This window comes from Notolabrus celidotus, chromosome 15, assembly GCF_009762535.1.
Source record: "Notolabrus celidotus isolate fNotCel1 chromosome 15, fNotCel1.pri, whole genome shotgun sequence".
Classification (NCBI taxonomy): Eukaryota; Metazoa; Chordata; class Actinopteri; order Labriformes; family Labridae; genus Notolabrus; species Notolabrus celidotus.
This window is the reverse complement of record NC_048286.1, coordinates 5,264,680-5,553,037: the sequence shown is the minus strand read 5'-3', so window position 1 is coordinate 5,553,037 and position 288,358 is coordinate 5,264,680. Positions and strand designations below refer to the sequence as shown.

The window sequence follows — 288,358 nt, the reverse complement described above, 5'->3', positions numbered from 1 at the left end:
GAACTAGCCTAGCATCTATATAAATAAAGATTGATTGATTGATTGTTTGATACTGCGTTGATCAGCTGTTATTATTTGTGGTCATGAGTGGGATCTTTCACATTTTCGACATCTGTTCAGATTTCAAGAGTCTTGTATTGTGGGCCATTCTTGATGCAGTAAAGATAGTGTTGCTGTTGCCGTGTTGGTTTGTGAGTGCAGCTGTGTTTTGTACATTTTTGGGGGGAACAACAAAAATATATCTCTGCCTTTGCCTGATCTTTAGCTCCTCATAAAACTTTTAGAAAAGAAGAACTTCTCCTCCTTCTATTTTGCCGAACTTTTGCCTCTGTTTTGTGCCAGATTCAGGGGGTTAAAGAGGGCACACAGAGCCCCCAGTAGATGTGATTAAACCAGATAGAATGGGCGACCGGGGAAATTGGGGTTGAAGAGCACGAGAGATGGAAGGAGAGATCGACAGACAGACAGAGGGAGGGAAAGACGTCTGGATGAGGGTTGTGGCACTGCATTATGCATCCCAGATCATCAGCCCGGGTGGCTTGCTTTATGCGTTGGTGTCAGGGGCGCCACTCCTGCTTCACACTCGGCTGCCATGGGCCTGTTGCCATGGCAGCAGTAAAGCAACTCATTAGCAAATATTACCCTTTGCTCAGCGAGAGAGAGAGAGAGTGAGCGGGCGAGCAGGGCGCTGACTTTGACGGACAGCAGACGTCAAATAGTATGCTCACTATTGACAGAGAGAGGCCATCATGGTGTGAAAAACTCCAACATGTGCATATGAGGTGATTTAGATTCATTCTGGGAGATATTTACTCTCATTGAAATCCATCCACTTTACATTTAAAGGGCCTTTTGTGCAGCTTGACTTCCATTTCCATATCCAAATGTTCACTGTGAAGGTAAATACTATGGATATTTATGCGTTTGTGTGTGTTTGTATGTGTGTGCTTGTGGATAGTTTAATTTATGAGTTCCTTATTATTTTTCTTAGGTCAATAAATTCCAAGGGAAATAAAATATTTGAATGTCTTGCTTATTGCTGCAAAAGAAATGTAATTGGTGGATTTCTTCTGAAGTTAAAAAATATATAATAAATGATTAGCAACCTTTCAAATTCTGAAGCCAGTGAAGTGGAGGGCAGGTTTATGTCAGAATCTGTCTGAAAAGCATCATGCTTACTTCATACTGACCCTGTTAGTTGTGTTTTTAGATCTATTTTTTTAATCTGATCTATAGTATTTAGCCCAAAATGCACCGTCCAAGTATATTTCATCTTTTTCAATCAATCAATCAATTAATCAAGCTTTCTTACTGATCTTCTGGTTGTGTAAGAAGCTTGATTCTGATTGGTCAAAACCCCTTGACAACGGTTATTAACTTTCACTAATATGAGCAACACCAGAGACAAACTGATCACACGTCATGTCAAATCAATCCGCGGAAAAGAGTTCCGGCATATTTAGCATTTGCTTGTTGACACCATAGACCGTAAGGTGAGGGGAAACCGTTAGCTTCCGTTAGCATCAAAACTATGTGGCTAAAACGTTAGCTTCAGTAAGCATGCTAAATCAGCAGGTTACAGACATTTTCATCTTGGATCCTGTCCATCAATATGATGAAGGAGCAGAGCAGGTGAGAGAAACTTTAGGTGATCGATCTCTACAAAGAAAGTTAAACCATGAGCGGTGGTGATGATAGCAGCAGGGTTCAAAGTTGTGACATTTGTTTCTTTTTAAAGGTGTGTGAACCGCAGAGCTCAGAGAAGAAGGAGGACAGTTTCATGTTCAATCCACCGCAACAGGCAGAGGAGAATCCATCACCATGGAACGCTAACTGCAGTCAAATCACTGGGACTATTTTTTAAAAACAGTTTACAGAAATCCCTTTAAATCAATAAAATAATATTCTAATCAATGTTTTTTGACAACGTGCTTGTATTTTAAGTAAGTAGCCGGGTAATAAGGGGGATAATGTATGGTTAGCAGCTTGTTAGGGTAAAAAGAACCCCTTCAGGGTGATCAAGTCCCCGACGCGTAGCAGAATGGTCTCGTCTCACCCTGTCGAAATAATATAACAACCTGGGAACCATACATAATCACTTACTTATTTATATAGCACCTTTCATTCAAATCAAATGCAATTCAAAGTGCTTTACAGTGATTGAAAACAAGAAAATGCAGATTAAATATTGGCAAACCATGCTACATATTAAAAAACAAAAATGTATTTTTAAGTAGGGACTAATGCACACCAAGACAATGAAATATATTTCATTAAAATACATCAAAGCATCATAATAACAATAAGTATATAAAAAAAGTTAAATTAGATCAAGTTATAAATACATAAAAAAAGGGTAAGGATGAAGTTGGAGTTAAAATAATTACATTAGAAAATAAATAAACTGAGTAGACAAATAATGAAAAATAAATAGTTAAAAATTTATAACATAAAAAAACAAAATTAAAATCAATGCAAAACATTAAAGTAATAAATTAACGAATCCTTTCATAAAAGCCAGACTGAATAGATACTTTTTTTCAGTATCTCCAGCTCCTCTCAGATCCTTTTACTTCTTGCACGAAACGGGCGCCCCATTTTGGCTTTTTGTGATACTTGTTCCTCTTTGCAGCATTGTTGTCTTTGCTTTTGACTTTAGCAGGAGTATATGAATTTGCATCGTTTCTAAATTTACAGCACATTACTCGTGTCACGATCGTTTAGGCCAGGGGTGTCCAAAGTACGGCCCGGGGGCCAATTGTGGCCCAAGGTCCATTTATTTATGGCCCCAAGCTTCCATCTTAAAGTGTGTTATTTATAGCATTAATTAATAGCATTAGAAATTAATCACATTCTGAATCATTTGTACATTTGCAGTTTCGTTCAAGCGCACACACAAAACTAAAGTCAATCCAGAAACGTCTCAAAAAGCTTCACATGGATTACTTGTATAAAGCCAAAGCTCTGGGAATTCTGCAAGAAGGCAATAAAGAAGAAACACAAGAACTGTTAAAGTTGACTTCAAATTAATGATTTTATCATGATGTGAAAATGTTCTTGATGATCACTAAAAGTTCAGAAGACACAAAAGAGGACACAAGAAAAAAATCAAAATTATGAAATTGTGCAGAAAATGCCAAATTTGGTGCAGAAAATTAGTTCAGAGTGCAGGAAAATAAATATTTAGTTCTTCAAATGTTGTCTGCTGGTCAGACAAGTCTTAAAAAACAACATGAAAAAGAAGTGTGATGAAATCCAGATCGTGATCCTGCCATAGGAAAATAATGATACAATATTTTTCCCGACCATTTTCCTCCAGAAGAAGATAAAGTTTGCTAATGTACGTGGCTTGTGGAGAACTGAGGACTACCTAGTTACCGATTTATTGAGAACAAATGTAAAATAATTGTTATTAAATAGAGATTTCATCTATAACTTTTATGATTCCTAAGTCTCGGTAGGAGCCACTGGCTCTAAGGTATTCTGACAACATCAAATGTGGCCCTCTTTGAAAAAAGTTTGGACACCCCTGGTTTAGGCCGTTGCAGAACAGTTAGCATTCAACACATTTGATGCAGTGACAGGAGGAATGTTGGGAACAGGACAGCTTTTGTGGCATTGAGTAAAATAAGATGCAAAATACTTGTAAATAGTTTAAATTTTAAGGGAAAATAATTGATTTGGATACCAACTACTTGTTTTTGGTCTATCCATAGAATTTGTTGCATATAAAAACAAACACTAATCGTATCACCAGCTTAGGATTTAATGTGTTTACCTTTTTTTAAGGTTTTGGCATTCAGTTTTGTGTAATATTGTTTTATTGGGTAAATTATAAGGTAAGAATAAAATGTAGTCCTTATTGCTCTTGGTCTTACCTGTGATGGCAGACTGGTTATGATTGACAGCGGCCTATAGCGGTTTTTGACCCGACCACATTCTCCAAGGGGAGCGATAAATAAAAATATGAATTTGTTTTTTGCTTCTAAACTGATGTGAAAAGTCAGAGCCCTTTCAAGTCGACCAACAAAAACTATAACCTTCAAAACTTTCACTTGAAGGAAGCGAAAACACCAAAATTGCTGCTTTATTTTCCTTCTTATGCAGACATGATTGACGGCTCACTCGGCCCTCTGTTTCTCTGCAGCGGTGCGGCGTGGGAAGCGGCGGAGAATCTTCAATAACAGGTGATTACGTCTGAGCAAACAACATCAAACCAGAACACCAGTATGCCAGAACATCCAGAACAGACGTGTCTCAGTCTTACATTCACATTTCAGCTGGCACAGCTGGAAAAGAGCCTCCCCCTTTGTGTGTGAGCGTGTGTGTGTGTGTGTGTGTGTGTGTGAGTGTGATCCCTCTAATGGAAAATGGTGTATAATGGGGAGGAGAGCTGGTGAGCTAATGAAAAGGGTAGCGGGGTGACATTTTCAGAGTGAAGTCTGGAGTGAGATGACATTTACAGAGAAGAAGCCCCAAAGACAGTCCTGTAGGAATACCTTCTATATATATTATCAGGGAGCAGCACAGGATCATGTGGAAGATGAAACTCATTTCAACATGACTCAAGACTGCTGCTGGCAGAGCTCTCCTCTTTGTCTCCACTTTGTATCATTTGGCTGATCACTGTTGGGCAGATGGAGGTTGTTTTTATGTTGTTGCTGTTAAATATAAAAGATTAATTTATCAGATTGCAGAAAAATAAAGACTATGCCTGCACGCTATGTACAGGAAAGAATAACTGATGGACTTTGAATCTAAAAATTAGCAACACCCCATCTGTCATGAAGTTAGTCAGCTGTCCGTCATTTCGGATACAGGTACACTAAAAGAGTGGCTTACTGTCATGGTAAAGCTAGACGGCTTCATCTAAGTGACCACATGACTCCAGGTGAGACTGTAACAATCACATGTCTCTGTTAAATCTACTTCTCAGAGCCTAATGACATGAATATGGAAGATAATGTTGATTTTTGTTTGCTGTGCTTCTTCAAATCACCAAAGGGATGCTATCCTCACCCAGTGAGAGGAGTCACCCTTTAAAGCATCAGATTCAGGTGCAATGCTTGCGTACATTCAGTGTATGAGATGCACTTAAACTCCTTTTTTTCAATCTAAGACGTGAACACTGTTGTCAGAGTCCATTTTAAGATTCTGTTATTTGTTTTTAAATCTTTAAATGGTCTGGCCCCGCCTTACCTCTCTGAGCTCCTTCACCCCTACGCTCCTCCTCGGTGCCTCAGGTCAGCTGATCTGCTGCTCCTGGAGGTACCGAGGGCAAAACTGAAGCTGAGAGGGGATAGAGCTTTTTCTGTTGCTGCTCCAAAATTATGGAATGAGCTTCCCCTCCACATTAGACAAGCCTCCTCACTGTCCATTTTTAAAACTCATCTTAAAACCCATTTATATTCCTTGGCTTTCAACCCTGCATGAGACTCTGCTCCTGTTTTCGTGTTTTATGGTTTGTTTTTATTTATTGTTTTTTATTGTTTTATTATCATGTGTTTTAATTGTTTTAATGCCTGAGTTGTTTGTCTATTTATGTACAGCACTTTGTTCCGGCTGTGGTCATTTTAAAGTGCTTTATAAATAAAGTTGAGTTGAGTTTAGTTGTGACCTACCACAATAAACACAGAGTGCTGAATTTTAACACAGAAGGTTGTGCTCCAAGAGGCATGCCACTGCTTCCAAGCACAAAGATTGACGGTCAAACTCCACCAGATCTGTGTCTGGTCCGTCTCCGATCCGTCACAGCACCGGATCTGATAGGTTTCTGTTCTAGTTAACGTGTCAACTCCCACTGCAGCCGCTCCGCTGAGTTCTGGCTGCGTCTCTGATCCAGCAGGTCGGAGCCCTCCAGATCAGATACACAAGACTGTTATTTTTGCCGGATGCTGGAGCACGACGCATCAATCTCAATGCCGGAGCATTACAGTATACATAGAAGAACTGAAAACAGCCATCCAATGCAAGTATCATAGTGTTTATAGCAGATGCTAATGTGCAACACACATCCCTAGAAGGGCTTTTGTGAGAATGAGATTAAAACAGTAATTTCTAAATAGAGTGGATTACTCCGTCATAAGGTCATTACTATGAAAATACATTAATAAACATTTTAAAAAATATCACTTAGGGCTCCTGTCAGTCCCCCGCTAGATATCACTAAGTATTCCCATTTCATGAGTAAGGATGTAGTGTGCATCCTGTATTGAGCTGCAACATCAAAGTTGTTGGCTTGTTGGAAGAGAAATATTGATGCTTGATCGGTCATGCAGCCTCGTCACAGTTAATTGGCAAATTCTATGATGGTATAAGTAACTTTTTAAATGGAAAAGACTGACACTTGCAGCAAAGGCTAACATCAACATCTTAGATTGTTAGTTTCTAGTTTTGTGAGTTTAGATCGTTGCAGTTGGATTGGATATGTGAGGAGAGAGAATGATGCATCATGTTTGGACAGCACTGTCTCTACGACAGAAAAACTGAGAGAATGAATATGTTATATCTTCATTAATATGTGATGTCGAGTACAAAGCCTGCACAGCACAGACTCCTCTTCCCTCAACATGGCATTCTTTTTCTTCTTCTGCTATAGAAAATTTTCATATATATCTGTGTATATCTACATGGAGAGGCTACTTAAGCATCAAATATTTCCTCCATACACACTCCAACTTTGACCTTATAAGTGAACGGTATTAAAACACACATACAACCACACCTTTCACACATAAAGGTCACACACTTAAATCCTTTCCCTTGTGAGCGTCCTTTTTGCCGAAACCTTTCTCCAACACAGAACTTCCTGTCAGAAGTTTGACATTTCTTCCACATCAAACCTGAATACATTCATTGTGATCTTACTTTTCAAAAGCCTTAACCAACTCACGAGGTCAAACCAAGAGCAGCGCTGACTGCCAAAACTTTGTCAGACCTTCTTTAAAAGTTGAACAACCTTGAGTATGTGGCCGGACATTTCGCTCAAACACATCCCTGAATGTGACTAAATTGCGTGAAATCTTCTCAGAGGAGCGCGAGCCGTTTTCTCACAGAAGACACGTCCGCCGGGATCGACTGGAGTCATTGGAGAGACGCAGATCAAGGAGGGGAACTTTTCCCCTGCCACATGGGGAACTTAATCAGGACAGCTTTTTGAGACTGTGATGATCTCTGGAGAATGGAGGATAGCGGGCTTTGAACCTTTGATGTCCCGTCCAGCGGACCGTGTATTTTCCTTGGAGATAAAGACACTAATAGGCGTGTAATGACACTGGCCTGACAGTGGCGTGTGAGACAGATGTTTTCTGAATTTCGTATTTGCTTTAGATGATTTGGGACTCAGGCCAAGAATATGAATATGGTCCCATGAAATGCAGAGTAGAATTTCTTACCGGGCTGAAGGTCAAACAAATTGGATTTTCAATGGTACAATACACTATAATGTAGTCAGGAGCAGATGTAAGCATCTATTGATGTATTTCTAGGAAGTGCAGTCTGCATTCAAATGCAAATGTGTGTCTGAACAGATGATGAATGAATGTGTCACAGATTTACAGGAGGAATAGAAACTGTCAAACTCTGCATGAACAGAAACATAAAATGACCTTAGAGCTGTGCACAACAACAACAACAGCATCAATTCAAATAAAACGCCTCTTAAACTCATATTAACCTCTTTGGTAATATCTATCAATCAAATCCATCAATCTTTATTTATAAAGCGCCAAATCACAACAACTGTACCAAAAAAGAAGGTCTAGACCACACTCTCTATTTATATTATTTAAAAAGATTTGGCATCAAGATAGGATTAGACTCAGTCCCATCATACAGCATACTCAGTCTTATCTCCTAAGCTAAATCCACTAATATCACATCTTAAATCTAAGTTTGTCCTCCTGTGTAATTTTTGAAAAACAGCAGTCTCTTGCACGTTGCAAAGCCAAAACATTGCCAGAACAAAGTTCGGCCATCACTAAGCCTTGCACATGCGAAATGAAGCCCACAAAAGGGAAATATTAGTGTGGCTGTGTGTGATTAAACATGGCGTGACGGCATAGTGGAACACACTCAAACATGCACGTACATATAGAGCTGTTCTGCCTCACTGGGATCCAGCTAAATTCCACCAGATTTGTGTCTGGTCATTCTCTGATACCTCACAGCAACGTATCTGATAGGTTTCTATTCAAGTCAATGTGTTAACTTCCACTGGATCCGCTCCTTTGCGTTCCAGCTGCGTCTCTGATCCAGCAGGTCGGAGTCCTCTGGATCAGATACACAAGACCTCCATTTTTGCCGGATGCCGGAGCACGACGCATCAATCTCAACAGAGTAGAGGGAGCGGGACAGGAAGTCAGGTTTCACCAAAGCAAAATGAAAACATCCGGTTAATTTTCAGAATAAAACACTCTGTGTTATCACCAGATCGTATTTCACTTAACTACAACAACAAACCGTCATGATGAGCGGAGCCAGGCCTGGAGTCAACAGGTCAGAGGTTTTCAGAGGACCAGAAAGACAACATGGATGAGGAGAGGAGGAGGAGAATCCTTGATTCAGCAATTACTGCAGGGAAACCTCGGTCACATGACTCCAGCTGTCCAGCGGTCCTGCTCTATGCTGCGTTCTGAAAACGCAACCGGTGGGTGTTCATGGATGAGAGAGCAAGGAGCCGGAACACAGCAACCTTTTGGAAGTAGACAGCACTTACTTAACATCTTTTCTCATATTCTTTGGACTACTCAAAGCCCCGAACTCTCCTTCCATTAGCCCTATTCAAACATTTATACACTGATAGGAGGGGTTTCCATACCTGCTGCCAGCCTGCACATTTGAACGTGTTTCAATATTTATTCATACATTTATACCCACTATAGCACAGCCTGTAGAAGCTTCATGGGCGCAGTCTTCTGCGCTAAGAGGCATTGACATTTCAGCTGCCCTTAGAGACATGAAGAGCCTCCTTCCCTACTGTACACAGGTTTGGAAAAAGTAGGAAGATGTGCACATTGTGCCACTTTGGGGCCGTATTCCCCCTACTCCTAATCCCAGTTTCAACACAATTGTTTTCACAACATGCTCTGTGAAAAATACCACAATCAGATTAATAAGGAGAGGAGGTGAACAGATAGTGCTTCAGGAATGGATGTACCAGGTAGCTAAGCAGCTAGCAACGTTTAGCTTGGCTACCATCCCATTGTTCAACATGTTTGTTTACTCTTTAGTCATGTTTGACTGTGACAGATTTTGCAAGATTTTAGAGTCTGGACTTGTTGCTCCTCCTCCTACAGTGGGGTAAAAAAGTATTTAGTCAGCCACTGATTTTGCAAGTTCTCCCACTTAGAAAGATGAGAGAGGTCTGTAATTCTCATCAGAGGTACACTTCAACTATGACAGACAAAATGAGAAAAAAAAATCCAGGGAATCACATTGTAGGATTTTTAAAGAATTTATTTGTAAATTATGGTGGAAAATAAGTATGTAGGTCACCCACAAACAAGCAAGATTTCTGTCTCTCACAGACCTTTAACTTCTTCTTTAAGAAGCTCTTCTGTCCTCCACTCGTTACCTGTATTAATTGCACCTGTTTGAACTGGTTATCTGTATAAGAGGCACCTGTCCGTAGCCTCAAACAGTCAGACTCCAAACTCAACCATGGCCAAGACCAAAGAGCTGTCCAAGGACACCAGGAAGAAAATTGTGGACCTGCACCAGGCTGGGAAGAGTGAATCTACAATAGGCAAGCAGGTTGGTGTGAGTAAATCAACTGTGGGAGCAATTATAAGAAAATGGAAGACATACAAGACCATTGATAATCTCCCTCGATCTGGGGCCCCACGCAAGATATCATCCCGTGGGGTCAAAATGATCATGAGAACGGTGAGCAAAAATCCCAGAACTACACGGAGGGACCTGATGAATGACCTGCAGAGAGCTGGGACCAAAGTAACAAAGGCTACCATCAGTAACACACTACGCCAAGAGGGACTCGAATCCTGCAGCACCAGGCGTGTCCCCCTGCTTAAGCCAGTACATGTCCAGGCCCGTCTGAAGTTTGCCAGAGAGCATATTTTTTATTTTGTTATTTTTTTATTTAACCTTTATTTAACCAGGTAAAACCCATTGAGATCAGGATCTCTTTCACGAGGGAGACCTGGCCAAGAGGTCAGCAGCACATGTCACAAAACAGTCACACGAAAATGACAGCACAAATTAAAACGTACACTTTATAAATACATAGTGTTTTACAGTATGAATAAGAGGAGTGGAAGCTGTAACAAAACAACAAACAATAATTTAAGGTTTAAAACACAGGCACTGTTCAGTGCTCTCACGCTGTCTGTCCCTCAGGATAGAACGGAAGGCTCCAAGAGTCATAAGTTCAGAGAGTTTCAATGGATGATCCAGAAGAGGAGTGGGAGAATATCATGTGGTCAGATGAAACCAAAATAGAACTTTTTGGTAAAAACTCAACTCGTCGTGTTTGGAGGAAGAAGAATGCTGAGTTGCATCCCAAGAACACCATACCTACTGTGAAGCATGGGGGTGGAAACCTCATGCTTTGGGGCTGTTTTTCTGCAAAGGGGACAGGACGACTGATCCGTGTTAAGGGAAGAATGAACGGGGCCATGTATCGTGAGATTTTAAGCCAAAACCTCCTTCCATCAGTGAGAGCATTGAAGATGGAACGTGGCTGGGTCTTCCAGCATGACAATGATCCCAAACACACCGCTCGGGCAACGAAGGAGTGGCTCCGTAAAATGCATTTCAAGGTCCTGGAGTGGCCTAGCCAGTCTCCAGACCTCAACCCCACACTGAATGTCAGTGTTGCCCAGCGACAGCCCCAAAACATCACTGCTCTAGAGGAGATCTGCATGGAGGAATGGGCCAAAATACCAGCTACAGTGTGTGCAAACCTGGAGAAGACTTACAGGAAACGTTTGACCTCTGTCATTGCCAACAAAGGTTATGTTACAAAGTATTGAGTTGAACTTTTGTTATTGACCAAATACTTATTTTCCACTATCATTTACAAATAAATTCTTTAAAAATCCTACAATGTGATTTCCTGGATTTTTTTTTCTCATTTTGTCTCTCATAGTTGAAGTGTACCTCTGATGAAAATGACAGACCTCTCTCATCTTTCTAAGTGGGAGAACTTGCAAAATCAGTGGCTGACTAAATACATTTTTATCCCACTATACATGCATTTCTACTGTGTCTCTGTTGCATTTTATTCAATTATATGTGAGAAAATGAAGCCTGATCCACCCAAATTCACAAGGTGCATGGATGTAAAGTGGTGTTTTTGTTTTTAACAGAGTATCTTATGTTTTCCATCCTGTTAGAATGTTGATGGTTGGGGGAGAGTTCCTTGAATGTCCTGCTTTAGTTTCTGCAGATGTTATTGTTGTGATTGTTTCTAAGTGTGTGTTTCTAAGTGTGTTGAACACCACAGCTTGTGAGGTTTGTGTTCTTCCTCTGCCTCTCAGTTGGTGTTGATCAGTTTTTTATAAAAGCAAACACCCTCCTCCAAACATTTAAAGCCCTCACATGTGCATAGTCAATATTTCAGCTATCTCAAGTCTTTTCTTGCACGATCACTGCATTGTCATGTGTCTTTCCATCAATAATTGGACAATAGGCTCATGTTATTGCTTCTGCACAAACTGACAACATGACATTTACTTTGAACAATGACACTTAATGGTTTATGTCTCAGCTGTTATTTTGATGGATGAGAGGCATGCTGCCGTCTCTTATTGTCCTATAAGTCATCAGGCTTTGAAGGACGTCTGCCGTCACTCTGCTGTGTCTGTTAACTGCGCTATTGTTGTGCAAACTATTCTTACATTATGAGGTAGATATGATTTAACCTGTCCACATTCAGACTCAGGCTCATAATGATTACCTTTGTGCTGTTGCATTCTGGGATAAATAATAAGAAAAGCCACATCAATATATATATACCTATTACTCTGATGTATTCTCATGCAAATATTAAAGCACTCATAAATGCACATCCAGTTGTTCACCATGCGGTACATGCACTCTCCATCCCTCTGTTTATCTCTTTGAACGTCTCTTTCTCTCCCTGCCAGTCACTCGCTGCCTTTCTTTCCGTCCTTTTCTCTGTGCTGATGGTAAAACCATTTCAAGGTCCTGTAGTACACAAGTAGCTGTCATGTCAGATGCTCTAAGGTACAGAGAAGAGGATCTTGTTTACTGTCAACCAAATGACACAGCCTGTAGACACATATAGTTCTATACACATACACATGCACGCTCACACACTCAGATAAGTGGACCTGCACAAGGATGGGCATGCTGTTGACTCAGAGACAGAGGCATGAGTCAAGATATGAATAAATACTGACACACACACACACATTATGTTTGAATAAGATTGTGTTTACTGAGTATTCAAGGAGTCCCCAGTGTGGTAGCATGACCCGGCCGTGAGGCGATCGTCCAGCGGAGCAGTGACCAGAAATGAGGCTTCGAACTCAGTATAAAAGTTTACACACAAAGTTTATTCATGCAGCATGAGAGAGAAGTTACAGCATACTCAAGAGCATCTGAAGTTCTCCCCCGAATGACGGAGATGCTCAATACTTTATAGTTCATCGAACATAGGGGGGGGGGGGGGGAGGGAGGGGGAAACATGTGTACGTGTCATCTTAATACAGTTGTTCATAAAGAAAAGACAAAGGGAGGGGGAGAAGGTGTGGGTGAGTTGCAATCAAGGGTGAGCAAAGGGTCATGTCAGGTGAACATTGTACCCTGGAAACAACAGAGACATTACCTCAGTCTAGCGGTTTACAAAAAGCATATGTCTACAACTTACGACACTTGCGGTTATCAAAAAAACATATATCAACAATTCTTAAGAAAGCGTACATCGTTACCACTGAATATTTATGTAATCATAAGGCGCTCATTTATCATAATACAAACCGTTTGTCATCACGTTACCAAAAAATCCCCTCAGCTCACATTCAACCGCAACCTGAAACTATGGTGGGCCTTTCGGCCTTTTGCAAGGCAGTGGGCTGAAGATGTGAGACCACATCCGGGCTAAACCTGCCTTGAACTGCAGAAGCGGAGGGTCTGTCCTCGATTTCACCTTTGTGCAGATATTTGCACAGATCTCTGACCTTACACCTTACTATTTGCTGGCTACTTCAATAAATCATGTATAATGAAAAACATATTGATACAATTGTTAAAAAGAAGAATACATGAGCAAGGAATACATGAACATAATAAGAAGCACAGGATTATCTGTAAGAAAAATGCATGATTATAATAGAGGGTATTAATCAAGATTCCACACCAGTGTTCGAGTTAGAGTCGAGTCTAAGTCACTGAAAAAGATTCAGCTGCTGTCAGAGTGTCTTTGCTTTCACGTGACCTCGCTCAGCTGGACGGTGAAAGCTTCACAAGGTTCTAAACTTCTGTATTCTTGAGAGTGGTGTCCAACATTTCACAAATATGCTCATCTGCTGAACGGTCGGTGAGGCTTTTGACCTCCTCGCTGCCCCAAGTCAGCCCATGGCTCATTTTGATGGTGGGTTCAGAGGTTAGCATTAGTTGTTGTTTTATGTTCCGTTCACACCAAACTATCACTTACTTTGAACGGGAATGTTTCGTGTTTACTCACTTAATTCGTGCAAATAACTCACGTCAAAATCCAAGTTTCCAACGTGAATTTTTCGCGAGAGGGGTGGGGTTCCCTTCAAACGCCACTCCAGTCTGTTGTCATCGAACAAGGTTGAGCTCGACTACATTGAAAGGTGAAGCCAGTGGTTCTAATGTGGCAGTGCTAACTGAAAGCTGGAATCAAGTGACAGACAAAAATTGTTTTTTACAATTTTCCAGATAATCTGACCTCCTCGCTCACAGTCCTCACAGTGAGCTCCTGTTTATTCCTGATCCCATAAAAACAGGTAGAGTCACAAAGTTCAGGAAGCCGCACAGAGATGTTATCAATGTGTCCTATATATTCCAGATGAATGAATCTCCGCCTGTCCGTACGTCACGTCATTTGTCATTGGAGGATCTGCACAGTGATTGGCCATCGCCACATGAATGTATCGCTGGATTTTAGATTTTTCAAGTCTTACAAAAAAGCGAATGAAGCAAATTCAAGAAAACTCACTACTCGCGTTGTGCTACATGGAATTCACTCTCACAAATTATTTTATTGGCATTTGGTGTATGTCCACGCCCCTTTAGGTTTTTCTTCCCACAATGCAAGGTGTGACCAGTATGGCATTAGTTTATTTACACAGTGGGAAATGAGGCTGCGATGCAATGACAAATGGATGTCCCTCCTATGGTGTGTGCTTTGGTCTACTTTGCATTATTTCAGTGTGAATACAAAATGACCCAAAGGAAGAAATGTGACAATGTTTGATTTAATCATCTGAAACAAAAGAAAGCAAACCAGCTACAGGTATGAAAGAACCTTTAGTGAAATACCTGTGGAAAAACCACTTAGACTATTCACAGTCAGATTTATAGGTTAACCTAAGCCTGTGAGATCAACTTGTCTGATCAAAACTCCTTTAAATTACTAGATGGAATAATCTTTAGTTTCTTTTTTAATACTTAAGTTACTTCTTTTATAGAGCCACATTTCAGACCAGCATGAAAGTGGCCTTAAATGAAATGGTCATCATCTCTGCTGCATGGAGGACCAGATTCTGACTCACACAGCGTTTTCTCAGTTGAAGTACGTTTTGTGCCCCAAAAGTGTAATGAAGAGTCATCAAAGAGCACTGCGTCCCAAGTGTTGCTAATTAATATGATAATAATATGGTAATTATATTCTAATCACCACTTCTTCATTTTCTTCACTTTGTCACAAGAAATTCATTACATGGCACGGGAAGTGATACTTGGCGCCCTAAGGTGCATTTTGTGCACATAATGCATTCTGTGCCATGAAATATACATTTAGTGTCGGGGAAATTCAGTGCATGAAATGCAGCGTGAGACATTTGGTGCTCCATATTATTACAGCGATATGATTCGATCTGAGGAGGGCAGAGAGGGAGCAGGCTCTTCATGTGTGAGGGAAGAGGAGCAGAGCCAGAGCTGTACTGCAGTTCTCTCTGTCCTTCAGTTCAGTGTACGTCATCAGCACCACGTCCTCAGACAAACAGTCATTGTAAGCTGCTCTCATGGGGTTCCCCCGACAAACTAACTGGTCATATTTAATCGACATTTAGTTCTTTTGTCACATATTTGACCCAGTTTTTCATCATGTTGTCTCCAACAAGACTTGGGTCTTTCCCGAGCCAGAGGCTTCCTTTCACTCAGATAAAAACAGCTGACTATGCAGGCAGGATTTTGTCCCTTTCAAGCATTTAGTTCAAAATGTCACACAAGGCAAAGTTCTGTCTTTTAACTTACATTATTAGGCATAACAGGTTTTTACATCCATTTAGTCTCTTCAACTTCCTGTTTGTTTTCTTTGTCTGATGAAGACCTTGGTGTTTTAAAGCCTTGTGTGACATGTTCAGAGATGTCTTTCTTCATTGTGTTTCATAATGTAATTGTTCCTTGTTTCATGTAAGTGTATGTGGGCGGGGCTTAACCTTTGTTTGTTTATCTTGTTAAGTTAGTGAAACAATAACTTGAAGCAAAATCTTAGGCACCAGCATATGTGGGCGGGGCTTAACCTTTGTTTGTTTATCTTGTGAAAGCTGGGGTTGGTAATCAGATTTAGATACACTTTTTGTCATACTGGTTAAAATGATCTTTATGTCCTGATGGTAATCAATACATGATGTGTTCCTAAAAAATAGTGGAAAAAAAGCTGCTATCTACAGCCGGAGTAAACCTGGGAAAACACCAACCAATCACCGTTTTTTGGCTCCCCAAATTTTAAACCAATCAAATCCCGCCCAGCCGTTCTGCCCTCCTCCTGTGCGTACATTTCCCCGACGTGCACTCCTCCGAGTCCCCGTCTCCTGCCTCTACTTCCCCTGACTCTATTTACTGCCCCTCTCGCTCGTCCTTGGGCCTGTCCCCTCTGACCTGATGAGGTGCTTTGCTCAGGACTGTAGTCCGGATCAGAGTCTAAAAAGCTCTCACCAACAAGCAGAATAATTAATGACGTTCAGTAAGTCCTACAGAAAATATATATTTATTGTAGCGTCTGTCCGGATGCTGTAGTGATGACGAGCCGATTCGTGAACACGTTGAGCTTTAATAACCGGTCACTGTCGGCAGTGATCACGCCAACCAACAAAACAATGAATGAATGAATGAAAAACTTCTCCTCTTGTCTCTCCTCTCTCCAGCTCACACACTCTACACCTCTCCTGATGCCTTCACTAACCGTCAACACTGTAGGAATCAAGAACATCTACACTGAACATGTTTAACAAACAGTAGAGTTGTTACAGTATTATATATGTATTATAACTTTTCATCTGATATCATGTCACCAGTACAACTGGATAATGCTAGCATGATAGTTGTGAGTACTAACAGCAGCCATGTTTGTTTGTGTTTTTAACTTTCACTATGATAATGTTTTGGTGAGGACCGGTTTTGAATCAGTCACGATCATATGGTCGAGAATCAGCGGCGCTCGTGCATGTGAGCGGGGGGGCGTCGTTTTAGAGGAGCTCCGAGGGAGGAGGGGAGGGGTTAGACGGAGTCATGAGGAAAAGCTACATTCAAATTCATGCTGGTTTTCCGAGACTACCAACCCTAGCTTTAAGTTAGTGAAACAATAACTTGAAGCAAAATCTTAGGCACCAGCGAGCCGTAAGGTTGATCTGCGGTCACTTGATGACTCTAGGACAGAATCTCTGAAGGTAAAAGAGAGTGTGGACTTGATAATGACATGTATCATTTCAGTGAAGGGAGTGAGGCAGGCAGACTTGATGATAAGTCAAAGTTATTTAATGATGTGGATCAATTAGAAGATTATTTACAGTAATACGTAGGACAGGCAATGTAAATGGAATCAAACCGAATCGCCCAAAACTTAGACAAAGCATGCAGCCAGGATCTGAACCAGATCTCTAGTTTCTTCTTTTCTCAGTTATTTTTTGTGCTTTTGATGATAGGACAGCTGAGGAGGGACAGAAAATGTCGGGGAGTAGTGAGCTGAGGAAGACATGCAGCAAAGGTTCAGGGGTGTGAGTCCAACCAGCGATGCTGACAAAACCCTCTGTGCATGGGGCGTCAACTAAACCATCAGACCAGGTCTCTAGTTTCTGATGACACAGCTGATGTCTAAGGAGTGGAAACCCAAGTATGTGGCTACACATTGATCATATTCAATAGAGTGGAAATGTATCCTTCAAACACTTAAAATTCATTAAACAATAGTCATATTATGACCATAAAAAGTATTTTAGGTAATTACATTTTTCTGATAGTTTGTTTCAATACAAAGAGCATGCATCTCTTGCATCCAAAAACACTTGCAGCAGCATTAAGGTTTGATTCAGGGGCTTGTTCAAATTAGCCAAATGGCGTGGTAAAATTCATGGACTGTATAAATAATGGACGTTGTATCTGTGACATCACCCATCTGTTCCTGAGCGCTGTTTTGAAACCAATCGACGACGGCAGCCATATTGGAAATGCTGAACTCAACCAAACTTAGTGTGAGGTAAAGAGGCAGGGTTTGAGCCTCCTAGCCAACAACTACAGTGGTCCCATCTGTCAGTCATACAGTCATGTCCTTAAATGGGCAAACTCATAATCTTAATATCTTCTGTATGGGCCACATACAGTTGTGCTCAGTTTCAGTTGTCTTTATGATATAAATAGAGTAAACACAGTTGTTTGCTAAAAATCTTGCTTCACCCAACCACTATCCATGAGTGAAAAAAAGTTTTTCTCTTATCATTCATATTCTCTGAAAAATGGCCAAAAAAATCCCAAATTCTGCCAGGGTATGTAAACTTATGAGCACAACTGTATTTTGATACTGGAGGTTGCCGCTTGGGTAAAATTGTCTCAGTCTGCAGTGGTTGGTAGCCTAGCCTACGTGTCATTCTCCGCCCAGTTTCTCAACAAAGGGGCCAAGCTGACTGGGATTAATAATGACAAGTACCTCAAACAACCACACTTCAAAACAACAAGAAAAATTAATTATCCCTTTAAATCCTGAGGCCACACCATCACTATATGATGCAGTCAGAATAGATAAACCTGCAGGTTCACTCGCATTGCTCTTTGCTCATTTATATTCTAAATCCATCATATAGCAAACAAACAAAAATACTCTCAGATGATGACATAAAGCGACCCAATAGGCAACATGTGGCTTCAATACGACATACCATGTTCACACCCTGGTGATGCTTCTCTGCTCAGAAAGGAATAATTAAGTCAGTCATAGAAAAACAACCTTTTATTCACACATCCGCCGAAAAGCTAATAAATGAAACACAACTTGACTTGCATGTTGCTCCATCACTCAGGCGTGTGTTTTCAGCCCTCTAAGACTCAGAGCAATAACTCCATAATTCAGAATATGTTCTCCAAATTTACAGGAACGTGTTCTTCACATGCTGCTCTGTTTATCTCAGTCGTTAATTCCTGTTGTTTGGAAGACAGTTTGGGCTCAAAGGCGTATTTCTAGGGAAGTTGTGCTACAGAAGCTACACTGTCAGTAAGGATTACAGTATTTTATAGTGAAACTTCCCCCCTGGGATGTCATTACTTTAAACCCTCCTGCAATACATCAATTTCTAATTAACATTTGCATACTAGATCGTCAGGGGGTGCCTGAGAGGAGGGGAGGCTGGGTGCTGAGGACTCACATGCATACATTTATGCTAATTAATTGAAATAAAATGAGCCTGGGGCTTCAGATGGGGCGGAGCGATGGAATGCTTCAGCACCCGATGGGAGGGGCGGGTTTGAGTGCTGCTAGTGATGCCAGTGCATCCAAAAACACAGACACTCTGGAGACCTGAACAAGCTGCTGGTTTGAATTTGTGGAGGATTGTTTTCTTTGTTCAATAAGTTATGTTTGTGTAAATTTATGTGCAGTAGTGTCCAAGGAGCCTGAGACATATGGGCCAAATCAGAGCCAATTTTTACATTCACAGGGACCAGAAATGGCTTGATGTACACTAATGCTAGGTGTTAGCTTTCTAATACTGTGCTTTTTCTGAGCTTGGTTAGCCTAGAAACGGTTTAAACATTAACAGAAATCTGCAGCCAGAGTCCTAACAAGGTCAAACAAACGCTCTCACATCACCCTGTACTTAAAACTCTTCACTGGCCCCCCGCTGCTTTTAGAATCCAGTTTAAAATTCTCACCCTCACTTACAGATCCCTGCACGGCCAGGCCCGGAGTATTTGCCTGCACTCATTCTCCCCTTCCTGGCAACTCACCCCCTCAGGTTACATTTGTTATATTTATTAACCATTCCACGTGCACACCTCAGGACTTGCGGTGAGAGCTTTCCAGGCCTTTGCACCAAAACTCTCAAATGCTATGCAGAATCTGTAGATGCTTTTATAAATCTGTTCAAATGTATTCAGAGAGGTGTTTGGTTAATTATCCCACATTCTGGAACTTTTTTTCTGAAGGTCTTAAACACATTTATCTGCGGTTCATGTAAACATAGCATTTTTGATGTCCTCTGTTTAAGTTTTATCAGGCTTATTTATATTCATCAATCTTTATTTGTGAAGCGCCAAATCACAACAACAATATCTGAAGACTCTTTCCAAACAGAGCAGGTCTAGATCATACTCTATGTTCTATTCTTAACAAAGACCCAACATCAAGACAGGATAAGATCCAGATCCATCTTACAGACAGGACTCAGTCTGATCTCATCTTAATCCACCATGAGCAGAGCACTTTGCAGCATTTAGCAAGTTACAGTGGCAAGGACAAACTTCCTTTAACAGGCAGAAACCTCCAGCAGGTCCAGACTCATGTTAGACACACATCTGCTGAGACCGTGTTGGAGAGAGGGATAGAGGGAGAGGAAGAGAGATGACAGCGGTGAGACGGATAGTAGTAGTTGTAGCCGCTGGAGTCTGGCATGTCTACGGCAGAGATCCAGAGGAACCTACGAGACAAGGGAGCTCAGGGACTCCAGAAAGGTCTATGGTTGGTAACTTTAACTTTAATTGGACAGGGAGAGTTAAAGTAGTGAAGATAAGAGCTGGTCATATTCATGTTCATTTTTCTGGCAAGTTTAGTTTACTTAGTTATGTGATGCTGAAGAGAAGATTGATTGACACCTTTGTTGACAAATGAGGCTCCTGCAGCCTCCTCTACTTTACAGAATAGAGAGTCAGCCCTCTCCAGATCATCACAAGAATCTGTCCTCCTGTGGACTGTACCCACCTGAGAACTTCTCCGTCAGTAAGTTAAATGCATGTTGTGGTCAGCAGAGAGGGTTTTGACACCAGTCTTGCAGCTCCAACAGCACCCATTGTGGTGGTATTTTGGCTTCACTTTGCAAGGGGAGGAGCATGGAGGTGCGCTCATCATGCTTAGATATACTACAGGTTTTGTAGTACAGCTCTCAGGTCAGGTACCTAAAACCTGACTTGTTTTCTCGTATTGGCACCAGTATCATCTCAACATGTCTTGGAGTATGTTTGCGCTTATGTCTGTATTTAGCATGTCTTGGTGCTCTTGGCATGTCTTCTCTTGTGAGAGCGAGGATGACAGATTTGTTTGCAGACTTGTGGATGGTAGTTTTGTGTGTGTGTTTAAAATCTGTAGTGTGACCTAAAACATTGCAAATTTGAATAATAGAACATTTTATATTTCTCTGGCTTTACCAATCATATTCACTACTGTTTGAGAAAAGTAATTTATTCTTTCTTCACAATGAATCATGTAGAATGGTGACATTAGTATACTAAGTTTGTCGTAGTGTTAAATTAAATCACTGAGATATTGAATGTGACACACAGAGAGTTAAACTGTTGTGTCCCCCTGGACAAATCACTGTAATTTAGGAGATGCCAGAGCTGAGCATTCATGCATCATTCCACAAATTTTCATTAAAATCCAATCAACAGCTTTCAGCTGATAAACAGGCAGGCTGAGGCTGATCTATAATCCCTCCCCTCAGTTTCATCTCGGGAACAATTGTCCACCAGTGCAGTGAGATAATTTAAATGATAGAATCTTGAAGTACGGAGGATTGTACAGCATCAGCATGTCACTGCTTGTACAATCTGTAAACATTATGTGCGAAGCAATGCATGCGTGTGTGTGTGTGTGTGTGTGTGAGCCTGCATATGTTTACAGGATGATGCTCGGGGGAGACAACAACACAAGTGAGGTGTCATGACTTTGCTCCGGGCCACAGGTCTGCTGAGGCAGACGATGAACGTCTCCTTCAAGTGTTGTTGTTGCCTCATCTGAGTGTAAATTGGAGTTTTGGAGCAAAGCAGATGATAAATCTCTACTTTGTATGCAGACGTGCTAATGCAAGCAATTTTGTGTCTCGAATTGCACTCCAGGCCAATTCCTATGCTGGTTGACTTATGAAGCTAGGAGACAAAATAAAAAAAAAACACACTAAAACATGGCTATAGAGAAGAGTGAACCACCAAGCTATTTTTGCATCAATGAGCAGCGATATAATAATCTAGTTGAACCTGCTCCGGGGTGTCTTAGGTCCAGCTCTTCATTTATATTTTACTTCATGTTGCATGTTTGATTTCATTTGTTCAGTAAGATTCACGCAGCCAAAATACTAAACAGCCAAACTCACACAGGCTTCAATATCATTTAAATGAACTTCCAAAAGACCTTTTTTTGTCTTTGTGTTACGAGGAATTTTGCTTTGTATTGGTTGATGGTCGAGGTTCTCTCGAGGTTTTACCGCTTTAACTAACTATAGACCTTTTTGGAGTCCCTGAGCTCCCTTGTCTCATATGGTTCCTCTGGATCTGGACCTTACTGAACTGCTGAGAAAGAGATGATATTGGTGAGATGGATACTAGTAGTTGTAGCAGTTGGAGTCTAGCACATCTATGACAGAGATCCAGAGGAACCTACGAGACAAGGGAGCTCAGGGACTCCAGAAAGGTCTATTGTTAGTGACTTTAATGGGATGGGGAAAGTTAAAGTAAGTGACAGGCAGACAGAGGAGGGAGCTAGGATCCGAGTGTTTCAGTTCAGCCGGCAGTCTAAGCCTATAGCATGACAAAGAGCTGGTCCAAGCCTGATCCAGCTCTGACTATAAGCTTTATCAAAAAGGAAAGTTTGAAGCCTACTCTTAAAAGTAGAGAGGGTGTTATTGTTTGGTTTTTCTTGCACTGAGTTATGTTTCATGCTCTCACCTCCTTGAAAACTCAGTAAATAGCATTTAAAATGAATGCACTAATAATAAGGATTTGCTGACATCCTTAACTCTGCATGGTTTTGCCCTCAACTGTCAAACGAAGCAGAAATATACTTGCAGATTATGAGTCATGTCTTGCGCTCTGCAAACATGTAAGTGATTAAAAGATGCGTGGAAGAATTCGGTTTACCTTCAGGAAATCTGTTTTCACCCCGGGTGTCACTGACCTCAGCCTGCCGCACACTATCAATCACTTTAACAAGGAAACCACACTGAGGATGTGAGATCAGCTTCGTTACTTGGCCATTATTCCCAGCTCACTTTGTTTAAGGTCACATAAAAGAAGCAGAGAAGTCTCCTGTATGTGACATTTGATTCAGACGTATCAGTTCCCCTTTGTTTCACAGTGTTGACACACGGGGTTCAAGGACAACAGGACCTTTTCATAACACTGTTCCTAAATATGATTCGCCCCTTTGTTCAGTGATGAATCTACTCCCCCAGTGGGATGAAATTACATGTTGTGTGTCAAGCTGAGGCACAGTAATACGCTCTGATTATCAAGCAATGCGCCGAATCTTCCACTATCTCCAAGGAATGCTAATCACTCCTCTATTGGATTTTTCGGTGACGCCTGCCATTAATCCTCACCATGCTCTGGTGTGATGAAACCGCCGCACTCTTTTGAACGTAATTAACTCCCATGATCGCTTTTGAACCTCGCTGCATCGAGTGCTCTGATCGAGAGAAATTACACCAGGCTATTGCAAGTATTTAATGGACCCACGAGTGTCAATTAATGTGGAGAAGCTTTTCATTGCGCTTTCTTTTCATGTCCACTAGCCCAGGTTTTTTATTAAAAAGCTCTTATTCAGAGCCCGTGCCTCCGAAATGAACCGCCTTCTAAGGCATTACAATAGCCTGCGTTCTGTTGTGATTAGCCTGAGGGTGCTAGACCTCCATCACTGGGGCTTTGGACCTGACTCTGCCTCTGGTTTGACTCACTGCTCCAGGCAAGGATGTGGTGGATAAGAACAAGTAGAGCACTTCTATCAAATTAGATCTCTGCTGATATTCCTGCCTTGAACAAAGACATTATTAAAAGAAGATCTGGATCAGACAATACTTATTAGTTTAGAGTGTATTCTTCATTTTCACATTGTTAAGTCTTGTGTTTAAGTAACTCAAGAGGTAAGTTGTGGCTGTGGTACAGGATCAGTTGAGGACTGAATATACTGACCACTCACTACAAAGTTGTTCGAAGCTTTGTTGAACTCTTGCTCTTATGTTTTATTGACCTTTCCAATCAGTTTTAGCTCCTATCCATACAAAGGGAAGTTGAGTGAGGAAAAGCTGTGTTCAGACCAAAGTGGTACGAACCTTAAATGAGACAATTTTTGCTGCAAGATAATTGCAATACATGAGTTGACAGGACACTGAATCACTTCCAGACGGCACAGATCCGTCAAAAGTTTGAATTAGTTTATTATCAGAAGTCTGTCTGCAGGACGATGCTAGCAAGTGCAGTTTGGATCAACATCAGAAATATCAAAGCTGTTAGGTTTTTGTGATAGCATCAGGCACATTTCTTGCATCAGGTGAAAGATTTCCTCTTGTGTTAATATGCCAAAGAAGCAAACCTCTGCATTGCAGGATTTGACCGAGGACAACACTGTAAAACCCAGAGTAGAAGTCGCACCGGGATAAAAAATACAGTTTGTTTTTGGGGAGCTCCCATCATGAGGAAAGTAAGGTTCGGAAATGTGCTCTTTCTAGTACCATCTGTTATCACTGTGCTGTCAGCTACTCATACAGTAGTTTAGCTCAGCTTATGGTGTCATTGGTAAATTAAAGGTACAGTACTGCCCGCAACCAATTCCCTGAGACTCGCACTTTCCCCCTCCGTTGGTCACTTGTTGTCTTAAATTGAAGAGTCTTTCAATCGAACCAGAGCTCAACAAGGTTAATTAATTTAATCTAAAAATGTATAATCCACCAAATTTTTCTCTAAACACATAATCATGGCCTGATGAGGGAGGGAAGATGTTAAAAAATGGCACCTGCTTCTTCGGGCGCCATCTTTTGGGTGAAATACTATAAAACAATAGACTACCTTTCTCTGCATCTCACACAGGTAAATTGATTACACCGGTGTGTAAGATGTTGCTCACTCTGCTGATGACCAAAAAGGTATTAAAAGTGCGTTATTGTGAGATAATTTTGATAACTCACTGACGCCCAGTGATCCCTGGTTAGAGAGACAGCATTTGCACTTTTTAGGAGTTTTTATTTGGTCGCTTTTTATGTCTCATACAGGTCTGGAATGCATGAAACTGTTGTTCTCCGTGACTATAAGGCATGACTGGTTACAACATGCTAACCTAATGACGTCCCTTAGATCTGAGCCAAAGTTCTGAGGGGATTTGTGCATTCCAAAATGGTGCTCTGTTGGCTTTTATGATGTGATTTCTGCACCTGGAGCTTGTAGGTGGTAGCTCAGACTAGAAGTACTTTGGAAATATTTTAATTGAGTTTTTTCTCTTAACCTAAATGAGTGGTTTTGAAACCTAAACCTTGCCACCATTTCACAACGTTAATCACATATAGGAAGGTTTCCTACTTCTCCTTTGAGCACTCTAAATTGACTCTGTTTCCATGGTGCTTGCACTTTCTGTAGCACATACAGAGCCATCATTTAAGGCAGTGTTTAAAGCTTGTGGTGTCAGATATTTCTGTCAGAACATGTTGAATTTACCAGTTATATCATTACATAAAGAGCACATTTTTGGAAACACCACTTTGGGAAGTAAATTGAAATGATATTGAAGGTGGTAGAAAAATGGAGGTCACATCAATTCATTCATTCACCTTGTCTCTTTAAAGGTCACATATTATACTCCTTTTCATCAAGTTATATTGGTCTAAGAGGTCCCCAAAACATGTCTTTACATTTTATTGCTCAAAAAACCCTTTGCTATCAGATTTTGGCATGACTGTAAACCGCTCTGTTTCAGCCCTGCTGTTTTCTGTTAGAAAACCATTAAAAGTTCATTTTGCATAATATGTGACCTTTACATTTCCACTCTAACTTTTTTCTGGGCTTGAAGAATGTCACTTGTCATTTGGCAATAATAGAAAACTGTAACAGGTTAAAAACTCCTTAAGCCTTTGTTCTTAACTGGTGGCATGTAATGAGAGCTGAGTTATACCTGCAGCCAAGCAAAAGATAAGCTTGTGAAGATAATAGATGTACAATTGCTGTCATTACAAAAGGTCTATCGTCTCTACATTGATCAGTCCTGGTGTTCTCTTAGCGTCAGTCTCTACACTATCTGGACCTGATTTGGGCCTTTAATGGAATCCATTTGGATTGATTCAGGCGGCTTTGTAAAGTTAAATTCAATCGCTCCTGGAACATTACCCAAGATGACCGAGCTGTTGGTCACCATGAAGCCAGAAGCAATTAGGGGTGAGAATGTTAATTAAGGTCTTGCTACTTGAAGGGCAGCTGTCGGCTGCAGGGAGACTGTTGCTGCTTCACTTTTTCAGCTCAGGTTTCTGTTGCCAGGTACCTGCAGCACTGTGGATCCATTTCTATTAGCTTGGTGTTTCTAGGCTGCACTGACAAAGGACTCGAAAGGGAAGTAAAGCAGACACCAGCTGTGGTGAAGACAGGTGCCCTTCCATAATGTCTAAGCCATGTGTTTTGAAGGATCTGGTCAATATGAAGCTTGCAAACCTGCTTTTAAAGAGGCTCATATTAAAATGGAAATACATGCAATCTCTCTTCTTATTGCAAAAGCAGCTTCAGTGACAATGCTTTCTTTTAATATCTATCAAGATGCTCTAAAAGTTAACCATTACTAATTAAAACTGACTTTTAAGGAATGCGATTTAAAGGAAATACATCTTTAAACTGGATCAATATTAAGGTCGTCCAATGTCCATCTAGTTTGTGACAGTGTTGTAGTTGAGTCACCTAACCTTGAGTCCGAGTGGAGTCTTGAGTCCCCAGTGTTTGTGTGTAAATACAAACTGCACCTTGTTGACCCAAGTGTGGATAGTTTCTCCTGGATAGTCAACACCCACTCGTTGTGTTTCTAGAACATAGCACAGAGCAGGATCATCAGACAGCTGGAAAAAAAAAATAGAAGTCTTGTGCATCTGATTTGGAGGACTCTGACCTGCCGGATCAGAGATGCAGCCGGAACACAACGGAGCGGATCCAGTGGAAGTTAACACAATGACTAGAATAGGAACCTAACAGATCAGGCGATGTGATGGATTGGAGACAAACCGGACACGGATCTGGCCGTTACATTAGTGTTGTTTGTATCAGAGGTCCCGCCTCTCCATGATTCCGATTGGTCAGTGTTTAAAAGGTGACATTGACAAGCTTGTTATTTTTCAGGGAGTAAGAGGTTGTGTCCATCGTTTCCTCAGTGGTTCTTTCACATATTGAAAACTGTTGGATGTTGCAGCGCTCGTGTTTGCATTTGCTGTGAAATATTTCAAACGAAAACACTCTATTCATGGCACGTCTTTGGACATCCTGGCAGTAACTGTTGCTGAGTAAGGCGACAAGAAACAATAACACAGTCTTGATCATTAAATTACCAGTAAAGTCAGAGTCCTCATTGCCGTCTTCCAAGTCTAAATGCAGTCAATGCTCAAACCCAAGGTCGAGTCTGGGTCAGCAGTACTGAAGTCAAAATTAGTCACAAGTCCTGAAAATCAGGATTTGAGTGGGACTCAAGTCCAAGTACTACAACACTAGAGAGTAAATGGGAAAATTAACAAGAAGTTGCTCCATAAATGCTTTAATTTGACACTCACATACCCAGTCTACTGATTACTTAAGGACCTAACTTTGAAAATCAGTATTTTGAATGTGTCGCGCAATTTACAAGTCAGATTTTACAAATGAATTTTATCATTGTGTAATTTGCATTAATTGACATTTGCTTTTGGACCTTTTTACACCTCAGATGTCTCATAGGTGTTTGATGTAGTGAAGGGTTGTCAGAGAAACAGGACTGGAAAGCATTTAACAGATAATTGTTAAATATTCACCAAATCAGTCTTCCGGAGTTTGCCCAGTCTCTAATCAAAAAAGCGTGGTGGGCATCTCGAGTAATTGATGCATAGCTAATGACTTGGTGATTAATAGCCTGGCACTCGACTCGCTGAAATGTGGCAGATCCAAAGATGAGAAGGAGGAGTGGGCTGGAGACAAAGACCCCGCGATGTTCTGTGACGTGTTCAGGGCCATGAAACATTGTCGAGCCATCGCTGCTATAAAAGTGGTCTAATTAGAGAAGAAAAGCTCAGTGCTGGCCGTGTTAAAATGTGATGGGTGTTAATTAGGTTTGTCCAGGCATATGGAGATTTGCCCTCTGGATTAGCATGGCTGTGAATGACGAGAAAGGGGGAAGGGATGATTTGTTTAGGTTTCTGGCTCTCGTTGAGGCCTTTGGGATTGTTGTGTTTATGATCTCCGGCTCAGAATAAGATTCAGTGGAAGGTGTTTGGGGTTTCTTAAAGGTCACAGTTTTGTTCCTTTTGACAGTGGGGTGAGTGTTTATCACCGGTTTCACCCACAACTCAACACGTAGCCGAGAAGAGAAAAGACACTAATTACTGACATCCTGTTTGCACTAATAACCTTCTCCTTCAAATGAGGGTCAATGTTTCCTCATCTGTATGCAAGCTACATAAAAGATGCAGTTAAACACAGAGAAATTTCCTCGGCCAGGTCTCTGGTGCTGATAGATGAAATCTGCAGCTTCGTCTGAGGATCCCCCTGATGTGAGCAACAGCAGTACACAATGCCATTATCCCATGCTGTGTGCCTGTCTAAGACAGATGGTCCTGAGGGACCGGCAAAGCATCACCATCGCCCCCCCTCCTCTCCCTAAAGAGGGGATTGGTGGAGCCGGCAATGTACGGGGCTAATATTAGCCACAGATAAGAACACCTGCAGAGGAAGGACATTTGGCATCTACCAGAGATACAAGGAAACCTTCGGCCCGGCTATATATAGCCCGGAGAAATGAGAATAGGAAGGCCTGCATGCTGGGATGCTCTCTGTCACTTGCTCTCCTGCCTTGAAAAATGTGTCTCTGGGAATAAATGGAATCCCCGGCTTTGTTTGATTCAAGCACACTCCGGCTACGATCCCACTCTTTGTGTTTCCTGTTTACATTTTTTACCACATCTACTCAATTTGCATTTCTCAATTTCTCATTTTACTTCGCAAACAAGATCAAATTCTCTCATTACAGAAAACTGATTACCATTTTTCTTTTTTATAATCTCCTGAACAAGCGTCATCCTGCAGATATACTGCATGCAATGATCATGACTTCCTCCAGTGGTTTGAAATGCAAATAGAAATAACAATTCTGATAACTGTATTTTATATAGCACCTTTAAAAACAACGGTTTACAAAGTGCTTGACAGACAGCAGGGCATACATAGGAACAGAGCATAAGAAGTGCACGGCAAGAAGAGCTTGGACAACAATTATCAGTCATCAAGAACACAAACACAAACAAGAACCTTAACAACGATTTAAACCGTGAGCACAGGAAAGAAAGTAAGATAATTAAAAGTATAAAAGGAAAGGAACAATAAAAGGGGCAACAAGCTATAAAAAGGAATAAAGCACTAAAACGGTTAATTAAAAGTGAGTTTCAAGAAGTGATTTAATTGATGTAACAGATTCTGCAAGCCTTATCTCCTCGAGCAGGTTGTTCCAAAGTCGAGGGGCCCCTTTTTGAGAAGGCTCTGTCCTCCTTAGATTTAAGCCTAGACTTTGGAACAGCCAGGAGGTTCCCAACCGAGGATCTTAGGCTGCAGGTCAGCTTGTAGGGGGTTAAAAGTTCTGAAATGTAGCTTGGAGTCTGACGCATACATGCTCTAAAAGTGATCAGGAAGAGAGAAATTGAGGGTTCCTTTTTCACTGTAAAGAGATGTGAGTTCATGTCACCATGACACCATGAGTTCATCTTACACCGTTTACTTTTCATCCTGTAAGCTGTCTCAAATTAGATTTGTCCTTAGGTAATATACATTCATTATTTTACTTATGTAACTTCTTTTAATGTTTTAAATTAAATGGTTTTTTTTCTTTAACCACACCAAGAAGTTATCATACCTCAACCAGTCCATACCAATTTTGTTCTGCATGTGCTTTAACGTTCCCACACGACTCATAAATATAGGGCTGTGAAATTATTATTATTTTTAATCATGTTTATTCGCAGAATTGTAGTAGTTAATTGAGATTAATCACATATTTAATCACATGTTTAAAATTCCATTACTTTGCATTTCAAAACAGTTTTTAATTCCATTGTTATATATTAATTGAAAAGACGTTGCAGCATTGACATTCATAACTTCACTTTGTCATTTTGCAACACACAGAAACGGTGCATGCGCACTACCACAAATTCACAGGAAGGTTACCTGGAGGTGACACACTACAACACAAAATACTGGAATACAAAGTAACTGTGTGGTTAATACACCACATCCCTATTAACAATTTTAAGCAATGCTTACCACTGTCTTGATTTGGAAATCAAACGAGGGTAATGAAATGTAATATATGTTTTTGACTTTTAGGTTTATTCTTCAGATAAGAGCTGCCAGTATGGTCTGAAGTCATGACTTAGATGCTTCAAAATGTTTATTCTGTCAAATACAGGATTTAAAAAAAAATTCAAGTTGTGTTTTTGGGCATTTTTGCCATTATTTGATAGGACAGCTGGAGATAGACAGGAAATGTGTGGAACAGAGAGAGGGAGGAGACATGCAGCCAATGGTAGAGGTCGGGAATCGAACCTGCGACCGCTGCAATGACGACTAAAGCCTCTTTATATGGGGCACGTGCTAGGCCACACAGCTAGGCCAACAGCGCTTCTGTCAAACACAGGATTTGTTTATTTATTTATTTAAATGCACATTACACATTCAGAAATAAGCAGGAGTTCATGTTCAAAATATCAAATCAGAATCATTTTGGTTTGTAGTTACTGTGAGATAAGTTTGATTACTCACTGACGTCCAGGGATCCCTGGATAAAGCAACAGCATTTGCATTTTTCAGGAGTTCCTTTTTGGTTGCTTTCTCTGTTTCATACAGGTCCTGAATGCATGAAACTGTTGTTCCCTGCGACTGTAAGGCATGAGTGGTCACAGCATGCCAACTTGAATAAGTCCCTTAGATCTAAGCCACAGGTCCGGGGTGATCCACACACTCTAAAATGGTGCTCTGCTGGCTTTTGTGAGATCGTAGGTGGTAGCTCAGACTGGAAGTACTTTGAAAATATGTTTCTTCCTTTAACCTAAATGAGTGTTTTTGATGCCTAAACCTTGCAACCATTTCACAAAGTTAATCACATATAGGAAGGTTTTCTCCTCCTTCTTTGAGCACTCTAAATTGACTCTGTTTCCATGGTGCTTGCACTTCCTGTAGCACATACCGAGCCATCATTTAAGGTAGTGTTCAGACCCTTTGATGTCAGATATTTCTGTCAAAAACATGTTGAATTTACCTACAAAAAAACCTGTAATATATTCATATAAGGAGCAGGTTTTTGGAAACACCAATGTGTAGGATGATATGTGATTTGACAGAGCGTCCTTCACCCAGGAGAACAAGGTGTACATGTCCATGTTGGCGAGTATCCATCCTGTCGCTGTTTGTGCCGTTTTCCAGATACATTCTGCTGCCAGAGATGTGCATGCTATTCATCAAACAGGTACACCAGACTGGGAGCACAGTTTGCCTGTCACCTGCAGCACAGCCAGCCTGTAATCAGGGAAGTGCTCCTCTCTCCTCCATGCATATTCATTTAAGACAGGATTGAGAAAATAATAAGAGGAGATATGAAAAGTGGGGTTTCACTAATGTAATTTAAGTCAAATAAAATTGCCCTCCAAAGGCAGGTGCACTCCTGAACTTTTGTTTTTTATTTTTGAGGGAATGTCAAGGTGGAGAGGAGAGAATTAAGCTAATAGTGTTTCTTTTTTTTTAGGATCCAAATGTCAGCAGACACAGGAGGCACCACACGTTCAGAGGAGCTGCACATTTTATGACAATATAAAATAAGGATGGTATCTGCCTGCTCTACACTGGAGTCTGTGTAGTTTGAACTGAAATTGTGCTTTAGTGTAAATTGTTTGTAGGAAGCTACAGTGGGATTTTACAGGTTGTGTCAATTTTTGGAACTCTTTTATATCTCTTTGATGTTTTTTTCCCAAGCAGGAAGTGTTTTCTGACCGAAAATAAATCTTGTTCTGGTGTTTCTTATGATGGAGGATTACGGCCAAAATCCATCTGATCCGTGTTCAGTCCGTCTCCGATCCATAACGGAACTGGATCTGGTTTCTATTCTAGTCAGTGTGTTAACTTCCACTGGAGCTCCTCTGTTGCGTTCCAGCTGTGTCTCTGATCCGCCAGTTCAAGCCCTCCAGATCAGATACACAAGACTTCTATTTTTGCCGGATGCCAGAGCACGATGCATCAATCTCAACAGAGCAGATGGAGCGGGAAAGGAAGTCAGGCACCAAAACAAAATGAAAACATCCGGTTAATTTTCAGAATAAAGCACTCTGTGTTATCACCAGATCGTATTCGTAACAAATCGTCATGATGAGCGGAGCTAGGCCTGGAGTCAACAGGTCAGAGGTTTTCAGAGGACCAGAAAGACAACATGGATGAGGAGAGGAGGAGGAGAATCCTTGATTCAGTGATTACTGCGGGACAACCTCGGTCACACGACTCCAGCTGTCCGGCGGCCCTGCTTCTTGCTCCGGTGGGTGTTGACGGACGAGAGAGCACAGAGTTGGACTGCAGTAGATTAGAGATGGACCAGACATGGATCTGGTGGAAGTCCGATATTAGTGTCACAGGGGGTCAGGATCAAATTCTAATCATGCAGAATAAAGTCACAACACTAAGAAAAAGTCATACATTAACAAGAGTAAAGTCATGAAGCTGTACATTTACGTGAATATATTTGTAATCTTACCAGCATAAAGTTTTAATTTTATGAGTAAAAAGTCGTAATTACAGGTTGTGGTTACTCTACATGTAAAGGAACAAGAGAAAAGTCCTGTGAGGAGCGAGTTTAAAGCTCCTGTGAGGAACTTTGTGTTTGTGTTGATTTTGGCGCCCCCTGTGGACAACGTCACACCTCTTCTTTCTTTGCTAATCTTCTCCTGTACTTGTGTAAGTCATGTTTTCTGACATATATCTCCTGCTTGTGAATGCTTCCTTGGATGAAATAAAAAAGGGTTTTCTTCTCCATGCTATAAATTGTCTTATCTGACACCTACCCCCTCTCGTCGGTTTCAGGCTTTCAAAAGGACTGTCGATCTTTTCGCCCATGGTGGTGCTCGCTTTTGTAGGTCATAAAGAAGCCTTGCAGTTAATTCCAGTCTGTTGCGTAACCAGTTAAAAATGCATGTCATAAATAGGAACCATGACCTACCTGTCCTGTCAGGCGCCAAAGTCATCCTGGCACAGTTGCAAGACTCTCTAGTGATTCTGCTCGTATTCTAAAACAGTACATCTCCCTTGAAAGGAAACGCTAAAATAGAGGCAGCTCTTTTTGGTGACTGGAGGGGGAAAAGGCAGTCACTGACTCTAAAGCTTCCAGTAGCTGTTAGCATTACTTTTTGAGCGTCTGGGGTGGTATAAAATTTTAATTTGCTGCACATCGGTTTGATTTTGAAACATTTATTGCCCTTTAAGACTGGTTGGTTTAAAGTGGCTCTGTGTGGTGGATTAAGACCTCGCTCCCCGAGGAGGTCAGCAGCTACAGAAGAGCACATTTCCCACAAGGCAAATAATGTGTCACAGTGCTGCTGCTGCTTTAACTTGTTTTTCTGAGAATTAACACTAACTCCACTTTTAACAGACTGACTCTTGCAGGAGTAACAATCAGCAGACCAAATAATGATCCCAATATGGTTTTTCATTAAAATTGTGTCAAACTGTTAATATTAAAAGCTGCTTGCCTGATAATTACACAGTGCAGGGTACCTCACAAGTACAAGCGCCTACATGCCTCCTATTCATAGTTCCATGTAGCTCAGTGGGAAAAACACGAAAATAACATGTTGGCATGGGGACTCGTCCACACTTAAATATGCTCTCAGTGTGCTTTGAATTAAACTTCCTCCAAACCAAACAGCATATCCTTATATGAGAGATTTTAGCAAAGCACATGCAGTGTATTTCTTTTTCATCCATATTTTATTATTTGGGAGGGATATCCACTTTAAACAGATATAGGAAATCAAGGTTTGACCCATTAAATACTTTTAACCCCATGAATTAAAGATAATAAATGCAGTGAAATAAGTCACTTATCATACATGACCTCCTATTTAAGATTTAAAGCTATTTAGAAATGTTAAAATATTCACCAGAGAAGTGAAAATACTAGCTTTTCTAACTAGTATCTCTCCAAAGAGTGTATTCCCTCAGGTAAAAGTGCCTCTCACATCAGAATAAACACAGAAGAGCAAAACACAGAAGAGCAAACATCTCCACCTGTCAGCTGTAATCAAAGGTTTCCTGATGATATCAAACGCTTCACCCACACGAAATTATGATACTTGATATTTCCTCCATATTGTTTCCTCCTCCAGTCAGAGCAGGACCTGTCAATCTCTGATTTTTCACCCCGTGTATGATTTATGTGTGGGTGTCTGCGCCCATACATATTAATAACAAACCTGAGGGTGAACACACGTGTGTTAAAAACATGTTTACCCTCTCTGTCATTGTGATTAAGGATGTGTGTGAATGAGTAATTAGCGATGATTAGGACTGCATGATACAGAAATTAATATTAAAGTTATTTTGAGGTGTTGACAGTTAAGGTCAGACATGTGATGAAGGGCAAAGGTTTATTTTGATTAAGTAATTATTGAAAGGCAAAGTTGAAGCATGTATGGTGTTGTTTGGTTCTCAGAGATCTTGTAGTCTAACTGAGATGGGCTACACATTAACAGGTGATCAGGTTTTCACTTAAATACACCAGATACACATTTTTTAGTAAGGATACAGAGGAATTTGGGGGGCTGGTTTGGTCTAGTGGTTAAATCGAGCTCTCCATATACAGAGCTGTAGTCCTCAAAGCAGACGGTCCGGGTTTGACACCAATGTGTGGTCCTATACCACCATTTATTTCCCCACAATGCCCAAGTTTCATACCCTATCCAATGTTCTATCCTTTCAATAAAGACCAAAAAACCCCCAAAATTAAACTTAAAAAGGCACAGAAGAATTGGATCTTAAATCTCATCATACTGACAATGTTGAGTACAATGTTCATCAGTTTTGAATTCACACTAATGTGGCTAACTTAGCTACATTAGGCCAAATCAATGCTGAATTTGTTAAGGTATAGCTTCTTGAGATTCAGACAGACCGCGTCTTCTAATCTGTGGTCAGTCTGCAATGCGCATGTGCATCCTTTTTTTTGGAACATAACGTTGTTGCGTTGTTTCACCTGGATACAGTGATGCTATTTTTTGATTGGCTGTTGGGTAGCTATATTTCTTTCTTTCTTTTTGATTGGCTGGTGCGTGGCAAGCTCCTTCTGAACTCTATGGGAAACCCACTTGATTCCTACCTGTTCCACAGTTTAAGGAAAAGCGGCGCAACTTGGTTGGCGTTGTCCTAGTAATTACTCTGCATGAGAAATACAAAGTGTGGCGTGTGAGCGTGTGAACAGGTTGAAATGCATGTGTCTCACGCCCAATGCATGAGACTTGAGACCCCTGTAAAATAATGTAGAAAGTGTGGGCCAGCCTAAGACTTATGCTAATATGCTTAAATTCAAATCAGTGTTGGGTAACTATGTTTACAATGTTCTTCTTTATGGCTATCAGATATCCTACATACATTTCTGGTTGGCTAGCTGTTAACTTGATTCAGCCCAGGTAATTTAGTCAACTAATTAGCTTCTAATTGATCTTTTTAGACTTTATTTCTGATCAATGTGGATTAATTTAGGCCGGTCAACCATTTACTTGTGTGCATGTCTTCCCCCACTCTCTACTCCCCACATTTCCTGTCTCTCTTCGGCTGTCCTATCCAATAAAGGCAAAAACATAGCTAAAAAAAAAAAAAAAAAAAGGATAATTATAGCCTTAAATTCTGATAATTTTTCTTTTTCTTAATTCTCATACATTTTCGCTTTAAATCTTGAAAATGTACATGTTTATTACCGTAAATTTCGGACTTCTTTTCTCTTAAATTTAAGATTTTATTCAAGTAACTTTGGGACTTAGGGTTAGGGTTGGTCAATTTTTTTCTGGCCTTAATACCCGGTCAAACAAATGTAGTATTTGCAGTCTTATAATATCACATCACTTTTGAACAATGGAAGTTAATAGTTTTTTCTTCATGGCTTGCAGATAACGAGGACATTTGTTTGTTGGCTAGCTGTTAGCTCAGTTTCAGGTTGGTTAGCTCCAAATTAGCTTGTCCCGCGGTATTCGCCTTGCACTTGTCGTCTGTATGTCCTGAGACAAAGGAGGGTGAGATCTTCACAGGCTGAGTTTATTAAAGAGGATGCGCATGAAGCTTGTGGAAGTGATGTTTCAGTGTCAGAGTGTCTTACTTTAACTAACCAGACTTTTACGCTCTTGCATTCTTGGATCATGTCAGATCATCTCCTTGCTTTGCTACAAGCAGCCCCAGCCTGTATGTAGTCTGTTGGCCTCATCTTGAACACACAACTACATACACACACACACCGTCTGCTCACCGGCTGCTATCATCTGCTGGCATGAACACACACCAGCTCAAGCCCTCCAGGGGGTTGGAGGGTTGTGGGTGGAGGGCAGGTTTTCTGGCAGGCCCTCCGCTCTACACTCCGTACACTGGGCTGTCTGTCTCAGACTCCCCTCCTGTCAACTCAAGGACTCCTCTATCAAGTGTCTGTCACTATCGCTCTCTGTCTGTCTCTACAGATAGCTAACAGATGTCCAAGTCAAAGCCGGTGAGTGACATACCGTAGCACTGAAGGTGGGTGGGATTATGCAGCGTGTAACAGGATTACAAGAGAAATGCTAGCTGTTGTGTGCTGCTGTTAGTGTGGGAAAAAAAACATGGAAGCCTGCTTAGATTACCAGCGGTGTTGAGAGTGTATCAAAGCCTTTAAGTCAAATTTAAATTGACAACCTTTGAGGAATCATGCAGATACATGCAGAGTTTGAGACGTCTGATTAGGCCTCATTTCAATGTCTGTCAACCAAAATCTGCATTTTTACTCTTTCAGATTTTTTCTTGCATCTTGTCACTCCTTAGTCTTCATATCAGGAAGTATGCTGCATAAAGTCCAACTCTGAAATCAGAAGCAGAGCAGCAGCTTTCCACAGCATTGGTTTTAAGCTCCATCAATACTGCAAGGACGTTTTTTTAATGGAATAATCCAACAACTTTCTTAATTGTTTGGAGCAGATTGTACATAAAACAAAGCAGCAAACAAACACCAACTACATAATTAGAATAAGGAATAGAATCTAAAATTAACTCTGACAGATAGAATGATTAATTAATTACATTTATTACACAATTAAAGGAAAACCGCAGAGGCAAAGTCTAACCCAGTTTTCACTCTGTTTTCTTCCAGTTGATCGTGGTAACATGACTCCTCCTTGACGTCATGTTTTCTCTTCAGATAAAGAAAGAGGAGGCTGAGTTTTTAACATTCTTCTTATAATTAAGTTTACTGTACTGCGATCATTATCGGACATCCGCACATGTCAGTCATTCAGAGTTTGTTCCTTGAAGGAAGTTGGAACTCTGATGGAAAGAAAGCTCTTGTAAGATATTTCCTCGTAACAGTTTGTTAGACTTAAGTGAAATCGATTGATGTTGTGATATATTTGACAATTTGGAAACAGGACTGGCTTCCATTCCTGGAAATATCTGGAGATTCTGGGCAATGCAGCAAGTTTTTTTTGGTGCCAAACAATGCATGGAAATCAGAGTAGGCGAAATCGGCATGGTGCTTATAGTCGGTATCAATCAATCACTTTATTTATAGAGCACCTTTAATACAAATGCAATTGAAAGTGCTTTCCAGAGATTGAAAAAAAAAAAAAAAAAAGGGAAATAAAATAATGGATCAACATGCTAGGATAGTTTAAGTAGTTTTCATGCACACCAATAACAATAAACTATATGTAATTAAAATAAGTAAAAGCATCAAAATAACAATAAGCATATAAATAGTTAAAATTAATACGTAAAAAAAAGGTAAGGATAAAAGTTGAAGATAAAATAAATGCAGTAAAAATACATTTTTTAAAAACGTTTTTATTTCATTCTGTTTTTATTTTATTTTCTAAAGAACAAGAACAAGAAAGACAATGACAGGAACAATACACCTGATATACAATTAGAATAGCACACAAAACACACACACACACACACACACACACAAAAAAACCAACAACAAAAAAAAATCAAAGAAGGCCTTATATCAATAAAACTGAGTAGACAAATAATAAATGACAAATAGTTAGAAATAAAGAACATAATAGAACAAAATTAAAATAAATAGAAAACATTAAAGTAATACAATAATGAAACCCTTTATAAACCCCAGACTGAATAGATACATTTTCAGTTTAGTCTCAATATCTCAAGCTGCTCTCAGGTCCTCCAGCAGGCTGTTTGGGCAGCAGACATGTTGGGCAGTGAGTGAAGGTCTGCCATCCATCCTGCTGATTCATTGTTAAACCAAACAGCACATCTTCTACACTAAATCCTCTTTTGCCATGAAATTCAGTGTCGTCTCTGGCAATGCTGTGCTCTTTGCATCGTGATGTTGGTAGTACTTCCAGTAAAATTGAACCTAAGCCTTATTTTTACTCACTATCTATCTTTCTTACTGATGGAGGGCTGGAGCTAGACTGTAATGACTTGGTGGCCAAACCAGGACACTGACCTTTGAAGGGAGTGGCCTTAAGTCTATGAGCACACATGATAAATAGCATTTTTACTACTATCATGAAACTATCCAAAGATGTTTCATTCCTGTGTTTCTGTTTAGTTTTTCTTGTGCTGGTCGTACGTATCTATTCTGGATCCCGACATGTTTTTTTGCATGTCATCCACTTCTCTCTCTCCACATGTCTTGAGACTCTCTCAACCTGTCCGATCAAATAAATGCAAAAAACTCCAAAATAATCTTACTTCATCCAAAATGGTTCAGGTGATTATCATCGACTGTATAATAAATGGACGTTAGTGATGTGTCATGATCAAAAGCTGGGGCTCTGAGAGTCGATGCTTTATAGTGAATCAGAAGAGGCGGCTCGCATCGAGAGAGAGAGCCGGCTCCCAGTTTTTTTCTTTCGCTGCTTAGCTCTCACAGTGCTCAGCCCCAGCTCTGCTCACAGCAGAACTTTGTTTTGATTGGATTTTTCTCAATGGCAACCTGCACTGAGGACACTAATAATGTTTGCTCCAGTTTGGTTCTGGTTCTGGTTCTGTTTGCTTGAGTTTGTTCTGGTTCTGTTTGCTTGAGTTCGTTTCGGTTCAGATCGGTTTGGTTCTGGTTTGGTTCTGGTTTGGTTCTGCTTCGGTTCTGCTTCGGTTCTGGTTCAGTTCTGGTTCAGTTTGCTTGAGTTCGGTTCTGGTTCGGTTCTGGTTCGGTTCTGGTTCGGTTCCGCTTCGGTTCTGCTTCGGTTCTGGTTCGGTTCTGGTTCAGTTTGGTTCTGGTTGCTTGGGTTTGGTTCTGGTACTGTTTGCTTGAGTTAGTTTCTGGTTCTGGTTCTGTTTTCTTGAGTTCAGTTCTGGTTCGGATTCGGTTCGTTTCTGCTTCGGTTCTGGTTCTGTTCTGGTTCTTTTCGGTTCTGGTTCTGTTTGCTTGATATTAGTTGTGGTTCTAACCCTAACCCTAATCCTAACCCAAACCCTAACACTAACCCTAATCCTAACCCTAACCCTAATCTTAACCCTAACCCTAACCATAACCCTAATCATAACCCTAACCCTAATCCTAACCCTAATCCTAATCCTAACCCTTATCCTAACCCTAATCCTAACCCTAATCCTAACCCTAACCCTAATCCAAACCCTAACCCTAACCCTAATCCTAGGTTTAGGGTAAGAATGGTTTTGTAACAGAATAAATTCACAAAATGGCTCAATTATAAAGCTTCTCATTAAAACACTTTACGTAAAAGGGTTTTCAACACAAACCATTAGTTTTTGGAAAGTTAAGGTAAAACATACGGCTACAAAAGATCCTTAATTAAGAGCCGTTCGGGAGTTGAAAGAACCGACTCTTCTTTGGGAGCCGAGTTAAAAGAGTCGGCTCTCTGAAAAGAGCCGAACTTCCCATCACTAATGGATGTAGTATTCTTGACGTCACCCATCTGTTTCTGAAGCCCTGTTTGGAAGCCGATATTTAGCGGGTGCCATATTTGAAATGCTGAATTCAACCTAACGTCTGTCGAGCTAGTGTGAGGTAAAGAGGCGGGCTTTAGCTTTTTTCGCTAACAGCCACAGTGTTCCCACCTGTCAGGCAAGTCAGCTGTGCCTCTCATTATGGGAAACTCGTAATCTTAACATCTTCGAAACTGCTGCATTATGAAAATATTCATCCCCCGTACAGTGTGTGCCGATCAAGAAATTAGCTACTCAGACTAAACTCATTTTTTGGACCAGGCTATAAACATGTTTATTTCTTCTGTAAAGATCTGCTTCTTTGAATTGGTGTATATGTGGTTACAGTACTTCCGGAATCAGCCGCAAGTGGACACTCAAGGAACTGCAGTTTGTAATGCTTCCACATTGGCTTCAATTCTACCAGCAGGAGTTTGCCGCTTTGTGATTATACACAAATTTAAACATACTTATGAAATTATTTTAAATTTCTACCAAGTCTGTTCTGCTCAGTGCTGCTAAAAACTACACACTGTACCTTTAAATCATCTCAGATTACTCAGAATACTGAAATAGAAGAGGTTTGGAAAAGACTGAACCCGCCTTTAAAATAGATGAGAGGAGATGTCTTGTAGTCGTGGTGGTGGGAGCATGTGGGGATGATGAAGTGAATGTTTTATTTCCTTGTATATATTTCCAGTTGTCATGGGAAATGGAGGATAATTTACCAATCCTGTGAAATATAAAGAATAAGAAACATGACAGCTGGAGTCTTCCCCACACAAATGGTTTCTTACATAAAACTACTGTGAGATGGAAAGAGTCCCATTTGTTTAAATTATGCTTTCGGAGCAATTATGTAGCTCGTGTGCCGTTTCCTGCATTATGTTTCATTATATTCTCCAAATGTCTCCAGATAATAGGTCAAACTGAATGTTATGTCATTGTTATCTATTGTGCAGACACTTTTTCCCTGGTTTCGACGTTCCTGCTTTTTTATTATTATGTTGATAATCCTCATGAAACCTATAATTATGTGTTGAATGGATCTCCACCCCACCAGGGAAATCAATTAAATCTCAAAGCCTTTTTTGTATAATTTATGAGATGGGAATTTAATTCCACTGGCTAATGAAAACTAATGAAAACTTCCATTCAGATTTCGCTCATAGATCAGCATATCAATAGCGCCGATGCTCGGCATTTTAATACATTAACCAGCTTAATTTGCTGCACGTGTCTCGCTGTTGATGCCGTAGAGATCCCTTATCCTTCCTCCACATTCAGCTCGCCAATATCCGCCATTTGCCCCGTCTTTAAAGAATTCAGGCCTTTAGTTTGAGCGCACAAACACCAAAACTTGCTTTGAATACGAGAGGAGGTGGATTTAGATCGCTGATGGACACATTGTGGCTGCTGAGTTTAAAGTTCAAGTCACAGAATTGCCTTCTTCCCACAAACCAACCTTCAAAAGGAATAATTTAAAGAAGCCAATGATCATCAACAACAAGTGTAATTTATGGGTCAGTGCAGCCCATTCACGGTATATTAATCCTGAGACGTGATGCAGGGCATTGCTTCTGACGGGGGGGAGTTGAATGAAATGTTGAATGGACTCCCCTCGCTCGCTGCAGGTGGAAGGGAATTCTAATATGAGCCGCTGTGCAGCTCGGCTTACTAATAAACCACTCAGGGTGCAGGACGAAGGCCCTGAATATCCCTGCCTACTACCCTGAGCACTGAATAAAGACCAGGATCAAGGCCAAAGTTTGGATCCAGACTCACAGGTTCTGACCTTGAGGTTGCAAAGTCTTAGCGTGAACTGGTTGAGAATAGTAATGACAACAAGCCTATATGTGTGTGAATGTGAGTGTGTAGATCTCAATGCAAGGACTCCTTGCATCAGTATCCATGCATCAGTTTCTACAACCACTGATACTTCTGCTTGTTATAACATAATTTGTCTGATCCACTCAAAGCAGTGTCCTCTAAGGATGTAATGAGGCTGTAACCAAACATTCAACACTGCAAGGTTAATATCTTCAGTGCTCATTGTTATAGTTCAATGCTTTTTTCTCTGACTATCAAATAACACCCTAAACACTTTTTAAAAATGTGAACTAACCTTTTAATTGCTTTTAATTTTATTTATTTTGATATTTTGTATTTATTGAAGTAATTCACTTGAATTGATTTATTTGATTTTTATTGTTTTATTATATCCCTATTTCATTTAATTTCAATGTTTTTAATCTGTATTTTTTCTATTTTCTCTGATGTGATGTCTTCTAAATAAAAACATTTTATTGTCCTTTAATGTTTTTTTTGTACCTAAATAACAGTGATTTATTGGTCTACTGTCCCACCGTCTTAACCCTTTACACTGTATTTTGTTTTTTGCATCATTACAATCTCTACACCCATCTCTGTTTATTCTGTGATCTGCGTGGCTCCTGCCATGTTCTGTTTGTCAAAACACTTAGCAAACATTCGTTTTTAAAGGTGCTATATGAATAAAAATTTATATTATTATTATTAAAAATGTTATAATCTTCATCATCATTATTATTATTATTATTATTATTATTATTATTATTATTATTATTATTATTATTGTTATTTTTAGCATCTGAGATAATGCATGCTAATAACACCTGGTAACGTAAAAAGAGTGTGGAGGCAAGAAACGATTCACTATCTGATTTGTATCAGAAATAAGAAGAAGGTAATTATCATGCACAAAACATTGGCGTAGTGTCAGTGACGTCAAGTATATGTTTCTGAAGAGAGAGGTGTTAACAAGCTCAAAGACTGGGGTGGCAAATTGGACATGCTGACTCCAATTAATTCCTGGCAGATCTAGAAAAGGACAAAGAGATGGAGTTGATGTAGATCTTCTGCTTCCTGGCAAACACCTACAACACGCCCACTTGTCAGTCAGTAATGCCTGATTATGCTATGATCAAAACTAATCTTCCGTACAGTTTGTATGAATAAAGAAATAAGGAAGTCGGACCAAAGCCATTTTTATGCATGTTGTAAACATGCTATTAATGCTTTAAGAATTAGCGTTTTAAAGATATAGTGTGTAGAAAACTGAAAATTTAACAATCAGATTCTCAATTGAAATGCTCCCTTGCTTACCCAACTTATCAGTGAAGTGACGGGGGCCTTTGAAGTCAAGAAGCTTCTTTGATGCATGATGACTCTGATCCATTTTTCAAGTTTTTGCAATAAGGGGGCGCCCCTGGCCTAGAAGTCTAGGTGCGCCCCATGTACTGAGGCTATAGTCCTCATCACAGAGTTTGCTGACTCGACTACCGGCTGCGCCCATTTGCTGCATGTTTTCCCCTACTTTCTGCTCCCTTCGTGTCCTGTCTCCCTTCAAATAAAGTCGAAAAAGCCCAAAAATATAATAATGATAATAATAATACATTTTATTTATAAAGCGCTTTTCTAAAAACTCAAAGACGCTGCACAAAGGATAAAAACATCATATAAAACAACAGAATAATAAAAACATGAATAAAATACATTTAAAAGCAATCATACGTTAAAAGCAATTCTAAACAGGTGGGTTTTGGTGAGTGATTTGAAGGTGGACAGGTTGGGGCAGTTTCGAATGTTAAGTGGTAAGGCGTTCCAGAGGGTGGGGGCGGCGACAGAGAAAGCTCTGTCCCCCAAGGTTCGGTGCTTGGTGTCAGGTGGTAGGGAGAGGAGGTGGGCGTTGGAGGATCGGAGGTTACGGGAGGGGGTGTGGTGATGGAGCAGGTCGGTGAGGTAAGAGGGGGCCTGGTTATGGAGGGCTTTGTGGGTGAGAAGGAGGATTTTGAAATGTATGCGCTGTTTGATAGGGAGCCAGTGGAGGTTTTGGAGGACAGGGGTGATATGGTCACGGGAGCAGGTGTGGGTGAGCAGGCGGGCGGCAGAGTTCTGGATGTATTGTAGTTTGTTGACTCTAAAATATATATAGTTTTGGCAATCAGACAGAAAACTTCTTCAAATGGTGCATTTTTCATGCAACCACTCACTAAATCCTGCACACTGTGCTGTTAATCTGGGTTTAAATTGGCTTTTGGAGCCAGCCTCCAGTGGACACTCAAAGAACTGCAGCTTCTTTTCACCTCTCCACTGGCTTCTTTTTTCAGCACTGGAGGTTGATGCTTAGTATTTAAAAAATACTCTAAATTAAAATGCATCACTTGAATCTCTGCTCTGAATCCCACCTTCCCCATTAGGAATAGGTCAAACAATTTTGTTTTCCAACTGTCAATAACGCCCAACCAAAGTGTGACAATACTCTGTTACAAGTAAAGTCTTACTTTGCAATCTTAAAAGATATCACACAACTTGAGTAAATGTATCATTTAGGTCATATAAACAAACTGGAACATGCAGCCAGTGTGCAAAAAAAACAGCAGAGTGTTTGCTGAAAGCTGCACTCAGCTCCATATTTAGCTCCATCTCCCTGTCACTCTCATCTCCTACCGCATCACGGCTCAGCTGTCAGTCTGCTGTCAGAAAACATTGTTTTAGGAGGTTTTTGTAAGACATGATAAAATGCTCTGTAGCTTACAGACAGAAAGTAGGTCTAAAATAAAAATTTCATGAAAGGGGATGAGATTTTAAAGCCGACCTGAAGCACAGAACTGATTGAGCAAAGAAAGAAGAACACAAAAATGTGATTTTGCCATATGGTCGAAGCTTGAAAGCAGAGATTATGAAAGCCCTTTTTCACATATTTTCACCATATTTCCACACCCTGTTAGTGTGAACAACATTAAGAGAAGAGTCCAGCACACAATGCAGACATTCATGCATCATGTTTGCGTTTCTATTGTCTCTACCTTACGCTTCTCTGGTGTAAAACTTCACACATGAACATTGAAGAAACCCTTTTTTCAGACCAAATGAACTAATATATCATTATTGTTGAGATACCTCAGATGTGAGGTGCGCTTTCAGACAAATGTGTGTTTTATACAAACTGTGTGTACAAATTTACATCAACATATTTTGTTTGACAGACATCTCAAAATGAAAAAGTATGTATTTTGGTAATACCTGTGACATTTGCTTGGCATTTGAATCCACATCCACGTCGTTCTCATTCAGTCCGCACTGGAGTCACATTTGCCATTTATATTAGTTTTGAATCTCAGGATCAGAAATGCTTTCCTAAAACACTCTCGAGTTGAATTCCCCTTGACATTTGCATCTGCTGATTGCTATTTCAGATAGCCGTGACACCTAGCATATTATTTAGATGTCATTTGGATAGCGGATTTCATTTCAGCTTCAACCAAAATTACTGTAGAGGTTTTCCTTTTACCTTTAATAGTCAGAGGTGGGAGAATGTTTGCCTCTGTGAAGCTGCTCGCAGACTGACGTGTCCATTAAATGTAATGTTGTGACAGTGGGGAGTTGGCTGCAAATGAGAGCCCACATACGTGATGACACATCATGTTTGTGTGCATTACCGCGGCGATGTCTCCGTGTTTCTGCAGATCTCTTTGTGCTCTCACATGTCGATTTTTTCTGTCTTTGTATGTTCGCGTCATAACAAATCATTGCAAACATGTTTGAGCTTATTTCATGTTCACACGTCCATCACTGTCCCACAAATGGAAGCGTCTCCTCTCCTCTCTGATGATGGATAGCAAACCACCTCTCTTGTTTACCAAATTATAGTCTTGTTCAGTCAGACAGTTATTACTAGCTTTGCAAATACTTTCCATTACAGACTACATTTTCATTGAACTGATTTGTTTTGTCTATTTGAATGCTAAACTTCCACAGAAATATTGGGCTCTGAATTTTGATATTACATCAAAGTTGGACTTAAGCCTACATTCTCTTTAACAGCCAGGAAAAAATGAGTTCCATTGTACAAAAGAAAATACATCCTATTCTTCCTTTTTTAATCTATCTTGACATTTTCCTCTGTAGTATGTGTTTAATCTCAAGTTTTCTACATAATACTTTGATGTATCTAATTTAGAACACAGACATAGACTAACACATGGATGTAGTCTTCATGACGTCACCCATTAGTTCCTGCAAAACTCGTAGACTGTATTCAAAACCGCCTACTATATGTAGTACTACGGACTGATTTGCCCCAAACTCACAAAGTAGTATGTGAACAAGAGCAAAATCTGCAGTATGCCAAAACTACCCGCAGGTTGTACTGATTCGGGAACATTTCTCAGTATGCATCGGACCAGTCTCCCTCACATTCTGTTTCCCACAATGCACAGCACGTTTAGCTGCATTACTGCCACCTACTGTGTTGGAGTTGTGCCAGACATTTAACATTCTCTTGTATTTATAGTGAAGTCATGCGAAATAACATCTCACAGGTAACTGTTTATGTCTGTGAAAATTATTAAATTCCAAATAACCACTTCTTAACTTTTTAAATCATAAGTGATGCTAAAGAAGCAGTTTCTCTATCAGCTTGGCCGTTGTTTACTTCTGCTTTCCGAAACTGGAAATCCAGCAACGCCTGAACCAGCATCCTGCAGACCAGATCCAACAGAACAGTCACACTACACACTACCTTCAAACGTAGTAAGCAGTACGTACTGTATACTTCATCCATAGGTAACATGTAGCAGGTGGTTTCGACAACAGCTCTAGTCTTTGTATCTCCAAAACAAATTGTTTGTTTTTAAATCACCTCCTCCTTGTACAGTGTGTAGAGATAGAGAAACAAACTATTCAGACTGAAGCAGTTTTTTTGACGGGTTTAAATCTGCTGTAAAAATGGGGATTTGAACACAGACATAAATAGGGTCACCTTGGCTTATGGGGCAAACCTCAAGTGGACACCACAGGAACTGCAGGTTTTAGTTGGTGTTGACTTAAAAGGCTGATTTATACTTCTGCATAAAATCGACGGCCATGTAGCTCCCATACGTAGCTGACATTCACCTTCTCCAAAATGTAACTATCAGCAGAATCGACGCAGAGCGCAAGCCCTGTGATTGGTCGGCTCAGCAGCATTGTATTTCCCGCATTTACAGCACCTCTGGTATCCCCGCTCATCGGCCGCACATCGGCCGTGTATTTCATCTCTTCCTCTATTCTTCATGTAATCATGTCTGTATGATAAACAGCAACATGTATCAGCTGTAGATTAACAGAACACGCTCTGAATCTCTGTGGAAAAGTAAACAGAGATCGTAGCGGGGCCGGAAGCAGACGACCCAACTATCTGAGAGACCACACTGCCCTCAAGCGTTTCGGCTGAGAATTCCTGCGCGACACGGACACATCGACGCACAAGTATCATTTTGTCCCTCTGATAGTTCTGTAATAGCTTTACATGATTTATAGCTCAAAAAATGTAATGCTATTTCTGTGGATATTTTCCCATTCTGCGGCTGAAGTGAGGATTTAGTGTCTTTTACCTCACTTATACCACACATATCAACAAAGTTAATATACAAAGTGCTCCAGTTCTTTCCACCAGAGCTGTGTGGAGGACAACTCTAGCAATAACTGGTTGTTGTTGTTGTTCTGCTGGGAGGGCAAGGATATTTTTGCATCCTTACACATTTAAAAGTGGTGTCATCAGCATATACAGTTATCCACACCTGCTTTGTTACCACAGGAGCCTTTGCAGACAGGGTGTTGATGTCTAGACATACAGATGTGAATGTCAAGACAGCGTTGAATTCCTTTGCAGTCTTCTCCACCGTTTGCATAAATTGCAAATTCTCAATCAAACTTGCTTCGATTTGTAACGATGATGAATGTACGTGCATTTGTCATTTTTATACAGAAACATACTAATAGAGGTTCTCACTCTACCGGGACAAAAGGATGACACAAACAGTGTCTGCATGAACATTCAACCAATTCACAATCAATCAATTAATCTTTATTTATATAGCACCAAATCACAACATTTTTTTTTTGAAGACTCTTGACAAACAGAGCAGGTCTAGACCGGACTCTATGTTCTATTATTAACAAAGACCCAACATCAAGACAGGATAAGATCCAGATCCATCTTACAGACAGGACTCAGTCTGATCTCATCTTAATCCACCATGAGCAGAGCACTTTGCAGCATTTAGCAAGTTACAGTGGCAAGGACAAACTTCCTTTAACAGGCAGAAACCTCCAGCAGGACCAGACTCATGTTAGACATCTGCTGAGACCGTGTTGGGGTTGGAAAGAGGGACAGAGGAGCTGTAGAGAGAGAGATGATGGAGATGAGACGGATAGTAGTAGTTGTAAGAGCTGGATTCTGCGTACAAGCATCTGTCTTTACAGTGAGATCCCCTGTTTTACAGTTTTTCACAAATCCACTCAGTGATGGAAGAGCACCCAGAGGATCAACCCAATAAATTAGCGGAACGGCAGCCTAATCATGTTAGCAATACCCACAGACATCTGGTAAACACTTCAGCTGGAACCATGCAAATGAACTCTGGCATAATGGACGACCAATTATGGATTTGACTGATGGGGTGAGTCGAGGGGTTCTGGGTGCATTTGTGCGAGAGACTGTGACTGATTTAAAAGAACACAGAACACTTCAAGTCATACTTGTGTTGTCTAAGGGTTTGAGTGGGAGCACAAACAGTTTCTTTACGTGTGTGCATCTAGATATGGAGGAAGAGTTCCTGTTTATTTTTGTGCACATGCAGTCATACCACACAGTCACACCCTCCCCAGTAGTCCGAAACCTCAGCATCATCCGACCCCACTCCCTCCTTCAAACTACACATCAGAAACGTCACCAAAACATCCTTCTTCCACCTCTGCAACATTTCACGCCTCAGATCCTCTGTCTCCTACTCTGCTGCCGAAACTCTCATCCACACCTTCATAACCTCCAGACCGGACTACAGCAATAGCATCCTTTACGGCCTTCCCTCCACTGACCTCCAAAAACTACAATTTGTACAGTCACTCTCCATCTCGCCGCCTCAGATCATCAGATGCCAATCTCCTGTCCCCTATCACCAAGTCCAAGCACTGCACCTCGGGGGACAGAGCCTTTGCCATCTCTGCTCCAACTCTCTGGAACTCTCTCCCTCCACACATCTGCAACTCTGACTCTCTTCAATCATTTAAAAACTGCCTCAAGACCTTCCTGTTCAAAAAAGCCTACAATACATAACCTGTACTCCCGACCCACCTTTGTCTTTATTTTTATTTTACTGTAAAGCAACTTTGAGTACCATGAAAAGTGCTATACAAATCCTATCAATTACTATTATTATGCATGTCACATTTCTATTTGCTGGCAGTAGAAGACTTAATTTGTGTGTATTTGTATCCCTCACCTTCATGCATAAGTGTTTTGGATGCATACATATATTTCATCTTCTTTTTTCACTTTATAGATATGCCTCGACTTCATATACCTCCAAGTGTGTGTTTGTGTGTGTGTGTGTGTGTGTGTGTGTGTGTGTGTGTGTGTGTGTGTGTGTGTGTGTGTGTGAGTGTGTGTGTGTGTGTGTGTGTGTGTGTGTGTGTGTGTGTGTGTGTGTGTGTGTGTGTGTGTGTGTGTGTGTGTGTGTGTGCGTGCACATGTCCTCTCCCCTGTGGACTTCCTCATCTGTGTGCGACAGCGTGACAAATTTACATTACAGAGCTCACCTGTTGACGTGCAGGGGGGCTAAAAAAGATAACTATCGATATTACCATGGTAGCTGTCGCCCTGCTGTTTTGGCGACCAACAATGCAGAGAGCGTGTGTGCATGTGTGTGTGCATGTGTGTGTGCATGTGTGTGTGCATGTGTGTGTGCATGTGTGTGTTGGGTGGGGGTTCGGCTGCTGGAGGGGGTTGGATGTTCTTTTCCAGAGGTATAGCTGGCGACACAGCAGGGAGGTGACAAGGATTACAGCCTCAGCCAGTGGTAAATAATACCGCCCTGCTGCTCGCCCCAGCTCAGAAAAGCCTCCATATTTCTGAGCGGTTGCCTAGGCAACTAGGAGCAGAGAGTGGCCCTAATTTCGTGTTGGACTCCCTGAGACAGATGAGCTGTTCGGAGTGTTGTGGAGGGATTTTCGTGTATGTTTGTGTCAGAAATGAAGTAAGAGAAACAGACTATTCTACAGTTTGTGGTGTGTGTGTGTTTCTGCGGGTTAATTTAAATAAGAAATGATTGTTTTAATATCAAATGTGTTCATTCTTGTATGCAGTCTTCCACATTAAGGTCAGAGGTCAGTGGGCTGGCTTCAGCTTGATGGAAGTTTGCCAATTATTGTAACAGTCAGTGTCTCTGCTCCTCACAGTCTGCTGCCTCTCTGTCGACTCCGGCTTCATTCACAGTTTTAATTAACTTGTAGCTTTGATACCGAATGCTTTTTGGATTTTGAACAAAAATCTTGATTACATGTGGATGGATTTGAAATTAATTAACCCCAAATCTCCAATGTTCAAATTAGGGATATGAACAATTAATCAAGTATCGATTAATTGATTTTTAAGAACTTACTCAAGCATTTTTTTGTTTGGATTTTCTATCAGGTAGAACAAACATCATTTGGTCTTATATTTTGTTCAGCTATCTGGGAGGTGTTTCAAGTTTAAAGCATGTTTCATGTGAATCAGCTGACTGAAGGTGTTGCACACAGAGGAGATGCTCAGCTGGGGGCTGCGGCTGAGTGACAGGTCTCCACTGTTGGACTGATTATGATCCGGTTGCGTTCCCGGCTGACACCTGACCGCGTTCACATGCTTATTTTTCTCAATAGGAACAAGTAGACAGAAAACTGGACACTGTGAGTCTGAAATATGTTTCTGTTCAGGTCTCTTGTTGTAGTAAATCCACATGTTGAAGTCTGAGCCTTCACTTTTATGACTGTATGTCCATGGAGATTATGAGGCTGCTCCACATTCAGCATGTTTAACATTTTGAACACCACAATACAATCCGTAGCAATTCAATACTGTCAGGTATATACAGTACATTGTGTTGTGAAGGAAAATTGTATTCAGGGGGAAAAACTCATTTGGCATTGTTTTTGACATGGAAAACATTTAAGATTTTTTTAATGATTAATCAATAATTGATCGTTAACATTTCAAAAGGTCGATCACGGAAAATATTTGAAATTTACATCCCTAGTTCAAATTTAAAAAACTGAAACTTTAATTGGGCCTAGGAAGAAGAACACAGGATGAGTTGACACAGTAATAGCAGCAGGTTGATAAATTGCTACACAAACCTGTCACATTGCAGGGTGTTATCACCTGCCGGATGTAACATGCAGACATAAGAAGCAGATAAAATAGGCTTCTTTTTTTGTGTGCATGCAGCTGTCAACACAGGATGTCACATGTTAAGATGCAGCCAGTTTGTGCTTCTGCAAAGAAAACAGCGTGCACTGGTGTTGTGACGTGCATCACACACCACCTTTGTTTCAGTCATATATGATCTCAACAGCAAACATCATTATAGCATGACAGCAGAACAGACTAGGTTGTTTTTCTTCACTTATCCTCATTAACGGAAGTAAAGAGAGTATCATAATGTATGAAGTCTAAACATGTGACACGCATGCAAAACTAGAACCTGATATCAAACTGGCTGCAGGCTGAAGAGGCAGGATGGGTCCCCATTTCTTTAATCTGTCCTAATTGAAGCATGATGCATTTACAGAGCACATGCACATAACTGTTGCACATGTGCACGTTGCAGCTGAGAAGGATAAAATCTGTACCGTGCAGCTCTGCTAACTCTCCCCTTGCATCAGTTTGGCATGTGCAGAGCTCCACAGCCAAGTGAGCTCTAGCAAATATTTAAACCTCCACTTAGGCTTTGAAGTTATGGATATAAGTTGGTGCCAAGAGATTAGCAAATACTTTCGATACAGAGCTTGCTGAGAAGCATTTTACTTTTGAAGAGATATAGATATGAAACACTGATGAACATTTTGAAATAGCCAAAGTTCACACATGACTGGACAACATCACAACAAGGTTAGGTTAGCAAATGATGATGGTTCATGTTTAAATAAGTATATTATCAATATACTGTTTGTACAGTACTATGTTTATGGGCGGCAGCAGCTCAGTCCATAGGGACTTGGCTTGGGAATCGGAGGGTCGCCGGTTTGGCATCTCTCCTAAGTGCATGTCCATAGCATGTTTGTGCATGATTGTATGTATCAAACTATGTGTGTGTGTAGCATGATCAAAAAAAGACATGAGTGAAAAATGTAATAACCCCCATGGGGATTAATCAAGTATGTTTACCTGTACCTTACCTGATGTATTTATATTATGTTACTTATGTGTAGTATCTGTTGTAGCTCAAGTTTGTAGGCTGCTTGTCCTCTGCAGTAAGAAAATCTCACAAAATAACTCAACATTATGTGACTGCTTCATGAAGGAATCTCAGCCAAGAGTCATGATTAAGGGAAATAAAATGTGCAAGACCAAAAAGGGTTAAATAAATAAAAAGAGGTAAACAAAAACCTACTGATAACAAAAAGTCCAAAAGCACTAAATCCAAAAACCACAGGGAAATCCACAAGGATGAACACTGGAGAGGGAAACGGGAACTAAACACACACAGGGTAACAAGCAACGGGTGTGGACACAGGTGAAACTAATGAGTGCAATCAAAGTGGAGGGAAACACACAAAGAGAGGAAGTAAAACTAAACCAAGAACTACAAAATAAAACAGGACACACAATAGACTAGAACACAAGGAATACAACAACACAAGACAAGGTATCAAGAGACATAAGGAGGACTTAAGGAACTTACAACTAATGCAGAATATAAACAGATGAAACACGAGGTAAATCCACAACTAGATGACAGGATGGAAGTCAAATCTCTTGGATCAAAGACCTATCCAGCGTTGTGTTAAAAGAAGCAAGAGGTCGCAATCCAGTGATAACATAAGTCAGGTTATAATGTGATGTTGTTTTGGAGCATTGAATCAACTACCCGAGTATCTGGAATATAAGACAAAGTCTGTGTTTAAGAGTCACACAGAGGCTTCTGAAAGCAAAGGCATTCAGCAAAGTCTTCAATGTGCAGTTTCTGTGCAGCTGTGTAGCTTTTTCCAGCACCATCTGTTTCCACCATGTGGAGTCTGCAAACCTGATAGGTATCAGTATGGTAGTTTTGCTCAGCCTGGTCTAGATTGCTATTTATGCTGGCATGCTTTGGGCAGCTATAGCGCCACACTCTGGCTGTAAAGTAATGTGACACAATAAGACGTTTATACTGGTATACTGGCTGCATCAGAGCATAGAAGGCAGCAAACTTAATCAAGGAAAATAAGGTATTGAAAGTGACACCAATTTTTATGGTATCAAGCAGCTGTTCTCGAAGAAGTGGTAGTACAAGGCGTGCCCTTCATCTAATTGGTCTAAAAGTCCTTCACCATGATTGGCTATTTGCCTGATCAGAGACGGGACTTACATTGAGACAACCTATTTGTGCTGTGTTGCAGCAGGCTGCGACTAGCTTTAAGAAATGTCACTATAGTAGATTCATATTTTTTGGTTCTTTAAACTACAACATCAGAAGTTACATTTATAAAACTTAATGGTGGTTGTTAAAGAAGATGATTTTAGTGTACACATAATGCTGTCATAGTCAGTTCCCTAGCTGTGCGACCCCATTCATAAAAGTCTGGAGGTAAGACTGGCCTGCTCTCAAAGTAATGAGCTAATCTGTCCTCTCTGGGTTCTGTGCTGCCAAGTCCTCCTCACAATAAAGGAACAGAATAACCTTCAACACATTTTAGACCAAAGAAGTAATAAAGACTGAAAAATGCCAGCCCCACTCAATTTTTAGAAGAGTCAATATGTTGCCTAGGAGACAGTAATGTACTGCCCAGCGTCTCATCTCCCACACTCAATAATTCATCGGCTTTAAAGTCATTAACCAAAGACCTTGGAAACTCTGAGAGTTGGAAGTGGTTCAGTGTCCCTTTTATCATTTGACTTTCCAGACTGGTTTACTTTCAGGAAAGAACAAAAAACACTTTGTGTAGGTTTGTAGATAGATTCTATTTGTTTACAGACAGACAGACAGACAGACAGACAGACAGACAGACAGACAGACAGACAGACAGACAGACAGACAGACAGACAGACAGACAGATAGATAGATAGATAGGTCTTTCCAAATAAGTTTTGTATATGTATATATTTATATTTATTTATATACTGTATGAATTATATTATATTTATATGTATTTATTTATATGTAATATTTATATTTATATATAACATGAAATATCTTTTATTATTTTTAAATATGCTTTACATTTATTTATATATCTATTTATTTAAACTTAGATATTTATATGTATTTATTTATATATGGCTATATATATCTATATAAAACATATTTAATATATTTGTATATTTTTAATAGGTTTTATATATTTATTTATTTATACCTATAAATATTTATATGTATTTATTTATATATAATATATTTATTAATATAAAACATATGTAGTATATGTGGTTTCAAAACAATATGTTTTATATATTTATTTATGTATTTTTGTTTATGCATATTTATTCATTTATACATGTATATTTATTTATATATTTATTTACTTATATATCATATATTTATTTATATATAACATATACAAATATATAGATATGTAGATAAATATACATACATTCATCCAGCAAATATACAATTTCTTCTGATGACAGCAGCACATCAACAAACAGTCCTGCAACATAAATAACAGCTTTCACTTTCTGTCTCTCTTCCCTTCATTCTCTCGTGCTCAATATCTCTGTGTCCCTCCCTGAGCATCCTTCTCTGACGTGTCTCCCTCTGTCATGCAGGGGACAATAAATCAATATTGTATCATTGAAGGAGACATCTGTGGGAAAGTGAGGAAATAGGAGACCTCAGGGTCGAGGGAGGAGAGAGGCCAGGCTGTTGGATCATCAAATGAAGTCTGTCCCCTCTTTTCTTTCTCCCAATAGGTTGCTGTTTGAGATAGTTTATGTGCGTGTGTGTGTGTGTGTGTGTGTGTGTGTGTGTGTGTGTGTGTGTGTGTGTGTGTCAGAGTGCGCCATAAACTGCCTCAATAAGAGATGAGATAAAAATTTTACTGCTGTGTGTGTGTGTGTGTGTGTGTGTGTGTGCGTGCGTGCGTGCGTGCGTGCGTGCGTGCGTGCGTGCGTGAGTCTCTTTGTGTCAAGATGTGAGCCAAAACTGTCAAACTGAGATATGAGTTCAAAATTTCACTGCAGTGTGTTTACGTGTGTGTGTTTATGTGTGTGTGTGTGTGTGTGTGTGTGTGTGTGTGTGTGTGTGTATGTGTGTGTTTGGGGTAGAGAAAAAGACAAGGTGACATGATTTAATGACATATTCTACTTTCATACGAGCATGCTCGCACACAGGACTTTGTGTCCGTCCATCTGATGTCTCTGTCTCTGTTATTTTGTCTCTGTGATGGAAGGTGAGCTTCATTCATAATGTAGCATGGCGGGAGTGCATATAAAACATTACCAGACCCCATCAAATTCCAGACAGTAAACTGTCTGGCATGCATCCCACTAGCACCGCCCTAGGCTGCCTGAAACACACTCACACACACAAACACACACAAACACATACACACAGGCAGGCATGTGAACGCACTCACATGGGACTAAACCAAAGTACTTGTATTCAAATATTGATCTGCAGGCCTGTTTTCAATTCCGCCACACTTCCAAAATTCACTCACAAATGTACTTCAAAGGCAGACAGTGTCTAAGGGCGACGGTCTGCCGCGAGGAGGAAATGTGTTTCTTTACGGTAAATGTGTCTGTGTCTATGTAGCATCCCTCAATTGGATTTATTCTGCAGCTCAAATCTCCTCCCTTATGTTGTTCTTGGTTAATTTTTATTATGATGAAGATTTAATATCTACGAGGGGCATAAAAAAGAATCTAGTTTGAAAGCTGCAGGCAGTTCAGTCCATTTAAAAGATGCATGAATCCATTCCTGCCATCATTAATGCAAAACTAAGACGTATCCTCTCTGTAATTATCAGACTGTTTGCCTCGAATACTAACTTAAGAACGAGAGAGTTTTTGACAAACGTTGTAAACTTTGGTCACAAATAATGTAACATTTTCTGGAATACATTACTATATATATATATATATTACAGTTTGTGCAGAAACACAATGTTTCCAGACACAAAAGTCTGCTCAAGTCTTGATGTCCAATACTACAAGTGTTGAAAGAGTAATCATCCCAGTGTATCAATATGTAAGTTCAGTAACTCCCCATTCAGCATCTCATACAAACACACACAGTAGCATCATTTTGACACCTTTTTCCACAAATGACCAACCTCCTGCTTTAGGGCCTGTGTCCACTAGCAGTGGTTTTAGGGGGGGGGTTGCACTGGGGGTACCTATTTTTCTATACAAAGCCTATACTGCTCAGCTGCCTAAGCACAAAAACGCCCTTGGTGTTTCTTTGCTGCGCTCACATCAGGGGTGTGTCAAGAAAGGTGGCCGGAGGTGGTACCAACCCCCTCTCAAAATCTGTTCCGCCACTTCAAAATCCTGGGCCCCAAACCCTCGTCCTCAATTGACTATAACATTTTCGAGAGTGTAACCAGACTACCCAAATGCCCAGTGGCGTGTCCAGAGGGGTGGCCAAGGGTGGCACTGGCAAATCCAATTGGCCACCCCAGGGGCCAATCCAAAATCCTAAACTATGATTGGCTGTTTGCCTTGTCAGAGGTGGGGTTTATATTAAAATCTATAATTTGGGATGGGTTAAAAGGCTTACAGTAGATTTCGTTATTAGTGCCCTCAAATGTGACTTTGAAAAAACATCTTTTGTAAGTCCTTAAATAATTAAGCTTAGACGATTTATGCCACTCTGTCATGTTTGTTTTTTTTAATTCAAAAGGAATATAATAATTGTTAATACTTTAATGAAAGTAGGTTGTGAAGACAGAAAGGGTCAATGTTATTTATTTGTAAATGCACTGGCCACCCCTGCCTATATGAGAGCCTAAGTTGGGCCACCCCGGTCAAAAAATTCTGGACATGCCCTTGCAAATTCCAAACAGCCAGAGCTGTTGTTCTTACATTGGACTCCAACCAGGTGGAGTCATGTGACCGAGGTTTTCCCACAGTAACTACTGAATCAAGGATTCTCCTCCTCCTCTCCTCATCCATGTTGTCTTTATGCTCCTCTGAAAACCTCTGACCTGTTGACTCCAGGCCTGGCTCCGCTCATCATGACGGTTTGTTGTTGTAGTTAAGTGAAATACGATCTGGTGATAACACAGAGTGTTTTATTCTGAAAATTAACCGGATGTTTTCATTTTGATGTCTGACTTCTTGTCCCGCTCCATCTGCTCTGTTGAGATTGATGCGTCGTGCTCCGGCATCCAGCAAAAATAGAAGTCTTGTGTATCTGACCTGCCGGATCAGAGACGCAGCCGGAACGCAGCGGAGTGGATCCAGTGGAAGTTAACACATTGACCAGAATGGAAAACTATCAGATCTGGTGCTGTGACGGATTGGAGACGGACCGGACATAGATCAGGTGGAATTTGGCCATTAGCTGTATAGGCCAAGTTTAGTATCCAAACGGCCTGTTAATTGGCTTACAGATAGACAAGAGATACAAGATATATAAAGCAAGTGAATGAGAGCAGCTCAGACAAAACACTCACATTACAGGATAATGCAGTTTGTTTCAGATAGAGCTCATTATTTCCAATCTTGGTTGTGTGGCAACAAAAATTGGCATTGAATGTTTATTGTGGAGCTGAAGATTCATCCGATGTACTCACACTTCTAGCAGGGAAGCCATGCTGGTGATCTTAAACACTATAGTAACACATGGCCATGCAGTATTTGCACATTGCAGCAGTAGGAGTGTGCAAGTGTATATCTTTTTATTTATGTGTCCACCCACACACAAGCTGACCTGTTCAGCATGCATGATGCATGGATGTATGGATTTATTGTGTGTTTCCAAGCTGCCACACTTCCTAAACTCTCTGAATGAACACAATGAATGGATGCTTTCATTCATTTGTGTGTGTTAGTTGTGATTACAATTTGCACAAAGTATTGATTGGCCTGTAAACAATCGTCTGGTCTGACCAAATAATCAATGTGATGGAGTGACAGTGTCTCTGCTGACAGACCAGCCACTTTCTCAATGAGTCATTCTCTGCATGTTTAGGCATCACAAGCAAAAAATAACACAGTTTAACATCAGTCTTCTGTCCCTTCATCTGGGTTTATCCATGTGGAGTGAAATGTCTGCAGTGATGAGGTCTTTGAAGGATACATACAAGTAAGAAATGCTTTTCAGCATGCATCTCATCCACAATTACATGGATTGCCATGAAATGTGGTCATTAATTTACCCCTTCAGGATGAATAAGAGGGTTTTCAGTCTTTTTGAACGACCTCACCATCATCTGGTTAAGTTGTATGTTAGTTTAAAGATTTCTTCTCTCCTTTAATTCCAATCAGCGGATTTTTCTACGAAGTTCAAATTAGCAAATGTAGGTAAATCATCCATCTAAACTAAGATTTAGAACTTTAAAGACATTTCCTGCCAAATATCAGAGTAAATATCACCTATTGGAAACCCTAAACCAAATTAGCCATGCTCCCAACTCTGCCCACCTCTTGGCCTTAATATAAAACCAAGCAGAAACCTCCAGCCAAGTGAATGGAAGCCAATGTAGTCGTGTTAAAAACTGCACTTCCTCAAGTGTCCACTTGAGGCTGGCGGAGGTACAGGAAACCACATACACACTGATTGACAAAAGCTGATCTTTACAGCAGAAATAAACATGTTTACAGCCTGGTTCAAAAAATTGGTTCAGTCTGAATAGCTGATTTCTCGATCGGCACACACTGTACTGGGGTGAGTTATTTCATAACGCAGCAGTTCAGAAGATATTAAGATTACAAGTTTTCCATTATTAGAAGCACAGCTGACTTGATTGACAGGCGGGAACACTGTAGCTGTTGCCTAGGAGGTTTAAAGCCCGCCTCTTTACGTCACAATCGCTCCACAGCAGCAATATGGCTCCTGCCGACAATTGGCCTTAAAACAGCGCTTCAGAAACAGATGGGTGATGTCACGGATACTACATCCATTATTTATACAGTCTAAGATGGACACATGTGGAACTGCAGTTTTTGCACTTCCACATTAGCTTCAGTTTTCAGCACTAGATGTTGCCGCTTGAAGTAGTCTCCTCATCCCTAATCTGCAGCTGCATTAGCTATTTTCATTCAGGTGATCAAAATTAAGACTGGGAATGATAATGAGTCCATATTCTGATTATGAATAGTGGATGTGCCCTCTTGGATTGATGGAGTAAATTATTTTCCTCATAATTTTAGGGTTTCAAGTGTTATCCAACCTCCAACAGAGCATGATGTTGATATTTTAAGATCTGGTCCCGGTGTTAAAGAAAATAAATAACTGGGTGTGGAGTGCTCTCAGGTGTGGCTACCTTATGATTGGAAAGTTCTTATCCCAGTGAGCAGAAATATCTGGTGTGTCCTGTTCAGGGTTTGGTAAGGGTGAGATAAACTTTGAGGTGCTGGTTGTTGATTTTTTCATGAAAAATGTTGGTTTAAAAGTTGTTTTTGCTGCCTTAAATTAGCATACCAATTGATAATGACAGATACCTTGATTTACTCATGCAATTTGTTAATCCTACCAGCTCTAGCTCCACCCTCTTGTCAATATATGGTTGCTTCAAATTAGTCATTGACCAACCAGTGGGTTTGGTGACATCGCAGATTATATCCACTTATGCACAAAGATGCAACTTGCTCTTCTATAGACCATGTTTTAAGACAAACTTCACAATTTGAACACCACAAACAAGCCAGCGGTTTCGACTGTGAAACAACCCTTCCATCATATAACTCCTGAAAGACTGACGTGCTGAACACCGTGTCATTTTGAATTATTACTCCTCTCCTTGGACGTCTGGATTTAGTGTCTTCGATAGTTTCTTAGACTAGTCTTAACTTCTAGGAAACCCTCCCGCTGTGCTCGGATTCTTTTCAGAACAAGGTGTCCAGTGATTGATGGTGCTCTTTGCCCACACTCACCTCACTTTCCAATATATCCACATGTGGCAACTCCCTGCACCGCGAAACATGTCAACAGGCCATTTACCATTGAGTCCTCCAATCCTGTTTTAATTTGCACATTTAGAAGGGAGGAGGGGGGTTGTGCAAGATTCCTATGCTGTTGGACAATACTTGCATGCAAAAGCAATTTCTGAATAAAACTGTACCGAGAGTGATGCATGGTGAATCAAAGCTGATTTGTTTCTATCTCCATGCAACATCTTTCTATAATTCCCTTTCATTAAGAGAAACAGTTTGTGGAGTGATATGTTGCGTGTGAAGGAAATCTGCATTTTTACACATCAGGGTAATTTTTTAAAGACAAAGTTAAGTGATTCCAGATTAAGCGACTTGTTGAAATGGATTTTTTTTCCTACAGTGTGGTGGCTTGCTGAATCTGTCTCAGGCAGGAGAACAAATCGGCTCCTTCATGGCCCAGTGAACCATCGACTTGGTAACCAGCAGAGTCCTTCAGATAGAAAAGATGCATGGTGCTTTAAACCATCGCAGGCCTCTACCTCCCCCTCCTTTCCTACCCTCCTTTCCTCTCCATTCCTCGTGCTCGGGCTTGAAACCGCTGCTCCGTGACACCGGGCATCACATGTGGAATAAAAATGAGGTGAGGCGGCTGGAAAATTGAACATGTTGTCAGGCCGCAATGGCTGTTTTCAGTGATTTAGTAACTTAAGGCCGCTCTCGATTAGGGCCATTCATTTTGGGTAATGTAAATACACTGATACTGGGGTTGGTCATGTGAAGAAGGGGAATGTTTGCTGAGGTTATTGGTAATGGGAGCGTCACAATGTGGTGAATTTTAAAAATGGTGGTCAGTGTTTTATCCATATATAGACTCGTGGGATTATTACAGTGTAGGATTTTGAAATCTGACCACATATACGAGGAGAACAGGGAGTTCAGTCTGTCAGTTTTGTTTAAGGAGTTTAGATAGTAGTCCCTGGAGTTCATACATTGTGGTTTTAGTGGGATCAAACCTGTAACATATACCTGTTCATGCACAAGAACCATTTCTCTCTATTAGATTTTCTTAAATGTGACTTGACCATGTTTTAGGATCAGTATAAGGTAGATAAACATCATGAGATAGAAGTTTTATCTTTACTGGGGCATGATAAACTTAATTTCTCACTCTTCTCCTCTGAAGTGATCCCTTTTTCACTCCTGCTTTGCCACAAATGAAAAACAAATATCAGCAGATTATCTTAATACGCTGGCAGGAATACAAGCGGCTTACACACAATCTTTTATCTCTGTTTTTGTGGTTGTCTTGGTTTGAACAGGAGAAAACAAATGAGCGTTGAAAAGCCTTTTCCCAGATACAAGAAATCCCACGGAGATAGTTGTCTATTAGTATGCAGCCTGTGAGTTCTTAAGAGATATAAAATACTTGAAAGTTGTGGCCAACATGCCGCCATACCTCTCCAATATTTCAAAATTAGATCAATCAATCAATCAATCAATCTTTATTTATATAGCCTCAAATCCCAACAAACGTTATCTGAAGACTCTTTACAAACAGAGCAGGTCGAGACCAAAGTGTTCTATTATTAACAAAGACCCAACATCAAGACAGGATCAGATCCAGTCCCATCTTACAGACAGGACTCAGTCTGATCTCATCTTAATCCACCATGAGCAGAGCACTTTGCAGCATTTAGCAAGTTACAGTGGCAGAAACCTCCAGCAGGACCAGACTCATGTTAGACACACATCTGCTGAGACCGTGTTGGAAAGAGGAATAGAGGGAGATGAACGTCATCTCATTGACATAGTTACAGTCATGCCTCCTTTGGTTTCTGAAGAAGTGTTAAGCCCAAAGACTGTATAAATAATGGACGTAGAATCCGTAACATCACCCATCTGTTCCTGAGAGCTGTTTTGAAGCCAGTCGTCAGTGGGAGACATATTGGAAATGCTGAACTCAACCAAAAGAGTGTGACGTAAAGAGGCGGGGTTCTGAGCCTCCTAGCCAACAGCTATGTGTTCCCGCCTTTCAGTCAAGTCAGTCATGTCCTTATTTGGGCAAAAACTTGTGATCTTAATATCTTCTGAACTGAAATTCACCCCCCGTAAAGTGTGTGCCGATAGAGAAATTAGTGGCGTAGACCAAAAACGTTTTTTGAACCAGGCTGTAAACATGTTTATTTCTGCTGCAAAGATCGCCTGTTTTGAATGGGTGTGCATGTGGATTGCCGCTTGGTGGTTTAGCCCAAAGATGGTGATTGCCATATTGGAAATGATGATACTAAATTACTTTTATATTATCTAGAAGCCGGCAAAGAGGGAGAGTTGAAGCTATCGTCTTGCTGAAACACGGCCACCATCAGCTGTGCCCTTAAAGATAATGAAGCTCAATCTACGAAGCCTCAAACAAGAATTAACCTCACTAACTCTCTCTCACTCAAGGTCAAGACCCCTTTGTACCCTATGTAACAGACTTAATAGCTTTTTCCCTCAGTGTCTTAAATGAAATCTGATACCTATAGTAAAATCGTGCTTCTGTTGTATGATCATCATACATAAATTGTATGATGTATAAAGCTTATTTTGTTATAATAAAACATATTCCTTCAGTTTTTGTATAAACAAGAATCTGATTTCAGTGCATCTGTTGTTTGCATGTCTTCCCCCACTCTCTACTCCCCACATATCCTGTCTCTCTTCAGCTGTTCTATCAATAAAGGTGAAACAGCCCCAAAATTAACTTTAAAAGATAATTTTAGGATAGTTTTTAAAATAATTTTGAGTGTAGTAATTCAAAGAGTGTACTTAAAACCCTCAATGGGGTTTGCAATGAAAAAAAAAAAGTAGTTAATGTAAATTAAATATATATTGTCCTGGGAGCGATTTTGAGGCACACCAAAGAGCACTTTACTATTTAAACTCTGAAAGAACAGACATGAGTCTAATTTCCATAAAAGAGCTCGAGAAGTACTCCTTGTATTTTATAGGCTGTGTGTAGGTGTGTGTGTGTGTGCGCATGTGTGTGTGTATGATGTGTTGTTTTCTCACATAAATGTCAAACATTAAAGTGGAGTAAATAACCTCAACATAGCTGTTAACGTTCTGCAGGAATGTGTAATAAAACAACAGCCGGTGGCCGTGAACACGTCCACCCCCCCATACACACACACACTACACACACTTATTAACTGCTCAGGTCGTTAGAAGTCAACCAGGACAACTTCACTTCTTTGAGCTGACCTTTGACCCCCTGATAGCCGCTCTGCTGTAATAGTCATGTTGGCGTCTCAGGCTGGTCAAGGCGTGTTTGTTGAGGACAGCGATAAAGTCTTATCTGTCTAACACACATAAACAAACATTTCTCTCACACTTACTTTCTCACCACTTGTAATTATCAGCTGAGACACATACACCCACACACCCACAGACACATACTTTCACATTGGCTCAGGGTCCTCTCAGCCGGCCTTTTTCCTGCAGACTCACCGAGCAAAAACTCTTCTCGCCAACTCTCTTGTCCGACTAGTTTCTCTCGAATGTAGTGACACAATTAATCAATCAATCAAACACACACACACACATACACACACACACACACACACACACACACACACACACACACACACACACACACACACCCTTCCCAAATGAGTAACAGCCCCCGGACTGCAGCTCCAGGTCACTGATCACACTCTGTATGACCTCTAGGCCATGATACTTTCCCTTTCCTTTGCTCTCAGTGGTCCATTGATCTTTGGGATTTCCCTTTAATCCCTGCAGCAACAACATTTCAGTCATTGGGAAAAAAAGCTGCTGTAGTCAACCATACCTGACTCATTCATTACTTTTAAATTCTTCTGAATACATTTTTTTTTTCTGTGAAGATTGTAAAGCTCATCGCACCTAAAGTCTCTAAAAGTAGTATGGGAGGTCAAGTCTTCAGTTATCAGGCCCCTCTCCTTTGGAATCATATACCAATCAGGGTCCAGGAGGCAGACTTTTAAGAGTAGGCTTCAAATTTTCCTTTTTGATAGTTAGAGCTGGCTCAGGCTTGGACCAGCTTTTAGTTATGCTGCTATAGGCCTAGACTGCCGGGGGAACTGATTCATTGTGATCCTAACTCTACTCTCTCTGCCTGTCAGTTACTTTAACTCTCCCAGTCTTTTTAAGTTACTAACCATAGACCTTTGTGGAGTCTTTGAGCTCCCTTGTCTCATAGGTTCCTCTGAATCTCTGCCGTAGACGGCCTGCTGCTGTGGACATGCCAGACTCCAGCTGCTAAAACTACTACTATTTGTCTCACTACTATCATCTCTCTCTCCCTCATCTCCCTCTATCCCTCTCCCCAACTCAGTCTCAGCAGATGTGTGTCTAACATGAGTCTGGTTCTGCTCAAGGTTTCTGCCTGTTAAAGGGGACATATCATGCTTTTTTCATCAATATATATTGGTCTAAGAGGTCCCAAAAACATGTATTTAAAGTTTATGCTCAAAAAAACACTTTGAAATCAGATTTTGGCATGCCTGAAAAGTCCTTTTCTTCATTCCTCATCAGAACACTCTGTTTTCCCTCTGACCACGCCCCCTCCGGAAGTGGATGTGCCTCGGCTCTCCAGCACGTTGATCTAATGTTTACATGTTGGCTGAATATACACGGCTGCTCAGAGATCGCGTTACTTCAACCCTCTGAATCTGATCCTGACGGAGAGGCGCCTGTAGCAGGACCTTTCTGAAGGATTGGTCATAGATTTAGTGTTTCTTGTTGTTTTATTTATCAGTATGTAGACGTGTGTCTTGGTACACAGCTACGAGCATGTAGCTATGTGGCTATGCTAACTAGCGCTAGCACTTATCCATGATAAATCATCCACTAGATCTTCAAATCTGCAGACGTGGGGAGTAAACCCGACCTCTGCCAGAAAGGCAGCGGGACCTTTTATGAAGGATTGGTCACAGATTTAGTGTTTCTTGTTGTTTTATTTGTCAGTATGTCGACGTGTGTCTTGGTACACAGCTACAGCTACAGCTACAGCTATGAACATATAGCTATGTGGCTATGCTAATTAGCGCTAGCACTTATCCATGACAAATAAAAATCATCCACTATATCTTCAAATCTGCAGACGTGGGGAGTAAAACCGACCTTTGCGTTTATTAAGAAAGCCTACAACTAGCATGCCTCCCTCCTAAGCTCCTTGTTGGCACATATTTGTGCAGGTAATGAAAAACGGGGGAGGGATTCAGTATTATTTTATACAGTCTATGGGCTGAACAAGCTCCAAGCTCTGACTCCGTGACAGACCGGATATTGTTGTTACGTAACAAAAACACGGAAGTCTGAAACGGCTCGTTTCACACACATTTACAGAAAGGTGTAGAAATCAAAACAGGGGCAGAATGGATTTTTTTCATTCTTGGGGGGTTTGTAGACATGCCAGGGACACATATTTCAGGTAAAGAACCATTAAAAAGTCAATTTTGCATGATATGTCACCTTTAAAGGAAGTTTTGTCCTTGCCACTGTAACTTGCTAAATCAGTTAGGGTACAGGAGGCAGACACCCTCTCTACTTAAGTAGGCTTCAAACTTTATTATTTGATAAAGCTTATACTGTAGTTAGGGCTGGCTCAGGCTTGGACCAACTCTTAGTTATGCTGCTATGGGCTTAGACTGTTGGGGGAACTGACACATTGGGATCCTAACTCTTTTCTCTTTGCCCTCTCACATACTTTAGCTTTCAATTCAATTTAATTCAATTCCCTGTCTGTTTAAGTACTAACTAACTGTCTCACCTCTATCATCTCTCTGTCTTTTCCTCCCTCTATCCCTTTGTCCAACCCCAACATAGTCTCAGCAGATGTGTGTGTAACATGAGTCTGGTCCTGCTCGAGGTCTCTGCCTGTTAAAGGAAGTTTGTCCTTGAAAGATGTAGAATTTCATACATACTTGATTCAATCGAGCACCACAACCTGAACCATCCTCCCTCTCACACACACACAAATACACCGGCAGAGATGAGGACAGTGTTTCCTTCTTGTCGAGCAGCTTGTCCTTTCACATGACAAAGTATGAGGTTTTCTAGAAGTGTCAGATTCTGGCGCTTGCACTTAAGCTCTCCCCCGTACTGTAGCCGCTCAGTGCCAAGCAAGGGCTTAGGCTAAATCGATGATGACTGTGCCAAGAGAGAGAATGAAAGAAGAAATTTCAAACAGCTGTCCTTAAAAAAATGAGAGAGGCAAATATCCACTGCCGGAGTGCGAGAGGAACGCAAGTGGTGTTATTTTCACTCTAAAACCTGATCTGGATTCAGTAAGAGGATCAAAATCTCAGCCGAGTACTACTTAAAGGACGAATCTGTGTATCAGTGTTGGAAGAAGTTGAGTTACACAACATGGACAGTGTAAGACCGGGTGTCCGCTGTATGATTTTCTAAATGTTGTGGTGTAAAATGAACTCGCACTGTGCTAATGAATCGTTTATGGCGCATGACCAAGGCTCAAGATTTATGTGCTCACACTGTACGTGTCACATCCGGACAGAGCTTAACTGAACGTTCCTTAAAAACTCCCACACACAGAGGTTGAAGTCTGAGAATACGACTTCAACAATAATTCTAAAGCAGAATTATTGGTCACACTGTTGTGACTGATCTGTGTATCTATGTGTATTTCAGGCGTCCACATCATGCCGTGTATCACCATGCTGCTTTCAGACGCTATCACTATTTTGCCTTTCACTGTGAGAGTGTGTTGTCAGAAAACCAAAATATCTAACACACTACAAATTCTTCCAATCAGTCGGTGGCAGCTGATTGGACCGTGATTGTCCCTCGATGCTTCTTTAAGACATTTAAGAACTTATCTAAACAGTAATCCTAATTCACCGAGCGTACATTGCAGAATTTTGCATAAACCTTAAAAAAATCTTTGACAACTGTGTTTAAAGATCTGCTTGTGTTTGTTTATTTCCTTGTTATATGTGTCTTAGTCATTTCCTGTTTTATTTTGTAGATCTTGCCTTCTGTTTCTTGTCTTGTTCATCACTTATTCCCCTTTGTTGTCTTGCTTTCCTTGTGTAAGTATTTTCACTCATGTTTCTGATTTCATTTCATTGTATTTGACACTCAAACCATGATCATGGTATGTAGCTACAGACAGAACATACAATACAAATAACTAAAAAGCTAAATGATACACACACGACATGGCTGGAGTACAACATATCTTAATTAAACAATGGGAGGACATTTTTCAGAAAAGCACCTAATTTGCAAATAACTTTTTTCTAATATATGATTGCAGTAACATAATTAATTTAAACAAAGATGGATTTTTTAAATTGTACTTTACTATGAACCTCTCTCTATAACCCAGAATGCTTCACAGTAAGTGTTTCCTGTTTCATTTTGTACGTCTTGCTCTCTGTGTGTGTCTGGTTCGGTTTTACCTCCTGCCCTTGTGTGTTTGAGTGCACTCTCTTGTTTTACCTGTCTTGTGTGACACCTGTGTTTGGATACCCTGTGTGTCTTTAGTTTCTCTCTTTGTCAGTTCATTGCATCTTTCCCTGAGTCTTGCCAGCTTCCTCTTCCTCCTGATTCCTGTGTATTTCAGATTTTGCACACTTTGGACTTTTTGGTTTTATTTCATCTTTCATATATCTGCAGTTAAGACTTTGACTTTCTTGATATTTTCTCTAAATCTTGACACCGTGAATAAGATAATTAGAAAGTTCTCAAGCTTTGGCCACATAATGATCTGTCCATAAAGTCAATGTTTTACCTCTCTTATATAAATCTTTATATGTGTTTTTTTTTAGACCTCACTCTGAGCTGCTTCCTCTATCTCTAAGTAATGTGAGCACAAAGGCACACATTTATTCTGTGTTCAGATAAAACTAATCCTGAGCAGTTGTTTTGTACATTTGGCTTGACTTCATCTGATGAATACTGACTCACTGTAATAATGCTGTTGTTGCATGGAAACCTTGTACTTGTAGCACCGCAGGCCTACTGAGTAATGGATCTGAAATCCCACTGACAGGCAGAAAAGGTATGACTTTCAGCTGTCTGTGCCTCCGATATGACTCAGCGTTTAATGTCACGGCTCTTTAGATAAGGAAGAAAGTGGATGGAAGTCAGATTTTTTGCAACACCCTTGAAAATCCCTGATTTGTTCTGCGATGGGAGATGTTTATTAGAAGCCCTGAACTTGTTCTGAACTGTTCTGACTTTTGTAACATTTGGAAAAGTAAAGTTATAGAGTTTGTACCGTGACTCTGTGACAGAAAAAATTTATAACTCTTAGCCCAGGACAAAGACATACAAATCATAAGTACCAGCCTCTACGGGCCGTGTGTAGTAGAGGCTGTAGGCACTGTGTTTGATTGTGATTGGTCCTTTACATACAGTTGAAACAAACAATGCATATCTTAAAGAGCTCATAGTGCCTTAAATACCCCTCTAGAACACCACGCTCCCAACATGCAGGTCTGCTCATCCTACCTAAAGTCTCTTCGCTTCAAACTTTCCTTTTTGATAAAGCTTAAAGTAAGAGCTGGATCAGGCTTGGACCAGCTCTTAGTTATGCTGCTATAGGCTTAGAATGCCGGGGGAACTGACACACTGGGATCCTATCTCTCCGCTCTCTCTGCCTGTCACTTACTTTAACTCTTCCTGTCCCATTAAAGTTACTGACCATATAACTTTCTGGAGTCCCTGAGCTACGTTGTCTCGTGGGTTCATCTGGATCTCTGCTGTAGACGGCCTGCTGCTGTGGACGTGCCAGACTCCAGCTTCTACAACAATCCGTCTCACCACTATCATCTCTCTCTCTTCATCTACCTCCATCCCTCTTTCCAACCCCAACACGGTCTCAGCAGATGTGTGTCTAACATGAGTCTGGTCCTGCTGGAGGTTTCTGCCTGTTAAAGGAAGTTTGTCCTTGCCATTGTAACTTGCTAAATGCTGCAAAGTGCTCTGCTCACGGTGGATTAAGATGAGATCAGGCTGAGTCCTGAGTCCATTAGGCCTACCAGAATACCAGTCTATGTCAGCTCACTTTTGGTATGCGTGGGATGCGTGTATAGAGTATACAGTACGTAATCAAGGAGACACATCAGGACAATTCTAAGGGCCCATGACTGACAGGTGCTCTAAAAATATTTTATTTCATTTTTTCAACATCATATCATCAAAACATTTTCACAAGGCCTAAAATCCCTGGCAGCGTTTGTATGATGCATTCATTCAGTGTTAATTCTGGAGGTCTAGCATTGTTGTCTGTTGTAATTATTGGAAACACTGTATAAAACACAGCAAGCTGGTATTAACAAGCAAAACTTGAATGTTCTGTAGAGTTAGGATATTCATTTGTTAAATCCTGCTGCGTCAGAATGGCCATTATAAAACCACAGACGCCCTCTACTGAAGACCTCCAATATTTTTGAAGGCATGTGTAAATTTAGACAATAGGGGAACCTCAAAGCTCTTATAAATCTTTATACCTAATTCATAAACATGTTGTTTTTATCTAAATATGTGTGATTCATATATAGATGAATACAGTAATCAGGTGTGTGTGTGAAGGAGCTGTCTTTGCTGTTGATCTGTTATTTTTGGGAATCTTAGCCTGTAAGTGTGTAGTCTAAAGGAAACAACAGCACCCCCTTTCATCAAATAATGATCTTGTTGGGATTTGAAGTGATCTAAAAAGCTGTTTCACTTGCTCACAATGCAGAAGCCGAGATGGGCAAGCTCTCATTTATTTACGACTACAGCTGGACGGTGGCAACATCGTCCTTTCTCCAATCAGCTCCTTGGTAATGACGGTAATTATCTCAATCCAAGTCCTCAAACAAGGCGTTTTTGGCCAGCATCGTCCGTTTCACTCCTCAATACAGAGCCTCCTCATTAGGTCCTTTGGGAGGTGTAACTGGCAAGGCCACTGCAGAGCCACGCTGAGAGAGTGTGTGTTTAAGTGTGTGTGAGTTTGTGTGTGTGAATGTAAGAGAGAGACAGAGCACAAAAGCTTGGTCCGGGTCCCAGAGTGTGAACCCGAGAAGGCAGTCTGGACCAGCGCCAGGCGGTGAGATCTTATCGCCTCATGTGCCATGACCTGGAGTTGTGTTGAAATATCTTTCCACTATGTGTGCATTTTCTGTGTGTGTATCTGTGCATATATCTTTGCATGTGTGTGGAGAGGGTGTGGGGGTTGACAAATGTGGTTTAGAGCTATGAGAGTGTTTCAGTTTTGGTGGATTATTTTATAAATGGTAGCTCTTGAAATAGCAGAGTGGAGAAGGGCTGAGGGGTGTGTGCTGCTGGGATATGCATGTATACATATTAATGCATATTTTTGCATATTATGGAATCTTGTTTGCATTCATATGTCCTTTGGGATAAATATGTTTCAACCTTTTTGTCTGCCCTTAAAACACCTTCCTTTAAGTGCACACCCATAGAAAAGGAAGGTGTAACCATGCATGGTATGCTATCACAGAGCGTTATTATATATTTTTTAAATATGATGTATTTATATTGCACTGCACCGATGTAAGTGCACACACATTCAACCAGAGAGCTTGACCTGTTTGGAGAAATGATATTGTTCATCGGTTACCTGTGAAGAAAAGGTGCAACTGCCAGCTGGCTGACTGAGCCAGGTGTTGATTGGTGATTGGTCAAGCAGGAACTGTTTTATCAACACACAGGCTATGTACTGAACTGAAAGAACCCATTTCAAAGAACCTTATCTGTGTTACCCATGTGTAAAGTTTGCTTTAGTTTGGAGCATACAACTGAGGTGTAACCACTTTCTGTTTTGTATCAAATCAAAAGTGCAGCGTCACCATGGCCACACCCTTTAGTTTTTGGACACAAGTTTGATGTTTTTTCATCTTGGAGGTCTCTTCTAGCTGTGCACCAAATTTAACGTGGATCACATAATGAAGAAATGTATTTATTGGGATAAACCCCTTGAGATGTGTCATCTCGTTTTAGAGGCGGTTCCAAACAGACAATCATAAATAGAAAACAGTACAATACAAAATATACAACAAAACATGAATTCAAAAGAAAAAACCCACGGACAGTCAGACAGACAACCAACTTGACGACGACGATGACAACAACAACAATACAGGGGTTGGTACAACCTTAAACAAGGTACAATCGACAAGAGAAAAATAGAATACAATTCAATAAATTAAAGGAGCATTGATTAAACACAAAACAAATAATAATAGTCATAAACAGTTTGCTTTGAGATTGGAAAACAAAGATTTTTTAAATAAGTGCAAAGAAGAAAAAGAACAAATATTTTAAGGTAAATTATTCCAGTTGGAAGGATCCTGAAACATAAAAGATTTTTGCCCAACTTCTTTGGCTGCAAATGGTGCCATCAAAAGAAAACGATCTGAACTTCTTAATGATTAATTTGAAGTAAAAGATATTACATAATATTTCAAACAATTAGCATAGTTAAAATGAAAGCATTTAGAAATAAATTGATACCAGTGAAAGTGTCGTCTTATGTCTGGAGGGAGCCAACCGAGACTGTCAAACATTATGCAATGCATCATAAACCACCAAGGAGGAGTCAGTCTAATTGACCCATGGAAATGGCTGAAAAATACTAATTTTTGCTAATTTATTTAAAACAGGGGACTTCCTGTTGGAGTTAGGGTATGACTTCAAGAGGCTTTTTTGTAGATCTCATCAAGTCGCATCAGCCTACCAAATTTCATATATATTAGTGAAAGCCACATCCATGGGGACCTTTTTTCTGAAAATTCCAAGCGGCTACTATGGAGCCATTTTGGAAAAGGCCTGCACCACCCATAAAACGTCAAATTTTTCTTATGGCCTGATGCATGTGCCAAGTTTAGGGAGCTTTGAGGTTGTTCATGTTGCTGTAGGATCGACCTGTGAAAAGAGAAGAAAGATTCTAGGGCTCCAATAGGGTCTTTGGGATGCTTGGTACTTGAGCCCTGATAAACAGAGCCAATCCAATAGAGTCCTTGCACAGCTTTGGGTCTTAGGCCCTTAAAACAGCAAACATGCAGCAAAAAATGTAAACAAATCAAATCCCACCCTGTAACAGTCTACCAAAAAAAGCAGAGATCTTTGAGTCACATGGTAATGCATCACAGAAGGACTCTGTAGTCCACCTTGAAGGACACGACTCTTCTTCTGCATCTATTAAAGGATAATACGGATGCATATGAGCACAGTGTCTTTTAGCTCTGTGTGTACCAGACAGTAGCCCAGCGTTAGCCATCATATATCTCCACAGCCGGCTAATGGATCACTGTCAGTGTGTCCTGTAATTACTGAGGTAAGACTGTGTCATTATACAAGTACTGCCCTCCTCCATCATTCCACAGCCATTATACACACGTGTGTGTCTGTGTGTGTGCATGTGTGGGGTGCAGTACATGCATAACTGTAAATATTAATGTGTATCTGCATGTGTTTGTGCAGAGTAGTATGATTTAAAAGGAGTTATTACAGCTAAGCTACACAGCAGGCTGTGGAAGTATGTTGTAGTGTGACTCACTCCTGCCCTAGTTTGACCCATTTGTTCCACCAGCTTCTGTAACTCAGCGGGTTTCTCTAAAGTTTTGTTCAATCACTCCTTCATGAGAGCTGAAGCAGTTCAGTTTTCTGTGGATATGAGATCTCTGTCTGTTTGTATTGTGAGAGTTTGAAAGGCTATACTCTGATAAATGATGTGAAACTGGAATTATTGAAGATACAAGCTCATGTTGATGTAGACAGTCATGAACAAAATCTTTAAAAACATTCAGTTTTAGTCAAGAAAAAGGATGTTCACTACGCTCAGATTCGTAGTGGAGGACTGTTTTTATGAAGTGGAGTAACTTTCCACGCAGTTTTTAATGAATCTCTTTTAATAAAACTTGCAGGGCATGTTTAGCAAGTTGCAATTTTTGCTTTCTTTCAGTAGTATGTGTCTGCAGAGCCAGAGGCAGCAGTTTCAGGACCACAAGTCTGGGACTGGATCTGTGTTTTGTTGCAACAGTTATTATTACAGAAAGCGTAAGGGGTACCCGGGACATCCAACAGATTCACGTCCGGCCTGTCTCAGATCCTCTACGGTCCTGCCCCATGCTGTCATGTTCGACAACATCCACCGGTTGCACTTTCAGAACGGAGCACGGAGCAAGACCACCGGACAGCTGGAGTCATGTGACCAAGGTTTTACTGTGGTAATAACTGAATCAAGGAGTGTTTTATTCTGAAAATTAACTGGATGTTTTCATTTTGTTTTGGTGCCTGACTTCCTGTCCCGCTCCATCTGCTCTGTTGAGATTGATGCGTCGTGCTCCAGCATCCAGCAAAAAAGTAAGTCTTGCGTTTCTGAACTGGAGGGGTCCAACCTGCCGGATCAGAGATGCAGCCGTGATGCAACGGAGCGGATCCAGTGGAAGATAACACATTGACTAGAATAGAAACCTATCAGATCCGGGCCGTGACGGATCAGAGACTGGACATGTATCCGGTGGAATTTGGCCGTTAGGGTTATGGTTAGACATAAAGGTAACATTAGACACTAAAAGTGCACTCCATGGGGAGCACTAGCTGGTGCTGTAGCAAACAACAAGGGTCTTAGAATTGTGGTCCACTAAATAAGGTCTTAAATCTGCTGCCTCCACGTCCGCAGACACATACTACTCCTCTCTTTAGCAAATGTTCTTTTTGTATGTCGTGCCAGATCGCATACTGCCACCCACTGTATCAGAATGTGTCAGTAAACGAAAGCAACTTTTATTGCCTTTTTTATTATATACAATTATATTATTGTAATAATAATAATACAAATATTCCCATTATCAGATGCTAATTTATATATCCGACCTAAATGTATTATACCTACTGTATAACTCAGAGTCAGAAATCTGTTGCTAAAGGATAAGAAAACACAACTTATTTTTTTAAAACATCTATTTGAAGGTGGATTAATTCAAGTGAATCTTAAACTTAATTGTATTTATAACTTTAATGCCTCCATGTCACCCTTGCTTTTTATTTAAACTGTATTTTTTTTTAAATGAGTTTGTTCAGAGATATTTCAACATGGTTTCTCAACTTTTCAATGACTCATCCAGAAGAGTTTGTATCCATGCAAGCTTTGGAAGCACTCCAAGCGATGCTTATCTGAAAATTGTGTAAGAAAATGAACAGGATGTGAACTTCTGGAGCTTCTGGCATACAAATTGAGTCTAAATATAAATCAAAATACAGGAAACAGGCGCTGTTAAGATGACAAAAGTTCCAGGAAAACACCAGTTGATAGTTTAAAATAGAAGATAAAAGTGCAGTGACAGTAACTTCTGAATATCCTTGGTTTATATTCACTTTCATGGGCACACTCTCTCTATCTCTCTCCCTGTCCTCTCACACTCCCTCACACACACGCTTAAATTCGCTCTAACACAAACACACTCCCTGTAATTAATGAACATGAGCGAGCATTAAAGTGATTTATTGAGCTGTTATTGGCCTTTTATTAAATCCTGATTAATGGCTCTCAATACTTGGAAACACTTTGCATAAAAGTGGAAAAACATCAAGATGTTTGCCATTTGCTCAAAATCTCAGCTCTGAGCGGCATCAGAGGAAAAGAGAAGTGTTATCGGCCGGCTTTAAAAGCTCTAATCTGTTTTCACAACACAAACACGCTCTGATTTCTGTTCTCACTTCAGAGTTTGCGTCACTAACATGTTCCGCCGAGGCTATTTTCGTCAAGCTTGGCAGCGTAACGAGTGCGTCGTATTGCCAAAAACTTTGTATTGTCTCCGCTGTGACGCGTACGAGCGCTGTAAATATAACTTAACACCATATCTGGAATATTAATGATAATCCTGTTAGAGCACTGGCTGGAAAGTCTGCTGTGATCTCTGTTTGTAACACAAAGCGTTTCTGAGAAGTGACTGGAGTGTCTCCTCGCTCAGATGCTCATCCTCTGATCTCTTCCTCTGTTTAATATCACTCTCTCTCTTTCATTCCTCATCCTCTGTTTACATTCACAATTATTCTTTGATTAGAGACAGTTTGTGTAACTTGGTCGGGGAACAAAGACCACGTCCTGAACACATCCCATTTCAAACCCATTTGTATAAGCACTTCATGTTCTACCCCGACTCTGCTTTCTCATCTATCCTCCCTGAACCCTCTCTTTGATTTTCCATCCCTCTCTTTGTCTGAACAGAGGAACCATTGCAGGCTCCAGACGGAGAGCTATAAAGAGATGGCTTCACCCCCCTGTGTCTCGACCCCTCCGCTTTCCTCATGTCGTCCTGACACCAGCTGACACCAGACCATCATCTGCATCTAACATGATTCAGCCTGAACTGCAATGTGTCTCTCTCTTCAACCCTTCATCCCTTCGTTATTTCATCCCTTATTCTGTCCCTTTATCCTTCAACTCTTCCTCCCTCTCTCCATCCCTTTGACCCCTTCCTTCATCCCTTCAGCCCTCCAATCCCAAACCCTTACCCTCATCGCTCCATCCCTTAAACTCTACCTTCAGCCTTTCATTCCTTTTTGTTCCCTACCCCAGTCCTTTCATACCTCCAATGGTTTAGAAACTTATCTTAGCTTCATCCCTACATCTATTCATTCTTTGGCCCTTACTATCATCCCTTCATCCCTCCATCCCTCGAACCCTACCTTCAACCCCTTATCCCTTCATCCCTTAACCCTTATTCTGTCCCTTTGTCCATTTCTCCTTCAACTCTTCCTCCCTCCATTCATCAATTCTTACTATACCCTCATCACTTCATCCCTACAGTTTTGACCCCTACCTTCATCCCTCCATACCTTGAACCCTAGCACTAACCCTTCATCCATTCATCCATCAACTCTATCTGAAAGGCCTTTTTTTCTAGAACCCTCAACCCTTACCCTCATTTCTTCATTCCTTTGACCCATTGCTTCGTCCCTCCATCCCTTTGATCTTAATATCATTCCTTCAACCCTTCAACACCTTTTGTTCTCCCACCATCCCTCTACCCTCATCCTGTCATCTATTCATTCCCTCATCCCTTCATTTTTCGACCCCTACCCTCAGCCCTTATATCCCAGTGTCTCCATCCTGCGACTCCCACCTTTCGCTCCATCTCTTTAGCCTTGGCCCCTACCCTCATCCCTCCATCCCTTTAACCCTACCATCACCCTTTCATCCCCTACCCGTCTTTTCATACCTCTATATCCTTCATCTTTTCATCCGTTCAAAATGTACCCTCATACCTTCATCACTCCATCCTTTGAACCCTAGCCTCATCCCTCCATCCCTCATCCCTTAACCCTTATTTGTATCCTTATTCTGTCCCTTTGTCCCCTTCAACTCTTCCTCCCTCAATTCATAATCAATTATCCTCTTCTCTTCATCCCTTTGACCCCAACATTCATCCCTCCATCCTTTGATTCCTAGCACAAACTCTTCATCTATTCATCCATCAACTTTTTCTGTCTGTCTTTCCTCACTAGAACCCCCAACTCATACCCGCATCACTTAACCCCCCCAATTTTGACCCCAGGATTCATCCCTCCATCACTTAAACGTTACCCTCATCACATCGTCATCCTTCTACCCTCATCTTGTCATCTCTTTATCCCCTCATCCCTTTATTCCTCACCCCTACCCTCATCCCTTTTTATCCCCATTCCTCCATCCTTCGACCCCTTCGACTTCTTTTGCTTTATCCCTTCATCCCTTGAACCCTGCCTTCAATACTTTCATCTATTCATCTGAAAGCATCTTATCCTCAGCTTCTACTTCCCTCATCCCTCATTATTTCATTCCTCCAAAACCCACCTTCATCCCCTCATCCCTCAACTCTTGCCCACATTGCTTCATCCCTCGGAATCGAGACCCCTACCCTCATCCCTCCACCGCTCTGCCTCGACCCTCATTCGTCCATGTTGACCCTCATCCTCATCCCTTCATCCTTTAGTTCCACTATCTCTGGACTCTCACCCGTATATTAGTCCTTATTAATCACTTATCTGCTGTACATATTAAACAATCCCAAATATGTCTCTATGGTATGGTCTTCAAAAGTGAGATCAAAGCTTTGCTTAGCAGTTAAAAGACATGACATGAAGAGCTTTTTTAATTCCTTTAATCTCTCATTGATTTAGCAAAGACAAAAATCTCTAACAAAGAAGTAAAGACTCTTACTTTGGTGAGAGTTTCAGTCGTTTCTTGTTGACGTCTCTCTGAAATTCCAGTCATATTAACTTTTATAGGCCAGCTGCCGGCCCATCAGCTCGCAATGGTGCCTGTTTTTCAAGCATGACAGACTTTTTTATGAGATTATTTTCTTCATTTGGTTAAATCGGAGTTCAGTTCTGGTCACTGCAGGACGCCATGAAAAGAGCATTTTTAATTTAGCTACATCTGACAGTTTACAGTGACTTTCCAGTCTTTGATTGAAAGACAAACTTTAACTTTGTATATTCTAAAAATAGTTACAAATGGGGGAATATATGGGAGCAGTAATTCTTAGTGTAGAGGGAGTTTCAGTGGCTTCTTGTTGATGTCTGTCTGAAATTCCAGGCCTGTTAACTTTAACTGACCGGCTGCTGAGCTGACGGTGAACTGCGGCTCCTGCTGCAGCTGTTTTCATTGGTTCTTATTTTTGCATTCCTTCATTATTAACACTGTTTGTTGAAACCTCTGCACACTATTTGAAATGTTATGCCACTGCACTGGTAATAAGTTCAGATGTGGTTTATCATAATGCTATCTTTGATTTAGTTTGTACAGTTTTAACAGACTTCTTGATGCAGAGGGCATGTTGTTGTAGCCAGATCCATCTCATCAAGCCTCTAACTTTAAAGCAATCAGTCAATCTTTATTTATAAAGCGCCAAATCACACCAAATGTTATCCTCAGGCTCTTTCCAAACAGAGCAGTTCTAGACCGTACTCTATGTTCTATTATTAACAAAGACCCAACATCAAGACAGGATCAGATCCAGTCCCATCTCACAGACAGGACTCAGTCTGATCTCATCTTAATCCACCATGAGCAGAGCACTTTGCAGCATTTAGCTAGTTACAGTGGCAAGGACAAACTTCCTTTAACAGGTAGAAACCTCCAGCAGGACCAGACCCATGTTAGACACACATCTGCTGAGACCGTGTTGGAGAGAGGGATAGAGGGAGATGAAGAGGTGAAGTAGTTGTAGCAGCTGGAGTCTGGCACATCCACAGCAGAGATCCAGAGGAACCCACGAGACAAGGAAGCTCAGGGACTCCAGAAAGGTCTATGGTTAGTAACTTAAATGGGACAGGGAGGATTGAAGTAGGAGATAAAGAGGGAAAGACAGGATCCAAGTGTGTCAGGTCCCCTGGCAGTCTAAGCATATAGCAGCATAACCAAGAGCTGGTCCAAGCCTGAGCCAGCCCTAACTATGAGCTTTATGAAAAACCAAAGAGGGAGTCTGCCTCCTGGACCCTGACTGGTAGATGATTCCAAAGGAGGACTTTTTTGTACCTTTTTCTAGACTTTCCATATCACATTTGGGGTCCATAACATACTGTAATATCTCATAACTTGTCACTTTAAATAAAGAAACACCGGTTAACTCATAATGACGACATTGTAGAAAGGCAACAGTGGAGGAGGCTTCCAGAGTGGGCTTAAAGAGACAGAAGTGAAGCGTTTCATACAAAGGCTGGAATGAGGGGTTTCAAAGACACCCATCTGGGAACATAATGAGTTTTTTGAGCTCTTCATCATGTGAAGCTATTACAAAACTCTTAGAGGGACAATATGAAGCCTGAAAATGAGCTTAACACCCCCTCTTTAAGAAAGGATAGTCATGATTATGATTTGTTCCTTTCACCATCTTTAGGTTCTCTCTTTTGGTCATGATGTTTCACTGTGAGGCAACACTGCGTCGCATTTACTTTATTCTTACACGACCTGTCATAAAAAGGCAAAAACGTTCAAAAGGATGATAAGCATGTAGTGATACAGTTGCTAAGACGAGTGACATGGCAGCTCTCAGTAGCTGGTTGTCATAGTAACACAAACACAATGCCTGGCACAAGTGGTTTCCAGCATGAGAGAGATTTGTCATCAGAAAGGATGAGCTAGGAAAACATGGTGATACGGCTGGAGATACGCCTTCCCTAAACCAAAACATTTCATCCTGCATGCATATAATTCAGCCCCGCATGAGGCGACTCAGTGTTTCATGCACTTTGTCAGACTGGATGCTCGTACATCATACATAAATATGCACTCACCTGCTGAAAACACCCAGAAGAACTCATCCTGGTAGCTGCTGTAATATGGCATCACAGTCTTCAGTTAGTCTTGTGGCGGTGGCGACTGGTCAAATGCCCCACCTGCTGTCAACATAAAGAACTGTGCAAACGGATTAAGTTAACATTTAATGCCACAAAAATATCTGCCACAATTTCTTAGCTTTAAATATAATGATCCTGAATTGCATTTTAGGTTTCTTAGTTTTTTGGATTACGGTTTTTAAACCACTCTCAACACGATGGGACAGCCCGGGACTAAACCCTGCTCTCTGATGCCAGCTGATTGAGCAACTGGACTTCATCCCTAAAGTCATCGACAAGTTCGCTCAGAAGAAGAACCGCTGCGCCGCTTTTTTCTTCAACAGAGCCCTCAGCTTTAGCGAGTAAAATTATATTGAATCATTCTACCTTGTGGAGGTGGTGTGTACATTGTCGTATTTTCGCTGTACTAGTTGACATACAGTAGAGTGGGCCCAGAGTCCGCTTGTGTTGGCTGTGTCATAGAAAGGATCTGGACCCCTTAAAGAGGTCTGGGCGCTTCTTTGTGGTCAGTGGTGTTGAGTTATTTTGCTGTTGGTGGATGTGGTGCCGTCGTGGCTTCATTTGTTTGCATCTTAGTTGTGTTTGTTTGTTCATAAGGATGGAATATTGGAATAACAATTTTGGCATGTAGCAGAAGAAGTAACTGTGTGTGCGTGCCTATGTGCGGGGGTGCCTGTGTGTGTGCAGCGCAAAATGTGTTAAAGCAAGCCGCTCTGCAGTGTGATGTGGAGACATGAGTGACTCCCTGACAAGGAGAAAACCCACATCAGTAGCGAAAGTACTGTAGTTTCCCTGGTATGTAGCATATCAATATAAGAGGTTGCTGCCCCACCAATATTTCACACATAGAAACGCCACTGGTCTTTTAGTTGTTATAAATGTCAGGGGAGCTAGCTGTCTTGGCTCAGCTTTTTGCACTAAAGCCTGATTTATACTTCTGCATCGAATAGACGGCGTACCCCACGCCAGAGATCTGCGTAGCTCCCGTACCTACCCAGAGGCCTACGCACGTATCTGACGTGCACCTCCTCCAAAATGTATACGCATTGAATCGATGCAGACCGCAAGCCCTATGATTGGTCTGCTTGGTGGCATTGTATTTCCTGCATTTACAGCACTTACGGGATCCCCACTCATCGGCCATGTATTTCATCTCCTCTCCTCTATTCTTCATGTAATCATGTCTGTATGATAAACAGCGACATGTATCAGCTCTAAGTTAACATAACTCTCTGAATCTCTGTGGAAAAGTAAACAGAAATCGTAGCGGGGCCGGAAGCAGGCGACCGGGTATCAGAGAAACCGCACTGCCCTCAATCGTTTCGGCAGGGTATTGCTGCGCGTCACGTATATATTGACCAAGAAGTATGTGGTGCTCATGCCAGTGTCAGCCCCTGCTACATAGGGGTGATGCAGAAGTATAAACCAGCCTTAAGTGTCCTCATAAAGTCCTGCTTAAAGGAGAGGTATGTGTTTTGAAGAGCTAGGCAAGACAAAAATACAGATGATCCCTAAAACATCAGCTTTGCAAGAGTTATACAAACAGGACCTCCTCTGTCCTGATTTGAATATAAGTGACCTCTTCAATGTTTACCTTTTGCTTTACTCTCCTCCTCAAACAACTGTTGAAGTGATTAAAATGCAGACTGCACATCCTCTGTGAGGATTTGATGCTGACATTCAGGAAAACTAAACACAAGAACACAACGGCGGTTTTCTTCAAGCGTGCAGCTACACTGCATTTTTACAGTCGGGTTAGCCACTAGCAGCTCTTATAAGTGTTTAATAATCACATTTTTATCTGCATTTAGCCAGCAAAGGTCTGCTGAACAAGCAAGCCCTCACTAATTACATACAGTTGCACCTGGGAGACACAGGATTTAAGAAGTGCTGAGGTCGGAGGACCAAATTCAACCGGTGCATCTCCCCTTGCCTGAGACATTTGGAGGAGCTACCAAAAGGTCTGTGAAATTTCTAGATACAAGAGGGTGTAATGCTGATTCACTTTCAAGATAAAAATGTAATCAATTCAACCTTTTTGAAAATAATTTAGCCTAAATCGGTGAAAACGTAAAGCTCCTGTGAGGAACTTTTGGTTTGTGTCGATTTTGGCGCCCCCTGTGGACAAAATGTTACCTTCAATCTCTGCTGATCTTGTCCTGTACATGTGTGAGGAGTGTTTTCTGCTGTCTTTTAAAAGTCAGACACTTTGAATATTTGCAGCAGAAAATGTAAAATAGGATATTTTGGTCTGACACTGACCTAGCGGCAATGTTTACAGGAATTAAAACACCATATGTAGCAAAGCTGTTATTGGCTGGAAACTTCCTACTGGGGCTTTACTATCTTTCTAAACCCCCAGCTCTGAGCCAAACTTGAGAACATAAATGTTATGTTGCACAACATCTGGTCAATATTCTTTACTGTCCTGAAACAGGTTGTCTCTGCTCCTCTGAGGTTTTGAACCGGCAGTGTTTCAAATAAGCCAGTCTCCTGGCTGCTGGTGTTTTGTCTCTAAGATTTAGTATCTATCAGAATCAATACGTATTACAGATAATCCATGGTTTTAAGAGTTAATCAGGAAATTATTCAGCAAACTGCAAACATGACACACTCTTGTCAAGGCAGCCAAGATTCATAACATGAGAAATCCATCACAGAGGATCACATCTTTTTCTTTTTAGCTCGCCCTGCGTTAGTCCCAGCCGAGCAGACTGCATTGCTGTGAACAAACATGCTGTGTTTCAGCAAATGTTGCTCTTTGATCTCAATCAATATTGCTGTATTCACATATAACACAACACACCAGTGTAACAGAGGTTCAGACGTATACTCAGGGTGGTTCTTTAAAGGCAACCTGGAGGGTGTGGTTCTTAGGTGAAGAATGTCTGAGTGCATTACAATACAAGGTGTTGTTTTAAAGTGGTGTTTTTTGGTGCATTTTTGCCTTTAATTGATAGAAAAGACAGAGAGAGGCAGGAAATGTGGGGAGCAGAGAGTGGGGGAAGACATGCAGCATATAGTAGAGGCTGGGAGACCGCTGCAACATGGACTACAGCCTCTGTACATGGGGCGCACTCTCAGGCCATGTTAGACCAGGCCAATAGCGCCCCACAAGGTGTGTTTTAATATACTGAGTTCATGAAATACTAGTTCAGATGCACGATATTGGAATTTGCCAATATCCAGCATCTCATTTTGGTCAGTACCAATAAAGATACTGAAACTGATACTGGTGTGAGCCAGTATAACCAGTATACTATCAGTATACTAATATATACACACCTTTGTTTCACTGTAGAGAACACAAAATGTCTTTACCTGGCACTCTTATTGTGACAGTGTTTGTTTTAGAGAGTTTTAACTCAGAAACTCTTGGTGCCATTAAGCAGAATGACTGTTCTCGAGATGCATTATTAAACTGTTAGTGTTAAAAGTGTTGTTTTGCTCCTCCTCCCATCACCTTTGCTTCACAAGCACTACAAATAGCAAAGCTGTCTGTGTCAAGCTGACATCTGACATCATGAAGCTAGTTGTTGACCTGGTAAGCTGTGTTCACATGGGCATGATTAAAATGTCACCATGTCCCTTGTTTAATGTCTTTACTCAAGACACATTCTTACAGGAAAGCTTTTATTCTGTGATTTCATTTCATTTTAAATTTGTATGTTTTCATGTTTTTGTTTATTCTATTATTTCATTTTTGCTTTACATTTCTACTTGCTTTTATTGCTTTTGTTTCCTGTTATTTACATAAAGAGTTAATGTTATCATATTGGCTGTACATTGCCAGACATTCACATGTGCTCATACAGATCATTAACTGTTTCTCTATTATATTTCTGGGACTTTTGTAAAGCAGAACACCTGGACAGAGAATGGGGACTATCCTCTGTATAGAGGATGCGGCTTAACCACAAGGCCAAACCAGCTCCCAGATAATTACAATTATACACTTTTATTGGCCAATACCGGCATTAGGACTATAATATTGTGTATCCCTAAATCGAGTTAATATGTGAGATGCTGTTTCTTAATATATTTTCAATTCAGCTTATTTATGGCAAGGATTTTTCATTTAATACATTTTTAACAGCATAAAATCACAATTTGACCAGCATTAGAACAAAACAAAAAAAATATATGGTCAATTATTTTCAACATTCTTAAAAAACAGGATTTTAAAACATGACTATATCATAACAGCATATAAATGTATTGATATGTCCTCATGTGTGGGTATATATATATCAGTATAAACAGTACAAATGGTAAAAAACGTGTACTCAGCTGTCTGCCATGTGATCTCTCTTCATCTTCAGTCAGCTGTTACCTCTGTTCATGTCCAGCTTTTGACAGTTATAATATAATCCTATGACATGCATTGAAATGTAACCCAAAGCTCTGCTGTCATACTTAATCAGCATGACAGAGAGGCTGGTTGATCTTTTAGGTTTAGAATTGATTTATAAAAAAAACAAAAAGCATGAGAAGTCATTTTAAAGATAATAAAATACAGGATTTACTTATCTGTGATTTAAATTATAGATCATTTTTTGTTTATTTTTTAAATGTTAGGTCTTAAGTTTTTGAATATTCTCCAGCTTTTCAGTTTAATAAATTAATATTTTTTTCTTTGTTGAAATAAACCAAAAAAAGTGTAATAACCTGCTGGAACATAAAACCAAAGCCAGCTGATTCTTTGGCCAATTATCTTCTTTTACATCTCAAAAACAACCAAAGTCAGAGTGTTTAACCAAACTGATAAACATACTCGGTCAGTGGGACACGTTATCAGATGTAGGTCACCAAAGAAGGAAAGAACAAATACATCTTCCTGCTCCTCTCTGTGTAACAAAGATCAGATGTGGACGCGCCTCTGCCTGGTGGACACTGCCCACACCTCGCACCACACTCACTCACTCACTCACACACACGCTCACTCCCTGACATGCCAGCGGGAGTTTGCGTGCGCAGTTTCCCTGCTTGCATGCGTCGGGAGCGCACAGAGGGCGCACCGGTGTCAGTTTGCTCCAGCCCCTTGTAGCGGACGGACGGTTGCTCGGTGGCTGCTGGTAGCGCGCGCACACTGGCTTCCAGCATCATCAGGAATTTGGGGAGTGGAAATTCCGCTGTTACTTTCAGGGCTCGCCTCGTATTTCTGACATTGCTGTGACGGTCAGTCAAACGCTGCGAACAGAGCGAGAGAGAGAGATAGAGAGAGAGGCGGAGAAAGAGAGAGCTGGACTGAAATACGGAGGAAAGATCTGGAGAGCAGCGCTCCGATGATCCTCGGCGTTGGTTTTCACTGAATTCTGGTTTCTCTTCTTTAAATTTGCCACTTGGAAGTACGTGTTTCGCTTCTGTTGGCGAGGTTTGAAGAAAAAGAGAAAAGAATCGCAGGGCTCATAGCTGCCACTTTTGACGGATTTTCCCTTTTTCATTCTTATTTTCCACATTTGGATTATTCATTTTTGTTTCCAGGAGATGGCAAGTTGTTGCCTAACAGACGCGGGGATCTGCTGCTGAAGCTCGCAGGATGCTGGGGACCTTACAACAACCAGATCTCCTACTTTGAGACAGATTTCTGATCATTTTTCTTAAAATCATCTCTTTTGGACGTAACCTCCTCCTGGACGTTTTTATCTATCTTCTGTTTTTACAGAATGTCTGTGTTGTACAGTCTGAGGATGCTTTGTGGATTGCTATTGTTCCTTTTCGCTCAAGTCATCTCGGTTGCTTCGTTGACTCAGACTGGTAGGTGTTGACTGCTTGTATGAATGAATACATGTGGCTCAACAACAGGCAGTTTGCTTGAATATTGATCCATTTTGCATCATTTCGCAGCGCGGTTGCTTCTCACCTGTTATGCCTCGGCTTTGGCCGTTGGAGCAAGTCTGCAGGGATTCAAGTTAAAGACATTATTATTCCTAGATTAAAATAATCACATAAATCATGCAAATACCTGTTGTAGAAACATCGTTGAAACATTTGGCAATAACAGACATGTTATCAAAGTATCTAACATGAACTATAATATGACAATATATGATCACAGTCATAAAAAGCCTCTGTGTTCATATTTTACCCATTTTATAAGAATCTTTACGCATCTGGTCAAGGCTTTCTTTGCGCATCTGCCATTCAAATACGCATTTGGGAGCTTTTACGCGCGGTGTCACTGAAGCCTGATGTAGGCTACAAGCAATTTAATAAAACATTCATTGATAAAAATTAATTCAATCGTGTTGCCTGTTCGCAGCTGCAGCCAGCCCATCTCACCTCCATGGGCGTAATCACACCTTATGTCAGGATGCGGTGGAAACACTTTATACCACACCTTGTCAGAATGAGCGTGATCTTGTAGGTTTATCACCTTTTAGAGGGCGATGAATGATGATTTAATGTGATGTAAATGTATGTTGATGGGGCTTGTAGCAAAATATTTGAGCTTCCATATCATCATGTTTTTCCTCAGTCGGGTTTTGTTGATTTCAAGCTGAAAATCTGTGCATCCTCACTCCCACCCCTCATGATGCTCTTTGAGCTTTTATTATTAGTCAACATCTGAGGGCAGCTAACGTGCATGAAAGTCTATTTCTCTGAACAACAACTTTCTGTCTTCTGTTCCGGCGCAGATAAATGCGGGGGGAACATAGAGATCCACACCGCGGACTACCTGACCTCCCCGGGCTATCCCGGCGCCTACCCGCCCTCCCAGCAGTGCGTGTGGGTGATCACAGCCCCCGAGCCCGGTCAGAAGATCCTCATCAACTTCAATCCGCATTTTGATCTGGAGGACAGAGACTGCAAGTAAGATTTAACTCCTCACACACACTCTCTCTCCACCTCTCTCTCTCTCTCTCTCTCTCTCTCTCTCTGCTTGTTCTCCCACCCCTACTCTGCTCTTTTCTCCTCTTCAATCCTGCCTGGATACAGTGTGAAACTCTGCCACCTATTGGTCAAGGTGCAGGAGTGAGATATGGCACCGAGGCTCCTGGCTGTAACTTCAGAGGGAATGGGGGTTTGATGTGTTTATGTAATTCATTGATAAAGAGGGAGGGTCTCTTATTAGGCACTAGCCTCTGATGTGTGTTTTTGGCAGGAATTTAAAGGAGAGAAAAGCACGTGAAACTCAGCGCTCACTGGCTTTTCATGAATGGAGTTCAGCTTGTTTTGCAAAAATGGAGAAATGACTGTATGTTTGTTTTTCGTGCAGAGGCAGCTTACCTGTTTGTTTTGAGTTTTTGCTTCCACAAATAGAGTTATGGATGGATTTCAAGGTCATACATTTTGGAGTCTGATGGTGCTATGCTTTGTAAGTTTAAGGATAGTGGGGAAAAAAGTCCCAAACATGAGCTGATGTTTTTATTTAAGGCTGTTTTCTCGTCCTGAACACACAGCTTGCACCAATTTGCCTGATTATGTTGAAGTTGTGCACCAAAAAGTCGATGGGCGATGGTTTGGTTGTACTAAAATGAAATAAATGAAAGTCAGTGTGAAGATTTGTAGCCCGTCTTTGTCTTTTATGACCATTTTTGTTAGGTCATACAACAACAGAACCGAGTTCATGATGTAATCTTGGGCTCTGGAGTCTAGTAACGAACATGTCTGTTTTTTTGTTGTTGTCTCATGAGACAGAGGATTTATTTGTCACCATCTGTTTGGTTATATTGCTCTGTGCTGGCCAGACAAGGGGCACTTTTGGTTAAGAACTTTCTTGTGCAACATGCATTTCCACTCACACACTCCATCTCGCATCATTCCTGCACACATCTGATTGTGTTTTTCCTGGCATCACCCTACAAGACATGCAAACAAACACCCATGCATGTAGACACACACACACACACACACACACACACACACACACACACACACAAACACAACCCCTGCACCCCCCTCTCTTTAACCCGCAGACACACACTGGATTGTGTGCATCCACACAACAGCCCATGTGTTGCCTCTCTCTTCCATAAATAAGCCTGTTTTTACGCCGGCTCCTCTGTCTCTTTTAAAAGCTCCATAAACGGCTCCTGTGTAAATCACCGCTGGCTGTCTCACAGATGGGCTCCTCCAATACTATTGGATCATGTTGCACCACCAAGGGACTAATAAACCATTAGCTTTCTGGACAGATAGTGGATTTTGTGTGTCTTTCAACAGATAACATACCTTCTACAGCGTTTTTAAGCCCATGTTCAGGAGAGCTTTCTGCAGGAGGAGCTCATTCTGCAGTGACCTTATTTCTGGTGATAACCCAGGGAGCTGTTAAAGTATGTAATAATGCTGCTTTAGTAATGAAATGTCATAAATCCTGGTGATAAAATTTCAGTAGGTGGTTGGAACTGTGTAGCACACCACCAAGAGTGTTATTGTGTGTTTTAAATCACCTTCTCACAGGTTAATGAGCTAGAATAAGGTGGTTGTAAAGTGTGTTATTAGGATTTAATCAGGGTTTAACATGTGTTCAACATTTAAGTAATATGTTCGTACCAAATGAAAGAGCAGAGAAGCTTTGTTTGGTTTGATGAAGCACGGTTATTAAGAGTTATTTTAAATCTAGGACATGAGAACTGAGAGAAAAAAACCCTCGTCTTTATCAGGCTGATTTCTGTGTGTGTGTTGGGACTGTTGACTTTGGCGACACATTCGTCTTCTTGGTACGCGCTCAGTCAGAACAGCAAACATTTCCACATTAAGACTGACACGCTTTCCCAGCCAGAGGACTCAAACCTGTGACCATTCAGCAGCCAGGCCACCCTGAAGCCACCGTAACATGTCATTTGGCTGTTTTCTTAGGACCCTCCGCTTTGCTCAATTGGTTTCATTATTTGTTGTGTGAGTTTGTGTTGGATGATGACGGGGTGTGTAGCTCGTAGCTCTCTGACTTGGCAGGAGGCAGTGTTGTTTTTGGGAACGAGTCAAATGTTCGAAATATGCTCATTGAGCCGGGCCGTAAGCCTTTGGCGAGACCGCAGTCCCACTTAAAAATTTCCTCGGATGAAATTTAAGAGTTTGATTTGGCTATTCGATGACACCGAGCACAGCGTCAGCTCCATGTTGTGCGATTCCCTGATTGGAAACAGTCAAAGAACATAATGTTTGACTATGAATCTCAAGGCTTAAAGTTTGGACTTGAGTTCCTGCCGATATGAATTCTGGATTTCAACCCACATGGAAAAGCTAGCAGGAGCTCAACCTAGGCGTCCATGAACAAGACACTGACTTTATATCAGTGTCAGATCTGACCATTGACCCCTCTCATGTCCCTGCAGAGACATGCAGTAGAATTAGGAGTTTGTTCCTCAGTAATCTCATGTAAATGTAGTCAACGTATCAATGTGTCCGTCAATAAGCCATTAATCTCTAACAATCAATAAACCATCAGAGCAGATTTAGAGCCAAAATGTACAAATTCTCTCGCCTTACCTCCAAAGAAATGATTTTTTAGGTGCTTGCAGCTTGTTTGCATTTATGAAGAAAGTGTTAATCTCAATGTACAAAGATATATGGTTAGTTTGCAAAGGGGTGAAACAGGAAGTAAGAGATGTGCACGTTTAATCCAATGTTTTTATTATTATAGACCCTAAATCCTGACCACATGTTGTGTCTTCCATTAATTGCTGCAACCTTAATGCATTAAAGCTCTACTACCCGGATGTAAACAAGCACAGATGACAGAACTTTTAGTGCAGAGCAGTTTGGCAGGTTTTGGATGGTTTATTGATTGTTAGTGCAGTTTGGCAGGTTTTGGAAATGGAGGTAAAGCTGTTTACAGGCATGTGGATGTTAACCCGCAAGGAGGACCAAAGTCTGGTGGTGCTAGCTCTGCTAACCTTAGCCACGGGTTTTGCATCGTACCCACAGACTTTGCAATCCTGTGATAAGTCGTGTTATATTACGTGTGTTTTCTTACCTTAAGACTAGTCGGTCAGTCGAAATTTAAATAGCTGTTTTAATCATTTGGAAATAAGTTGCTTTGGAACATCCCTGCATGTAGTGTTAGCAAGAAATTAGAGCTGCAACTGTTTTCACTTTTCATAAACTGATGGATGAGATCATATGTTGTCAGAAAATTGTGGAAACATTGATAAAAACACATATTTTTCATCTATAGAAACTAAAACCAGCAACTGATTGTTAAAACAACCACAGATTATAAATTGTTAAATACCTCAGTGTCTCTAGACTTCAAGACGAGTTGATTCAGTTTGATATACTCCTCCAACCTGCCCAAAAATAACAAAGGAAAGACAAAGATAAGTAAGAAAGTGTTTAAACACTTGAATTTACTGATTCGGATTTCTCCTTCTGTGTTTTTAATAAATATGGCACTCCTGTTTGACCTTTCAGAATAAAATGCATGAAGAGTATTTATTTTGGAAATACACTGGATGAAGTTTGGTTCAGCTCATGCATGAAAAGAGTAGTAATATCTGCATCCTAATCGATCACCAAACTTACTTTAAACTTTTAACATCATCTGAAACGTGCGCAGTAAAGTCTTCGTGTTATGTTTGTTGAGTTTCTCGCCATGTTCATATCCGGTTACTCTCATAGCAATTGAGGGTTTCTGTGGTTCAGTGTCTCTTCCAGATGGTCTCTGACTGTCCTGTAGGGAAATCAAACTCATAGCACTTAGTTTTCTTACTGGACACTCACAGTAACACTTTTCTATCTCAGTATCTCCCATCTCAGGCTTAGATTTACCTCCTGACTGACATGTATTGTTGGAATGACGCCCCTCCCCCTCCCTGATCAGATAGCCAGTCACAGCTTGCCCATCTCTCCCAGTCCCGTAATTTAATTACTGGACCAAAATGGAACAAACATGTTCCAGTGCTGTGAGAAAACATGTCTGCAGTTAACTAGCCAAACAAAGAAGCCATAAAGCCGACGAGCCAAAAGCAAACGCCGGCTACATTTCCGACATCTGTGTTACAAAATATCCTCCGCCATGCACACACATGATGCACGGTTTGTAATTATGATAACCTAATTACAGCTTGTTTAAAAATACTTATCTGAAGCTGGGAAGTGTTTCCTGCCAGTGTGATTCATGATGGAGGAAACTTTGGGAGTTTTGTACTTGAGTCAAACTCCCCAGTTTGAGAACAATGAGGTCTTATCAAAAAAAACAAGGAGCTTCATGTGCATCAGGAAAAATCACACATAGACATAGAAACCAACTGATATTATGTTTTGTAATGTTTTTCTGAGTGACTGAGGTTAGATATTTGAAGTTACGGTTCAGCAGGCCTTCATAAGCTTCTGTAAAACAGTCAGCCCGGGTGATAATTCAAACAACCTTTTACTTCCACAAACTCTCAAGTGACACAATCTGCGCTCAGTGAACAGACGTTGGTTTAGACGAGAACCAGTAACACTTTTGTCCAGACACTCTAAGATCCGTTGGCTCTGCCTCCGTAGCCAATCTGGAGCGGGACCAGAACAAGTCTTGTCTCACGTCCATGTCTGAAATAGCGAGGCCGACAAAGAGGATCCCTGCGGAGCGCTGTAAAATAGAGCACAGGCATGGATAAGGAACATGCGTCGGTGGCGGGATAATTTTGGACATCTTGGCTGAACTGTGTCCTCCTACGTGAGGATGCACTGGCACAGTCTGCACCTCACACATACAGAACACACACACACACACACACACGCACACATAGGCTAACAAACTTTCTGTCACTTACAGTATGCTTGAAGAGCACTCTGACGTGCTTACACAGCTACAGTGTTCATGCTTTGCAAACTCTTGTGCGTTTATGTGCAGACAGGGACAGAGAGGGGCTAACACTGATTAACTCCAGTAACTCCAGAGAGCAAAATCACCTACTTTTGATATTGCATTGAGAATTTAAAGGTCAATTCATGTTCAGTCATATTATGGCCTTCACTGTCATGCAACCTTAACCCAACTCAACATGCATTGTTGATTTTGAAGCCAGTGGTGGCCATATTGGATAGCTGAGAGGTATATTTCAGGGACTCACTTTGAAGAAACAATGCAGAACACCGCCCTTAGTGATGCATTAATGCTAGCCTCAAATATGTAACCTGATACGGTTTTCCTAAACTGAGAAATAAACCTCAAAGAACAACACAGTTTTTGTTTCCAGGCTGTAAGTAAGTTTAGTTTAGTATTTGTTGGGCATTTTAAAGGTACAGTATGTAGAAATGGCTCATCCCAACGTTGGCCTTTGTGGACGAGAAACTCATTTGATGCATGACAACTGTGATCCTCCATTTGTCAAGTTATTACCATCAAAAACATCTGTAAATACAAATTAATTTGCACGTAACAACCACCCTCTTCTTCTTCGTCTTCTAACTGGTGCATTTTTAGTGGCCACTCACTGCATACTAAAACATGTAGGGCTGTTACTTGTTTGTCTGCACTGTGCTGCTGAAGAAGCATGGCAGAGCAAGATGGCAGCCTCCAGAAGGGGAACCATTCCTAAGGCTCATTCTAAGTTAACAAAAACAAAAAATTTTGTTCAGGTGATTATATATTCTATTTCTACCAAGTCTGTTCTGCTAAATGTTGCTAAATCCTACACATAGTAGCTTTACTATGTGGGGGCCAAGGAGGTCGGAATCACTTCTTGGTGCCTGCCTCCTGTGGCCATTCGAGGAACTACAATTTGTCATGAATCGAATTTCAAAATATTAAATGTAAAAATGTTATGACAGGTTTTTTGATTGCACAAAGTCAACAATTTACCACCAATTGCTGTATTGTTCATATAATGTCACAGTTTTCTGTGACTCTTAGCAAGCTTTGGAAGGACTTTCTCTGTAACATTTTATTCTAACCTCTCTAATTTAAACTCAATCTGACACAATCCAGGCTCATTCTACCTCTCACAGTGGTAGATTTGGGAAAAGCAGGTATAGCAATGCTACATTACTTCTTTACAGATCACAAACAAACTGACCATCACGTTATTAAAAGATGAAGAGTAAAAGTATCTAGATCACGTTCTGTAACTGCTTCTTTCTGACTTACACAAGAGTCATGGCGGTGGGGGTGGGGACAGAAGAAGAAACAGAAGGGAAATTGGGGGAAATGCTATAAATTCCTCTTCAGTGTAATGGAAGGACTAGTTGTTCCTTATTGTATGTCCTGAGGCAAAATGCTCCATGATGAGTCAAAAAAATGTTTCCTCCAACAGAGACATGGTCACAGGACCGACGTCCCACTGCCTGGAGTTGTCACATGAATCAAGAAACACATTACTTGGAAAGCTTTTGCATGTGTGTCTGTGTCTTACTGTGTGTGTGTGTGTGTGTGTGTGTGTGTGTGTGTGTGTGTGTGTGTGTGTGTGTGTGTGTGTGTGTGTGTGTGTGTGTCAGGGCTCGGAGGGTCTATATTATTTTTAAAGTATGTCTGAGGTTTTGTTTTTCCAACATGTCATGCTTTCAAAGTTGATCATATTTGTTTGAGCATTCCGGCTTTAAAGAAATAAACAAGCGTTCTGAAACAGAGAGCATGCCAGGTCAGGTATGCTGGAAAACAGACCGACTGAAAGATTGATAGATTATTGGATGCTAATGGATAGAGGGGTCAATGTAAGATCCGGGTGATTGATTGTTTCTTGGATGGATGTAAGGCAAGCTGATGGACTTATAGAGGATGGAGTAAGGGTTTTTAGATGATAGAGCGATGGAATAATGGATGGATGGATTTTTGGATGATAATCAATGCCAGGATGGGCGGATAAGTCAATGGATCATCTGTTTAATGGCTTGTTGGGAGATAATGGGAGGATTGTCAGATAGATAGGCAGGTCAATGGATGGATTGATCAATCAATTGATTGTAAATTGGATGTTTTGAGGATGTGAGGATGATACTGTTTGGCCTGATGGACGCGGATTAATGCTTTACTGGATGATAAACTGATAGAAAAATAGATTGCTGGATGATAAAAGATGGAAATGGATGTAAAGATCCCTGGTTGGATGATTTTATTGGCTGATCAATTGTTTTTAAAATGGGAAAATGGTTGGAGGCTGCACCGATTGATGATGCTGTCTACTGGCTGCTAGACAATGGCGTGATGCTTCCTATGCAAGGAAATGATGGAGGAAAGGAAGGAAGAGCCTATCGGATGGATTGTTGGAAGATAATAAAAGTATGGCAGGATGGATGTAAAGATGTATTGAATGATTGAGTGTTGGATGAATGGAGGGATGCTGTGTTGGACTGGTGGATCAACATATGGATAGTTAGCGGTTGATTACGTTTTTGAAGACTGGATGAGGGGAATGAATATTCAGGTATAGCAGGGTGGCAAGATAGGTCAATGGATTGGTGCATACATTTGCCAATCAATTATTGATTGGACCAATACATGGATGGTTTGCTGCACTGATGGATCAACTAATGGATGGATGGATCTGATTGGATTGCTGGACAATGGATTAAGAGTCTTCCTGATGATAGAAGGATAGAAAAATGGATGAATCAAATGTATTGATTGTTGTGTTATAGGGATTGCAGCACAGATGGATGTTTTACTCAAGGAGCTGCATCATTGGGTGGCTGGTTGACTGAATGGACGTATTGTGCGATGTGAGACAGATTTATAAATCTTGAAATGGCTAGAGGGATTGTGGGATGGACCGCTGAATGCATGTATATACATTTGGAAGAACTTTAGTCCCCAGCACATTCTTCCTGACCTCCCCTTAAAAAAGTGCAAAACAACACTGCCAGTTGTTTAGTCTTGTGATTGCACGACTCCAAAAATGCACCACAACACACATCTTCTGTTGATTCTCTGTTTTTTTTAATGTGGCTTCCAGACCGAGGCGGGCGGGGCTTCACCAACGACCAGCGGTTCTATGCATTCAGACTGTTTCTGCCAGTTTTAAGAGAATAAAAGCGTCCCCTCCAGATGGTTGTATTTTCCAGTCCCACAGCAGCCACAGAAACAGAAAGACTTACTGCACTGCTGTCACAGAATGGTTAGTCTTTGGCTCGCTTCCAAGGAAATTTGAGGCGTGAGCCTTCAAAAATTATTTGGTTGTTTGTTCTGTGTTGCTCAGCATGTTCCATCTATTTGTTACTCTGAAGAACAAAGCAGCCGTGAGAATTAGGTCAATGAGAGATGGATATTTGTTTTTCTGTTTGTAGTCTGAATGAGCAAGTGCTCTTTCTTATGCAATATGACTACCTTTTGGTCTTCTGTATTAGACTGACAATTTGTAATTCTCCAGTTTTTCTGTCAAAATAGTTCAACAGTTTCAGGTTTTAGTGGGGCTGTAAAGTGAGATTATGTCTCATTGTGGTTCAATAGTGGTGAAGAAAATGAGAGGGACAACCAGTTTGAGCCAAAGATAATTCAATATATACAGGTTATAAACGCTAATAGAGTAAAACAACAGATTAATGTACCTTCCCTTTCTGATATTACTTCATTTCCCATGTTGCACTAGTGAATCCGTCCGGGATTCCCTCCCTGCTGAGCTGAAAGTACTCAAACAAATGACATTAGTTAAATCATTTAATGCCTCCCAGTCTCTCACTGTGATATTTACAGGGTATGAAATATTAATGAGATAGTAAAAAATGAAATAGTGGGAATGGAAGTGAAAAGAAAGAGGAGGAGTAGTGAGACAGAAGTAGTTCTCTGTTGAGTAAGAAAGCGACTCTGAGATGAAGAGTAAACATTTGGAGAAGAAAAGAACATAAGGAGTGAGAGAGAGGAGTGGAATGAGGGAGCAGCACAGACTCAGAAAGACAAAGGGCTGCAGGCAGGTTGGCACGGTCAGTGTAATACTGACCTCTGTGACAGACCTCTCGCTGTTTGTCCTCCTCCTACTGCACCCCCAGGCAGCCCTGTCGCTTTGTGCATCCCATCACTTTCTCTCCTTCTCTCCTTCTCTCTGTCTCTCCTCTTTCTTTCTTTGTGTCTCTTCTCAAACCCTCTGAACTCTGTTTGCACTTGTCGTTGCAATCGTTTTACGTTTTTAACATTTTCTCTGTTTTATGTTTGTCCTGTTACTGTGTCTCGTTGACTCCTTTTCATGGATGTAGAGACATGATGGCAAAATCTTCACTTAGTAACACCTGAAACAGCCATTATTTCCACATGACACAGTTTCTTCAGGTACATGACATGTCGAGCTACAGCGTTAGCCTTTTTGGTCACTGTTTCTGTTTTTCTTTAATTTAATTTACTTTTGGATTTAATATTTGTCATAAATATTTGGGGAATATTTTCACATTTTTGATTTTCAATTTTTCAATTTTCAACACACCCAAATAACCAACATCTCCTTCTGATTGAGCTAACATGTTAGCAAATAGCTGCCTATTTTATTTACAGAGAAGAGATTGCTCTCTGCATGTGAAGTCTTTTTTTATTCTGCTGTAAAAAAAAAGTCTAATATATACCCCGCTTTGAACTCTGTTTGGGTCTCAACCACCCAATGACTGTCAAAATGGTCTTTAGCTGCAATGTCTGTTTGCTACTTGCTAAATTTGTACGCTAGCACTTGTTATCATACTGTGTGTTGTCCAGAACTATTTTGGTGATGTTAGCAACAAGCTCAGTGTTAAGCTATTAGCTGTTAAGCTAGCTGTCAAGATTTGGCTAGTCACCAACAACTAAGTTGTATAGCTGGATGACAGACCTTTTGCTTTGTAGTCTATAATTAAAGGGACAGTGTGTAAGATTTAACGCCATTTGGCAGAACAGACCTGGTAGAAATGGGGATATCCAGCATCCAAAAGGCATTTTTGGTGGTAAAAACTTGACAAATGGAGGAGTATACGTATCATGCATCACAGGAGCTTCTTGTCCTTCGAAGGCCACCATCGCTTCACTGCTGGGGGGGTTGAGCAACGGAGCGTTTCAGTCAAGAATCTGACCACTTGATATCGCTTAATATTCACACATCCACACTCTATACCTTTAAACATACACTTGATCACTTCATTTGTAGTGAGTTCAAATTTTGAGACAGATGTGTGTCTAACATGAGTCTGGTCCTGCTGGAGGTTTCTGCCTGTTAAAGGAAGTTTGTCCTTGCCACTGTAACTTGCTAAATGCTGCAAAGTACTCTGCTCATGGTGGATTAAGATGAGATCAGACTGAGTCCTGAGTCCATTAGGCCTACCAGACTACCAGTCTATGTCAGCCCTCTTTTGGTATGCGTGTGATGTCTGCAAGATGGGACTGGATCTTATCCTGTCTTGATGTTGGGTCTTTTTTAATAATAGAACATAGAGTACGGTCTAGACCTGCTCTGTTTGTAAAGAGACTTGACATAACGTTTGTTGTGATTTGGTGCTCTATAATATATATTTGGCGATTTATAAAGAAAGCTAAAGGAAGTCATGTGACAAACATTAAGACAGTGAGATTACTGCTCTGTGTTTTGGGGTTTTTCGCCTTTAAGCTGCAGGGAGGATGGAAATGTGGGGCGCAGAGAGAGGGGGTCGACATGTAGTGGAGGGTCACAGCCGGGAGGCGAACCAGCTGCTGTGAGGACTAAAGCCTCTGTATAAGGGCTGCACGCCTTAACCGTGAGGCCAAACCACCACCCCTATAGAGTTAATCGATTATAGACTGCTTATCACCAGAGATCAGAGTTACAAACTTTAGAGCTGGACTATTTTTAAATTCTTTGATTCAGCTGTTTATAGATCAGAAGAAGAACACTGGCTAAATTTCAGCAGCTCAGTCTCATCTCTCAACAGCAAATATTTGTCTAATGAAAGGAGGGGTGAACTTTGAATCCAGCTATTGTTTCTCTTACACAACTGGAGATACATTGTTTGGTTTGGTTTTATAAAGACTTGAAGACACAATGAAAAACACAAAGATGAACACATGACTCAATAGTGTCCACATCGGCATGCACAATCACTAAAAAATAGTTCCACTTATTGAGACTTACTGTGAATCCCCTGCTCATGAGTGTGTGGTGTACAACACACACACACACACACCCACACACACGCACAATGACACACACACACACACACACACCCACGCACACGCACACTGACACACACACACACACACAAACTGTCACACTTTTGCACACAAATGAAAACACATGTCAGATTAGATCTTTAACGAGCAGATTAACGAGGAGAGAATTTGGCAGGGGGAGCGAGAGAGGGGGATACCCAGTTAGCAACGTCACACACACACACACACACACACACGAAATACACGCACAGCTGCAATCCCAGGATTTATAGGATGCACTCAATGATGCACTCCAGATGTTTGAACAGCAAAATACACACTTTAAGCACAAGAGAAGGGCATTTATCAGAGTAAACAGTTGGATTTCACCGTGACGATAAAGCTTGTTTTGGACTATTTCTGCGCACAGCTCCTCGTGGCTGTTATTTGGTATTAAGCTCAACATGCTTAAGTCCCTGGAAAACTGGATGCACAGTAGGCATGAAAGTAGAGTCGGTAAACAGCCGGGTTTAGAGGATGCAGGATTGGCTGGTTGAAAAAGTTTATCCAAAGAGGCGCAGGCGTTTCGATTTGGAGGATATTAAACGTGGTGATCGTCGGACACGGCTACTTTCAAATCTTCAAGACTCAGAGAGTTTCATGCTTCGGCGTCAACCATACAGTCTGTTTGTCTGTCAGGGATGTGATTCACAGCACTGTAAGCGATCATCACACCCCTGAAAAATGCCAATTTTCCACAAAACACAGGCGAGGTTCTTTTTTCTTTTGCTTCTGCGTCGGCTCTGATGCCACATAAAAGCAAGAGCAATCAGTCATGGCTCAGTGCATGGCATGTCACAGTGCAGCAACACCTTCAAGGGGGGAATTTAGAACAATGCAGCCATTCAGCAGATGTGTGATTTTAAAGTGGGACTTGTTCTTCGATTCAGGCTGATGGGACTCGAGATTTTGTCAGTCCAGTTAGATTGGTACACGCCACTCCTTATCTGAGATTATCTGCTCGGTTTCAGATGGATGTCCAGACATATCTGTACAAAGAGTGACCACTTTCTTTCTTTCTTTCTCTCTGTAAGTGTGTCATTCTTTGTTTGTATTAAATCACTGAAACAGATAGCTGGATCTTGAGTTATTGGAGAAATAACTCAAGGTCCAGCTATCTAGAAATCAGTGATTAGCAGCTCAGCTAGCGGCCCCTATAGACATCACGTGTCAAAAACACTGGAGAGTCCGATTTAGTGACTGTGTTCGGTGTTTTTAACTGGTTTTAATCCCAGAATCTTTATCTTTTTAAGAAGGGGAGATTTCTGTGGACAGTTCAGTTCCCTAGAAGAACCTTTAGGTGTTTGTAAAGCTGCCTGCCCCCCCAAACATGGCTTTGAGTACAATGGCGCAGCTAATAGGGCAGCCAGACTCAGGATAACAACATTTCATACCTACATGTTCTGTATTTTTCATGTACAGAATTATAAACGACCCTGATGTGACACCAACTTCAAGCTTTAAAGCACTTGGCTTTCACATTTTGTTCAGACTCCATGGGAGACTGATTTCCACTGATTTTTTTGGACTGCAGTCCAGCTACAGCAGCTTTCACACCTCAGGAAAAACAGCTTCAGGTCCAGAAAAACCTGTCCAATTGGCCCAAGTGTGAGGATGGTCTTTATGAACTTTCCTGTGATCAAAATATCTCCGAATTATAGGAATTCAACATCTTTGCCTTGAGACTTTTAATGGTGATAGACTGCTGCATGGATGAAATCATAGATTCCCAGACAAGCTTTGGCCCACTTCTTTCTTTGTGAAGTTAGACTGACTTACATGTTCATCCCAAAAGTCACAAGACACCATTAAAAATTCTCTTAAACCACCAAATATAAATAACTCTTGGTACTTCAAACCATCCCATTCACAAGTCTGCCGCTGTTTGAACTTTTACGGCCCGTGAAAGCTCAATGTCACGCTCGGGACGGGTCAGCGTCTGGATATGAGAGTCAGAGGTCGGTTGGCGGGTCAAACTGTGCTTTGACCTTCCCTGTGGAGGACGAGCACCCTGGGAGGCTTTGTCCTTTTAAATATGTGCGACGAGAAACCTGCCCCCGATGGATCCTTAATGGCTGCTCAAAGCAACGTGCACAATGAAGTCTTTTTGCAGCCTGCAGAGGAATGGGTTGTATCTGTCTGGGCAGAAACGCCCCCGGGTGACCTCCCATTGAGATACGGAGGTGGAAGATACACACACAGGCGCATGTTGTGGGTAGACGATAAACAGATTAAAGTGTGTGGGAGGCACACACACAAATATGCATACACAAAAAAATCAAACGCATATAGACATGAATGTAAAAGACATGAATGTATTCAGTCTGCTGACCCAAATCTTTCAGGTCAGCTCTACTCTAACCAGAGGCTTTTATTCCAGTACTCAACAACATGTGAGTCTGTGGTTTACTGGTTTTTAGGCAGCGTGTGTGTGTGTTAGTGGTGTGTATTAGTGTGTGTGTGTCTAAAACTGCATTTTTTTTTTCACTTTTAGGAAATTTGTGGAGTAGAGAGAACACTGCAGTGACTCAGTATTCATGTAAGCCATGAGCTCGGAGTTATTTTGAATCAGAACGAAGAAAACAATGAAGGTTTTTAGGCGACGAGTGTGTTAGTCAGGCATTCAGAGTGAAATCATCTCCTCTGGTGTTACAAGCTAACACTTTGTTAGTGCACTCTCAGATAAGTGAGTTTCACAGAGTGTATCCTTAAACCAGTCGAAGCTGTAGCAGCAGTGGTTGAAGTAGCAGGTAGAGGTTTGACCTGAGTAAAAATAGCACATTGATGCACTTCAGCGTTAAAGGGAGACCCATTTATGAATGCTCTGTATGAGAAGTAAAAGTAAGGCCTTTGTATGAGAAATGTCCCTTTAAAGTGTGAAATTACCTCTGCATGATTTCATAAAGCTACAGTGAAGGAATGTTCCATGAAAAGTGGTGGTTTGGTTATTAGAAATGCATCATTATTCAGAATATTTAACATGATTTGTATCTGATATCCTCATTTTTGTTATTAAAAACTGCAGTAAAGTTCTGCAGAGAAAGAAAAGTGATGAAAAAACTCCATAACTGTAAAATATGAAGGTTTATAACTTAAAGCTACTGGGAGGAACTTACTGTTAGTGTCAATTTTGGTCCTCCCTCTGGGCAAAGATCTTGCTGCTTCATCATGTCCTGTGCATGCTGTATTTTCTGTCCAAAACTCTCCGTACTTTCTTTTAACAGTCAAATATTTGAAATATTGTCAATACTTGCTGTTGAAAATGTAAGAAGAGCTGTTTCGTAACGTGGCCTCTTGCTGGTTGTTTTGTTAGCCTCTGTAGCAATGACAAGCAAATGTCTGAACCATTGACTGTATAATAAATGGAGGTAGTATCTGTGACGTCACCCAGCTGTTCCTGAAGCCCTGTTTTGAAGCCAGACATCGGTGGGTGCCATATTGGAAATGCTGAACATAACCTAACCTTCCCCAAGCTAGTGTGAGGTAAAGAGGCGGGATTTGAAACTCTTTCAATTCAATTTAATTCAAAATACTATATTTATCCCCGGGGGGCAATTAAAAGGCTAGAGAGCAGTGGTTTCAGAACAAGGTTCGGTCAATAACTGCACAGCAGCAATATATACACTATCACGTTCACACAAACATACATACATTTATCACAAATATATACATTTAGAGAATACATTTACTGTTTGCGGTCAAAACTTTTTCAAAAGTTATGAAAAACACCTCAATTGTGTCAGGACACAGATTAGATGAGAGCACAGTAAAGTTAATACACCAACTTTTACAAATAAGGTTTAAAACACAATACTGCTGCTCAACAAGCAGCGACCAGAACAGGAGTGATCTCTTTGCTAACAGCTACAGGGTGCCCGCCTGTCAATCAAGTACCCTTATTTGGGCAAAACTCTTAAGTTTAATATCTTCAAATATAACAAGTTATGAAAAATTTCTCCCCCGTATAGTGTTTGCCGAAAGAGAAATTAGCTCTTCAGAATAAACCTTTTTTTTGAACCAGGCTGTAAACATGTTTTTTTCTGCTGTAAAGATTGTTTATTTTGAATGGGTGTGTATGTGGTTTCCTCTGTTTCTGCAGCCAGTCTCAACTGGACGCTCGATGAATCTGAGTTTATAACACTTCCACATGGGCTTCATATTTTAAGACTGGAGGTTGCCGCTTGGTCTGAACCAATACGTGTATAGATCCATGCATATTACAGATATAGACTTAACTGATTGGAGCTTTTGCGTAGGAGAGTTATGCATGTAAAGGACATTTCTAAGCATGTTTTAAACAAGGTGCATGTGGAGCCCCCACTCCTCCACTGAACAAAAACCAATAATCTTCAAAAACACACGAGTCATTTCTGTCTTTGTGTTCAGGAAATTATAAGCTTATTTGGTAAATATGCTTATCCTCTTTCATAATGTGGTTTAATTTTCATATGCTATTAACACAGCAGGCATTCCCTCTTGAAACAATTCTGCAAAATGGAGTCTATTTAATGATGTTCAACTGTTTCCTGATTATCTGCGTCTCAGTCTGTCTGTCAACCACCCTCTCTTGTCACCAGTCCCACGCAGTCCCTGCTGGGCTCTCTATATGTGCGCCTGAATGGAGCTAGCTAATTAATGTCACATGTAGTTGGGAACAGGAGAGGTGAAAACGTAGTCGGCCCGGCCTCTCTGTTAATGCAGATGAAGTTGTTGAGGGCTAACACATGTCAGAGTGTAGTGGAAGTGACACAGTGTTTATTGCTTTGCCCCTAGCTCACTCCACAGAGGTGTGGATTGAGTGTCGCTTGACAAAGAGTCTTTTTCCTGCCAAATCTCTGGTACAGATGGAGACGTTTGGCCTTTTCTACGGAGTCAGACTCGAGTACGCCCCTCTTGTGTATTTTAAAACTTAAGTTACCCAAAACAGCTACAGATGAAGAAACGATCTCCCTTTATTTTCTGTTCAACACAGGCGAAGTTGCAAAGCTTTGACCCTTAGAGAACTTCTCTACTTTCCCAAAAATATCGACCTCGACTTTGGGTCTTTTCAACTTTTTCCCATTAAACCCCATTGAGTTTGCACCAAATCTCATTTCATCCTTCAGGGTCCCTAAACAGTCTGTCGAGGAGAGAGTGGGGAAAAAGCGGCGTTCTCCTTTCCCCCCCTCTGTCAGATTAAGGCTTCCTAAATGAGAACAAATTCCACCTCCTCCTTCGTCTCCGTTTTTAATTTCCCTGCAGGATTGTGCTGCCGTGGCTTTGTATCTGCACGGCAGAGGTGAAGGATGAGGATATTCATACTTTGGCTCCTTGGCCCAATTTATTTTTTGGGGAAGAGGAGGGGGTCCGTACGGCTGTGAGCGAGTGTGTGATCTTACTCCTTTAATAAGATTTGCTTGAGTACCTTTTCTCCATTTTTGGAAGTGTTCTGCTTCTTCATACTGTAAGCACTGAATTCACTTAATAATTCAAAGTCCAATCAGGTTGGATGTTTGGTTTGTTTTGAGTGGTGTGTTTATTTCTTCATGGTCATGAAAGGAGTTGTGTGTGGGTGGTAGGTGGCATGAGTAAAAATCATTATTTTTGTAAGCATGAGAGTGTAGTGAAGGTTTTTTTTTTTAAAGAAAGAAGCATGTAGGAATAAAGAGGGTGCTCTAGTGAGTCGTTCTGCAAACATTCATGACTGTGTCTTTGTGTTTTTATATTTCACTTAAAAAGGGGTTTAATGATGGCATGTTAAAATCCTCTGGAAGAACACCTGTTTGGCTTAAGGCTGGTTTATACTTGTGCATTGACCCTACGCTGCAGTTGCCGATGCGGACTTGAGCACTACATATTTGTGCGGTGATGTGTTTGTGTCACGCACATAGGCTGTATAAATAATGGACGTAGTGTCCATCACCCATCTGTTTCTGAAGCACTGCTTTGAAGCCAATCGTCGGCGGGTGCCATATTGGAAATGCTGAACTCAACCTAACATCGTCCAAGCTAGTGTGAGGAGATGAAGCACAAGGCCAATGTGCCGCGATTCTGGAAGTGCTGTAAATGCAGGAAATACAATGCTGACGAGTGGACCAATCACAGGGCTTGTGGTCTGCGTCAATTTGATGCGTTGTTACATTTTGGAGGAGGTGTATGTTGGCTTTGTGCGTAGGTACGGGTATGATTTGGCGCAGAAGTATAAACCAGGCTTTAAGAGTTAATGCGCCCCATGTACAGAGGCTGTTTGTCCTTGAAGTTGCCACTCTCTCCTCCTAGTTTCTTACTTTAACCAGAACTGTCCTATTCCTCTCAAGATTGGGACACAAAAATGTTGCTTGAAACATGAACAAGGCACTAAGAAGAATATAATTCAGGAAAGAATGAGTCTTAAATTAACTTATGAGAACAGTTTGGGTACGGCCAGCAGGAATTGTGGGAATTGGCATTTTTCCCAAGCAAGTGCAGTATTTTTTTGTAATTGTATTGGATTGCAGCTGTGATTATGGAGGCAAGTGTCACTCACTCAAAATACATTTTTAAGTAAATCTCTACAGAAGCTCCAGGTACATTTCACTCTCACTTCCATGCACTCAAGTAACACTAGACTCCTGTTTGCCTGTGAGCTGAATCCATGCCTGCCTGCTGTCCCATGATGCCTTTAGAAGCAGCTAACACACATCCCAAAGTAAAGTAAGGACCTCGGAAGTTTCACACAAAAGTGCAGCAGTTTCAACTTGCACACGTGGTTTGGCTATGAATACGAGTGAGTGTTTCCTCAAATGTGTGTGTGTGTGTGTGTGTGTGTGTGTGTGTGTGTGTGTGTGTGTGTGTGTGTGTGTGTGTGTGTGTGTGTGTGTGTGTGTGTGTGTGTGTGTGTGTGTGTGGTTGTGCCAACAGGAAACTGACTAAGAGTATTATTCATGGGGAGATGACAGTAGCTGTAGTGAATACTCGAGTGTGTGCAAGAGAGAGGGAGATGATGTAGAATTTTTGGTGAACACGGAGGAGGTGAGAAATGGGGATGGATGGACTGGTGTGTGTGCATGTGTGTGTGTGAGCAGACAACGCCACCTGCCATCACACACACACACGCACGCACGCACACACACACACACACACACACACACACACACACACACACACACACACACACACACACACACACACACACACACACACACACACACACATGTGCCATCTGTAGCCTCCCAGCAGAGCCCAGAACGACTGGTCAGACACAATTTATCAGCACTAAAATGCCAAATCCACTCATGTGTTACAAAATCTGAACATTGTGGCGTCTCCTGTGAGTGTGAGTGTGTGTTTGGATTTGTTTTACACACATTGTTGGGACATTAACTTGCTCCCCAAGTCACATGTGCGTGCTTAGTTGTCACAATCTAACCCTGATGAGTTAAAACATTGAACTTAAAGGTTCAAACTTTTGATTTTAAGGCATGCAACATCTTCCTAACTTACAGCGTGTCTCCATCAAATTAATTTAAGTGAAGGGATGTCCTGCTTCGTGATCTGAGTTGTAGCGGGTGTGTATCAGGCTCGACTTGCTTAAGAGAGGATCAGTTTGGCTCTCTTGTGAGCATTTTGCCTTCTTAGAGTCTTAAACCTTTAAAATTTAACTCATAACCTATCTGCTCTCTCAAGCGGATGAGTTGGTTGTATGTGTGGTATGTTGTCTTGGCTTTTGTGATTTACTGAATGCATCATGGTGTTTTAAAGCTGTGTGGTGAGTGGTTGGGTGCATGCTTTGTTATTTAAAGATACATGGCTATAAATTGTTAATTAGGGGTGCAGCGACTCATCAAAGTTGTCGGCAAAATCAGGAAAAATTCTGTCACCTACGAATTAAAAGTTGAATAATCGTTTGTGATGTCATATCTTGCCATGCACGGACTTAAGATCGTTTTTCTGATTTGAATTGTTAAGTAGTGAGACATCTCGCATCCTTACTATCTTTGCTGCCTGCAAGTGGAAGGTAAGTGCAAAGATAAGAGCTGCATGCGAGATCTGCAAACTTGAACTTGCTTATCATAAGGGCATCAGTAATGCACAAGCATTTGAGGAGACGCCATGGTGGCAACTCAAGTTAGCGCCACTGTGTGAGTTTTACATTTTCAGTCCCTCAACTTAAATTTTACCTCATAACACTTCATTTATTTCTCTCCTTTGCATCTCTTTTTCTTCCTCCTCTCCTACCATGAAAAAGTGGAGCAAGCCTTTACCAGTCTTAAGATATGAAGCCCGTGCAGAAGTGCTGAAACTGCAGTTCATCAAGCGTCCACTAGAGGCTGGCTGCAGAAACACAGGAAACCACATACACACCCATTCAAAGAAGACGATCTTTACAGCAGAAATAAACATGTTACAAAAAACGGCTTAGGTCTGAATAGCTAATTTCTCTATCAACACACATTCTACTAGTTTTCATAAGTCGTTATTTTTGAAGATATTAACTTACAAGTTTTGCCCAAATAAGGGCATGGCTGACTTGATTCAAGGGTGGGCACCCTGTGGCTGTTAGCTGTTAGTTTGTAGCTGTTCACAAAAACTCTAAAGGCCCGCCTCTTACCTCACACTAGTTCAGACGAAGTTAGGTTGAGTTCCTCATTTCCAATATGGCACCCTCCGACGATTTGCTTCAAAACAGCGCTTCAGGAACAGATGGGTGACATCATCTGTCTTACATTTAGAGTTTGAAGAGTAATTATTAACGAAAAAGCTAAATATGAGTTAGTTATAAGTTATTGTGCACACTGGAGGAACTGCAGTTTTTAGCACTTCCGCATGGGCTTCATATTTTGAGACCGGAGGTTGTCGCTTGGTTGCAGCCGTGTTGTTAGTTCCTGTACTCCCATGTTTCTACCCTAACTGTAAGGCTCACTGTTACCTGTAATGATATGTGCTTTACATGCAGCCCTGCACATGTAAGAATCAAGATTATGAAGTTAGCAGAGTGTTGAAGTTTGACACTGCTTGCTTGCTGAGCTTCAGTTTAGGTGTGAAACTGTCAGGCAGCATCAGAAGCAACAGCAGAGACGGTATCTCTCAAACCGCAGTTGGCTATGTTCCCTGCATTTTTTATAAAGTCTAGTTCCATCTTTTCATCAATCTTCAGGTGTTTCATAACATCCGAATGAACCAAAGAGAGCTTCTTTTTTTAAGTCCACAGTTTGCTGACATTCATAATCACACAGGTAGAACCGCCTACACACGCACCCACACTGCTCCGAACTACCTGTTGCGTTCTGACAAAGTGGAACGACTCATGTCTGCTCAGCTGGAACCAAACACACTATCCCAATGTTATTGGCTCAATCCCTCTCTCTGTCAGCACAATAAGTGCAACAAGTTCCCACCTCTTTCCTCAGGTTGTTGAAAGCCATTCTGGGTAATGAGGGAAATTACTACACGAGGTGGAGGTAGATGAGGCCTATTGGGTGAGAAGTGGACATGCCAAGGAGTTTATTACAGCACTTGATCAAACTTTAACACCTGAGCAGTTCAGTTTGGGTGTAATACCAGTGGAAAGTTCCTTTTACAGACACATGCTTTATAGAGAAGTGAGATATTTGGAAGAATGCTTTCATGTCTGGAGAGAAGGGTGGAGAGGAGACAGTGTCTAAGAGGGGAAAAAGTTGGATGGACTAAGGGAACGACGGAGGTGTGACTCCGCTCTGCAGAAACACTGAGTCACTCCCTCCCTGCTGTAGCTCTCCGTTGCAGGAGGTTTATGTAACAACAGCTCAAACTTCTCCCTGTAAATGCTCCTGTGATTCCTTCCAGATGTGTGCTCAGAAGTCGGCCGCAGGGGGAACACAACAGAACAGAAAGCAGGGAGCGTGTTAATGAGTTGTGTAGGGGTGCAGCAGGGTGAGGGTGTCTGCTTTTAGCTCAGAGCTGCAGTAGCATTAGCAGGAGGAGGGAAGGAATGCAGGGCTGTGTGAAAAATTCCTCATCTGCATCTGGATCTTGTTTATTTAAAGAGGTTATCTGCCTCATCCTCTGGTTTAAATTTAGCTCCAGCGGTCACTGCTGTGGTCACCTTGCTTTGTACCTCATCACTTATAAGTAATGGATGTACGTGGGCGATTAAGAGACATCTTCATACTCTGAGGTTTTCTCTCTAATTAATGTGATTGATTTTTATCTATAAGTTTCTATAGGCGATACGCTTTTCTTTCCTGACCAGCCATTGTGGAAAAAGATGCTTTTCTACCACCTGCTACTTTTCATCTTCAATAAAACATCATGTCTGCTTCTTCAGGAAAATAAGTCAGGAGTATCAGACCTGAAACTATGTAAATGTTGTCACTAACTCTACCTACTCACATGTCTCAGGGCCTTTGAAGGCATCATGCAGTCATCATTTCCACTGTTAAGCCGTCTGTCCATGCAACAGAGTATATCGTTTCTTTTATTCCACTTGCTACAACGTGAGATTCATGTGGTCCCGAAAAACCCAGAATATAAGATGCAAAAAATGTCTGTTATGGGGGCTTTCATTGTGTTCAGCGATGTGCAGTTTCTATGCAGATGTGTGGTACCATCTCTTACCGCTTGTGCTATGATTTCTGACTATTACCTGCAGCGTTTCCACATCGACTGCCCTCATCTCCTTGTAGTGACTGGCAGGAACATAGACTGTATAAATAATGGACCTGGTATCTGTGATGTCACCCATCTGTTTCTGAAGTGCTGTTTTGAGGCCAATTGTCGGCGGCAGCCATATTGCTGCTCTGAGCTATTGTGACGTAAAGAGGCGGGCTTTGAGCCTCCTCGCCAACAGCTACAGTGTTCCCGCCTGTCAATCAAGTCAGCTGTGCCTCTCATTGGAAGACTCGTAATCTCAATATCTTTGAAATTGCTGCGTTATGAAAAAATTCATCCCCTGTACAGTGTGTGCTGATCAAGAAATGAGCTATCCAGACTACACTTGTCTTTTGAACCAGGCTGTATTTCTGCTGTATTTCTATGTGGTTTCTGGTACTTCTGGAGCCAGCCTGAAGTGGATCCTCGATGAGCTGCAGTTTTTAGCACTTCCACACTGGACTCATAACTTTTAGACCGGAGGTTTCCGCTTGGGTGAGGATGAATTCAGGATGGTGGTTTGTGTTTGCACGTGCAGCTCACCTGGATAATGTCTGGGAATTTTCAGTAGTGCAATGCATGTGTGAAAGAGGCTTTAGATTCATCATATACCTAACTTTACTAAGGTTGAATCTACCAGAGAATTGCATGCTGTGTTTAAACATCAGCTTACTCTGACTTTTTGCAGAAAGTCTGGGTAAAGTTGGAGAGAACGCTGCGGATGGAAACCTTCAGGAGGTTTGACTTAACTTTCAGAATTCAGAAGCCAGGGTAAATTACGCTGTTTTGTATCAATTGAGCCCAACCTCTACGAGCATCTCTGCATTATTAACAACTCAAAGTTTTTCCTGTGATGAAGAGGCCAAACTTTAAAAATGAAGCAGCAAATGTTTACCCTACGCGGTGGAAGTTGCAACCTAAGGTGAAAAAATTCAACAGATTTGATGCTTAGGAGGATTTTTCTTCTTCACTCGGTTCATTAAAACCTTCCAGTATTTTTTTGTTCGAAGGTGTCGATGTCAAAACTGCAAATCCTCTTAAATTCCTCCACATTTGTAGCTGAACCGACACTTTCCCCTCATGCAGTAGCACTGTTATACTCCTCCTGACCTTCCCTTGCACTTTCTGCTACTCCTCACTCGCTAAGTTTAGCTCACTTGCACTTTCTGTTGTGTACACGACTGTGGGTGAGAGGGCCAGTTAATAGCATAAAATGTTAATTTTAAACCTCTGCTCTTGGGCTTCCAGATGGAATGGCGATTGTTTCGCCCTTGAGCAAGGCATTTGTTCCGGCCAGCTGGCTTTGGAGGGCATTTCGAGTAGCCGGTGTGGTTAATGAGTGATGTGAGGGGATGGAGAGGAGGCTGCAGGGCTGCAGACTGAGAGCCTCTCTAACTAGAGTGTGAAGAGACAGAGCCACTTCATTAAACGGCCTGTCTCGGTAAACACCGACTGCCTCCAGGACTGGCTGCAGTGAGTGAGTGTAGCCATCTGCATGTACACACACAAACACACACAAATGCACACATTGTTTCTCTCCATCTCTCTCCCTCTGGCTTTATTTTATGAGCCCCTGTAAAGACATTGAAGGAGGAGGGAGAGAGAGAGAGTCTGATGCTATGAATAAAAATGCCATCACCTAAATATCACCGTCAGCTCTGAGACTTTACAAGTGCGTACTTAAGTCCTTTTCTCTGCGGGCATGTAAAGCTTTCTGCGAACACATGGAGAAGAAGACGCAGAGACAGAGAAGCGTAAAGTCAGAGATGGAGAAAACAGATTTTTGTTCTCCTCCTCCGGCTGAGAAACCTTGATTCAAACATGGAAAACATTGTTTATGCCCTCAGCTGTCAGCACTGCTGATACGTAATGTCTGCACACAGAGCTGCCTGAGAACGACTGGATGTCAGACTGTGTCATGACTGAACAAAGGCTTTTATACATGTTAGTGTTCATTAGCTGGATATTCATGTTTGGAGATGTAACATGCAGGCTGCAGTGTGTTAAATTATAACTGGATGTTAATAAGTGGAAGGATGGAGCTTAAAATGGATCTACAACATTAATGTTTTTAAAAGTAAACTTAAGACTCACCTTTTTAATCTGGCTTTTGACTTTGAGTTATTTCTTTTTAGCCCTGGACTGCATTATTACCATTATAACCTCTATTCCCATTGTTTTTAATTTTATGATGTCTTATTTTATGTTATTTTATTTTGATTTTCTAGAATTGATCTGATTTTATTCTATTTTCTGATAATTGTTTTATTTGTTTTATTGTATTGTTTTATTCTATTTTTCTGGTATTTATTTTATTTTTATTTTATTTCCTGATATTTTCAGATTGTATTTCATTGATTCTATTAGATTTTCCGTTATTAATCTAAGTTTTTTTTTTTTTTTTTTTTAGTAATGATTTCATTTTCTTTCAGTTATTTGTCTTACTTAATTTTATAGATTTTATTTTGTTTTTATTTTATTTCCTGAAAGTTATCCAATTTTATTTCATCCATCCATCCATCCGTTATCTTGACCGCTCCAATTTTATTTCATTTCATTTATTTTATTTTAGTTATTTTATTTTTTATTATTTCATATTTCATATCACTTTCCTCTATCTTGTTTCAGCCTTGTATCATTTTACCTATTGCTGCCAGTTTCGATCTCTCTTTTTTGTGAAGTTCATTGGGCTGCATGCTCGAATGTATGAAAGGTGCTCTATAAACAGCAATGAGTTGAGCGAGGCTGAACTGAAACTGCTCATGCTGCTCCTGTTAATTTAAATCTTTGTATTATTCAAGTGTGAATAGAATTGCAGAATAAGATGCATTTCAAAAAGCACTATTATTTAGATGTATTTTGATTCATGTATTTACTATAAGGGGCATATTCATTCAGGATCATCATTTTACAATATACAAGGAAGAAACTGAAAATTCAACTAAATATAAATCCAGTGAGAGATGATACATGTTTAAAGTTTCTGTTTTATTGCAAAACTGAATGAATGCATTGAAAACACTATATATTTGCTCAATTATAATGCTAATGCTAATCATGACTCAGTGGAGGGTGCAGACAAAGTTAAAGATATTTAAAATGCAGCAAGATTAACAAAGTGTGAAAATAAACTCAGATGTGTCTTCAAATAGATTTAAAAATAAGTGAACTTGATAGATGTTCATACTTTTTGTCATCATGTATGTTGTTTCATGGCATCCATCAGTGCATGCTCTCCTCTGGGCGTGGAGAAGACAGCAGTCTTTAATTTGCTCTGTGCCATCACATCTCACTCTCTCAGTAGGTTTACCAAATTAGTAGTTAGACAAGTGTCACATGTATGCACAGTTTGAGGTCTTTGCACCAGTATGTGTATGATAAAGTTATGACCATGTGCATCCAGGAAAATGCTTTGCTGGTTCTATCTCTGCACACAGCCTGTTCATGTCCCGTGTTTTGTAATAATCTTGTCTTTTAATGGTTGGTTAAAGCTTGCACATGTTTGCAGCATCGATACAGCCCTGGGCAGTGTTGCTCAAAACCTCAAAGTGTTGCATCACTCATGTGCAAAGAGGATTCATACAGAAAGAGATATGACTCTACTAATTGTACTGAGGATGGCTGCATTGGTTTAATATGCAAACTGAACATTGTGTGTGTGCAAAGTGATCAGAACGTGTTTAAAATTGTGATTGAGCTTATTGTGGTGAGAAGCTTCTTTGTGTGACTGCTTTTTGCAACTTCTGTTACATGATCATGTTTAATTCTTCTGTTTTCATCACAAATCTGAAGCAGTCTGAGGGTTTTCTCTCAAGGTTAGAGACTGCTGTTGCACGTTGCAAATGAAAAAGTCTCTAAATATGAAGCTTTAAATCTATAGTTGTGATACCATGTCTGTCTTCTGCACCTTGTTTAGATCTCAGAAACCTTGAACAGTCAAGATGCCTATCAGCACTTGTGTTTAAATCTGTGCTACGTGCTGTAAAAATGCCCCATCTATATACCTGTCCCCTGCGTGTCCACTGTCCCACAGAAAGATCTAAACCTTTAAATTGAGATGTCTGTGAGAAATGTGAGTGAGAAAAGCTCATTTCCCACGTTAAACTCATGAAGAGACTCCTTTATAAACATCACCCAACAAGCTTTCTGTCTGCACGCTAACGTTATTAGCCGCGAGGAGAATCGGCGGTCAACAGCTGAATTCCTGGAGTCTGAGACGAGCCGACCGTCCGAGCCTCTGGCGGAGGAAGTTTTGCCCCAGTGTGGGAAAAGTGCAGGTTATTTTTCCATTGCAGAAAAGTGAACCTACAAAGCTTGGTTATTTATCGCGCTGCAGGTCAGGAGGCCTGAGTCTGCATCTGTATCTCTGCAGGCTCTCATTAGACATACATTCCTCTGATTCCACACAGTCCTACCTAAGAGCTTTTACTGCTGAGCATGCTGAAGGAGTATTTTGATACTCTACCCAGGAAACCCACCTTAGGAAAACTCTGCTCTCTTGTCAGGGAGGTCAGAGGTCAGGCCCTGTTTCAAAACACAGACCCCAGAGCTGGTATGGATTTTCTGTCTGGCTGACGGACAGCATCTCCACACGCTCAGCTCCAGGTTTTCTGTTTCTGTCTTCTACCGCTTTAGGTGCTCACCATGCAGGGGAAGTTGTTTCCACAGCTGGCTGCAGGAGGAAGAGGCTTGTTGTATCGGATAACATGTTCTGTATAATGTGCTTTATTTGTGTAGCTCTTATCAAAACAGCCTCAAAGTGCTCTCAGACTGTACGGCAATAATACAAGACAAATGTGGAAACTTGAGGATATCAGATGTGGAAGTCACGGTCAAAGAATGCCAACAAAACATTTTAAAGCAGATATATGAGCGCTACGAAAACAGATGCATGATGTAAATGTAGATTAATGTTTTCCCTGTAAGTTGTTCTTGATTTCCAGAGGGGGTTTTTTCATGTCAAAGGGGAAATCTGAGGCCGGGTCAGGGCTGATGTTCAGCACAGATTATAACTCATGAATCTTTACAGTCTGATGCAGATTATATCATACATTCCTGATCAGTGTGATCTGGTATGTGAAGTGCTGAACAGGTTTTTTAGTGTGTGATGTAAACAGAAGACGAGGAGTTCACAGATGAGTGACTCTCCTTTCCAGACAACATGGATGTCACAGAATTATTCGCATGTTGAGAGTCGCTGAAAATAGACCAACACGCTCCGGTCTGTCTCCGATCCGTCACGGCACATCTGATAGGTTTCTATTCTATTCAATGTGTTAACTTCCACTGGATCTGCTCCGTTGCGTTCCGGCTGCGTCTCTGATCCGGCAGGTCGGAGCCCTCCAGGATTAGATACACAACTACTAGACTTCTATTTTTGTTGGATGCCGGAGCACGACGCATCAATCTCAAGTGGAGAGGAAGTCAGGCTGAAGTCCGATGTGAGAGTGTCTCTCACACAAAAGAACTCACAGACTGATGACGAGTATGTTTATATGTGACAGAAAAACAAAGACACCTCGCTCACTGCAGGGAGATAATTCAGTGCACTAGGGAAGGGACGTTCATCAGTCTGATGAAGAGCAAGTGTTGCATTCAGTTATCTGGAATAATGGAGCCCTGCAGTGTGTCTTTGTTTCTTTCGATCACGTATAAACGTACTCATCATCAATCTGTGACTCATTACATGATCAAAGGTTGAAGCTCTCTTTCTGTTGCACCCTGCTTTGGCCGTAGTAGAGATATCGTAGCTTGCCTTGTCAGCTGCTGCTGCTTCATGATAATTTCCTGTTTGTCCCAGGGTGACTTTCAGCAAACCTCACAGAGGGATCTTGACTCTGAAGCAGTGTGGTGTATTTTTTGTTGTATGAAATGTTTTCTACGAGGGAAAAGAAACCAGCTTTGTGATGGAATCAAAACAGTGTGGCTGCGTTGTGTTGTGATCAAGCGGCAACCTCCGGCCGCGAGAATTGAAGCCAATGAGGAAGTGTTAAAAACTGCAGTTCATCGAGGATCCGCTTGAGGCTGGCCCCAGAAGTACCAGAAACCACACATACACCAATTCAAAGAAGACGGTCTTTACAGCAGAAATAAACATGTTTACAGCCTGGAACAAAAGACCAGTGTAGTCTCAATAGCTCATTTCTCGATCGGCACACACTGTACAGGGGGTGAATTTTTTCATAACGTGGCAATTTCTGAGATATTAAGAAGAAGAGTTTTCTAATGAGAGGCACAGCTGACTTGATTGACAGACAAAACACTGTAGCTGTTAGCTAGGAGGCTCAAAGCCCGCCTCTTTACCTCACACTTGCTCGACAGCAGTAAGGTTGAGTTCAACATTTCCAATATGGCTCCCTCTGATGATTGGCTTCAAAACAGCGCTTCAGAAACAGATGGGTGATGTCACGGATACTACGTCCATTATTTCTACAGTCTATGATGCACACATATCAAGCATCAAATCAGAATTAAACCTTTCTGACATGCACAGAGTCGTCCCAGTGTAGAAACCAGTCTGTTTTCTCAGTGCTTTGTCAGTGCTTTATTGAATAGTGAGCGACTGAGCGGCTCTGAGGATGTGGTGGGTGCATTAATTCGGATATCGATCTACTGAGATGCATTTTTCCTGAAACATAAATTAAAGGTTTTGTATCAGAAAACGCTCCATGTACTCTGATAATGCAAATAAAGTGAGTGGTGGTGTAATAAGAAGTGACTTGATGATATCATGTGGATTAAAAGCCTCTGCTATCATTTTGTGTTATTGTTGCATTTTGACGTTTTGTTTCGTTAGCTCCCACCATGTTTCTGTCCATTACAGTGAAAACAAAAGTAGGAACTCATGTGATGTCACGTGGGGCAGACGTGCGCTGTAAGAGTCATGTTACCCCGACCAGGAGGAAATGATTCATGGGTCAAGTGTTTACATGGATACTAATCTGAACAACAAACGTCAGACACCATCCCCCCCCAGAGGAACATTTTACTGCTCAAGGCTTTCTCTTCTAAGTCTCTGGAGACAAAATTGAGATTCTCACTTCAGCCTCATTCGAGTTTTAAATTGTTCTCATTAGTTTCTCCTAAAATTCACTAGGAGAAATAGTTGAGACCATGACATGAGTCTTATTTGAGACTTAAATGAGAGATCTCATTAATGGCTAATTTTCTTCTCTTTTTTTAAAATATATTTTTGGCCTTTTTGACTTTATTTGACAGGACAGCTGAAGAGAGACAGGAAATGTGGGGAGTAGTGAGCGGGGGAAGACATGCAGGAGATGGTCGACCGGCCAGGAATCGAACCGGCGACCCCTGTGACGAGGACTGTAGCCTCTGTATGTGGGGCGCTTAGACCACTAGGCCACCAGCGCCCAAAAGAATCCGCCCCTTTAATTGTAATAATCTGGATAAATCTTGTCAGTCTTTTTGCGGCCCATATTTTAAATAAATGGTCGGTCATACCTGGAGATATGAAATCTCTATCTTTTGCAGTTTCTCTCAAATCCACTAAATCTTTGTGAAGTTGTTTTGTTCCAAACAGACTTGTAAAGGAAGGATCATATTGTGAAGTCAAAGAAGAGATCATTTCACATCTAAATATCTGATCTTGAAGTGGTTCAAATGTTTTAATGAGAATTGTAAGTTTGTGGACAATTACATTGAAATCTTAATTTCTGCAGGGCTCTATAAATGTTGATGAAAAGATGAGCTCAGGCTCTTTCTTTGCTCCATCTGAGCTCAACTTGAGACACACAAAACTGAGTCTGACAAAAACAAATGGATGAGGTTAGATTGAGACAATTGAGAGAGCTCCCTGATTTCTCCACCTGAGCTCAAAAGGAGTCACAACACTTGAGAAATACCTGAGAATCATTTCAGATTCTGACCAGATCTCCTTTTGAACTGAAAGGGAGACTAAGCTGAGACTTTTAGCAGCTTTTTTTCTGGAGGCAAGAATGAGAAACAGGAGACATAAGCTATAGTCTCATTTTGCTTTCAAACAGATCTCATTGTTGTCTAGGAGACAGAAATGAAACACTTTTGAGATCTCCTCTCTAAATTTATTTTCCTATGGGCCATGATCAGAATGAAACTTTCCGTGTCAGACTATCAGATTGAGGTGTTTTTTTAATTCTGATCTCAGATTATTTGGGCTCCAGCATTTTATTCCCTTTTCCATCTGGTGCAAGAGTCAGACGATAAATCTAAAGGATTGTAACATGATAAAAAGATAAGAGACTAAGAAAAGCATAGTTTGACTTTGAGTCTCACCCCTCGGTTTGTGTTTGGAGCTTCTGAAGCTCTAACTCTTGGCTACTGTTTCCAAAATCTTCTCAAATCTTTCCATAATTTTGTTCAATATTTGTGTTTTTCCATCCAGGCCTCCACCAAGTATCAAAATCAAACAAGCTGAAAAAGGGGATCATGAGTTTTTGTACTGGCTTCAGCTTTTGGAGTTGAAGCGTGCAAACTCTGATCCAGAGAAAAAGAATTAAACTTGGAGATGATCTGAGTGACGACTCGGTCGGGCTTCCGTGTCCTTTTGTGAATCGACTTTGCTTCTCGGCATGCTTTCTCACGCACATGTGAGATGTGAATCCTCAACAGGCTCAGTGATTCAATCAGCGACAGTGCAGCACAGAGAGGAGGAGGAGGAGGAGGAGGAGGGAGGGCTTTAATCCAGGAACACTCTTACATGCATGCTTGTATCAACACCAACACGCATTTTTGAACAACCTGCAGAATGTATGAACTGTTGGATAAAAGTTGCACATTGCAGCAGATAACCGCGTAGATGCTGTGTACAGATGTCACACTTGAGATGTCATGAAGCGGACAGAGGGTGGACAGAGAGGTGTGTGCTGGTAAAAGATGAGGTGCTGCAGCGGCAGTGGGAGGTCCACACAGACAGCAGAGACTGATGAAGTCTCTCAGAGCGCTCGGTGGGATCCTCACAGCCTCCCTGTGCTTCATCCTGCCTGCTGTTCATACTTCCGTCACCGCCTCTCGCTCTGTTTCCTCACTCGTACAGAAAAGAGTCGCCTCTCTGGCTTTAAATCTGAGGTATTTTCTTTCTTTCCCAACATATCCTGGAGACAGAGCTGCTGTTTTTCTTATCGCTGTGGTAAGAAAAACATGCACACAGAGTCGTTATTCACTTCAGATGTGGGGCAGTGGATATGTGGAGCAGAGTATGTGGTCAGATATGTTACTTGTGGGAAAAGATACGATCTTCTCAGAATGTGCCCCCATGCTGAAGACACACAGATCTTTGTCCTCAGATATATGCATCTTAGTCTTGTTCTGCAAGATTAAATGTTCTCTGAGTCTCCACAAACTATCTGGGACATAAATAAGCCTGCTGAGATAATCAAGTATAAATATTGATCTTTTCACCATACATAGGAAGGCAGATGTGAAGCTGCTGCAGATCCCCCAACAAACATTGAATAATTCAGCATACAGCTGCTGTATCTGAGGTTCTGTTCAAATTTGCTGCCGCAGCAAAGAAATCTTCCGTCATTCTTTGAAGACAGCTGTCATGATTCTTAGTCCCACAGCAGCAGCAGCTATAAAGGCGTGAAGACCAAACAAAGCAGATCAGACGAGCTAGTCTCGAATGGTATTTTGGGAAAACGCCTCTGTACAGTGGAAATCAGGAAGCAGTCAGAGTCAGCAAGTATGCTAGAGAGGATGACATTCATTGTTGTGGTTTCACACTGAGGGTGTGTCTTTGTGGCTACAGTTTGTAACAGTGTTTGGAGGGTACAGTTGGAAATAGATATAAAAAGTTTGTCTCTATGTGTGTCACAGCATTCTTCAGGCCTGGGGCGTTATCAGTCTAAAGACGAGGACACTGTTTGCTTCAGTTCAGGCTAATGTTTCCACATAACAATTTAAAAAATGCTCTCAGGTACGTTTTTCACTCACTTGGTGGGGACGTCGAAGGCCGGGGATTTACTTGCTGCTAACTTTGCTAGTGTGAGTGCATGATGGCTACCATGGGTACCCAGCATTGGTCTGGTGTGTCGGCTGTGCACGTCAGTGGCGTACTCAGGCTGTGTGAGGGACAGGGGCGAAAACCTAAAAATGCTGAGCATCCTACAGTTAATTCTCTGCATCGTGGTGAATATTTTTGTTGCCAATTGTGGTGGAAATTAAATCATGAAAAAGGAAAACACAAAACTGTTGATATATTTCTATTCCAGTACACCACTGGTGCACATCCTTAAAAATGATGCTGCTGACGTGAGGTGCATGATGCAGTATGCACATGATCGTCAGGGGTAGTGTAGAGGTAGAGGGGATGTGTCAGTCAACACAGAGAGTTTTAAACACAAGCTGATGGACCAAGTTGCAGTTAACCACATCTTTACGATGTGCTGCACAGCAACAAACAAACTGCTAAAAACAACTGGTGACAGATGAGTTCAGTTTTATTAGTCAATGTTGAAACCTACAGAATTCAATGGAACAAAGTATTGGGCTGTTACATCCAAGCATGGAGAAAAAACGTTGGAAAAGCTGAGTGGTGGTGGTGCTGATGGTTTGTTCTGTCGACCGGTCATCATTCGCCTCAGCTGGTTCAAGAATTTGTCTCTCACTGGGCCGCTTAGACCCAGAATTTACCCCACAGTAACCTCAGTCGTGTCTCTTGTTTACGTCCTACAAATCCGGTAGTTGCATACAGCCTTAGCTCTCTACTGTGCCCTCTAGAGGTATCCTCCAGTATGACGTGTAGTGCATTGTCAAGTATTAGCAAGGTTCATTATCTCCAGCCCCAGGTTTTACCACATTATCAGAGATGTGTAAATACATTCAGCAGTATTAGAGAGGACAATGTCTTGCTTACATTAGGATATTCAATGCATCTTTGATTCTGATAGAATAAACATTTTGCTATAAGTTTTCTTGGGGCTGAACTTTCATTCTTACTAATCACTACTATGTGTATTCAGGCAAAGTCACAGAAAGAACAAGTGCCTGATAATCCACTGGGACAGATTAACATAAGAATCAATCATAAACTCATATTCACAAGGATCACACCACTTGTAGTCAGATGTTTTTTTTTAATGTTAACCCTTTCCTCTCCTCTCTCTTTCTTCAGGTATGACTATGTCGAGGTGTACAACGGCGGGGATGAGCAATCACCCATGTTGGGAAAGTTCTGCGGGAAGATCGCACCGTCTCCAATTATCTCAAGCGGCAGCCAGCTCCTCATCAAGTTTGTCTCAGACTACGAGACACACGGGGCGGGATTCTCGGTTCGCTACGAGGTCTTCAAGACAGGTGTGTAGACTGTGCTTTCATGGTTAAACCGATGTAGCTCCATGTACCGGACAGAGGACTCAAGGTTAACAAGAACAGAGGTGGAAGAGTGGATTTGGCACTCTATGAAAAAATGTTGGATGGTTGCTTGCTTGCTTGATTGGTTTGTTGTATGGTTGGATGGTTGCTTGCTTGCTCGTTTGGTTAGTTGGTTGTATGGTTGCTTGCTCGATTGGTTGGATGGTTCATTGGCCAGTTGGTTGGTTTTTTAGTTGATTGGAAAATGAGTTGGTCGACTGATTGGTTTTGTTCATATTTAAATTTAAGATAAAAATCTGACCATATCAAGATTATCAACCAATGGAAAACGCCAAATACCAACCTTTGACCATAAAAAATATCCCATGGCTGTGCAATGAACATTGTTTATGGTGGGCTTACTGCCAGTTTCCCCTTTAGACTGCTTAAAACATGGACCCAATTTCAGTGACGTCACCCATTGTTTTCTTACCACGAGTAATGAAGCCTTACAATGGTGGTCGCCATGTTGGAAATGGTGACTTTTACTAAGTTTCAACCAGTCTAAGCTCGGGCAAAGAGGTGGAGTTGAGGCAGGCCTTAGGCTTCCTAAGAAACAACTACCATCTACCCAAACTGTCAGTCAACTCACAGTACCCATAGTATAAATAAATAAATGAGACACTTTGACCAACTTCATTTTTTATACCTTGCTGTTAACATGTTTATTCCTGGGGTTTTCTTGGCTTTTGGAGCCGGCCTCAAGTGGATACTCAAGGTACTGCAACTTTTTTGCAAAACTGCAGTGGCTTCATTTTTCACACTAGAAATGGTTTTCCCACAAGACTAAACTTTAATTTTGTTGGATGTTCTCATTTCTATTGTTTTGCACTGCTGCACCCACTACTGGGACTTTTATAACATTTATAAATAAATCATACCGAAAATAAACCATTTTCTCTCCACTGAACAATGTAATCATAACTAAAAGAATGAGAGACAAAGAATCAGATGTTGGACCAAGATGAAAGAAAAAATGGAACCCTATGAATTTCAACAAAAGCACCAGTTTTGTTATGTGTTTTATCGACCCAGTTAACGGTATCCTAAAATAATCTTTCATAGAATGCAATCAAAAATGTCAAAGGTTTTCCAAACAGCCTGAACTGAACTCTTGTACTCTGACCCTGAAGCTGCAGGTTAAATAAACTCAAACACCCAGAATTCCATTGGAGGAACAGCAGGATAGACCAACATAAACAGCCCCTGTCGAGGAAGGAACCTTGCTCCCGTGTCCTACATTTGTATTTGCTCATCCCTCTTGGGTCCACTTGAGCTGCCGCCAAACAGCGAGTCTCCTGTGAACACCTCAGTTTCAACCAATGGAGGCCGGGATAACTCAGATAAAGAGGGAACATGTGCAATTGTGAGGTCCCTCTTCTTCTCATTTCTTTGTATTTTGTTTGGACCCCTGAGAGAATTAACCATTCACAGAATCACAGGATCCAAAAATAACTATCCCAGGTGGACTTTGGTTGATAAGTGCTTTGTGGTAACATGAAAAATGGATCGTGGAGTGCTTTTTTTGCACTTGAATCAGGAGTAATATGAGCAGGATTAGCTTTGCACTGCCTGTTCTCTTCCAACAACAATGCAAAGCCCAACTTCTGATACACCTTTCAAATCGAACTCCACGACTGTAATTTCAGGGTGCACAGTGGAGCGATGACTGATGAATGACAGGATGTTATTAGAAAGTCAGAGTAATAAATCTCTCAAAGTAGGTCAGCAGAGTGTCAGCTCAGAGGAAATGTAGCTACAGAAATGAGTAAGGTCATTTAATGATCACATTGGGATGTGTAGCGCAATCATTCCCAGCCTTTTCCAACTTTATATCATTTTTAATAGATAGCTTGTAATGGTGATGAAAGTTTTGGTGTGTAATAGAAGAGAATAAACCATCATTTTAAAGACGTTAAGGGAATTAAAAGGGTGAGTTTTTCCAGTTATGTTCCTCAGATCTGAAACCAAATGTTACCTCACCGGATAGCAATCAATGAGGAAATAAAAACTACTAAACTATCAGGTTAAGTTTAGAAGAAGTATTCTAGTGACAGCACTTCAAGCTTTTATAAAAATGTATAATCCCAACAAGCACCAATAACTTGAGATTACAGTTTTGAAATATGATTTAACAGGTGTTGAGAAAAGTATAACTTGTCCCTTTATTGCTAAACTCAATTAGCTGACGAGGGTCGTGTTATTCAATCATTGTTCAACAATTACTGTCCCGATGAAAAAACTGTGACCAGGTGAAAGGCGATGTATTTCCTTATGAGGATTTAAATCTGCTCTAGGTCGCTCACTGCTCTGACTTCCTTGTTTTAACACAGTTAAATGGTGGCTTTGGTTTTCCTTTGCTGTCAGGTCTGCAGGTTATGAACGAGTCATGCGTGTGTCATTGCTCGTTGCTGCTGCTGCCGCTGTCACTTCTCGTGTTCGTCAGAAACACAGAGACTGTTTTCCTGTTGTTGTTGAGCACGTCTGGCTGCTGTCTCCTCTCTGCCGGCTACTGTTCTGCTGCAGGACCAACACTTAACCAGGGATTGTCTCTCTCTTAGTGTGTATGTGTGAGTAAATGATTGACCCTCTCAGTATATTTACACAGATTATCCGTCTCTATGTCTTTTGCGTGTTTTTGTTTGCCTTGTGTTGCTATGTGGCAACATCTGTCTGTCTTTGCAATCCTCTGTTTATATCTGGCTTCCTTTGCAGCACACACACACACACACACACACACACACATGGACACGCATGCACACACACATGCTGACAGGTGCGTAGGACCCCAGGCTCATTTAGCTAATGGGCTGTTTGTCCTTGGTGGTAACAGGGGTGACCTGCAGATGAGATGGATGCTCTGGCATAGAAGAGGGGCGTCGAAACTGGGGCAGTGTGTGTGTGTGTGTCTAAGTGTGTGTATGTGTGTGTTGGCCTCAATATGGGTCCTCTACCCTCTAACAAGTTAAAAACAGCACTTGTTCTCACTCAGGTAATCCCCCTGCCATGTTGCTGCCTTCCTCCTCAACACATTTAAAGTCCATTACAGTCAGATCTGCAGATTGAAAGTGCTGCTAAATGGAGCCGCTGTTCTGGTTACAAACAGACTGTTCACTCTATTGAGAGCTCATCTTTGTCTCTGTGGTACTGCCTCCCTCTCCCTCTTCCTCTCTCTCTCTCCCTCTCTCTCTCTCTCTCTCTCTCTCTCTCTCTCTCTCTCTCTCTCTCTCTCTCTCTCTCTCTCTGACTGCTCTGTCCTAATCTCAGAGAGTTTCATTAGATTCTTGTCTATTTGATCATAAAATGTCAACCTGCTGAAATGAGGAAGAGGTCAAGGAAAGAGACCCCTGTTTATATAATCATTAACAAGTGTTTCCAAACATGCAGAGCTATGGAGCCGTCTAAGCATCTTTCTGTGTTGTTATAATGCACATCTTATACCGTGTAATATCCCGTGAGTGCCGGAGAAAAAACATTCTTCTAAGTCAGAACAAGCATCAGGGTCCTCCCTGTCCCTCCTGTCACTCACCCCCAATTTAGCTAGAGAGCGCTGTGCTACGTTCCGTCAGCGCCCCGCACTGCACAGCCTATACGTTCTTATTCCAGTCAATGCTCATGTTTACATAGGAAGCACCGTGGCACATCTCAGCTCTGTCCTGGGAGTGTACTCCTATGGCGCTAAAGATTTGTCTAAATTTAATCCTGATCAACTTGTGGAAGACTGTGATGCAATGTGCTCGCGCTGTGGATTCACATACACCGTTTACAGTCTGGTTGACCGTTAAATCTCTTCATACCTTTATGGGAGTCTCAGTTTTTACCGTTTTTCTCAGACAGAAGTTAAAGTCAGAGAAAAACTGAGACTCCCATAAAGGTAGGAGGAGGATTAACGGTCAACCGGACTGTAAACGGTGTATTTGAATCCATAGCGCAAGCACATCGCATTACAGTCTTCCAAAAGTTGATCAGCATTAAAAGATATGTCTCCTTAGTTATGTTATTGTTTTTGTTTTTTGGGCATTTTTGCCATTGTTGGATTGGACAGCTGGAGAGAGACATGAAATGTGGGGAGTAGAGAGTCAGGGAAGACATGCTTTAAATGGCAGAGGTCTGGAGTCGAACCTGCGACTGCTACAACCAGGACTGTAGCCTCTGTATATGGGCACGCGCTTAGGCTGCAAGGCCAATGATGCCCCTTTACCATCTTTCTCAGACAAAGGTTGATTTCAGGATATGTCTCCCCTCATTCTTTTAAAATCAAACAGAGAAGTGTTTCCCTGCTGGTTTGTTGAGCATTCAGGTGCAAATGTTTTCTCTGTGCCACTTTGTCAATCAGTAAAAGTGACGTGTGATGAAAGAAAATCTGGTGCTTCACTGCATGGTCCTGTACGAATGTTGGTTTGTAAAGTGAAGACCCAGAATACAAGACTAGCTCACTTTTTCACATGTATTTCAAGAGGAAAAATCCTGTCTTATATCTGGACCAATATAGTTATTTATATTTGGTATTTTGTCCCACCTGACATTTTGGCCTCTATGCTGAACAAATGCACTTGAAACCAACCCAAGGCAGGTAAATACGGGCTAACGTAAACTCTGGTTGAGTCCCCGTGGTTCTTGAAGCAGCATAAAGACTGAGAGGAGGGAAGGAGCAAGTCAACAGACAATAAGATTATTAGATAATAGATTAAGAATTAAGCTGGAATTAATTCTGAGTGAATTTAAAGTTGAAAACTTGAACTCCCTTTATTTACGTGTCTACCTTATTTTAGTCCGTGGCCTCGTCATTTATCTCCCTCGCTTTGTTTACCTCTCTCTTCTTCTCGTCTGTCATTATGATGAGAGAACCACAAAGAGCCATCACTCTGATTCAGATGAAGAGCTCCGTTTGAACTTAAAGATAGTCGCTGGCAGCGGCGGTTAAATCTCTGTTTAATGAGCGTTGGTCTGCAGTGCTCCGGCACATCCGCCTCTCATAACCGTAAACCCTAAACCATAACTCCACCCTCCGCTGACCACAGGAAACATATCGGATATAAATGATAGCCGAGTGAGTCCTCTTCAGCCTCCTGCAGCTATATTTGCACAAACTCTCTGGTTTTTATTGCGGGTTCACAAACCAGAAACACATGTCTGAGCGGTTCGGCTGATTGAAGGATGGTTGATAAAGATCAAAGAGAGAGAGATGGATGAAAGGATGAATGGAGGATGAGCCAATGAGAGATGAGAGTAATGGACCATGATGTTTGAGAATGTGCAGCTCATGTATGTGATATTATGCATTAACAGAAAAACATACTCTCACATGTTGCTCTTTTTTTGGGTTCCCTTGAAGTTTTTTTGAGCAATTTTCTCATTTCTAAACATTTATTCTCAGTGAAAGCTCGACCCACCACCAGGGATGTATTATTTGGCTTCTTTTGCAACTTTTCTTACTTCAATACAACATAGTATAATCGACTTTATTAAACATGTTGGTGCCTGTTCATTTAGAGCCTCAGACTTCTTAAGACCATCTCCTTGTTGTTTTCTTGGCTCAAAATTCTCAAAATTGAACTGTCAACTGTGGAAATTAAGTTTTATTTCCTTCATTTAACATTTCTCTTTCTTATCAGGATCAATCACGGACATTTGAAAACATGACAATTTATTTAAATTATATAATTAATATAAAAATAAAGTTGATTTAGATAGCACTTTTCAAAACAGAACATACAAAGTGCTTAACATCAGAAAAAACTGAACCATAATGAACAAAGCAAAACAGGAAACACATTGAACTAGCAAGACAATTTAAGAGTCACAACTTAAAGGAACAGCTGAGTAAAAGAGGAACTACTAAAAGTAATTAAAACAAATAAAAACTGTGAGTGAATAAAAGAAAACCATTAATAAAAGTAAATTTAAAATGAATATAGCATCATGGATAGATATCACAAGAAGGCCTTTTGATGAAAATATGTTGTCAGACATGATTTAAAGAAGATACTGATGTAGCACTCGTGGAGCCTGAATAGCAAATGCTGCAATTTTTAAGTTTGCGACAGGAACTTTAAGGAGAAAAATATAACAAAAAACATGTGAACATGAGCTAATATCATCGTACGCACTGCATTTTGCAAACCTAGAGTGGGGACTAAAGAGTTGCAAAGATGTGTGATCCCACCACCACGAATCTTCTACTGTGTAAGGTGAACAGAGTTTGTGTAAGACAGGGACTCTGTGTCGGAAAAGGGGATGGAGGGGAGCTCTGTGAACTTGTATCTAACTAAAACATATTTGAAATATTTGTAGATGAGTTCTTGTTATTCAGCTTCATTTTAGCTCCATATTAATTCCAAACTGAGCACAGCTGAGTTTGTGACAGGACATTACTACAGCTGCAGCAGAGGTGCATGAAAGTAAGTGTCTTAGTGGACGTGCTTCCCCCCCCCTTGTGCTGTTTCGGTATCACTTTTAGTGAAGCTGAGCCAAACTTTAGATCATTTGGTGCGGTCTGCAAGGATCCTCCACTTTGTTGACATGGTGCGTCACACCTGTTGTAATGTTACACCGACGCAGCAGGTCCTGGCACATGAGAAAAAAACGTTCTTACTGAGGTTTAATCCTGAAATATTTATGTCTCTTTTAGGAACCGAAAAGAAGAACCAAAATGCTCATGTCCTATCGAATCCACAAAACTGTCACATTGGTCAGGTCTTCAGGACCCTCTGCATCTCTCTATGCACAGAACTGCCTTACCAATCAGCTGGTGATTGCCTCATAAAGGACCTACGGTGGCCTACTAGGTTCAGTTTTCATAGTGGAGCATTAAAGGGTGTGCATTTAAATTTTTATACTTGTTGTCAGACGTTCGATAAAGATTTTTGGCCCTGAAAACACATTAATTTCTGACCTTGATAGATACACCACAGCGAGGATTGCTCATGAACAGATTTTTCCAACCCATCTGCACTTGTCACACACACACATACTCAGTCTCTCTCTCACACACACACGCACACAAAATAACAAGTGTGCCAGCTGAGCAGGATCGAAGCCTGCCTCATCTCCTCCGCATCATTTATCATGTCGCCCTTTTAATGGCACCACCTGTGTCAACAGCAAGGCTCCTACTGGTGTGCGCATGTGTGTGTGTGTGGTGTGTGTGTGTGTGTGTGTGTGTGTGTGTGTGTGTGTGTGTGTGTGTGTGTGTGTGTGTGTGTGGGTGTGTGTGTGTGTGTGTGTGTGCGTTCATGTTTACAGGCATGCTCAGATAACGTACAGGTCGCATCTGGCCTGGCAGCACAAAAACCCCCACCCCACATTACATACACACACTTTCACTAACACACACACACACTGCTGATGCCTCGGAGGGATTGTTGACCCTGGTCCACGCCTCATGTCGTCTCCGTCTTGCAGAAATCAGTCACTGTCCTGTAAACTCGTTCACGTCACTTTTTGACAGCAGAGGTGCGAGCTGCCAGCCGCCGTCTGACTGATGTGAGGCGACGCAGAGATTTTTCAGGAGCAGTATCGACAGTGTGTCTGTGTTTGTGTGTGAGTGTGTGTGGAGAAAACAGCTTGTCTACAAGAAGCGACAGTGACATAACAGCTTCAGCGTTCGCCCGCCGCTCCATCTGAACTTTCATCAGGAGACGTTTCTCCGTGTTTCTCCTACTCAGTGAACTTTCATTTGATTTCCAGAGGCTTCATTCCATCATCCTTTGTTATCCTACAATCTCCCCTCAGCCGCCACCTCGCTGAACTCCGCACCGTCTGATATGTAACTTCACAGCCTCTCTTGCATAATGCTCTCTGCTCCTTCGTCACATCATTAGCAAAGTCCCCGAGTGCCCGCGCAGTCTCTACAGTAAACTCTAATCATAACAAGCTGTGAGGCAAACTTGGCACAGTCATGATTCAACAGGCTGTCCGACTACGCTGCAGGTAAAAAGCCAAGAAGTAAATACAAATCTGCCTCCCAGACTTTAAGTGAACTATCTTCATTTCACACACAAAGACAACCCAGACTGAGAAGATGAAGCAGTAAAAAATGAGCATTTCCAATAACACAGCATGGTCGGTGGCCTTAAGCTTTAAGATATGAAGCTGTATGAAGCTCAGGAGAAAACCTGGATCTTGCAGGGCTCTGTGGTGAAGTGAAGGAGATGGAATACACAACTTTGAAAATAAAGTCATAAGTTAAGTAAGAGATAATGTTTGGTTAGCAGGTGGTCTTGGGAAATAGAATCCCAACAGGGTGAGACAAGGCCCCACTGCTTATCACCCAGCTTCTAACTTAGAATACAAACATGTTGATTAAAAGATTATTTTATTGATCTAAAATGATTTAAGAACACAGTTTTTTAAAAAATAGTCCCAGTGATTCCTCGTAAGTGATCGTTCCATGGTGATGGATTCTTCTCTGCCTGTTGTGGTGGATTGAACATGAAATTGCCTCATTCAGCTCTCCTTCTTCTCTGAGCTCTGTGGTTCACACACCTTTAAAAAGAAACTAATGTCACAACTTTGAATCCTGCTGCTATCATCACCACCACTCATGGTTTAACTTTCTTTGTAGAGATCGATCACCTAAAGTTTCTCTCACCAGCTCTGCATTGTCAAGGTGTTTTGACCAATCAGAATCAAGCATGTTACACAGCCGGAAGATCAGTAAGAAAGCCGGGTAATAACTGTTCATAATTAAGACATGTCTGGTTAGACTTCGTTTTAAAAGTTGCCATGCTATTGTTTTTATTTGCTTTAACTTCTTGATATAACTTTTTCTACCTGCATGTTTTCATCCTTTGTTTTTTAACGTCTGTCTGTGTAGCACTTTGTAACTTTGGTGGTGCATTACAAATGGAGTTATTCTTATTAATATTTGATGCCATGTCAGAACTATAAGTGGGAAAAAGGTCCAGCATGATGCTAGAGAGTACCTGAAGCTGTCATACTATACGAGTTGGATCAAAACATTTCTAAAAATATGTATCATTAAACACTTGATTCTAGAGTAATTTACAGCACCTGATTCATAATATAACACAGCATCATCACACTGCTACAGTACAATGGTGAGATGAATATGAAAGAGCAAGACGTAAACACGACACAGCTGACGGTTTTTATCACTAATAAGGTGTTACGTACGAATGCATGAATGAAAGTGTGAGAAATGAAACATCATCAGAAGGTGTAAAAAAACAGCAGATGATGTTTGTGTGGGACGTTCTTTTGTGTAAGGAAGCACAGTAGATCTAATTTATCAATTCATGTTTCCCCCTCCTTGAACTTGAACATGTTCTTTGAAAAATTGGAGACTTCTGGTTAGAAATTATAAAGTTTAGGACAAATCAACTGAACAGAGGAAGAAAGCACCATTTAATTTCAACAATTTTAAGAAGTTGGGACATAGTGTAAAATGTTTCAAACAGATCTTCAAATTGTTCCTGCATTAATGGAGCCTCCCTAAATGTGCCATGGGTGCTCATGCATCTCCATACCAACAGGGATGCTGACTTTGAACTGTGCGCTGATAACCATCCAGGTGGTCCCTCTCCTCTGTAGATTGAAGGATGCAGGATCCATCATACCACAGGACAGTTTTCCACTTCCCCTCAGTCCATCTTAAACGGACTCAAGTCCAGAGAAGTCATCAGCATTTCTGGATCATATTTGTATATGGTTTCCTCTTTGCATGGTTCAGTTTTAACCTGCCTTTGATGATTTTTGAGAGTGATTTTGAGCTCATGTGGTGACATCCACTACAAAGCCATGTCTGTTTTTAATGCTGAAGATCATGGCCTTCCAGTATCAGTTATCTACCTTGTCCCATCCTTGCCTGATATAGACTCTCAGCTACTCAACATTTTGGGTCTAAGTCAAACTTTTGATGTTTTTAAGTGACTTAGAGCTCATGCAGTGACCTCCACTACAGAGTCGTGTCTGCTAATGCAGTGCACTGAATCTTTTTAAAGTTATATTTTGGGGCTTTTTGCATTTATTTGAGAGGACAGCTGAACAGAGACAGGAATTGTGGGGAGTAGTAAGTGAGGGAGGACATGTAGTAAATGGTTGAGGCTGGAATTTAACTTGCGACCTCTGAGACGAGGGGTATTGCCTCTGTATATGGGGCGCACGCTTAGACCGCTAGGCCAATGAGCCCCCCTCAGTCCATCTTAAACGGACTCAAGTCCAGAGAAGTCATCAGCATTTCTGGATCATATTTATATATGGTTTCCTCTTTGCATGGTTCAGTTTTAACCTGCCTTTGATGATTATTGGGAGTGATTTTGAGCTCATGTGGCGACTTCCACTACAGAGCCATGTCTGTTTTTAATGCTGAAGATCACGGCCTTCCACTATCAGTTGATTTGTTTTGCAGTGACTTTGAGCCCATGCGGTGACCTCCACTGCAGAGTCATGTCTGTTAATGCAGTGATCTGATCTTTTTATGATATTTTGTACTGTAGATGATTCAATTCACTAATTATTTGCTTTATGAAGCTGGTGAGCACTCTTCTGAAATTGTTTGAACTATTCCTCATGCAGTCTCTCACAGAGTGGTGACCTCTGGTTTTACCTCTGGGAGACTCCGCCTCTCTTGAATGCCCTTTTTATACCTAGCCATGTGACTAACCTGATCAAATTAACCTCATTTTTTGGGAGATATTTCTCTTCCCCCATAAAACTGCTGATGTTTGACTTCACGTTGACAACAGATCATGAGGTCATGGCTGGATGGTTTTGCAGGGTTAGCATGTGTGTGCATGTGTATGCGTTTAATGAGCCAACAGTGATGTATTCGTCTGTGTCTGGGTGCATCTGTGTGTGTTTTTGTTGTTTGTTGACCACGATCCATCTCTGTAAACAGCCTCTCTGTGTGTGCGACAGACAATAATGTCCCCACCCCTCCAGTCACAACACAGACACAGACGGCTCCGGCAGGGGAGGGGACAGGTCGGTCTGATTGGAAGGAGCTGACGTGTTTTTGTCAATAAAACGCAGGGTTATGTTTGGAGGAACAATGTAACTAGTCACTGATTTTAAACTTTGAATCAGTCTTTTGTTTCTCATGTAATTCAAATTGTTCAATCTGGATCCAGTGAAGTGGTTTTGCTCATGTTGTGACACTGTCATGTGCCTCTCCTCAGACTGAGCTGGTACGACAACTTCCAGAAAAAAAAAGATGGAATTTCCTGTCTTGTGATTCTCACTTTGAATTCCCTGTTGTTCAGGAGAAGTTTGGATTGAAGACTCTCTGAAAGTCTGTAAAAGTGGAACTTTATTCTAAAGAAATCAAAGCTGCTTAAATTTGAGAAACCCAGAAAGGTCATAAACTGAAGGAGTTTCAGTTTCCAGAATGTCTTTGTCCTTTTTCTTGCAGCAGGAGAGCCATAAAGGTCAGACGCAACCCCAACAGGCAACAAAGGTTTCTTTCAGGGGATATTCTGGCAGATTCAGTCTTAAATGTTTGCTGGAAACACCTTTATTATATTTCAAAGCACAAGAGATGTTTCATTTTGCAACCAAGCCAAATACCTGAGTGATATCCGAAGTGAAAATAATGTTAGCAGTGTTACAACCCCTGACCCAGAGTTCACACCTCTGTCCGAGCAAGAATCACTCACTCTGTCCAAACACGCCCTGACGCTTTAAAAACTCATCGCTGTCTTCTCCTCACAGGTCCAGAATGTTCCAGGAACTTTACGGCTCCCCGCGGCGTCATCAAGACCCCGGGCTTCCCCGAGAAGTATCCCAACAACCTGGACTGCACCTTCATGATCTTCGCCCCCAAGATGTCTGAGATCGTGGTGGAGTTCGACAGCTTCGACATGGAGCCTGACACCACGCCGCCGCCTGGCGCCCTCTGCCGGTACGACTGGCTGGAGATCTGGGACGGATTTCCTGCAGGTGAGGAGAAAAATGGAGGAAGTAACGAGTAAAGAAGAGCTTAGACTAGTCTAGTTTTAAACTTGAATTTTCTGATTTTCTTGTGGTTTAAAGGTAAAAAAAACATGAGATTTAAACCTTAATTTTATCTCTTAGGACAGGCATGCATTCTGAAAAACACCTGAAATAGGAGCCTAGCTTTAAAGTGTTTTTTATTCCAGCACAAGAGCATTCACGTCTTAACTAGCAATGTAAAAAAGCACACGTAAACATATTTAGGTGTAATTTAATCTGAATTTAATCGACTGTTTCACTTCTTAGACACAAACTCTAACGTCAAAGGTAATCAATACCAATCTAGGTCAAAACATGCAAAACAAAAGTGTGAAATGTGAACTTCTGCCTGCAAAATGGGACTTTTTAAAGCACTTTTTTCCACTTCGAGCATCTGTCTTTCAAACGCAGAGTTGCATTTGTAGAGACAATACAAAATAAGCTGTAAAAATAGATGCATTAACAGTATTGAGCTGTGAAGTTTGAAAAGAGAGAAGAGGACAATGTCAGACACAGCAACACAAGGAGAAGCAACAGGCCTGCTTCTCCACAGGTGGAGAGCGAGACGGGATTCAGAAGCAGAGGGTAAACATGCAGAGCTTTGAAAGCAGCAGAGAGAAGAGAGGGCTGAGAGATGCTGGAGACGTCCTCTCCCGGCAGAGGTTGACAGAGAACAGACAGAAACATTGACAGAGACAGGCGGAGGTGAGGGAGGGGAGGAGGAACAAAGGATGGATGGTTTCCCTGCAGGTGCGACCGGCGCAGATTGAGAGATGGAGACGAAAGAGAAAGCGGAGGTGAGAGGAGTGTCAAAGATAAGAGGGAGATGTGGGCTGAAGGGAGGAGAGCTTGGCAGGTATGAAGGAGATGCATTTTCACTTGTGAGGATTTTAAAGCAGGGTGTGTTCTGCATTGGCAGGATTTTTTATCACGTCGTTGCAGAATCCTCGCTTCTGGAGTTCTTGTCCTCCACGACAGGATTTATAGGATGCTTTTGGAACTTAAGGATAAAACTTTACTCCTCTTTATTGACTGACACCAGGGTGCACTCTGTCTCCCTGAGTCCCATGAAACTTTCAGCTTTAACAAAACACAGCAGAACCTTTAAGCATCCTTCATATGTATGTTTAAAGTCTCTGGCAACCCAAATCAACAAAAACCTTCTACCTATGATATTTATAGTCACATTTACTTACTGTTATATATATATTTGAAATATTAGAATTGAACTTTAATCTATTTTTGAAGTATTATCGGTTACTTTGTTCATCCCATTCTAACGCTAGGATAAAGAAGGCTAGATTAACTTGGATATTTAAGACGAAACCATCTCTAATCAATCATAAAGTAAACACTGAGTCATGTGCACACATGCTCAACAAAACTACTCCGCTCCTGCTCAGACCGTCTCCTGACGTCTCAGCAAGCTCCCCTCAGTGTTGTCTTAGCTGTTAGCTTGTTTGCTAATCACGTACTGCCTGAAATCTGTCTGTAGAGCTGTCTCTCTGCTCTTTGCACCGCTGTGCTCGTGTGTCCCTATCTGCACATCAACCACTGAAGGTGACAGCTTGTTGTCTTCTTTTAATCCCCTAACTGCGGTGGATAAAGGGATACTTTGGGACACGGTTGAGTTGAGTCCTGCATATGCTCCACTCATTTCCCTAGGACCGGTCCATTAACTTTTCCCAGGACCGTTCCACTAACTTTCTCCAGGACAGGTTCACTAACTTTCCCTAGGACCAGTTCAGTAACTTCCCCCAGGACTGGTTCACTAACTTTCCCCAGGACCGGTTCACTAACTTTCCCCAAACAGCTCAGAGTTTAGACAAACAGCTCCGTCTGACACCTTGAGCCAAGCTCCTCTGCGTGCACATACTACACTTCAGCCTCCTCTGCTCCGGGCGTCCCATGGTCCTGATGCCCTGGAGACTACGGAGTGATAAAACTAATAAATGATAGAAGTCCTGATTCTAAAGTATTTTGTGACTCAGCACTCAGAGACCATTGTAAATGAATCATTTTCAGATTCTGGAGTTTTTATGTCTTTAGATTCAGAGTCAGACGGCTCAAACATGCAGGCTGGGAACTCTCTCTTGACCTGTCAATCAAAGAGTTAGCCCACACAGTCCTGAGAAATGCTCTGACCTGTAAAATAAGATGTTTTTGAACAGAGTTTTTTCAGAGTTATGGATGTTAATTTTCACTCAGATTTTTGTTGAAGCTTGATTAAACATTTTTCGTGAATAGAGATTTTTGTAAACCTCTGACAGATCGATCCTAATCAGGGAGAACACGCTTTTAAGCTGAATGCAAACCCTCTTAAGGGGAACATGTCAGACAGTCAGGAAATTTGAATTTGAATGCGAAATAAACGCAAGATGCTTTTGCTCCAGTGAAAGGACAAGCACCAAGTGAAGGAACCAATCTGTTGCCCACGTGAACAAAGAGAAGCCTCTGTAATGTTCAGGTCATGCAGATTGTCTCTGAATCTCCAGAAATCTCCCAGTAGATATTAAGAATGTCTCCGCTGTTACTCATTCATGTTAATTTCTTCTTAAAACTCGCCCTCCTGTGCACACATAGAGGCTGCATGTACCGAGAAGACTCCTCCACAGATTGCTCATTGTTCCTCCACCAAAAACATAATTTCTCTGCATGACGGAGACGCATCCTGCTCATGCTCCATCCCCCTCGTTTGGACGGTGTTTCCCAAGCTCCCATTGTTGTCTAATTAGCCGTACAGCATGCAGATAATGCTGGGGGGAGACATACCTCGGACAGGCCTGAGTAGACTGCCAGGATGCCCACAATACTCGCTGCTGCTGCTGCTGCCCAAAGCTTTGCCTGGTGACTGCCAGGGAGGAGACTGGCATGGGAACACGAGGGACACAGAGACTGGCACAGGTAGACAGACTGTGACACACACTTTAAAGACGTGCCAGCATACACAACATGCCAGGGCTCCTCCTGTCAAATGATCTGTGTGTGTATCTGTGTGTGCATTCAGCTGTGTCTGTGTGTGTGGAATATGTTGGTGTGTTTGCAGACTGAACATGTGTGTCAGTGCAGATAACAAAGCATGTCTGCAGCAGGGTGAGGACCAGGATGTAGTTTTTCATCTCATCAAACACATTGGCAGTGTTAACAAGAACGCCAAACAGACCCATCATGCACTGCTGTTGTTTTTGTTTATCTTTGAAGGTCTTAATCTGTTCTTCAAAGGACATAATTTAACTCTAGAGGGATTTAATCCCACTAACCTCAAATTATCATCTCTCTTTGTAAAATGTGTTCTCCAGAAAAGAGTCTGATGATTATTCATGTTTTATTGTCTTCATAAGATATATTTTTAGGACAATACATTGGTAAAAAAGGAAGATGAATATTACACTAAATTTTATAATAATAATAATAAAATTTATTTATCAAAATAGACGTTAAAAAGTGCTTTACATCATCAAAAAGGGAAACATATTTAACTAGCAAGACAAAGAATTTAAGAGGTGCAACTTAAAGCAACAGCTTAGTTAAAGAGAAACTACTGAAAACAGTTAAAATAATAAAAAATTGTTTATAAAAATTAAATCAAGGAGTGAATAAATGAATAAATAAATATAGCATCATGATATTACAAGAAGGCCTTTCAATTCAAGCGTGTTTTCAAACGTGATTTAAAAGAAGATACTGATGTAGCTCGCCTGAGAACTTCACGCAGTTTGTTCCACACTAGAGGAGCCCGAACTGCAAACGCTCACCTTTAGTTTTTAAGTTTGAGACAGGAACTTGCCAAGTGGCAACCTCCGGCCGTGAGAATTGAAGTGCAGAAGTGTCACAAACTGCAGTTCCTCAAGTGTCCACTGGAGCCTGGCTCCAGAAGTACCGGAAACCACATACACACCCATTCAACAAAGCCGATCTTTACAGCAGAAATAAAACATGTTTACACATGAAGTGCTTTAAAAGTGAAACCCTAAAATCTCTTCTGAAAGCAATGGGCAGCCAGTGTAAGGTCATTAAAACAGGAGTAATGTGTTTCTGCTGCTGAATTTTGTACCAACTGGAGTCGATTGATGGATTTTTTTATTCATGTCTGTTAAAAGACTGTTAAAGTAATCTAATCTAGAAGGAATAAAAACATGGATAATAGTTTGTGTTTCATGAAAAGTCAGCATCGAGCTTATCAGGGCAATATTTCTGAGGTGACGATAACAGGACTGGATGACCTTATTTATGTGTTCTTTAAATGATGAGTTGCTTTTAACACTCGACTTAGTTTCTTCTTGTTAAACGGTCAGGGTGTTCTCTCAGAAACACCCTTTTAACATACCAAACTGAAAAAAAACAGATAAATATTGTTCAACGCTTATTGTCACGCTTTTCCTTTCGGAAGTTAAGGGACACTTAAAGGTGACATATCATGCTTTTTTCATCAATATATATTGGTCTAAGAGGTCCCCAAAACATGTCTTTAAGGTTTATGCTCAAAAAAACACTTTGAAATCAGATTTTGGCATGCCTGAAAAACCCTCTTCTTCAGTCCTACTCAGAACACTCTATTTTCCCTCTGACCACGCCCCCTCAGGAAGTGGATGTGCCTCGGCTGTCCAGCACGTTGATCTAATGTTTACATGTTAGCTGAATATACACGTCTGCTCAGAGATCACGTTACTTCAACCCTCTGAATCTGATCCTGACGGAGAGGCGCCTGTAGCAGGACCTTTCTGAACGATTGGTCATAGATTTAGTGTTTCTTGTTGTTTTATTTGTCAGTATGTAGACGTGTGTCTTGGTACACAGCTACGAACATGTAGCTATGTGGCTATGCTAACTAGCGCTAGCACTTATCCATGATAAATAAAAATCATCCACTAGATCTTCAAATCTGCGGACGTGGGGAGTAAAACCGACCTCTGCCAGAAAGGCAGCAGGACCTTTACTGAAGGATTGGTCACAGATTTTGTGTTTCTTGTTGTTTTATTTGTCAGTATGTCGACGTGTGTCTTGGTACACAGCTACAGCTTCAGCTACAGCTATGAACATGTAGCTATGTAGCTATGCTAACTAGCGCTAGCACTTATCCATGACAAATAAAAATCATCCACTAGATCTTCAAATCTGCAGACGTGGGGAGTAAAACCGACCTTTGTGTTTATTAAGACAGCCTACAACTAGCATGCCTCCCTCCTAAGCTCCTAGTTAGCACACATGTGTGCAGGTAATGAAAAACAGAGGGGGGATTCAGTATTATTTTATACAGTCTATGGGCTGAACAAGCTCCGAGCTCTGACTCTGTGACAGACCGGATATTGTTGTTACGTAACAAAAACACGGAAGTCTGAAACGGCTCGTTTCACACACATTTACAGAAAGGTGGAGAAATCAAAACAGAGGCAGAATGGATTTTTTTCATTCTCGGGGGGTTTGTAGACATGCCAGGGACACATATTTCAGGTAAAGAACCATTAAAAAGTCAATTTTGCATGATATGTCACCTTTAATAGAGGAAACCATGTGAAGCTTAAATGATATTTAAAGCACTCAGCTCTGCACGGCAAATTAAAATGTAATTACGTCAAACAAAAACATTTGAATTAAACTTTTATAGAAGTTTAACTTAAAATAAACGTAAAGTCCCAACCTAATGAGTTATGGGTTCATCAAAACAACAATTCACTTGTAAAACTCTCTTTTAAAGTCCTTTGCGATTGTCCAAAATCCACTGATGTGGCTGTCCTCCGCCAAACCACATATAAAATAATCCCTCAGTTCTTCAAGGAAAAACGCAAGAAGTCCCCCCAAAAGAAATGTGATCAATCGCCCACTGGTAAACCAGGAAAAACAAAACAGCACAGATCTCACCAAATCCACAGCAGACTCCCGTCTTTGTTTAATGGGTCCAGTAGTTTGACGTTGCCCCCGTGAGGTAACTACCTTTCATTGACGGTGGACCTTTTCATTTCCCAGCATCAAACACAATCAATTCAGTTCCTTTTTGATTTGACAGATATCATAACGCCCTTTGTTTTCCCACCATTTGACACTTTTTTAATCATGTGGCCCTGTGCTTCAAAGGTCACTCTCCAGTTTCTGATGTTTGTTTTTACATTGTGTGACAGGGAACCAAAGGAGGACTGTATAGAAGTATGTATTTAACTCAAATAAGGAATAAGATCAGTTTTAAAAAGAAGCACAGTTCTTACAAAAGCAAATGAAGTTGATTCATAAATGAAAAATTTGTTTTTTTTGTCCATCTTGTTTCCATCGGGTAGAAAAAGGTCGGTTAAACCTCCGTATTTGGTCTTTTACACTCTAACAGCACTGTTTGTTCACACAGATGAAATACATGAAGCTCCGTTAGCTCGCTCCTTTCAGACGTGAGGATTTCCTACAGAAATGTAAATGCAGCTTCACTGCTCGAGGGATTTTTTCCATTTTACAGCTGATAACATCAACAGCAGACAGCCGTACAGAGAAACCATTTCACACCACGTCTGATAAGGCTGAAATAATTCAAAGTGTAATCCGTCACAGATTAGCAACTACCTGCTTTAAACTGTAACTGATAAACATAATCCAGCAGATTACCAGAGCTCTGCATCCCAATGTGATAGACGTGATTATGTTTCCTGTTATTCCGCCCCTGAAGCAAAGGGAAAGGGATCATTTTTGTAACACGTATGACTTCACCGTGGATGGGATGTTCCCTCGGTGAGTCCTCAAGAGGCTGCGGATACAGTATCGCTCAGAAACAGGAGGCGGCACAGGCCTGGCATTGTTTCTCTCCCGATAAGAACAGGATGAAACGGACAGAAAACTGTGGGCAGGCAGAGACGTCAGCTCTCACGGAGCGGAGACATGAGACGGTCTGTCATCTGTGTGCTGCATGTAAGAAAATCCTCTTCTTACAGGAGATGTTAGCACCTCTTTGAGCCGCTCCTGTTCGATTATTGGATTTCAGTCACCGACAGATTAATCCACAGCAGTCCTCCTAAACCTTGACTGTCAAGACTCTTCTTTCAGTCGTGTCTTCAGAAAAGTCTTTCCAATGCAAGCTGAATTTTAGCATACATATCAATATTAAAGGCCGTATTTATCCACGTCAATGTTACTGTCTATAATCACCCTGCAGACAAACAAGGCTCCAATTTTCAAGGTTTTTCTAACACTGTCTGCTTTGGTAGAGTTAAAATGTTGCTTTAATGATTATTTGCATCACTGCTCAATTTATATTCTAAACTTTTCAAATGATTTCCAAAAGCAACATAATGTGGTACCTAAAGGAGTGTTTTGCAGCCTCTCCAACAAAAGAAATCAAGGCTTAAAAGTGGAGACTGGAACATCTAAAAGAGACACCAGACATCGATTTAAAGTACAAACTTAAAACTGTGTGAACGAAACTACAAAAGGCACATAAGTGTCAAAGCAACATCCCCAAAGTTAATGTGTCAGATAACTCATGGAAACTTAAAAAAGTTACCAAGCAAACTGTTAAAAACAAAAACAACAACATTGTAATAATAACTGATCAGATTTGTTTGGTACTCAAAGTCGCTTTACAGAGAAAAAATAAGGCAAATAAATAAAACAGAACAAAGATGGAGGTGGGGCGGGAGTAGAGGTTTATGTGTTGTATGCTTTTTTGAACAGGAAGGTCTTGAGGTGGTTTTTAAATGATTGAAGTGAGTCAGAGTCACGGATGTTTGGAGGGAGAGAGTTCCAGAGAGTCGGGGCAGCAATTGCAAAGGCTCTGTCCCCCAAGGTGCAGTGCTTGGATATGGTGAAGTGTCCACTAGAGGCTTGCTCCAAAAGCCCCGAAGCCACATACACACCCATTCAAAAAAGCCAATCTTTACAGCAGAAATAAACATGTTTACAGCTGGTACAAAAACGATTCAAGTACGAATAGCCCATTTCTCTATTGGCACACACTGTGCAGGAGTTCAACTTTTTTGTAACTTGTTATTTTCAAAGATATTAAACTTTTGAGTCTTGCCCAAATAAGGGCATGCCTGACTTGATTGACAGGTGGGCACCTTGTAGTGAACAGGCTAAAGGCCCGCCTCTTTACCTCACAAAGCTTGGACAAAGTTAGGTTGTGTCCAGCATTTCCAATATGGCCCCTGCCGATGATTGGCTTCAAAACAATGCTTCAGAAACAGATGGGTGACGTAACGGATACTACGACCATTTGGTATACAGTCTATGATCAGGGAATTTGTTTATAACTCATTAGTTTTGAAGATATTATGGTAATGTGGCTGACTTGACTGACAAAAATTAACCTGAAGAAATAAAAGGCCAAGGCTACCAAACTGTCTCCAGCCTAAACTCAAACCATAAACTTAAATAATAAAACCCAGCGATCTAAAACATGATGAGTGATATCTGTGCTGGGAAAAATAGGGTTAATGAGGACGACGAAAACCTCTGTGCCCTGTGAATATGTGTTTGAGGGAGAGCCTCTGCTCTACCTCCTCCTCCTTATGCACTAAGAGCACTCAGGTGTGCAGCAGGCGGAGCAACGAGGGAGAGAGGGACCTGAGCTGCACGTAACACCATGCAATAACTAGCTTCAGTCATGCAAACATGTCCACTGTGCATTCAAAGTGTGACGTTAGTATAATCTGTTATAAGAGATATTTAATTTGGTTTCTTTCTTCGACATGTATCCCCTACAGTCCTGCAGGAGAGTTCCTCTGAAAGGTTTAAGAAGCAGCACCTTGAAAGGTGAAGTTACCTTATTCGTCCCCCCTGATGGGCAGAAAAGTTTTTGTGGATTTTGGAAACACCTGCGAAAAACTGCAGTGAGAGTTGTAAAGCACCTCCGGGGCTTTCTGCAGACGGCAGGGATTTATCTCTCTGAAAAATGGAGGCTTAGCCCTGTGACTTGAATGTAATGTTGTGTCGAATGTTAGGGAGGAGAGGAAAGTGGAAGGGAGTGTGTGAAGGTCTGGACTTCTTTTTTCTTCAGCCAGGAGTGAGATCAGAGTCAGAGTCTTCTCATTTTTATGCAGAATGGAACAGAACAGATCATTCAGCAAGGAAACATGCCTGAAATTAAAATAAGCATTTCACTTTAAATTCAGGTTCAATCTGTGTTTGACTATAAGAGCTCAAAGATGTGAAAATGAGAGCTTGTTTTTGACACAGCGTCCTGCAGGTATGTTGTTTTCTCTGCTGTGTCTGATGACTTCATATATACAGGTTATAAAAAGTGTTTATATAACACAATAAGTTGTGAAAATGAGTTTTTGCCACCTGCCATATCGCCTTTATTTCCATCTGAAAGGTGCCACATCACTCATGAGAAGTGAGAGATTGCTTCTGACAGGAGATCAGCATCTATTTGTGTTTGTCTGAAGACTTTGAACACAACAGACAGAGGGAAAATAACGCTTCAAGTTTGAGATGCTTTTAACCCAAATTTCACATTTTCAGACATGACTACTGTGAAGAAGAACAAGTCCTTCATCTGTGTGTTTCTGCCCAAAGTCACGAAACATGTCCCAGGGCGGCGAGGGCAGAAAAGGACAAAGTGAATAATAAAAGGCACTCAGCGGTTGATGAGTGATGAAGCTGACGTTTTCCTTTTTTCTTCACCTCCCCTGCTCCTTCTCTCACTCCCTTTGTGTCTTCACCACTTTCCCTTCTCATTTCTCTCTTATTCTTTCCCCCTCCTCCTCCTCCTCCTCTTCTTCTTCCTTCAGTGGGTCCGCACATCGGCCGATACTGTGGCCAGACGTCCCCGGGCCGTGTGATCTCCTACACCGGCATCCTGTCCATGACCATCACCACCGACAACGCCATCGCCAGGGAGGGCTTCTCCGCCAACTACACCATCCGTGAGAGGAGCCTCCCCCCAGGAAATGAAGACGAGGGTGAGCTGCTGGATTAGTGATGAAGGGGGGGAGGGGAGGTGTGGGGGGATCAGGGTTTCTGTCACATTTTACTGAATACAATACGAAATATACAGATTTAAAAACTGTCCCGTCTAGAATTGATGACCCGTAAACACATGGCTGGTCTATCATCTCCTTTGGAGTCTTTTGAAGCTCTGCAGAAGCTGGTCTGTATGTGGCATTTGACCTCTTACCTCCACGGTGGACGGCAGAAAAGCAGAAGCAGAACTTTGGCATGCAGAGGAATAAATATATATAGATGCAACTTTGCCTTTTGTTCATTCACACATGCACACATTTCCTAAAATTCTCAGGATGAGCTGCATGTGTGAATGCAAACCGCTAAAAATTTCAGCCCAACTGCATCCTCTTAAATTTCTGCAGGAAGTCAGAAGGTTGATGAGGTTTGTGTCATGCAACTGGTGCGAATCTGGAAGAGCGATACGTAACAGGATGAATAAAAACATCTGAGGAGAATCATTCCCAAAGAAGAAAGCATTGAAGAAAATGCACAAACCGTCACCTTACACGCGACTTCCACCAGATCCGTGTCCGGTCCGTCTCCAATCTGCTGCGGTCCAGCTCCTTGCTCTCTTGTCCATCAACACTCCCCGGTTGCATTTTCGGAACGCAGCACTGAGCAGGACCACCGGACAGCTGGAGTCATGTGACCGAGGTTTTCCCATGGCATTCAGTGAATCAAGGATTCTCCTCCTCCTCTCCTCATCCATGGTGTCTAATCCGTTGCGTTCCAACCTGCCGGATCAGAGACGCAGCCAGAACGCAGCGGAGTGGATCCAGTGGAAGTTAACACATTGACTAGAATAGAAACCTATCATATCTGGTGCCATGACAGTTCGGAGACGGACCGGACACGGATCTGGTGGAATTTGGCCGTTAGTGTGGGTCTCTGTTGCTTTGTGTATCATCATAGTGTAAACATCACACTGTGGCTTTCACAGTGTGCGTTTAATATCATGTCCTGCCTCCAGAGACTCATCTTCCCTTGTTTTATGAGGGAAGAGTGAGCGCTGAGGTTAAGCTCTTTGTTGCCAGTCTCTGCCCAGATTTAAAGACATTAAAGGACATGACTTTTCTACCTTCCTGTAGTCTATGGGGTCGTGCACCTGAAGGTGGTTTCTTCTTTGAGTGAGCTCCTTGTTTACGTCCCTGCAGGATGAATCCAGTTGTGGGTTCTGTTTTTAATTTCACGTTTAATTCCGGCGTGCATGTTGGAGTTTAAACTATCACAATGAGGATCTGTATCTGACTCTTTATCTCATCGCTGCAACTTTAAATTCAACATGTGATCTGCTCATGATTAAAAAGCTTATATCTTCATCACTTTGACCTATTTTTCAGCTCTTTATCTCCTGTTGAACATACATCTGGTTGATTTCACGCATCAGGATGTTATAACAGGATGTTTTAAAGCTTAGTTGTTGATCAGTTTCTGTTTTCATGTGTTATATTTGTGTCCAGCCCATATGTTCTTTTTAAAAGAAGCCTTGTGACCCAGATTGGAAGTCTGCAGAGATTTAAGCAATGTTGGCCCGTATGGTTTCTGCACTCTCGTAACCTCAACCCCAGTGACCCCGGTTCAGGAATGCGAGTGTGTGTTCAGAGATGAGTTTACATAGAGTCCCACGGTAGCTGATGGTGGCACCTGGGGGAATTAGAGCAAGAGATTCACTTTTGAGTCTTTTAACTGATATTTAAAGACTTTAAATCAGCTGGCAGGGACACAGTGTGCATCAGTGGTGGTCTTGACCGGTCTTGACTTGAAATACAGAGTTTGCACTGTCTTAGACCGAGACAAGACCGAGTAAAAATGCTTTTGAGTCCGAAACGAGACCAAGACCTGAAATATGTGGTCTCGAGACCAAGACCGATCTCGAGTACGACAACACTGGAAATATCTGAACAAGATCAGAATTTTTATAGAGCAAACATAAATGTTGACAAGAAACCCCTCCTTCTGCACATTTTGCCTTTTCCCCCGTTCATTTGGCAAATAACATGTGTGCTAATTTGCATATTATATTTGATGCCACATCAAAGGAAGCACTGGACTGTAAAACGTCCCTGAATAACACACGTATGTCGTCGTTCCTCCAGGGGGGGTCAATGTAATTATCCTCTGTTTCTCTGCTCTATTGTTTGTTATTGCCATGGGCAGAAGATGTCGGTGTTGCATGGTTGCATGGTTGCATGTGTGTGTGTGTGTGTGTGTGTGTGTGTGTGTGTGTGTGTGTGTGTGCGTGCGTGCGTGCGTGCGTGCGTGCGTGCGTGCGTGCGTGTGTGTGTTATTGTGTTGTTGATTGTGAGTGTTCATGACAAGGTGATAAAACATGGATGCAGTCTGTGTGTATCAAACATGTCTGTGGTGTACATACGAGATAAATCGGTCCCCCCTCGTCTTAACTGGAATGGCTGGGAGCAGCACTGGTGTTAGACAAAGCTCTAATTATGTTAGCTCTGGTAGCACACACACACACACACACACTGAGAGAGAGAGACAATTACTTTGCCTTCAGACCCGCGTCTAAGCTCAGCAGATTGAATTAAAGCCTCTCGCCAAACCAAATCACATTATCTTTTCTCCAAATTTTACAACCACTCTGATGGCTATAAGCCTGTGATTCCCAGCCAGGGGTACTTGTAGGCTGCTTTGGCAGGTGCCAGGGGGTATATGGAAAGATTTTAACTCAAGTAATTGGGAAAAAATAGACATTTTCCTTCCTCTTTTCTCTTCTTTTGGAAAGAAAATGAAGTCTGCTAAGGTAGAAGTACTTAAAGTAAGAGTAACGCAACAGAAAGGGCTTAAATTGTGATTTTAAGTGATATTTAAATTGTTGAAAAGCAGCTCAAAGTCATTAAAAGTGATGAAGAATGAGTGGATACAGTGAAAGAATCAGCATCTTCTATTCAAGGTCATAGATTAACGTTTGTGATAATGCAAATAACCTTTCATCTCCGAGCAGTCATCTCTGACAAATAAGAACTCTGTTACCCTGCCGTGGATTTACAGTTCTCTCTTGCTTTGTCTCCATCAGCTGCGCAAGAAACGGCCTCCAGCTGGGCCTTTGATCAACCAAATGATCCGCGGTGGCATCAGTTTACATCGTTTTCTTTCTTTTTGGATGGAGAGGTGGGAGGACAGGGTTGAAGTTTGTCCCTCGTGCCTGCTGTGAGGGAGACATGGAGGGTTGTCTCATGAATAGAAATGAGGACAGGAAGGAGAAGTTATTCGACGGTGGGCCGTGAGAAAACGACGTAGATGTTGAGAACCAAAAAACAAATTGTTGCCGATGTTGCAAGTAAACTTTCTCCCACTACTTTGTTTGCGGTACTTAGAATGATGTAAGTGTGTTTGTGTCAGTCTGGCAGACCTTGTGTCTCCAGACAGCCCTCCCACACGCACACAAACACTCAAGTTTCCTTAGTCCCCCACTCCCTCTTCCTTCCCCATGCTCCCCTGCTGTTACAGAGTGGACCCCACCGCCTCAGAAATACAGACATGAATTTAGAGTTCGTTCAATTGAGCGATAAATCAGCTAAATGAACTCATGACATCAGCAAACAAGCTGTTAAAAACTTAAATCCAGCCTTTTTGAAATCACCTTTTGGTTAATAGACTAATATTTGAAGCTCTGATTTTGCCAGTTTTGCATTAAAGGTCTTAAAGGTGATGTGCCAAGCTGTGATGAGCATTTTTAATAATTTCTGCCATCCTATAGATTTAATCATTCTTGGTTTTATCTGGAAAATGTAGATAAAATAAATATTTGTAGAGGTATGATCACTTGGATTATCTCCACAGAGGATTGGTTTCAGAAAAGCCAACAGTACATTGGCGTCTAAGGGAGTTGGATGGTGGATTTGAAAGGCCCACGATGTTCCTTCAAACCTCCTTGGGGCCATAGGGAGCATGTTTACAGGCACAACAGCGAGGGTTATGATTCTTGATGGCATAAGCAAGGACGTCATTGAAGACTCTTTCCAAACAGAGCAGGTCTAGACTGTATGTTCTATTATTAACAAAGACCCAACATCAAGACAGGATAAGATCCAGTCCCATCTTACAGACAGGACTCAGTCTGATCTCATCTTAATCCACCATGAGCAGAGCACTTTGCAGCATTTAGCAAGTTACAGTGGCAAGGACAAACTTCCTTTAACAGGCAGAAACCTCCAGCAGGACCAGACTCATGTTAGACACACATCTGCTGAGACCAGGTGATAGAGGAGAATAAGAGAGAGAGTCAGATAGAGACAGAGAGCAATGATAGTGATGAGACGGGAGACAGAACAGAAGTATGCTGACTACATCATCCTGCTACCTGACGGTGAAACAAGCGCAATAAGCTCTGTCCGAAATGGAGATAGAGTGTGCTGAGGTTGTTCTCAAGCTAAATGCAAAGAAAACTGAGTTCATCAACAGGAGGTACAGCTCTGGAAGAGGTCAATGACCTTAAATAGCTGGGGTTATGATTGGTTCGTCAGAGAAGGACGTATATGTGAGGAAGGCTGTCAGCTACCTCTCTGCAACCTTGTAGTCTGGTTCCCCACACGGCTGTGAATGTCCTGTCTTGTCAACCTTGCCCCATGCGTGTTGTTCTAGATATGTCACCACCATGGAGCTGCACGGGGGGTTACCAAGGGTGAGTGGGAAAAACAACATCCAGGAGGTCATTGCCAGAGACACTGGGAGCTCCCAGCAAGTAAAGAGGTGCTGTGGGAGCCAACACATGGGCACCGACAACAAAGACGTACAGCATTATCATGCGTGGATGTTCTGAGGAAAGAAGCTGGAAGCAGAAAGTGCTGGCAAGCTAGCCAAATGCGTGGAGGATCAGGACGACTGGAAACTTCGCTGGAGGGCTCGTCTGAGGACAGCTGAATGAATAATCCATGCTATTATTGTGCATGCAACAAAAGTGCACGTTGTTTTTGAAATTCAAATGAGGTCCGGTGATAAATTCAGAGTGTTTGTGCTATAAAAGTCTGCACAAAAATCCAGAGTGTGAATGTATGAATGAATACTGTACAATGGCCAGTGTCACCAAACAGCCTCTGAAGGGCCTCCACAGGAGCCGTTTGAAATCACTCCTTTGCTGCCGCGACTGAGAGCTCAGCAGGGAGCAGGGACACACACTTCACAATGAGCTCTTTCTCCGGTGAGATTTATGAAGTTGAGGAGTTTCTTTCAGGGCCCAAATCCCGAAGTTCAAAGACATATTCAACTATTAGCAGTGACTACAGGGAGAGGGAAAAAACAAAATTCAGTTCATCCAGCTAATGATGTGTATAATAAACCTATTATACTCATATTAAAGGAGCACTGAGGATGACTGAAACAAACGTCTCTCTGTTGACCTGACTAAAGTGGGGCGGGGGAGTGATGCAGCCGTGGATTTTAAATCAGTGACTCAACATTTATCCATTTAATTGAAAAGTTGGACTTCAAAACTTTATTCAAACCACTTTAAGGCACCAAAAAGTTTAGCTCAGAGGTTTGTCAAGTTGCACAAGGACCAGGAATTTAATTTTGAGACATATTTTAGGATGAGAAGCCTCTCTCTTTGTTTTTGGGATCGGGGCAACGTCTGCAGTGATGTGGACGCTGTACCAGTCTGTCGTGGTGAAGAGAGAGCTGAGTCAGAAGGCAAAGCTTTTGATGTACCGGTCAATCTATGTTCCAACCCTCACCTATGGTCACCAGCTGTGGGTAGTGACCGAAAGAACAAGATTGCGAAAACAAGCAGCCGAAATGAGATTTGTCCGCAGGGCGTCAGGGTTCAGCCTTAGAGAGAGGGTCAGGAGTTTAGACATCCGCTGCTCCTCCACATCGAGAGGAGCCAGGTGAGGTGTTTCGGGCATGTCCGCCTGGGAGGAGACCACGGGGAAGACCCAGGACACGCTGTCGAGATTATATCTCTCAGCTGGCCTGGGAACGCTTCGGTATCCTCCCAGAAGAGCTGGCGGAAGTGACCGGGGAGAGGAGTGTCTGGGCTTCGGATAAGCGGAGGAAGATGGATGGATGGATGGAAGCCTCTTTTTTTGTCATTTGCTAAGAAAACAAAGAAGTACAAAGCAGATTAAATAAAATGCATAACTATAAAACTTTAAACCCAGCTGTTTTCCCCCAAAGCACTCATTTCTTTAAGCACTTGTTTCTGATTTCACTTCTGCACTTCTTACTAATGGACTTTTTCTGTCTTCTGCAGAATTCGCTTGTATGGAGTCACTGGGAATGGAGTCAGGAGAAATTTCCTCAGACCAGATCACCGCCTCCTCCCAGTACAACTCCAACTGGTCTCCCGAACGATCACGTCTCAACTACCAGGAGAACGGCTGGACGCCCTCGGACGACACCGTCAGGGAGTGGATACAGGTCAGAAATGTTCGCTTTCATTAGAAATCATAGCATCGTTTTTTTCATGAGGTCAAACTTGATTAGAAAAACTGAAATTATGTCACATTACTCCTCATTGTACAGTCTTATCTCATGACACATGTATGCAAACGGTGTTCCTCAGTTTGAACCCCGACTGTACCGCTGAGATCTCGCTCACATCTGGTCTGAATATTGCTCACTCATTTGTACCACTTCTCTGCACGTTATAGGGACCCAAAAAGCGAGAAAGAAATAAACCAGCATGCATTATTTATTGAAATCTGCCTCTCAAGCACAGTTGACATTTCTTACATTCACTGTGAAATCTAACATAGCAGCCTGCAATTGCTGAATGTGGAAATAGGAGGCCTTTGTTTGATATCTTCGAACATATTCAACCTCTTCTTGCTGCTTAATGATTCAGGTTGTCACTAAATACAGCACAGGTTGGAGATTGATAAATGTTGTTATGTTTCTTTAACTTAAAGACTTTCTGTGTCAGGCTGCTTGTAAATGAAGCATGTTAAATTCAGCGTATTTGCGCTCAAGCTTATGATTTTGCATATTTATTCATGCAGCAATTCAATGCTTTGGGCTCCTCATCACAAAATGTGTTTTTAAATATCTATCATACAGTTTATAAAGAGCGTAAAATACAGGATATAAGTAGAACCGGTACATAAGATGCAAAAAGATTGAATGCGTCTACCTGCATGACGATTTCCATTACGTTCAGCAAAGTGCAGTTTCTGTGCAGATGTGTAGCTCTATCTTATACTATCTGTTTTTCACCTTGTGAAGTTAGCAGTCCTGCTTGGGACGGTTGTTGAGCTCAGCCAACAGTGTCTTTGATTGCGTTAACGAGGAAGAGACCCAATGCCCAATTTGCAAAGACTCAGGCTACCCCCCCCTCCGCTGGTCTCCTGTTGTCTCAGATTGAGGAGTCTTTCCAAGCAAAGCACAGCTTCATCAGAGATATTTTTTTTTTAGTCTACCACTGTTTGTTTAAAGCTGCTGTGAGGAACTTTTGTTGTGTATCGATTCTGGCGCCCCCTTGTGGACAAAGTGATACCACTTATCTCTTGTCCTGTACATGCAAAAGTAGTGCTTTCAATAAAAGCCTCATCCTGTTGTCTTTAACAGTCAACATTATCAGGCAATGTGATTCTTTTCCATGAAAACAGTCAAATAAAGGCTGTTTTTGAAGTGAGAAGTCCATCATCTGGTCTGACACCTACCCCCTCAGGGCGGTTTCAGGCATTAAAAATGACAACAGAGAAGGTGTCAGTGTTGCTGCTGATGGACTTGTTTACTATTGAAGGTCATAAAGAGGCATCAGTATTATTTTCAGTCTGTTTCTCAGCCAGTTCAAAACTCCTCACATGGCCTTTAAATGCATGATTATGACTTAATGAGGGAAAACAGCTGTCAAAAGATGTATATTCTAGGCTAAATTTGTTCTTCCTCTAGGCTGCTGTGTTTGTGCATTTGTTGTCTTTTAACACATTGACATAATTGTAATACTTAAAGCTAGGGTTGGTAGTCACAGAAAACTAGCATGAATTTGAATGTAGCATTTCCTCAGGACTCCGTCTTTTAGCTTTTTTACTATATTAAGGTACTGACAGAATTATATTCTTTTGTTTGTCAATGATCAAAATTCATGCTTGTGCAAATGAATACTGCTTTTTTACAGAAAGAGAAAGCAGGGATTTAAATATAGCTATGACTAGCTTGTAGCTTATTTAACAGTAGCCCTTATAGCAACTACTAGTCTCTGACTTCTGCAGCCCAACGCTAAGTCAGAAAAGAATTACTGCAGTCTTGTCTCTTTTTAATTAACTGGATTCATTTTTTAATTTTAAATAAAGAGAAATCATACATTTACAAACTGTACGTTGTTTTTATATAGACCAGAAAAAGAAACAAAAAGTTGGGGAAAAAATTGTGTTTCAAGACACTTTTAAAGTGTCTGGCATTAATGACCAAATTTAAAATGAGCTGGAGTTCATATTTATCTCTTCATCCCTTCACGTATCGCTTAAATCACAGGATTAAGATAAAGTTGTTTTGATTCTGGCTGGTGCCAATTAAATCATGAGACATAACAGGACAAGTTACCAAAACCCCAAGATACCTATTAAACCTGGTTCACCTATATTTAAATTATATGCACACGTTATATCTATCACTTTGTTTTTGCAACCTTTAAGCATCTTTTTTTTTAACATATATACCAAAGAAAAGTAGGTTTTCTTTAACTGAGATCGCCCTCTCAGACAGATTTACAAGGTGCGGCTTGAGTCCGGGACTGTCCCATTGTCCAGGACAGGAACTCATAGAGGAAGACTCACAATGCCCCTCGTACGAAAGACAGACCCTCACTTCCTTCCTGAGGGGGTTGCAACAGGAAGTACACAGGAAGTCAACCTCTGTGCCAAATTAGTAGCAGCGTCTCTCTATTGTCTGTCTGGGGACTTGTTTTAGCTGCTGAGCCACAGCTGAGCCCGCTGGGAGTGAGAAGATATGAAAGGCCAGGTTTTGATGGAGGTGAAAGGGTTCATATATCAGGGTGAGCTTGAATTCACAAGGATCTAGTTGTATTCTAAAACTGCAGGACATTTTACTGGCTCTGATGGTCACAGGGGTTATACTGTAGTTATCTTGACTTGTGTGATACAATTATAGTATCACCGATGCCATATACTGGTGTTTTAGTTTAAGGATACTATGGCACCCTTAACAGATTTTCTTTCAGGTAGACTTATCGTATCACCACTTCAAGGAAATAATCACATTAGTCCTGCACTTTTCCTTTAAGGGATATTTTGTATCCTGAAGTTAATCAAATATTATGATGTAATAAGCTATGTATTGTGGATTGTGTATTCAGCCCCTCGTATCATATCACATAGTATCTTAGCATAATGTAACTTAAAATAACCTAATCTTTCCTAACATAACCGTACCTAACATATGGCATTCTATATTAATGTAATGTAACACATAGTATCTTAATGTAACATGAGGTAATGTAAGGTAACGTAACGTAACAAAAAGTATGGGAATGTAACGTAGTATCTTAACGTAACGTAATTTAACGTAACACATAGTATTTTAACGTAATGTAAGGTTATATAACTTAACACATAGTATCTTAACATAAATTAACATAACGCAAAGCTAGGTAATGTAACGTAACACGTAGTATTGTAACGTAACCTAACGTATAATATTTAAACATAACTTAACGTAACACATCGGAATGTATTGAAATGTATCATATCCTATCATATATACTGTATCACATCGTATTGTATCAAATTGAATTGTTGCAAATGGTATCGTATTAAAGTGTTCTTTTTTCCTGATCAAAGAATTTCAGCGTTAGCGGCTAGCGCATGCAAGCCTTGGCCTTATGTTATTTTGCAGCCTGACATAAGAGTTAAGATTTTTGTTTCTTTGTCCTACTTTGTATTTATTTTTGCAAGACTGCAGGCATTCATCATCAAATATTCTCTATAAATACCATTATCACTGTAACACTGGAGAAAACAAGACACAGAGCATTGTCCTGCAAATATACAGTTTTCTTAACCCCTCACCTTCCTCTCGACCCGTGTGTCTGTCTCTGGTTTGCACAGTAAAAAACAGTCTTTTGACAGTATGAGTCGGGGAAAGTGAGTCATAGGAATTAATGCATACATCAATATAGTTTAAATACATGAATAAATTGGTCAAACTTTTTTAAAGTACTGTAATAACCCTGATGAAGTAGACTTGGAGGCAGACTATCTTGCAAACTTCTAGTCTCACTGTAGATACTGAAGGAGGTGACAGACTTCCAGTGTAGTGCCAGAGACTCCTCAGCTGCCTGAAGCCTGAAAAGAGGTAGCCAGTTGTGCGAACAGAACAGACCATCCCCACACCCTCAGTGATTTATATCCTCAGAACCAGAACTCCAGACTCAGTGAGGCGTTTGACTTATGACTGGTTGTTTTCATGAAAAAGAAAGTCCATTTTATTTGATTAAGTGTAGTACATGTCTAGCTCTGCGCCTTACGGCTTTCCATTCATCTTACTTGAGAAGAAAATTATGACTTAGTTAATTCTTGCACGCCTTCCCACTCCACCGCAAACACCTCTATTATTCATTTAAAGGCATCCATATTAATACCATGTACCACTATTAATACTGATTCCAGGTTACTATTCATAATGCTGTCAGGGACACGTTACCCAGTGGCAATTTGGACCGTGGCACCGTGAGCTCATTATCTCGCTCTCTGATAAATCTCTAATCTTGTTTTGCACAGTAGTGACTCACTTCATCAGCATGCTTCTAAATCTGTTAAACACATTTTTAACGACGTATAGAATGATAGGGTCATAAAATGCATTGAAAAAAACTGTGCAGCAACAAAATTACCAATGGAGAAATTTGTTAAATGAGCCATTTTCACAAGTTTTAATTAAAATTATGGATGAATCCACATTTTAGAAATGGAAATTTTATGATAACTCGCTTTTTTGAAAGAAATAATTCAACAAAGTCAAAGTTTCACTGTTAAAGTTAAAGTTTTAAGCAACTCAACTTTATCCAAAAGTTAAAACAAGTGAAAATATTGTTTTTTAAGATTGATAAAAATCTGATTATATCAAAAGAAGAGGATATTGTCCAGTATGTTTCAAAAAAGCCAAGGCATTTTATCTTTATAAGCAAGAACTTAAACTTAAAATGAGCTTTTAAATGGGAAATTATAGATAGTATATACCATACTTGAAAAAAGGGAATAAATAAAACATGTTGACATTTTTTAAGGTTACTTAAGCAGCTCCAAAGAAAGATAGTTGAATTTTGAAAGCATCCTTAGTTCATCTTGAACTCACACAAAGAAGATACAAGAACAAGGAACAAGACGTAAAGTGAGTATAATGTATTTTTTATGCTATTTAAAGGGAAAAAATTAACTAATTATCTACAGTCAAGAAAGGGAATTAAAGAACAATTAATTTCTTTAAAGAAATGATTCAGCAAATTGAGCCAAAGAGTACAAATCAAAGTTAGATTGATTACAAGATTACTAAATACTTGAGAAAAGATAATTTCTTTTTAATTCTAACGGTTGTTTTTTTTCTATTTATTTTAATTTTTACACATCATATACAGAAGATCAATGTAAACAATTAAAGCAGGTGATGCTTTTTTTGTATAAGAAAACAAACTAAGTGAATGAATGAAAAAAATAACAATAACAATAATTGATAAAAGTTTTAAATGAAAGATAAATAAATAAGAAAATAAATAATAGTGAAAATACAATAAAATAAATATAAATATTTAAAAAATAAATAGGTACAAAAGGTTAAAAGAACAACAAAACAATAATAATAAAAATAAACAATGATAATAATCCTGACGTTTTTATTATTTTTTCAAGCAGTATCACTGGCAGCATTTTATTATTTTGATATTTTTTCTTATATTTATATATATTATATATAAATATAATATATGTGTTTTATATATATATATATTTATATTTTATATATCTGATATTTGATTGTTTAAATCTTTTATCTTTTGTTGTTTTTATTTTTCCAACATGATTCTATTTCCTTTTATTTGTCTTATGTTTCTTTTTATTGAAGCACTTTGAAACACTGTTTTAAAAAGTGCTATATAAATAAATATTATTATTATTATATTCCTAAAAGAAGTTCATCAGTAATGGAGCCTCAAAATGGAAAGAGAAAGCAAACATGACTCATACAAATCCAAACAAACCCATACAGGTGAAATGTTGTCTTTAAAATGCTTAAAATCTGATACAAAATGAAACAGATTTTTAAATGTGGCTCAATAATCCCAGTTTGTCACTCCTCTCAAGTAGAGATGTGCGCAAAGATAAAATACAACACTGAAAGGAAGTCTTGACTCAACAGGACCTTCTCGGTGCATCCTTACAAGTTGAAGTAAATTGACCTGTTATTGAATCCCATGATGCAAGCCCAGGAAAGGCTTCCTTCCCCTCCTGACTTCAGGTATTTATAGGCCGTGGTGCCGTTTGTCTTGAGATCTGTTTGACGCCACCAGGAAGAGCTCAGCGACGTACATCTGGAGAACACATTTGGGGCCTTGTGTTGTTGGAGCTGGGTCAGGAGGGAAACTGTGAGACAAAAGATCCTCTGGAGAGCGTTTAACGGTTTCAATATCCAGAGCAAACCTCAGGAGGAATGAAGAAGTGGACTCCCAAACCGTAGTTACGTCAATAACTGAGAGGAACCTCGACACAAATCAGACTTATAAACATGGAGACGTAAATGAGAGGAAATGTGGAAGATTTCTTTAAACACAGTTATTGCTGCGATGAAAGACGTCCAGTGTTTTGGCGTTTTGTTGATCCTAAATCTAATTTCTTATGCAATGAGTGAGCCAAAGACAAAGTGATGAAAACAGAGTTATGTCATTCATCAAAGAAAATAAGGGCCCTGAAGCAAGCAGATCTAATTAGCCTGATGTTCATTTGGGAAAGAAACCTTGAGGCCACTAAAAAGAGAATGAGAGCGAACTTCTCCTTCTTTCATTAATGCCAAAGATTAATTTAGAAATGTAATGAGGTTTTATGTTCTGTTATTAGACGCACAAAGCAGATGCATCATTATGTAATAGTTTCACACAAAAACATTTGATTATCCAGCTCGAAGTTAGGGGCTTAACCAAAGTTTACAAGATTTCGCTTTTTAATTAGAGAGAGAGTTATGTAATTTGTGGGAAATGGGATTGTCCAATAAGAACATTGTATTACTCAAGGCTGCACAAAGAACGAAAATTATGTATAAAGCCAGGGAACGAAAATAGTAGAACTTCCTGATAGCAATTAGCGTCACCATGCAGTTTGGAAGTGTGCTGCTTCCTTTACTTGGACAAAATTACAGACCCAATTCCAAAAAGCTGAGACGTAGTGTAAAATGTGGACAAAACGAAAAACGAAAAAAATACATGCCCATCAGATTTGATGCTTTGGGAACCAAGGAGACCAGATTCTGAAGTCTCTTAAAAGCAGTGACTTCCACTACAGAGTCATGTCTGTTTTTAATGCAGTGACTTCCACTACAGAGTCATGTCTGTTTTTAATGCAGTGACTTCCACTACAGAGTCATGTCTGTTTTTAATGCAGTGACTTCCACTACAGAGTCATGTCTGTTTTTAATGCAGTGACTTCCACTACAGAGTCATGTCTGTTTTTAATGCAGTGACTTCCACTACAGTGTCATGTCTGTTTTTAATGCAGTGACTTCCACTACAGAGTCATGTCTGTTTTTTAATGCAGTGACTTCCACTACAGAGTCAAGTCTGTTTTTAATGCAGTGACTTCCACTACAGTCATGTCGGTTTTTGATGCAGTGACTTCCACTACAGTCATGTCTGTTTTTAATGCAGTGACTACCACTACAGAGTCATGTCTGTTTTTAATGCAGTGACTTCCACTACAGAGTCATGTCTGTTTTTAATGCAGTGACTTCCACTACAGAGTCATGTCTGTTTTTAATGCAGTGACTTCCACTACAGAGTCATGTCTGTTTTTAATGCAGTGACTTCCACTACAGTCATGTCTGTTTTTGATGCAGTGACTTCCACTACAGAGTCATGTCTGTTTTTGATGCAGTGACTTCCACTACAGAGTCATGTCTGTTTTTGATGCAGTGACTTCCACTACAGAGTCATGCCTGTTTTTAATGCAGTGACTTCAACTACAGTCATGCCTGTTTTTAATGCAGTGACTTCCACTACAGTCATGTCTGTTTTTGATGCAGTGACTTCCACTACAGAGTCATGTCTGTTTTTAATGCAGTGACTTCCACTACAGAGTCATGTCTGTTTTTAATGCAGTGACTTCAACTACAGTCATGTCTGTTTTTAATGCAGTGACTTCCACTACAGAGTCATGTCTGTTTTTAATGCAGTGACTTCAACTACAGTCATGTCTGTTTTTAATGCAGTGACTTCCACTACAGTCATGCTTGTTTTTAATGCAGTGACTTCCACTACAGAGTCATGTCTGTTTTTTAATGCAGTGACTTCCACTACAGAGTCATGTCTGTTTTTAATGCAGTGACTTCCACTACAGAGTCATGTCTATTTTTAATGCAGTGACTTCCACTACAGAGTCATGTCTGTTTTTAATGCAGTGACTTCCACTACAGTCATGTCTGTTTTTAATGCAGTGACTTCCACTACAGAGTCAAGTCTGTTTTTAATGCAGTGACTTCCACTACAGAGCCATGTCTGTTTTTAATGCAGTGACTTCCACTACAGTCATGTCGGTTTTTGATGCAGTGACTTCCACTACAGAGTCATGTCTGTTTTTAATGCAGTGACTTCCACTACAGAGTCATGTCTGTTTTTAATGCAGTGACTTCCACTATAGAGTCATGTCTGTTTTTAATGCAGTGACTTCCACTACAGAGTCATGTCTGTTTTTAAATGCAGTGACTTCCACTACAGAGCCATGTCTGTTTTTAATGCAGTGACTTCCACTACAGAGTCATGTCTGTTTTTAATGCAGTGACTTCCACTACATAGTTATGTCTGTTTTTAATGCAGTGACTTCCACTACAGAGTCATGTCTGTTTTTAATGCAGTGCTGCCTGAGGGCCTGAAGATCACAGCCTTTCAGTATTGTTTTTCAGCCTTGTCCGGTTTGTACAATACGTCTCCAGATTCTCGGAGTCTTTTAGTGATATTATGTAATGGAGATCAGGGGTTCCTAAACTTCTAAGCCCGTGACCCCCAAAACAGCAGTGCAAGAGACCAGTGACCCCCAATGTCTGTCAAGATGGTGAAATGTTCCTCACTGTCATGGGAATACACGAATAGGCAAATCCAAAAACAGAAGAAATAGAACAAAGAATGGCCAAATATATTTAATGTGGTTGGTTGGTAGAAAGTTACACTACCTATGTGCACATAGGAAGTGTATGTTACTGATCAGTGGATGTAACTGATAACCCTATCTGACTCAGTTCGTGTGGCCACAAAGAAAAGTGGAAAACAGAAAAAACATTTTTATTTTCATGGTTTTATTTCAGATTTTACCTCTCTTTTCATTTATATTATTATAATTATGGATAAAATATGCAATTTAAAATTGTTTTTGGTTTTTGGAAGGTATTTTGTGAACCCACTATCAGTGTTTTGCGACCCTCCACTTTGGGAACCACTGCTGTAGATGATGAAATCTACTAATTATTTGCAATTTTACGCTGAGGAACACTATTCTGAAACTGTTCTTTATTCATTATTCAGATCCCCATCAGCTTCCACAAAGTGGTCACTTGGCCTCACAAAACTGTTGAAGTATTGGTTCACGCAGTCTCTCAGAATGGTGAACCTCTCTTGAATGCCCTTTTTATACCCAGTCATGTGACTAACCCGTTGCAAATGACCCTAATTAGTTGAGAGATGTTCCTCCAGGAGTTTTATTTTTTTGTTTTGTTGTCCCTGTCCAAACATTTTTTGGCATCCAATTTAAATGAGTGACAATTTTCAGTTTCAACATTTGATATGTTGTCTTAGCACAAAAATTAAAGGTTTAAACAATTTGCAAACCACCAAAAACTGTTTTTAATCAACATTTTACCCAGCATTCCAACTTTATTGGAGCTGTGTACGATATGTTGAATACAAGCGATGAACAAAACGGTGGTGAAGTTTCATTATTAGGCCAAATTAATCCTGAATTAGACACAGCTTTATTGTTATTCCGTGGCTCTTTATTAGTCAAGAAAAGCCTGAGAATGTAGTAGTTTTTCCTGTGAGCCTCTGCACCCCCTTTCTTAAGTAAACACTAAAACCTCAGATGAGAATGGACTAACTGAGGCTCTTTCTTTTACTATCAGTGCTAAAGCAGTTTCCTGTTTTGGCAGGACGTAGCAGTGTTTTCTGTTGAATCTCATTTAGTCACACTTGACTGAATTATGTCCCCTTCCTGCAGTTTGTTCCCTCCATTAAAAAAGCTTGAAGTGTGACTGTTTTCTGTGGCATAGTGTTGAGTAATTAGACCATGGTAGAGTAATTAGCCATCGACATTTGATGGAGGAAGTCAGGAGAAGTAAGCTCTGACCGGCCGCTGCAGACAAACATGTAATGACTGTAACAGCTGTAAGAGCCGAGGCGTCTCCGGTTTCAACTGTGACAAATCATTAACCTGCTAAAAGACAACCTCATTTACATCTGATGTTTGTTCAACGTTTAAACTGTCACATTGATTTTGTCCGTTCACAACTTCCGATTATTTCTACACTTCTACCCACAGCTCAGTTTTCATGCTGTCACAAAACATACTTGGCTTTTTGCACAAATGGCTTTATAGTCATCTTAAAGGTATTTTTAAATGTGGATGAGCCTTTTGTCCTACTTCTCTCATTGTCTGTGCTAAATCAGAATGATCTCATCCTTATCTCTCTAAAATATGAAGGTGCTTCCCTGGATTTTGGTATCTTAAGTGTTCTGGCTGTTTGTAGTCTGAGGTCCAGAGTTTCAGCAGAGACTTGCTGCAGAAAAACCTCCTTGTGTCCACTTATCTGCATGATATCCACATGCAAGTGCACTCTCAGGCGTTGTCACTCAACTCCAGCTCTAGTCTTACTTCCTAGCTTGCTTGCTTGCTTGCTTTCTGGAGTGGATGGCAATGCACAGAAAAGAAAGTAGCAGCTGGAAGTCCTTTATCTTCAACTGCAAGAATCCCTGACATGTTAGCCATGACTAAAGTAATAAACAGAAGTACTCCAAACTCTTGTTTAAGTAACAGTGTGGGATTTATCACAGGATTCAAAGAACAGACACCACCAGGCAAACAGCCGACTCTTGAGGTCCTAACGTAGTTGAACAGTACCTGACCTGGAAGGACATTACTTTCTTTTAGTTCAGAGGTTACTAACTTGCTTCAGGCTTGGTGGTAATGTTACTTCCTTCTATGTTACTTCCTTCAAACAGTGATTCAGAGAGTTGCTGCTTTTATTATCAGCAGCAACATCCAGGTTGTGACGGCTTGAAAAAAGTTGGGTAAACAGAAAAACTGCAGCCCTCTGGTGTCATGAACTAAATTATGTCAGTAGTTGGTCTTGTAGATCTGCAGGCCATCTTTACGCATAGTCAGAGGCTGTGACGTCATCCGACTTTAACCAGTGGGTATCTAGATTTTAATTTCAGTAACATATTTTACAAAGATTGCAAAATTCTAATAAGCATCGCTAGATTCCCTTCAAGCCGCAACCATCTATTACTTTCATTGACTATTTAAATGCAAGCTCTTTTTTTCAGTCAGTTTATGAAATATTAAAACACCTTTTTTATTTTTCAGCTTTTAGATCGATTTAGGTGGAGGATAAGAATGTAGATAGAGTCAGAAACTGGGAATAGGGAGTGTAGTATGACATGGCAAGGGTCAGATTTCAACCTGTGTCGCCCCCCCGAGGACTACAGCGTATATACATGGGGCACACAATCTTTTGAAGTATATATTTTTAAATGCTTGTTTAAGTTTCCTGGAGTCCTAAAAAGTGATGATGTCTCACGAGAACCTGAGAACGTGGTGATATTTATTTTTACTGTAGCATTCAATAAAGCAAATCATGAAATCCTCACAAGTCAGAGGCTCAAACTAATAATAATAATAATCCTAACTTTATGTGTTTATTTGTTTGTTTTTTAAATACATAAATAAATGAATAAATAAATAAAAATAGATAATTAAATAAAAGCATTTAACGACAATAAAATAAAAAGGTTTAAAGTAGAAGACGACATCACATTGTAAATAATGATAAATTTAAAAATAAAAAGTGGTTAAAAGGATGAAGTCACAGAAAAACAAGTCTGTAAAAATGGGTCTGAAGGAGAGATTTAAAAGATGTCACTGACTGCGAGCCTTATCTCCTCTGGGAGTTGGAAACTACTTTGTGTTTACATCTTAACTTGAAAAGTGACACCAGCAAGTGATGGATAATGAATCTAGCTGCTTATTTATTTTCTGTGGCTGAAGTTATTTCTTTTCCCTCCTCTTGGGCGATCCAGGGTTTACTCTTTGTAACACTAATGGGACTGTTTTTCTCCATTATCTCACTAAGTTTTGGAGGTCTGCCTGGTCCTTTACAGGGAAGCAACTTGTCTTGTGGCTGCACTATATTCAAAACTATTGGCACAACTGGAGACATAGACATTCGTCTTCCTTACTGTGTGATGAATGTCTGTGTGAGATTGTAACTCCAGGAAGAAATGCTTTGTGCATTGATTCGAGGATCTGGTCCAAAACGTCTCAAATTTGAAACTTAAACTCTTGATACATAACAGAAATGAAGCAGATGCTCTTTCACCTAGTTTCACAGATAAACCAAAATTAACAACCACTATGTCTTTGTCACATACAGTATGTGTGGGGTGAATCTCGTGGGAATTTGCATTTAGGACGCAGCTGGGAACGCCGGCAAGCGATCCCACCAAACATGTTTTCCCAGTGGTCTCTCTGTCAGCCCGCACAGACCCACCAGAAGCTATTTTCTTCTCCCGTCCTGAAAAAGCAACAGTGGGAGAAGTTAAATAAATGCCTCTGGTCCCTTCCCATGTACGATATCACAGCGTTACAACGTCTGTATGCTATATAATTACACGCCATACAGTATATTACAGGCATCCCACATACTGAAGTTTATTTTGGTATGCAGCTGATAACTCACAGACTCTACAATGCTGTTTACTTTAAGAGGGAAGAAGCCCAAGGAGTGACACTTAATTAGACAATAAATAACTCCTCTTCATGCTTTGGTGCCGTTTGAAAGAAGTTGATGTGATAAGTATATACGGAGCTATGTTCTGTGTGGGTGAGATATACATATCTTTTATATCTTTGTATTTGTGGACAGAAAACTTGTATGTAATTTTGAGAGCACCACTGTTCGCCGTCTTTGATGATTCCTATCTTTTCATATTAATCTTCTTCCTTATCTTTCCTCTTTTCAAGCATTTTGATCTGCCTTGTATCTGGACTCTTCTCCGCTAAAGTGAGATTAAAAGCCTCGGCCATCTGAAGAAGTCTTTTTTATCTCCTATGTAGGCCTTAGATCATAATTTCATGAGAAATCGGGGAAAAAGTGGAGCCAAGACATTTGATAAAATCACCCTCTAGTTTGACTTGGACTAACTTATTTTAAAAACTGCTTTGAAGAAGTTAAAGTTGAGTGAAATAAAGATGATCACACTGATTTATTCAAATAGTGAAACAGTGTTTTACCCTCTAAACTCAATTAGACAACACTTCAAAAAGCGCCTTTTATTTTTAGGCTATTCCGAGCGTGTCTGGGGAGTTTGTCCTGAGACTTGTGTCTTTGTAAGTGAGTTTATAAATTAGGAGTTCTAACTGAATCAGGATCAACACAATACATCGAGTCAGTCAAGTAATACAATCAATCTGTGAAATCCCCCTCAGCCAGCAGAGTGGAGAAATGTCAGCTATTTTAAGCTGTGACAGCTAATTGCCTTGTTTACAGAGCTGCTTGGAATTAAGGAGCTTTATTCTGACATTTTTTGCCCTTTGAAAGGCTTCATTCTTTAAACTCAGTGTCTGTATGTTACATTTATTCAGCAATGCACATGAACTCAGGCTGCCATGTCCTCAAAACACACAAGACCAGCTAACGGCTAGGAGCTAAGACTGTTTGTAGATGTGCAGAAAACATGTAGTTGAGTTTTTTGTGGTTACTTTGTGTGTTGAGGTTTCTGCAAAATGTTCTACTGCATATTTACTTCACTTGAGGAAGAGCGGTGGGAATGAGCTACATGTAGTAAAAGTGATAAGACCAGTATTAGCCAAAAAGCAAGTTTTCTGCTCCTTGGCTAACGTGTCAAAACAGCTATAATGTCTATAAAAAGCAGACATTAATTCATGTTTTCTTAAATACATCATTATCTTATGTCTTAATTTTCTGGCTTTGTACCATAAACAATCCATTTGTCTGATTTTTGAGCTAACACATTAGCACAAGTTGTTAAAACAACATTCGTTAGCTTGTTAGCTTTTTACATTAGCTTGCTAAGAGTTTGTAAAACCCTTTCTTTTTTATTTCATACAAACTCCCTGACATTTTTTGAAATGTTCTTTTTCCATATATCATCTAAATTAACATTCTTGTTAGAAGCTAAGTCCGGCAGATGTTAAAACTAGCTTAGCACAAACATTTAGGTAAGAAACAGCTAGCAAAAATAGAAGATCATAATCCGTTTTTTTGATGTCACTGTAAAAAAATGAAGCTAGCTGTTTCACACTGCTAACAATCTTTAGTTTTCTTGTTATGCTAAGCTAGGCTAACATTGACTGCCCTTCATTGGATACTCAAAGTGAATGTGATGTTTTCTCTTATAAAACTAGCATATCTAAAAACGTTGGCATGCTAGTTTTGGAGGTGAAACTAGGGCTGAAAACTAGACCGTATGCCCTGCAGCTACTCTTTAAGTCCAGTTGTTAAATATTTAATCCTTATTTACTCTCAGCCCCTCTCATGAAATCTGCTATTGGCCTAACTCAACCTCTAAATCCACAAGGTTATAAACACACACACACTACAGGTCACACTCTAGTCATTAGTGATGCGGGCGGACAACCGTAAAATTGATCCTGAGCTGGTTCGCACACTCACACACACACAGTCACACACTGCTTTAAATGAGTTTGATGCCACACACACGCCTCTGTATCTCAGAAAACAGACTCCTTTGGACATCAGCGGCTTGAGACTCAAACCTCTTGTGTAACCCTGACACAACAGGACAAATCAAACACACATGACCTCAATCCCATGTCACGTTCTGTCCGGTTCTAGGAAAAGATTGTTCTGTTGAAAACAAGGGAACACAGTTTTGGGGATATGCAGGATATTATTTTATAATCCAGAGTGCTGCCTCTTATTTCTGTACTCCCTGTTGAGATAAAAGGTTTGAGCGCTGATCTAAACTTGCTCCAGTGTGTTGGAGGTGATGGATGCCGGGCAGACACATTATCGTGGCTGTTAAGTGGGCTTTTTAGACACATTCCAAAAACCACAACCCTCACTTTGCAGACTATCTGAGGTTTTTCCTCTTCAGCCAAAGCGACTAGCTACTCTTCTCTGCAAACACCTCTCTGTATCTTATGTTGTCACCCTGATGGTCTAGCTTGGGTTGTGTTAATCCTCAGAGACCATTTCCACAACTTCGACCATTAGGTCAAAATAAGCGTCAGGTAAGGCTAAACCAACTTTAGCATGATGTTGCAGAAAATGGCTGCTGAGTGAAAATGGGGGATAATATTAGAAAGCTGTGAATGAATGTTTGAAGACTCTTTCCAAACAGAGCAGGTCTAGACTGTACTCTATGTTATATTATTAACAAAGACCCAACATCAAGACAGGATAAGATCCAGTCCCATCTTACAGACAGGACTCAGTCTGATCTCATCTTAATCCACCATGAGCAGAGCACTTTGCAGTATTTAGCAAGTTACAGCAGCAAGGACTCCAGAAAGGTCTATGGTTAGTAACTTTAATGGGACAGGAAGAGTTAAAGTAAGTGCTTGGGCGGGAGACAGGGTCCCAGTGTGTCAGTCCCCCTGGCAGTCTAAGCCTATAGCAGCATAACTAAGAGCTGGTCCAAGCCTGATCCAAGCCTGATCCAGCTCTAACTATAAGCTTTATCAAAAAGGAAAGTTTGAAGCCTACTCTTAAAAGTAGAGAGGGTGTCTGCCTCCCAGACCCTGACTGGTAGATGATTCCAAAGGAGAGGGTCCTGATAACTTAAGGCTCTCCCTCCCGTACTACTTTAAGAGACTTTAGGTATGACAAGCAGGCCTGCATGCTTGGAGCGTAGCGTTCTAGAGGGGTAATACATTTATGTGTGAGTAATTCCCGACATAGAGACATCTTAGCTGTGTGTTCGCCTTTGGAAAGGTCAGCTAGAGTTGTTATGGACTTAAAATATTTGTTTTCAACTTTCACAAGACCGATGTAAGATCAGATTAAAGATTGACCTAAGACTACAAGCCTCATCATCAACCTCCACTGGTCAGGTCTTTGTCTCCTCTTCCTGTGAGTTTCATATCATAAAGAATACCTCAGGATTTCATATCAAAGCCAGAATAGAAACTCTGTTGATGGAGAGCATTTCCAGGCTGTCAGCAGCACCTCATCGTGCCCGGTTTAAGCGGAAGAGAAAATGATGAAGGAGAATTCTCATGACTTTCACCGTTTGTCAGCAGTTTAAACACTGACTGCATAATGTTCCTGAAAAGGGTTTGAGTTATGTGGTGGAGAGGCGGTTGTCTTAAAAAACGGGGGCTGCCTATCTCTCCAGCGTGCTGCTCTGATTTTTCACTGTCTACTTATGGACGGATCATAGTATAATTAATGAGACCCGAGCCTCTTCTTTCCCGTACGCTTCAGGGGAATAACTGTACAAGACAGTGTTGAATTTACAGGATGATGCTTTTAGTCTCATTATGTTGAACTGGTACTGAGTGGTACATTTAAACTTTCTCATTATACTTTGTTTTTAACATTCAAACAGGACCTTCAGAGTGATTCCTTTTGATTCAGCTTGACACGGCTTTCTGAATGAGCACACTGGGGTTGTTTCTCTCTTTGATGTCTATATCTGGATTTTCCAAAGTTTAAAGTTCCCAAACAGTAAGCAAAGTGCGAAGAGATTCTAGTGAAGGACTTGATATGGTCCTGAAGGACAGTATTCATCATCAACCAAGAGCACTTTGCAGCATTTAGCAAGTTACAATGGCGACGACAAACTTCCTTTAACAGGCAGAAACCTCCAGCAGGACCAGACTCATGTTAGACACACATCTGCTGAGACCGTGTTGGAGAGAGGGATAGATGCAATTGAGAGAGAGAGAGAGAGAGAGAGAGAGAGAGAGAGAGAGAGAGAGAGAGAGAGGATAGTGATGAGTAGTAGCTGTTGCCGTTGGAGTCCGGCACGTCTCCAGCAACGACTCAGAGGAACCTATGAGACAAGCGAGCTCAGGGATTCCAGACAGGTCTATGGTTAGTTACTTAAATGGGACTGGGGGAGAGGATCCCAGTGTGTGTCAGTTCCCCTGGCAGGCTAAGCCTATAGCAGCATAACTAAGAGCTTCATGAGCTTCAGAAATGTGCCTTTCAATGAAGTCCTTCACCTGTCATCCTGTTTAGATTTTCTACTAACCTCACCTTGTTTTATTTACTCTCCTTCCAGGTGGATCTGGGATTTCTTCGGTTCATCACCGCCGTCGGGACGCAGGGAGCGATCTCCAAAGAGACCAAGAAGCACTACTACGTCCGTTCTTACAAAGTGGACTTGAGCTCCACTGGAGAGGACTGGGTCACCATAAAAGATGGCTCAAAGCAGAAGGTAATGATGAGTCAGTTCATGCTTTAACAGCCCACGGTTATCTAATATTGATGACTTCAGTCAGACCCTGAATTCTCATGAATGATAAGAGAAGTGTGGGTGGCTGAATCAATGTTTTTCAAGGCTGATAGCGTTAGCCAGAATCCCTTTACATCCAGCTTCAAAAACTGGTCTTTAACGTGGCACGGGTCAGAGATGATGTGGTGCAGTCGTTGCATGCTACTTCAACAACATGCATGCAGCTAGAACCGCAGTTTCTGCAGGTGTGGTGGTAACATGGGAAAGAAGGACAAAGTGATAGAGAGGGACACTGATTTGTACATTTCTCTCTCCTTAAGATCTTTCAGGGGAACGACAACCCGACAGATGAGGTCCGTGCCTACCTTCCCAAACAGACTCTGGCTCGTTACATCCGAATCCGGCCCATGACCTGGGAGCAAGGCATCTGTATGCGCTTTGAGATCTACGGCTGCAGAACATCAGGTAACACTGACGAGCAAGGATGACCACGTTGAATTATTAAGCCAGTTGAACCCGTGCATCCCTTCTTTTGACTCAGTTTGACAAATGCAGATCTCTTTGTCCTCAGCGGATCAATATTTTTTTACTTGCAGTATCAAATAAACTCGCCACATGGTTCTAATGCTCTGTACAAGCTAAGAGAGCATACTGCTGTGAAATAAAGGAAAACCAAATAACAAGATGTGAAGTCAAACAGCCACATTCAGAGGATCAGAATCGTTGGGATGCTTGGATGTATAAGTATTTAATAATGAATATTTAAAAGGAAAAAACACATTAAACATCAGTGTTATAGGAAAAAGATATTTTTACCATTTTACGGAGATACGAAGATCCTTTCTCGAGGTATTACTTCCTTAAAACCTTGGATACTCTCTCACAAACACTTTCAGCACCTACCTGTTGATTTCCTCGTGTTTCAAGGTCTGTGTTTGATTGCTTTTACTCTTGTTTCTGTTCTTATTTGAAGCACTCAGTGAAGCGCTTTGTGCACTTGCTCCATGATTGGTAAAATACAGAAGAAACTTTAACTCATAAAAAAGAGTAAAGTTTTAAAAGAAATGAGTGACAGTCGGGAACACTTGGTTAAAAGTTCTACCTGCTTCTGGCACCGTTTGACTGTTCCTTTTTCCCAACATAAACTCTACCCCCTTTTAACAACATTTCCTCGCTTTTTGCACGTCGTGAATCAAACGAACATCTTTTTGGCTGCGGGATGAGAACCTCCTGCTGCTCTCTGTTGATTTAAAATAATCACCGCTTCCAAGGCGAGCCCAAACTCCCACAGAAGGACACCGTTATTCATTCCAGAGCAGCGCAGGAAAATCATGCAGCCTCATTACTCATCCTCTAACATTATATAAACCTCAGCCCCTTGATGTGCTACAAGCAACTCTCAGTAGGAGAGCTCCATAAAGTAGATATTAGGCTCTTACTCATAGGAGAACAGGCTGTAGAGTGCTAGACAGGTGATTCAGGTGATATAATGACACGAGTGTGTGTACGTGGAACAGAACCTTGTGCTTTATCCTCATTTTCTCCTGAATCTCCTCCAATTTCTAAATCAATCCTAGACCAAACTCCTGAGTACAAACATGCAATTTAGCTCCCTCTTACCTCATTCTGCTATCCCTGTGAGGACATTTGGGAGTCATAACATGAAAACACACACAGACACACACTGCTGCAGGTTATTTTTACTGCACTGTAAATAACACTGGGCTTCACCTGAACCCTGTAACCTTATCTTGATATCATTTCCAACCCCAACACGGTCTCAGCAGATCAGATGTCTGTCTAACACGAGTCTGGTTCTGCTCAACCAGGCACCCTTAAGAGTAGGCTTCAAACTTTCCTTTATGATAAAGCTTATAGTTAGAGCTGGATCAGGCTTGGCCCAGCTCTTAGTTATGCTACTATAGGCTTAGACTGCCGAGGGAACTGGGATCCCATCTCAACCCTGTCTCTGCCTATCACTTACTTCAACTCTTCCTGTCCCGTCAAAGTTACTAAACATAGACCTTTCTGGAGTTCCTGGGCTCCCTTGTTTCGTAGGTTCCTGTGAGTCGCTGCTGTAGACATCCTGCTGCTACTACCCGTCTCATGACTATCATCTCTATCTCTCTTTTCATATTTGTTAATAATAGAAAATTGAGTACGGTCTAGACCTGCTCTGTTTGGAAAGAGTCTTTAGATAACATTGGTTGTAGTTTGGTGCTATATAAATAAAGATTGATTAATTGGTTGAATCCGATTTCTATAAGCAACTTGTGACACAGAAATAAACTCCAATATTGACCTTAATCTGACCACATATCTGAATTTAATTCCCAACTCAACTCCTGATACAAAACATGCAATAAAGCGTATGAAAGACAAACCTTTGAGCGGTTAACCCTTTGTTTTTTATCTCTCCGAGAGGACATGTGGTGTTGGTAGGCATGTAAACACAAGAACACACAGACCTGACTTCAGGGGGTTTCCATGAACACTGAGCTGCTGTATATTCACATCCTCAGAGCTCCCGTTAAGCTCCAGATATAACTCTGGAAACATCTGTCTGAAACCAGAGTGTCTGAGCCCTGATGTTCGGTCTAACACACTTTGCTTAAGACCATCGTGTTCACGTGCTTCAGAGTGTAATTTAACGTACTGATGCAGTAAAAGTCTCTTTAATCCAGTTTATATTCCAGTATATTTCTTTATACTCGAGCAACATCAGAGACAGCAGACCGGCCCGGTTGTTCAACAGATTGTCTTCTAACCTCGAGGCCGCCTGTAGCGTCCTCTGCACCAGGCGAGTCTGTCAGTGTCAAGAACCCATGAGACCAGACTTTGAACATGTTCCAAAGATTCTGCTGCCAGCTGCTTCTTTCAGTGTGCGAGTCTCAGATGGACACGCTAAAAGTACAGATTCCAAGTTTGAGTATTATATTCAGTGTTAGTAGTAGCAGAAAGCTCAGTGTTAGAGTCCTGATTGAGTCTGTTTGATCTTAGTGTTCAGCTTGGAAGCTATCTTAGATCAAGTCTCGCTCTTAAGACGGATAGGCTTTAGTTTTAATCCCAGTTTAGACTTTTTAACTCTTTGTGGTTTTAGTCAAAATCAATAAAGAGTCATTACACTTTAGTCACTACTTTCAGTCTCTCTTTAAACTTGTTTAATCCACCATATGATATACATTATTATCATTTTATTTTATTTACTAATTTATCTTTAAAGTTTCCTGTATGTAGTTTTTATTATCCTAATTACTATTTATACAATAATTTTTATTTATTAATTTAACGTTTTAATAAGTATTATTAATATTATCAATATTTTTTATGTATATTTACTTATTTTTAATTGGTATTATCTACTATTTTTATTTTTTTATTTTTACTTTCCAACGATGGACTAGGCGTTTTCAAAAGTCTTTGGGGGGTGGGGGGGTTGTCTCTGAGTCTAATGGCTGCTTTGTTATTTTGTGATATGTTGGCTGAGTCTTAAAAAATTGACATATGTACAACGGCCCCTAACTGTGCATGCAGCGACAAGCTCACTGACAAACATTCAGTCCGCTGCACTCGTCACAGCGTTGTCATCTTTAATAATTAAGAGTTGATCAAACGTCTTACTGAGCATGCTCTCTAACATATTGCCAAACTAGGAAAAATCATGGCTTTGACGCAAAGTTGACAACGTAGCTGATTGTGGTTTTCTGCTGACATGCACGAGAATAAAATCATCAATGAGAATGAGAAACATGCATGGAGGCACAGAGAGTTGAAACACTTGGTGCATTAGTTGCAGATAAGGGACGGGATTAAACACAACCGTAAACCTAAACATAAAACATAAACGTACTTTATTATTAATACCTATTGGGGAAATTCAGTTTTATTCACTCCTTGCTCAAAGGCACCTCAGCAGTGCCCAGGCAAAATGAACCAGCACTTCTCCAGCCACCAGTCCATCTGCCAAACTTTGTCCATACTGGGACTTAAACTGGCAACCCTTCGATTCCCCAGCCAAGTCTCTATGGACTGAGTTGCTGCCGCCCCCAAATTAATACCGCACCTCTCAACTAAGTGAGCTTGCACAGAGATGCATTGCTTATATTTTGACAGAGCGGAGTAGACGCACAGTGGGGGAAAATAAAATGGTTTTTGAATGCCTGATTGTCCTGCCTCATCTAATTAACAAAAACAAAATATACTTTAGTTAAAGTTTTTATTAAAGCTTGTTGACAAAAATGCATTGTCAAAAGTTTCATTTATGAACTCCAGTATTTGATTACTCTTGGGTTTTATTTCCTACCTCCTGATTTGATCTTATGCAATCCAGTCTTATCTCTGTTTTTATGTGATTGTTACTATTATTATCACGTTATTTGCTTCCTTGAAAATTACTCTCAGCTGCGAGTCTTCTTTGAAAGCTGCTGTGCAAATTGAGTTATTATTATATTATCATAATTATTAATATCATGTGGGGCTTATAAAGATGTAATTTGATGTTTTCCCTCTTTTGTCTTTCACATTTGAATCATGGATCTTAGAAATGAGGGTGTTGTATGTTATATGAATGTTTAAGCACTTTGTTGACTGATATAAAATGACTGGTTCAGATGAGGTCAACTGCTCCGTCAGAGCCCTGCTAGAGTCTCAACTTGATGTTACTTTACAACATGAACATTGCACTCTCCCTCCTGGTGATATTGATATTATCACTCCTGGATCTGGTACTCAAACTTTCTACATGGTACCTGACTCAGTGCAGTACTTTGAATGTCCTAACCTAGGGCTGTTTTTGTTCTGAACACCCACTAAGAAAGCTGCATATTTTGAAGCAAGGCTGTTGTTGGTTTCAAACTTGGCCTTTCAAACAACAGCAGTAACATTAGGAGAAGTGAAGGGACTACAACAAGTGTGATACAGTAGACAAACTATGGTCAGAACAGCTCTTAGTTGTCTTGGGATTAATGATGGAGCTAGAAGTACAAACAGCATTTGAATATTATGCTCAAAAATCATTCATCATCATCAGTTTTATAACACTGGAGTAAATGAGTTTGTTGTTTTTACTCTCAACTTTAACACTGCAGCAGCTCCTGGAGGGCATCAACTTAAACCAAGGACTAAATCAGTGTCATCATTTTCAAAAGCTTCTATATCCACCCTGTTTACCCGTTTTCTCTCTCTCTCTCTCTGCAGACTATCCATGTGCAGGGATGTTGGGGATGGTGTCAGGTCAGATCTCAGATGCTCAGATCAGTGCCTCGTCGTATGCAGACCGCGGCTGGGTTGCTGAAAACGCCCGATTGTTGACAGGGAGATCAGGCTGGACCGGGCAGCAGACGAAGCAGCCCTTCAGGAATGAGTGGCTCCAGGTGGGTTTGGTACTGAGCTGTAAAGGGGATTTATTATTGAAGGCTTGGATACTGTTTTTCTCACAGCAAGGGGTTTTGTTTCATTTCCAAACTATAGTTTTTCATGCTATTGTCGGTGTATTGTAGGTGGACCTGGGCCAGGACAAGTTGGTGAGCGGCGTGGTGATCCAAGGAGGGAAACACCGCGACAGGAACGTCTTCATGAAGAGGTTTAGGGTGGGCCACAGTCTGGATGGAGAAACGTGGACCATCATTAAGGAGGACAACACCACCAGGCCTAAGGTTGGTTCAATATGTGCTTACAAGCTGTCGTGGTTCATTCAAATTTTACTTTAAAGCAACAATATTACAGAAACAGAAATGTATTCAAGTAAAAAGATCAATGAAGCTTTTTATCCTCAAATGTGTATTTCAAACCCTAGCCCTATGATCCGATACGATGTGATATGGTGCAAAACGATATTAAAAGATAAGATACGATAAGTTACAATACGATACAGTATGATAAGATATGATACGATATGATAAAATCCAATAAGAAGAAATACCAAGACAAGAAAATATATGATACTATACGAATTTTTGAAATACGATACATTATGTTTCATATCGTAGTGTACTGTAACGAAACAAAACGAAAGGACAAGATAATATAAGAAACGATAACATTCGATACGATATGAAACAATATCAAAACATTAGCTATTTATGATATGATGCGATACGACAAAATACGAAACGGTACCAAAATGATACGATACAAAATCATAAGAAAAGATAAGATACGTAACATAACGAAACGAAAAGAAACGATACAATAAGAGAAAGTAAGATACAATACGTAATGTTACATAACTCAACGTAACGTAACTCAACGTAACGTAACTCAACGTAACGTAACTCAACGTAACGTAACTAAACTTAACGTAACTAAACTTAACGTAATTTAACGTAAGGTAACTCAATGTAAGGTAACTCAATGTAAGGTAACTCAACGTAACATAACTCAATGTAACATAACTCAATGTAATGTAACTCAACTTAACGTAACGTAACTCAACGTAACATAACTCAATGTAATATAACTCAATGTAACGTAACTCAATGTAACGTAACTCAATGTAACGTTACTCAATGTCACGTAACTCAACGTAACGTAACTCAACGTAACGTAACTCAACGTAACGTAACTCAACGTAACGTAACTCAACGTAACGTAACTCAACGTAACGTAACTCAACGTAACGTAACTCAACGCAACGTAACTCAACGCAACGTAACTCAATGCAACGTAACTCAATGCAACGTAACTCAATGCAACGTAACGTAACTCAACATGACGGAACTCAACATAACGTAACGTAACGTAACTCAACGTAAAGTAACTCAACGTAACGTAACTCAACGTAACGTAACTCAACGTAACGTAACTCAACGTAACGTAACTCAATGCAACGTAACTCAATGCAACGTAACTCAATGCAACGTAACGTAACTCAACGTAACGTAACTCAACGTAACGTAACTCAATGCAACGTAACTCAATGCAACGTAACGTAACTCAACGTAACGTAACTCAACGTAACGTAACTCAACGTAACGTAACTCAACGTAACGTAACTCAATGTAACGTAACTCAATGTAACATAACTCAACATGACGGAACTCAACATAACGGAACTCAAGGTAACGTAACATAACTCAATGTAACGTATCTCAACCTAACCAAAAGGTATGATCCAATAAGATAGAGTATAGCATGCAACATCAGGTTCAAATACACATTGCCTTGTGTTATTATGAGATACAGTGATGAAGAATACAGTACACTACAAGTTTGTTTCAGCTTGTCATATTGAGCTGTTTCTGTAACCACAGCGCACACATCAGTAATGAGTCAGGCAGTGAAAGGTCTGATCTGACCTCCAACACTGGTTCTACTTTTGATCAACCTTAAGCTCCCGCACCTGTCCTCTCTGTCTTTCTTTATCATACCCTGTCCCTGCTTTCTGTCATTCAGCAGCAGCATAGTGATGAAAGGCCACACAGATTAACAGAAAGCAAATTATACAGGAGAGAGATAAAAGGTTGTTGACATGAAATAAACCTCCTATGACTGTAATCTGGAATTCCTGGAAGCCATCACACAGACGCTTGCACAGCCACAACGCCGCTCATGGAATGAAATGTTTGGCACCCAAATTATAGGCTTCTATTCATGTGAGCTGTGACTGCTCTGTTTGGTGGAGGCTTTTGTCTGAATCACTCAAGGAAGACTTAACGTGAAGGAAAGGAGATTTCAAAGGAAAAGTGGGGTCAAGTGCAAAAGAAAAATACACAGAAAAAATAAAAAAAAATCCTGTTTTGTTTGTTCTTTGCACCGGACCAGAACATTTTAGAGAGCCATCAGGAAACATTCGGAGAGTCCACATAGAGAGCTCCTAGGTTATCTTTAGCATTTCTAGTAATGAGTCCTCGCTTAGAAGTTGAAGGAACATTTTCAGAGTAGCTTTGAGCAGGGAAAAGACAGGAATGAATCTCAATGAGGAGGCGTGGTTGATCTATTTGCAGGGTATGACACATTCATTTAAAAGCTGTGGTTTGTTGATCCATATGAGGAGAAAAAATTGCTCACATATCAAACATAGGAGGTGAAATCTGCGCTCTAACCTGTTCACATGCTGGTAGTTAAGGTTGTGATTCCCACACATGGATTATACGTGGTCAGGCTGCCAAGGTCTATTCACATCCACCCAAATATACGTGCAGACAGTCTAGCCTACGCTTATTTCTTCCTCTTTGTACTATCCGTATAAGATCAGCTTCCAAGATCGATAAAGTAGTGTGTGATCAGCACTCGCTCTGCATCTCTCTGTAGATGATCAGAGAGATGTCTGCTGCTCTGTCTCTCCTGAAATGCACTGAATGCAGTGACGTCTCGTGTTAGATATGAACCTTTGCATGTCTGTTTTATATCGGACTTCCACAAAATCTGTGTCCAGTCTCCGTGCTCTCTGGTCCTTCAACACCCACCCATTGCATTTTCAGAATGCAGCATGGAGCAGGACTGCCAGACAGCTGGAGTCACATGACCAAGGTTTTCCCGTGGTAATTACTGGATTAATGAATATCCTCCTCCTCTCCTCATCCATGTTGTCTTTATGGTCCTCTGGAAACCTCTGACCTGTTGACTCCAGGCCTGGCTCCGCTTATCATGATGGTTTGTTGTTGTAGTTAAGTGAAATACGATCTGACGAAATAGAAGTGTTGCATCTCTGATCCGGCAGGTCGGAGCCCTGCGGATCCGGCAGCCGGAACACAACGGAGCGGATCCAGTGGAAGTTAACACATTGACTAGAATAGAAACCTATCAGATCCGATGCCATGACAGATCAGAGACAGACAGGAAACGGATCTGGTGGAATTTGGCTGTTAATCGTGTTGTTCAGACTGAGGATGTTATTCTTCTTTTGCTCTGTCATGAATTAAAAGCCTCCCTACTTGAGGCTCACCTGTTGAAACCGTGGCATTTCTCCAGTTCGTGTCATGTTCGGCGATTTTTGGTTGACATAAGAGCAAACAAGATGACTGCACGATCCAATCTGTAGCATTTTATTATGTCACTGTTAGTGAACTGAGCTACCAAACCTGGACTTAAAGGTACAGTGTGCAGCATTTAGCCGGATTTAGCAGAACAGACTTGTGAAAATGTATAAGTCTGTTAAAATTAGCATAAAATCACCTGAATAGTGAAATCATTTGTTTCTGTTAGCTTAGATTGAGCCTTTTATATGTATATAAGGAGCAGCAATCTTGCACCAACAAGTACTGAAGAACAAGCTCTTATCACACGTGTTTAGATATTTAGTGAGAGGCTGCTTGAAATGCACCGGTTTGAAGATGAAGAAGAAGATATATATTAATAGATGCTTAATCACTTGACAAATGGAGGATCATGCTTATCATGCATCACAGGAGCTTCACCAAGAAGAGGGGTGAGCAAAGGAGCGTCTGACAGCTATACATCGTTAAATATTCCCATCTCTACCTGCTGCACCTTTAATGTATGATCGACACCTCCAGTACAAACAGCAGTAAGAGCTCAACCCGCCCAGGTCAGGGCCTGTTTGTCCCCCTGTCATTAAGGATGAGATATGGAGCCATCGAGGCTGATCTCATCGTCTGAGGAACAGGTTCTTCCCGAGAGCCTTAACCTCCATCACCTCTCATAGCTGTAGAGGAGTGAAGACTGTAAATATCACCTCCATCCTTCCCGTTTAACTGTCTGATTTCTATTGCAACCTGTTTTTTTACTGCACTGTTGGTGCTCTCTCTGTTAGGCGTCTATATTGCCTGTATATATTATATATAGAGGGTGCTCTTTATCATATTCATTGTGTTTTTCTTTGTATTGCTGCTTGTTGCTGTCAGCTACCACAAAAACACGTCTTATTACAGTGAAAATAAAGCCATTCTCTGGTTTGACAAGCACTATAATAAGCATGATAACCTTTTTATATAAGAGCGTCTGACACCTTTTTAATTACCTCAGTTATTTAAGCCATTAGTGTCACTGCACAGATACATTTAGCTTCTCTTAGCTTCATGACCTTTCAGCTGAGAGCACTTTCAGGACCATGAGAGATGACACAGGAAGGTTGGTATGGTTTAGAGGAGTCGTAAACGCAGACTGAACAAACAAGGAGAAGAGTGCCGCCTACAGAAACTGAGCAGAAGACATTTCTTGGTTTGATTGACAGGTGTGATTAAGTGATGAGTACAAAAGATACAAACAAGATCCAAAAAGGAAACATCGTCAGAGCAGTAGAAAAGTCAAAAAATCACAAATCCCACCCGTCTCAGTCTCGCTCCGTGTCCCTTCTTGACTTTGTTTCTAATCCTCGAGAGGAAATGCATGTCGTTGCTTTTAAGACTCCACTTCCTCCCCTCTGCTCTCGGCCCTGTTGGTGCGACATCCTCCTCTATGCGTTCCAGATGGCGGGGCGGGAGGACGAGGTTGGCCGTCAGACTCCTGCTGATTTAGTGCAGACGGAGATCTAGATGCTCCTCTGTCCCCTCAGTCTGCGTCTCCGCTCTGTTTCCTGTGTCTTTTTATAAAACCGCTTCAAAAGGCGAGGCAGGAAAAGGATCAGGCTGGTACACGCATTAAGACGCAGCTCGGCTCACACATGGACACAGAGCAGTTACTGTATACAGTCATGCATAAACATGACAGTTTGAGACTAGCCTGATGGTCAGCTTACATTTCACTGGTTTTGATGAAAGCATGAAAATGTTGAAAGATGACAGTCAAAGGTGCCATTTCGGAAAAATGAACTCAACCAAACTTTGTTCAAGCTAGTGTGAGGTAAAGAATTGGGCCTTTAGTCTTTTAGCTATCAAGTCAGGCATGCCCTTATTTGGGCAAAACTCGTAAGTTTAATATCCTAAAAAATACAGAGTTATAAAAACAATCACTCCCATACAGTGTGTGCTGATAAAAAATGAGCTACTCAGACCTAAACTGTTTTTTGAACCAGGCTGTAAACATGTTTATTTGTGCTGTAAAGATCGTCTTCTTTGAATGGGTGTGTATGTGGTTTTTGGTGTTTCTGCAGCCAGCCTCAAGTGGACACTCGATGAACTGCAGTTTTTAGCACTTCAGCATGGGCTTCATATAAGACTGGAGGTTGCCGCTTGTGGCCTAATGTCTGTGTTTTCATCAATCTGATCAAGCTAGAGTATCCGGGTTGTATTTGGAGCTGAACTGCACAAACTAAACTTTGTTGAATTATGTGTTTAATTATTATCCACAAAATGTGAAGGTCTTAAAACTATGTGTTAATTATGAACATGTCTGGCGTATGAAGCCCATTAGCTTGAAAAATAACTACTGTGTAGTCAAATTTGTTATGATCTAAAATTAATTAGTTTTGCACAAAATGAGGCAGGAAAGAAAATTATTGGAGTTTTTTTGGGATGAAGTTTAAAACTAAGAAATCCTTAAAGAGGTGGAATTATGCTCTATAATATATATATGACATATGGGCCATTCTACAGAATTGGAGCTAATTGTTGTCCCATCACCAAAAAATAAGTTTCATAAGGGTTTATTCATGCAAATTGAAAATGTTTATCAAGATCCTGCTATTATCAACTGAATACTAAAATGATATATCAGTTATTTTTAAGCTTTACATACATGAAATCAACATTTACAGGGTGCTTACAATTGGTACGTGGCTGTCCCCAACCCAGAGCCTTTAATTTAAATTCATGTAAATTTTACTAAAATGATGAATTAATTTTTCATTGTTGTTTTTAAATAATCTTCTTGAAACATGTATGAATTAATCACAAAAAAAACTAATTTATTTTGTGTTTGTTTTTTTCATTTTTAAGATTTATTCAAAAAATCTTGCACCACATTTTTATGTCACTACAGAAACAATGTAGGTTTCTGTTCATAGCCTGATAGTGATTTTAGCCACACCCCTAAAATTTGGATCAGGAAGTATTTCTCCTTGGGCCTTACATCAATGGCTTTTTGGTGAGTATTAGTAGTAGGAATCGAATGTGTTTAAAATTTGAAAATCAGTGATCACAATCAATTAAATATATATATTTCTTTTTAAATAAAAGAACAAAGACCATCTTTAAATGTCACTACATATTAGCATTCATAAGAGCAATTCATCTCAGACACAGCGCTCAACTTCTGTGCATTTTTTCTTCTGAGACTCCAGTCTTGCGTAAAAGTCTTTTTTGTGTACATGTGGTCACTTCCTAACTGTACCCATCATGCCTCACAGCAGCCTGTGATGAAACAGGAAGCAAAAACCTCAGCAGTCCACACAGTCAGGAGTGTTTGGAGTTTAGCCTCCTGCCGCTTTGCTCCTAGTGAGAAGTAAACCGTTTTCATGTGTGCCGCCTCCAAACGTCCATGCAGGACACATTAAAAAGACGGACTCTGGTTCTGATTTCCTGCCTTCATTTCCTCCTTTCATTTAGTCTCAGCGTCTTATCAAAGTGACACATGCCTGATCAGAAGCAGACTCACATCACACGTTATTGTTTGTCTTAATCCTGTTCAGCAATGTGGAGTTACAGATTAATGTGAAAAACGCAGGGAGGAGCACTTAGATTGAGCTCATGTGTTTGTGATTTCTGTGATTTAGCACTTTATCATCCGTCTGATGACACTGTCTGCTTCATTTTGAAACAGAAAAACAGATTTTCGACATTTCCAGGAAAGATAACTATTTCAAGCTCTCAGAAATCCCCATGTTCAACAAAAGCCCGCCTAAAATTACACTCTGAGGCTTTGCTGATCTCTTCTCTGATGGGAAACCATTTTCATCTGTGATAGGAGAGATCTTTTTGTAGTTGCATGTTCATTTAATTAGGGAAAAAACTGTATCAAAAGTCTTTGCTCGCGCTGGAAAGCTCTTTCAAGTTTGGGCTTTGATGGAGTTTACAGATATCGAGGAAAGCAAAGATTTTTCTGACTCTCTGAGCTACATGAAAGCAACAGAATGCTGCAAGAAATTGGACTGTGTTCGATCAAACAGAACCTAAATCTTAAAAATTCCAAAATCTTACATTTACTTTTGTATTAAACCCTTGGAAGAAAGTTTGTAACTCCTCCTAAAAGCAACATTCATCTGTAAAAATACACCGCATGAGCGCTCAAGTCGTGTTTGACAGTTTGACTGGAATTCGTGAGCACGGAGTTTGTTAGCTTTGGCTGTGCGTCGTGAATGATTCACTTGCACAGTGTCCGTTGTGTCCGCCTTGCTTCAGTTCTTCAGTTTTCTACCTTTATTAGGCTATAACATATCTCTCTCTCTCTCTTTTTGTTTTCTACTTTAGATATTTGCTGGTAACCAGAACCACGACACCCCAGAGCTGAGGTCTGTAAGTTCCCTCCTGACCCGCTTCGTCCGGATCTACCCGGAGAGAGCGACGACTGAGGGCCTGGGCCTGCGACTGGAGCTGCTGGGCTGTGAACTGGACGGTGAGTGGCGACCACAGACTTCATAAGAAATGCACATAGTATCCGTCACCCATCTGTTTCTGAAGTGCTGTTTTGAAGTCGATCGACGGCGGCAGCCATATTGGAAATGCTGAACTCAACCTAAATTCATCCAATCTAGTATGAGGTAAAGAGGCAGCTCTCAATCAAGTTAGTCATGTCCTTATTACGGCAAAACTCGTACATTTAATACCTTTGATAATACAGAGTTATAAAATAATTCACCCCCGTACAGTGTGTGCCGATAGAGAAATTACTAAACGTTTTTTTGAACCAGGCTGTAAACATGTTTATTCCTGCTGTAAAGATTGTCTTCTTTGAATGGGTGGGTATGTGGTTTCCTGTGCTTCTGCAACCAGCCGATTTTGGTGGCGACTGTAAGATAAAGAAATATATCTTCACAGAACACTTGATGAGATGTTAAAGAGTGTGATTGCAATCAATCAAGTACTGCTGAAATGTCAATTGGGGTGTCCCTCCATGCCCCTGCGGCCTGGCCCATCAGTCGCAGGGCGCGGGTTGGGGGAGTGGTCGGGCCGGCTGGGGGGGGCGGGGGGGATTGGCCCCACCGCCTCCGCCCTCCCCCCGCTCCGGCGCGCCGGTTGGCGGGCTCTGGTCCTGGTCCTGCCCGGCTGCCTGGCTGTCTACTCCTGGTGCTGGGCCCCCTCGGCCCTGGTGGCTCCTTTGGCTCTGTCTTGGGGGTCTGTGGGGGCGGTGTTGTGGAGGTGTTCCTTGGGGGGGCTGCGGGATCTCTCCCCCCTCGCCCCCCTTTCCTCCTGCTGGGTGACCTGGGGGTCACCCTGGGTGCACCTGCGGTACCTGTTTGCTTCTGGTCTGGGTCCTTGGCTTGTCCCCTGGCCTGGGTCTCCCGCGGCGCATTGGATCCTTCGGTCTGACTGCTCTCGCGGCCCGGGTGCTGGGCCGAACCGCTCGGCTGATCTGACCCAAGTGGTTTCATCTGCACCAGTGGTGGTCTTGTTACACAAATAGAACACAGCACGGCGGCAACCCTCTGCGACCCAAGCTTCAGTAATGATTGTGGACACTATAGGTTGCTTAATCATTAGTATCACCACACAGTGTTTTTGGCGTCATGGTGAGATGGTCCCTCTCCATCTAAGTGTGTTAGGTCTCTCTCTCCTCTTTCCCTGTCCCTTTGTATATCTTTGTGTATTCCTTTTTTTTAACTTTATTTTATTTTTTTGGCCCACCTAGGTGTGCACGCCCTCTTTTACAGAACATGATATTAGCTGTCAATAAAAGATAGGCCAGAGTTCTAAGAGGGATGGTGATGGTTGCATGCACACAGTCACAAGCACAGAAGAAAAAGGTTTTCTTTCTTTTCTTTTGCTGCAAGAATAAATTGCATTAATATTTGACAGTTTGTGACAAACATGATGCAAACCAGAAATATATATGCAGACAAGAGTAAAAAAAAAAAAAAAAAAAAGTACTGCTGAAATGTAAAGAAGGATTTAAGGTGTTTGGGTTCAGTTAGCATCTCTTTTCCTAATTTTACACACGTAGATTACTCTGGAGACTTTACTCCTATCCCCAGGGCAATTTGTCTCATCTTATTACATTTAAATATTACAATTTTGCAATTCTGCATAGAGGTTGATATTAAAGTAGAGCACTCCTGTGGTTTCTGGTTTTGGTGGAGCTGTTTTTGGTTAAAAAATAGGATGCAACTAGGCCTTCCTTCCTTTTTAATATCTAACACTGAAGTAGAAAGTGTAAACTAATGTCCCGCTGTAGAACATAAATGGTTTGCATGTAAACAGCATCATGACATGGTTTGCATCCGTGTGTTCTTTGGCTTCAGTCATCAAACAGTGACCTGCTTACACCTCCAGCTGCTTATCTGCACTTTAATGAGAGTTAGAGAGTGTGGGAGCGCAAGCACATGAAGGGCTGACGATGCCATGGCAGGCTACTATCTCTGCTGCAGCAGTGGTCAGAGCTGGATTTAGTTTGTGTGTGTGTGTGTGTGTGTGTGTGTGTGTGAGAGGAAGAGAGAGAGTGTGGGGGGGCTCGACCTTTCACAGTGTGTGAGGGAGGAACAGATGAAGGTAGGAGGGAGTATTTGGTCGCCCTTTAGAGAGCATGATAAGGATCAGCTGAAGCAGTAGAGGGGGCAGAGGAGACAGGGAGAGAAGGATAGGTGAGAAACATAAAAGGGTTTAGAGTGAGGGCGAGACAAGAAGATGAGAAAGTTGAGGGGGAGTAATTGAGACGGAAGATAAACTCCGTTTAAGACCTGGCCTCTGTTCATTACCTTAACAGGGGTCTCAAAAATACAAAAGCTCTTAACACGTCATTATTTTCCCATTTATTCTTTACTTTCAAACAAGAAGAATATATGAATAGACGGACATAGCAAGGTGAACTGTCAGAGCTATGATGATTTAGGAGTAAGAGAGATAATTTGATTGAGCAATCCAGGTTATTGTACTTTAATACAAAGCAGTGTAAAATCCTTGTTTCTGATTGGTCTTTAATATATAGCAACGATCTGTTACTCCTGAAAAGTACTGCGTTATGAAGGAAGCAGGTTTTATCACAGGCTGGCGGACCATAACTGTACTTATATCAAACCGCCAACAGATATCTGATCTAGCTTTCTGAGTCTGATCTGGCCGATATCCGATACCAGGATCTGATCGGTGCATCCCTAGCTCCGTGGTCTCTCATCCGTCGACACCCACCGGTTGTGTTTTCAGAACGCAGCACGGAGCAGGACCGCCGGACAGCTGGAGTCATGTAACCAAGGTTTTCCCTCTGTAAACTATATCCCAATCAATTCTTAGTGTAAAAATATTGATGTAATGAGTAAGTCGACACATAATAAGAAAGGGAATATCTATTGAGAAGGGTTAGTATGACCTCTTTGCTCGTGTAGCTGTCCTGCTCACTTTAGTATACACTTTGGTGTGTTTGTGCGTGTATAGCAGAGAGTGGTTGAAAGAAATAGAAGCAGGTGTGAAAACAAAAAAGGAAAAATAAGCATCCTTGTCTCAGATGAGGAGAATGAAGCTTTAAACATGGGTTCACAAGCACTGTAACACGCATGTACGCACTCAAATGTAAGTCTGCACTCGAAACACCCAGATGCTGATTCTGTATATTTACTTAAAGATGCAGCCTTGCCCTCAAACATCCCATAAAATAAGCAATCATGCGCTAATTATCCAAATGAAAGCCTTTCTATAAGTTTGTTTCTCACTCAGGCAGTGTAAAGTTGTTATTAAAGGCTTTTTAATAGAGGACGCTTTATGTAAGATCACTTCATTAGATGTTTACTTGGATTAATTGAATGTCTACCCCTTGAAAAAAGTCTTAAAGTGATGTTGCATGTAATCTAATCTTTTTTTTTTACACTAAAACATAAAAACAGCAGAGAAGCTAACAAGCTTACACTCACAGTTTTTTCTCTTTTTGTCATTGCTGCTTTGAGGTTCAGTCGTCGTCTTACATCCTCGCTGTTGTCGGGGCAAACCTTCATCCCACTCAAACATGTTTTCTTCCTCACAAAGTTTAATTACATGCAGACCATCTGTGATTTTTACACGGGCTACATATGCTAATTCATCTTCAATTTGCTGCATTTCCATAAAAGCACATCAGCAGACATGGAGAGAGCGTGGTGGAGTTTAACAAGATACGAGAGTTTCTGTCGTTATTACTTTGGTCCTTGATGGGGAACAAGAGTGCCAGCTCTTCTTTAATGTGCAGAAAAATGGAGACACTTGAGTTCTGCAGCAGGATTGTTACTGAGAGTGTCAAGTTTTCATAATATCTCTTTCCCCGAGTGAGTCAGAGTTCTCTGGGAAAAAAAGATCCACAGCCAAAGGTTTTATTAAGCTTCACATGTTATTAAAATGCAGGAATCTCTTTAAAACTTTCTGTTTCCGTACACGTCATGCTTTGGTGATATATGTGAGGGTAAATGTAAAGTGAGCAGGAGTTTATGCGAGGACAACACCCATATTTGATTGTCTATCCAATCGGTCTTGTGAATGATAAAATATGACATTAGCTTTGTGCTAATGACAAAGGAAGTTACTCACCAGGTTGCTGAAGTACGCCCGCTATTTCTCAACAACATTTCTCCTTTTTCAGTCCGTCGTGGTCGACCCTCTTTGCAACAAAGGAACCACTAAGATCTGTTTTATTAGGGCGTTAACACATTAAGAACAAGTCTTCCCTTGACAAGTAACCCAGGACTTCCAGTTAGGTTTCATTTTTCCACATCAAAAGTTGCAAAATGTGCTCTCATTGTGCTTGTGGCAGCAGAAATACTTCCCTCCTTAGCCTGGAATTTGTGGATGTACCCACTTCTACAATTTCTGACACATGTTCCTGTTCTCAGAGGGGAAGTAAAGCTTCTGATGTTCTAAAAAGGTTCCTGGAAAGTCCTCAAAGCGAAAAAGATACCATCAGTTAAATGTGTTACAAACCTCTGAGATGGATCAGAGCACACACATTGTAAATCCTGTATAATAAACAAATGTGTCTGAATACCAAACTGTCTTTTATCATCTCTCATCTCCAGACATTACAACTACAGCTCCCCCCACCACGGCCATCGCCTCCACACTTCCCATGACCACGTTTGGAGCGACCACCACAGCGCCCATCACCATTCCTGGAACCACCCCGATTACAGAGTGTGAGGACGGACACCCGGACTGTGTGGTGAAGACAGAGGCCCCCGATGACTACGAAGCAGAGACAGGTAGAACTGCTAAACTCCTCAAGGGTCGAATTTAGCTTAAAGGTCATGTAAGGAGCTTCAGCTGGTTATAAAACAGAATGAAGTTTTTGCTAATGCCTCAATGTGACATAATAAAGCACATCAGACCCCTGGTGACAGGATTGATAACTTTAATAATAGTTTTATCACTTGTAACCACAGCTGCAGGGTCGGTGTCAGATAAAGTGAATTACAGCACACTCAGAAACAGCTTTTTACACAGTGAGAGATACGACTGAGTTTTAAAATGCAGCAGGCGGGGGGTTTATATCAGAGAACACTACTTTCACATGTGCACAGGACACAGGTGTGCAAAAATATATATATGTCATAGTTTCACAATATTACCTTGATGATAAAACATAATTTTCCTGCTCTTCTCATCGATAAATCAAATTTAAAAATGAAGCCTTTCAAAACTGGGAGAACTTAAATGTGAGAGTTAATGCTTATTTTTATTTTGTATTATTTGCTTTATTTTTATATTTTATGTAATTTATTATTGGTTTTTTTTATTTTCTGTATTTTTGTATTTTTTATTATTTTCTTTATTTTTATTCTTTCTTTATTAATTCATTTTTTTATTATTATTATTTACGTTATTTTTATTTTTTATTATTTTCTTTATATATATATTTTTTTTTTTTCTGTAAAGCAGCTTTAAGTACCATGAAAAGCGTGTACAATTCCTCTCAATTATTATCATTATTATTATTCTTTATTTTTATTTTATTCTTATGGTTATTGTTATTGTTATTATTAAGAATTCATATCAAGCTTGGGATATAAACTGCATCAATTAGCTTTGTTTGAATTCATTAAACCTCCTTAGATTTCATCAGCCTGACATGAAAGCTTGCTATTGATTCCTCGCAACCTGAGGTGTGTTGAGTATGTGTTGGCATCTGTTACGGGTGGGACCAAACCAGCTGACCTTTGACCTTTCTCTGACTCTCCCATCTGTCTGTAGCAGGAAGCACTGCAGCGCCCGACCCCATCCTGGACTTCATACCAGGTGAGAATATTCACCACAATCTGCTGCCGTGTTTACTCCCCTCTCTCTCTCCTCTCTCTCCTCTCTCTCCTCTCTCTCATCTCTCTCCTCTCTCCCCTCTCTCTCCTCTCTCTCTCCTCTCTCTCCTCTCTCTCCTCTCTCCCCTCTCTCCTCTCTCTCCTCTCTCTCCTCTCTCTCCTCTCTTACTCTCGACCTTTGCAACATCTTCTCCTGGAACTTCAGAGCAGATCTGAAGCATTTTACAGTCCCATGTACAAATAAGTGTGCCTGTTCTGGGTTGTCAGATCAGGGCATTGAAATCTGCCAGTGTCCCCATTATTCAGTGTCACCAGCAACACTGACCACAGTCACAGAGAACAATGAGACTGACTTCCACGGGAGCAAATGGCTTTTTCATCGCCCCAGTTCACAAATGAGACTTCGGCTCAGAACGCTGACGGCCGGAGAGCCGAGAGAAATGTTGATAGATTTACTCGGAAATGCGTCTGCATTGTTTTTGTTCTCTCCTCGTCGGTCACGCCAGAAAATCCAGTTAAAATGAAATAGCAAGGGGACGACAGATGGAAACGAGAGTCCAGAAAGAGAGATAAGCATGCTGAGTGAAAGAATGAAAACACTTTACAGACAGATGAATAAATACATAAATCTGACAGTGAAACAGCAAAAAGCTCATGTTCCTGCTGTAGAAGCAATAAAACTCAGGAGATTTGTCAGCAGATAGATGGCTGTTTGGCTTAATGGCTGTTTTATTTGCTTTGTTTTATTTATTTATTTATTTTAAAATGGCTTCAAATGTAGTAACAAAGCTCTGGCTTCTTTTAGGATTCTCATGTCGGGCTTTAACTGAGCTTCAGCAGCATCTCGGCACATCAACCCTTACAGTTATAACAGTAATGAATGCTTCATGGTGCTAGAACAAGGTGAAATAGTTAGATAAAGAAGGAAAATGTGGCGTGATTTATGGAGCAGAAGTACAAGTTTGTTTATTTTACTTTAAACTCCTCTTTAGACTTGTCTTAAACAAATAATTCTGATGTTTCCACATATGACACATTTAGAAGTCCATCAAGTTGACTTAAGAACACTTGGGCTGTCCAGAAATAAGAGAGCATCCCTTTTTAAAAGCATGCCTGAATGGAAACCTACCATGAAATCAGTGAAATAAGTCACTCTTAAGTTTAATGCATCTGTATAGCTCTTCCTAACAAAATCTATGTTCACCATTTGGAGTTTGTAATCCTTCTAGCTGTTGATTTGGTAGTTGTGCTCAGGTGTAGTAAATCAAGATCAATGGGCAAATCACTGATGATAATGCAAGCTGTATTTTTTATACTGCTTGCTGTAATGGGATGGGGTTATGCCAACGAGGCTCCTCCCCCTTCACCCCCACACAAAAAATCCTGAGTTTTAAAATGATGAAAATCAGTCACTTAAAAATTCATTAGTTGGGGCGCTTTTGGCCTATCAGTCTAGCGGTCTAAGCGCCCCACGTATAGAGGCTACAGTCCTCGTTGCAGAGGTCGCCGGTTGGACACCTGGCTGGCCGACCATTTACTGCATGTCTTCCCCCACTCTCTACTCCCCACGCCTCCTGTCTCTCTTCAGCTGTCCTGTCAATAAAGGCGATGAATTGCAGTGTATAACACTTCTGCATAGGCGGCTTCATATTTTGAGACTGGAGCCTGCCGCTTGGGGTAGAATACCCGTCTCTGAATTTTAAACCTGTATATGAGGAATAGCCGACTCTTTTGATAGGAAAGGAAATTAAAAGTGTTGCTTATACACAGAGTATCATGGTTTTTAGACGGAAGACAGAACAAGAAAACTGAACAGAGGGAGGTTATCTGAGGATCAAACACATGCATTCTTTTTGACGATGTGGTCTCAGTGCATAGAAGAGGTCGAAGGTCAAACTAGGCGGAGAAACAGAAGAGTCATGTTTGAAAAGCCAACCTTAAAAATGACATTTGACGAGTTGAATGTGTTAATTTATTGTCTTTACAGGCTCATGGACACATTTTGTCATTGGCAGGATTACAAGGAGAAATATTTAAATGAATATCCGCCTGACGTGTTTTTCTTTCGTAGCTTTACTTATTAAAGGTTTCTATTTCCAGAAGAAGGACAGTGTGAAGGAGTTTTCTCTTCAGGTGTTTATGCATTGAAAGACTTGGAGGTTTTGTGCCTTTTGTGTCTGCACACACTCCACACTTAAAGCCAAATGCAGCTCTGTAGCTTCTTTTTTTTTCCTGCAACACAGTGTCACAGTTTATCTTCCCTTGTGAATACACTGAATTCAATTTATTGGCAACCCAAGGAGGCGAGGGATGAATAGAAGGAAAGGTAGAAAAATAGGAGCGGTGACAGAGAGACAAAAGACAGAAAGGGAGCGGGAGCCAGTGAGGAGGAGAGGACTGAATAGAGATGAGACAGAAGGAGGCTGAGGAGGATGAAGAGACAGAGAGGGAAAAGGGGAGTGAAGGTAAAAGGGAGAAGCGGAGCGATGTGTGGAGAGAAAGAGAGCGAGAGAATAAAGGCCTCTTGGGTCTCAATTAGCCGAGCGGAGGCATCGCGTGAAGACAGCTTGGGGTTGCAGGAGGGTTAGAGGCTCCACGGTCATCTCTGCATCCTATTAGCCTCTCAGAAACAACATGTCCAGTGTTTGGGGACTTCAGCGTTCGTTTGGATGCTGCGGTGAACCGCTGCCGCCAGTCGACTGTTGGCACACACAGAGAGAAGACAGGAGGGAGGAAAATGCAGCTTTTTTTCTCTGTTTGGGTTTTTTTTCAGGGGGGCCACATCCGCATGTTGGTGGCACCACGCCTTACTCTGTGGAAGGCTCTGTTTTTCTCTCTCTCTCTCTTGATGTCCTGATCCCAAACATATGTACATGTTGGCGCTGCTTTCTATCAGAGCTGACGTCTTAGTTCCTGTGTTTCACTCAGGCCCTGCAGCGCTGCACCACGGCTACAATTACAACTGTCTCTCTGTCTTTTTCACCCCGGCCCGTCCGCGCAGGGCTTTTGTGCGGTGCGACATGTTCTCCACAAGCTCTACAATTTATACTGTGTGTACAATACAGCTGGAGCAGCTTTCTAATATTGATGTTACAGGGCACGCAGCTTTTTTTCTGCAAGCTGCCTGCTCTCCTCCTCTGAGCTGAAGTCAATTTGGAGGTTGAACACGGTGTATGATCAGCCTGTGAAACACAACATTTGTTGCAGAGTCCTGCAGAGAATACCTCAAGGAACTTTGATTAGCTTTTTTGAAGACTTTAGAGGAATAGACAAGGACTGAATAAGGGTTGACTGTGCTTGAAGAAAACTTTGATGCTGATATGCTTATTTGATCACTCAAGGTTTTGTGAAATTGACCCAATGAATAAAAGAAACCATTCAAAAAAGTTGCAAAACATGGGCCTTAACCCTCCTGTTATGTTCGTTTCTCTAGAACAGCAATAATGTTCCTGGGTCGATTGGACCCGGGGCATATTCAATTATCCAAAAGTGTCAGAACCCCAAAAAATCCCGATACACATTTTTTAATCTAAATTTGAACTCCGTTACTAACCATTCAAATCAAGATTCGGTCCATTGATATTCTTTACTTTTCACAGATCATTGTTCAATGAGGATAACTCACTCGTTTTTCATTTAAATTCATGTTAAAACTTTTTTTAATGTACATTGGAAAGCCCAAAATATAAATTCAGTAGTTTTACATGACATAGTTTTTTGTTTATTTTATGTTACATTTTTATTTTTTATTTTTTTATGAAGTGATGTTGATGAATTAACATGACAACTCTTCTGTCACATGGTGCCCAGATTTTTATGCTACATTTATCTGGCTTGGAAGGCATATATTGCCTATATAGACTTTAAAAAGGGTAAATTTGACCCGCAACATAACAGGAGGGTTAAGTTAAAAAATTGTGGAATGAAAGTACTCCAAATTCAGGGTCAGAAAGACATTTTAGGAGGACTTCTGGCTGAAACACCACCAAGATGGTAGCATAGTGAGAGTGCTCCCATCTGTACCCACTTAAAAGAAATCAAACCCCCAGGAAAACATGAGATTTAACTAATTCAAACAGGGGTAACAATGGCCACCAGATTTAAAGGCAAGTAAAGTACACCGTCTGCAGAAATAAACAATGATGAAACTGAACGACATTGTGGCCACCCAGCAGCTTATACTAGCAAACATGCTAACGTTTCTCTTAACAAGGCAGCTAACAATGAGACGGCGGATTTGGACTTGATTCTTCGGGAGCTGACAGGATTTCGCCAAGATCACCAAAGGCAGATCAAGACATTAAAACTGGGGTAGTCAGATTTAGATCCACTTTTTGTTAAACTGGTTAAAATTATCTTGATGTCCCGATGGCGATCAATACATAATGTGTTCTTAAAAAAAGAGGTAAAAAAAGCCGCTATCTACAGCCGGAGTAAACCTGGGAAAACACCAACCAATCCCTGCCATCAGGAGCCAAATGATGAAACCAATCAAATCCAGTCCTGCCGTTCTGCCCGCAGCTTCCCGTTGATTCCTGGTGATTGTAGTGTTGGATGTGGATGCAATAGCTCTGTTTATGAGAGTGAATCTTTAAGAAGTAGCAGGAACTTAACGTAGGAAAATAACATAGCTGATGAGGTTGTGGCTTAAAGAGGATGTACGCTGGTCTATCTTTCTGCTGAAATACACACCAAACAAACAATGGAATTAGTTACAGATGCATTTATTGACAGCACAAACAATCTCTGGTTGCTAAACTGGATTCAAGACAGTCAAAATATCTGAGTTTAAAGAATAAGGTGATCACTGGGAACCTTAAAGCTTAGCATCTCCTGAAAGTTCAGCTCGTGTGCTGCAGAAACTCAAATACGAGCAAGAAATGTGTAGTCAAAGTATCTCATTACACTTCACATTAGTCCAGAAATGAATCTTATTTGAAGCCTAAAATAAAGCCTGAATTGCTTGTAATGAGTAGAATTATCCACCAAAGCAGCAAGGATTTTTTTTTGTGTGTTGATTTAAGATGTTAAACTAATTTCAGAAAGTTATCAAGACATTTTTTTCTCATTACAAGTAATTCATGCCTCATTTTGAGCGTTCAATATCCTGTAATGAGATTTATTTCTGGACGTGTCAGGTGAATGTGACTTAAACAAGGTGTGATGGGATATTTTGACTGGAAATGAGGCAAACAGGCTGTTTAGATTTGAGTTTCTGCAGGTTGTGTGATTAAAACAAGAAAGCTGTGTTGTTCACAAACTCAAACTCAACTCATCCTGCTGTTTTCTCTGTGCAGCGTACGTTTGGTTCGCCTGCGACTTCGACTTCCAGTCGTTCTGCGGCTGGACCCGAGAGACGGGTATGGGGGCTGAGTGGCTCATCCAGACCAACGGGGCCCCCACCATCCACAGGGGACCCACCCTCGACCACACAGGTAGGCAGATGCTCGCTCACCTCCGTGTTGTAGGGTTGTTTTTGTTGCAGGTGCTCTGGGAGTGCTCTCTGCATCTCTCTTTGTTACTATGCGACTGTTGAAAGGCTGTCTGACCGTCTTATGTTAGAAGTGAGAGTATTTTTAACCACTGTAGGCTTTAAATAACAAGCCGTGCTGCTGGAAACACAACACTGACTTTTTTTACTTCCTAAAAAGAAACAAGACATTTCCTGCTCACCTCATTTCCACTCGGGATGAAGAAGTTAAAGTAGTGGTTGTTTTCTGAGTCTGGAGCGTGAACACAGAGCGAAGACAGATACAACTCTCCAGGCATAAACAGAGGAGATACGCATGTGATGTCCATCAGACTGGGCTGGGTACCAGAGCAAATACAGATAAATACTGAGTCCAGATTAAAATCAAGGACACCTGCAAACCATCATTTAACATCCCTTCCAGTAATAGAGTCTGGCTGAACTTTGAAACCACACTGTGTTTGCTTGGAGGGTTTCTATAACATTTTAATATCCTTTTATGAGTTTTTAATCTTTTATTTTCTGTTCCTTCATAATCAGAGAAGGTTTGACTTGGAGCACTATAACGAGTAATTGGAAGAATATTGTCTTCATATTAAAGAAATGGAGACTAAACCCACGTTACACCAATTTTAAAGTCTCAGCATTGGCTTCCAAAATCTTTAAGAATAGGTTTTAAAATTATTTTATTGGTTTTTAAATCTCTTAATGGTCTTACTCTTTCTTATGATCTGCTAGTCTCGCTTTTAACTGAGTTAAACTGGTTTGTTTTTTTACCGTATTTATTTATTTATTTATTATCTAGTTCAAATTTGAGTCACTTTTCATTTTATTTTATTTTATTTTATTTTATTTATTTTAAGTATAGCATCTTTTTTTTTTTTTTACTGGTTTAATATTTTAGTGTTTTATTATCTGAGAAATGTATTGTATTTATTTAAAGTTGTTTTTATGTGCAGCACTTTTTGTTACAATGTCATTGTATGAAAAGCGCTTTATAAATAAAGTCTGATCGATTGATTGATAAAACTGAGATAGGCTCAGGAGCTCAGACATCCAGGAGAGGCTCAAAGAAGAGCCACTGTTCCTCGGCCCCGTGGTTTGGGCATCTAGTCAGGATGCCTCCCAGACGTCTCCCTGGGGAGGGGTTTCGGGCATGTCCGTAAGGGAGGAGACCACAGGGCAGACCGAGGACACGCTGCCGAGATTATATCTCTCAGCTGGCATGGGAATGCCTCGGTATCCTCCCGGAGGAGCTGGTGGAAGTGACCGGGAAGAGGAGTGCCTGGGCTTCCCTGCTGAGACTGCGAGTCTCTGATAAGCAGAGGAAGATGGATGGATGGGTCAAACTGAGCTAACCGCACATGATTTGGGAAAATACAAGCAAAGACAACACAAGCTTGTCATTTCTTCTTCTTTTGAGATCAGTGAGGTAGATTCAGGGACAACCCTGGACCCTGAACGTCTCACTCCTAACGGGATAAATCACCACGAGAGATCAGTCCAGCACATACAGCACCGACCAATCAAGTGTCACGCAGAACACTTTAATTTTTTAAGATATTTATTTTTTTTAATTTGGAGCATTTTTTTGTCTTTACTGGATAGGACAGCTGGCAAGAGACAGGAAATGTGGGGCAGAGAGAGGGGAAGACATGCAACAAATGGTAGAGGCCAAGAGTCGAACCTGCGACCTCTGCGACAAGGACTATAGCCTCTGTATGAGAGATTTTCACTTTGCTTTTCAAACATTTCCTCCCACAACAGCTGCTGTTTCAATGCAAAACTATAAAAGCTGTTGTTGTGACTGACAGTAAGCCTACTTTATGTTTTTAAAATATCATTTCATGTCAAAATCGACTTTTTTACCCACGTCTGTTTGACTCTGCCAAGGCTGCAGCTGAAAGAATGAGGCTGGATTTAGCGTATCTTCTAAAGCATACGTCAAAGGAGGACGTTCATCTAATGTAAAACACAAATGGAGCAAAGCTTGCAAACAAGCTCGAGCTGCACTGATTTCACGCCTGTCACACATCACTCTCTGCAATCAAACGGCAAACTCATCGTCACACGGTCTGTTTGAGCTCGCAAGATTTACAGCTTCTCCTCCTGCTCCTCGTCATTGACATCAGTGTCCTGCAGAAGAACTGTGTTCACACTTTTGTCCTCACCAGCACCAGCAGCAGCAGCAGCAGCAGCAGCAGCATCATTTGCAGGCTCCAGAAGATATGAACTCAGGTCGGAGCTCAGACGCCATGTAGAAACAGTGTTCAGCTGCTGCATCTCAAACCATTGAAACATGAGCTGTCTGACTGCATTGTGACGAAGACTATAGCCTCTGTATATGGGGCGCGTGCTTAGACTGCAAGGCCAACGGCATCCAGCTTGGATTATGTGTTGAAAGTCGCCATCCTTATCTGATAAAAACAACCTACTGTCCATCAATCCATCCATCTTCCTCCGCTTATCCGGGCCCGGGTCGCGGGGCTAGTAGTCTCAGCAGGGAAGCCAAGACACTCCTCTCCCTGGCCACTTCCACCAGCTCTCCTGGGAGGATACCAAGACGTTCCCAGACCAGCTGAGAGATATATTCTCGGCAGCATGTCCTGGGTCTTCCCCGTGGCCTGCTCCCAGACTGACATGCCCGAAACACCTCTCCAGGAAGACGTCCGAGAGGCATCCTGACCAGATGCCCGAATCATCTGGATCCTCTCGATCCGGAGGAGCAGCGGCTCTACTTTGAGCCTCTCCCGGATGTCTGAGCTCCTGACCCTATCTCTAAGGCTGAGCCCAGACACCCTGAGGAGAAAGCTCATTTCGGCCGCTTGTAATTACGATCTTGTTCTTTCGGTCACTACCCACAGCTCGTGATCATAGGTGAGCGTTGGAACGTAGATTGACCGGTAAATTCAGAACTTTGTCTTCTGGCTCAGCTCTCTCTTCACCACGACAGACCGGTAAAGTGTCCGCATCACTGCAGACACTGCCCAGATCCATCTGTCAATCTCTCGTTCCCTCTTCCCATCACTCGTGAACAAGACCCCGAGATACTTAAACTCCTCCGCCTGGAGCAAAGACTCTCCTCCAACCCGGAGTGGGGAAGCCACTCTTTTCCAACTACAACCCACTGTATCTTCAATAAACTCGCCCCTGCAAGCAGACGTGCCCAAAGGTTAACTTATAAGTCATAAACTCAATGAAAAGAAGCAGCTTTTACGTAAAAGAGCTCCTGAAAACCGTGGCTTGATTCAGCTTTAGTTGAGGTTAGTGAGGCTGATGACACTTAACACTTTGTAGTCCAGACCTCAGGTTAAAGGCAGAGACCTGCACACATAAGTAGAGAGAAATCAATATGTAATCATAACATCATGATCTAACTGATGCCCATAAAAGTCCAACACAGTAGCTTCATGCACTAACACATCGAGTCATCATAACACCTCCGAACATCAGCAGCTCTGCAAAAGACAAAACAGAAATCAATATACGACCACGTCTAAATGTCGTGTATCAGCGCTGAGCAGAACTTGTCCGAGCTTTAATCCCTGCAGCACTGAAGGGAATAAACGGACAGCCTTGAAAAACTTGACTTCTGAAAGGATCCAGCTCTCAGATTTATCAGTCCGCCTCCGCTCTCCGGCCTCCTCTCTCCATTCAGACCTCCGTGATGGATGTCAGCGTAGCTCTGAAATGAATGGTTTCACCTTGATTTCTTGACTTAACCAGATCTGGGGTGAAAAATGAGAGTATCGTTGACGACAAGTCGCATCTCCTGATCGAGTCCTTTGAAACCTTGGGGAGTGACGCCTTGAGATTTGAAAGTCTTGCAACACAACAAAGATGTGTTTACAGTAAAATACAGTGATTTAGAAGCATCATAAACCCTTGAGAGTCCTTGATATGAATCATTTGAATACCTGTTTTTAAAATCAGACTTCACAGAATCATCACTTCAGGCTGTTTCTTCTCGCTCTTTAAGGTCTTGTTTTTGTATTCTGTCAAATCATGTATTCAAAGAGTCAACACATCCACCAACATGCTCTCAGAAGCCCTTAAATGCACCACACTGCCACTTCTTACCTTGTCTTTTGCTGCCCCCTGCAGGCGGACCGGGGAACTTCATCTACATGCAGCTGGGCGACCCAGACTCGCCGAGTAAAACAGGAGAAGACGACGATGAAATGGAGAAGGTGGCCAGCCTGGCCAGCCTGCCCATCACGGCTCCAGACGCCGACTTGTGCATGTCCTTCTGGTATCACATGTTCGGGGAGCACGCTGGAGCGCTGCACATCAAGCAGAGGAGGGAGGGGGAAGGGGGGCAGATCCTGTGGATGGTCAGCGGGCATCAGGGCAGCAGGTGGAGGGAGGGGAGAGTGATACTGCCACACTCCAGCGTCTCATATCAGGTAAACCACAGAGTATTTACTGTGAATTAGGAGTCATTTAAAATCTTTTTCTGTCTCTTTATGAGTTAAAAATGACTCAAAAATATTTTAGAGATGATCATTTTCAAACTTTCTTTACTAAACATTAAAGTTTAGTGTCATTAATTCTAAAGTTTATGTTAAATCACATTGAATTGCTCAGATAAAACCTCAAACTTACACACAACATGATCCACAGACATTAAAGCAAGATCAGGCTTCAGCCGATCCAGCTTTCTCCTATAGTCGATCATAACGTTGCTTCACGGGAATCACAAACCCTCACTGTTAAAGACTTATTGCTTGTTATTCGGGTGTGTCCTGCTCCTGGTGGCTCAACATGTGTTGAGATAGGCTGCAGCCTCCTGGACCCTGAGGAGGACCAGCTTGTTCTTAAAGATAAACTGTTCATTTCTGGATCAGTCCATGCAGGGTGAAAGTTAAGCTTCACTGAGGACAGTTTTTCTTTGTTACCTTGGAAGGAAACATCAGTCAGAAGATCTGTTTAGAAACATTAACATCTGTGGTTTATATACATATGTAAAATTAATATAAATCCCCTAGTTGCCATATTTTAAATGTATTTTGGGGTCTTTTAGTGTCTTTAAGTTTATCAGAGTGACTCTCAGAAGTGCTACTTTTTTTTATATACTTTATTGTGTCATTATAAATACATGAGATATATTTCTTACAGGTTCAAACCTTTTTCACACAACATTTTGTTGATATTTTGTGACCTCCACCCATACAAAATCAGAAAGCAAATTATATAAAAACACAAGATAGAAAGAAAAGGAAAAAAAGGGTATATAAAAATAATCAAAACTAAGATTTAGAAATACATAAATAAATGTATAAAAGACTTCTATATTTTCATATACTTATACAGGCACATAACATTACATTTATTCATATCCTGTCCTTGCTTTGAAAGACACCCATCTTTTTTCAAACAGCTTTTCATTTTTATTTATTCTATAAGTTACTTTTTCCCTCAAGTGAAAGTTCTCTACTGTTCCTAACCACTTGTATACATTTGGAGATTCCTTTTTTTTCCAGTTTCTTGTGATTTGCCGGAGTGCTGTTATTCTCAATATCCAGAAGAGCTAAACTCACTGTTTAGTCCTTTAGGACGTGCCCCTTGGTAGTGCTACTTTTAGTTCCCCTGCATGTATTTAAACATGTTCTTTTATTCGCAGGTGGTTGTGGAAGGTGTTGCAGACAGACGCAGTGCAGGTCACATAGCTGTGGACAACATCCAGATCCTGGATGGACTCAGTCCAGAGGACTGCAAAGGTCTGCTTCATAATATTAAGACTCACTTTTATATCTACAGAATGTTTTCTTGTCATTCTCTGACATTACAAATGAAAGTTTTGGTGTCACAGTCACTTTTTTTCTTTACATTTTTTTGGGATGGGCTCAATCTAATCTAACACAGCCTGTTTTTTTTACATCTGCAGATCCAGAAGCTCCTACGTCTCCTCCGACTGAGATTTTCATCCTACGTAAGTACAGAAACATGCTCACTGCAGATTTGTCATGAAATGATGAGACGGTCATTTTGGTTTTATAAACTGTTATTTTCAGAGAGACTGTTTGTTCCTCTACACGGACAAAATGACCTCAATGGTAGATCTGTTATTGTCTGGTCTTAAGCTGTGGTGTGTTCAAAAAAGTCTGAATTTGGACTGTCTTTTGTGTTGGAAGAGAGTCCACACTACACATTTACTGTAACCTCGGCTGTGTGAAACACAACTTGGTAAACATCCTGAAGTGTTGTATTGAGCTGCAGACACTCATGATAAATGTCATTTTCCTACTTGTAGCTAAACTTTAAGAATTCTAAGAAAACCTTTGAACTGATGTTAACTTCTCGTTTCTGAAGGACTTCCAGTATCCTTCTGTTTTTGTTCATGTGTTTCTCTGCCAGCTCAGGTCACCAATTTCTGTTTCAGAACAGCACCTGCTTTGCCCCAGTTTACAGAACATTAACAGAGTGAATAGCATGACTATGTTTGGTTTTTTTTGTTCTTTTTTGAGAGTGGGTGGCCCTTAATGTGATCATCTTTCTGCAGAAATGATCAGTGACTCAGTGTTGGCTGTCTTCATGTGAGCTTATGTCCATGCTAAGTTTGTTCTTTCATGGGGCATTCACTGAGGATCTGATATTTATGACTCTGCCACCACAAAAGACGTCATGCTGAGTTCAAAAACTAGACACCAAGCAACAAAGAAGCGTTGATGTCATCAGAGGGAAAAGTTTGTCCACCAGCTGTAGTTTATGTGAAAGCAGCAGCTTGGTTCTTAAAGCCTGAAAAGTCTCAGACATGTAACCATCATTCTCTCTATCTCCTCTCAGCGATGGATTCCCTCCCACGTGAGAACAGCGACCTCGGCGGTCCGGGTAACATGCTGAAGACCCTGGACCCCATCCTCATCACCATCATCGCCATGTCAGCGCTGGGCGTCTTCCTGGGCGCCATCTGCGGCGTGGTCCTGTACTGCGCCTGCTCGCAGGGCAGCATGACGGACAGGAACTTATCTGCCCTGGAGAACTATAACTTTGAGCTGGTGGACGGAGTGAAGCTAAAGAAGGACAAGATGAACGGACAGACTAACTACTCAGAGGCGTGAGGGCGGAGGCGGACACACGGAGCTGCGATGGCTCCGCATGGACACGTGACGCAGCCAATCAAATGGGGAGGAACACAGGGCTGAAGCCACCGATGGGACGGACGGCAGGGTGGGCTGATAGTGAGCCAATGTCATTTTTTTTCTCAGGAGCGGCAGTGAAAAGGACTGACCTGCAGGGGGCACTGTGTATAAAGAATCTGTACAGCAAAAAAAGAGAAGAAGAAGAAGAAGTAGAAGAAGAAGAAGAAGAAGAAGAAGAAAACTAAGGATTCTATTTGTTTTCGGTGTGCTTTGTTGATTTTATGTAATCACATGCTGGTGTTGAGACCAATTCAGATGAAAGTATCGTTTGTGAACTTTAACAGAAAGAACAGATTTGTTTATTTGTTTGTTTTTGTTGTTTTTGTCTGTTTTACAGATGTCATAGTTTTCATAGAAAGAGAAAGAGAGAGAGAACAGAGGTTGTGAAAATCGCTATTCTGATATCTGGCTCTTTAGCTGGCCACATGTCCCTGTGAGTGTGTATGTGGAAGTGTGTGTGTGTGTACAGGTGTCACATCCATATACATCTGCATTCAAGGTGTGTATGTATCATTCAGTCCGGCTGTAGGCGCATGTGTGTGTGTGTGTGTGTGTGTGTGTGTGTGTGTGTGTGTGTGTGTGGGTTTGTGTTACAGGTGTGATAATATGTGTATAAGAAGTGCAAGCATCTTTCTTTCAACGTGTGTGTGTTACAGGTGTGTGTGTGTGCGTGTGCGCGTGTGTGAAGGCGGGTACCATCGTGACCTGTGTCTAGTTCCGACAGTGCCTTTGTTTTCTCCGACTTTTCTGTTGCCTTCTTTTCTCATCGGCAGGTGTTTCGTCCAGGGTTCCTACACACACACACACACACACACACACACACACACACACACACAAACACACACACACACACACACACACACACACACACACACACACATACACACACACGAGGAAAAGTCTTGCGAGTCTTTTCTGCACTTTTCCCGAAGCTAAATTTCTTGTGAGCTTGTCGAGTATCGTGTCAAATATCAGATGTGTTGCTTTGGATGTGAAGATCCTCATGCCTTCATGACATTTGTACTGACTGACTTCAAATCCTTACTGAGCAGAGAACATGTTTTTAGAAAGCTCTGGAAAAACTACGGCATTTCAGAATGTGTAGGAGCCCTGAACGCCTCCTTTTCATGGCACATGACACATCCAACATATTGTACATAGGTTTTAATATATTTGAGCGCCCTTTTCTATATAATGAAAGACACCAGTGCGGCAGTATCCTTTCTATGTTTGCCCCAGACTCCAAAGTTCAGATCTGTACAGGAAGTGAGATTCAACCAACAGGCAGCCATGTTTGTGCTGCTTTTTCTACGTGATCCGGTCGCCATGTTGTCAATTATATCATTTGGCTTCTGTTTGTGCTCCGGGGACAGGAAGGAGTTTTCCAGAGAGTTTGGAGAATTGCATCATGGGAAGTGGATTTTTTTGTACAGGGTAAAACAGACAACCTCAGCAGCAGTCAAACGTCACGTCTCCTCAAAGGATGGATCGTCACTGGCACACGATTGACTGTGAAACCTGTGAGGGTGTCCAGCAGCTTGAAGGACTTCAGGTGTCAGAGAGGCTACACCTGTTCCTCTTTGGATCCGTTATGGAGCTGGACAGGCTCTGCTTGAAGACTTAACGACACTGCTGTACTCACTGTCAGTGTCTGACATGCGGACGACGGAATCTTTTATGGAGCATTGAAACCTCGACAGGTGACTTATTGAAGCTCAGTCCAGCTCTTGCCTCACATGTTATTTCCTCTAAGATACAAAAAAGGCTTGTGTTTTTATTTTTTTAACTATGAAACCTTAATTGGATTTTAGAAAAGGGTCATTTTCAGGTGTTGTTGCATTTTATCCCAGATTTAAAATCACTCTCTCACTCACAAACTGGCTGGTTCCTTTTGTTATTCTGGTTGAAGCTGAAAAACAAGCCTTATAAATAATGTACTTATTGTTCTGCTTTTGTAGCTAAATGTGTTGTGATTCTGGTCACTTGTTCTTAGCACTGTAAAGGTCGGAGGGTTGAGTCTGTGTACTCGTAGGTTTCATTGAACATCGCCGTCAACCTTCATACTAATGTTTTACGCTCAGTCTAGTAAAGGCAAGAGATTTCTTCACTGAATGTTCTTCACTGGCTGTATATAAAGATGGATGATCCTCCAGTTGTACAAAAGTGATGCCAAAATACCCCCTGTGACATCTGCGAGTGGAGCTAAAGCATTGACGACCCAAACACTTGATTAACCTTCGATAAAACAAAAGATCCCTCATTAGTCAACAGAGCTATCAATCATTTCATTACAGATGCAAATAACTAATTTAAATGAATTTCTCTTAAAGTTGTGTATTTTAATTTTCTGGTTTGACCTTTGAAGACAACTTGTATAACTATACTGCTGCCAGCCACTAGGGGGAGCTCTTAATCTTTTGGTACATGAGGCGTGCACTTAAATCAAGCAGCAACCTCCGGCCACGATATTTGAAGCCAATGCGGAAGCGTTAAAAACTGCAGTTCCTCGAGTGTCCACTTGAGGCTGGCCCCAAAAGTACTGGAAACCACATACACACCCATTCAAAAAAGCTGATCCTTACAGCAGATATAAACATGCTTACAGCCTGGTTCAAAAAATGTGTTTCATCTGAATAGCTAATTTCTCTATCGAGGAGTTACATTTTTCATTACACAGCAGTTTCAAAGATATTAAGATTACGAGTTTTTCTTTAGAAGAGGCATAACTGACTTGACTAACAGGCGGAAACACTGTAGCTGTTAGCGAAGAGACTCAAAGCCCGCCTCTTTACCTCATACTAGCTCGGCAGCAGCCAGGTTGAGGCATGAAGCCAATGCTAAAAAGCTGAAAACTGCAGTTCCTCAAGTGTCCACTAGAGGCTGGGTCCAAAAGCATCAGAAACCTCATACACACTAATTCAAAAAAGCAGATCTTTGCAGCAGAAATAAACATGTTTACAGCCTGGTACAAAAAAATAGACAGATCTGAAAGGCTAATTTTTCTTTCAGCACACACTTTTTTATAACTCGTTATTTTTGAAGGTATTAAACTTAAAAAGTTAAAAAAGTTTCGCCCAAATAAGGGCATGGCTGACTTGACTCACAGGCGGGCACCCTGTAGTTGTTAGGGAAAAGGCAAAAGGCCCGCCTCTTTAACTCACACTCGCTCCACAGAAGTTAGGTTGAGTTCAGCATTTCCAATATGGCTGCCACCAACGATTGGCTTCAAAACAGATGGGTGACGTCACTGATACTATGTCCATTTATTATACAGTCAGGACTTAAACCTCAAGGCCAGTCATCCATCTTTTTATACAGTCTGTTGTTGCAACCTGAGGAACAAGTCACGCATTTCTGGGCTACAAGGTTCTGGACATGCATCGCAAAAAGGACGTATGTCTGTTTTTGTTTTTCTAAAGTAACATATGCTGACCTATGCTTAAAAACACAATATACAACCACAGCGATGACAGCAAAGAGGATGCCTTTTGTTGCGTGTCAGGGGTTTAAATGGAAACATCAAATTTGGGACGGGAACATACCAGTTTAGATTTCAATATCAGTCTGTGTATTTATGTTTCAGACATTTTTAGACGTATCCCAGACAGGCCTAAGAAAATTGTGTTTCCTGTTGCTGCATGTGTCACTCAAGGTTCTTCTTTAAGCTGGGAGAGTACCTAGTCTGAAGCTGGAGCTAAAAAAAAAACTCTCTTCCCTATTCTTGCAGAGCAGACGTGGATAAAAGAGGAAAGGTCCTGTCAATGTTTGTAGAACAAAAGGAATTTTCAGTGCTGTAAGATAAATTTGCCCTTTTTTCACGTAGCACTCTGTGGCATCAATCAGTTTTTAAAAAGAATGTGAGGCCCTTTCCCAATCTGATCTTAATCTGGTTTCTGTTCTAATTTAGAGAACATCTCGATCACAATCAAAGTGCTCCGCTTGTTGAGATGTTCCTCTAAGCTCTTTAATAATCATGTTTTCGTGTGACCACACACAGTTATGGGTTCCTAAATGTACCCTCAGTCCGACAGAATGTGTCCCTCGTGTTTCAGACTGACGTGGACGAAGCTCCGCCCCCTTTAAACATGAAAGGATGCTGCAGCACTCGATGTGAAAACAAATGTTGCACTGATATATTTAAAAAAAATCTGTGTTTATGATGTTGATTTATGAAAAGAGGGGAAGACGAAGGGCGAGGAGGACAGTGTTATCGTTGCTTCTTTTTAACACAGTTTCAGATAACAATGTTATAATTCTGAAAAGTACAATTTACAGAGATGTTTTTCATTCTTGAAAAAGCTTATATGCGTCTCTTTGAAGCGTAACAACTTTATTTACTTGGTATGATATCACCTTGTGTTTTTTGTCACTGATGTATGTGCCATTGATTTATTTTTGTTTTCTTTGTATGAAAAGACAAATGTTTTATTTTCAGTACTGCTTCTGTAATTTTTGCTGTCTCAGATCTAGAAAAAAAAAACGAGAAAGGAAATAAGGACGTAAAAAAATGGACAAGCAGTGAGGCCTTAAGTGACTACAAGTATTGTTTGTACTTTGACTTTCTGGTCAGCACCCAGACTCATCCGTCTCTGTTGTCTCAGACTCTGATCATTGACTATTACATTCCAAAGAATTGGATCAAATAAATGTTTTAAGTAAAAGCTGCTCGGCTGTTTGATTTACGTGTCACGGAGATTAAAGGGTCAGTTCACCTCAGGAACACAAGAAAATCCAGGCAGCTCTGGATTCATATACCAACGTTTGTCAGGGAAGTTTCATTTTCTAAGAAACAGTCTCATTGTGAACAGCTGCTTCTTTGAATGACCCTCAAAGTGTGGGTCACTAAAATGTTGCTACTTCTATAATTTTAGTATTTTTTAATGGTATAAGCATCACAAGTGAAGCTGTAGTCCATGCCTTTTTTAATGTGGGTGCCGTTATCTCAGATGCCTCAAAACCATAGACTGTATAAAAACTGGACGTAGTATCCGTGACGTCACCCATCTGTTTCTGAAGCGCTGTTTTGAAGTCAATCTTCAGCAGCTGCCATATTGGAAATGCTGAACACAACCTAACTTTGTCCAAGCTAGTGTGAGGTAAAGAGCCGGACCTTTAGCCTTTTTGCTAACAGCTACAGGGTGCCGCCTGTCAATCAAATCAGCTGTGTTCCTATTTGTGCAAAATTTGTAAGTTTAATATCTTCGAAAATACTGAGTTATAAAAGAGTGTGTGCTGATAGAGAAATTAGCTATTCAGACCTAAAATGTTTTTTGAACCAGGCTGTAAACATGTTTATTTCTGCTGCAAAGATCGTCTTCTTTGATGGTTGTGTATGGGGTTTCCGGTGTTTCTACAGTCAGCCTCTAGTGGACGCTATATGAACTGCAGTTTTTAACACTTCCACATGGGCTTCATATTTTAAGACCAGAGGTTGCCGCTTGCTCAAAACCCATCCATCCATTTACTTCTGCTTTTCCAGGGTTGGATAAGCCAACTAGTCAATTTTACAGTCGGTCTACGTTCCAACCCTCACCTGTGGTCATGAGCTGTGGGTCCTGACTCAAGGAATGAGGTCAAGGATACAAGCGGCTGAAATAAGCTTCCTCTGAAGACTGTCTGGGCTCAGCCTTAGAGATCAATCACTTAATCAATCTTCATTTGTATAGCGCAAAATCACAACAAATGTTATCTGAAGATTCTTTACAAACAGAGCAGGTCTAGACCGTACTCCATGTTCTGTTATTAACAAAGACCCAACATCAAGACAGGATAAGATCCAGTCCCATCTTACAGACAGGACTCAGTCTGATCTCATCTTAATCCACCATGAGCAGAGCACTTTGCAGCATTTAGCAAGTTACAGTGGCAAGGACAAACTTCCTCTAACAGGCAGACACCTCCAGCAGGACCAGACTCATGTTAGACACACATCTGCCTTGGGTTGGAAAGAGGTGAGAAGAGAATGAGAGAGAGAGAGAGAGCGCGATGATAGTGATGTTGCCACTAGAGTCTGGAACATCCACAGCAGCTGGACGTCTTCTATGAGATAGGGCCAGGAGTTCTGACCTCTCAAGGGAGCTCAGAATAGAGCTGCTGCTCCTACGCATCGAAAGGTGTCAGCTGAGGTGGTTCGGGGATTTGATAAGTCTGCCTCCTGGACGCCTCCCTTTAGAGGTGTTCTGTGCACATCCAACTGGGAGAAGGCCTCGGGGTAGACCCAGAACTCATTGGAGGGATTATATATCCCACCTGGTCTGGGATCACCTCCCATTTTCCCCAGGAGGAGCTGGAAAGTGTAACCTCCAAGACTTGACCCCTGCCTCAAAACCTGAACAAGTTAATCCTAAAACTATTGGCATGGTTAGTGAAAAGGTTAACTGGAAAACATGATATTTTTGGATTTCATTGATCGGAGACACAAGAAAAATATACACATTTTCATATGGTTATAGGAAGTGTAAAAACACTGTTTTTATCAGTCATTGTTTGATAAAGTTAAGGGCTGATTTGTACGTAGGATCAACTTGAACTCTGTGCATCTGCCTTTGCTCGTGCTGCGAAACAATGATACCAAAATACAGAGCAACAGTCACAATAACATCCCTGAATGATGAGCATGCCAGTCAAAAGTTTGGAACACCTTCACATTCAATAGTTTTTATTTATTTTAATTATTTTTTAACATTGTAGTTTAATACTGAAGACATCATCACTATGAAATAATCTGGTTTTGCCATAATCTGGATTACAACAGTAGTCAAATAGGGCTATCCATTGTGTACTAACCCTACCTCTGAACAACACAACTGATGGTCTCAAACACATTAAGAAGGCAAGTCATTCTACAAATGAACTCTTGACAAGGCTCATGTTCATTAGAAACCATTCCAGGAGACCACTTCATGAAGCAGACTGAGAGAATACCAAGAGTGTGCAAAGCTGTCATGAAGGAAAAAGGGGGCTACTTTACAGAATCTAAAATATAAAACATATTTTTTGTTAATTAAATAATTCCATGTGTTCTTTCTTACTTCTATTTTGATGCCTTCAGTATTAATTCACAATGTTTAAAATAATGTCAATAAATAAATAAAAACCATTGAATGAGAAGGTGTGTTCAAACTTTAAATAAGTTTGGTAAATAGACTGTATTGAAAATGTATTCACACCACATTCACACACTGATGTCTGCCAGGAATTTTCAGCATCTTGCCCAAAAACACTTCCGCAAGTGACTGCAAGAGCTGGGATTGAACCTCCATCCTCCACAGGCTCCCCCACTTGGTGATTTGGTTGACACAGCCAGATATAGAGCAGCTGGAAGAAGAGACACAGTGAAGCAAAAAAAAATCAAGGGTTTTTTTTATTCCTCCAGTCAGGCATGCCCTTAAACATTTTGCTGGTTTCCTTCACTCCTCTATGTCAGCTTTGCCAAGTGAGTTACAGGACTTTATAGAGGATATAGTGCAGCTGCAAGCTCCAAAATCACATGGATTTAGTCTGCATACAACCTCTGAGTATCCTTAATGTTGTCACACCTGCAGTGAGAAGTCTATCTTCAACCAGAATTTATACAGGATGAAGTGGGAGAAAGCTGAAAATAAAAAGCTTGTGATCAGTCCAGACTAACAAATACTGTCCTTGCAGTTAATAACAACGCATCCTGCACCTTCCTGCATGCTGCATCATGCTTTGACCACAGGGTGGCAGCGTTGCCTCTAAAAACTTTTGCGCAACAGCAGCATATTTTATAAAAACATTAAAAACATGAAGCAGCTTTCATCAGGGAACACTCCTCAGCTCGGGGAAAATGTAAACACAGAAACACATTTCTTCAAACTTTTGCTCATCTCGGCTCAGGTTGAGCTTCTCGTGTGAACTTCAGACATGTGGCTTCAGTTCTGGTGAGGTTTACTGTCTAGCTTTTTGCCACCAGACCGCTTTCCCATACCCTGCTGTACTCAGTTTGCACCTATGGTTTACACGTCCGCTTATTTGCTGCTCTCTTCAAGTACCCTGAAGTGAGTCAGTGAGTTACACTACTGTCTTTCTGTTTGAGTAGCATGAAAGAGGGAACTGTGCACAAAGCAATGATCAGTGTATGTGAACCTTTATACAGTCTATGGTGTGAACTCAGACTAGCTCACTTTATTTTAAATGGAAGCCTGCAGTACCAAGTGCTCCAAAAAAGAACAGAGACAGAAAACAGCAATAGGTTAAAGTAGAAAGGAAAGTGATATAAAATACTTAAAAATAAAATCATGACGATTAAAAAAAATAAAATAAAATCAGAGAAATATGAGAAAATGATATTACTCATTACAATTAAATCAATAAAATAAAATCAGAAAAAATATTGGAGAAACAAAATAGTATAAAATAAAATCAGTACAATTAACAAATAAAATAAAATCAGAGAAACATCAGAAAATTTAAAAAATGTGTAAATAAAATATAATATAATAAGATAGAATAAAATAAAATAATGCTATAACAATGTCCATAGTGGTACTAATGCAGTCCAGGGCTAAAAATAAGTTAATTCAAGTTAAAGATTAAACTCCAAGTCTTAACCGAAAGCTCTCTCTCTTTGTAAGGGACCCATGAGGAACATTTAAAAGGGAAGCATTTGAGGATCTCAGTGATTGTGATGGAAAATACAATGACAGGAAATCTGTAATGTATTGAGGAGCAAGGCTGCTAAGAGCTTTAAAAACAATTAAAATAACTTTTAAATAAAAGGAGGGGTCGTGCGGTTTGTTTTCTTTTTCCTTGTTAAAACTCTGGCACTAGTGTTCTGACTGAGTTGACTTTTTGGGCAAACCAGTTAAAAGGGCGCTTTGCCAGCAAAGTAGCATTCATCACACACCTCTGTTCATGTTGGGGGTTTCCCAGGTATAAGAGCGTGAAACACTCTTTCAGCGACCCTTCCCTAAACAGATCACTAGAGTTATGCTGCAGGATGATTTTGCCGTGATGTAAAGACGTGAAAGGCTCTGTGTGTCATAGGAACAGCTGGCAGCACCAGCTGCTGCACCCTCACCGCACATGTTGCAGTGATTACACAGGCTAAATATGGACACTGAGGGGACACTGTCTTTGCTGCTTCACTAAATTCTCACATTCAGTAGATCCTTGAGGCAAATCCTAGAAGATTTTCTGAATAATTTGATCGTTAAGTAACTCTATATTGAAAAATGTAAGCATCTTGATTCTTGGATTTATGGAATTAAACATCTTAGAAGACATCTTAACAAATGGAGGTTTGTTGTCTGGCTGTGGTGGATGTTTTGGATTTCTTAATTATCTCTGTTTGGTTCCCATCAAATTGCCAGAGATAAGCATTTTTAAAGTTTGTTTTCAGGCTTTCATGCCTTAATTAAAAGAGAAATAGGACAGTGGATAGAGTCTGAACATGGAGCGTGCAATTAAAGTGACAAGCCAAAGCAGCGCCCTGCTGAGAGTGAACATTTAAAAAACAACAATACATTTAAGGAGCTCAAAGCTCAAATCATACTGAGTGTATTTGTCTAATTTCTTCTCAAAATATCTCATTACATTTAATACAAGCCTCCCTGACCTGACAAGTGTAGATGTAATTATTGTTTCAAAATATTACAAGCCAAGACAAAAGTGCAGAATTGATTGTAATCAGTAAAAATGGCTGCCGATGCAGCAAACAAAACTGAATTAATACATTTCTTGATTCTTGTTTAACATCTTGATTTGAATTTGAGCTTGGACAGGATGAGCGCTCAGTGAAGAAACCCATCCCACTACGCCCTTTACTGATGAGTTTAGTACCTACCCCATGACTCCTCATGTCCCCCAAAGCCTGAGACAGAAAGGACAGATGGGGAGTGAGATCCAGCTCATCATTGGGGTTATCAAGTGGGTTCCTCCCTTCACAGATGTTTCCTTTAGTTAGGCCCACAACACCTTGGAGAGGCTGAACAGTTAACTCTAGCGTCCCAGAACCAGTTCCCAACATCCATCATATCCACAGGCAGAACACCCCACTTTAAAAACCCAACCCAAACAGTACTGCCACGTTCAACCGACCCAGGCTCCGTACATGCAAATAGATCAATTAAATGTTGATTGATGCAGCTGCAGCCGTTACCTCTCATTCAGACAGTTAGGTTCTTATTTGGGCGTCTAATAACTTCACGATATCTTTATCTGGGCTTGATGAGATATTATGAGAACAAATTAGACATGAGGCTGATATCTGAAATTTCTGCAGTGTGTATCCTACAACACTCTTTGTTTCTCATCATGTCATAGGGAATTATTTTTACTCTGTTTTATGATTTTATGACGCTTTTGGAATATCTTTTTGATGGTGAAGTAACCTCTCTTTAACTTAAAATGTAGATACACTTTATTATTTTTGCTGAGGTATAAGTTTGTTTAGAAAAATCTAACATCACACTTTGTGACGTATAAACAATATTCTAGCTTGTGTCCGCTCCTTATTGAAGGTGTATCATATATTCACTGAATCAAATTTTCAAACCCAACAATCTCTACATCATGAAGATGAACTCATCAACCATACTGACATCTTATTAAGGTTTGTGCATCTTTTTACTCTATATAAAAAATCAAGATTGATTTATTTGGTTTCCTTGCAAAGCCATGCCTCTCCTCTGTGTCTGCACGTTGTGAGGCATGACGTGTTTTTTTGTTGTTCTCGTGAAGTAAAAAGGCAGCGTTAACTCTTCTAAAACAGGAGCTGAATTTAGCATCAGAGGCAGCTTTCACAGTTCACACAGGAAGTTAAGGTGATGGGTTTCTGCTGAACATGGTTGTTCACCTAAAGGAAAACAAGTGTCACTAATGTGAATATAGTTATGAGCTACTTCACCAGTGTTACCTTTCTATGCACCTTTTCAACCCTACTCTACATTTGAAAATATGACACATTTATGTGACTGAGGGAAAAGAAAGTAAGTTGATGGCTATCTGTTTGCAGACAGGGGATGCCGGTCATCTCGGCCCTGTTGTTGAGAATCTGGCTGCAGAACCCGTATGAAAGCTATAGGCTATCATAGCTGCAGATGTGCATGCTTTTTGAACATCAGCACTTTACTCTGCAGTCAGAAAGCCAGTTTGTTTCTGCACTATTTGGGAACTTAAATCCTGTTATTTGGAGGAAGAGTGACATATTTGGATGTGAGTATGGATTAGCAAAGCTGCCAACTCATGCTAGCTTAGATCGTATACTGTATAACTGTTTATACATTCTAAGTTTAAGTTAACCTAAAAAGAGGCAAAGAGGTGGAGTTAAGGCAGGGCTTTAGCCTCCTCGCTAACAGCCATAGTGTGTCCGCTTGTCAGTTTACTCAACTATACCCCTAATTATGCAAAACTCGTGACCTTAATGTCTCAAAAACTAGTTAGTTATAAAAAAACATCAGCCCTGTACAGTGTGTGTGGATAGAGGTTGAGCTATTCAGACCAGAATCATTTTTTGTACCAGGCTCCAAACATGTTTATTTCTGCTGTAAAGATCGGCTTCTTTGAATTGGTGTGTATGTGGTTTCCGGTATTTCTGGAACCAGCCTCATGTGGACACTCGATGAACTGCAGTTTATAGCACTTTCGCATTGGCTTCAATTGCTGCTTGGTGAATATACACTAATTTAAACATACCTATGAATATTATATTCCACTTCTCTGCTAAGTGTGGCTCAATACTGCGCACTGTACCTTTAAAGCTGGGGTCGGTAGTCACGGAAAACTAGCATGAATTTGAATGTAGCATTTCCTCAGGACTCCGTCTAACCCTCCCCCCCCTCCCCTCAGAGCTCCTCCAAAACCCCCCTCACATGCAAGAGCGACGCTGATTCGCGACCATATAATCATGACTGATTCAAAACCGGTCCTCAGCACATCGTTTGTGTTTTTCACTATGTCAACTCATGTCTCACTCAGCAGTAAGAAAACACCAAAATATTGTCATAGTGAAAGTTAAAAACACAAACAACATGAAATGTACGCGCAGCAGGCGGGAAGAACGGCAGGACTGGATCTGATTGGTTTCATCATTTGGCTCCTGATGGCAGGGATTGGTTGGTGTTCCGGCTGTAGAAAAAGGCTTTTTTTCTCTCTTTTTTTAAGAACACATTATTGATTACCATCAGGACATAAAGATCATTTTAACCAGTATAACAAAAAGTGTATCTAAATCTGACTACCAACCCCAACATTCAGATAAATTATTAGAATCATATTACATGTTAATAATCCCCCCACCCCTCACCCCTTTTTTATGATTTACAATTTTATTTCTTTTTTTCATCTTTTTGCAACATTCATACATTTACAGAATTTCATAAATGCACAAAATAGAAAAAATGTGTGTATCTCATAGACTGTATAAATAATGGACGTAGCATCCGTGATGTCACCCATCTTTTCCTGAGCACTGTTTTGAAGCCAATAGTCGGTGGCAGACATATTGGAAATGCATAACTCAACCAGGCATCGTGTGATGTAAAGAGGCGGGGTTTGAGCCTCCTAGCCAACAGCTATGCGTTCCCGACCGGGGGTTAAGTCAGTCATGTCTTTATTTGGTCAAAAACTCGTAATCTTAATATCTTCTGTACCGTCACATTAGAAAAAATGTTACCCCCCATACAGTGTGTGCTGATAGAGAAATTCGCTATGCAGAGTGAAGCCGTTTTTTAAACCAGGCTGTAAACATGTTTATTTCTGCTGTAAAGATCGTCTTTTTTGAATTGGTGTGTATGTGGCAAGCGGCAACCTCTGATCCAAAAATATGAGTCCAATGCGGAAGTGTTAAAAACTGCAGTCATCAAGGATCCGCTTGAGGCTTGCTCCGGAAGTACTGGAAACCACATAAGGGGCTTCTAACGCGGCAATTTTGAAAATATTTAGATTACAAGTCTTCCAATGAGAGGCACAGCTGACTTGATTGACAGGCAGGAACACTGTAGTTGTTGGCTAGAAGGCTTAAAGCCCACCTCTTTACGTCACTATTGCTCGACAGCAGCAACATGGCTGAAGATTGGCCTCAAAACAGTGCTTCAGAAACAGATGGGTGACATCACAGATATTACGTCCATTATTTATACAGTCTACAGTGCCGATTGAAAAATGAGCTCTGTAGAGCCAAGCTGTTTTTTGAACCAGACTGTAAACATGTTTATTTCTGCTGTAAAGATCGTCTTCTTTGAATGGGTGTGTATGTGGTTTCTGGTGTTTCTGCAGCCAGCCTCTAGTGGACGCTCGATGAATTGCAGTTTATAACACTTCCACATTGGCCTCATATTTTGAGACCAGAGGTTGCCGCTTGGTGTATCTGCTTCAATCAACAAACAGGAAAGAAAGAAAAAATGAATAAACAAACAAATAAAATTGCAACGAAATAATGAGAGTGAAAATAAACAAATAAACATAAATAGATTTTTTTTAATATTGCTCCATGCACGTGCCCAAGGTGTGCTGTATGAATCGGGACTATTCATCACATCCGAGGTCGAGGCGGGTTCACCGTGGTGTGTTTGTTCCTTTACCCTCAGTGTGCCGCTCCTTCCTGTGTGGGCGGGGTTTAAATAAGAAAAGGAGGTTTGTTGAACTGGGGCATGAAAAAATCGACTCCACAGGAGCACAAGACCCGCGACTGTAACGTGTTCGGGCAAACCGGGACTCCTCTTCCTTTATATTGATTTTATTTACCGTTCTTTGGATCCAGGTTGGTGTTAAACCAGCTAACAGTGAGCTGTCGTGCGGTGTTGAAGCTGAAACAAAGCGGACCCTCAGTTTAAGATACGGACCGTTTCTGGGTCTTTTAAGAGGACATTTTTTGGGGGACAAATGTTACTCTAAAACCACAGAAAGGACAGTGTAACCTACGAATAAGGTAAGTCGTCGATGTTTTGAGCTGTATTGTTCATATTTCACTAATATGTCAGGTTAAAAGGCGACTGGAAACACGGTTAAAGACAAAAGAGAGCAGCAGCGAGGAATGCTGAGGCAAAACTTTGGGTGTGGATTAACGGTAACCAGTAAGGCTCGATTTATAGGTATCTCTTCTGGTTCCTTTATTAAAAACTTACTTTAACAATGTAGATTTGGGTCATTTTTACCAATACATCAAATCTTAAACTATGGTTTGTACTAAAAGTGGGCCAATGAGTCTCTTTGTACGACCAACCAGGGCTGTGTGTGAGGTTTAAGAGGGTATGATGTGTCCCTGTTTACAACATCTTTAAAGCTCCTCTGAGGGGTTTTTGAGTGGTCATGAAATGGAGTGAAATTAACAGGGATGTCTCTTTATGACATACAAAAACAAACAAGAAGGTCAGAAAATGGAGTGATAACTTCTGTTTTGTCATTTTTAAGCCTGAAATCGCTGCGTGGGGGTAGGTGTCAGACAAGGTGATTGACAGAAAGTCAAAGAAAACCCATTTTTTTCTGCTGTGAGTGGAATATTTGACTCTTAGTTTAAAGCAGGGGGGCTTTTTTTGGTAACAAAACATAATCTACACGTGTACAGGATAAAATCAGCAAAGTCACTTTGTCCACAGGGGGCAGCAAAGTTGACACAAACAGAAAGTTCCTCACAGGAAGTATAATTTGTCAAATGTGCTCTTACAGACATTAGTTTGTGTTTAAAGAGAAACTATCTATACAATAGTCAAAGAAACTGTCTTCCTTAAAGCTCCTGTTAGGAATTTTAAGCTAGCATTTTAACACACCGTAATAATAATAAATGCAGCTAAATGACCAGAAAAAGCAAAAGAAGACTGTTAACAAGAAGAGTGACTATTTTATACAGTTTTGAAACCTCTGGTGGGGGGTAGGTGTCAGACCAAGTGAATAATTTTCAACACAGGAGCTTTAATAGGGTCCATATATATTGTGGAAGTCCTTTACAGTAGGGTAGGGTTGTCAAGTATAAAAATAATCACCAAGTAGTTTGATGGATCAGTTTGAGTCACTTTTTAGGGAACAAAGAATGCATCTTACAATACATGACCATTTTTAGAAAAACAGGCACTTCTGTTCATCTGAAATGGTGACTCATGTCATTTAAACCATCCATCATTAACCCCCCCTCCTTTTCCTCGTAAGTTAGGATTGCATTTCGAAGCCATCTGGTCTTCTTTAGTTCTGCCTTTGGGTCCATTTGTCAGACAAACACCCTTTAACATATGCAGAGGAGCTGTGAGATAAAAACATACAAGAAGGAAGTCAAACAACATCTCTCTGTGAGCCCAACTCATAAACACTGGGCAGCGTTGGACAAACCGCGGCTGGTCAGCTCCATTGTGGACGACAGGGCTGTATAAACTGTGGTTAGAGGATACAGTAAGACCAAGACGTGTTAAAGCGGGCCGTGTTGGTTAACCAGAGCTTGTCCTCAGCTCGGCTCTGACTCAGGGCGGTTGACTGTGCAGTATGTAAGCGGGACAGGATCGGTCTTGTCTGCCTCGCTCACTTCCTGTAAAGGATTTGTAGCCTAAGGACGTGTTTTTTCTCCTCCCAGAGTCCTACACTCACCAAGACCTCATTTAGCGAGACTGGAATAAAATAACATGAGCTAACTACTAGCTTGCATCTTAATGACATAGCAACAGCATGGAGAACACATCGGTCTTTGATCTGGTACAGTGTTCAGATCTGTGGATGCAGATAATACACACCAGGTTTTGGTAATTGTAGGCATGAGAGGAGACTGGTCTGCAGCTCCCTGAGTCACTTCCCTTAGTTACATTGTTGTGATGTTTAAACACAGCGAGCCGCGCTCGGCGAGCAGCTAGGAGTGTCCGGGGCAGTCTGAGGGGTCATTCAGGATTACTCAACACAGCAGGCCTTTGGCTCGGCGCGTCAGATCTGAGTCATGGATGAGGGGGCTTCCGGTGAAGCATGTGTGAAGATCATAAATGATACAATATCCAGCTTTAGTAAGTTATTAACGCACGTCTTCAATCAAGCTGACACACTGAACTCTGCGTTCAGGCTCAGGGGGGGGGGAGGTGAGGTGGGAGGGGGGAGTAGGAAAAAGGTCCACATATGTCAGTTATGTGTTTTTTCCACAGCACAGTATGGAGCGAGTTAAGAAGGAATGTGTTATCTCATCCCCCCTGGGAGACGTGTGAGATCAGGATCTCCACCATGTGACAAGAAAAACCCCCAAACATAGACGGCAGATCTGTCTTTAGAGAATCCACAGCAAGTCTGGTCTCAGTCTCTTTGGAGTCATCGGCCTCATTCTGAAGCCTTTAAGATGTGTCAGCATAAACATGTCGACACAGTATTCCACAGAAAGATTAAACTCAGTGGACAAGAGCGGACACATTTGTGATGCTGGAAATGTGGACATGCAGGATTTTAATTCACTTATTTAAACTCTGACCTCCAATTTATACAGGGAGCGTTGGCGCCATGGGTTTGCTCCGTCCGACGGCGCTGTCTGCAGTTTAGCACATCCAGGATCAGCTGGGTCCAGTATAGAGAGAACAACAGGTTTCAGAGCCTTTCTGTGGGTGAATCATTTGGATAGTAGTCTGTTACTTTTGTGCTTCTATCATCACTGAGTATGCAGAGTATTATGAGTTTAATATCAATAACTCTGCTCTACTTTGTTTTCATGTTACCTTCTGACACAGTTATCTTCTTAAAGTCCTGTTGTCTTCAACCTGGATCACTGATATGTGGCTGTTTGTAGCGGTTAACAGTTCCATCAATAAACGATGAGTATTTCTGATCTGTACAATCATTGAAACGGTTGGAATTCCGCATTAGGGAGGAACAATGATTTTCGAATATTTGAATATTTGTTCACTTTGTAAAAATCGAAGAGCTACTTCAAATATTTTCTCATTTTAAAAGTAAAAATTTTCAGGTTTTGACGGTGCCTGGGTGTAATACAGTATTCCCGCCAGACGGTGGCTACAGAGCGTCCTGAAGCTGTTTGCTAATCGCATTAAGTAACAGAAGAAGAAGAATGCTAACTGCATTAAATAGCAAAAGGAGAAGAACACATTAGCAATTGTCGCAGCAATTTTGTCCGTTTCTGAATCTCACACTACTACGCACGTCTTTCCAGAAACTGCGCACAGCTGTAAAATGTAAACACGTCACGATGCGTAACAGAAACACCGACATAAAGGTCGAGACAGACGCTGTCACTGCCTGCTACTAGCAGCACTTCGTCCTGCTGCTGGTTAACACGACTGCCACACAAACGGGCTGTTAATGGGAGGCAGGAGTGTGTGAGTGAGTGTGTGTGTTTCTATTCGAATAATCGTGGAGTAGATGCCAATGATTATGGAATAGCATTTTGTCTTGAAATGCCCATCCCTACTAGCATCGTAAAGTTCTGTTGTGTTCAACGTGGATCACTGATATGTGGCTGTTTGTAGCTAACATCCATAATCTATGAGTATTTCTGATCTCTACGATCTCTTAAACGGTCTTATTTTGAAATTGAGCGGATGTTTTATGCGATCCTCGTGCCTGACTTCCTGTTCAGATGATGCGTGCAGGGGGCGGGCCCAATCGAAAACAGACTCGACGCGTGCCTTTAGCAAAACTTCTCGACTGTGTCAGATGAGGATGATTGTTAATTCTTGAACTTGTTCAACAAGTTTTTTTAAGGACACCGTGGACTGCTGCAGGAAGACTACAATAACAATTGAATCATTTTACAGTCAGCTGGATGTCAGCTGGTCAAAATGTGAAGATCAGATTGAGCAAGTCCTTCCGTCTTCACCTGTTGAGTCTGGTCTGGTCTGGTCTGACACTTTTAAGCTCCATGGCAGATTTTTTTTCCCTGCGTTCAGGCCCAGCTTCCTCCAAACATGCTGCGTTTGCATTTAAAACCAGGACTTGTTCCTGATCCTTCAGCAGCTCTTTAGGGGGGAGAGTGGGGCCTGGGTGTGGTTTGATTAAGGAAATGGAAGGAGAGTCCTGCTGAGTTGTTTGGGGACCTAATGGACTGAAAGTGGACTGTGACTTTCAGCGGCAGGTGGGGGCCGTCTGGCTGACCGGGTGGCAAACAGAGATTGAGGGGGGGATGGGCTCTGAGCTCATTTTGTGGACTACCAGATGACCCACATGTGTTGAGTGCCACCACCCTGTACTTAGCTTGTTTCTCTCAGGAGTTCACAGGGTTTGTATACACCAGGATGCTTCATGCTGCAGGAGTGGGACATGGAAATGATCTGTTTCTCATATGTCAGATCTGTATTACATGGTGTCCAATTTCTCCTAGATGAAGCGGTGGAGTCTTAAGTTTTCTCTTGCATGTATGCCTTAGGCTTCCTTCACAGGCTCATCAGTTTGCACAATGGGCTTTGAGGCGGAACAGTATAAACGCAGAGAAGGAAGCAGGGTAGTAAACAAAACCTCAACAGAGGAAGAGGAAGGGAAGTAAACAAGATGAAGCTATCGTACCATACGAACAGAAGGTACAGAGCTTTAAAGGTTGCCATGTTTTCACTGTTCAACATGCAACCAGTTTGCCTCTTGCTAGCTTGTTTGTTGATTGCTTTGTGAACATACTTTTGCCATTAAACAGATTCTTGCCTGCTGCTTGTAAACCAGGACAAGGACAGTAGTCTAATGAAATCACCTAATCAAGCTGTAATCAGAGTTTGACTTTGCTGTACATGTAAATCCAATCCACTTTGTTTATATAGCACATTTTAAAAAAGCAAGAAAGTAAAACACACAGAACATAAGACTCTGTCAGAAAATAAAATACAATAAAATAAAAGAATCATAACAAAACGCTTCAAAAATAATAATAAAACATAAAACACTTTCATGAAATAATTGGGTCAGTGACAAATAAGGGTTGGTATGATGTCCAAATCAAAAATATGCTTTAAACTTGTTAAAACAACTTCTTAGATGTTTGTTTGAATGTATAGTTTGCATTTCTGTTGGTGTCATAGTTTTTTATATGACATTTCTACCATTTTTAACCAATTAAAGAATCACAGTCCCAATAAAATGTCAAATGGTGTAACCACAAAAGTATGACAAATATGAAATAATTCACCCTCATAGAAGTGTACAAGTGTACTGGTACAAATAAGTGATTTGTTATGAAATATCATCTCAAAGTATATTTAAAATATTTTATTACTAAACTTAGATAATATGGGTTTTGTTGCACTGAGCAAGTTGGTATGTCTTAGACATTAATGTTTTCTCTCTATTCTTGGGTCAGTTGGTTTAAAATTATTTTAAATTTAATTTTTACAGTGTAGTAGAGAGCTAAAATCATATTCACAGTCACTTTTTTGCGCAATATCAGATTTTTATTGGTTACATTGGTTACACCAATTGACATTTATCGGTTACACCAACTGACCATACTATCTGTTTCTATCTGATTTTGATATTTTAATGAATGTGAACACACTAATAGATTTTTCTTTCATTAACACTAATCTTAACAATCCAAAGCTTGATCCGTAAGGCAACTGGACTCTTCTGTGTTGGGCCATGCGTCTGTGGAGAGGTTTAGTTTCACCAATGTACCGTTCCCTGCCATCTTCGTTACACTATGGCATAAACTACATTACTCCTTTTGCGCTGTGGTGTTTTGTCCTTGGGATGAACCAGTTTCTGTCTCAATGTGTTGGATGGCTTGAAATGAACAGGGATGTTGTGTTTGTTGAAGATCCTCCGGAGTTTCTCTGAGACCCCAGATAGGTATGGAATAACGATGCTTTCGTCATTTGTTGCTGTTCTCCTCCCTGTTGGAAATCCACTTTTTGGAGGTCTTGATGAAGGCCAAGTTGGGGTAACTGCAGGTTTTAAGTGCTTCCTTGATGTGCAGTTGTTCCTTCTTTGTTCCCTCCATTCTTGTGGGTACCTTCTGAGCCCTATGGTGAAGGGTTCTTATTACCCCTAGCTTGTGTTCCAGAGGATGATGTGAGTTGAAGAGCAGGTACTGGTCTGTGTGGGTGGGTTTCCTGTAAACTTCGATGTTGAGGCTTCTGTCCTCCTCAATTTGCACTGCACAGTTCAAAAAGGCAAGACTGTTACCTCTGACATCTTCCCTTGTGAACTTGATGTTGTTATCTACTGAGTTAAGATGAGTTGTAAAACCTTCTACTTCATCAGAGCAGATTTTGACCCAGGTGTCGTCAACGTATCTGAACCAGCGGCTGGGGGTGTTCCCTATGAAAGAGGAGAGTGCCTTGTTCTCTACCTCTTCCATGTAGAGATTGGCCACTATGGGAGACACGGGGGAGCCCATGGCACAGCCATACTTTTGCCTGTAGAAGTCTCCGTTGAAGGTGAAGTAGGTGGTGTTGAGGCACAGTTCCAACATGTCACAAATGTGGTCCGGTGTGAGAGCCCTTCTTTCCTGGATGGAGAGGTTGGAAGGAGGTGCCTTGGCACTAGAGAGGGCAGCTGAAACCTTGAGCCTGAGTTACCGCAAATTTGAGACCTTTGAGTTGTTGTGGCTGCGTCATTGTCTCTGTACGGTCACTGCAATGCATCAGCTACAGTCTCTCATTGAGCAGTTGGTTTTGAGCTTTCTGGAGGATTTGTTTGGCCTTGTGTCCTTTCACTGTTGATCTAACCCGTAAACTGCTAGGGATGATCCTTTGCTGTCTGCATTCTCTTGAATCGAACTTGGTTCCTGTAGTCTGCTAATTTCTAGGCTGTCTTTTCATGCTCTCGCGCCCGCAGGAGGGTATCTTTGCCAAAATGCGAAGCTACATGTCTGTGAAGGTTCTCAGTCATCCAGGTCATGGTAATCCAAAGCTTGATCCGTAAGGCAACTGGACTGGTAGAAATTCTTGAAGACGTTTCACCTCTCCTCCAAAAAGCTTCTTCAGTTCTGACCAGACTGGGGAAGAGCTCGAAAATATAAGCCTCTAACAGTCGTGGGTGTGAGAAGAGGAGAGAGTGTGTTGTTTGCATACACAAGTTTCCACCCGAATACTGCTTGCTTATGTGCATTAGCCTATAGAAATGTGAAATTAAAAACAGATTTCACTGTTTCACTGTTTTACATTATAGAATTATCATTTTAATAATAACAGCAATCATTTTATAATTATCATTATTATTATTATTATTAATAATAATAATAATAATAATAATAATAATAATAAAAAACAAGTAGGACTATTGTCCATAAATTGATCAAATTAGTCTGGAGGTAGTGGTGTATATATAATGTCAAGTGGTGTAACCCGGTTACACCGCTTGACATTTCAAATTGAAATCAAACTTTGCAGGCATTATTGTGGACAATTAGCTAAACACTTGACCTTGGGTTGAACATTTAAAACTATTTTTCATATTCATTTAAATATTTTATGATAATTTATGTTTATCAACATTTTACTGAGGTCATACCATTTGACATGTGTTCTAATCAGACCTGACCATGACCTGAAAATGCTCTATTTTGTCAAATTTTAGAGAGAGTTACTAGCCTTGACATGTAGCAGTTGTGTTCTTCAGGGGTCCCTCTGTTTGACATCACATCCTGTCACATGATCTTCTGCCTCAAATTTTCCAAAATGGCTCCAAAAAGGGTGGTTACACCAGTTGACATACCAGAAGTTTGACTTGGCAGACATGATTCCCCATGTTAATGGAAATATTCAGAACTGCCATGTTCCTCTATTATTATTTGGTATTAAAAAATACTTGTTTAAGATTATGCCAATGTATTTCAGAGGCTGTTTAGAACATCATAACACATTTTTTCAACAACTTATACTCTTGGTGCTCTATTTTTATGGTTACACCATTTAGACAATTTTGCCATCATTCTCTCAATATTATCTCAAAACTGAATAAAATCAGGCATTTCAAGATAGGGGCCTAAAGAAAAAAATATTTTAAAGTGAATTATAACTTTATTTTGAAATTTTAACATTTTTAAAGTTATTTAAACCTCAGGGACAGAAAAAAATGAGCGGCACGTCTTTCACCCAATTACAGAAAACACTTTAAAAACCAGTTAAAAAAAAAAAAAAAAAGTAACACTTTCAATAGATAATAACAAAAACACATAAAACACAAAAAATAAAATAAAAAACTTTCCAAAGTTGAAAAAATCACTAAGAACAAAAAAAAAAGATATAATAACAGACCGAGACAAAGGCCACACAACTCTCATGCTGGGTTAAATGCCAGGGAGTAAGCATATGTTTTAAGAAGGGATTTAAAGTAGTTAATGTTGGGGATAATCTAACAGGGGAGTAGCTTGTTCCACAGTTTGGGGGCCACTGCCACCCCTGCTTTTCAGCCTGGTGTTAGGGACCACAAAAGGCTTGACAACAAAATGTAATGTGGAGCTACTCGATTTAAAGATTAGAAAAAACAAAAAACAAAATATTAAAATGATACTAAAATGAACAGAGAGCCAGTGGAGGGAGGCGAGTACGGGGGTGATGTGCCTGCATGAAGTGCAGTATTACAGTATTCCAGACGACTTGAAATAAAAGCATGTATTACTTTCTTAAAATCATTAAAAGATCAAACTGATTCAGTTCAGGAATCATGAAGGGCAAACTGAGCCATTGAGCGATCAGTCGTGGAAATTCTTTCTATGTGGTGAAGGAAGTTTGAGGCTTTGTGGTGTCGTGTTGCAATGATCAGCTGTATTTAAACAACATGTAAGTTGTGTTGGATCAATTTGCACTTCTCTTTTCTTGCACAGGGTTAGCAATGCACCGTGTGGTTAGCGAGGAACCACCGTGAAACCAGCTGTGGTAGCTTTTGCTATTACTTCCTGTTTAATTTGTCCGACGCATACACAAAAAGGATCTCATGTGTTGGTTGTTTTGTTCTTATTTTGAGCTGCTTGTTCGCTGAACAGTGAGTTTGATTCTTCTGCTCAGCTGAAATTTGAAGCAGCAGACAGCTTTAAATAATTAATGCATCAGCAGGAAACAGTTTCCGTCGTGGTGGTCTTCCACAGTCACAACATGGACTTTGTAAAGGATTACTAAACACTCACAGATTTGCTTTGCTCCACCTTTGGACAACACCAGGCCTGTCTTTAGAAAGCCATATGAGCTGGAGCAACAAGAGCAGAGCAGCCCACAGACAGACGGTCAGTTATGGATCCTTCTCTGACTGCTGTGTTTGGATTGAAGTGACACTAAAACCTGAGAGAGGGAGTCTGGCTTTATCTCCGACTATCAGCGACTGGTCTTATCAAGGGGAAGTCTTCCATCCCAGACGATGCATATTGAGTTTCTCTTGTTTATGGAAGACCACATCAGATTTGTAAGGAAGGAGTTAAGAAGTAAGCAGTGGAGACACAACATGTCAGCATGTTCTGAGTCAAAACCCCATATGGATGTTTATGGATAAAGACTTAAGGTATTTGGTCGAACTTATTAAATGTCCTACACTGAATTTATTACAACAGCTGTTCTTTCTATTGGTGTGAATAACAGGAAAAGACATAGAGTAACTGATCCTACAATTTCAAAAACAGTGCTGTGAATAGGGCTGGGCGATAATTATCCTGATATAATTTTTCTCAATATGAAGATGACAAATGTTAATTAAAAATTTAATATACACTATATTACCAAAAGTATTCGCTCACCTGCCTTGACTCACATATGAACTTAAGTGTCATCCCATTCCTAACCCATAGGGTTCAATATGATGTCGGTCCACCTTTTGCAGCTATTACAGCTTCAACTCTTCTGGGAAGGCTGTCCACAAGGTTGAGGAGTGTGTTTATAGGAATTTTTGACTATTCTTCCAAAAGCGCATTGGTGAGATCACACACTGATGTTGGTCGAGAAGGCCTGGCTCTCAGTCTCCACTCTAATTCATCCCAAAGGTGTTCTATCGGGTTCAGGTCAGGACTCTGTGCAGGCCAGTCAAGTTCATCCACACCAGACTCTGTCATCCATGTCTTTATGGACCTTGCTGTGTGCACTGGTGCACAGTCATGTTGGAAGAGGAAGGGGCCCGCTCCAAACTGTTCCCACAAGGTTGGGAGAATAGAATTGTCCAAAATGGTTTGGTATCCTGAGGCATTCAAAGTTCCTTTCACTGGAACTAAGGGGCCAGGCCCAGCTCCTGAAAAACAACCCCACACCATAATTCCTCCTCCACCAAATTTCACACTTGGCACAATGCAGTCCGAAATGTACCGTTCTCCTGGCAACCTCCAAACCCAGACTCGTCCATCAGATTGCCAGATGGAAAAGCGTGATTCATCACTCCAGAGAACGCGTCTCCACTGCTCTATGGTCCAGTGGCGGCGTGCTTTACACCACTGCATCCGATGCTTTGCATTGCACTTGGTGATGTATGGCTTGGATGCAGCTGCTCGGCCATGGAAACCCATTCCATGAAGCTCTCTGCGTACTGTACTTGGGCTAATCTGAAGGCCACATGAAGTTTGGAGCTCTGTAGCAATTGACTGTGCAGAAAGTCGGCGACCTCTTTGCACTATGCGCCTCAGCATCCGCTGACCCCTCTCCGTCAGTTTACATGGCCTAACACTTCGTGGCTGAGTTGCTGTTGTTTCCAAACTCTTCCATTTTCTTATAATAAAGCTGACAGTTGACTGTGGAATATTTAGGAGCGAGGAAATTTCACGACTGGATTTTTTTGCACAGGTGGCATCCTATGACAGTTCCACGCTGGAATTCACTGAACTCCTGAGAGCGGCCCATTCTTTCACAAATGTTTGTAAAAACAGTCTGCATGCCTAGGTGCTTGATTTTATACACCTGTGACCAGGCCAAGTGATTAGGACACCTGATTCTGATCATTTGGATGGGTGAGCGAATACTTTTGGTAATATAGTGTATTTAAACCTGTAATTACACTGAAGAAAAAGTAAAACCTACCAACTCAAAGCAGAGTCATTAGTCTGACACTGTCGACTCTGTGTTAACAAGTAACTTAATATGCTTCATTAAATAAACTATCAGGATGTGAGTAAAGGAAGAGCACAGAGACAACTTCTGCTGTGAACACGTTTAATGTCCACCACGACCGTAGGACAACTGAACACTGAACAACCGTGATGCATTCACTGCACTGTGGGAAACAACATCACTCTGCCCGTAACCCTTTGTAATCTTAAAGGGGAGTGCACAACTCAAAACAATACTCTATAAACTGAATATAATACAATTTGATATATCTTTGTTCTAAATGAAAATCAAATTATGGAAATAACTTCAATCTGAGAAAAATAAGAATCTATAAACTAAAACTTCACAAAAATCTCATCTCACTCAAAAGACTCAACTCAACTTTATTTATATATCACCTTTCATACATATAAACATTCAGCCCAAAGTGCTTCACAAAATAAGAGAGACAGAAAACAAAAACAAGGGTAAAATTATAAAAGGCATGATTATAAATAAAATACTTAAAAATGAAATAAAATAAAATCAATACAGTAAAAAAAAAAAAATCAATACAGTAAAAAAAATCAAATAAGTAATCGTGGAAAGAAAAGTTAAAAATAAGGTAGCATTAACAAGATCAGATGAATACAGGGAATACAATTATTAGATAAATAAATAATTAATTAAGATAAATAAATGTTAAAGCAATGATTAAAGTCATAAAAATGCAGTACAGGGCTAAAAATAAATCACTCTAAATTAAAAGCTAGATAAAAAAAAGTAAGTCTTAAGTTTACTTTGAAAAAAACATCCAGAGAGCTCGCCGTTTTGATGTCCAGAGAACAGAAAGCTCTCTGGATGGTGCTTGTGTGAGACACATGAGGAACATTTAAAAGGGAAGCATTCCTGCTTCCTGTTAGCACCGCCAAAAATGATGGATTCAAGACGTTTATCAGGAAACTAAATCCAGATACAAGCTAGCAAACTGTCTTCAACTTTCACTCAGGAGCAGAAATCTTCCTTTTAAATTTAAATTAAATAAGGATTTGATATTTATTGTGATAAATATTGAAATGGACTGATGTGAAATACTTTATGGTGAAGTCTATATTGCCCAGCTTTACTTTCACTGTCTGTTGGGACAGCACCTACTGGGCCTGTGTTGCAGACCTGTTGTGGTTAGTGGTTGGTGAGGACATTGGAGGTCTGTCGCTATGAATGACTCATATCCAACTCTCCACTTTCTGTTGTTGGCAACAATGCAAAATGCTCTCATCTCTTTGCTTTCAGTGTTACTGTTTGCGGGGCAGCTTCTACATGCTTGTTTGTCTTTTACTGCCATCTATTGCTTTAATGTCACGATGCACCAAAGGCTTCATATCAAGTCATTGCTGTGAGTGCAAAAGGAAATATTGATGCATTGATTTGTTTGAGCACAGAAATAAAATAAATGAAACATATTTGAAGTCTATATAAAGATATGATATAATCTAAAGGAGTTAAAGCAGCTTCCCTACCCCTCAAACTCTGGGTTCCACTCTGCTACCACAGAAACAGGACTGAAGGAACGCCATTGTCAGACCGGCGGAGGAGTCACACAGGCAGCCAGTGATTTGCAACACAGCTACATGTGTTAGCAGAGGAATGCACTGTGTGAATCTACATCAGAGACCGCTCTCCTCCAGGTCCCTGAGGCGTACTCTCAGACTGCAGATTGAATCAAAAACCCCTCTGACCCGTCTGGTGGCAGCCAGCCGACCATAACAGAGAGAGCCATGAAGGATTGAGTTTCAGCTGGCTCACTCCTGCAGCTGTTGGAGGAAATTCTTGATAAAGCATTTGTCTGAGGCTGCGAATGATCCCACGGCATCTCTTGGAAGCTGGCCTGTTGTCAGTGACGATACAGTGATTGTTTTATTTATTCTTATATTTAAGTCTCCTTTGTGGTGCAGAGTCATCGTTTACACATCTGAGTATCTTCACAGCGGTCAGAATAAGAACCATTGTTCTTCCTGCAGCCTCAAACCTCATGTAAGCTCCACCCATCACACATCTGTGATTCTCTTGATTTAGCAGCTTGTAACAGTAGTCTTCTCTCAGCCCACAGTGAATGCGTCTCTTCCGGTGTTACGGTTTTAAAAGTGACCCTGTAAACTGGAGACCTTCAGCTGAACGTGTCAGTGTTTGTGGAGTTTACACAGCTGTTGAAACACAGAGGGAGTTCCTGGGAATGCAAACTAGTTTAGTTTTTATTAAGATTTCAAAATATCCTCATCAGATATTTAATGATCGTCTAAAGACGTTTATGAGGGATGCATCCGGCTGAAAGTCACCAGTTAACAGGGTCGCAGTTTAAACCAAAACACCGGCCGATCTCTGCCACGGCTTTTTGAGTTCAAAAGGATTTTAAAGGCGTGTTGAAACGTCTTTGCTCCTCGCGCTTATCTCCTCTCACGTGTTGATTCAGTGAATCCATCTGTGATGAAATATAGCACCATCTAAAACAGCGCCAGCTGAGTCTCTTCATGCTAACAGGCTAACTGTTGTGTTGCTCATAATGATACCTGCCTGTCCGTCTGCTTCTATGGTGTCATCTGTGATTCCTGGCATTCTTCTTTGTTTTACTGCCCTCTACTGGTCTGGTGGTGTAGTGCATTTACTTTTTTCCCCCTCCATAGGTCACTGGCCTGATTTGCACAATCTACCCGGGACTTCAGCCCGCGGTCAAACGCAGACAACAATGGGGGCACAGGAACCTTTTAGTTCAGGGTAAAATAATTCTGGGGGCTAAAAGACCCTGGAACTCTTGATCCAAATCCACCTTTATGTGCCACCCTGCCACCAGTACTTTGCTGAAGTGTCTCTGCTCCATCTGTGGAACCGTATATGTGAAAAGATTTAGCGAGGGCTGCGCTGAGATCTTCATACACCCCCACTGTGGCTCCCTGATACTCCAGTTCATGATTCCTAGCATAGCGTAGTGCTGCCTTCTTCTGCTTGAATCTGGAGAAACACACATCAGGAACGTACATGGGGATTTTCATTAGCCAGATTTAAAAGTCGGGGCCCGGTGTGCAGGAAACACGGTGGGGTAAATCACCCGCATGAGCCCCTACAGGTCTTTACCATCCTCACTGCCCTCAAGGATATTCAATAGACGTAGAGTGGCTCTCCGTGAATTGTTCTCAAGTTGGTTTAGAAGAGACTGGTTTTGGGTTTTGGGTTTTGGTTGACTCGGCTAAAGCCAGACGTTCAAAGTTATCCCTGGAGAATCCACAGAGGTAAGGCGTTTCTGGAAAGAGTTCACTGTTGTCTCCAGCGAGTCCAGAGAGGACTGACATGGTTTTATGGATTCTTGGAATAGAAACAACACATCCTCCCAAAACGTGGACCTCTCCTTTTCGAACTCTGCCGCAAGTTGATCCACGTAGATTTGTGCAGAGGCGGGAGGGTTTTCCTATTTTTGGCACTCTGAGAGTTGCTCATCTTCGCTGAAGTAGTCACAATAAATCAAAATGAGCAGAAAGATGGATTCAAATCAAACGTTTAGTTTGGTATAAAAAAAAAATCAGACTTTACTTTTAGTCCGTATCACCCAGCCCTACACGTGGCGTCTCCTTTCTCTCAAGCCTGACCATACAAAGTCATCGTAACACACAGTCTGCTGTTACTCTAAATATTAGGCTGTCAGGTCACATCATGTAGACTACTCATACCCCAGAGGTCCTTCCTGGTGATGGATGAAGAGAGAGAGAGAGAGAGAGAGAGAGAGAGAGAGAGAGAGAGGCGTTAGAAAAGGAGAATGACTCAGACTGTGTAAAAGGAGCAGGCTCTCGTGTCTGGTCCCAAACCTCTTATTAACTTAGCAGATGTGTTTTTGTGTCGTCTCTGTTTCCCTCACATGAGCAGTCAACTGATCCCTCAGCTGATATTAAAGACAGATACAGAATATCAGCATTGCTTTAACTGGAAGATGTGACTGTACATTTTTATTCAGGGTTCAGAAAGGATTCATCATTTTCTGTTGTAGCATGTTAAAGAAGACTGGAGGGAAATGTGTCTTTGTTGAGGCATCAAGTGACACACCAAGGCGTGAAAATGACTGTAGGTTAGAGTTTTCATACTTGGTTGTTAACACAGATTGAGATACTTATTTTCTTTCTCTCTGCAGAAAATCACCCTGTTCCAATCAACTCTTCTTTAATCAAGTTGAAGTAGCAGTTTGATCACGCTCTGTTACAGTGTTGTGTGTGTTACAGCTCATGAACGGGACCAGGCTTATGCGTCTAGTAATCCAGATGTAGTGAGCAGTACCTGTGAAGCAGCTGTCGAGAACATCTGAAGGAGTTTTATGAACCAATCAGGACAGACCCCAACACGCTGATACGCTTTTAGAGAGGGGTAGCTTTTTGAGGATGAGGAATAGTTCACTTTAGTGTTTGTTCAGTGTCTATGTACCCTTAGTCCTTTTATTTTAGGAGGTTGTCCACGTGTGTCGGGGCTTTAAAGTCGGATCCTTTAGCCACATATTCAGCTGACAGATCGTAGAGTTAAATGTGTGTTTCTAAGTTTTCATAGCTGAAGATTTTCTTCTCTTTTACACTTAAAACCTGTCTGTAACTCTACAGTAGAACACAGTGATTCATGTAGTTTAGTAAATGTCAGTGATTATGGTCTGGACACTGAAGTATAGGAGGCTCTACTGAAAAAGAATAAAGATGCAGCCCAAAAAATGAACGTGAACTTGTTCATGTTTTGTGTGAACTTGCTCAACACTGCTCTGTTATTGATAAGACCGTATCAGTGTGTCTGCCTGGAGTTGCTATCAGCTCTGAGCAGCATGGACTTTAACGTCCCGCCATTTATGTTGAGCGAGTGTCTGACTCCTCCTCCTCCCGCCACTAGAAGAATATCAGTTCACATGAGCAAACTTATCTAGCAGCAGAAACATGATTTCCCCTTTTTGCAGACAGACTTTGCCACAAACACACTTGAAGGAGTCATGGTGTTTCTGGTCATGTTTCTTTTAATGACAACAGTCAATACAAGAACTGAACAAATACTTGAAGTCTATCTGTCTATCTGTCTGTCTCTAATCCTTTTATTTATTTATTTATTATTATTTATGTACGTTTTTACTAGGGCTGTCAAAATTGCTCCAAAATGACGTTCGAATATTCGCTCTAAAAAAATCCCATAGGTTCGAACCATTCAAATATCTATATTTGCGCATTATGTCAATAACAGGTGGACAAACTAATACAAGGAGACATAAATACTTGTATATGTATTTTTATTTAAGATATAACATGCCTAAAACATACCTACACATTACAAAACAAGTAAATGACCCAATGGTCTATACCGTAACACTTTGAAGACCGTAGACCTCTCGCTCGCCCCCTCCCCCTCTCTGTGCGTAATGCACTGAGTGAGTGCTGAACAAGACTTGTGCGAGCAAGTAAAGGTCCCGACTCTTGTCCCTAATACAGGCAGGCTTCATTCAGTGATTGAAGCAAATATTATTAACATTAATTGAAGTTAAAGTTAAAAATGAAAAAGTAGTCCACTTCCATTCTTGGCGCTTGTATAAAGAAAAAAAAAGAGGAAAAACTGCATTTTATCCCAGTGTCACTGATTGTCAGGCTCTTTTAGTCCACTGTCAATGTAGGGTCTTAGGCCTGACAGGTTATTTGCCAAAAACACAAGACAGTCCACATGTGAAGAGGCCAGATCTCTTTTTATTCACTGTATTCCCAACGGAGGAAAAGACACTGAGCGCACTGAGGATCCGGGGACGGAAGGATTTCTCTCTGCCGTCTGCTTCACGCTGTGCATGTGTGACTCCTGTGACCTGTCCCTGACCCGTCATGCAGTGCGCCCACTCGCAAAGCAGCCGCTGATGTGTTTTTTTCCACAGTTGAATATTAATTTTCACAATCGAATCTCCGTTTTTTTTAATATTCGAATATATATTCGAATTTAAAATATTCGTTGACAGCCCTAGTTTTTACTTACTTACCTACCGAGATCAGTCTTGTACAGCCTGGGGGATTATTTCCCCTTTGACAGCCAAGCTATGTCAAAACTTGAATTAAGATGGTGACAAGACGTTTGCTGCTGGTCAGGGATGGAGCGTGGTGTTCTCCGGCTCTTTTCTGTACTTGGACCTGGAGTAGGAGATCTACTCCGGCTGCTACTTGCAGGAGAGCGAGCATTGCCATTCTCACATACCCCTTTTCAACCGAGGCAGTTTTGCTGGTCTAGAACAGCGAACCGCTTATGTAAGGTTGGGGGGCGGGGTTGCCGTGATCAGAAACGAAAACCAATCGTGTTTCCGCTATTGTCCTGCAACGAAAAAATAAGAGACTAATGTATTCCAAGGCAGAGCAGTGGTTGGCCAAGGAGACAAGCTGCCGTTGTCCCCCATCGTTGCTGTTGTGAGGGAAAGTTACTGCTGGGAAAAGCCGCTGTTGGGAGGGCATTGTTTCTGAATCTGAAAACTCCCATCAGATTCAGAACCTCTTGCTGAGACTCCTGTTACCTTCCTCAGAGGTCACATCTGTCTTCTGGAACAGTGGATGCACTGGTGTTTCGGACATATCTCCCTTTTTAGGTGACAGACGAGGTCTTTATAGTGCGCCTTATACTCTACATGTTACTGTAGACCAGAATAAGCAAGTCTGTCTCTAAAGTTATCATGCCCTGAGATCATGAATGGAAATGCCAGTGCCTCCCTATCTATGTGGCACAGAGGCCCAGAGTAAACTCCTCTCCTCCCAATCTGTCAGCTCTCTGCAATTTGCAGCTCTGAGCAGGACGAGCCCCAGAGCGGTAAACAATCCTCAGGAATGCCAGGGGAGGAGTCCTAATTGTGCAGAAAGTCTTGACTTTTATGGAGCATTCTGCAGGAAGGTGTTCGACTGTGTTGCCTGAATGTCTAAAATGTCTGACTTGCTTTTCTTTCCCCTAGCAGCACGATACCTGTGACTACAGCTTGTGTGGGGAAGTGGTCTCAGTGGGCCATTTAACAGGATGTGGTTGTTTTGCAGATGCCTGTACCCTCTGACCCACAGCACTGCAGCAATAATACCACGCTGTCTTACTGAGCATCTCCTAAAGAGTATTTTTCATAATTTGAGGATTGGAAGTGTGTCAGGGGAGTTGTGGGAATGGCATAGATTCAGGAGAAGTAGCCTGACCAAATATGGAAACACACAGAATCACACTTTTCTCTTTTCTCTGTCTTCTATCAGTTTCTTGCCTCGGCTCATGTTTTCTTCTCTTTCTCTGAACATAACTTTGACCTACCACCAAAACTATTTACCACAGAGTCACTTTGGAGACTTAGGTCTTTGTTTAGATTTGTTTTGGGTGTTGAGGCTTGCCGGCTAATGCCTACCAGCTCAGCTCATTGAGGTTCAGAGAGCAGTCTTCTGATGCCTCTCCACCACAGTTATTCTGCTTGAAATGTCGGTCACCCCTAAAGCTCCTGCTGCTCTGTTAAAGTCATTACATGAAGTATGCTGTTAGACTCATAGGAGTAAGTTTGGATCAGACTAAACACCTCAGCAAGAAAGTTTCCAAACCAGTCAGAAGCAAATATGGTGGTTTGAGAGAGTGCTCATGAGCTGATGTCATTGACAGTGGGAGAAACATTGCTCCATATTTGGAACATACTTACAGTAACTGGGGCATTGATTGTAATGTTCTGATTATAGACTGTAATAAATGGACATGGCATCCGTGACGTCACCCATCTGTTCCTGAAGAGTTGTTTTGAAGCCGATCATCAGTGGGTGCCATGTTGGAAACGCTGAACTCAACCTAACTTCTGTCGAGCTAGTGTGAGGTAAAGAGGTGGGCCTTTAGCCTTTTTGCTAACAGCTACAGGGTGCTCACCTGTCAATCAAGTCAGCCATGTCATTATTTGTGAGTGAAATATCTCAGAAAATACATACGCAAACAAATTCTCCCTCCCTACAGTGTGCGGATAGAGATCTTAGCTAGAGAGAAAAACTGCAGTTCCCCGAGTGTCCACTTGAGGCTGGCTCTGGAAACTGGAAACCACATACACACCCATTCAAAGAGGCCGAGCTTAACAGCAGAAATAAACATGTTCACAGCCTGGTACAAAAAATTAGATAGCATGGATAGCTCATTTCTCTATCAGCACACACTGTTGGTGGGTGAATTTTGTTACAACTTCTTGGTTTTGAAGATATTAAACTTACAAGTTTTGCCCAAATAAGGACATGGCTCATTTGATTGACAGGTGGGCACCCATTAGCTGTTAGCGAGGAGGCACAAAGCCCTCCTCTTTACCTCACACTAGCTCAAGAGAAGTTAGGTTGAGTTCAGCATTTCCAATATGGCACCCACCAACGATAGGCTTCAAAACAGCGCTCAGGTATTACACAGCTTATGATTCAGACCCAAACTGTTTTTTGTACCAGACTGTAAACATGTTTATTTCTGCTAAAAAAGGTTGTCTTCTTTGAATGGGTGTGTATGTGGTTTCCTGTGTTTCTGCACCCAGCCTCTAGTGGACGCTTGATGAACTCACTAAAAATGAACTCTGATCGACTGTGGGAAAATGTAACTATCAGATGTGGATCTCTTCCTTCTGTGTCCATCATTAAGCTCTCTTTCTTTCTCTTGTTACAGATGGATCTGCGGCTACTTTTGATAGCAACATTATCAGCAGTCCTTGGTGGCAGCTGGGCACAGCAAGGTAAGAGCAAGGACACGTCATAAACTTGTACACATTTCACTGCTTTTCTTATCTAAACTGTTAAATATTGGCTAACCCATGGTGTGACACAGTTTCAGCTCTGTAAACAGGCTGACCAATGTAAAACAGTCATTCATGTACACACTGTTTTTAACCCTGGTTTGACTTGTTATCTGCAGTCTACAGCCGTGCTTTCACTTCTTTATTCCTCGGCTCTTGTATTCCTTCATTCATGGTTAAATGGCCGTGTGGGTTTTTTATGCTGCCTAGTGGTGGGAGGCTTTTTTTTACAAGCTGAAGTCACCACTTGGTGAGCTGCCTCGAGCTGTTCTCAGCATGACTCAGTTGAGGGAGCTGGGAAGGGTTCGTATTTTCCAGCCAGAAACCAAAGCTGCTTTAAATCAGTGAACAAATGGAAACTGTGTTTTGTCATCTTGGCTAAAAGGAACTTATTTGTCTTTTCAGAGGGGAGCGTGTGCATCAAGGCAAACGCACAATCATGCGGGGAATGCATCCAGGTCGCTGAGACGTGTGGATGGTGTACGGATGAAGTGAGTCGGGTCTTTAAATCATCACTGAAGGATTTTATGAGATGAATGATATCTCCATGACCTTGTTGCTCTGTGGGTGTGGCACAGTCGGAGTGTCCTCTGTGGTTCGTGTGGCAGCATTGCTCAATTGTTGAATTGAACAAACACAGCCACCAAACCCATGTGGTCGTCATCATCTTGAACATTATGCAACATTTAATAAACAAAAGAGAATCATTGAACCCAAAAGGCTTGGACGCTCCAGACCAGAGTCATAGTGCCATCTGGTGAAAACCTAGCAAACACAGGTCTCCCACGATGTGTTCAAAGATCAATGGGTGATTTTACTGTTGTCTTTCAGGGTTAGGAATACAGTACTAAAGAGTTAACGCTACAAGAGTCTTCCACTTCTAATCAAAGACGAGTAAACCACAATAACTCCTCTGATTGTAACCATGAGTGCAGCTGCTTTTTGTCTCCCAGCGGAAACTTTGGCTGAATAATAACTTTTAATGAGATGCTGTCTGTACCCAAGGCAAGAGTTCTGGCTAAGGGAGTGATACACTACAGAGTGAATGGACCCCAGGGGTAAAAAAATAGCTGGAGAATATTTTATAAGCTGGCCTGCAAGGAAGTGCATCACATGATGAAGTCTTTAAGGAGTTCTGCCTCGTGCCGTCTGGAGAAGTGAAGCCGGAAACAAGTTGAATGTTTAAATGATGTTGAAGAGCGTATGTGGCGTTTTCTTCATTCTTGTTTGAAACATTCAAACATTATTTATATTATCACAACAAATATTTTCTCAAGACTCTTCCCAAACAGAGTCGGTCTAGACCAGGGGTGTCCAAACTTTTTTCAGAGAGGGCCACATATGATGTTGTCAGAATACCTCAGGGCCAGTGGCTCCTACTGAGACTTAGGAATCCTAATAGTTATACATGAAATATTTATTTAATATTTAGTATCATTATTTTCCTATGGCAGGATCACAATCTAGATTTCATCACACTTCTTTTTCATGTTTTTTTTTAAGACCTTTCTGACCAGCAGACAACATTTAAGAACTATATAATTACTTTCCTGAGTTCTGAACATTTTTGATGCACCAAATTTTGCCTTTTCTGCACAATTTTATAATTTGATCTTGTCTTGTGTCCTCTTTTGTGTCTTCTGAACTTTTAGTGTTCATCAAGAACATTTTCACATCATGATAAAAACATTAATTTGAAAACCTGTCAGCTTTAAGAGTCCTTGTGTTTCTTCTTTATTGCCGTCTTGCAGAATTCCCAGAGCTTTGGTTTTAGACAGGTAGTCCATATGAAGCTTTTTGAGACGTTTCTGGATTGACTTTAGTTTTGTTTGTAGAAATAAACTGTGGTTAATTTCTGTGCTATAAATAACACAATTTAAGATGGAAGCTTGGGGCCATAAATAAATGGACCTTGGGCCGTAATTGGCCCCCGGGCCGTACTTTGGACACCCCTGGTCTAGACCATACTCTATGTTCTATTATTAACAAAGACCCAACATCAAGACAGAATAAGATCCAGTCCCAACTTACAGACAGGACTCAGTCTGATCTCATCTTAATCCACCATGAGCAGAGCACTTTGCAGCATTTAGCAAGTTACAGTGGCAAGGACAAACTTCCTTTTAACAGGCAGAAACCTCCAGCAGGACCAGACTCATGTTAGACACACATCTGCTGAGACCGAGTTGGAGAGAGGGATAGAGGGAGATGAAAAGAGAGAGAGATGATAGTGGTGAGACTGATAGTAGTGGCTGTTGCCTCTGGAGTCTGGAACGTCCACAGCAGCAGGCCAGAGGAACCTACGAGACAAGGGAGCTCAGGGACTCCAGAAAGGTCTATGGTTAGGACAGGGAGAGTTGAAGTAAGTGATGGAGGGTGAGGGGAGAGGGGTGAGAGGATCCCAGTGTGTCAGTGTGTCAGTTCCCCCCTGGCAGTCTAAGCCTATAGCAGCATAACTTAGAGCTTGTCCAAGCCTGATCTAGCTCTAACTATAAGCTTTATCAAAAGGGAAAGTTTGAAGCCTACTCTTAAAAGTAGAGAGGGTGTCTGCCACCCGGACCCTGACTGGTAGATGGTTCCAAAGGAGGGGCCTGATAACTGAAGGTTCTACCTCCTCCCTCTCCCCTAAAAAACACAAGTCAGTCATTCTGAAAAAAACAAGAACTGCCCAGAAACAAGCTTATTATAAATACGGTGATGAACTGCAGTCGTGTAAATGAATGTACCTCTCAGCAGAGAAAAAAGAATTCAACTAAGTCTACACTGAATGTTTGAACCTACTTTTTGTTGTAATTTCTAATGACTTGGTCTCAGCAGATGTGTGTCTAACATGAGTCTGGTCCTGCTGCAGGTTTCTGCCTGTTAAAGGAAGTTTGTCCTTGCCACTGTAACTTGCTAAATGCTGCAAAGTGCTCTGCTCATGGTGGATTAAGATGAGATCAGAGTGAGTCCTGTCTGTAAGATGGGACTGGATCTGATCCTGTCTTGATGTTGGGTCTTTGTTAATAATAGAACCTAGAGTACGGTCTAGACCTGTTTGGAAAGAGTCTTGAGATAACGCTTGAATTGGATTTGGCCCTACTACATTAAAGCTGACGGAGCTTAAGAAACCACAACATGGTGTTTGATGTTCAGGAATCAACAAAGATGTCTGACGGCTAAAAGTGCCCCATAAACTAAACACTACGTGCTCAACCAACCAAAGTTTAGCTATAACTCTAAATAACAATATTTTTTGGTATGCTGATTCTATCATCTTCTCTTTAAACTTTGATTTAATGTTTGATAAGCATCTTTTATTTTTGGTTTTTAAAATGCGTTCTCAATGTTTCCTAATGCACACTGACAGGAAAAGCAGGAAAAAGAGCTTTCTATGCATCACGTGGTTTCGCAGGAATTCGGTCAAAGCTCTATTTTTGTTTTGACTGAGCTCATTGTCTCAACTTTTCCCCCGACTTTGCCTTGTGGGATATCATGTGCATCCAATCTATATTCTTAGCCGGGCTTCCCCGTCATCTCCTGCAGCCTGACACGACGGCCTTAAAGGAAAACAGCAGCATGGACTGATCCCAGATCCTTTATTGATCCAAAGTGATATTTATCTCCAACATTCAGACCTGAAATCACCTTTTGTTAAAGGGGTCAGATGCTTGTGAGAATTTAAGATACGATATTCGTACTCCTGGAACATGTTGGTCAGGACAGCGGGCTACTTTCCCTGTTCCTTTATACTCGGGTGAATTCCTGTACACGTAAGAACATTTCCAGGTGTTTCTGCACAAACCGTACATTGCGTATGGAATTTATCATTCAGCATCACTGATTATGTGGCTCTTACACCCAGCATGATATCTGCAAAAACGCCGTGTTACCTCTTCAGTAATTTGATGTCCTACGTATCTTTTTTGTACCAAAGTTTAAGCCCAAGAAACGATACTCATGAAGTATTCTTGGCATGTTTTATACAAAGTTAATCTCACTAAACTTGCTGTGCTTCTTCCTCAGGACTTCCTCTCCACCGGTGAGTCCAAGTCGGCCCGCTGTGACGATCTGGAGTCCCTGAAGAAGAGAAACTGTGCCGTGACCAAAATCGAGAACCCGCGTGGAAGCATCACCATCAACAAGGACAAGCCCGTCACCAACCGCAAGAAGGACGTGGCAGAGAAACTGAAGCCTGAGCAGATCACTCAGATCCAGCCACAGAAACTCACTCTGACGCTCAGATCTGGTGAATATCCCTTTATCACCTTTAACAAAGAAAGACTACTGAGTCATGAGAGTGATCGTCATGTGCATGATGGGAGATATTTCTTTTGAATCAAGCTCAATCGTCACCAGTGGATTGAGAAAAAAATGGCGTTTCTTTTCAAAATAAATGACAAAAATTAAAGAGAGAGTTGCTTTAAAGTCTAACGTTCTAGAGGTGACATGCTGTACCACTATGATTGTTTGTTGCATTCATCTGCAGCCGAAAAGGAAAAGAAGAAAAGCACCTCGTACCAAAATAAGCTGAATAGTCGGGCAGAGCTGATGTTGAAATGTGGCGTTAGTCATCGAACTCCAGAGCAAAATTAAAGTCTTTCTCCAGCGTGAAATACGTCTCAGAGAAGACCAAGAAATGGACATAATTCTGCAACATCTGCTTTTGAACGTTTATTTTATGTGTCCTTCTTTTTGAAACTTATGATTTGTGAAAAGATTCCAGCTAGTTAAAGAACTTTATAGAGATAATATATTTTATGTTGTAGAGCCCAGTGCATTGGCTGTCACTGTCTCTCAAATGCTGCTAACACCCGTCATTTTATGTCTTCAAGGTGAGCCACAGACTTTTGAGCTGAAATTCAAGCGTGCTGAGGACTACCCCATCGACCTCTACTACCTTATGGACCTCTCCTTCTCCATGAAAGATGATTTGGAAAACGTGAAGAACCTCGGCACCGACCTCATGAGAGAAATGCAGGAGATCACCTCAGATTTCAGGATCGGTGAGGAAACTTCGTCTTCAGATTATAAGTCTGCAGCGTTTGTGATATTTAAACAACCATGAGTGAAATACATTCTCTGGGTTTTAGGTTTCGGCTCCTTTGTGGAGAAGACGGTCATGCCTTACATCAGCACCACGCCAGCCAGGCTCATCAACCCCTGCACAGGGAACCAGAACTGCACCAGCCCCTTTAGCTACAAGAACGTCCTGAAGCTGACGAACAAAGGAGACGAGTTCAACCGTTTGGTCAGCCAGCAGCAGATCTCAGGAAACCTGGACTCTCCAGAGGGGGGGTTTGACGCCATCATGCAGGTGGCAGTCTGTGGGGTAAGAAGAAGTATTTATATAGCGCCAAATCACAACAAATGTTATCCTCAGACTCTTTCCAAACAGGTCTAGACCGTACTCTATGTTCCATCATTAACAAAGAACCAACATCAAGACAGGATAAGATCCAGTCCCATCTTACAGACAGGACTCAGTCTGATCTCATCTTAATCCACCATGAGCAGAGCACTTTGCAGCATTTAGCAAGTTACAGTGGTAAGGACAAACTTCCTTTAACAGGCAGAAACCTCCAGCAGGACCAGACTCATGTTAGACACACATCTGCTGAGACCGAGTTGGAGAGAGGGATAGAGGGAGATGAAGAGAGAGAGAGATGATAGTGGTGAGACTGATAGTGATGGCTGTTGCCACTGGAGTCTGGAACGTCCACAGCAGCAGAGATCCAGAGGAACCTCCGAGACAAGGGAGCTCTGGGACTCCAGAAAGGTCTATGGTTAGTAACTTTAATGGGACAGGAAGAGTTAAAGTAAGAGACAGACAGAGAGAGGGGGGAGACAGGATCCCAGTGTGTCAGTTCCCCCCTGGTAGTCTAAGCCTATAGCAGCATAACTAAGAGCTGGTCCAAGCCTGATCCAGCTCTAACTATAAGCTTTATCAAAAGGGAAAGTTTGAAGCCTACTCTTAAAAGTAGAGAGGGTGTCTGCCACCTGGACCCTGAATGGTATAGGACTCCATAGGAGAGGGGCCTGATAACTGAAGGTTCTACCTCCCATACTACCTTTAGAGACTTTAGGAGTGTTTTGTGTGTTCTAGTTACTGGTAGTGGGTTCTGCCTGCTTGTAGAGCGGTCTCTTATCATGCGGTCTTTTTCCTCATGTCTTCTCAGGAGCAAATCGGATGGAGGAACGTGACTCGTCTATTGGTGTTCTCCACCGATGCTGGTTTCCACTTCGCTGGTGACGGCAAACTGGGCGGCATCGTCCTGCCAAATGATGGGAAGTGTCACCTTGAGAACAACATGTACACCATGAGCCACTACTATGTACGTAGTTTTTCATCCATTGAATACGTTGAATGCATCTAGGGAGAGATGACTGAGCTGTTCTCTCTGCATGTCTTGAGTCTTTCTCTTGATCCACGTGTGACCCAACAGTCTGGGGGTTGAAGTGTCATCTGGATTACTCTTTTATTAATCATGTTTTGGTCTTGTTTCTACTTTACAGGACTACCCCTCTATCGCACATCTGGTTCAGAAACTGAGTGACCACAACATCCAGACCATCTTTGCCGTCACTGAAGAATTCCAGCCTGTGTACAAGGTCAACTTTGTGTTTCCTGTTTTAACTGACATCATAGAACTCAAAACATGGAGTCATTTAACAATTGTTCACCCTGATTTTGACCTTTCACCCTTGTGTCTCTCTCCAGGAGCTGAAAAATCTTATCCCTAAATCAGCTGTGGGCACTCTGTCCTCCAACTCCAGCAACGTCATCAAACTCATTATTGATGCCTACAACGTGAGTCCAGGGACAGTTTTTCAAGCTTTGTGCAACCAGGTTGATGATTTCATTGTTTACACAAAAGCGCTGTGGGTAGAGCCTCTAGTTACCGTCTGTTTCTCTTGTTTTGGTCAGTCTTTGTCCTCTGAGGTCATTCTGGAAAACGGCAGGCTGCCAGAGGGAGTTTCCATCAACTACAAGTCCATCTGTAAGAACGGTGTGGAGAGCACAGGGGAGAACGGCAGGAAGTGCTCCAACATCTCCATCGGAGACGAGGTAGAGAAATGAGACAAACAAGTCATTTTACTTTGTTTACAAACACCTCAGCTCTTGGAAAACCTAGAAAGCACATTTGGAAAACATAGTAAAACTTTACCACCTTGAAGTCCAGTTTCTGGGCTGTGGTCCTGATTAATATCCCACTCTGTGTGGTATAGGTTAATGATTAACTTCACAGCAACAGAATCATTACTGCTAAATCCCATCAGATCCTTGTCCAGTCCGTCTCCAATCCGTCTCAGATCCGTCGTGTTTCCTGATCTGATCGGTTTCTTTTCTAGTCAGTGTGTTAACTTCCACTGGATCCGCTCCGTTGCATTCCAGCTGAGTCTGTGATCCGGCAGGTTGGAACGCAACGGATCAGATACACAAGACTTCTTTTTGCCGGATGCCGGAGCATGACACATCAATCTCAACAGAGCAGATGGAGCAGGACAGGAAGTCAGGCACCAGCGGGTAGGAGACGGACCGGACACAGATCTGGTGGACGTCCCGTGTTGCAGATGCATCACAAGCTTCTCTAATGTAACCCATTTCTTAATAATAGACCATAACGTCTTGACCCTTTGAACTCTCTTTTGGTTTCCAGGTGTCTTTCAAGATTTCCATCGAATCCCAGAAGTGTCCGGCTCACGGCAAGACAGAGACCATTAAGATCAAACCTCTGGGCTTCACAGAAGAGGTGGAGGTCGTTCTGAACTTCATCTGTGACTGTCAGTGTGCCACAGAGGGAGAGCCCAACAGTGAGCAGTGCCATGAGGGCAACGGAACCTTCGAGTGTGGAGCCTGCAAGTGAGTGCTGAGCGAAAAAACAATTACATCTGTCACTGCAGCTGAACTGTGAACCATGTAGCCTCAAAGCTGTGAGGGTTTCTAGTTTCCGAGCAAAAGTGTTCCTCTACAGCAGATGAAGAGAAATCACCTTTCATAGACACCAAAATTAAATGAAACTAAGAAGTAAAAACGTTTCTACTTAAACCCATCCAGAAACTCTCACACACTGATTCCCAGCAGTGTTCTTGACGGGCCCTTCATTTACATGTTGTCTTGTTATTTATTCTGCTGCTCAAATGTTTGACGGTTGTGCACATTCTTACCAAAAAGGTGAATCTCCTGTTTCCCGTGTTAGGTGCAACGATGGACGAATCGGACGTCAATGTGAGTGCAGCAAAGACGAAGTGCGGACAGAGGACCTGGACGCTAACTGCAGAAAAGACAACGGTACAGATATCTGCAGCAACAACGGGGACTGTGTCTGCGGCACATGTGAATGTAAGAAGCGGGACAACCCTGCAGAGATCTACAGCGGCAAGTACTGCGAGTGTGACAACTTCAACTGTGACCGCTCCAACAACAAGCTCTGTGGAGGTGAGCATCATGACGTTATTTAAAAGACTGACGCTGTGTTTACAAACAGACTGCGTTGGTAACACATCTGTGCTTCACCAGGACACGGACGCTGTGAGTGCAGGAAGTGCATCTGTGATGCTAACTACACAGGCAGCGCCTGCGACTGCTCCCTGGAGACCTCCACCTGTCTCGCTAAGAACGGACAGATCTGTAACGGCCGGGGAACTTGTGAATGTGGAATCTGCAAATGTACCAACCCCAAATTCCAGGGCCCAACCTGCGAGATCTGCCCCACCTGCCCTGGTGTCTGCGCAGAGCACAAGTGAGTGTCAAGCTTTCATCCTCGGCTGAAGACTTTTAAATTCAGGAATTGAAACAGAGAAAGTACAGATGGATGAATGTCTGGTCGTCTCCTGTGAATTCAAAGGGTAGATTGTGCAAATCAGGCCAGTGACATATGGAGAAAAAAAAAAGTAAATGCACAACAAAAAGGAATGCCATTCATCACAGATGACACCATAGAAGCAGACGGACAGGCAGGTATCATTATGAGCAACACAACAGTTAGCCTGTTAGCATGGAAGAGACTCAGCTGGCGCTGTTTTAGATGGTGCTATATTTCATCACAGATGGATTCACTGAATCAACACGTGAGAGGAGATAAGTGCGAGTAGCAAAGACGTTTCAACACGGCTTTAAAATCCTTTTGAACTCAAAAAGCCGTGGCAGAGATCGGACGGTGTTTTGGTTTAAACAGCGACCCTGTTAACTGGAGACTCTCAGCCGGATGCATCCCTCATAAACGTCTTTAGACGATCATTAAATATCTGATGAGGATATTTTGAATTCTTAATAAAAACTAAACTAGTTTGCATTCCCAGGAACTCCCTCTGTGTTTCAACAGCTGTGTAAACTCCACAAACACTGACACGTTCAGCTGAAGGTCTCCAGTTTACAGGGTCACTTTTAAAACCATAACACCGGGAGAGACGCATTTGCGATGGGCTGAGAGAAGACTACTGTTACAAGCTGCTAAATCAAGAGAATCACAGCTTCTTCTTTTGAAAAGTACACACACATACAAAAAAGATAGAACAAATTAAAACACTGCGGTTAATCTACCAATCAACGTTCAGCATTGCAGGCCCTGCCCCCTGAAAGTCCTGGGACCTTTGAAAAGTACTACCCTCCAAGCAGGGGCTTTTTAGGGAAGGTTATCTACCCCTGAACTAAATTTAGACCCTGGGTCCTCTGGTCGAAAAACGCCTATGTATTTAGTGTTTCTCCACCACATTTTCCTCCCTGTGAGACTGCTGAAAGCCTCATTGTTGGGACAGAATATTATCAGTTAATACAATGGATTTCATATCATGACAAATCTAAAAGCTCCAACAGTAGTAGAGACTTTACTTTTGGTATCAAAGTGTGGCGTATATGAACCCTGTGTCCATGTTTTCACAGAGATTGCGTTCAGTGCCGAGGGTTCGACGAGGGCGACAAGAAGGACACGTGCGAGCGGGACTGCAACTACTTCGACCTGATCAAGGTGAAGGACCGCAAACAGCTGCCTCAGCCCACAGACCAGAGCTTCCCACTGACTCACTGCAAAGAGCGAGACGCCAACGACTGCTGGTTTTACTACACCTACGCCATCAGGAACGACACCAAGGAGGTGTATTTGTTGGAGACACTGGGTATGACTGGACCTTCTGTTGATTGCATAGTGACAACTAAACCAGCTGTATCTAAAAGATCTTAGCATAAAGGTATCTTCTTGAGTGTTTTATCATCAGTGGTGAACTTGTGACTTACTGTGCACCCGTAAAATGCAAAGAAGGATCACGGCCAAATTCCACCATATCCATGTCCAGTCCGTCTCCGATCCGTCACAGCACCGGATCTGATAGGTTTCTATTCTAGTCAATGTGTTAACTCTCACTGGATCCGCTCTGTTGCGTTGCGGCTGCGTCTCTGATCCGGCAGGTCAGAGCCCTCCAGATCAGATACATGCCTTTTATTGATAGGACAGCTGTAGAGAGACAGGAAATGTCGGGAGTGGAGTGGGGGAAGACATGCAGGAAATGGACGTGGCCGGGTATCGAACCGTTGACCTCTGCGACGAGGATGTGGGGCGTTTAGATCGCTAGGCCACCGGTGCCCCAGGATGAGTTTTTTAAAGTGACTTTTTTAATATTTTTATTTCAAATCTATTTTGAAAGTTTTTAAATAACCAGCAGAACATTGCATCATTTGTTCTATCATTACTCGTCATCTTTAACATTTGCTTTACAAACTTTGTTTTTTGACTTCTTCCTCTCGTCTTATTTTCTTTGTTGCAGAGTGCACTACAGGACCTGACATCATCCCCATCGTGGCAGGAGTGGTAGCGGGCATCGTGCTGATCGGCCTCGCTCTGCTGCTCATCTGGAAACTGCTCATGATCATCCACGACCGCCGAGAGTTCGCCAAGTTTGAGAAGGAGAAGATGAACGCCAAGTGGGACACGGTGAGTCAATCACACTATAACACCAGAGGCAAGATGTATTGGGAACGTAACTCAGGGAGCAAATATTTAAGTGTTGCTCATGAGCATTTCTAGCTCTTAAAAAATGCAGGAAAGCACACCAGAGGGAGAGAGAGAGATTTGATCAGATCTCCCGGGGGCAGAGCTCCAGTTTTTCAGCCCCTCACTCTGTCCTCGATCAACCTCAGCTCAGGTTTGTTTAGTCCTTATTCTCTGAGGGAGCGTCCTCCCCCTCAGCTGGCAGTGCTGCCTCTCGCTGTCCACATGGAACAACTGCACGACCATAAAAGGCAACGAATCAGAGAAAGAGGAGGGCTGCTGGAAAGATCCTCTGCTGCTGCAAACTGTGGAAGTCACACCAGCAGTGTTTACGGCCTGATGGCAGGAAACAAACAATCACCGCAAGTGGTGTTTGGAGGAGCGGAGCTGGACATGTGTTACTTTATTATTCAGAAGAAGAGAGCAGATATGTTGGAGAGGTTTTCTTTGTCTGTTTCTTATCTTCAGTCAATTATTTAGAATAAAAACAGAAGTATAATTATCCCACAGATTATTACATGAATCAGAGTTTCCCTTGAACGCATACCTCCCTTAAAATTCCAACTTTCCCCCACTTCTTCTGTTTTTCATCCTCTCTCTTTTCCTCCTGTATGTTAGCAAGGGAACCCCATTTACAAGAGTCCCATAAACCGGTTCCAGAATCCAGGCTATGGAAGTAAAGACACTGCTCATTAGGTCAAAGTTTGTACAATCTGTGGGCCGTGTAACCCTGCCTGAGCTTTCTGTGCAGTGTTCAAACTAAACAGACTTTATGGAGGGCTGCAGTGAGAGGAAGGTCTGGTGACTGCATGTTGTGAGAACAGCATGTTTACACAGAAGGAGTGGATGGTCACTGAAGTTGCTGTTTTAAGCAACAATCAAGCTTTCAACTGTAAGAGGAAATATCAGAGTAGGAAAGAATAAGCTTCATTGTGGCATAATTAGAGGCACAGCTGACTTCACTGACAGGCGGGCACACAGTAGCCGTTAGCGAGGAGGCTAAAGGCGCCTGTCGTCAGGTCGACCAAGAGTAAGGTTGAGCCAGCTTTCCCACCGACGATAGGCTGAAAAACTCTGCTTTTCAGCACACCTCTAAGCTACAACTCTCAGGAAGCAGAGAAGAATTTGTAACTATAACTAAAGTTAAGACACCAGGCTCAGTTCAGCCCTGTGATTATGGGGATCTTGCTACCGTTGCAGGCGAGGGTGACAACATTTAACTGTTTAGTCGACTAAGAACCCACATCCATAGTTGTTAGCTTTTCTCTCTAACTTCTATACACATGAAGATAGGAATGTCCTGATCCCTATCTCTGCTATCTGATCGGAACCGATCTGGACGTTTTTAATAGATCAGTGATCAGCATTTGAGCCGATCATTTCATCCGATCATCTACGTCTGCTGTCACGGAACACAATCTGCAGCTGAAAGCTAACCAGAGTGTCATTGAGCGTTCTGAGTTTAACCGTGTCTTCATAATGAGAAAAATAATAAATGGGACATTGATTTAGAACTAACATGAGCACTGCCAGACACATGACAGAAAAAGATCTGCTCTACGCACCTTAAACCAAACACAGGACAGTCTGCTACATTGGCATTAGCATCCTCCTGGATAGCAGCAGCTGGCGTTCTCTATACCGGTATGTCGCTCTGTAGCTCGTGGTATACACACGGGCGTGTTTCAATCTCGCTGTCACTCCCAATGTTTACGTCTCTCAGCCGGATGTTGCCGTTCTGAATCACACTCTGTCTCGTGAGAGCTGCGTTCAGAGCAGCTTCAGATTTAAGCGTAGTGTAATGAAGCACATCAGTTTCTTTGTCTCATACAGCAGAGCTTGTAAAACAGATTATGAGCTTCACATCAATACTAGCTGGATTAAATTAGATGGAATAAACATAAGACATATTTTAGTTATTTCTTTAATTGCTTATTTTTGTTACAGGAAAAAAAAACAGTGTGCAGCTCAACCCTCTTATCTCTTGTGCAGCTATTATCTAGGCAAACACAAGTGTCAGATCTGAAGTCGGTATTGGCAAATATTCAATATTAAAAAATCTGATCGGGATCGGGGGCCAAAAAAGCTGATCGGGACATTCCTACCAGAGGATGATCTTCCTCTGTTAAGCTTTGTATCAAAGTTGTGTTATTGTGACATGAACAAGTTTTGAAGTTTGACACGTGCTGTGCTTTGTTGGATTGATCAGCTAAGGTCACAACTGTTGTTCTCACTCTCCTCGCTCTCTCTTCCTCAGGGTGAGAATCCGATCTACAAGAGTGCCGTGACCACCGTCGTCAATCCAAAGTATGAAGGCAAATGATTGAGCTGTGCCTTCTCTGTGACAACACTGTATGGAAAGAACATGGGCCAGGGTGGAGGGAGGGAGGAAGGGAGGGGTGGGTTTTTTAATGCTCTCACTGTTTGTTTGTTTGTTTGTTGTTGTAGTCACCAAATGATAGCAAAGCATTTTGCCACTATTTCATTTTGTTTTTACTAACTTGTTTTTATTTTCTATGCATCATCTGAATTGTGTACAGTCTGTATAAACGTGGGGTCATTGTATTATTTTTTTTTTTGCCTGTGCTGAGCTTGAGAGAATGTGTTGAACTGATTTGTAGTTTTTCTGCCATATGACTGGCATGGTAACGAAAGCCTAGCTGTGCCTTTTTAAAAAAAACAAAAGAAACATCAAGCCATCAGTGTTTTGTCGAGGAGTGAATTGGAAGTTGATAACGGGCAAGAAAAGAAGAGTTCTTTTCCAAATGAGCACGTACACAACGATGAGTGGGCGGTGACAGGAGCAAAGGTCTCATTCAGTCTCTATTCATTTGGACAGAGTCGATATCGCTCTGTGTAAATGCTTCTTTGGACTGAAACTCTTAAAATGTAGCGCCAGGTGTGGTAGCATTGAAATGTGTACAGTATGTTCTGGTTTCTGTGTTAAGCCATATATGTATTCACTGAGCAGGATGTAAGGCGTAAGTATGTTTTTGTTTTTATCTAATCCATCTGAACAATCATTTGATATCTTTTTGTGTAGAAAAGATGTTTTCCTGGGCTGCCTTTTGAAAGGACACCAGTGTACAGTAGTGTTACTGTGTGAGTCCAGGGTTTACTTGCTTAATTTAAAGCCAACTCAGGTCCTTAATTCTTCACAGCAATGCCAAATACACAAAAACCTGCCTTATTGCTAGCTTAATTAGCTTTTATTGAAATGCCTTGTTTTATTTGTAGGATATGAACTGGGGAAGGGTCCAACTTTTTCTACATGTCAGTAATTCCACCGTGTATGGTGCTTCGATCAAGCGTTTTTTATGAAGAAAAAAAAAACTGGTAATAGTGTCGATGTTAAGTTAGAAACATCAGCAGCAAGAGGTCGCTCTTCAAATCTCTTGAATTTGAAAGAAAAGGTTACAGCTGTCATCATTGTTTCTAAGTGCCTTTTTTATTTCAACACATCCACATTTGCAATTCTGTATTTCTGAAATTATTTATTAAATAAACCTTGAAAACAATTTACCCCAATATTGCTAGAAAACTGTTGTGTATTAACTGGCTCTTGAATGTTTCTCCTGATTGGTGTGCTGAGTGTCCCTCCATGGTTACGTATTCATGTGTATATGTCAACAAATCTCAAACAAATGCCTTTCGATCATTAGAGCTGCAGCTTTCTTTGTTAGGGTTACGGCTGGGTTATACTTTGTCGCCCCTACGCAGCGGGGGCTGACGTGGACGTGAGCACTACAGACTTCTGCGTTGATGTGTTCGTGTCGCGCAGCAATACTCCCCCGAAACGCTTCAGGGCAGTTTTGTCTCTGAGATAGTCTGGTTGTCGGTTTTTGGTCCCGCTACGATCTCTGTTGTCTTTTCCACAGAGCATACTTTGTTAATTTACAGCTGATACAAGTTGCTGTTAATCATACAGCAAGGATTAAAGGGAATAATCGAGAGGAGGAGATGAAGTACACGGCCGATGTGCAGGGCTTCCGGAAGTGCTGTAAATGCGTGGAATACAAAGCTGCCAAGTGGACCAATCACAGGGCTTGCGGTCCACGTCGATTCGATGCGTTGTTGTTACATTTAGGAGAAGGTGCATGTCAGCTACGTGCGTAGTCTTACGTCGTAGGCTCTGCCGTCGATTCGACGCAGAAGTGTTAGCTAATCCTAAAGCCTGATTAACATCTCTGAAGGACGCAAAGCTTGGAAGGTCTTTGTGTCTATTCATCTTTTAAAGCTGCTGTTGGTAGTCGTGATATAAACATCAGTTCGGAGAGAGATTTTGAATGTCAGCACTACCCCTCTATGCTCCTGTAACCCCGCCCAAAAAAGATTGTTGCCCGTTCTATGAGGAAGTAGTGGCTTCCCAGCTAATCAGGGCTACGTAGTGGGGCCTCCAGTCGACCAATCAGGACAGAGGTTTGAAGATTAGCTATGATTGGTCCGTGATAACGAGAACGAGGGGAATAATAACATTGCTTTATACATAGGCATTGGAAAACACAGATTTTGCGATAGTCTCAAATTACTTCACTTACCGATGAGTACCGATTGGTATTATGACCTTTTCTCCAAACCCAGCAGAAAAAAAGTCACGTTTTTGACACCATTCCTACCAACAGCAGCTTTAATTTATAACAATAATACGCAGGAATACAACTGCTGCATAACACTTATATTATAGTTGTTGAAGTAAATAGTGAAGACAGAGTCAAAGCTATTGATTTGTTTGAATGCACTTGCATACTTCGGCCACCCTTGTCCGGGCCACCCCAGTCAAAAAAGTCTGTCCACGCCCCTGCTGCCAAGCTGTGGGGCAAATATACAACATTAGATGTGCTCTTCGACGTCTACAGTGTTTAGACTTGAAAGGAATGAGCTCAACCACAATTTACTTGAAGTTGTGCCAAACAATGTCGAATATTAAGCACATTTTCATCTTGTTTTCTTGTGATTTGCACGCCCATTTTCGTCGTTTGGCAGGCATTATTTTACACAAAGAGACCGCAGTTGGCGGCTAAGTGAGCGGGGATTTGGTTAAATGTGTATTTTGGGTTTAAAATGTTAATAATGTTGTGTTATTGTACGATTTAAATGTCAAAAACTAGCTAAAAAAGGCTGACGGCTTCATCGTGACATTATCAGCCAATCACGTTGCGTTCCATCCCTGTGGAGCGTGACGCGACGAGCCCAAGTCTCCTCACAGCTGATTGGTTGCCGCGGCCGTCCAATCAGAGGCCGTGTTTTACAGCAAAGTTGTTAACCCCCAACAGTAGCACTTTGGTGTCCACCTCTCTAGTTTCAGGCTGCTTTACATCGACAGGAAAACAGACTTTTCATCGACCCAGAATCGCTCTTTGACGAGGGGGAAATACACCCTTCACCGGCTGGTTCTGACAGGAGAACATCTCATCGTGTTCGTTAAAGCTGAACAGCACTTAGAAGAAGTCTCTGAGGCTAACGTTATGTCAGTTGGATCCTCTCTTGCTAGCTGCGTCGTGTTGACTGATGTTTTTATAACTTCTGACCTGCAGAAATGTTCTTCATGTGTGTGTAAACCACGGATCACTGCTGACTCATCGACCCGGTGAGTATTCTCCTGGAATGATATTAAGTTGTATCGACGGTCGCCTTAAAAAAGGCCCACCGTGAACACTGTTTCTGGCATCAGATGATTTCATACACGCAATCAAATTCCTGGCTGGTCAGCTGGATGCACTTCAGCTCTAAAACACTCACTTTGACAGCTGCTGACGAAACAAGCTGTGCTATCGATCCACTCACCAAAAGGGGATTATTTTAATTCTATATAACAAATATATACTTCACTTGTAGTTACATTTAAGGAGAAATGACAGCAAACAGGAAGAGGACACCTCAGCAGGGAGCATGAGGGCTTTAAAGGGTGTTTAACAATGGTATCTTATGAGAGATTTGCATCATCTTGATTGTAAATGTAATATTGTTGGCTCATAGGGCTTATAGGGTGTGTGGCTGAACAGTGCCAAGCAGCTCAAGTGGTCTATCAGGGAACTGCTTGGCCCTGGATCTGCATGGGTCTGGATCCTTCATCACATTCCCTGCATTATCCAGGCATGGCAAGTTTATTTACACAGCACCTTTCACACAGTGCGCACGGTCAATACAGATCACAGAGAGGCTCGTTTTCAGGCTCTATATCGTCTCTTTTATCGCTTTGTAGAAGCTTTTACATGATTCACAGCTCATAAACTCTTCTTTGACAGCCCGCATTCCATTCAGCCACTGTCCCTTTAAGGCCCTCCCAGTGTTCCGGAAGCCTCCTCCGCTGTTGCCATTCTACAATGTCGTTTTTTTTTTTTCTCTATTTAAAGTGACAGAACATGGTCATGAAAACACTCCCCAGAAACAAAGAACAGATAAAGACGCACCTGTTTAGTAAGCATTATAATTTATAATCAAGTGGCAACCTCTGGTCTAAAAACATGAATCCAATGTGGAAGTGTTAAAAACTGCAGTTCATCAAGGATCCACTTGAGGCTGGCTCCAGAAGTACCGGAAACCACATACACACCAATTAAAAAAAGATGATCTATACAGCAGAAAGAAACATGTTTAAAGCCTGGTAGTAGTCTGGATAGCTCATTTCTCGATCGGCTCACACAGTAGGGGGGTGAATATTTTTAACGCAGCAATTTAGAAGATATTTAGATTACGAGTTTTCCAATGAGAGGCACAGCTGACTTGATTGACAGGCGGGAACACTGTAGCTGTTGGCTAGGAGGCTCAAAGCCCGCCTCTTTACCTCACAATCGCTCGACAGCAGCAATATGGCTGCCACCGCCGCTGATTGACTTCAATACAGCGCTTCAGAAACAGATGGGTGATGTCACGCTTACTACGTCCATACTTTGTACAGTCTATATTACGCTCTTTTGGAGATTCGCCAATCTGTGATGTCACACTCTCACGGCCCTCTTGTGCGATTCATCGAAACGAGCCATTTTGGGATTACTCCAACACACGTTCACCTCCTTATTTGACACTTTGCCCATGTTTAATAGTCACGTTTAACATTTTAACTTAATATTTGTTCTTAAAATATGAGGACAATACTACCTCTGGAAAAAAAGTATTACAAGCACAAGTACTGACTTGACCATACAAAATATGTAACAGGACACAAACTCCTGCTTCACTGTGCTTTGTTTTCTATACAATAGTTTGATGTCTCTCTTCCTACATGGACTCAAACTGGGCGGATCCGTAAATCCAGCTTTTACAGATCAATCTTTGAAGGCCTGCTCCCGGTCATGGGTAAAGCCACTTCATGCTGACTTGTAGTTCTCTCATGAGCCAATAAGTCTTCATAACATCCTCTTTACAACATCAGACGAGTTGTTTTCACTTCACCAGCTCCACCAGAGGAAGTTCAAATCAAAGTGGGTCTCAGATGTTGTCCTGGGATTGTGTAAACTCTGTGGTCATTTTGGGACCAACCCCACCCTCATGGGACATTTGCAGGCTTGCACAAACTATGTGAGGTATGAGAGTTCAGTTTGTTAGGCTGAGAAGGCCTATCGAAGTATTTACAAGCTGTAATGAGATTTTAAAAGTGTCACAATGTCTGAGACCGACGTGTTTCACCTCAACTGTTTGGCTTTTTCCATAATCATCGGACACTGAGGCCCTGTCTGCAGACCCTGTTTACTTTTATTACTTCCTGTCAACAACTCGGCTTCATATCAGTACAAATGAAGGAGAAATCAAACCACTTGAACTAGGAGGATATTTTTTTTGCATTTAGTTGTAAATTTAGCAGTCATGTTTTCTTTTTAACACATTAACATGCAGATGTGACAATAATAGTGACTAAAAGCTTTTCTATAAAAGAGGACAGGTAACATCTCAGCAAAAACGGAACATATTACAGCTTGATAATGTATTAACAATGCATTAATCAATTATTAATAAAGTATTAATAATGAGTCACATGTGAGATAAGACATAAGGAAACAAAAATATGAACTAAAATATCAATAGTTTGGTTCTATGTGAAAAAAAACCAATCAAATAACTGCATACAAGTCAGAGTGAGAGTCTACTTTGTATCAGGATCAGATTAAACCAGCTTAGAAACACAGCCCCGCCATGACAGGATAGTTCATGCGTTTGTTTACTTTGTGTACTACCACAGGATTCCACTAGAGGGCACAAGAGAGAGCTCAGATCTGAAAGAGCTGCCAGATATGCACAAATTAAACAATACACATGGATACACTCCTGATGCCTGCTCTGAAGTTGAGTTGCTAGACCAGCTGCAGGGTCTCAAGTTCCACTTAAATACCAATACGAAAACCTCCGATAGCTCTTAAAGAAACATGCAGCACGCAAACAAACGAAAATGTCCCAGGATTTGCGATGATCGGTGATAGCTTAGCAAAGGAATTGGATTGATATTCGGTGTTGCTCCCTCTGGATTAAAATCCAAGTGCACAAGACTTCTATAAAAGTGACCTGAGTTATTTTGCCAAATGCTAAAGCCAGCCGTCGCTAACGTACTCTCTGTTCACGACAGGCATTACGATGTGTCTCTGATGATCGGATCACAACTTTAGTCCAATTCAGACCACACTCACCATCGCAGGGTGTATACGTGACACAGGGTTAATTCAAAGGACCGCCAACCAGGTGAAGAGGTACCCCACTGAGCCCCAACAACATCCTCCGAAAGTTCAAGGAGAAACCACATCAACCAGCTAAATCAATGCATTTGGTTTAATCCCAACACACTTCTCCATATTCTGCTTCTGTAGCATGAACTGAGATCTGGGGACAGTGTTGACATGAGAGGTTCTCTTATGCTAGTGGTGAACCAAAATTTTAGAACCATCATCTCAAACATAGCCTAGCTTGAACGTCATTTTTCATTTAGGAAAGTGGTCACACCGCTAACGTCTTGGGGCGTTGCACCAGCTGAGATAGTTCCAACGTTAGCGCAAGTTACGTCTTAAATTTGACACCTAGCTCTGAGGGGGTGAGAATCAGGATCAATGGAAGGATGAGGAGAAGCAGAGAGTTCCACCAGCTGTGATGTGTCGACCACATGGGAGATTACATGAATCCAAAACATAATGATGACTCTGATCTAAACTCCCACTTTGTTTTCTTCTGTTTTAAGATGATTAAAGTACATCTGCACAACATTAGAGTACCGAATATTGTAGTTCATGATTTCACCACTGGATGTCACTGTTGTTATTTCACACTCAAGATTAACTATCAACATATCAACATGGTTTGTCATATTTCAAACACCATTATGTTTCTGTTCGTCCTAGGAATGTAAATTCCAAGTATTTTCCGTGATCGATCTTTGGAAATGTTAACGGTCAATTATCAATGAATGATTACAAAAAAAACGTTTCCCTTGTCAAAAACAATGCCAAATGCGTTTTTTACCCTGAATCCAATTTTCCTTCATGACACTATGTTTATGACTGACAGTATTGAATAGCTACAGTTCGTATTGAGGTGTTCAAAATGTTAAATGCTGAATATCAACGTCTGGAGCGGGCTCATAATCTCTGCGGACATACAGTCATAAAAAGGGAAGGCTTAGACTTAAAGGCACTATGAGGAGTTTTTCACCAGCTGAGAAACAGACTAAAACCAACACTGATGCCTCTTTATGACCTTCAAAAGCAAACAAAACCACAAACAACAACACTGATACCGTCTCTGTTGTCATTTTTAAAGCCCTAAACCACTCAGAGGGGGTAGGTGTCAGACCGCATGATTGACATTTGGTTTAAGAAACATCCTTTTTCGGCTGTTTTCATGGCAAATAATCACATTGGGTGATAAATCTGGCTGTTAAAAGACAGCAGGACGAGGTTTTTGTTAAAAACACTAATTATGCGTACAGGACAAGAGATAAGAGGTATCACTTTGTCCACAATGGGGCGCCAAAATTGATATAAATCAAAAGTTCCTCACAGCAGCTTTAAACAAGGGAACTGAACAGAAATTTTAACCTCAGTGTCCAGTTTTCTGTCTACTCATTCTTATAGATAAGATAAGCATGTGAACGTGGTCAGGTGTCAGCCGGGAGAGCAACCGGGTCATAATCAGTCCGGCGGTGGGAAAAAAAGCGCTCGTGGAGACCTGTCACTCAGCCGCAGCCCCCAGCTGAGCATCTCCGCTGTGAGCAACACCTTCAGTCAGCTGATTCACATCCTAACATGCTTTAAACTTAAAACACCTCCCTGATAGCTGAACCAAATCTGAGACCACATGATGTTTGTTCCATATGATAGAAAATCCAAACAAAAAATGTGTTTGAGTAAGTTCTGGAGGTCACTAAAGTTCAAAGTACAGCTTATCCAGACAGTGAAAAAACCAGTGGTTACTTTTATTCTGCATCTTGTATCTAAATGTCGGGGAAACAACATACTTCATAACCACGCCTAAGATGCTAACCCTGTTGCCCAAACGTCTGATGTAATGAAGAGGGGAACATCACATTTTTGGGGACACAAAGTCAACCATGTTGGATAAAATGTATCACAACTTAGCATTCCCAGGTGTGGCTCCTGAAGCTTAGACCAACAGCACTGCCACAATTGTGTTCAGGTGGTGCACCAAAGTTGAGTCCTTGCTCCGCCCAGACGACCCTTTAATTGCTGAAGGCAGTATGGAGCTTGCTGGCCCTTCAGTTTGACGTCCTCCTGAAGCTGAGGCTCTTTTTTTACCCTGTTCATCTCCCTGCTGTCCAGAGTTTACCTAAATGCTCTTATTGCTCTCCTCAGGTCGTCGTGATGCCGCCATTTGTGGATTTAATGATGGAAAGGGAAGCATGGCTCCTGTGGGGGGATCCTGGATGAACCCAATGTCACAAACAGGTAAGGTGTTTGTTGATTCAGGACTGGCTTTTTGTTTCTCTCTGCTGCTGTTGTTGTGTTGTGCATTTTAAGGATGAGTTTGCAATCCCCAAATCTGAGAGGTCATGGCCGCAGTAACCTCAAAGATCCCTCACTGAATCATTCATGTTGCACTGTGTGTGTGCACCAATACGCAGCAAACGCGTGTGTTTCACTACAATCAGACACACATGTCGGTGTCCTGAGAGTAAGATCCTGTACCTGTCACACCAGAAGAGGGAGACATTGTTCAGGTGGTGGACATGCTGCCCCTGCACCTGGTTTACACGGTTCTTTCAGGTCTGCTGTTTGAAGCTCAGCGTTGATGGATCAGGTTCAGGGGATCTGAGGAGTTCAAGTCTTCCTCTGTGGTATTTGAGGCGTTGGCCTGCCGTGAATACTGTGGAATTTGTATCTCTTATCTGTTTCTGGATTATGCGGCTCCGTTTTCCAGAGAAACTGCGTAAAGAGTACTCAGAGAAATGAAGCGTTAAACCTCAGCTGTGTTTATTTTTGTCCATGAAGATAAAATGCAGTTCATTTTTACTGCTTATATTTTAAAGGAGATGTATCGTGTTGTTTTTGATACTTTATTTAAAGAGTTGTGCGTCTTCCAAAGTGACCAGAACATGGCGTTCTAGAAGTCCTTTTTAAAACTGTTATAATAAACTTTATTTGAAGCTCAAATTGAAAACAAAAAAACAAGCTTTAAGTGTTTTATAATGAAAGTAACTTCATTCAGAGCCTCACAAGAAAGAGGGGCTGTGCAATCAAATTAACTACATGGAAAAATAGAACAATAAACAATTACAGTTAAAGGAATGAAAGGATTCTCAAAATAACAGAAAATAGCCAATTAGATGAAAACTGTGACTAAAATGCAGATTTAAAATAGAATAAATGGTATCCAAACAGAAGGCAAATAGATAAATAGTCATTTTTATTGATTTAAATGTGTACAAGTGCAACAAATTAAAAAGAAGCAGCACTAAGTGCCAAACAAAGCTCAAGGACAGTGTGAGGAAAGGTCAAAAGACAGTTGTTCTTCCTTTTAAACTCTATAATATCAGACAAAATGGGTAAAATATTTGTTTTTGAATTAATTTAACATTGTTAGATTATTTTGTATTAATTCTAAAGGTATAATAAAGCAAAAAAACGTTACAAATAATTATTTGATAAAGACATGCTCTGCATGGTTAATAATAATGACATTTTAATAAGTTTAAAACAAATAAAATGCAAACATTTAAAATGTTGTAACGTTTTTGCCACAATGTTCTTAACTTTCTGATATAATCATATTAATTAAATGTGATTTGGCTGATTTTAATTTTCATTTAATGATGAAACATAAGTTTTGGTTTATTTGTCTGTGTTTATTCAGTCATATTTAATTTAAAAGGAATATATAGTCTTTGTTGTAGTAACGTGTATTTGTTCCGTGCCTAATGTTTATTTCAATAATTTATGTATATGTGTACAGAGGAGTTAGTTTGAAGAGATGCCCCCTTCCCCCCACCCCTGCAACGCGCAAGCGCTCGGGATGGTGTGGGAATGGTCGGTCCTTGAACTGGGGGTTGGACCGCTCCGAGCGAAACAGAGCAAAAGAGTTTTAAATGTCCGCCATGTTGTCCATGGCGCACTGAACCAACGGTAGGGAGCGGAGCGTAGGAAAAAAAACAGTCCGCGAGAGAGCGACCAAGATCCGGGCCTTCCCCCGGCTCCGTTGGCGACGCCCTAAATACAACCATTCGAACGTTAGAACAGAGAAAACCGCACAGAAACATCCATGAAAGCTCCACTCGGCACCGTTGTGAATATTAGGAGATCCGATAGATTTATATTGCATCTCGACTTGTGAAAAATGAGTAAATTGTCGTTTCGGGCACGGGCGCTGGACGCTTCCAAGCCACTACCCGTCTTCCGTTGTGAGGATTTACCCGACCTACACGAATATGCATCCATTAACCGGGCCGTGCCACAGATGCCTACGGGGATGGAGAAAGAAGAGGAATCGGTATGCTTTTATGCTTTTAAATTGTGGAAATATACGCTGTGCTTTATTTTTTATTTTTGAATCATCTCAGGCGTCCCTCTTTTTTTTTCTGCGCAAGCTTTCACAAAATGGCCGCCAGTTTTCTGAGGAGAAACACGACGGATTTATGTTCTTAACGGCTTCTTTGTGGAACACGGCGGGTTGTTTGAGCAACGCGGGGATACATTGTGTCGATATTGGATACAATTACCAGGTTTCTCCGGCTTATTTGTGTGTGAGGTGATTTTCAGAGTACAAAGGAGTCATGTGACTTCAGCAGCTCCGACATTTTGTCTCGCCTGTCAGGACGGGGCCTTGTGTTGGCGTAATAGCGAAGGACCAGGGCAAGGGGGAGCTAGTGATATCCGAGTATATGTGGCTTCAGTGCTAACAGCAGACACAAATGTCAACACTAACTGCCATGCCGGGAATAAAAACAGTCTCTGTCTGTATGAAATGGACGCAGTCTTTGTTGAGGCTGGTCTGTGCTCACTGTGACATCATTTTATCATGTTTTGTTGTAATGTAGCTTCAGTTAGCTGTTAGCATCATGTCATAGAACACATGAAACAGCCGCTAATGTTCGTTGAACGGCGGCTAACGGCTGCTCTTCATCCCTGTTTGTATGTGACATGTACCTGCTGTCAGTTAGCTCCATCAGCAGAGTTAAAACAGCACAATAATGTGCTCTACCTGCCTTGTTTGTGTACTTATTTATTGAGCTATATTATTAAATCCTCCAGCCTAACCAAGAGCGACTGCTCCTCCATGTATTGACCTCACTTTGGGGGCATGTTGCTCCATCAGGATAGTGTCATTCTGATCAGCATCCGTCTGGTGTCTCAATGCTAACACCAGATTCTCATGTGTGTGTGTTTTAACAGCTCTGGTTTGTTATCTAAATGAGGCCCTCTGTAGTAGAAGTGGTGATATTTTCATGCATTACTTTCTGAGATGCTTGCTTTTGATGCATCCCTCTTTGGTTGTTGTTGTTGTCATTATCTGGAGTATATTAGAATAGATTTAAAAGGTAAATGGACTTGTACTTATAGAGCGCTTTTCTAGTCTTTCTGACCACTCAAAGCACCTTTTATACTACTCGTCACATTCACCCATTCATACCCATTCACTCACTGATGGTAGAGGCTGCTATGTAGTGAGGGACCATCAGTGTTAGCTAATCTCATTCGTTCACATTCACACACCTCCTGAACAACAGAGGGAGCAATTTTGGGGGTTCAGTGTCTTGCTCAAGGACACTTCAGCATGCAACTGCTGGAGCTGGGACCGAACCGCCAACCTTCTGTTTGATAGACGACCGACTACCCACAGAGCCACAGCTGTATTAGAAATGCTTTATTTATTCAGGGAAATTCAGTCATTAAAGTCACTAAATACAAGTACAATGAATAGAAAATACATGTTTGAAGTCCCTGGATATCAGGCAGAGGGCACTCTGGTGGTCTGTCTGGAGTCTTGCTATGGCAGCGTTGAGAGCGTTGGACGCCGTAGTCGGGTTGGCAGAGGGGGGATGTAAACAGCTACCAGTATGACATGTGAGATCTCCCTGTGCAGACAACATGGTCGGAGGCCCACAGGACTCTTAGTGCTATCCCGGTCTGCCCGGACAGTCTGGAAGCCATCAATGGAGATGTTGTGGTTGGGAATATCCTGATGCAGCCACGCTTTTGCGAAGCACAACATGCTACATTCCTGAAACCCCGTCTGACTCCTGGCTAGTCCTGTTAGCTCGTCCATCTTATCAGAGATCTCACGTTGCCCATGATAAGAGAGGAGAGACAGGGCTTCTATCTCCTCCCCATAAACCTCTCTCCTTATACCAGCTCTCCTCCTCGTAGCTCTGTGATTGGTTGTTCATAAATGATCCCATTGGGAATTTGACCAGTTTGCTTGTCCATTTTTTCCACATCACTCATTAGAAAACAGACGTCATGCTCGGCCCCCAAAGCAAGAAATCAGCTTACTGCTTTGTAGCTGACCCTGCAGTCTTGACTGGTGTTTGACATAAAGGAGAAAAGCAAAGCAGCATAACTGTGATGCTCTTGTTGTAAACTGTAAGTAATGTTGCAGCCAGGCTCCCATGAACGCTGGGTGTCAGGGGTTCAGTGTGTCAGATGGCACAGCAGGCTGGCAGACCAGCGGCACGTGGCGCTCAGGAGGAGATCAGGGCAGCGGGAGGAAGCGGAGGAGGAGGAGGTTTGGGGGGGGGTGCTGTCACTTCAAAGTCTGTGCTCTGCTCAGCTGGAGTGCTTGGGTTATGTAAGAATCATATTATCATAAGAGGTAGGCCAAGGTCTGCTGCATGCCAACCGCTCTGTGTTTGCAGCCGTCTGTTTTTGAATCTCTACCTTCAGGTGGAAAAACACTTTGAGTCATGGATGGTGGGTTAAAGGATTGTAACCCACGCTGTTACTGAAGCACTCCATGGGATGTTGTTGTTCTGTTGGACTGAGAGTGCTGTTGTTTTTAGTTTATCTGCCCTCCTCTGGGAGATAAATGTATGATTCTTCATGTTTGATCTCACAGGAAACAGTTCTTGTGTCTCCACAGAAATACTTAACCCACTGAGCCCGCTGCCGCCTGGACCACTCAGTGTTCAGTGGCGTGCAGGGTGAGTGTGTGGCGTCCCAGCACTCAGCCCATCCAGGGCTTTTAACGTCGAGCTGTTGAACTCGCACCACATAGAAACTTGTCGGCTCAGGCTTTTCTGCGTCTCAGAAAGCGTTTGCAAACTAGTGTATGGTTTTGTGATTTACAGGCGGTGTGTGTGTGTGTGTGTGTAGCGTGGCTTCATTCATCCCTAAAAACTCCCCGAGCACGTGCAGCAGCCTGTTTGTTTTGGGCCAGACACTTTGTCTTGTGTTTACGTTTGGGTGAAAGTGAGGTCAGTGTCTGCAGCCCTGGTGGAAACCCACATGCATCTGTTGTGCTTGCCTCTTTGCCAGACACACTACTTGTACTCTTTCATTCACACACACACACACACACACACACACACACACACTCACACACTCACACACATTCTGGCGGGGCCCCAGATTCTCACAGTGCGACCTTGCTGGGTGGGAATGTGGAGCGTTTCACCTGTCCAAAGTCTCTGCGGCCCACATGCTAAAATGGAAAGTTGCTTTGGTCAGCTGTTCCCCCTCCTCTGCTTCTTTCTCTTCCACTGTTGACAGCAGCGTGCTGACGTCTACGTGGGCAGTGTGGGAGCCTCCAGACAGGTTCTTGACCCAACTCCTCAGCATGTCTGGAGCAGAACACCACCTGAGAATGAATATCTACACTGCCCATGTGTGATTAGCTGTCTTTATACTGTTAAGCAGAACTGACCTGAGTGCATGAGACTGATACAGATTTAACACCTCAGAGTGGAAGTATGCACGCTAACTGAGGTGGCGCCTGATTTTAAGACTAATTGCACCTGCATTAAGACACCTATTATGTGTCTTAAGCATTGATTTGAACATGCAGAGTCACAGAGAGGTCTTCTTCTTTCAACAAATAACTGTATCAACATGATACACAATGCTGCAGACGGTGCAGAGCCACATTAGACACCAGGACCGGTACATCTGTGAATACAGCCGTTAAAATAATTGTCAAGATGCATCAGAACAGTTTCTGTATCTACCCTCGAGCATTCAAAACCCTGCTCTGTGTGCAATCTCTGCAAAGCTGTTCAACTAAAGCATTATTTAGAGCAGGGGTTCCCAAACTTTTCAGCCCCTGACCCCCAAAATATAGGTGCCAAAGACTCTCGACCCCCACTGTCCCTCAAAGTGGTTTAATGTGGCTTCATTTAGCTGGTCTGCAGAAAATGACCCTACCTATATGAGCATGTGTCAATGTTTCCTGTGCCGTTATGAATGAACCTACTGCTACTGATGCTTTTGATAATTAACTGTTCACTAACCCTAAACTTAGGAGTCATCTGGCAACAAAGAAAGGCAGAAAACTCATTACACTTTTTATTTTCAAGGTTTTATTTGAAGTTTCGTGACTGTTTTTGATGATAGTTTTTACTATAAATGGGTAAAAAGTACTCATTTTAGATAACTTAAAAAGAAGGATATTCTGGAAGACATCTCACGACCCCGATTTGTGTGCCCCGACCCCCCAGGGGGTCCAGACCCACACTTTGGGAACCCCTGCTTAAGAGATGTAAATAAAGATAGTGGAGTTCCTTTGCCGTAAATAAAAGTATCTACATGCATCTTAGTCAGACAAACTTGTTTTAACATGCAAACAATTCTTTTAAAGGTTCATTTGAATAAACCGCAGCCAAAAGTTCGGCATCCTGGTTGTTGTTAATTTCCCGCTTTTACACTAGGTGTTAAAACCCTTCCTCTCCCACGCATCTCATAAAACACTGCTCTCCCGCTGCAGCGTTACATGCCTGGGCCGTCCCCTGTGGCTGTCCATCATGTTAAGTGGCATTTACAGTGTCTGGGACAGTAGCCGTCAGAGGCGAGACTGGCGGAGGTAGAGGAGGCTCTGGCTGCCTCAGCGGACTTGACAGTGATCGATGTGGTCATTTTAGAAAGGCTATTTCTGGCCTCACTGTGTGCATGTGTGAGACGGGCGAGAGCGAAAGGGAAGCGTTGTGTGTCAGCGAACCAGCTAATGCTCTGTATTCTGACCCGTTCACCTCAATCTGAGTCTATTTATTCTCAGGCAAACAGCCATGGCCCGGGAAAGTAAACAAACACATCGCTTGATTAGTTTTGGCAGCCAACGTGTTTTCGCTCAGGGCCGTTTTGATTTTATGAGTTTTCCCCTCATTGTGGAGAGGCCCGAGGAAGTCAGCGCGGGGGTTTGAGAGATCGCTGGGGGGATGATTCAGTCGGAATAAGATAAGAATACGAGGGTTACGCAAGCACGCTCAGAGGAGGTCACAGAAAACACTTCACATAGGTTAAATGTGAAATAGTTTTGAGCGTCGTGCAAACTTCTTGAACCGAGGGAGCGGCTTCAACATCAGAACAGATCGCCGGAGTGAATGGTGCCATAAATGTGAAATAAAAGCATCCGCCTTGGGAGTGACAGATTGTGCAGAAGACACTTAGCCCAAATAGTCCAAATGGTGTTGATGAAGAGAGCGCTTAGGGACGTAATAAAAGAGATTTAATGGAGTGGACTGGAATGTTAGATGACTGCAAACATGATGCTTTACTGGAGGTCACGCTTTGAAAACTTAACTTCAGATGACAAAGAGTAATTCATGACGCTATCCAGTCAAATAATGCGTCTTGTGATCGCTGGATGTCAGGTGTCTTAAATTAAACAAATGGTGCTATGGGCTTTTTTTAAGTCGTGCAAAGGATTTAATGAACTTGTTTTAACATTTTTGATTATTGAAGTTTTAAAAAAGTCTCCTTTTTATTGTTGAAAACTGCAGTATGTACCGTACACACAGAGGATTGATATTACTTTTCAATCTCAGAACCTGGGTATAAAAAATAAATATTAAACACAAAATGTTAGAATACATGTGTATATATATTTTTTTAAAGAGCTAAGTTAAATTAAATAAGCCAACTGAAGTAATGAATCTAATACAATAAATAAAAAATCTAAGTTCATAGAAATGACTAAACAGAAATATTAAATAAAATAAAAACAGTGGTGCATGATTCAAAATGTAATGAAAAGCTATCGTAGCTCTAAACGACCCTCCTGTCATGATGGTGTGTCCATGTGCAGTCTTGTCTTGTTAGAGAAGCTGTCTCTCATCTGGTTGCAGTGTGCTGTATGAAATAATGCATGGATGTGGATGGAGCAGTGCAGCCATGAATACCGATTCATCGTGATTAAGAGCATTGCGAAGCTTGTTCTGCTACAAACACTTAACTGAGTTTGTTTTCTGCAGCAATCCACTGAAACTGACGTAACCCTGCAGAAAGTCTGTCATGAAAGCCTGCATTAAACCAAAATCCATCCGACATCGTAAGCTGGAAAAGCTTGAGAGGAAACGACCCATTAAACCAGCTTATATAGATGTTACAGTTTAAACTCTATACTCGTGTAGCAGGGCTGCTTAGAGGAGTCAGGAGCAGTGCTATGCCACTAAATGTTAATAATGATGATGCTGACGATGTTCAGAGTCACCTCAGCAGACTGTCAGCTGGATTAAAACAGGCTCAGACCACCGAGTACAAACACAGGAACATGGTATCAAATTGTGTTAGTGTGTAGTAAAAAGCCTCCACACCTGCATGGAAACAGCCGGGCGCAGAGATTGATGAAGTGAAAAAATTCATTGTAGTGCAGATGTTGGCTTGTGAATTGGGACTTACAAACACAGCTAGAGGTGCAACACTTGTCTTATATTTCTAGAGAAAGGTATGTAATGTGTTTGATTCCATTTGTGTGAAAGTTGCCGGATGTTTTGGATCCATGACATGCAGCAGAACATTTTTCTATTAGCTGCTTTGCCCACTTTGATGTGTCACTTATGATTAAAGGTGAAAGGTGTTATTGTGAGAGTTTAGAGTAGAATCAATGCATGCAGGTAATCACAATTGATCCTTGGTCTTGGTGGTTTGAAGAAGCTCATCATCACAATCAAACACCAGATTCAAAGCTGGACAGCTGTGTGCAGGAGAGATGCTTCAGGGGACATGTAGACTAAGCCAGTAGGCAGCTTGCATGAATGGTCATGGTATCTTGAGCAACATTAACACTTCCACACTTTGTTACAAGACACCAACTATGGGTGTTTTTTACCATAGACTGTATAAGTAATGGACGTAGTATCCGTGACATCACCCATCTGTTTCTGAAGCGCTGTTTTGAGGCCAATTGACGGCGGCAGCCATATTGCTGCTGTCGAGCAAGTGTGATGTAAAGAGGCGGGCTTTGAGCCGCCTGCCAATCAAGTCAGCTGTGCTTCTCATTGGAAGACTCGTAATTTTGATATCTTCAAAACTGCTGCTCTAGAAAAAAAAAAAAAAAATCTAATATGTAGAAAGAAAAACACAATTTATATGTGATGTTGATCCCATTGTCAGAGGTCACATAGTTTTAATATATAATCAATCCAGTGTATTGTTGGCTCAAATCTCTTATACTTGGCATTATTTTGCTCTTAATAATCAACAGTTAAGGCTGTTGGCATTTAAAAGCTCCAGAGAGAAGAGAACTGGCCATAAATAAGTCCCAGTGTAAGAGGCGCAAACTTGAATGAATCCTTTCAAATAAAGAAAGTCAACAAAAAATTGAAATGCAACATTATTTTCTTACAGTGTTTGTTTTGACTTGAGGAAAACACTAGATTTACTCAAAAATGAAAGCGTCCCAGTGTTGATTACACCTGTGCTGTCATCTATGAAATGCCCTTAAACACATATACAGTTGCACAGAACTTAGACTGCATTTGTCTGATCATAACCAGACTATGGGACCCAGTAGGCAGAAGCTACAAGAATGTCACTGAGTCTTAAAAAAATCCCCCCCCCCCCCCCCCCCCCCCCGGACAGTGTGTGCCGTTCAAGAAATGAGCTATCCAGACTCCACTCTTCTTTTGTACCAGGCTGTAAACATGTTCATTTCTGCTGTAAAGATCGTCTTCTTTGAATGGATGTGTATGTGGTTTCATGTACTTCCAGAGCCAGCCTCAAGCGGAATCTTCAATGAACTGCAGTTTATAGCACTTCAGCATTAGACTCATTTTTTAAGGCCGCTTGGTTTATCCTCAGAGATTCCACTACTCTTGTGTTGAACCGTCTCTTAAACAGAGAGACTGTTGGTTAAACTTCTGATCCAGGTCTTGTTTTTAACGTCTGTTGGAGACTTCTGAAAGCCGAGATGTCAACATTTGTTTCAAAGACCTCTTTTAGGTAGAAAACACACATTAGCCTTGACCGTCAGCTGTTGGCGAAAACATAAAGTACTAATTTATGATGCTACTGGGTTTGTTGTCTGTGCTAGCTGCTGTCTTGCATTCTAATTCTGCATTAGATGCTCCTTGTACCGATGTAGATGAAGTGGGCTAAACTTAGGGCTCATTATCAGTCATTACACCGAGCCTGTGCACTATTTGTGAATACAGATATATTGTCTAAAAACGCACCCTGGGTGAAGCCTCAGACTCCTGTGAATACTGAGGCTGAATGTGAATGAAGCTGCGTGTTATCATTGTTTTGTGGATCCTTAAAGTTTCTACATTCCTTACATAACGGTGACTACGCCATGACTCGTCACGGTGGCTGTGTTAGCGTCAGTTTTCTTCACGTGGTGTCCCTCTACTTCAGCAGCGTCACACAGCCTTTCTTTTTTGACTCATTCACTCACTCAGTCTGCCTTCCCGCCGCACAGATCCTCCCTCCCTCCCTCACCCTCCCTCCCTCCCTCCTCCACTCTTGTGTCTCTGACAGCCTCGGGGAAAAGAATAAACACACACCTTCTCCTCGGAGAGCTGCTGTACGAGGCCGGCAGCACGCGGCCTTGTTGACAGACCGCCTGCCTGTGGCTCGGCGCCCGGCTCGGGGGGCTGGAGGCTCTACTACAATGGCTGACTGGGACTGTTCAGACAAGCAGACCGCCAGCAAACCAGTTAGTCCGCTATCCAGCCTGTCTGCCTTCCCTCCTTCAGGCACATGAGCCCTCAGCAGGCTTGGCAGCAGCCCGCTCTCATCACAATAGTGGCGGTTAGATAAGGCCAACTGACTGAGCGTTAGAGACCAGTAGAGTCAAGTTTTCCTCAGTGTTGATCCTCTCGGATGATGTTGACGGGCTGGTGGGTCAGATTTAACCATAGACCCTGTTGGTGACCCTTTTCAGACGTTGGAATAAGTTGAACTCATGAAGATGTCTTTAAAAACACATAACGGAGAACTAACCTCTTGTTGTGTAGCTGAATGTTTTGACCGAGTTTGTTCCTCCGCAGGGTGTTTTCGTAGGCCGTGGTATTGTCTGGATGCCAGATGTTGCTCAATGTGTAACTGGATAATAGTGAGTTTCCTCCCACGGTTCAGTCTGCAGGTGAACGTTTGGCTCCTTTCTGCATGACTCACTTTGTTATTCTCTCACAGAGCTTACCGGGCTTTTATTTATCAGAGCAGCATTATTTGTTTGTTGGGGAATGTTTGACTGTCAGGCTCACAAGTCGCTCTTTGAAGTTGGCTGTTTGAAAAGGTTTGTTGGACTGCAGGTCGTTGCTCCCTTTGAAGAGCTCTCCCTCTCTTTCCCCCCCTCTGTTAGAATGTGGAAGCAATATTTATCGTCATGTACGTGATATCAGCTGAAATAGAAATGAAGCCGTTAATGATGCTGGACCAATGTCACCCATAACACTAGATCTCTTGTGTTGACTTATTCCAGTTTGCAGCACATGGATAAACACACCATGGTGGTTCAATCACACTTTCATTTACTGATACGCTTCAGCTGGCTAATCGCTCACTCCATTCACAGCTTTGAGGGCGTTTTTCTGTCATCCACTCATATCTACTCAAGCCAACCTCCACATTTAAAAGCCTGTTGGGAAACTTTAAAAAATGATATACAACATAAAAGTAAAAGTTATGGAAGAGTATTGTGCAGTTATACGGAATAAAGTACCATCAAATCTGGAGAATAAGTTGCTTTGGTGTACAAGACACGGTCTGTATTTGGAGGGAAAGGGTCTAACCTGCAGTCCTGCATCAAGACCTCTGATGAATTCAGTAATGTGCAGTTTCAATGCAGATGTGTAGCTCTTTGTACAATCACCTTATCACTGTGCTAACCAGTATACAGTACCAATGATACTAGGGACGGGTATTTAAAGCTAAAATACTGTTCCATAATCATTGGCATCTATTCCACGATCATTCCAATAATCCCCCCCCCACACACACACAACCTCCCCGTCGTAGAGCAAGCCGTTTTTTGAACCAGGCTGTAAACTTGTTTATTAATGCTGCAAAGATCTTCTTCTGTGAATGGGTGTCTATGTGGTTTCCGGTGTTTCTGCAGCCAGCCTCAAGCAGATTCTCAGTGAATTGCAGTTTATAACACTTCTGTATGGGCTTCATAATTTGAATCCAGAGGTTGCCGCTTGGGAAATATGTGTGTAGTAGTGTGGGATTCGGAAAACGGAAAGAATCCCCACGACTGTCGCTATTGTTTTCTTCCTCTTTTGCTATTTAATGCAGTTGGCATTCTTCTTCTTCTGTTACTTAATGCAGCTAGCAAGCAGCTTTAAGACCCTCTATAGCCACCCTCTGGCAGGAATACTTTGTTATAAACAGACAGCGGTGAAAATGATGAAAAATAGTTTTTTTTTAAATGAGAACGTATTAGCATTAACTCTTAGATTTTTTATTAAGTGAACAAAATATTGGAAAATAATCCCTGATTGATAGTAGTAAGATACAGATAAATCCCTCAGACTCTCTTTAAATAAACCAGCTCTCCACAAGATATTTACTTAATTCTATACCACTGTTTTCCTCAAGTACATGAGCATAACTTAATGAAGGAGAGAGGTATCAAAAGGTGGTTGGTCTGCCTCACTGTGTATCCAGCATGCTCTGGATATTATACTGCTCACAGGGGTGTGTAGGACAGTTCACTTTTAAAGTGACAAAGATCTTAAAAGTGTGTTTTATACACCAACATTGACGGTAGTTCAATTAATGTCCACTGCCATTATGATCTACCACCTGGATGTAAATGAACACAGATGAAAGATGGCATCTCAAAGTGGGGCCTGTCTTTATTAACATCCAGAAAATGGTGCTAAAATGATATGTAAGCTATTTCTAGTTCAACTGTGATATAACCACTCAGTCTGAGCAATACATTAGATTAACTGAGCTCAGTTTGGACTGTTGCTGAGTGTGATTCTTACCTTTCTAACTTTAGCAATTTAGTCAGAATTTGTATTTTCCTTACAACGACATCAGAAATGAGTCGCTTCAGAACATCCTCAGGATTTATCTTTGATGAGCTAACATCTGTCATGATATATGAGCACCGCTGATTGTTACTGCTCTCATTCTTTGTGAGCTTCCTCAAAGAGCAGAGCGTCTGCTGTCAAACCAGCGTCCAGAAGCTGGCTCTCTCACAACGTATCAAACCCATGTCAGTTTTTGAAATCGTAAGGTGTATGCAAGTGTATCGGGTATTTGCCACACAGTCTTCAGAGGTCCATGTGTTCTAACCTCCGTCTGTGTCCCTGCAGGAACATCATCTCCAGCGGGCCATCTCGGCGCAGCAGGTGTGGGGCGAGAAGCGGGACAACATGGTCATCCCGGTCCCCGAGGCAGAGAGCAACATCACCTACTACGATTCCCTCTACCCTGGGGACTACAAGATGCCAAAGCAGCTAATTCACATACAGCGTAAGTGGGCTTCCTTAATGATGGGTGTGTTTGATGCAGAAGGCAAAGAAGTAAAGTGGACGGCAGAGAGAAAATAATTTGGATAGAGCACGAGAAATGAGCTGGAGGACGCAGATTGGGAGCCTCAGTTGTTCCATTAGGTTGTTAAATTTTCCTCCTCAATTATTCTGAATGCATTCGATTACACTCGGGGGCTGTTGATCAAAACCATAAGTGGCAATTAGAAGAGGTTTCATCATCCTTATCCTGTTAATGCTCATCTGTTTGTGAGTTCCTGTATTGTTTGACTAGAGTAACTTTTGGACTGTAAAGCAGAGTGTGATGAGTTCCTTCCTGATGTCGTGTGTCAGCAGAAGTGTCGAAGTGATTTTTAATGTGAGGATGCTTTATTCAGTGTTTGTTTGTTTGGGGAGAGGATGAGACCTCTGTGAATTATTTAGGCGCTGGTATAACTTGTAAACAGTCATCACTCTAGGGACATTTTTAGAGACATGTGGTCGCTCCTGCAGTAATTTATGACATAACCTACAAGTCAAACTGAGCTTTTGTTGATTCATCAATCAATCATCAAACAGGCTTCATTTTCAAGGCTATTCATACAATGATAATGTAACACAAAGTGCTGTACATCCAAATAATAAAAATAGAATAAATTAAAAATAGTCCCAACCCCAAAGAATATGATATATGCAATAATAAAAATAATAATTAAAATATTTAGAATAATAATAAAAAATAAAAAGAATTAAAATGATAATATTAAAAATATTTAGATTTTTTTAGCTGAAAGCACTGAGGAAATGGGGTCATGATACCTTAATGAGACAACACTGGAGGCAAAACAAAATGTTAAAACTCACCAAAATAAAATAAAGGTATTAAATATTAAACCAGTAAAATAAACAAAGATGCTACACTAAAATTAAATATACCAAAATAAAACTGAATAAATTATTAAAATGCTGAGAAGTAATCTGTAAAAATCACAAGATAAAGTCAAATTAATAACCAAATATATAATAAAATAATCCACAATAAATTAAAAATAAATAAATAAATAAAAATTTACTAAATAGATAATCCATATGTGTCTATATTTTTTTAAAATACAGTATATGCTTAAAAAGCAACTAAAGTTTGAACTATATAATAAATAAAAATAAGATGGAATAAGATTTGATGACTGTTTTAAAAGTGAGACTACAAAGGTCGGTCTTGAGTTTATGAATGTGTGATGTGTCAGTGAGGAGGGGTACAGTGAGCGGTGTGAAACCCTGTATAACATCTGATCTGATCATGATTGATAACCCTGCACTCAGGTAGAAGAGGGGGTCTGTTGTTTCTTATAGCTATTCATCCCTTTTAATAGAATCAGGCGTGTGTTTTTATGAGCTTTTACTGGCTTGTCATATGTTTGTCAGAGTAAATGAGTTTGTGAGATTGCCTCGTTCGGTAATGATATAAAAGGAAAATGAGTTCGCTAGATTGCTCGGTTCGGTGACCACGTCTGTCACAAGCGGTTGCTGTGATTGTTTCTCAAAAGGGAGGCAATTTGCTGAACTCTGAACAGAGACGCTGTTATCAGCGGGGAGCTGAGATGACGAATGTTTGGTCCTGTCAGATCGCTGTGGCTCTGATTTCAGAGGCCTGGTCGCTCTGAAAGGAGGAGAGATTCAGTGTTTGACAAGTTTTGTTTACAGAAAATCTCAAAAACAGGGAAACATATTTGTGTCTGTTTATTGTTAGCGGGCGCTTTATGCTGCAGTGTATTGGATTCAATTTATCAATCAGTCTTCATTGGTATAGCGCCAAATCACAACAAACATTTTCTCAAGACTCTTTCCAAACAGAGCAGGTCTAGACCGTACTCTATGTTCCATCATTAACAAAGACCCAACATCAAGACAGGATAAGATCCAGTCTCATCTTACAGACATGACTCAGTCTGATCTCATCTTAATCCACCATGAGCAGAGCACTTTGCAGCATTTAGCAAGTTACAGTGGCAAGGACAAACTTCCTTTAACAGACAGAAACCTCCAGCAGGACCAGACTCATGTTAGACACACATCTGCTGAGGCTGTGTTGGAGAGAGGGATAGAGGGAGATGAAGAGAGAGAGAGATGATAGTGGTGAGACGGATAGTAGTAGTTGTAGCAGCTGGAGTCTGGTAGGTCCGCAGCAGGATCCTACGAGATAAAGGGAGCTCAGGGACTCCAGAAAGGTCTATGGTTAATAACTTTAATGGGACAGAGGGAGTTAGAGTAAGAGACAGGCAGAGAGAGGAGAGAGGGGATCCCAGTGTGTCAGTTCCCCTGACAGTCTAAGCCTATAGCAACATAACTAAGAGCTGGTCCAAGCCTGATCCAGTTCTAACTATAAGCTTTATCAAAAAGGAAAATTTGAAGCCTACTCTTAAAAGTAGAGAGTGTGTCTGCCTCCTGGACCCTGACAGGTAGATGAAGGAAAGGGGCCTGATAACTGAAGGTTCTACCTCCCATACTACTTTTAAGAGACTTTAGGTATGCTGAGCAGGCCTGCATGTTGGTAGTGCAGTGTTCTAGAGGGGTAATAGGGCGCTATGAGCTCTTTAAGATACAAAGGTGTCACAGAGTTTGTTAAACAAAGAGGAAGAAAATCGATTGAAATGTGGAGAACTAGAATTGCTGTTTTGTTCTTACTGTTCAAGTCTCATCAATAACCGTATACCGATCTGTCTGATGCAGTTTTCTCACAAGAAAACAATTTATTTCTTGATTAAATCTGATATTAGACAGAAGTACAGTTGGTGTGCGTCTGGAGGCTTTTGTTTGAGAACAATAAAGAACATTCAGCAATTTGAATCTGAGTGAATAGCTTTTAAATTCCTCTCTGGTTTAATGTATGATCCTGCTCCCGCTAAACTAAAAGAAAAGGGCAGAAAGTCACGTTTTCTGCTTCATCTAAAATTATAATTATGTTACTTTGAACCCGCAGAAACATGGCGTGCGTATTATTCAGCCGTTAAGTGCGGGCTCCATTAACTTGTTCCGATAAACAGCCAGGTCAGAGAGGATTATTTCAAACTCCACACAACAGAACAGGCCGTTATTCTTCCCTGCGTGTTGGTTCCCTCTGTTCCTCACACTCTCTGATGTCTGCAGGGGCAAATCTGGTGTCATTACGCCAGATAATCATGAAGCGTGTCCCTGACCTGAGGACCAGACAGATGCTGGTTGGACTGGACTATTAAAGCCTTGTTTATTCCGGCTAACTGCGGGCCATTAGCCTTTCGCAGCTGAGTGACCCACTGCAGAACGGAGCCGCACAAGGTTTATGTGAATTTAGGAGGATGAGACCGGCTCGGTGATGACACTTTGTACATGGTCTGTGACAGGACGCATTTATTTACTGTACCTTCACATTTAAATTAACCCGTTAACACTTTGTGCGAACATATGGAGCAGTCAGCCAGCAGGAGAAGTAACCCGCTCGAGGTTTCCTGAGAGCTAAAGGTGACGAATCAGTAAATAGCGAAGCTGTCTGTCACGACTTCATTCATAACCGTCTGTGTTACAGTTTTCACACATTTAAACTCCCGTCACGACGCTGTTGCTGCTGTTTTCCAGTCCAAGACAGTGACCCCCGCTTAAGGCAGGAAAATGCAATTATTCTTCTTGTCTTAAATTATTTTGTTTATGTCTGTCAAACACTGAACTCTCATCTCAGTGCTTCTGCCTCCTCCCACTCGCAGACAGGCATCTCTCTTGTGCTTGTATTGATTTAAAGTGGAGTCCAGGGCTTTGAAAAGGGCAGAATGTATTTTGTTCGAATCAACAGGAAAAGTAGAGTGTTGCAATAATCGGCATCAAAATTGAGGCCGAAATCGTGATGGAGAAGTTCAGCCCCAGTTGGACCTGTCTCTGTGTTGTCCCTAAAGGATCTAGGACCAAAAAATTTAGACCCTTTGATGCATGCAAAAGGAGTGTTTGTGTTTCAGTGTTTGTTAGGCTGCACAGAATGAACCTAAACCTCTGAATGAATGAATATCAGCCTTCATGGTTTCAGATGCCTTCAGTTGAACTTTCACTCTTTTTTCTGATTTGAAATGTTTTCGTTTTTACAAACACTCAAGTAAAGACACACAAATAATGACAATAGAAAAGATAGAAAAATAAAATAAATCAAATCAAATACAACAATCATTATGCTAATAATTTGAAAATAAATAATACTAAAAAGGGTAAAATTAAGAAATTACAGAAAAATAAATGAGAAAATTAAGAAAGGGTAAATAAAAGTATATAACAAAAAAGGGTAAACATAAAGTAAATAATAAAGGGTAAAATAAAAAGGTAAATAATAAAGCGTATAAAACAATAATAAAAAGGGTTAAAATGAATAGAATGAAAAGGATAAAAATTGATAAATAAAATAAAGGGTCAAAATAAGTACATCAAATAAAAAAGTAAATAATAAAAAAGGGTTAAAATAAGTAAATATAATAATAAACGTAATAAAAGTGAATAAATAAATACAAGGGCTTCGTCATCCTATGATATCTCCTGAGGGCTGTTAATGTAAAGGAGTTTTCCCACTTTAAGTAGTATTTTTTTTTTTGGCTAGTCTAAAAAAGAAACTTGTTCAAATGCTGCCACCCTAGCCAAGTTTATCTTCTTCTTCTGCATGGGTGAAGGGTTGTAGTCAGCCTGTCTGCTACAGTAAGTGGCTGCTGCTGCTGTTAATGTGTGCATTTCTCTGTGTGCTGTTTTACTCATTAATCCACCGGGTCCCTTTGTTTTGAGAGGAGAGATTCATGCAGATAATTCAGGTCGTGATAAAACCTTGTGAACAGGGCGCTGAGTAACCCTGTCGGCAGAGCGTGCACTGCATCATCCTCGATCCTGCCCTCTTTCCCTGCCTCGAGTTTCACGTCCATCAGCTCTCTGGATACTTGGAAAGTTGTGTGGGATCAGATTTGGTTTGAGGAGTAGACCGCTTCTGCATAGCTCTGAATGACGAGAGAAACCAAAGTTCAGGGATGAAATGTGTGAACTGGGGCTCTTTGGAGGCAGCATCCTGCTGATTAAAATGTGTAACACTGCTGAAAGCCTTTTTCTGAAACATTTAATCACTAAACTCTGACTGCTGTGTAGGTGGAGACCTGGTATCTGTGTGGGAACAGTGTCGCTGAGGAGAGAATGAACCGTATGCGTCTCTTTGTACGACCTGTAATCACTGCTTCATGACCATGTTAGCAAAGAGTGCCTTTGAAAATCTTACTGCTGAGCAAACACCTGAGCAGATGAGACATAAGTTCATTCTAGTCTCACAGGGTTCGTTATCAAATGTAAATAACACTTGGATGTCTTTCTAAAAGTTGAGCTTTGTAGAAAGTCTGCTCCTGGTTGTTCAAAGAGATTGTCGAGCGATGACGTTGAGTGAACTCTGCTGGAAGCGGGCGAGTCGCTGTTAAATAATTCTGCATGCGGTGCGTTCACTCATTACCGGACCAATTAAGCTAACGTTACTGAAGAGCTGAAGTAGAGAGGTCATGTCCACTCCATCGCTTTGAAATGTTCAACTTTTCAAAAAGTGAGGGTCTGAATTTGTCTTTATTCCTTATTACAGACTTCTCTCCAAGCCAAATGTGTACAATCCAAGACTCTGCAACAATGGGGTTTGATGGGAATCTGTATATTTTGAAAGCAGCTTTCATAAACTTTCAAGAACTAACGCCTTACTCAGCTTGTCTGCTCCTGTCAGTGACTGAACTCTTTCCTTCTCTCGCTCTCCCTGCAGCTTTCAGCTTGGACGCAGAGCAGCCAGACTACGACCTGGACCTGGACGACGAGGCGTTTGTCATCAAGCTGAAGAAGAAGATGGAGATCAGTTTCCTGCAGTTTGAGGAGATGATTGACCGTCTGGAGAAAGGCAGTGGACAGCAGGTGCGCCCTCTTTTCCTCGAGTTGTAAAATTGTGCACATGAATGTAATCGCATCTTTCTCATCAATCGTACCTCCTGTCCTGTCTGCAGCTCGTGAGCCTTCAGGAGGCCAAACTGCTGCTGAAGGAGGACGACGAGCTCATCAAGGAGGTCTTCGAGTACTGGAGCCGCAAGAGGAAAAACAGCAAGGCCAACGCTCTGATCCACAATGTGAAGCAGGAGAGGCGGGACGGCTCCAGCACCAACGACCCGTACGTGGCCTTCCGACGGCGGACAGAGAAGATGCAAACCAGGAAGGTGAGTCGTCTTTTGAGTTTACGTGCTTTAATGGCAGCTTGAAGCCGGCAGTCATTGACTCTTACGGCCAAATTCCACCAGATCCGTCTCTGGTCCGTTTCTGGTCCGTCACAGCACCAGATCTGATAGGTTTCTATTCTAGTCGATGTGTTAACTTCCACTGGATCCACTCCATTGTGCTGCGGCTGCGTCTCTGATCCGGCAGGTCGGGGATGCAACGGATCAGATACACAAGACTTCTATTTTTGCTGGATGCTGGAGCACGATGCATCAATCTCTACAGAGCAGATGGAGCGGATCTGGTGGAAGTTTCATGTTAGGAAGATCAATCAATCCCAATATTTGAATACAAATATTTTGGGTGGCATCAGAAGGGTTTGAATTAAAGGCCTAAAATAAGAGTTATAAAAGTTACATTTAAAACCTTGCCACAGAGGAAAACTAACCCTTTATATTAATCTTTCAAAATAGATTAAATCACATCCTGAAGCTTTAATGGTTCTGAAAGTGTTGAAAACCAGCAAGCAAACTTACTGTGGTGATTCATATCGGGGACATCACACAATTAATCCCATGCAGAATTTAAATGTCACCTTCTCAGTCAGTCTAACACTTCAGGCTAAAGGCAAAGGGTGGGGGGCGTGCTAATTTACAACTCTGTGATTTTGAGCCACTTGTAGCTAAATGCCACGGAGCATGTCTCGTGTTCTGCAGCCTCGTACAGTAGGTTAATCTGTATTGACCTAATTTTGACCGGAATGTAGTTCAAGCTTTTTCCTGCAAAACTGGTCGCTCAGACTTTCCTCGTTTCATTTTGATCAAAGCCGTCCTAATCAGTCGAAACGTGGCTACAACCACAGACAAGGATGTGCGGTATTCTCTTACCTCTTTACAGGAAACACTTTCTCATCTTTAGTGAACAAGTTGATAAAACAGATGAAACAGATTCTGAGTATCTGACCCTGACGTGCCTCAAAACTAAACACCCTGGACAGCTTCTTCCTTCACTTCTGCATCACGTCTCCACAGCTGATACTGATGTTTTTATTTCATTGATCGTTACTCGTCTGCAGAGAGGAGAGCTCCTTTTGTGAGTCTTTTTATTGAAGGATGACTTTTAGAGACCAAAGTGAGACCTGTAGCCTGACATTTTTTACATGCCATAAAAGACAGACGAGAGAACTCTGCCTTAGGCGCCCTCAGCAGGGACAAGAGAGTCTGAGAAACACTGTAATGTTTGAAATGAGGCTCTAATAATTTGACACTCCAGTGGGTTATATATTTAATTGACTTTACTTCTGCGGAACAAGGTACAATCAGAACTTAGGCTTTCATCTGGAGGATGTATGTGCCACCAAGTGGTCATCTGAAGAACTAACTCTGATCTCTGTAAAACTTCTGCTCTCCTCACCTTTTGAGTAATAAGTAAAAGGCTGAAACATTCCGTGATGCTCTTCTCTTTAAGTTCACATCTTTGTTTTTTGTTGCACATTACTCCTTCTAAATATTTCTTACATCCGTTCCCTCCTTCCACATTTAGAACCGTAAGAATGATGAGGCGTCCTACGAGAAGATGCTGAAGCTACGCCGGGATCTGAGCCGAGCAGTGACCATCCTGGAAATGATCAAGAGGAGGGAGAAGAGCAAGAGAGAGCTGCTGCACCTCACACTGGAGATCTTTGAGAAGAGGTGAGTCTCCGAACACGCATAATACACGAGGAATAAAACCTCAAGGTGTGGGACAGAGGAGCAGCAGGGTAACGTTTGGAAAGAGGGCGTGTTTGGAGAGTTTGCTTACCAAGAGCGTCTCCTCATCATTTTCCTCTTTCCTCCGTCAGAAACGTGATGTCAGACTACAGCGGGGAGGTGATGGCGGAGGTGTTGGCTGAGCGGGCGCTGGTGAGGCCGCAGATCATTCCTCTGGTCCCACTAACCAACCAGTACCGACACCAGGACCACATGGACCTCAAGGACTACAAGTCCAAGGTGAGGCTATGATTACACTTTTGATTTCAGCTGCTACACTCATAGAGGAGTGCTGAACTGAATCTAACATTCAGGAGAGAACACATCACACCCATTTTAAAGTCACTTCACTGGCTCCCAGTCCATTTTAGAATTGATTTTAAAATGATGGTGTTGATTTTCAAAGCTCGTAGGGGGTCAGCTCCAGACTACATTGCTGACCTCTTGACCCCCTACGATTACTTATTGCTAATGCTGGATTATGATATGTTCTTAATTACTGCTTTTTTAAAAATTGTTCATGAAGTGCTATGTAATTTGTTTTTAGAAGCGCTTTATAAATAGTTATTATTTGAATAGTCATCCGTCTTCAAAGGTGTGCTCATCTCTCTCCTTCTCTCTCCACCTTTAGCCTGAGAAGTTGGAAGCTCCCCGGCAGAAGAGGAAATACGAGAAGAAGCAGAAGGTGTTGCCTCTGTCGTCGGGAGCCCCCCACCATCAGGGTCCCGTGGTCTTCAATGCAAAGGACCTCAACCAGTACGACTTCCCCAGCTCAGACGACGAGACCTTCTCCCAGGTACACACGCTGATCTCACCAACACAGGTCTTCATTTTAGTGTGAGCCCACATAGCTCGTCCCGTACCTTCATCTTGAGGCCATGAGCTCAGACTTGGTCCCTGCACTCTGTCCTTAAAATTCCAATCAGACTGTGCTCTGTTACTGACCTTTGACCCCTGTGTCCACAGCTGCACTCAGGCTCATCAGAAGCAGAGGAGGAGAACGACCCAGACGGTGCCTACGCCTTTCGCAGGAAGGCAGGTTGCCAATACTTCGCTGTGAGTACTGTGGGCATCATTTCCACAGTGTGTGAAAAGCTTGTAGGGGGGTGCATGGAAGTCTCACTAGTAGTGCTGCAAAGAGACAGTTGATGACACTGAGTCTGTATGCAGGCTCATCAGAACCGTGTGGGGAGCTGGCCGTGGTGCGGACCCTGGGAGGACGGTTTTGCAGAAGCTCGCTTTCGCTACAGTCTCACTACGCTCACTGTGCCGCGGCGCTGCCTCGGCATGGCTCGCCGCCGCGTGGGACGAGGGGGCAGGTCAGTGACGTGTCTGCTTGTGTGTTAGATTTACGATGCTTACCTTGTGTAGGGCTGCTGTGATGCTATGCTAGTCTTAGAGTTTGCCATTGTATGATCTAACCCTCACATTTAGGAGGCTCCTGAGGGACTTTTCACAGTCTGATTATCTCTCGCTCTTTTACCTGAAAGACAAACTTTTTCTCAAACCTCATTCCCGAACGATTGTTTGAGTTGTTGTCTTTAAAATGTACATTTTCAGTACATGTTTGAGAAATCTAACCCCCTCCTCCTCCTCTGCCTCCTGCAGGGTGTTGCTCGACCGGGCGTACACGGACTACGACAACATTTTCCACGGACTGGATCAAGAAATGCTCGACCTGCCTCTCCCCCCCTCTCCTCCTCCCCATCCTCCTCCTCCTCCTCCTCCTACAACTACTTCACGCTCGCCGGCCACCAACAAGTTTGCAAGTACCTCAGAAACAAATACCTCAGACAGAAGCTCCTCCCCTCTCTCCTCCTCCTCCCCCTCTTCCACGGACCTCAGTCAGATACTGTTGAATATAAAGTCGTGCCGATGGAGGCACTTTAGACCACGGACACTACCACTACACGAGCTGGACAATGCCCACCCGCTATTCAGGAAGTTGAGTCGAGGCCTGAAGCGCTCGCTCTCGGCCTCCACCGCTGGGGGACAGCCTGGTTCCCAGCGCCCGACGAGGGTCATCCCTGCACCCACACCCACTGCTGGTAAGTGGAACAAAGCTGTTCAGGCTAACACCCTAATCCAAGCTTTGATCATATGAGACGTAGTTGAGGCGGAAAAGGAATTATTGGACTCACTTTTCTTCTTCATATTAGGCAACTTCATTGAACTGCTCCCAGTTATTCTGAATGATCCGTTTTTCTGGTTGAGCTAAAGAAGTTTGGACTCATCATACCTGAAATGAGAATCCATGTCCTCCAGATGTTTTCTGAATGAAATTTTAAAACTTAAGTACAAGCCTGAGGCTTTCCATGTGACAAGATTGGCTGATTAATACCTCTGCAATGGATCTACGCGTTGGATCTCCCCAAAAATGTGACACAAATTTAATCGAGGATAGTAAAAGTCCGAAGCAGGCTCCAGTAACCATGAAAGTGTTTTGTTTTAAAGACATTAAAGCTGGGGTTGGTAATCAGATTTAGATACACTTTTTGTTATACTGGTTAAAATGATCTTTATGTCCCGATGGCGATCAATACATAAAATGTTCTTAAAAAAGGGTGAAAAAAAGCTGCTATCTACAGCCAGAGTAAACCTGGGAAAACACCAACCAATCCCTGCCATCAGGAGCCAAATTATGAAACCAATCAGATCCTGTCCTGCCGTTCTGCCCGCCTCCTGCAAAGCGTACATTTCATGTTTGTTTGTGTTTTTAACTTTCACTATGAGAATGTTTTGGTGTTTTCCTACCGCTGACTGAGACATGAGTTGATGTAGTGCTAAACACAAGCGATGTGCTGAGGACCGGTTTTGAATCAGTCACCATCATATGGTCATGAATCAGTGGCGCTCGTGCATGTGAGCGGGGGCTTTGTTTTTGAGGAGCTCCGAGGAGAGGAGGGGAGGGGTTAGACAGAGTCCTGAGGAAATGCTACATTCAAATTCATGCTAGTTTTCAGTGACTACCAACCCTAGCTTTCAGGTGACGAGATTTGCACAATTAGAGGCACAGCTGACTTGATTGACAGGTGGGCACTCAGCGAGGATGCTGAAGGAGCACCTCAACTCCACCTCTTTAAATTAGGTCGACCAAAAGTTAGCTTGAGTAGCATTTCCAATCCAGGAACTGCCATTGATTGCCTCCAAAAGTCTGCATCAGAAACCAACAGGTGACATCACACAGACTACATCCATGTTTGATACAGTCTTTATCTTGAGGGCGCTAGTTTGCAGCTTGTAGCCAAGGCTGTCTGGGCTTCCTCAGTCTGTAGGTGTGATAAGGGTACATTCAGCACATGTAGCATAAATACAGATGAGTGTTAGAAGTGTGAAAGTATTCAGAACGTACACTTAAGTCTAATTTCCCCTCACAAATTCGTCTCTCTGTCTCTACCTGGATTATAAGGTCCTCTTACCTGTTCTCCATCCTCAAACTCACACACTGCAGCTGGAGGACAGGACAGACAGACAGACAGACAGACAGACAGACAGACAGACAGACAGACAGACAGACTCTGGTCCCTCCAGCTGCCAACTTTTGTTTCCATCAGGGTGTTACTTTGCATTCAGCGTGCTCCACCTCCTCCCACCCCGCCCAGTGGTCTACAAGGTGTCAGTTAAACCTGAGCTTGATGAATGTATTCATGAGGGTTTGTTTTAGGTGTGTGGAGACGGGAGTCATGGAGAGAGTTGAATACAAACTAACAGCCACAGGTCTCTGCTGGTGTTCACGCCAGGGCAGTTTTGATATCGCTACGAGCTGTTTACAGGAGTTACACAAGTTTGGATGCACACGTAAAACAACGGCTTAATGATTTCTAAACATAAACAACTAATCTGCGTTTTCATGTACCATAAAGAAGCTCAGATAAAAAGAACAATAGAATCTCTCCAACTGCGTGAGTCTTCAGAGAGCAGCCGCGTAGAAAGATGTAATTAGAAGGTGCAGTGTTTTGATTAAACGATTCAGTGTCAGGTTGCATCAAATGTGCATGAAGCGTGTTCCACGGAGGCGGTACACGGGGTACGAGCTGTGACTGATAAACGCTCGGCGCGGTGAGGAGCTCCAGATCCTGTGAAGTAGAGCGCTGAAAGGCTCTCAGGGAATAAAAGGATCAATACCGCACCGAGGCACGAGGCCACGTAATACCTTGAAATGTGGGAATAGAGGTTTGAAATCAATAGAAAACCTTTAGAGAGAGACTTTATTACAGCTTTTTATTTACAGGAGGAATCATTGGGACGCAGGTTAGACCGTCAGTGAATTCAAGACGTTCCCACCAGTAACCAGGGGAGAGAAGTTAGGGATGTTGGCAATTCATTTACAGCATCTTTCAATATTAACAACTGGCTGCAGGTGTTGCACACAGTAGAGCCACAGTGTTGGGCTGCAGCCGTGCACCAGCTCCCCTACCCTTTTATAAGCTCTGTGGATATGGGATAATGTCTGTTACAGCATTATACTGCTGTGGAATATATATCGTTTGTGTTGCATCCTTAGTGAAATATGAGAATGATGAAGAAACCTGATCGTCACATTCTGTTTGGACCAAAGCTGGATGATTTGAAGTGTATCATGAAGTGAAGTCACCTGGTTGAAGTTGATTAAGAGGTGCTGATTGCTAGTTTTGGGCGATTAAAAGGAGTTATCATTTTACTCCAGTATGAAGAGGTGTTCGGGAGGCAGGAGAACAAGCCTTTACTTTGAGTATTTTAAAAGATTTGTTGTTTTGAGACACACAAAGCTTTAGCAGCGCCAATACAACATCCACGTTATGGAAGCATCTGATGGAGCAGCAAGGCAAAGCAAAACTTGCATCAAGTCTCGTCATAAGAGACTCATGCAACATTTCAACCTCACGTGCAGACTGGAGGTTTATTGATATTGGAGATATTTTAAAGGAACTCATTTTTTTTGCAGCTTAAATAGAAACTTAAGTTTAGTTTGAACTGACTAATCTAGTCTCCTGAAATTGTCATTGATTGCTTTACAAACAGGGGACATAAGGAGAAAGAGAGATGGATGAAATGATCCTGCATAGTTGTTCTAGATATGCCAGTTTAATATGATCTGGATATGCTAGTTTTACCCATCAAAGTTTGCCCATAACCTCCCAAAACTTCAAATCAGCTGCAGAAGTCTCTGCCTTTTTTCTTCCATTCTTGAATCACACACTGCCTCACACCTTTCACCGTCCTCTGTGCTTTCTTTGTCTTTTGATTTGAAAGCAAACAGCTTCCAAGATGCCCTACGACAGCAGTCTGGCAGTTGTACCTCATTCCAGCTCAACACTAGTTAAACCACTTGGAAAAATACATTTTAAAGAAGGGATAAAGGTCTCCTGATGTATTAGATATTTTGTTATCAATCAATTTAAGCATTCTAACATTATGACACATCCCTAGTCTGAGTTTGTGGTGATCTCCCATCTGATAGTCTTAGAGATAGATTGATTGTTGGCATTGATGGAGACGAGAGGCAGGGAAACATGAGCTAGCCGTTGAATTGTCAAACTGTGTCTCTAAAGATGAGATCTGTGAGTTTGAAGTGGAGCTGAAGTCACTGTGTCATTAAACCACAGCAGGCGTGGCCGAGCCGTCGAACAATAAAAGCTAAAAATAGCCACACCAACACTTGATAGCCACGTCATTTCACACTGACAGCTATTTTGCCACGCGTACATGTCCCATCAACGGTATGATTGGCTCGGCGCATGTCATCCTACTTTGCTGTCAAACATGTTACTAAGAAGGAAGGTTGATTCAGATTTAAAGGAGGAGTCTGATGATTAAGAAGTCATAAACACTAATCCAAATGAAGCACACTGAGGAGTCAGCTCTCGTGTCTGGATTTTCTTTAGAAGTGTAGTAGTGGCGTCCTGATGATTTACCCGCTCTCTCCTCTCTCTCCCTCAGCTTTCACAGCCGAACAGTACCAGCAGCATCAGGAGCAGCTGGCCCTGATGCAGAAACAGCAGCTGGAGCAGATCCAGCTGCAACAGCAAGCCAACAGCACCACCACTGCAAACAGCACACATGTGAGTATCCAAACAGAGCGTAGCCACACGCCCCCTTCAGCTCCGTTTCTCTAACGTCATCACTCACTTCACCCGCTTTCCTCCGCAGGGTTTGGCGAATACGTTGGACCAGGCCACCGCTCAGTTCGCCGCCACGGCCCTCGTCACCGACCACCATCTGCTGACTCTAAAAACCAAGGAGGAGCTGGCCCTGGGAGGCGGAGTCAATGGCGTCCTCTCCCCCTCAGGTATGAAGACCCTGCACACAACCTCTGCTGGGGCCCGTCAGGCAGCTGAGCTTAGAGAGAGGCAGCGGATGAACGAAGAGGGAACCAGTCTCTTGCAAGAAGATTATCAACACGTTTTTATGGTTTTAATAAAGTGACGACTTGTAATGAAGTGCAGCCATTCTCCCTTGACTAATTATCTTTTTTAATAAGGTGGAGTCTTTAACCCCTTCTTCACTGATTCATAGAAAAACACCAGAAACATTTTGTACCCAAAACACAGAAATAAATGAAGTACCCTCAAAGTTCTGGAAACGAAACACACTTAAATGTAAAGTGCTGCAATCCAGTGACACTGAGCAGACAAAGCAGACAAAGAGACTAAAGTAATTACAGTCCTAAAAACCCGTAATGCTGTGCAGTGAAAGAGCAGATAACAGCACAAAGCTGACAGAACAAAAACCAGCAGCACTAAACCTCCAATAACTGATGTCATCTCAGGCTACAGGATTCAGGAGATAACAGTGAACACGTGAATATTCAGATTTAAAGAGGAGCATCAAGGAAACGTCCTCGACAGAGAGAACGCTGCAAACTTAAGAGTCTGATAATCATGAAGCTTCTTTGTTGTTCTGGAGGACAGGGATGAATGCTGCTCTAACATGACCTCATCCTTGCTGTAGATCCTCAGGGCTTGTTTTACATTCTCCTAAAGTGTGCACACATCTACAGTTTAAAGTTGAAGAGCTTTGCTGGAGGTCATCAGAGAGCATTTAATAATTGAAACCCTTCATCTCCACATCCCAACTCCTCCCTCTCTCACCCCTCCACCACCCCAACCCTCCCCCCTCACCACCCGGCCTCTTTTCACCCCCAGGTGTCTACAAGGGCTTGCACCTCTCAAGCACAGCGTCCCCTTCCCCCGCCACCCCGGCTCCTCCCACCACCACCCAAACACCCGCCCTGCACCACCCCTGCACCACCACCAGCTCCACCTCCGCCACCAGTAACAACAACGGCACCGCCCACCCTGCCAACACCACCGCCGCCGCCGCCGCCACTCAGGTCCTGCTGGGAAACAACAACAGCCTCCGTCTGGGCGTCCCCACCGGGAAGCGCGTCCACGCCCCCCGGACGCTGAGCGCCACCATGCCGACATCCGCCTTAAAGCTCGCCCATGCAGCCGCCGCCACCGCCAACTGTCAGAAACCTAAGGTCACTACGGCCGCAGCCTCGCCGCTGGACATAGTGCCCAGGTGAGAGAACCACACACTGTGTTCCTGTCAGATTAACAGACATGAGATTCTCTCCACATGATGCTCAGACAGAGACAAACATCACCGCAGAGCTTTTACAGATTCATTACAGCTGGAGTTCCAAACAAAACTCTCTCCTCATTTCAATGAGACTTGTAAACATCACTTAAATCCCAAAAAGCAGAAATTAGAAAGTCTTCAGGAAACTTAATGACTTCAGAAATCAGTCCATTTATTCTCTAGTGATGTTTGTATTTGTGTTAGAGAAAAGGCTGCAGTTATTCCAACATCGATTTTTACAGAGCACATTATAAGTTTAAGAAAGCTCAGCCTGTGGCGATTAAAGCTCCGTTCCACTTCAGGAACTAACAGGAATTTAATGGAGATCATCTGTTCTGCTTTATTCCATAGTTCAGGGCGCTGCAGGGACGACTTCTTATGACGACATATTGTGCAAATGCAAGATACTTGATTAGATATTTGACTTGATGTCTTTATTTCAATCATGTAAAAATAAAATTGAAAAAAAACATACAAGTAAAAAAGAAGAAATAGTTATACAAATAACACAAAAATCAATCAGTTCCATTAGCAAGCACTGAAACATTTGACTTTACATGTGCCCAAAGGAGAAGAAGATGTTAAAACTTATCTAATCCCTTTATTCACTCTTATCTGGCATTATACTAGTGCATTCCCACAAAACAAATCTTCATCTCCTATATTCATACTACACCTACAATAAAAAGCAAACTATCAACACTTGTCCTCCTCCTTGTACGTCATGAAAATGATTTCTTTAAACTTCTTCTTTAACAGGTTTATGTTTTGGCTGTAGCTCCATATTGAGTCTGTTCCACAGTTTTAAACCAAAAGCTTCTCCTTGTGGTCCGAACACTCACCATCTTTAATCTTAAGTTATAACTCCCCTCTCTTTCAAAGAACAATATTTGAATATTTCTGGGAAGCAGATTTTTCCTTGCCTTATACACTTTGTGCAGTTTTAAACTCCACAAGGTTGAATAATTTCAATATTTTGGATTTGAGGAAGAATGAATTGTGTGTTCACGGAATTCAACATTGTGAAGTAATCTGATGGCTCTTTCCTGTAGAACTGACTTTGAGCTTTCAAGGATTCTTTACATCTATGAAAGTCCAGGAAGAATATCTGCAGGGGAAATGTACCATATGTGAAACATTCATTAGACTCTAAACTTCAGAACAATACTAGTAATCAAACTTAAACCATTTAAAGAATGAAAACAGATGATACTTTGTTTGATTTGAAACATGCACATGATGATGGAACAGAAAGTTACAAAGCACATTGATCGGAATAAATTCTTCAGAGCATAACCAAAAAAAATAACGTCTAATTTCTCTTTCCCGGTTTCGTTTTCACTTTTCTTCCTCTTGTTTATATAAAACCAAATCACAACAAATGTTATCCTCAGACTCTTTCCAAACAGAGCAGGTCTAGACCGGACTCTATGTTCTATTATTAACAAAGACCCAACATCAAGACAGGATCAGATCCAGTCCCATCTTACAGACAGGACTCAGTCTGATCTCATCTTAATCCACCATGAGCAGAGCACTTTGCAGCATTTAGCAAGTTACAGTGGCAAGGACAAACTTCCTTTAACAGGCAGAAACCTCCAGCAGGACCAGACTCATGTGAGACACACATCTGCTGAGACTGTGTTGGAGAGAGGGATAGAGGGAGATGAAGAGAGAGAGAGATGAAAAATGACTGAAAATCTGATTATTTTTTCAAACTTCTGTGATTTTTGATGCTGTTGAACTTAAAAACTAATATTACACTTTTTAAATCACCTGGTATGTATAATTACTTTTGGATATTGATCATTCTGGCACCTTTAGATGAAAAACAGGTAATGCTATGAATAATATCATCTTAGTTTTGCATTTTTGGGACGCTTTTTTGTGTTAATCATGTCCCAGTTTGTAAATAAGGGTGAAAATTGGGCGTGAATTTTGCACAAAAAGCTGGAGATCATAAGTTTTAGATACTGCAGTGATAAAGGATTCATTATAAATACATGAAAGTGCAGTAAGTGTTCTGTTTCTGATCATCTTCTCTTCTTCTGTCCTCAGGGAGAATCACGAACAAGACAAGCCAGCACTGAACAGTCTATCAGAGAACACAATGGCCATGGAGGTTACGTAGCCTCCTGCTCGCTGCAGCAGCGTGGAGGAACAACAACTCCTTTGTGGTTGTCGTCTTTTTTTCTTTTTCTTTTGTTTTTTTTAGGTGCTATGCATCGCTCGATAGTCGTGAAAAAAAGTGGCGGCGGAATGAGCACAGCAAGGCTGGGTTTCCATAATAACTGTTTTGGGACTTAATTGCAATGCTCGTCTCGTACAATTTTTTTTTCTCTCCCCCCTTATTTCCCCCGTTTGTTACTGTTAATAAGAGATCGTCTGTAAATTCTTAATATGGCAATTATATGTACAGTACTGCATATTTGTAATCCCCCCCCCCCCCCCTCTCTTGTTCTTGTATATAACATTACTTGAATACAGAATTGTTCATTTGTGATGTTTTGCACTCAAGATATTAAAAAAAGAAAATCAAAATTAAAAAGAGAAAACGACAAACTGCAACTGGTGCGAGTATGAGGTGTGAAAGTTGTACCACAGAAAAATGTATGTCATCACATGCATGGTGCGGAACCTGCTGTTTGATCTATTTATTGTGCCGTGTTTACAAAGGTTTTTTTTTTTTCCGTTCTTTTTTAAAAATCCTTTCTTTTTTTATACACTGTACCCCTCACCGGTCCCCGTGTTATAGTCCGTGTTTAGCTAGATTAAAAAAAAGATTCTGTATTTTTTTTTTCTTTGGATGTGTCGAACATGGCCGGGAGCTCGCCTGTTTTTGTCGGGCCCGCCTCCCGTGATGTGTCCATGTGTCATTTTGAATCCACGTAGACATGCATTCATACGGATTGAGGCGCAGGGAAGTAGAGGAAGACAACAGGTGTGGATTTGTTTGTTGTAGGCATCAGTTTGTCAGTGGGTTAATCAGTTTCCACAAAGCTCTTCCATACATATATTATTCCTGACTCTGAGACAAGTAACAAAACAATGGGGATGAAGACTCTCCCAGAAGACTTTGCTGCTTCTGACCTATCTAAGCACTATTTTGTTTTTTGACTGATTGATGCTGCTTTTGTATGATTTCGGTCTCTGGTTTGCACCAGGTGGCTTTATTTTCCCTTTTGTTTCTCTAAAACAGAACCCCCCCCACCTCCACCTCCATCGTCATTTTTTAAAAGAAATATTTTTGTATCTACCACTTTTTTTATTTCTAAATTCTTCACAAAAGACTTCATTTTTTTGTTACTTGTTGATCTAAAGATTAAAAAAAAAAACTAAGGGAGTTAAAAAAAATGCAGTAACTGACATTATCATTCCAGCTTCTACATAATATGGAAAAAAAACATGTATGTATTGAAAGAAAAAATACAAAAAGAAAAAAAAAGACAGTTTTCTCTACTTTTAAAAAAACTCTCCAGAAGGCTGCAAGGCCATGAACCACACGTTATCGGGTGCCTTCATTTGGGAAAAAAAGAAAAAACCTAAAAAAAATCGCTCTCTTCTGTGAAGAGTTTGGTACTGAACAAGGCTACTTGTAGTTTTTCTTTGTCTGTACCACAATCCCAATGCCCATTCCAATGGCCCAGTTGATTCATGAGTTTTTGTTTTGTTTTTGTAGACCCTCCCACCACACACAAACACACACACACACGCATACACAAACACGGGAAAATACTAAGAACCCTTTGAATTGTCACAAAATGAAATAAAAATCCAGGGCATTATGTGTTTTGACCAGCATGTCTCGTTATTTGTCGTCTTTGTCTTTCATGTGTTTGGAAAATTGAATTCAGAGTGGTTTCATTTTCATCCAAAGTACCAGGGACCATGTCATCCCAGGGACTATTTCCCAAAACTTACTACATATGAGTCATCTGATCAAAAGACCCACTGAGACACCTAGACGTTTAAAACTGTCTGAAATTCAATATTGCATAATCAATCCATTTTTATTTACATCGAGCCAAATCACAACAAATGTAATCCATGAGCAGAGCACTTTGCAGCATTTAGCAAGTTACAGTAGCAAGGACAAAGTTCCTTTAACAGGCAGAAACCTCCAGCAGGACCAGACTCATGTTAGACAGTTAGCTACCTCGACCAATTCAGGGTTGAAAAGATGGATAGAGGAGAATAAAGGAGAGAGAGAGAGCAATGATAGGGACGAGATCAATAATAGTATTAGTAGTAGCTGGAGTCTGGAAAGTCGGCAGCTCAGAGGAACCTATGAGACAAGGGAGCTCAGGGACTCCAGAAAGGTCTACGGTTAGTTACTTTCAAATTCTGATACAAGTACTCAGCAATATGCCCCCAGTACTCGGCTACATTTCTTGTTCCTGGAACTACTTCCTGCAGTGTAAATGTGCCTTTTAAAACCACAAGTTTCAGTCAAGAATAACTAACAAACAGTCTCCTAAGTGCTGCCAAACCTTTGTCATAAATTACAGATTAATATGTGTCTTTGGCTCCTGTCCAGCTGACTGCAATGCTCTAATCTATTTTTAGAGTTTGATGTTTTGTCTTCTTCTTCAGAGGACATGAATGAGTGAGCAGACACTTGGCAGAACATCAAAACTGTTCTTAAACGTGCAGCTTCAAAATGTGGAGGTGGATGGTTGCCTTTGTGTTCACAGGCTCCTGTGACAGTGTGTCTTAGACGTTAATTGTAAACACTGTTGAAGCTTTGATAATACAGGTGCATCCAAACAAATAAGAATATTGTGAATATTTTCTTTCTTTTTTCATTGTATGTTTTCATGTAAAGTGAAATATTTAAAGCTTTTTTTTGTTTGAATTTTGAAGATTACGGCTTATAGCTCATGAAAATCAGACCTATCATATCTCAAATTATTAGAATATTTCCCAGGATCAATCAAAAATAGGATTTACAACACAAACGCTCATCTTCCAACACGTATGCTCATGTAAACACTGAATACTTAAATGGGGCTCCTTAACCACGTAGTTCAGCATCCGTGCAATCAGTCTGTTCAGGTGTTATGAAAGCTGAGGTTGCTTTGAAAGTGGTCTTCCTCTTACCCTCGCAGGTTCTCTTTGGGGTTCAGGTCAAGTGAGCTGGCCAATCAAACTCGGTTATATCATTCAGTAATCATTTTGGCGTTGTGGGCAGGTGCTACGTCTCACTGGAAGAGAAAATCGGCATAAGCATAAATCTTGTCAGCAGTGCTCTGAAATCTCCTGGTAGACAATGTGTTGACTTTGGACTTTATAAAACACAAGTGGATCAACACCAGGGGATGACATGACACCACAAATCAGACTGTGGAAACTTCACACTAGACTTCAGACACCTTCAATCCTCTGGACTCTTCCTCCAGACTCAAGGACCTTAATCTTCATCTGAAAAGAAGATTGTTTCCCCAGGTAAGATGCCTCTGACGTCTCTGGTGCACAAGTGGCTTGATATTGGGATATGACAGTTGTAGCCCCTTTCTTCTAGAAGTCTGGCTCGTTGTGCCTGGAGCCACACACAGGTGTCTCTTACTGCATTAGAAGCCTGAACAGACTCAGCATATTACAGCTGAGAAACAATCCTCGGTTGCAGAGTTTGGAGCTTTTCCCACATCAGTCAAAAGACCCTGATTACTTCCTGGCTTCACTTTGCTGTGCATGCCTTTGGTTTTATTAATGCTCTGGGCTGAACATGTCTCCTTTTCCAAAAATAAAGAGGTTTCCATGATGGTCTGGAGTTCTGCAAGGCATCTATCATCAGGCAGTAGGTCAAACCGCAGCCAAGTAGAGATTTCTGAGTTAGATAGTGCTGAAAGATGGTCCCTAGGGAAGCGAGTGAAGGATATATTCACTACGCTTGTGCATTTTGTACAATTGTACTGATTAGTTGTACAGTGTATGCCTGCAACAGACCATATTGACCTTTTACCTCACGTATTGTTGAGAACTTATTAAATAATGTGGATATTTCAGGCAGAGCTGTCCCCTGAGGCTGTATTTTTTTACATTGTATAATTTTTCCAAGTCTAATTCCCCAAACTTTTCAGATTCTGATTATCTAGAAAAAGTCATGTCATCTATTTTTTCGTGGTCATATCTCCAAGTCTTAATCTTGACGTACACTTACGTAGAGCTGCTGTGATAAGACATACATCGAGTGAAGCAGTGTGTGTGTGTTGTGTGTGTGTGTGCAATCCTAAGACTCTCCTTGTATCCCACCCCGCTGCATTGCGGTGTAACGTTTCAGTTCATTGAATATACATTAAGAAAAACCAAATGTATGCTGACTTTGCAGCGTTTGAATGTCCAGTCAGGCTGTTTTCCTGAGGTTCAAACTCATTGAAGTGAACACAAATTGGTTGGGATAGGGGATGACATTTAAATGTAAATTCTACCTCCAAATGGAGAAAAAGAGGGAAGTCGATAAGAGCGGGAGAATAAATCAGCAGAGTGGAGCCTAACTCCCACAGAGAGGTTGTGTTTACGTCTGCGTCTGACTTGATCATATTTGGATCTTTGCCTGTAATTGCTTGTTGCAGGAAGATAGAAAGTAAGCAGAACTGTAAATGCAAACACTTTTTTAGAGATAGGAGGAACGCTGATTTGTATTCCTCTGAAATGTGCATCTTAAGGCAATGTGTTGCTGTACGACCTTGGAAAGCAATAAATCTGGCCCACTTTGAATGATGCAACACAGCCATGGGTGGGTAAATGTACCTCTGCAAAGAGTTGGCTTGCACGCTTTGGAAGAGCATTTTTCTTAAGATTTAACTTCAGACTCATAAGCTCTGCTGTCGTTGTCTGGATTGCAGGACAGGATGTTGCTCCACTTTTCCCTTACAGTGATGGTTGGGATCCAGTAGCTCCTCAGGCAGCCCTCACATCTGTGCCCACTAACTCTCTTTATTTCCCCACTCAGGACCAGCCTGAGACAGACACTGACGTCTTTACCACAGTGTCAACAGGCAGAAGAGGAATGAGCCAGACTCTTTTCTATGGATTGATTTGATATGACGTGTGTGATCAGGTTGTCTCAAGCACTGCTTCTGAATCAGAAGCATCAGAAGTTCTGATGTTAGGAATGAATCACCATTGTTTACAGGTTTTGACTGGTCCAAAGCACTCTATTTTATTCTGTTCAGATCCTTTTTGATCTATTCTTTTTGATTCTGTTTTGATCCACTTTTTTCTGTTCTGTTTTGATCTACCCTGTTCAGTTCTGGTTTTATATTTCCTGTTCCCTTCTGTTTGATCTATTCTGTTCCATTTCATTTGAATCTATTCTCTTACAGTC

At 41.4% G+C, this 288,358-nt stretch overlaps 3 protein-coding genes across 6 annotated transcripts; all 3 read left to right on the top strand.

Annotated features, from left to right (window-relative positions):
• Nucleotides 1-84,199: 84,199 nt before the first annotated feature.
• LOC117827217 (neuropilin-1a-like) lies at nt 84,200-201,258 on the top strand. Its single transcript, XM_034703744.1, has 18 exons — nt 84,200-84,931; nt 85,813-85,987; nt 118,870-119,051; nt 130,782-131,009; nt 140,750-140,920; nt 147,172-147,338; nt 164,614-164,769; nt 165,108-165,252; nt 169,984-170,159; nt 170,286-170,441; nt 178,032-178,176; nt 182,750-182,932; nt 183,921-183,965; nt 189,280-189,417; nt 193,557-193,858; nt 195,076-195,172; nt 195,340-195,384; nt 196,239-201,258. Exons 1-18 carry the CDS (start codon nt 84,841-84,843, stop codon nt 196,511-196,513), a joined length of 2,877 nt encoding a protein of 958 aa, XP_034559635.1. The 5' UTR covers nt 84,200-84,840; the 3' UTR covers nt 196,514-201,258.
• Nucleotides 201,259-210,168: 8,910 nt separating this feature from the next.
• LOC117826528 (integrin beta-1-like) lies at nt 210,169-244,737 on the top strand. The gene is made up of 16 exons (XM_034702642.1): nt 210,169-210,485; nt 230,119-230,185; nt 230,651-230,736; nt 234,251-234,473; nt 235,060-235,230; nt 235,318-235,556; nt 236,404-236,559; nt 236,741-236,836; nt 236,946-237,035; nt 237,153-237,293; nt 237,886-238,088; nt 238,426-238,664; nt 238,746-238,968; nt 240,108-240,340; nt 240,986-241,152; nt 243,467-244,737. The coding sequence occupies exons 2-16, from the start codon at nt 230,119-230,121 to the stop codon at nt 243,530-243,532; spliced, it is 2,400 nt and encodes a 799-aa protein (XP_034558533.1). The 5' UTR covers nt 210,169-210,485; the 3' UTR covers nt 243,533-244,737.
• A 1,718-nt stretch (nt 244,738-246,455) lies between these two features.
• On the top strand, nt 246,456-284,826 carry LOC117826320 (enhancer of polycomb homolog 1-like). Of its 4 annotated transcripts, XM_034702288.1 has the most exons (15): nt 246,456-246,796; nt 252,000-252,092; nt 265,340-265,499; nt 271,281-271,426; nt 271,516-271,722; nt 273,263-273,411; nt 273,561-273,708; nt 274,100-274,264; nt 274,435-274,524; nt 274,639-274,787; nt 275,077-275,516; nt 279,388-279,509; nt 279,598-279,736; nt 280,593-280,971; nt 283,090-284,826. In XM_034702288.1, the coding sequence occupies exons 3-15, from the start codon at nt 265,400-265,402 to the stop codon at nt 283,160-283,162; spliced, it is 2,307 nt and encodes a 768-aa protein (XP_034558179.1). In that variant the 5' UTR covers nt 246,456-246,796; nt 252,000-252,092; nt 265,340-265,399; the 3' UTR covers nt 283,163-284,826. The 4 variants fall into 4 exon arrangements, with proteins under 4 accessions (XP_034558179.1, XP_034558178.1, XP_034558177.1 ...); XM_034702287.1 differs by lacking the exon at nt 246,456-246,796 and having other exon boundaries at nt 251,881-252,092; XM_034702286.1 differs by lacking the exons at nt 246,456-246,796; nt 252,000-252,092 and adding an exon at nt 253,660-254,130 and having other exon boundaries at nt 283,090-284,424.
• The last annotated feature ends 3,532 nt before the right edge of the window (nt 284,827-288,358 follow it).

Excerpts from the sequence above, each read along its gene's own strand:
- LOC117827217 (XM_034703744.1), top strand. The coding sequence starts at position 84,841 with ATGTCTGTGTTGTACAGTCTGAGGATGCTTTGTGGATTGCTATTGTTC. Across the intron at positions 85,988-118,869 it reads CTGGAGGACAGAGACTGCAA|GTATGACTATGTCGAGGTGT; the intron begins GTAAGATTTAAC and ends CTCTTTCTTCAG. Across the intron at positions 195,173-195,339 it reads CAGTCCAGAGGACTGCAAAG|ATCCAGAAGCTCCTACGTCT; the intron begins GTCTGCTTCATA and ends TTACATCTGCAG.
- LOC117826528 (XM_034702642.1), top strand. The coding sequence starts at position 230,119 with ATGGATCTGCGGCTACTTTTGATAGCAACATTATCAGCAGTCCTTGGT. Across the intron at positions 234,474-235,059 it reads CACTCTGACGCTCAGATCTG|GTGAGCCACAGACTTTTGAG; the intron begins GTGAATATCCCT and ends TATGTCTTCAAG. Across the intron at positions 238,089-238,425 it reads TTCGAGTGTGGAGCCTGCAA|GTGCAACGATGGACGAATCG; the intron begins GTGAGTGCTGAG and ends TTCCCGTGTTAG.
- LOC117826320 (XM_034702286.1), top strand. The coding sequence starts at position 253,978 with ATGAGTAAATTGTCGTTTCGGGCACGGGCGCTGGACGCTTCCAAGCCA. Across the intron at positions 274,265-274,434 it reads ACGACGAGACCTTCTCCCAG|CTGCACTCAGGCTCATCAGA; the intron begins GTACACACGCTG and ends CTGTGTCCACAG. Across the intron at positions 279,737-280,592 it reads TGGCGTCCTCTCCCCCTCAG|GTGTCTACAAGGGCTTGCAC; the intron begins GTATGAAGACCC and ends TTTCACCCCCAG.